We start from the raw sequence: 242,064 nt of genomic DNA, 5'->3' as shown, positions 1-242,064 counted from the left end.
CGGCATTCGGGGCCTAGGGAGCCCGCCACCTTTGTCCAATTCTCCCCCTTCCCAGGCACCGCCGGAGCCCCCGTCACGGCGCCGAGGGGCCAACCGTGAGCAGGAGCTCACCTCCTGCTCCCGGGGCCAGACCCGAACGCAGCAGGACCTCGGGAACGGCGGCTGACCGGGCCTGCGAACAAAACTTTCCAGGTCTTTGAAAAGTTTGCAGCTGAGCAGTGACTTTATACAGCTTCGAAACTTGACTAGGCAGAAGGAAAATGCTGCTTTTTAAAAAAAAACCATCTGCATTTCAAGGAACCAAGCACAGAAACTGGCTCCTTACCCTGCCCAGCTCTTTTTAAAACCCTTTCCCTTGATTTTGTTGTGGTTGATGTTTAACGCAGCCTGCACTGTATTGGCTCTTTTGCGGTCTCTGGGGCTGCCTGATTGCGTCCTCCGGGTTCCCAAGGAGCCGTGGGGCTGACTGGCCAGGTTCTGCTGTATCCCTTGTGCCCCAAGCACTAGGCCTCAAATCCAGGCATGATGCAACCAGGTCACTGCCCTTGCATCAGCTGGCTTGAAAGCCCCGCCATGTGCCAAGTTTCCCCAAACAATAAAACACAGTCAGCCAGAAGAAACTTTTGCAAGTTCTAACCCATGGGGCAAGCGGCTCTCGCTGCCCCGTGACGAGGGAGCTGGTCCCAACTCTTCAGAGTTAAGCTTGCTGGCAACAGCGGGCGAGGGGCACTTCTCCCCCACTTTCTTTCTCTCTCTCTTCTCCCCCCTTGCAACCCTGGGTCCCAATCGCGCTAGTTAAACATGGCAAGGGAAAAGCGGCAGGGAGGCGAGAGGCCGCTGTGCCCTATTGACTGAGTTCAAAGGGGCCAGCAGTCAGTATCGACGGGGGACGAAACTCATGCCAAGGAGACTTTGCTCTGGCGCCGAGGTCTGGCCCCGGCCACTGTTCACCGCTGCACTGGGGCAGATGTCAGGAGCAGCCCGGGAACCCAGCGGAGCAAGGCAGGTGGAGAGCGGAGGACGGCTCTGGCCCGAGCCTGGCACTTGCCCGCCCCACCCCGCGAACAGCTGGGCAGGACCCACCCATGCACCCATAATGAGCAAAGCGGAGCGACCCAGCTCCGCCTGCCAGCCTGGCGGGGGCATGACCCCCCCCGTCTCTCTCCCCGGCCCCCCAGGGACAAGGGCTTCCTATGGGGCGCCTGGCAGCAGAAGGCGGGGGACCCGCGGGGCTGAATGAAGTCGCACTGGGTCGGGACTCAGCAGGGGCAGGGCGTGGGGGGAAGGGAGCACCCCCATATTTGCACTGCACAAAGGGGGGGGGCACAGCGCTCTGCAAAGGGGCCCAGCCAGGGCACGTGGCCTGCGGGGGGGGGGGCGCATCTGGGGCTGGGGGGGGAGGGGGGAACCGAGCTATTTTGCAAAACACATCACCCCGCCCCCCAGCACGAGCCCCCCAGCCCCCTGCCCACGTGCACGCCCAAGGGGGGGGGGTCAGCCCCGGCGCCCCCCACTCACCCGGGCCAGGCAGCGCGGGAACATGCTGCAGTCGGCGCGGGGCAGGTGGCGAGTCCCGGGCGCTGCTCCGCGGGGGCGGGGCCCGAGCGACGGGAAACACGTGACCCCGCCGCTCCCGGTGCATCCTGGGGGATGTAGTTCGCCCGGGCTAGCGGCCGAGCCCCGCCCCCCTGATCGTTCATGCAAAGTGGTTAATGAGCTGGTTTGCATGTTTGCAAATAAGTGGAACCTACCGCAGCCTAAGGGAGCAGGAGGGGGAGCCTGGGGCGTAGCGGGACCAGCGAGCAAGTGTGACAAAGCGGGACACTTCGGGGGGAGGGGCAGTTGTGGGGGGGAGGGGCCGTTGTGTGGATTGGGGTAGATGTGGGGGGGTTAGTTGACCCTTCCCAGAGTCAGTCCAGGACCCGGCTGTCCTGTCCCCCACCCATATTGCTCTAACCTCTAGACATTCCCCTCACCTGGTCTTCCCTCCCCCGGCCCCTGGCTTTGCTGGAAGCACTAATGAAATTAAATCTAATTAAAGCAGCAATGACCTCAGACATCTGGGCCCGGGGAATTAATGTGGGGAAGCAGGAGATCGATTTCGCATGGCACATCAGTGCCTCCTGCACGGCTGGGGACAGCGCCCGACGGGCCCCCAGCCCAGTGCCCGTGAGGAGGCTGCCAATTTATCCTGGGGCGGGTGGGGGGTGCCTGGGAAGTGGGGATCCAGGCTCTCCCCAGGGTCTGCCGAAGATATGGAGTAATTGTTGGGGGGGTCCCCTTAGAATCTACCCCCTACGCAGAGGTCTCCCTAGCCAGTGTACTGCTGCTGTGGGTGCAAACGGGGATGGGCAAATGAGGATGGGGTCAGATCCTGCCTGGCACCCAAATCCCGGCCAGCTGCTGCAGTAGGCTCCTAAACCCAGAAGCTCAGAGGCATTTAGGCACCTAACTCCCACTGGTTGATCTAGGCCCTAGGAGGATCCAGCACAGGGACAGGTAGGGTCATAACACAGACAATGGGTGTGTGGCCCATTCCCCCTCACCCGCCCAGGGGGGCAGCATCCATGGGCTGGCAGGTCAGGCAGGGCCCCATCCAACCTCCCCCCTCAGCTCCACGAGCAGGCGGTGCGGACAGACCAGACCTGTTGCGTGCACCAACCTACTCCAAGAGGCAGCTTGGTCTAGTGGTGGGAGTGGGGTCTGGGACCCAGGACTCCTGGATTCTAGCCCCAGCTCTGGAAGGGAAATGGCGGTCCAGTGGATTGGGGCGGGGGCTGGGAGCCAGGACACCAGGGTTCTAGCCCCAACCCTGCCACTCTCTGGCTAGGTAGCATTAGACAAGGCCCAGCCTAGCTCGGTGCCTCAGTTTCCCCTTTGTATCTATTGGGAAAACCAGCTAAATAACTACACACAATCCCCTAAATTCACCCAGAAACCCCACATGGCTTTATCTGGGCTTCTATGGGGGGGCACCTCCCCTCTTGATCGCTTCCCCTCCCCTGAAGTCCTAACTCAGACCCATCTACCCAACATCCCCTTCCGCAGTCCAATTGGAGTCGACAGGACTGCAGGGACCGAGAGCTCCCCCCCCCCAATGCTGGGTCTTTCCAGGCACCGGTTGCAGGCGTTTAATGCTAAGGAGAAGACAGAAGACACTCCCCGCTCCCCCCCCCAGGCCGTTCTGCACTGGGGAGCCAGGCTACAGAGCCAAGGATGGCTGAGCTAAGGAGAATCAATCATTGGGATTTCGGGGGCGGGAGATCCCAGGGCCCAGCGTGCCCATCCATCAGGTGCCGTGCGCTGGCAGGGTGCAGCCGGCTCGCTTGTCACAGCCTGCTCCCAACATCCTCTCGCAGCTCCACAGCCTGTGCGGCAATTCATCAAACCCAGTGCTCCGGGGGGTGGGGGGGCAGCTCCCCACGCTGGCACGGACGGGTGCCTCTTTGCCGCTGGGCCCAGGCGCTGCCCTTGCCAGTCATTCCAGCTGATCCATCCTCAGGCTTCAGGGGCTCGCGGGTATTGGGGGTCAGGAAGGAAATACCCCTCCCTGCCCTTGGGGCCCCAATTCTTCCCACAGCACCCCCGATGTCTCCAGAGCCACCCCCCGCTTTCCCAAGCACCGGCCCAGCCCTCTCCCGCTTCCAGTCTGACTGGGAGCTGCCCAATGGGGGGCGCTGGGGGGCTGCCAATCACATTTGATTGGGGAGCTGCCAATCATACTTGCTGGGTGGGGCTGGGCTGCCAATCACAGTCCAGAAGGGGAGGGCAGGAGCTGTCAATCACATTCGATGGGGGGCAGGGGCTGCCAATCACATTCGATAGGGGAGGGGAGCTGGCAATCACATTTGATAAGGGAGCTGTCAATCATACTCACTGGGAGGGGCTGGGGCTGCCAATCACACTCCAGGAGGGGAGGGCAGGAGCTGTCAATCACACTCATGCACTGGGGTGGGGGCTGGGCAGCGATCACTCTCCACACCTGGAGTTTTTGTTTCATTCGGTTTTTTTAATCACATTTTCCCCTCAAGTTTATCTTGTTACAAAAATATGAAGAAATCTCAGGCCGGGGGGGTGGGGGGGGCGTGACTGAGCCGCAGGGGTGCTGCCCGGAGCACAGGGGGCGGGTGTGACTGAGCCGGAGGGGTGCTGTCCAGAGCACGGGGGGGTGACTGCACAGCTCAGCCCGGGGGGGGATGACCCCAGCTCGTCCTGGCCCCCCCAACCCCCATGGCACCTACTTCTTCAATCAAATGCACATTTTATAGCTCCTGACCGCGTGGGGACGAGCGATCGACAGCTGGGGGGGCTCTGTCTGGAGGGGCCCTGCCTGCCCCCATGGCGGGCACCACGCCCGTCACTGGGGGCTGGGCAGGATGGCACTGCCAGATGGGGTGGGAAGCAGGGGAAGGCTCTTGCTGAGATCCAGGGGCACATCTCGGGGAGCCAGGGCTGGGCCCCCTCCCTCCATACCAGGACTGCGAAACCAAGCCCGCTGCAGGGAGACACACGGAGACACGCACAAGGGCGTGACCACCCCGCGGATACACATCCAGGCACTCACATGTGCACAGCCGCACACACGCAGGGCCACAGGCGCACGCACAGCCACAAAGGATGCAAACTCACACCAGCGCACAGATGTGCGACACACCCAACGCCCCCCCATGGTCTTACTTCACACTCTTTCTGCTGGACTCTCCGTCGCCCTTTGCCACCTTAGCCGTGTGTGGGAATCCGGCCATGATCTGCCTTCCCCCTCGCCCACGCCCTTGGTCGGCTCCTTCCCAGCCCTGCAGGGGTCTAGGGGGGTCCCTGAGCAAGGGAGAGAGCCTGGGGCTGGGAAAGGGGAGCAGGCAGGAGGCCCCCCCCCACGGCTTCGTCCCGCAGCACTGGGGCAGCCCCGCGGCCTGCAATGGGCGGGGGTGCAGTTGGGCAGGGTTGGGCAGGGGGCACGTGGGGGAGAAAGAAATGGGGGGAGGCCCTGGTCCCCTCCCGAATAATGTGCTCCCTCCCCTGAGCAGGGGGCAGGGGTGGGCACGGCTCCAGGGGAGCGAAGGGAGAGCGGTGCCCGCTTGCAGCCTGGCTGGACCCGGGGGTGCAGCGCTGGGCAGGCATCGCCCCATCATCCCCGGGGCCAGCTCCTGGCTCAGCCACGCAGCCCGCTGGGGTCAGAGCCAGGAGGGCCGGCAGCAGGCAGCTCTCACCACAGCCCCAGGCCCCCCAGGAGGAGCCAGAAGGGCAGGTTGGCTCGCCCCGGGCGATGGCTGGCAAAGGTACCTGTCTGCGCTGGGCCCCGAGCCATCAATCCATACACACACTCCCCCCCACATCACTGATACATTTACACACGCATGCCTCTGCCAATCACATGCCAGCCAACCCCCCCATATCACGGATACATTTACACACACACTCCCCGATATCACTGATACATTTACACATGATACATTTCACCCCCCTGATATCACGGATACATTTACACACACACACACATGCACACCCACAAATCACACTCCAGCCAACACCTGACACCCCCCTGACAACACCCCCCAATACCACGGATACATTTACACACGCACACCCCCACCAATCACACGCCAGCCAGCACCCCCACTATCACTCATACATTTACACATGCACACCCACGAATCACACTGCACCCAACTCCTGACATCCTCCCCCCACAATATCACGGATACATTTACACACAGACACACACACACCAATATCACGGATACATTTACACACGCACACCCCCACCAATCACACGCCAGCCAGCACCCCCACTATCCCAGATACATTTACACACGCATGTGCACACACACACCCCCATGCCGATTTGCACCTCTGGATGTGTGTCACTCGGTTGCTCTGTGCAGCCCCTGGCCCTCGTCCCCCCATTTCCCAGCAGGGATGGGGCCACCGGCTCCGGCTGCGCTGCTCACATGTCCCCCCGCCCGTCCTTCCACCGCGGTCCAAGGGGATCCGGCTGCGTCAGCCCGGCCTGGCCGGGTCCCGAGCGGTTCCGGAGGCCCGTAGCTGATGGAGCAAAGAGTCCGGTCCACAGATCCCCACAGGGGCTCGCCACAGCCCGGGGTGGGGGCGGCCGCACAGCGTCCCCCGCGCCCGTTCCACGGCACCCCCTCCTCCAGGCGGCTGGGAGAAGCCCATCTACCAGCCCCACCAGGGCGAGGCAGGGTCCTTCCCCGCCCCCTGGACGCTGTGCGAGCTGGGTTTTTATTCTGGGGGGCCGGGAGGGGGTTCAGCCGAAGTAGGGGCGGTCGTGCTGGAAGTTGTAATCGGGGCAGACCTTCTGCACCAGCTTGTAGTCAAAGCTGCAGAAGGAGACGAAGATGCAGATGACCTTGAAGGGCTTGGCGCACAGCCAGGCGGCGTGGCTCTGCGTGTGCTCGGTGAAGCACACCTTGGCCGGGTCGTAGAGGCAGGGCTTGTTCTTCCGGGCCCGGTTGGTCTTCTCGTACTCCACGTGGCAGTTGAAGGCCCTGGGCTCCTTGGCCTCGGGCAGGGTGGCCTGCTGGGGCTCGGTGGCCGGCGGGGGCCCCAGCACGTCGAACTCCACCACCTTGCCCGGGGGCACGATGCTGACGGAGACGTTGCCCAGGCTGGAGGAGTTGTGCCGGAAGTAGACGCTGAAGGTGCCGTTGACGTGGTCCACGATCTTGCCCGTCACCAGCAGGCTGAACTTGAGCGTCTTGATGTTGAAGTAGAAGTCGCCCCAGCCGAAGATCTTCCGGGCCCGGCCCGTCTTGAGCGAGGGCTTGCGCTGGCCCCGCTGGCCCGGGGGCTCGGCACCCGTCTGGTTCCTAGGCCAGGCCCAGGGGGTCAGGGCACCGGCCTTGGCCTTTGAGGGCTCCCCGGAGAACAGCCGGGCCGGGGGCAGGGGCGGAGGCTTCAAGGTGCCGGCCGGGAGGGTCTTGAGGAGCCCCGAGGTGCCCAGCTCCAGGTAGCCCAGGGTTTTGGTCATGTGGCCCTCCACGCAGACCACCTGTGGGGGGCAGAGAGCGGGGGGCAGTGAGTCAGCACAGCCCCACCTCCCAGCACAGTCCTGACCCCCAAGTCCCTGTGCCCCCAGCCCTGCCCCCGATCCTCTGCGCCCCGCTCCCCAGCATGGCCCTGCCCCCAATCCCCTGTGCCCCCAGTTCCACTCCCCAGCACAGCCCTCCCCCCCAACATTGTGCCCCCACCCCCTGTGCCTCACTCTCCAACACAGCCCTGCCCTGCCCCACCCCCAAACCCTGCCAAACTCCCCGAGTCAGCAGGCTCAGTGCCAAGGCCTCGGAGGGTCCCTCGGAACCGGGCCCGGGTCCCTCATGAGCGCCAGGCCCGGCAGCACCAGACCCGGCACGAACGCTCTCCGGCCCCTACCGCCGCGCCAGAGCCCACGAGGCTCACATGAGCACGTGCACGCGCCCGCACGTGCTCACACACACACGCACGCTCTCCCACGCACACACCAACACGCATGCACGCTCACACACACAAACACACGTGCATTCACCTTTGAGCATCCCCCCCTTTCCTCCCACGGCAGTGTGTTTTCACTACCCCCGCAGTACACACTCACACACACTCTCGCACGCATGCTCTCCCACGCACACACCAACACGCATGCACGCTCACACACACAAACACACGTGCATTCACCTTTGAGCATCCCCCCTTTCCTCCCACGGCAGTGTGTTTTCACTACCCCCGCAGTACACACTCACACACACTCTCGCACGCACGCTCTCCCACGCACACACCAACACGCATGCACACTCACACACACAAACACACATGCATTCACCTTTGAGCATCCCCCCCTTTCCTCCCACGGCAGTGTGTTTTCACTACCCCCGCAGTACACACTCACACACACTCTCGCACGCACGCTCTCGCACGCACACACCAACACGCATGCACGCTCACACACAAACACACGTGCATTCACCTTTGAGCATCCCCCCTTTCCTCCCATGGCAGTGTGTTTTCACTACCCCCACAGTACACACACACACACACGCTCTCGCACGCACGCTCTCGCACGCACACACCAACATGCATGCACGCTCACACACACAAACACACATGCATTCACCTTTGAGCATCCCCCCTTTCCTCCCGCGGCAGTGTGTTTTCACTACCCCCGCAGTACACACACACACACATGCTCTCGCACGCACACTCTCGCACGCACACACCAACATGCATGCACGCTCACACACACAAACACACATGCATTCACCTTTGAGCATCCCCCCTTTCCTCCCGCGGCAGTGTGTTTTCACTGCCCCGGCAGTACACACACGCACACGGCTGAGCGGCAGGTGGGGACGTGCTGGAGACAGGCTGCTGCAGGTGTAATTCACAGGTACAGGGACCAGGCAGGGATCCTCGTTAACGGGGCCGCACAGGCGATGACTAAATGCAACAGGCAATTTACCAGCCTGGGCCAAGGCGGGCCTGGGGATTTCCAGGCCAAGCCCATCCCTGGGGCAAGGCCTCGGGCACTAACCCAGCCCTGGCTCGGGGCGATTCTGCTGTGAGCCCCGCTGTTTCCGGCCTTCCTCCTTCCCCGAGGTTTCCTGCCCCCAAAGCAGCGCCATGTTCCCAGGTCCCCCGCCCGTCCCCCGGGGGGAAGCAGACCCGGGGCGCTGTGCCCGGGTGACCCAGGCACCCTCTGTGCAGGGAAGTTTTCGGGCAGTTTCTAACTACAGGAAACGGGCGCCTGGCAGTTCCTTGGCACCCACGCTGGCAGGTTCCAGCCCCATTAAAATGCAGGTGGGAGGGCGGGGCTGGGAGGGAAGCCCAGTGCCGCCTGCCTGGGAAGCCTAATTGTATTATACGGAGCCTCTGATCTGCAGCTGAAATGACAGGGCCGAGCGCAGCGGGTGCACGGGGAGACGCCGGGCAGGGCCGCTGGAACACACCGTGCCCCCAGCTTCCGCTGAGCTGGCGCAGCCTCCCCCCGCTCCTTAAAGCGGGGACTGGAATGAAAACCCGGCCCGGGGGCCCTTGGAACAAGCTGCCACTGGAAAGGCCCCGGCGATGAGCCCCCGCCCTTCGCTTCCCCTGCATCGTCACAGGGAAACTGAGGCACACAGCCAGTGGGGAATTTCCCCCAAGGCGAGGCATTGGTAGAGGCAGGAATAGAACCCAGGAGTCCTGACACACACCACCTCCCTCTTCTGCCCTGCTGCCACCCCTCGACTCCGCTCCTCCCTTCCAGGGCTGGGAATGGAACCCAGGAGTCCTGGCCGCACACCTGGCTTCCGAGAAGGGGCTAATGGGTGGGAGGGGGAGGCTGGGAGTCAGGACTCCTGGGTTCTATTCGCCTGTGGTTAATTGGCTGTATCTAAGCTCCTTCGGCCCTACCAAACGGCTGCTGAAAGGGGTTACATGAGCCGTACCCAGCAAACCCCATGCCAGTTCACTGCCGAAATGCAGCCCCCTCTGGGGTGGAACACGGCCGCTGGCTAAGAGCAAACAGCCCGGCAAGTTGGGACAGGAAGTGAAGGGGGCTGTCGGTACGTGCATTGCACTGTGTCCCCTAGAAGGTGCCAGGAAGGGATGGTGCCAGGTGCCGGACACGCATCCCTGCCCCAGAGAGCTTCCGGTCTCCATTCGCCTGCGAGATCAGGGCCTGTCTCCGGCGGGGCTACCCTGCACATGGCTCATCTGCCACCTCTTTACCCAGCCCCCATCCCTCAACTCTACCTACTTATCCCCCCCAAATCCTGGCCCGCGCTGGCTGCAGTTTCTCTGAGCTGTCTCTCCATTTATCACCCCCCCCAGCCCCCCCTCTGCAGCTGGTCTCCACCCGGCGTGTCTCAGCTGCGCTCCGGTGGCTTTTGATCACGGCGCGGCCCAGCCTCGTCAATCACTGTCACTTCCCGGCGCTGCCGCGGTGGCAGGTTTTTATGCTCAGCTCCAGACGACCTGGTTTCCCAGGCAAACAATGTGGGGGGGGGGGCAGTTCGGAGGCGGGGGGCTGAGGAGCCGGTCTGGAAAGATCGGGGGGGCGGCGTGTGGGTTCGGGACCGGGTTGTCCTGGGAAACTAACATACTCCCAGGCTGAATGGAAGCTGGCCGGGGGCAAAGCTAGCGACACAGATGGAGTGAGTTTGTCAGGTCTCAGTCCAGCTCCCAGGCCCTGGGGGGGTTGAAACCCAGGAACTAGGGGTGCTGGTGTGGGGGCTAATTGGCCTGGTCCTTGGTTACTCCGTTCCTGTACCTGGCCGGGGAGGGTGGGGGGGGCAGGTGTTTCAACCCAGCTTTACACTGTCTGCGATCTAGGCCCTGCCCAGTCCCAGGCCCCAGTTAGAGCAGCCTCAGGGCTGCTCTAACCTATGCACTGCTCCCCACGGCCGCCTTTGAATGCTGGGGGAGGAGGTGCGGGGTAAGGCCAGAGCAGCACAGACGGGGCTGGAGTCGGGTGCCGTGGCCGTCTCTGCCTAAGCACTCGGGGCAGCACCCCCAGCCCCTCTCCCAGCCAAGCCGGGGGGCCGGGCGGGAACACCCTGGAACGGCTCCTGTTCCTTTCTGCCTCCACGGCAGCTGCCGCAGCTCCAGGCTGCCGTGGAACCCAAGTCCCCGGCCGCGGGGTGAGCCGGCAGAGACACCGCCTGGGCCTGGCAGTGCAGGGGGGCCTGGCACCTGGAGGAGCCAGTGGCCTTCCTGGCAGGCGGCCCCTCAGGGGCACAGGGCGAGCCACTCCCACCTGGCAGGGCCCGGAGGTCTGACGGGATGCGATGGGTCCTCACCCAGCCTGCCCCGGGTACGGGATCCGAGCAGCCTCCACCCCCGGCCACACGCCGGGGCCCAGCCCAGAGATGCTGCCATTCCCCGGGGCCTTCAACACCCCCCACCCCCATGACGGGACAGATGGCACCAGCCCCTCAATTCACGGCTCGGCCCAACGCCTGGCTCCTCCCTGGCACCAAGCCGGGAATGGGGAGTGGGACACGGGGCCCTGCCCCGCTCGGGGAGCTGGGTCTGATGCAGGTCCCGCTCCACTACACCTGGGCCGGCCCTTCCCCCTCCCCAGCTGCCTGCCCCCCCCCCAATCTCTCTCTCTCTGAACACGATCAGCCTTATCTATACTCCAATGCAGCTTCAAAGCCGGGTGTCTGAGCCGCCAGGAGCTGGAGCCCCAGCACGGGCAGGAGGTGGGGGGACAAGGGGGTCCCCCAGGAGAGAGCGAGAGCTCGTGGGGGGGGAGAATCGAGAGAGAAGGGGGGGGAAGGGAACCATGGTGGTCATGTCAATCACCCTCCCCCCCTCCCCGTTATCTCCCATCTGCCGCCCAGCCCAGTGCCTGCCCGCGGTTATTAATCCTGCCTCTCATACATATTCATTACCCCCCCTGCCCCCCTCGAATCCTGTCAGGGGGAAGGGGCGGCCTCCTGTGCGGTGCAGGAAATTACCAGGAAATGAGCCCGCCCGAGACGCTGCCCGTGATCCCCCCCACCCCCAGCTGCACCTTCCGCGGGGCTGGGTACCCGGGACTCTCTGCCGCGGACTCACCAGCCGTCGGGGAAGGGGGGATAAAGGGGCAGCTGGGGGCAAATGATCCATGTGCGGGAGGCAGCGGGGAGCAGGGGAAAGACCTTCCCAATGCCCCCACCCCAGATAAAGGGGCAGTTAAAGCCAGTTCGGCCCCCCTCTCAGGGCTGGGCTAGCCAAGGGCTGCGGGTCAGGAGTGAGGGGCACCGGCAGATCTGTGGGGCGGGGGGGAGATAGAGGCTGGGATAACAGGGGGCTGTGGGTCGGGAGTGAGGGGCACCAGCAGATCTGTGAGGCGGGGGGGAGAGAGAGGCTGGGATAACGGGGCTGTGGGTCGGGAGTGAGGGGCACCGGCAGATCTGTGGGGCGGGGGGGAGATAGAGGCTGGGACACAGGGGGCTGCGGGTCAGGAGTGAGGGACAGTCATTTCAGGAAGGTGTCGAGTTTGCGCTGATCTCAGGGGTGCTGGCACGTCGCCCCCTTTCCCGAGGTCTCCCCCCCACCCCGGTTCCCAGCACTGGCCTCTCCCCCTGCAGCTTTGCCATCTCCCTGCTCAGCCTCCCCCACCCCCACCCCCACCCCCACCCCCCCGCCGGCACCGGGTAGCCCAAAGCAGGGCAGGGTTGGCAGCCCACCAGCACCATCGATCGGGGGGCAGCGCAGAGGTGGGAGGGGCCCCACTCTGCAAATACCTGGGGGCAACAGCCTGGAGCTTAAACACCCCACAGCCCCTGCTCCTCCCCCCCAGGGGAATTCAGGGCCCTAGGCCCAGTTTGACTTGTCTATTGGGGTCGGGGGGGCAGCCCCACCCGGGGGGGGGACTCTGCACCTGCCTGAGGCTGGGGGCGGGGGGGGTCTGTGCAGCACCTGGCACCGCCTGGCCTGCCGGGGCCCCCATGTCAGCTGGCCCTGCCTTCGTTAGCACGCAGAGATTAATTGGCACTTGTGGGCGACACTCCCCAGTGGGCCCCCCCCAGCGCAGAGCCGGCCAGGCCAGGGGTTTCCAGAGGTGAGCGGCAAACAAGGGGCTGGTGACAGGTCCCATTAATCTTGGCCAGGGGGGAGCACGGAGCCGGTTCTAACGAGCCGAGCCAGGTGCATCTGTCAGGCCCTGACAAGTGCAGGGCTGAGATGGGGGGAGGGCATGGGGGGGGGGGCTGGTGAGTGACAGGCCCTGGAAAGGTGACTGCAGAGGGAGGGTCTAGAGGAGTCCGGGCTGCGGGTTGGGAGTGAGGGGCACCGGCAGAGCTGGGGGGGATACAGGGATTGGGACAGCTCCCCCCCCCTTCCGCCAGGGGCCCCTCGGTGCCACGGGGGAACGGCCCGGGTCCGGCAGCGCTGCAGAAACGGGGCCTCGGCCGGGGGAAGGGAACCGGGGGGGACCGGGGATAGTTAATTAGCCCCCCACATTGCCAGAGAAGTGACAGCCAGGGCGGGCGGGGTGCCTTGGCCCCGAGCCCACAGCCCCCTGCTGGGGGTGACAGCACCAGGGGGCGGGTGGGAGGCTGAGGAAGGGAAACAACGGAGCCCATCGTTAATGAACTGGCAGCCCCCCCCGCTGCCAGGGACGGCTGAAGGAGCCTGGAACAAATGCAGCCCGGTGGAGCTGGCCAGACGGCTGAAGGTCGAGAGAGACGGTGTCAGGTGGGGGGGCGGGGGGAGCGGGGCTGCAGAGCAGGAATGGGAGGCTGGGGGGTGCTGGGCAGACAGGGGCAGAGATGGGGGGCAGAGATCCACACTTGACCCCACCGCAGGACAGAGTCCAGCTCCCTTCACTGGGGCGTAACAATGCCCCCCCGCCCCGGAGGTCCCACGGAGTCCGGCCGACGAGAGCCCAGCCCCCAGGAGCCCGTTGCCCTCCGCCGGCCCGGGCCCCCACCGAGCTCAAAGGCGTTTGAAAGACGCAGCCCAAGGCCCAGGCCGGCTGTTCGGTGCCCCCCACGGACGCTGGCAGGTGCCAGCTCTGCCAACTCCTCTCCACTCGCTGCTCCTCTGCCGGCCCCACATCCCAGGCTGGGAGGGTAACGCGGCCCCCAGCCCCCCCCCGCCCCCAGCAGCGGGGCTCCAGCTGCAAGAGGCAAATTCGCTGATGCAGTTTTGTGTCCGTTCCCCCCCCCCCCCATTAATGTCTGCGTCACGGTCAGGGCACAGAAGGGAGTCGGGGAATGGACACGGGGCCTTTCCCCTCTAGGGGCACCGGCTCCCATCTGCCCCCAGGGCAGGGGGCTGGCTGGCTTGGGGGGCTGGGGAATGGGGTATGGGGCCTTTCCACCGGCTCCCATCTGCCCCCAGGGCGGGGGGCTGGCTGGCTTGGGGGGCTGGGGAATGGGGTATGGGGCCTTTCCACCGGCTCCCATCTGCCCCCAGGGCGGGGGGCTGGCTGGCTTGGGGGGCTGGGGAATGGGGCATGGGGCCTTTCCCCTCTAGGGGCACCGGCTCCCATCTGCCCCTAGGGCAGGGGGCTGGGGAATGGGGCACGGGGCCTTTCCCCTCTAGGGGGCACCAGCGTCACCCTGTTAGGCCGGGCCCCTGCCCCATTGACAGAGATGCCGTGGGTGGGATCAGGGTGCCAGACTTGCCCCGCAGTGCCACCTGCGCAGTGGGGAGCTGCCCCAGCCCAGCTGCCCTCCGCCACGTGGCCTGAGGAGCGACTCCCTCGGCTGGCAGCAGTAGTAGAGCTGTACCATCCGCGCCCGCAAACGCTGGGGCAGCCGCTGGAGTCTCTCACGCAGGCCCACAGCCGCCGGCACGTGGATGCCCAAGCGGGCCACCTGCCTCCCTGCCGCGGAAACTTCGGCACCCCACCCGCCGTCAATCGCCCGTCTCCCTTCCCCGCCCCGCTGGACCCCTCTAACCACGCAGCCAGAGCAAATATTCCAACGTGGCTGTTTCATGAACGCGCCCGGCTAATAAATATTTCATGGCCCGGGGTTTGGTCTTTCCCTTTTGGCGCTTTCTCCCTGACGTGCGTCTCCTGCCTTCCCTTTTGCTCTCACTCATCTGCGGGGCGACGCGCTTCGGGGCTCGGGGAGAGAGAAATCTCCCCCCCCCGCCAGCCCTGGGAAAGGGGCGCAAATGAGAAGCCAGAGAAGCTGAAGCGGGGGGAGGCCAGAGGCAAAGATCCGGGCCCAGGTGACTGGTGAACCCCCGAACGAAGGAGAGAACGAAGGGCCGCACCGAGCCAAGTGGGGATGTGACGATGGAGGGGGGGGCCGCGGGGAAAGAGCCTGACGAGGCCAAGATGAAATTGAATCTCGCTCTCAAGGCGACGCATTAAAAACGTCCCCTCCAGCGGCGTGGGAGACAGAGGGGAGGTGAACAGCCCAGATTCCCGGTTAAACTGGCCCCTCGGCTGGGTTATTTAAAGGGAATTCAGCAAATTGCCCAGGCCAGGCTGGGAGACGCGGCATACGGGGGCGTCTCCTTGCGGGCTGGGGGGGCTGGCCCCGCGCATGCCCCAGCGGGGAGCCCATGGTGGGAGGAGCAGCTCGGTCTCTCCCCCACGGCGGCTGTTTGTGGGGCAGGGACCGTTATACTGGTGTATTATGGTGGCCCCCAGTGGAGATCGGGGTCCATGGGCCAGGCACTGCACAGGGAGTGCGACAGTCCCTGCCCCATGGAGCTCACAGACCGAACAGACAAAGGATTGGAGGGGAAACTGAGGCACGGAGGGGCTTGGCAAAGGTCCGAGGCGGAGCCAGTAAAAGGACCCAGGAGTCCTGACTCCCAGCCCAGCGCCCCATCCCCTGACAACTACTTACACAGATGCCTGGATCTGGTCCCCGCCCCCCGGGTCTGGACTGCAAGTGGGAACCTGGAGGAAAAGGCTCCAGGCCCTGGCCCAGGGGCAGCCCTGGCCTCAAGGGGCAGCGAACACTTCCCGGGGGGCTACACAACTGGCTGCTTGGTGCCCCAGGCCGAGCTCTTTGCCCAAGGTCCGTGGCTCCGCGCCTGCCCGCTCTGAGCTCACAGCCCCCCCCATGACATCACAGCCAGCCCATGGGGAACGGAGGTGATGTCCGAGGTTCAAAGGCAGGAGGAGGGTGGGGGCTCCCCTATGACATCACAGAGCTGCCCTCTGCTGGCTGGAATCAACTGCTCGGGGGCACGTGTCATGGTCCCTACGCTGCTAATGGCTGATGGAGATTCTCCTTTAGCTCAGGGCTGGTGCGTCGGAGCAGGAGTGCTGAGCTCTAGCAGAGCAGGGGGGGAGCCCGGGGCTGGGCTAGGAGGGGGCTGGCGGGTCGGGAGTGAGGGGCACGGGCAGAGAATCCCTAGCCCCAGGTGTCAGTCGAGCTCCAATCTGCCCCTTTACCCCCGGTGCCGGCTCCGGCCGCGGAGCGCAGCGGCTTGGCAGGGTTTTAAGACTTGTGATTATCCCGCATGCGAGGGGGGCCGGAGTGCGACCCGTCTCCTCCCGGCCTGGCCGCGAGCGGCTTGTCAAGGGCTTTGATCTGGGCTGAGTCGATCCCTCCCTGCGCTGCCCGGAAAAAAGCCAGACACAGCCTCGCGGGGTGGGGAAAGGGGGAGCCAGGATGCCTGGGTTCTCTTTCCCGTGCTGGGAGGGGAGCGGGGTCTAGTGCTTAGCGCACCAGGGCCAGAGAGTCAGGAGCTTTGGGTTCTGTTCCTTCCTCTGTGACCTTGGGCGAGTCACTTCCCCCGCCCCACCCCAGCCGTGCCTCAGTTTCCCCTCCTCTCTAGGCCAGGGAGAATACAATTTCCCTGGGCACGACTCAGAAAGGGAGTGAGGGGTTTCACCCGGTGGGGGTGGGGTGCTGCTCTGCTCCCCTCCCCCCACACCCGGGAGCACACAAAGGCCCTTTGCAAGCAGAGTTTTCCCCACAGCCAGAAAACGATGGAACGACCCAGGTGTTCCCCCGCCCAGCCCCCCGCCCCCTTCCAAGGCCCACCATTTCACTTTATTATCGCAATAAATGTAGCCATAAAAGTGGCAAGTATCATATACTCACGGAGATCAGCTCGACTGCGCTATGGAAATGTAATTTCGAGTGTGGCCGGGAAATTTTATAAGATCTTATCAGGCAGGACCATAAATTGCATTTCAAAGTTCCCGTCCCTATGCTCTCGGCATGGCCTGATTGGTATTAAAAGGGATTCAGCATCGCGCTTAAGGTCAGATGGCAGAATGAAAAATGAGGGGGGGAATTGCAGGGGAACTTGATCCCCCCCCAGTCTCTGCTTGGAGGGGGGCCAGTGTAGAACCAACCCCCCATTCCGGTGCAAATCCAGTTCTCCCCTTTGCAAACTGCCCCCTCCTTGTCTATTACAGTCTCAGGGTCCCCATAGACCCTGCCGGGACCCCTCACTCCCGACCCGCAGCCCCCACCAGCCCAGTCCTGGGCTCCCCCCCAGCTCTGCCGGTGCCCCTCACTCCCGACCCACAGCCCCTCACTAGCCCAGTCCTGGGCTCCCCCCCAGCTCTGCCAGTGCCCCTCACTCCCGACCCACAGCCCCCCACTAGCCTAGCCCTGGGCTCCCCCCCAGCTCTGTCGGTGCCCCTCACTCCCGACCCGCAGCCCCCACCAGCCCAGCCCTGGGCTCCCCCCCAGCTCTGCCGGTGCCCCTCACTCCCGACCCGCAGCCCCCTGCCTTGTGTTAAAAAACCCACAACAATCAAAAAGCCCCTTTTCAAGCCCCTCCAGGCTGTGATGGTTGATTCGCAGCAGGTGGGAGGACACGTCTGCCCCCCTGCCGGCCCCCCACACTGTCCTCGGGGAGGAAGTAGGACAGAAGCTGGGATTAAAAGCCCGCAGTGAGGAATCGTCGCTGGCAGAGACAATCAAGGCTCTGGCGTCTGGGGGATAATTTGTTTCATGTGTAAGTGTCGCCGGGCGAGGATTACCTGCCCAGCGCGGCTCCCGGCCCGATCTGTATCAGGGAGCCCTCCCCACAGGGAGGGGCAGGGGTGGGGGGCCCAGAGGGAGAGGTGGGGTGTATCATAGGTCCCTCTGTGTTTTGGAGGGCATGGGGGTGCAGAGGGAGAGGTGGGGATATGGGGGTGCAGGGGGTTACCTTGGCAGCCCCCCCATGGCCCCAGGGTGGGGGTGCAGGGGGATGTGGGGGTGCAGGGATGTAGCTAACGGGATCATCAACCGCTGTTGCAGTGACAAGGAATGGGACGTAATGGGTGTGGGGGGGTCTCCTTCCATTTCCGTAGCCCCCCCAAGCCCCACAAGATCCCAGAGGGCCTGGCAAGTGGTGGGGGTTCCTGGGCAGGGCTAATGTGCCAGGAAGGGCCCGGGGGGCGGTGGAGGGGGCTGTGGCCAAAGGCTCCGGGATCAGCTCCCAGCTCTGCCCCCAACTCCCTGGCCCTGGGCCCAGCTCCTCAGGCCTCAGGCTTCCCCATCTGTAAACTGGGGGCAAAGATCCCTCAGCTGCCCCGTCTGTGCAGGGCCTGAGCAATGCGGGGCAGGAGCCGTCTCTCCAGGGGCTCCGCGCAGCACCCGGCCCAGTGGGGGCCCGAATCCCAGTCATGGGGGCCCTTAGGCCCTCATCCCCGGAGCCGCCTGCCGGTGTGGCTGCGTCCCCTGGCACAACACTGGGCATCCCTGAGAGCGGCACCATGCCCCCCCCCTCCACTGGAAGCTTGGCCTGGAGCCTCCCAACCTGGGACGTACAGGTCTGGGGTCCCCCAGGTGCTGGCTGCGGCTCACACGCGTGTCCCAAAGCCAGGGGCCGGCAGGCAGGAGCTGCAGCCGGCTCGGAGAGGCTGTTACGAGCCCGGCTGTGCTGGGGGCACAGGAAACCCGCCCCGGCAGATCTTCTCTTGCACGAAGAAATTAAACCATGTTTGTCCACTGTGGCTGCAGCCGGTGGCAGCTCAGCTGGCTGGGACGGGCACCCGGGCACCGCGCCAGCCAGGGATCGGCGCCCCCAGCCCGGCACTCGCTCCCAGAACAGCTTTTCCGCTCGGCCGACGGGGGTGGGGGGCGGGGATTTGATTCCATCTGTCCCGTCCGTCCAGCCTGGCTGCAGGGGACGTTTCCCTTTGCCGGGTCGTTTCCCTGCACGCTGGAGCAGGGGCTGCGTCCTGACCCCCAGCCCCCTGCCGTGCCAGCCCCGACTCCCCGCTGACGCCCCTCGATCCTGACCCGCAGCCCCTTGTCTCCCCAGCCCCGACTCCCCCGCTGACACCCCTCCATCCTGACCCGCAGCCCTCTGCCGTGCCAGCCCCGACTCCCACACTGACGCCCCTCGATCCTGACCCGCAGCCCCCTGCCGTGCCAGCCCCGACTCCCCGCTGACGCCCCTCGATCCTGACCCGCAGCCCCCTGCCGTGCCAGCCCCGACTCCCACACTGACGCCCCTTGATCCTGACCCGCAGCCCCCTGCCGTGCCAGCCCCGAATCCCCGCTGATGCCCCTTGATCCTGACCCGCAGCCCCCTGCCGTGCCAGCCCCGACTCCCCGCTGACGCCCCTCAATCCTGACCCGCAGCACCCTGCCGTGCCAGCCCCAACTCCCCACTGACACCCCTTGATCCTGACCCGCAGCCCCCTGCCGTGCCAGCCCCGACTCCCCCGCTGATGCCCGTGATCCTGACCCCCAGCTCCTTGTCTCCCCAGCCCCGACTCCCCCGCTGACGCCCCTCGATCCTGACCCGCAGCCCCCTGTCTCCCCACACCCGGCTCTGCCAGCCCCTTCACAAGCAGCCACCGCTGTGAAACCAGCCGGCGATACATGGAGATCACTCTCATTTCACAGGGTCCCAGGGGTGGCGGGTTCAGTCTCTGGGGCTGTCAATCGCACGCTGGGCACACGTGGGCACACCTGCCAGGCACACACACCCATGCTGGGCACAATGGGGAATGAACGGGGGGGGGGGAGGGAGGGACCCTGTGCCATGGATCCCGGAGTCCTGACTCCCAGCTCCACGTTCTCGCTCCCACTCGACCTCACCAACCCCCCGTCTGCCGGGTGCACGGAGCTGTACGAAGAGCTGGAGCTGCTGTGTCCAGAGCAGGTGGGTGGGGAATGGTGTGCAAGGGCTCCCTCTGCTGGTCTGAGCAGGGAGTACATGGGCATGAGCATGGTGGGGGGGGCTTGCAATGCACTCCCCCGCCCGCCTGCCTCCCTCAATAATGCGCTCAGAGCAGTGAACAATCAGAAATCCCAGAGGCACCTGACATGAGCCGAGCTCCCCCCGCCAGGCTGCCCCCGGGAATAATGCCACAAGCACAATTCAAACGGGAGACATGCGGTGGAGGAGGGTTTCCATAACGAGGGGGAAGGAGCAGGGTCTAGTGGTTAGAGCGGGGGTGGGGGCTGAGAGTCAGGACTCCTGGGTTCTCTCCCCAGCTCTGAGAGGGCAGAGGGCGCAGCAGCCAAGGCAGGGGCTGGAAATCAGGGTCCCAGGGTTAAGGTTACGGTCTTGCTCCTACAAACTAGGCCCTGGGATCGCTAATCGTCACGCAGAGGGGCAGTCAAGTAACTTGGTGGCAGAGCCAGGAATGGAACCCAGGAGTCCTGAGTCCCAGCCCCTCCTGCTCTAACCACTAGCCCCACTCCTCTCCCAGAGTCAGGAGCGGAACCCAGGAGTCCGGCTCCCAGCCCCCCTGCTCTAACCCACCGGCCCCCACTCCCTCCCAGCTGCCCTGCTAGTCAGTCACACGGCACGAGCCAGGAGGGGGTTAAGTTAGCTCCAGCCGAGATTGGGGTGGGGGGAGGGTTTCCCAAGGGGCTGCAGCATCTGCTCAGAGGAGAGGCCACCTGGCAGCCGGTGAGGGATCCCTGGGGTCCTCGGCCGCCTTCAGGGGCAATCAGGCAAAAGAAGCAGAAAGGGAAATTAATTGGGTGTTTCCCGCGGCTCCCGGGCCCCAGCTGGGCAACCTGCAGCCGGAGCTGCCAGCCGCATTGCAGCGCGGGAGCCTGGGAAGGGGAGTCGCAGCAGGGCTGGGGCTTCAAGGCTCTGGTGGGCAGAGTCACCGGTCCTCAGTGCTCACTGTGCCCGGCAAACACCCGCTCTCTTGTGTTGCCGCCCCAGGAGGAGGCATCGCTCCCGTGACGAAGCGGGAATGTTAATGTTGTCTTGGAATACTCTGTGTGTGCCTCAGTTTCCCCTCTGTGTTACTCAAGTATCTAGGCGGGGGACAAGAGTGTGTGATCGCAGCGACCCCTAGAGGGCAGGTGTGACGGCCGACGGGCTGCAGAGAAAGGCAACTTATGGGCCCCCTCCTCTGCAAGGATCAGCTGGAGGTGCTGGGACAGACCAGGTGACCTGCTGGCCCGGGAAAGAGACAAAGCCCGGGGGGAAGGGGTGTCGAGGGGGGGGCTGGGCAGCTGGAAGGGGTCTGTCTCCTGGGTTGGGACATGGGGGGAGGGCCCTGGGCTCTGGCTCCCTCCCCCAGATGCACTTTGCTGAGAGTCCCTGGTAGGTGCTAACCAGCTCCGTCCTACGCTGGGTCCCCGGCGACTAACAACCCATCTGCGTCGCCCGCTGGCTGGGAGTCGCTGCCAGCTGCGGGTGGGGGGCAGGGCCCTTTGGGGGGGTGTCAGGCTCCCCCGGGGGGGGCTCGCTGCAGGGAGCTCACGGGGTGACCGAGCCGGCTCCTTGCCCAGGGGGAGTGAGCCCCGAGGGGAGACCCCGCCCCAGAGTCCTGGCCAGCTTCATCCAGTTCCTGAGCCTGCAACTCCGTGATGACCCCCATTTTGTAGAGGGGGAAACTGAGGCACAGAGGGGGGAAGGGATGCACTGGAAGCTGCATTGCCAGTCACCCGCAGTGATTAGGACACAGGCCACCTGTTTCCCAAGCCACCCTCTGCTCTCACCACTAGCCCCCCCTTTTCTAGAGCCGGGGATAGAACCCAAGAGTCCTGGCCCCCAGCTCCCCTTGCTCTGACCTAGACAACTTGCCCCACACGCTCCATCTCCACAGGCCTCAAATCCTCCTGGGACCTGCGAGGAGGGTGCGGGATGTCAAGTGGCCAGCAGGAAGCGTGACCTGGGGACATCACGCTCCAGCCTGTCGGGGTCAAGCCCCAAGCTGACAAGCTCCCTGCCCCCATTAACTGATTTATTTCGGGTCAGGCCCAGACTCTCATGTCCAAACGCTTTCCCCACCCATCACCTGCTGCCGAAAACAAAACAAAACAAAACATTCCTGGCAGAAGTCATTCCTGGGACCCAGGCGTCTGGGCAAGTTGGGGGAAGGGGTGGGGGGGTCTGCAGGCCTGAAGCCAAGCAACTATCTCCCATTCACTACTCCCCGAGAACCTCCCCTCTTCATTGCCCCTTCTCCGGGCATGAGACTCATTCCTGGGACCAGCAGCTCCCCGTAAGAATCGGGGTCCCCCCAGCCCCCCAAAGGTGCATAAGAGACACCCCCTGCCTCAAAGCGCCTGCTGGGGAGGGGTCTCCCTAAAGCCAAATTCTGCCTTCGCTGTGGGCAGGTCGGCTCAGATCGCAGCAGGGGCCGGGGCACACCCTGGGGCTTGTTTGATCCCGGGGTTCCCCAGATACAGCTCTCCCCCTCCCCACAACCCACCGGCCCCCAACGCATCGCTAACCCAGCAGCTCCAGATTCGGGAGCCCCCGGGCGTGCGAGCCTTTGGAGAGCCCCGTCCCCCAAAGGCCGGTGGGCCAATAGTAGCAGCCAGGGCTATAGGTTGCCCCCCCCAGCTTCGTGCAAGCCCCACCGCCGCCACACGCCAAGGCCCTTCCAGGCGCTGGGAGGAAAACAGCAGCTGTTTGTCTGTAATCTGCGCACCTCGGGACCGGGTTTGAGGATGGACAATCGGCCCCGGCGCTTTGGTGCCATGCAAACCCCCCTCCCCCCGCAGGCCGCCAAGCCGCCGGCCCATCGGCCTCGCCACTCGCCAGGGATTCAAAGTTTCTCGCAACGCTGGGGGCTCATTGGCAGAGGATTAAACACCGAACGAAACTTAATCCTAAGGCAGAGCAGGGGAAATCCCCCCCCCCCCGCCAACGCACCGGGAAGGGGCCAGGAGTCCAACGCCGCCACCCCCCATTTGCCCCTCGCAAGCTGCCCGACTTCAGCCCCGTTTCACAGCCAGGGAACTCGCCCAATGGCACGGAGGGAGAATGAACCCGGGTCCCCCCCAGTAACTCCCCCAGTCATAACCCAGATGCCCCGGGTTGCAGAGCTCTGCACAGCCTGGGGTTCAACTGAGAGACTGGGGGGGGTCCAACCATTCCCTGAGAGTGGGAGGTGAAACCGACAGCAAGGCCAGCGGCCCCACCCTGCACATTTCAAGCCAGCTGTTTTGTTTGCAACAAAATCCTTCCCTTCCCCCCAGCAGAGCCCCCGGGGCACGAAGCGTTTAACAGCCCCCGACCCACCAGAGCTGGCACCCTATGGGTTCGCAGGATCCTGGCTAGATGCATTGCCAGACACTACGAACCCTGCACACGCACCCTCGGCTTTCCCCGGCTTGTTAAGGGTCACAACAAAGGCCCAGGTAAGAGGGGGCTGGGGGTTAATTTCCCCCAGGGTGGCAGATCTGGGGGGCACGGGACTGAGAGCATCACACACACACACACACACACACACAGCTAGCATCCTCGGTTGCATTTGCTTCCCTTCTGCACAATCACGCCCTGCACACCAAGTGTCCAGTCCTGCCGATCACACCGGAATCCACTGGCTTCTGCCTTCCCACACCGGGGAGGAAAATGAATAAAAAGCCAGCCCCGCTCCTTATCGGATCCAAACAAACCCCTTTGTCTGGGAGCGACTCAGTCTCCGAGTTCGCTGGACAAGGCGGGTGGGTGGCGAGCCCCTACCCCCCCCAAAATCCAAAGGCAGGGGAGCCGGCCTGCTGGTCACGCCAACCTTGGGCGAGCAGAAATGACGGAGACGTGAAAAGTAAAACTGGATCGCCATGAAATCAGATTCTCCCCGCCCTGCGGTTTAATGAGTCCGACACATTCCCCACCGCCAGCCCCCCCACGTTACAACACAGCAAAAATAAAAGCCGGGGGCGGGGGGGGGAATAACCCACCAAGCAAAACCTCTTAACTCCCGGCTCGCAAGCACCACCCATTGCCTCGCCAGCTACCTGGGAAAGAACTATTCCGAACACGCCGGCCGAGGAACACGCAGCAGCTGGCGGAGGAGGAAATCAAAAATTTATGAGCCCTATTGAAAGCTATTGTCGGGCAGGCTGGGGGGGGCGGGGGGGGGGGAGCCGTTCCAAATTTGTGGGCTTTGAGAGTGGCAAGTTTATGTTTTGTATTATTTATTACAGTTTATGGGGAAGAAGGGGCCGAGACGCACGACGCCCAGGGGCGTAGGCGGGGCTGGGAGTCCTTGGCAATTGTTTAATAACACTTTGCTTTAAGTGCTTTTCCGCTCATGTGAACTTACACCAGGGCTAGACTGGGGGTGGGAATTCATAGGTAGCACGGCCGACGGGCCAGCCTCCGTCCTGGCGTAACCCCGACACCAGGTGTGAATATGCCCAGATGCTTTCCTTGAACAGACCAGATTTTCCTTACATCGGTGTCAATCCAGATTTAATTCAACAGAGTCGCTCCGGATTGACACCGGCAGCAGAATTGGACCCAGTGTTCGCAGAGGACAGACGACATCACGATGGGAGACATATTTTACCTAGGTCAGGGCGGGGGGGATTTTGCCCGTGCCGGATGAGAAAGGAATCGTAGCCTCAGCCTGAGAAGGGTGGAAATGGATCCAGGGTGTGTTACCGGGCAGTGCTCGGCCCTGTCCATACACAGGCACCAAAACACTCTAAACACGCACCAGCCCCTCCGCTGACACAACGGGCCCTGATTCCCACCAGCCCCGGCTCTGGCTCAGCCCCCCAAGCGAGGAACAAACCGAACACCTGGAGAACCGGAGCCGTGTCGGGAAGCAAAGTCTGCAGGGGGAGCAGGAACCGCTAACCAGGGGCTCGTCAGCCTAACGAGAGCCAGCAGCTGGAAGTGGAAGCCAGACAAATGAACGCAGAATTTTAACACCCCGGGTACGTCTACACTGCAAAAAACAATTTCCTGCCCCAGGTTTCAGAGCCCGGGCTTCAGCCTGAGCCAGAGCATCCACACTGCGAGTCACAGCCCCGTGCCGCGACCCCACGAGCCCCGTGTCCACTGACAGCCCCCTGCCCCCTCTGCCACTCGGGGCCGCAGGCAGGTTGGGGTTTATTGCAGCACAGACGTACCCAGAGGGTAAATTAGCCACTGGGACAACTTCCCACGGGCAGCGACAAATCCTCCAGCACCGGCAAACATTTCAATGCTGGACGTCTGCGAGAGCTGCTCGGGTTCAAAGAAGAAGGAATTCGGGGCCGGCCTCCAGCCTGCGCCGTACAGTGGGTCAGCCTAGATAACCGCAGCAAAGAGCTAATCAATACACCCTCTCCCAGCAGCCGGATACCGCCCCACGGGAAGGCGGGGGGCATTGCTCAGAAAAGAGCTAAATGCTGGAACAGGACTTGCGGGGAATAACCTGGCCACGGGGAGAGGAGAGATGGGGAACAGCTGGGTGAATGGGGCTTTCGGCTGGGTTCTCCCACAGAGCCCTGCTTCGACCCCCACGCACGTGCATCGTGCATCATGCGCCGTGCACACGCATCGTGCATTGCGCACACCCATCGTGCACACGCGCCGTGCATCATGCGCCGTGCACACGCATCGTGCATTGCGCACACCCATCGTGCACACGCGTCGTGCATCGTGCATCGTTCGCCCCGCACACGCATCGTGCACCGCGCACACGCATCGTGCATGGCTTAGAATGCCCATGGCCATTGCAGTAAGCTCCCTGGTGCTAATTTCCAGCCTCGGGCACCAGAGCGGGACCGCGGGAGCCCGGCTCAGCCTCGGGCAGCCAGCGCCACCCACCCTGCCCAGCCGGGTGCACGTGGGCGTCTCTGTGGGCTTTGCCCAGCCCCGCGAGGCTGCCATGACCTGGCACTTGCGTCCCCCAGCAGCGGGGGCGGGAGGAGCCAGCCAGAGGTGGCACCCTGGCTATATTTAACGGATTTGCACGCCCGGGCGAGTCTCTCAAGTCCTGTCCCCGTTGGCAGCTGCCAGACGGTTCTTTTGGCTGCTTTACAATCCCCCCCCCCGAAAATAGCCCATTTGGGGGTTTGTGGGAACACTTGCCAAGCCACTGGATCTCATTGCCAGAGCGAATCAGCCTCCCAGGGACTGAGAGACGCAGCCCCCCACCCAAAGCACTCAGCTCCCCACTTGCAGGTCCCTTTCTCCACCCCCCCTTTCTGCAACCCCCCCCCGCCCACTCGACATCCAGCCCATGTCCACCCCCTGCCTCGCCCCAGCCCGCAGCAGCCCCACGCCCCACCTGCCTGTGGGGGGTCAGGGTGAAACGATCGCAAAGTGGGGGGGGGCACAGCGATTATTCCCTGCCCCCCCCAAGAGCAACCACCCCCTTTGAAAAACCACCCTGCGGGAGCCACCTCCCCCCCCACTTCACTTTTGCTCGGGGTATTTCTGCCCGCCCGCAGCAGCGTGTGTCCCCCCCCCGGCCCCTCTGCCCCCCCCCCGCCAGCAACCCCCCCCGGCCCGTCCGTACCTTCAGCAGCAGCCAGGGGCTGAAGATCGCGGGCAGCCAGCGCAGAAGCTTCATCGCGGAGGGGAGAAACCCGCCGCCCGCATCGGGAGCGGGGCAGGGCGAGCTCGGGGCCGGGGGGGCCGGTCAGAGCGGGGGGGGCCGGTCAGAGCGCGGGGGGGGCCGAGCCGGCAGCGGCGCCGGCAGCAGAAAGTTGGCCCCGCACTTGCTCGGGCAGCGCAGCTTCCCCGCCGGGGGGGGGCGGGGGGGGCGGGAACGTGGGGCCAGCCCCTTAATTCCCCAGCCCGCCAATCCCAGCCCGCCCCCCCCGGCCGGGCTCCCTGCGCTGGGAGATGCGGCTGGGAGGGGCCGGGTGAAAGTGACCCCCCCAAACTACCTAGCCCCCCGCTCCGGGATGGGGGAGGGGCCGGGTGAAAGTGACCCCCCAAACTACCTAGCCCCCCCTTCGGGATGGGGGAGGGGCCGGGTGAAAGTGACTCCCCCAAACTACCTAGCCCCCCCTCTGGGATGGGGGAGGGGCCGGGTGAACGTGACCCCCCCAAACTACCTAGTCCCCCCCGCGATGGGGGAGGGGCCGGGTGAAAGTGACCCCCCAACACACCCTAGCGCCACAGGGTTGGGGGAGGGGCAAGTGACACCAACCCCCCCGAATACTTTAGCGCCCCCCCCTCCCCGCGGTCCCCAGGGATGGGGGGAGAATCCTCCAAGTTCCAGGGACCCTCCTGATCCTCCCTGGGAGTTGAAGGGGGGGCGGCGGAGAAGAGTGTAGGGGTGGGGGGGTCAGGGACTGGGTGGGGGGATGACTGAGAGGTTGGGTCCATCACCCCCCCCAGCTCAGTGGGCTCCTTTTGTGCATCCCCGCAAGGGCATCCAGCCCCCCAGGAGTCCTGGGGAAGGGGGAGTCTGGGGCTGTCCCCCTGCCCTCCATACACCCACCCCTTCAGTGCTGGGTGGGGGCTCCTGGGCCCAAGGGACGAAATCAGCCCCTCCCCCGGTACATAAATAATACAGGTACAACAACCCCCCCTCAATCCTCCTGCCCCCCCCGGCAGGGGAGTGCGGGGGGGGGCCGGAGAAGCTGTTTCAATAACTGTGCACACGTGTGCACACACACACACACACACACACACACACACCCCCTGCGCCCGGCAGCTGCCGACGGTGTCTGCAGCGCCTGGTGCCAGCCACCGTCAGGCCTTCGTTTCGAAGGGGAAACTCCATCTTCCATTCTCACTTCTCCTCTGCCCCTGGGAGACGCCGGTGGGGGGTCCGGGGGGGGCGTGCGTGTCTGTGTCTGTGCACACGTGTGCATCGGCGGGGGTGTTTGCACATGAGTGTGCGCGTGTGAACAGCCCGAGGGGACTAGCAGCGTGCGAGAAGGAGGGAACGGGAATTGAAGGGCAGTTGGGGAGAGTAGGATTAAGGAAGGCGAGACACGGGAGGGCAGAAGGAGACAAGGCCGGAGGAAGGAGGACGAGGGGTTGAAAAGAGAGAAGGAAAAGGCGAGAAAAGGGAAGACGGCTAGGGAATCGGGGGGGGAGAAAAGACCCCAACCCAGCGAATAACCGGCTGCCCTGTTCAGGGGTGAGCCGGGCGCTTGCCAGGCCGGGCTGAGCTTTGCCCCAGCGCGGGCAGAGCCCAGACGCGGTGGGTCCGCGGGAGCTGCCAGTCCCTCGCCTGGCTCTCAGGGGGCTGGTGAGTCGCTGGGCCGCAGGCGGCTGGAGTCAGCGACCCCTCGGTGCCGGCGCTTCCCACCCAACCCCTGTCACGGGGTCCCCGGGCGATGCTCCCTACGCAGCCAGGCAGGACTCTGGGGGAGCCTCCTCTCCCCAGGACACACAGCTCACCCGGCTTCCACCTTCCTGGGTCTGAGCTGGGAGCATCCAGCATCCTCTGCCCCGCCCTGCGCTTCCCACAGCCAGTCCGCCCAGGCGGGGTCCTGGGGGGGCCAGAGGGTCCTGCCCCCCAACTCCGCAGCCAGACGGGACTCTCAGCCAGCCAGTAAAACAGAAGGTTTATTAGACGACAGGAACATGGTCTAAAACGGAGCTTGTAGGTGCAGAGACCAGGACCCCTCAGCAGGGTCCATCTTGGGGGGTGGGGAGTCCAGACCCTGGTTCTGGGCCTCCCTCCGTCTCCCCAGCCAGCTCCAAACTGAAACTCTCCAGCCCCTTCTCCGGCCTTTGTCCCTTTCCCGGGCCAGGAGGCCACCTGATCTCTTTGTTCTCCAACCTCTTCAGTTGGCACCTTGCAGGGGAGGGGCCCAGGCAATCAGTCCCCAGGAGACAGGGTGTCGGCCATTCTCTGTGCAGACACCATCCCACTGGCCCCCTAGGGCACCGCCACAATCACACCCCCTTAGCCCCCCACCTAGATACTTAAGAACTGCCTAGGGGAAACTGAGGCACACAGTATTCAGAGAAGACATTAAGAACATTCCCACTTCGTCACCCCACCCACCCCACGCCTCCATTCATTACAATGGGAGAGCGGTCGGCAGCCGGACCATGGCCAGACAGGTGGGATGTTCAGCTGCTCCCGTCCTTGGACCCAGGACTCTCCAGCCGTGCTCTGACCCTGTCCGCAGGCACCGGGCCTGCCCTGCTGTCCTCCCTTCCATTGGGCTGGTGACGGGGGAAGGGTTCTCCCGCTTTTATTGAAGGGGAAACTGAGGCACAAAGGGGTGATGTGATTCGCTCACCGTCACACACTGTTAGGGGGATTAGAACCCAGGAGTCCTGATTCCAGCCTCCTCTGCTCTGGCCACTAGACCTTCTCCCAGATCTGGGGAGAGAACCCAGGAGTCCTGGCTCCCAGGTTCCCCCTCCCACTAGACCCCACTCACTCCCCGGGCCGCACCAGCAGCATGCAGCTGCATCCGCTCAGTGTCTAGTCCCACCAGGGCAGGGCTGTCCCCAAACACGTGTCTGCTCCAACGGGGTGGGGGGCAGCCTAGCCAGGGAGGGGGCTTCTGCACAGCCTGGTGCAGGGCCCAGAGGAGCTGGTGGACAGCTCTTGGGGCATCTGTACAGTCTCAGTTCTCCGTCCCCCCAAGTCCCATGTGGCCAGTGCTTCGGAGCCAGCCCCACTGCTGAGAGCAAGGCAGCCCGGGGGGAGGAGGAGTGTAGTCTAGTGGTTGGAGTGGGGGGGAGGGAGGCAGTACGGGGAGCCAGGACACCTGGGTTCCATTCCCCACTCTCCCTCCAACTCACCTGGAGACAGCTCACTCCCTCTCCTGTCCAACTTACAGAGGAGCAAAAGCCGATTGCTGGGGCTGGCCCCAGGGCCCCTCCCTGTGAGAAGTTGGGGGGCCCTGCCAGGGGGTTGGGGCTGGCTAGCGTAGAGGGCAGGAGACTGATGGGGGGATGGGGGAGGGACCCAGCCCCCCCAAGCTGATGCTACCTATGGACGAATCCCCTGGGAATTTCCTGCTCACACCTGGCTGGGCCAGGGGCATGGAGGGGTACCCTGCACCGGGATGTGCAGAAGCCCCACCGGGGGGTGGGGCCCTGGCTGTGCATCACCCGCCTTCCCGGCAGCAGGCCTGGGGGCGGCCAGGGGCCCTTTCCGGGAGCCTGCTTGTAAATGGGGCCAGGGCATGGGGGGCAGGGCACCTTGGAGCCCCCACCCTCAACCCGTTAGCCGCTGGGTGGGGACCCCGGCTCTGCGCAGAGGACAGCTCCCACCATGCACCTGGGCAGCAGTGCACGGCTGCCCATAGCGAGCCGGGGGGGGTCATAGATGTCACGGACCCACAGATCATGCCCACTCTTGGCCCCACCTCTCGGAGCCTGAGCACACCTGTTTCTCACCGTGGGCCCCCTCAGGGAGTCCCCTCGCTCTGGACCCCCGGGGCCTCCACCCCCCGAAGGGGATGATGCCCCCCGTTCTCTAGTCCGGAGCGACTCTCAGCCGGCGTAAAACAGGAGGGTTTATTGAGCGTTGAACCCACCACAGGAAACTCTCCGGGACTCAGGCCTGGCCTCCCCCAGCACAGCACATCCCCGTCTCCCCTGCATCCAGGGGGGCTCTGCCTGCTCCCTCCCTCCAGCCTAGAGCCCCCCTGCTTCCCAGCTGGGCATCTGATGTCACCGGCCCCAAGCCGGCCTCTGTCCATTGTCTTCTCTCCAGGTAAACAGGGCCACCTGGGCCCCCTCTCCTCTTTCCACAGCCCATTGTCCTCCCACTGGCCAGACCCGGCTGGGACTCCTGAGCTGGGCCTCCAGGTCACCGGGCCACCAGTCGCTGGGGTCTCCATTCTCCACGCCAGTGGTTGGGGTCCCATGGTTCCTCGCCAGTCCTCTGTAACCACAAACTCCCTCTCCCATCCCCTTGTTAAACCCGTAGCACCTAGGGAAACTGAGTCCCACCCCCTCTGCATGCAAACCATAGGAAAACCAAGAAAATCCCCCACAGGAAACAAGGAAAAACAAGAAACTCCCCCACTATGAGCATCACAATAGACTCAGAGAAGATCAGGGTTGGAAGGGACCTCAGGAGGTATCGAGTCCAGCCCCCTGCTCAAAGCAGGACCAACCCCAACTAAATCATCCCAGCCAGGGTTTTGTCAAGCCCGACCTTAAACACCTCTAAGGAAGGAGATTCCACCACCTCCCTAGGGAACCCATTCCAGTGCTTCACCGCCCTCCTCGTGAAAAAGTTTTTCCTAATATCCAACCTAGACCTCCCCCACTGCAACTTGACACCATTGCTCCTCGTTCTGTCATCTGCCACCAGTGAGAACAGCTGACCTCCAGCCTCTTTGGACCCCCCTTCAGGTGGTTGAAGGCTGCTATCAAATCCCCCCTCACTCTTCTCTTCTGCAGACTAAATAACCCCAGTTCCCTCAGCCTCTCCTCGTAAGCCATGTGCTCCAGCCCCCTGATCATTTCCGTTGCCCTCCGCTGGACTCTCTCCAATTTGTCCACATCCCTTCTGCAGTGGGGGGCCCAAAACTGGACGCAATCCTCCAGGTGCGGCCTCCCCAGTGCCGAATAGAGGGGAACGATCACGCCCCTTGATCTGCTGGCTATGCTCCTACGAATGCAGCCTCACGTCTCTGCCTCGTGACACCAGCCGGGCCTCGGCCGATCCCTCCCCACCAGGTGCTGCCCCAGGGGGTGGCTGGGCCCACGGCCTGCTGGGTGCTGGGCATGGGGCGGCTTGGACGGAGGGGGGGGAGGCTGCACAAAGGCCGCCGGGTCTCTGGCGCAGCACCAGGTGGGCGGGGGCACCTCAAGGAGGCTGCTGAGAGCTGAGTCTGATCCCCCCCATCCCGGCATCGCTCTGTGTGCCTGCTGCAGCCCCCCCATGCCCCTCCATCCTCCTTTGCTGCCACAACTGCTGGGGGGGGGAGGAACACGCCTGATCCAAGCTGTCCTGGGCGGCTCAGAACAGGGCGGGGGGGGGGAGTGACACGAAGGGGCTGGCAGCGGGCAGGGGAAATAGGCTGATACAGGATGTTGTCGGCGGGGGGGGCCGGGAGGGAGCTGGGACATAGCTGGGGAGGGGAGGTGGCCTGGGGGGTCGGGGGGGGCTTGGAGCTGAGTCAGTTTAGCCCATCTGAGCAATGGGGGGCATGGGGACAAGAATACAAATATTGGGGGGGGGTCCTGGGGTTTGGGGCTGTGGGGGCTAAAGGAAAACTCCCCAATGATCAGATCTGGGGGGCTGAGGAATCCCCATTCACCCCCCCAGGTCCTCCTGGGGGCACAGGGCGAGGGCAGGGGAGGGCCTGGGCATGCCGGAGGGTGCTTACCCTGCTCTCTCCCTGTGCCCCCCCAGCCTCCCTGGGCCGTTGGGGGATGCCTGGGAAGCGCTGGGCATGGAAGGGGGGGGGTGTGGTACTAGGGCCTGGATGCACCTTCCTGCAAGATCTGCCCATCCCCACCCCTCTGGCTTCCCTGAGCCCATCAGCAACAGATCACAGAGCTACCGGGAGCAGCCCGCCCAGCCCCGGCCAGCGAGCCCGGCCCCAACTCCACCTGGAATGGACCCACCCGCCCCAGTAAGAGACGAGCCCTGGCCCAATGGGCTCACAGGCTGAATGGACAAGGAGTGGGAGGGGAAACTGAGGAACAGAGCAGCGTTGTGACTTGCCCAAGGTCAGGAATAGAATCCAGGCGTCCTGGCGCCCCTTCTGATGCCGAACCCACTAGACCTCGCTGCCTCCGGCCTGCTCTGTCTTGCACAGGGAGCCTGTGGCCCGAGTTTCTGCTCCTTTCCGGTCTGGCTCAGCCATGTGGCCAACGAGCCCGACTGGCTGGAATATCGGCCGAGCCACAGGGCGAAAAGGGCTCGAGAAACGAGTAAAAGAAGAAAACCCTGGAAAAGGAAGAAGAGAAAAAGAGAGACCCCCTCCCCCCACGGAGATTTCAGACCCGATAAGTGAACAAAGCGCCAGGATGAAAAGAGATCTGAGGCTGGAGATCTGGGGCCTTTAATGGGTCTGTTTGTTTCTTTTCAAAGACAACAGCAAAGTCTTCAGCTGAGAATTGATGAGCCGGGGCGGGGGCTCAGCCAGCGCCCCCCAAGCGGAGAGGGGAAAGGTTTAACGCAGCTAAAGTCTCTGGTAGAAGGGTCAGGGCTGAGGAGTCTCTAGCAAGGCTGGGCTAGAACTCCTGGGTTCTCTCCCAGCTCTGGGAGGGGAGTGGGGTCAAGTGAGTAGAGCTGGCGGGGAGGGGGCTGGGAGCCAGGACTCCTGGGTTCTCTCCCAGCCCTGGGAGGGGAGTGGGGTCTAATAGGTAGAGCGGGGGCAGCAGGATGCCTGGGTTCTGTTCCTGGCTCCACGGCTGCCCTGCTGGCTGGCAGGGCTCCGGCATGTCCCGGGAGGAGCCCGTGGGCCCAGGGATGCCGCTTAGCACTCGCTTCCTGAGGCTGTGTGACTGGGGCCAGTGGTGCCGTGGCCCCAGAACACCAGGGCTCTGTTCCTGCCCCTGCCAGCGAGCCGCTGGGCACCCGCCCGCCCGCTGTGCTCAGAGCTCCTTGGGGCAGGGGCTGTGTCTGTGCAGGGCCCCGCGGCTCGTCCCTCTGGACTGCGTGTGTGGGGAACAGACTGACCTTCCCCCGCTCTTGTGAAAGGTGCCCAAGCAAGTGACGATCCCAGAGTCTCCATTAGCTCAGCCGCAGGCTCCCCACCCAACCCAGGGCTGAGTGGGGAGCTGCGTCCCCATTTGTGGGGAGCTGGGTCCCCATGGACCACTCAGCTCCCAGGCTGTGGAAAGGAAACTGCATTACGGCCGGATCTAGGCCACTACAGACGTGCCTCTGCCATGCACCGTTCTGGGGGTGCCCCTCACTCCCGACCCACAGCCCCCTGCTACCCCAGCTGGATGAGACTGGGCGGGGGGAGGTGCTGTGTGTGTGTGTTCCCTGGGGGGGATGGTCCCATCCTTGGGGGGGTGTTAAACCCAGCTTCCCCCCCCCCACACCCCAGTCTCCCTATCCCCTTCCCAGCCCAGTTCTGCTGAGTTCCTGAGAGCGTTGGCGCCATCTGGTGGCCGAAGTGTGGGATCCCCACCACGGAGCTGGGATCCCATCCTGCCCCCAGCAGGCCCATGTGTGGGGAAGGACAGGATGGGGGGCACAGTAGCATCTGTGGAGGGGAGCTGAGGTCAACAGGGCCTGGCCCAAACTCTCAGCACTAAGGGGGGTGTGAGCTGCTGCTGCTCAGGCCCCAGCAAAGGCGACTGGGGTCCCAGGGCTATAGGGGAGGGGGGAGGCAGGAGCAATGTGGGGCTGGAAGGGACCTGGCTAGTCCAGCCCCTGCCTCAGCACCCAGTAACCCCAGAGCAGGCCTGGCCAGGGGTTTGTCTGGCCTGTTTGCACAAAGCTCCAGTGAGGGAGACGCTGACGCCTCCCTCGCCCCAGCAGGGCCAGCGCTGGCTGCCTTGGGGTGCAGGGAGAGCCCCCCCACCTGCAGGTGTACGGCATCCGACAGCTCCGAGCCAAGGTACTGCGGCTCGCTGGGGTGCTGGGGGCTGCCTGAGCTCTGGGGCTGTGTTCGTGTGACCAAGTGGGAATTTTTCATAATATTTTGTATGATGCCTGTGTGTGCCTCAGTTTCCCCTACGTGGTGCACGGTTAACTAGGTGGGGGGCGGGGGAAGGGTGTTTGCTCTTTGCAGAGACCCAGGGCTCTGAGCAAGTCTCCCCCGGGTCCCCAGTCCAGCTGGACTCGCTGCGGGGAGCTCCCAGCGAGACCCAGGGGGCTGGCGGCTCCGAGGTTCACTCCCAGGAGATGGGGAGGCTGAGGGGTTCCCCCCAACGAGCCAGTGGGACCCTAAGGGGCTGACACCCTGCAGGGTCCCCCCCCGGAGCCGGGCGCACACACCAGGTCTGTGGATCCATTCCAGTTGTGTTCGGGGCTGTCTCCCCGCACTGGGGCTCGCCCGGTGCTTGGGCGGCCAACAGACCCTTATTACACGGGACGTCCCTGCTTTTCTCAGCTCTGTACAACAAGCTTGCAAGTTGCTGAGGGTGGCCAAAAGCAGGAAGAACCCCCCCACCCCACCCCCCATGCCACGCGCTGCCCTGGTTCACCAGGGCCACCGGGGGGCACACGCTGGCTAGTAGCCAGGAGAGGGGCTGCGAGGAGCCAGCGGGCGGGAAGACACCAGCTTGGGACAGACACGCTTGGACCTGCACGTGAGCACACGCCCGGTGCATACGCGCACACACTCAGCAGCCTGGTGCGCCCGGGGGTGTGTCAGACCCACAGAGCCCTGCCTGAGCGTCCTCTCAGCTGGGTCCAGGCGTCAGCAGACGAACAGCAGGGGTGGGGGGGTGTGGTTTGTGTGTGTTCAGCAGGGCAAGTCTGATTGACCGAGGGAAGGGAAGGGAGGTGGGGCCGGGATGTGCCCCCAGGTGTGGGGGTCACCTGTTTGGGGAGCAAACAGCTGGCCTGGGTGTGGTGCTGTGGGGCAGAGTTAAGGTGATATTCCAGCAACAGGGCAAGGGGGTTGACACTTACCCGGCTCCTCAGTGCTAACCCGTCTGGCTCAGGAGCCCGGCTGGGGCTCTGCGGGGAGCCGGATGGAGCCATGGGGAAAGGGGGAGACAATGGGGGGCTGCTGCCCCCTTGTGGCAGTACCAAGTAGCAGCAGATTTGCACCGAGCTAGGACCCCTGCTCGCCTACCTCCCCCTCAATGCTTTCTGCTCCCCCCTCCATATGCCCAATTGCCCCCTGGGGAAGGCAGGGCAAGCCCTGTTCCTCCAACCCAGCCCCCGCCCCAGAACAGCCCTGAGGGATGGATGGAAGGGACAGGCCCATGCCAACACGCCGTGTCCCTGCTGTGGGCACCAGTCTGACAGGTCAGGGGCTGCCTCTTGCCCTGGGTCAGCCCAGTGCCTGGCACGACCGGGCTCTGATCTGACGGGCTGGGGGCTGTCTCGTGCCCTAGGTCGGCATCACCCGGCTCCAGTGTGCTGGGATGGGGGCCGTCACCCTGTGCCTGCAGCAGCTGGGGCAACGTCGCCCCAATCCCAGGTGAGCCGCTGGCGCAGTAGCCCCCCAGCCCCCTCCAAGCAGCAGGAGCCGGGCCGCAGTTTTTAAAAATTTTATTTATAACAATCTCTGTGTTTAGTTGTAAAGTAATCCAGCAAAAGTTATGAAAAGGCGCCCCCCCGCCAAAGGCCGGAGGGGCCCCGCCCCCCGCAGGCGCTATCCCGCCCCTACTAGAAAAGCTAGGCCATTCGATTCGGTTTTAAAAAAAATGCCGGTGGGAGAAACGAGGGGAGATGAAGCTGGCCCCGTGGGGCAGGCCGGCGGCAGCCCTAGGCGAGCCCGGTGCCCGGCGCGGTGCCCGGCCCCCCCTTTGGCCGCGGGAGCATGCACTAAACATGGCGCCAGGCGCAAAGGGAAGGAGCCCCCTGCAGGGGCCCCAGCTCCAGCCGCGGCCCCCCCCCCCCGGGAATCAGTGCCGGGGCCGGGGAGGAAAAGGGGATCCCACCCAGAGAGTGCTCTGGGGCAGGTGATTGATGGGATGGGAGCGGGACAAGGGAAGGAAGGTGATTGGTGGGATGGGAGCGGGATGAGGGAAGGAAGGTGATTGGTGGGATGGGAGCAGGGGCGGGAAGCAAGGTGATTGGTGAGGTTGGAGCGAGGGAATAGATTGGTGGGACAGGATTGCAATGGCGAATGGGGATGGGAGGGGCAGGGCTGAGGACAAGGGGGAGGAACTCTCATCACTTTCTCCCATGCGCCATCTGGCTCCTCCCCCTGCAGCTGCTGGGGGGGGAGGCTGCATGTAGGGGGGGATCGAGTCACGGTGTCAGCCCCAGACTGTGATTTGTTCGTCGCTTCGGGGGGGCTGGACATGGCGCCCCGGGGGGGGGAACCCACCGGAACCCAACCGAGGAGCCGGCAGCTCCGGGGGGGGGGTGCGCGCGTGTGTGATTGCAGGGTTAATGTTGCCCCGCAGCCCCCCCAGCCAAGGGGGGATCCCCGCAACAGCCTTGGACCCAGTCCTATGGAGCCAAGCCGGGTATTCCCCTCCACTTTAACCCCTCGCTGTTCCTGCTCCGACACCCCCCTGGCTTCACCCCTCGCTGTGCCCGCTCCGAGATGCCGGCTCGTCCCGCAGGGGGAGCCTGGCCCGGCCCGGGGAATAGACAGGTAATAATACTGCTCACATATAAAAGTAATAATCCTTCATTTGTACATTTATACAGTGTCTGTCCCCCCCACCCCGTCTCTTTATTGGCTTTTCCAAACCGGCGGCACCGCAGCCCCCTCCCCCCGTCTCTGCCCCCTGTGCTAGGGGGTTGCCCAACCCCCCCGTCCCTGCCCCCTATGCCAGCGGGTCAGCCAGGTCGTCGTCCGCGCCCCGCGACAGCAGCTCCCGCTTCTCGTCCGTGCTGGCCAGCGAGTTCCGGCTGTTGTGGGCTCCCATGTAGAGGGTGGCGTAGACGGGGTTGGTAAAGTTGGTGGGCTGGGGGAGAGAGCGAGGGGTGAGGAAAGGCAAGGAGAAGGGGGGACAGAAGGTCCCCATGGGGGGGAGCCTCCCACTGTCCACCCCATCTCCTCTGCAGTCCCTGCCCCGTCCCCCTTCCCCACCCCAGAGTTGAGAACCTCCCCCTCCGCAGCCCCTGCCATCTCGGGCCAGTGGCACCCCTGCTGCGGGGTCCCCGTGGGGCCGGCTCCCACCCCCACCCTCACCTTGTCTGGGTCCAGGGTGAAGTCGGCGTCCAGCAGCTCCCCCACGTCGTCCTCCGGCTCCCCCTCGTACATCTTGTAGGTGGGGTTCCCGATCTCCACGTTCATGGCGCCGTTCGTCATCCGCTGGTGCTGGAAGCCCTTGGCGCTGGGGAGCAGGGGGCAAGCACAGGGTCAGCGCTGGGCATGGGGGGCAGAGGCAGGTGCCTGTCAGAGCGGGGGGCAGTGTGTGGGGCAAAGTGCTTGGGGAGCCCCATGCTGCAGGGAGTGAGCCATCCATATCACAGGGGCAGGGCCCCATAGCCAAGTGACCCTATGACTAGGATCTCAGCCCCGGGGCCCAGGGCCAGGTCCCCCCAACCCACCCCCTGTCCCGATAACTCCTCCCCCGTCCCAGAGCCAGGTCCCCCAAAAACGCCCCGTCCCAGTAACACCTCCCCCAGCCCAGTACCAGGCCCCACCCCCGGCCCAGTAAGATCCCGCCCCTCCCACGACTCACCCTTTAACCCGCCGCTTGTACCAGAAGACGGCCAGGGCCAGCAGCACGATGAGCAGCAGCAAAATGATGGGGATGACGATGGAGGCCGTTCCTGGGGCGGCAGGGACAGGCGGCGCATCAGGGCCCAGCTGGGAAGCCCCTGACCCCCCCCAGGCCTGGCTCATGTTGTGGGCTCCCCACTGTCTGGGACGATCTGGGGCATGGTGGGCTCCCCACTGTCTGGGGCGATCTGGGCCTGGCGCCGAGGTGCCCGGGGGGGGGGCTCAGCCCCATGCCAGCTGAAAGAGGACTCAGATATTTCTATGGGGGAGCAGTGGGATGAGCTGGCTCTGTGGGTGCAGACACCCGCCCTCCCCCAGGGACCCTCAGGGGGCAGGGAAATGCCCCCCCCCACCATATACATACGGCCGCTCTGCTGCTCGCTGACCACAAACTCCTCGCACCGCAGCCCCGTCAGATCCGTCGTGCACCTGGCAGGGCGGGAGGCCAAGCGCAGGATTAGGGGGAGCGGGGCGCAGGGATGGGGGGCACATGGAGCAGGAACACAGGGAAGGGGCACGTGGATCAGGGAGGGAGCGGGTGGGGGAGCACGGAGAGTGTCTGGACTGGTGGCTTGCAGAGCGGGCGCCCCTGCTACTCGTGCCTCCTCCATTTTGGGGGGGGATACCCCCCCCTGTTGTTGGGGGGCTCTGCTGAGATTCGGAGCAGGGGACACATCCCGGCAGCTCCCGCTCAGGCAGCTCCTGGCAGGACAAGGGGGCTGAGCTGGGCCCTGCACGGGGGCTTTGCCATGGGAGTGCCCGGCCGGCAGAGCCGCCCCACAGCCCCGTCACCCCCATGCCACAGGGCCAGGCGGTGCTTACTGGCATTCCGGCATCTGTGTCCTGCTGTTCATGGCGCAGGTGCCCCCATTCAGGCAGTAGTTGTCGCAGGTCAGGCAGCTCCGTGCCACCTTGCCATCCGGGCAGCTGTAGGGCAGAGACGGGGCAGGGTCAGCGCACGCACCCCGATCCCTCCTCGTGCCCCCACACTGCCCCTGGCCCCCCCCAGCTGTAGGGCAGAGATGGGGCAGGGTCAGCACATGTACCCCGATCCCTCCTCATGACCCCCCCCCCACTGCCCCTGCCCCCCAGATGTAGGGCAGAGATGGGGCATGGTCAGCGCACACATCCCAAACCCTCCAGCTGCCCACCCCACTGACCCTGCTCCCCCTACCACGCCTGCAGCCAGGGAGCTGGGTGCGAGGGCTCTCCAGGCGGGGCCGGCCGGGCGCAGAGCCAGCTCTCCTCCATGCCCCCGATCACCAGGGCGCTGTTCTGGGCAGAGCAGCTCGGTGCCCCTGTTCTCCTAGCCCTGCCCCCATCACAGTTCCTCCTCCCAGGCAGGCTCAGCTGCTCCCAGACGCCGGGCGCGGCTGGCACCCTTCCCCTGTGAGCGGACACTTACGTGCAGGTGACCTCGCCGGTCTGCTTGTTGATGCTGCACGTCCCCTCCTGGCAGCGGGAGCACTTGCTGACCTGGCAGCGGGCGCCCTCGTACTGCGGCCGACAGCGGCACTGCTTGGCCCCGCCGGCCGCCAGCTGGCACACGCCCTCGTTCTCGCAGTAGTCGAAGCACTGGCCTGTGGGGGAGAGGGCAGGCGGTGGGAGGGGGGAGTGGAGGGAGCAGCAGGGCCCATGCCCTGACCTCTTGGTCCCACTCCCCTCCCAGCTGGGGAGAGAACCCAGGAGTTCTGTCTCCCAACCCCACCCCCCTCTCTGACCGACCACTAGACCCGACTCTCCTCCAGCTCTGGGGAGAGAACCCAGGAGTCCTGGCTCCCAACCCCACCACTCCCCTCTCTGACCGACCACTAGACCCCACTCTCCTCCAGCTCTGGAGAGAGAACCCAGGAGTCCTGGCTCCCAACCCCCTCCCCTCCTCTCTGACCACTCGGCCCCACTCTCCTCCCAGCTGGGGAGAGAACCCAGGTGGCCTGGCTCCCAACCCTGGCTCCTCTGACCACTAGACTCCCCCCACTTCCCTCCAGCTAGACCCTAATCCCCTGCCAGCTCCGGGGAGAGAACCCCGGAGTCCTGATTCCCAGCACCTCCCACCCACCCTGCTCTGACCACTCCGCCCCACCCGCTCCCGGCTGGGGAGAGGAGCCGGGCGTCCGGCTCGCCCCACTCACGGTACTGGCAGTGGTCGCCGAGGAAGCCGGCCGGGCAGCGGCAGTTGGGCTGGTTGCCCTGGTTGACGCTGCAGCTGCCGTTGTTCAGACAATATTCGGCACACACCTGCTGGTTGCACCGGGGCCCGGTGAAGCCGGTGGGGCAGCGGCACGTCGCCATCCCTGGGAAGGGGGCCAAGGCGTCAGCGGGGCGGGGCCGCGGGATTCGCTCGTGAGGACGCTGACACCAGAGCCTCGGGGCTTCGGACCCTCCGCTCAGCTCTGGGCACCGAGGGCAGCCGGATCTGCCCAGCTGACGCTCGGTCACCAAACCGGCCCTGCCCCGGTCCTGCCTCCCACGCTGGTGCCGGGGGCTCCGGGGCGCGGCCCAGCCGGCCCCGTATCCCTGGGCACCCGCAGCTCCCAGCCACACCACCTGGCCCCTCCAGCCCCGATCTCAGCCCTGTCGGACCAAAGCCAGGGCAGCTACCGTGGTGTCCCTCCCCCAGCCCCACGGGCCCCACCTACCCCGGTGCCCCCTCCCCCAGCCCCACGGGCCCCACCTACCCCGGTGCCCCCTCCCCCAGCCCCACGGGCCCATCTCCCCTGGCGCCGCTCTCCCGGCCCTGGCTGGCAGCGCCCCGTACCTGAGGGGGAGGCGGCGCAGGTGCCCCCGTTCTGGCAGTAATCCCAGCACTGGTCCAGCTGGCACTTCTCGCCGTTGTAGCGCGGCTGGCACCGGCACTTGGCCTGCTTGCGGGCATTCAGGAAGCAGCTCCCCCCGTTCAGGCAGACCAGGTCGCAGGTGTCGCTGGTCGGGACTGGAGAGCGCGGGAGGGGCGTGAGCGGGGCGGGCACAGTGCCAGCTGAGGGGCTGGTAACGCGCCCTGTGGGCACACAGCTCTGGGTGGACCAGCAATGCCCCGGACTGGGCCAGGGGGCAATGTTATCCCTTACAGTGCCAGCGGGGGCAGGGGAACATGGTGACCACCCAGCGGCGCCCCCTCTTGGGCAGCATCCCTTGGTTTGCGGCTGTGCGGCCTGTTGGAGGGGGCGTGGCCTGTTGGAGGGGGCGTGGCCTAGCTGCAGCTTCCTCCCCCCCGGGGGGCACCACCTACCGACGGGCGAGACGGTGGGCGAAGGGATCACCACGCACGTGCCGTTGTCCAGCCGCTTCCCGTTGGGGCAGGTGCAGACGGGGCCGCTGGGGCTGAGTAGACAGAGCCACTCGCATTTCTTCCTGTCGCAGGGATTGGTCACTGCGAGAGAGAGGGGAGGGGTGTCTGGGCGAAGGGAGCGCAGGGTGGGGGGTACCTGGCCGGGCACCCCTCGGCCGTCCCAGCGCTTGCAGCATCACCCTCCGGAGGCGCCCACCCCCTGGGGCTCTTCCCAGGCTGCCGGCTGCCCGGCATGCTGCTGTCGCTCCTGGCTGTACCCGCGCCGGCCGGCTGCCTGGCCCCTTCTCTCTAGGGCAGGGCTGTGACTCCCCGCGTTGGAGAGGTCTAGTTCTGAGTCCTCTTCCCCCTCCCTTGTTTGTGCCACGCTAGGTCCGAATAACAAGCCCATCTACCCTGGTATCCGGCCCCCTTCCCTGCTGCCCCGGATCAGACCAATGGGCCCATCTGACCTCGTGTCCCCCAGCCCCGGCCACCCCAGCTCAGGCTGGAGAGGGCTGTTCAGTGGTTGTGACCCCTCTTTCCTTTACGGCTAGGCAGAAGCGGGTGCCCAGTGCTGTAACCCAGGCCGTGCTCCGGGCAGGGCAGAGGAGGCCGAGCAGCCCTGGGGGGTCCCTGGCTGGCCCCGGCACTCACCATCCGGCTGCTTGTACTGGTGGTAGAGCACCACGTCGGTGGCGTGGTTCAGCCCAGACGTCAGGTTGGTGACGGGCCCGTGCCCGAATTTGTGGATCTTGAAGATGCGGTTGTTAATGTAGGTGACGCCGTAGATGTAATCCTCAAAGATGTCGATGCTGAAGGGGTGGCTCAGTCCTGGGGGGACAGGGCGGGATGGGTGCAGAGTCAGCTGTAACCGGAGACCTGCTGCGTGTCTGGCCAAGGGCCCCTCTACCCCGGTATCAGGCCTGCTGCGGGAACAGGGCAGGACACGGGACGCAGCACGATTGGCTGAGTCGAGGGGGGAGCGCTGGGGGCGGGGGCTCCTCCGCAGCTGCTCACTGGTGACCCCTTGTGGGCAGTGAGGGAACAGCGCCGGTCCCTCTGTCTCGGTGCGCTCTGGAGACCGGATGCTAGATCCCCGCGCCCTGGGAGGGGGTGGATGGTGGCTGCCTGTCCTACCGCCCCTGCCCAGCCTGGGTCTCTGCGGCAGCCTCTCACCTTTCTTGTTATCGATGGCCACGACGGGGTCGGTGCCGTCGAGACGGATGCTGCCGATGACAGAGAGCTTGGCGTCGGCCCAGTACAGCCGCTCATTGTGATAGTCGACAGCCAGGCCTGCGGGGAGACACGCGCTGAGACCCCGTCGGTCTGCATCCCGGCCGGGCAGCTCCGCACGGCCGGTGAGTCACGGGCCAGACACCCTAAGATGGGCTGAACGGCAGCAGGGCCCGGCTCCCAGAGTCCCCAGGTGCGGGACCCCCAGGAAGAAGGCAGATGGGGCAGATGTGGGGTGTTGCAACAGACTCTCCAGGTACTCAAGCGCTTCGAAGCGGCGTTGGTTACAGACGAGGGAAATCGAGTCACAAAGCAACCTACCCAAAGCCATACAAGACAGAGGCAGACCTGGGAAGAGAACCCAGGAGTCCTGGCCCGGTGCCCTCACTCCGGAGCATGCTATCTGCCTGAACCCTCGCTGGGTGGAGGGGGACCCACAGCCCCGTTTTGAGCTGCTCACCCCCAGCCCCGCCCACCGTGCCCGGCCCTGCTCACCTGTCGGCCACTGGATGTTGTCCTGCACCAGCGTCTCCCTCATGGTCCCGTCCATTGCGGCCGTCTCGATCTTGGGGTGGTTGCCCCAGTCGGACCAGTACATGGTTCTGTGAAGGGAGGAAAGGCCGTGGTGGAGTGGGTCCCTGGGGGAGGGGCGGAGCGGCACGGCCCCTGGTGCCCAGCCCCCGACACTGCAGTGCCCCAGGCCCGCAGCCCCACTGACCTCAATGGCCTCTTTATGCTGCAGAGACGAGGGATGGAGCCGGAGGCACGCTGGGAACTCGGCTTGGGGCACGACGGGCCCTCAAAGGGTTAATCCGCACCAGCCCCGAGGAGGGGGACCTTGGTGCCTCCCCATGGCAGTTACTCCATCGCCCCACAACGCCAGGGGCCTGGGCACTCACACCCAGCAAGGATCCCCCGCCCACACGCCCCAGGGGGATATCCAGACACCCACTGGGGCAACCTGAGGCTGCCCAGACTCCCTGGGGTAAGATGGGGGCCTCTCCAGCCGGCAATGGGGGGCATGTGTTGTGGGGGAGGGTGGTGGCAGATGGGGGGAGCTGGATGTGAGGGTGGTGTGCGGGTGCCAAATGAAAGAAAGGGGACGGGACAGGGGAGCTGGATACAGGGGTGGGGGTGTCTCTTACCCTCAGAGTGGGTCGACCACTATGGCATGGGACAGGGTGGGGTGCAGGGGCTGGATGGGGGGGCAGGGTGTGAGACGGGTGGGGAGCGGGCGCTGGATACTGGGAGGCAGGGCATGGGACGGGATGGGGCGTGAGGGCTGGATGGGGGGCAGGGCATGGGACGGGGTGGGGTCTGGATACAGTGGGGGGCAGTGCAGCGGGTGGGATGGGGGTTCTGGATGGGGCGGGGGCGTCTCGTACCCTCGGAGCGGGTCGACCACGATGGCGTGGGGCTCGTCGATCATGCCCGAGATCAGCGTCTTGCGGTTGTCGCCCTTCATCTGCGCCACCTCGATGACGTCGCGCCCGGAGTCCGTCCAGTAGACGTTCCCGGCCACCCAGTCCACGGCGATGCCCCGTGGCATTTTGAGCCCCGAGATCTGGAAGGCAGAGAGAGGCGGGGCCTTAGCGCTCTGGCCCGGCTCGCCCCGGCCCCCCGGAGCCCCGAGCGCCCGCTCACATTGAGGTGGGTGACGCTCCCGTCCAGCTGCCGGCGGTTGCGGTTGGAGGCGGTGGAGGCGGCAGACGACGGCAGCTCGCGGTAGGAGATCTTGCCCGTGTGCCAGTTGGTCCAGTAGATCTTGTTGCCCTTGACGTAGATGTCCATGGCGTCGATGCGCACGTTCTCGTCGCCCTGGAAGGCCGGCTCATAGGCCGAGTTGGGGTTGAAGGGGTACATGCTGCGGATCTTGTTGTCATCGGCGATGTAGAGGATCTGCTGCTCCGAGCCTGCGGGGGGAGAGCTGTCGGCTGGGGGCCCAGTGGAACGCAGCTCTCAGGGGGCACAGGGGAGGTGCCCGCTAGGAGGGGGCGGGCTCGGCCAGCTCTGGGCAGTGGGACTGAGCTGCGGCTCTGGCTCGTTCCATCAGTCAGGGACGGGCGGAGGGGCCAGGGGGGAGCCCAGTGCCCTCCCACCATGGGGCGGATCCTGCCAGGGCCGTGTGGGACAGATGCTGGGGGTGCAGGGGCAGGAAGGGATTGAGAGGGGGGAGCTGGGGTCCCAGGGAGACGTCAGCTCAGCTGGATACGCCTCCAAACCGCCCGCGCCCCATGTACCTTCCGCCTTGCACGTGTGATGGGTCTTCATGAAGTTCCGGGCGCAGCTGCAGACGTGGGACCCCTTGGTGTTGTTGCAGAGCTGGGAGCAGGTCCCGAACGTCGAGCACTCGTTGATGTCTGGGAGGGGATCAGAGGCAGACAGGCCGTGAGGGGACTGGGGGAGCTGTGACGGGGCAGGGGGGCCCACAAGGGCCATCCTACCTGAGAGCAGAGGGTGCCGCACGGGGGCAGGCGATACAGCCCCTCCTGGGAACCACGGGCTGGCACAAAACAGCTCCGAGCTCCAGGGTAAGGTGGGCTGAGGCCAAAGGTCCAGGGGTGCCTGCGTTCGACCCCATTCCGGCTCCCCTCTCGTGAGCACCCCAGCCCCGGCCCAGAAGCTGAGCCTTAGTGCCCTGCCGGTCTCTCCTGGTGTTGGCCAGGACTCTTGGGGCGCCAGGGATCATGCCTTTGCCACCTGGGCCATGCCCCCCAGCTGCTCAGCACGGCAGTTCTCCCACGCAGGGAAAGCGGCAGCTACCTGGCGGTGACGGGACCTTTGGGGAGCCAAGGCTGGGCCAGGGATGGGCCGTCTGCGGAGAGCTCCGGGAACGTGGTGCCCAAACTGCCCATGCCGTCCGCCAGGCCAAGGTCAGGGTGCCAGTCAGCTGCTCCCCACCTGGGCGGCGTTCACGGGACATGCTTCTGAGGTCTAGTGGGTGAAGCACTTGACTGGGACTCAGGACACCTGGGTCCTACTCCTGGCACCCGCCAGCTGAAAACCAGGCCCCTCTTCCCCAGAGTCCCTGGGCATTCTGGGAAATCTTGCCCTTGTCTCCTTCAGAAGACTGTCCCCGGAAAGGCAGGCACTGGTGGCCACAGCTGGGCATGGCCCTGGGACTGTGCTATGCACCAGGCAACCCCCCATTCCTTGAACCTGCCCCGTACCCGTGGGGAGCATGGTCAAGCCCTCGGTCCCTCTCGGGAGTTCAGCAGAGCCCCGGTCCCTGGAGGCAGAGGCCAGGCCGGGCTCTGTTCTGCCCCTCCCACCCGGCAGAGCCCTGCACCCCGTAGCGTGGTACCTTGGCAGGTGTTTTTGTCGGGGGCTTTCTGGAAGCCACTGCGGCAGGTGCAGTACACGGCCGTCTGGGACTGGACGCACTTGGCCTCGTCCCCGCACATGGTCACATTGGTGTGGCAGCCATACATCTTGGGATCTGCATAGGGGACAAAGGGCCAAGCAGTTCGTCAGGGCGCGGCCATGGGGCCAAGGACTGTACCAACTGCCGCGCTGCCCCGGAGCCGGCACCCTCCCCCCCGGGTGGCATCTGTGGGCGAACGTGGGACCTCAATAGGAGAGCAGATTTCAGGCCTCCTGGGAACACTGTCCCAGGCCTGACAGAGCAAAACCTTGGAGGGAGAGGGCTGCTGGGAGAATCCCGACCCGCAGCCCCTGCTAGGCTCCTGGGCTCCCCAAATACAGCCCTGCTGGTGCCCCTCATTCCTGACCCACAGCCCCCTGCTAGCCCAGCCCTGCCCTCTGTGACCGTCTGTAGTATTATGGTCGCCACTTTTACAAGACTATGATAAATTTTGTACAAAGAATGCCTTGTGAGAGATCATTTGAAAACTCATAATCTGCTGAACATTATTGTCCTGGTACAATATGTCTATCTATTTCCTGTATGTGAAATTATAAGATTCTACTATGTATCATTGTTATAACCTGTTCCAAGGTTCAGACAAGCAGCTGCAAACTAGTTTTTCAGAGACAAAGACATGCTAGCACCCCAGACAGGTGTTAAAGAGCTATCTCCAGCTTAAGCAACCGTTCTTCAGCAGCAGGAAGGTGTAAACAAGAAATTAACATTTCCTCACAGAGAAAGTTCAACCCTCACATCCGCCGCCCCCCAGTTGGGGGTAACCCTCAAAGAGGGAGGGTGATATAAAAATGAGAGACAATGATCTTCAACTCGCCTCTCCTTCTCCCATCTCTCTGCTCAGGACATCAATGAACACCCGAAGGACTCTGACCTGGGGGAGGGGTCCCTGGCTGAAAGGAAATCCAGCCTGTGAACTAGTACAACTTGTGGTGAGCGAGACTGGCTGTACATCCCACTCACCGCCCTGGGAACACTGCTCCTCGTCCGAGCCGTCCCCGCAGTCGTCGAAGAAGTTGCAGCGCAGGAGGGCACTGGTGCATTTCTTGTTCTTGCAGAGGAATTCGTTCTTCTCGTGGTTGCAGCTCTTGGGCCTGGCGGTGGGTGACTCTGTGGGGCCGGCAGGGCAGTGGGCTTGAGACCAGAGCAGGGGAGCAGCCCTGGGGGCTCAGCGCCACTGTCCCCGGCCCCACAGACAGACACACATTCCCTGCCTCAGGAAGGATACAATGGGGAACAGTGCAGGAAGGGGGGGCGGGGGCTAGTGATTACAGCAGGGGCCTGGGAGCCAGGACTCTTGGGTTCAATCCCTGGCTCTGGGAGCAGACAGGAATCTCGTGGTTAGAGCAGAGGGCTGAGAGCCAGGACTCCTGGGTTCTATCCCTGGCTCTGGGAGCAGACAGGGATCTAATGGTTAGAGCAGAGGGCTGGGAGCCAGAACTCCTTGGTTGTATCCCTGGCTCTGGGAGCAGACAGGGATCTAGTGGTTAGAGCAGAGGGCTGGGAGCCAGGACTCCTGGGTTCTATCCCTGGCTCTGGGAGCAGAGAGGGATCTAGTGGTTAGAGCGGAGGGCTGGGAGCCAGGACTCCTGGGTTCTGTTCCTGGCTCTACACGTGACTTGCTCTGTGGCCATGGCTAAGGTGGGGATCCTGCCCGGGCCTGACTCCGCCCATCTCTAGAACGGGCTAGTGGCCGTGACCTCAGGGCTGCTCACCGCAGTCCCGCTCATCCGTGCCGTCCCCGCAGTTGTCAATGCCGTCGCACTGACGCCCAATCCACAGGCACACGCGGTCATTCTTGCAGCGGAACGGTCGGCCGGGCGGGCACTGGAATCTCACTGCGCCGGTGACAGACAGGCGGAGCCGGTGAATGGAGACGCCCCGGCCTGGGTCAGTCCCACGCTGCGCAGCCCCGTCCCCACCACAAACAGGCCCAGGTGCCAGGACTCGGACTCCACTGGAGGGCCCGGCCTGGCTGGAGAACCTGACTCCAAACCGGTCTGACCCAAAACTCTCTGGAAATCCCCCAGGGTCACCTGCCTTCTTCCAGGCCCCCAGGCTCAGATGGCAGGGAATTGCCTGGGTGGGATAGCAGGTGATCCATGCCCCATGGGGCAGAGGGTGGCAAAAGGCCGCCAGGCTCCAGCCCCTGACCCAGTGCTCCCCCCACCCCCCACGCTAACCTCCCAACTCTCTGCTCCCCCAGATCCCTGCCAATCAGACTGGGGATCAAATTCCTTCCTGCCCCCCAAATCTGGCAATGGGGTATCATGTCACCAGACAAGACCGAGGATTCTCTGGGTCAGCTCAGGGCACCGCCTACCCCGTCCAGCTGCGGCTTCATTTCCAAAAGGTTCGCCCTCGTGCCTCCCAGAGCCCCGCCCCCTCCAGCAGCACACCCCCCGCATCCCCACACGCATGGATGCGGGTTAGCCAGGGGGCAGGAGGCCGGGCAAGACAAGGGACACTCACAGCACTCCTCGGGGTTCTCGTCCGAGTTGTCCCCACAGTCGTCCTCTCCGTCGCACTTCCACGCCAGCGGCTTGCACAGGGTGTTGTTGCACTGAAACTCGTCCAGGGGGCAGGTGCGCACTGCAGGGAGGGGGAGATGGGCGCGTAAGGGCCCGCGCTCGTGGGCTGCACCCGGGGGCAGGACAGGGGCAGGAGCTTGCTGGAGCTCCTTGGCCGGCTGATCGGAAAGGAGCCCAGGAGACTGATCCCAGGCCCGGGGCAGCACCCCCCATATAGCCACAGCAGGCCCATGGATCTGGGGGGCAGACACCCAGGGGCAGGTTCTTGCCCTTTATTTATTGGCAGGCACGGCCCTGCAACGCAAATGCCCGACGGCACGTGCAGGTGGGGTGCATGGTTCCATGCCGGAACGGCTGGCTCCCTCATTAGGCTCCAGAGTTAACCCGGCCGCCAGGCACGGGGTGGTGTGCGTGGCTCAGGACGTGGGGGAGGGCGAGCCCTCCGGCCGCGCTGCGGTTACCCCCGGTGCCGCAGTTCTCCTCGTCGCTGCCGTCCATGCAGTCGGCGTCGGCGTCGCAGCGCCAGCGCATGGGGATGCAGTGGCCGTTCTTGCACTGGAACTGGTCGAACTCGCAGCGCAGCGTGCAGTCCTTCTGCAAGGCGGGAGGAGACAGCGGGTGAGCGGCGGGGCCCCGGGAGACAGGACGCAGCCCTGCAGATAACCCCGCCTGGGCAAAAATGGGGGGTGGGCTTGGCAGAGGAGGACCTAGCCCCGGGGCGTCGCGAGCTACCCAGGTGCCAGCCTGGTTCCACATGAGCAGGAGGCCACAGCCCCGCTGGCACCCAGCGCCCCCCTTGCTGACAGCTGCAACAGCCTGGGCCCCAGAGCTGAGACTGGCTGGCGGGGGGAAGCCGCCCCCTCTCCCCGTCCATACCTCGTCGGAGCCGTCGGCGCAGTCGTGGTCCCCGTCGCACTTCCAGCGGCCGGCGATGCAGCGCCCGTTGGCGCAGGAGAACTCGCTCTCTGAGCAGGGCCTGGGCGCTGGAGGCAGAGGGGAGAGAAGACGGGGATATCCCCGGTGAGCGGCGCGGCTCACCGGGTGGGCGGGCACGGACACAGACACACATTCAGCGGCGCCGGGGGAGTGGGAGAGGAAGCGGAGCTGGGGAAATGGCCAGAGAGGCGCATGGCTCATATTGACTTCAAATGCCAGCCCCGGCCCCAAAACCATCCCAGCTTCCCCAGAGTGATGAGGGGGGAAGGGAGGGAGGGACAGTCCCAGCTCTAGCTACCCCCTCCGGCTGCAGCGCCATCTCTAATCCCCACGCCCCTGGGGTCCCCCGTGTGGAAGGAGACGGGGACAGGCCGAGACTGACCCGTCAGCGGCTACGGCTCTCGTGCACTCGCTGCGTGTGGCTGCCACCCCCTGGTGGCGGTGGGGCAGGTGGAACACATTTGAGCTGCATCTCCTAGAGCTAAGGCTGCACCTCAGAGCTGCTGGCTCCCGCAGCAGAGCTCAGGCCCGGCAGGGTGATGCCCAGGAACGCACGGAGTGCCAATGGGTATGCTGTCATGGTGGGCCCGACGTGTCTCCTGGCACTCCCTTGCTGTGTCATGGAGCTGCTCTGAAGGTCACAGCAATCCCCGCTCGGAAAGGGGATCTGCTCCCGCCCCCACAACTCATTGCTTTGCCAGCCCCAAGGCCCTGCGCCAGCCTGGAGGAACCTGCTGGATTACTTTCACCCCCATCTCCTGCTCCACCCAAGGGAGATCATGCGCCATGTCCACTCTGGAGGCATCAAGGGGGTGGGAGGGGAGGTGCAGACGGGGGCTGAGGCTGTGGAGAGCAGACTAATCTGGGTCAGTTTGCAGAAGCATATGGGGCAGGGGTAGAACTTGGAGCTAAATATGAGCCATGCATGGGTCCCAGTTGGTTCCGGTGCGGTAATATTTAACCCTTCCTCTCTCTGTGCCTGGGGGCAGCAGATTCTGGGAGATTCAGCTGATCATGTTCAGAATGATTGTCCAGGTCGGTCTCCCACCCGCCCCGCATCCCCTCTGTGCCAGGTCTGTTTGTTTATTTATTTACTGAATATTTAAAATGGAATTAAGAAGATTTTGGCAGGAACCTACCTCTGAGCGCCCCGTAACGACAGTGTGAAAATGGAGAAAAATTTAAGATGAGGTGAAATGGCACAAACTCAAATACACAACATGAGAGCAACAAAAAAAGAAAAAAAAAACATCCTAAAGACTGGAAGGAGACTGGAGGGGCAAGGACCAAGGACTGAGAACCGGTTTATGCAGTCTGTCCCCCTTGACTGACTGGGTGAGGCCTCGTCTCTACGCACATATGCAGTGGATCAGTTAAATCAGTTTAGTTCGCTTGGTGCCAACCCGTGTGGTGACGCTCTGATTTCAGTTCAAGCTGATCCTAACCGGCTTCCACTGAACTGCAATCAGGGTGTCCAGATGGCCTCCTGCCACGGGTCAGCCGCGGGTGTGTCCACACGGGAGTGGAAGGCGTGCTTCCCGGCTCAGGCAGGCATCCCTGTGTCTGGTGGAGACATAGCCTTCCATCGGTTTAAAATCACACCTTACTGATGCATCCGTGCAAGCAGATTAGCCAAAAGTGATTTCGTGCCAATGGCCGCACGGATCCTCTGACGTCGCACTTCAGCTAACCTGATCCAAGACACCGGGGAACTGATTTAAGAGCAGCCATGCTGGGGAAGGGAAGGCTGCACTCATGGAAATACACCCCTTCCTCAGCAGTTCAGTTGGCGTGGTCCACAGACCGGGCACGTCCCAGTGCTGGGATCACCTTCCTCTGTCTCTCTCCAGGACACACAACAGACTGCGCGGGGGGGGGGAGCCGGGAAGCCTGGAGACACGTTGTTTACAGGGCAGGCCCCTGACACAGCTTGCAAGAAAACAGCCCCATATGCATCTGCTCATTGACCCACCCGAGAGCAGCCCAGCGGGGTCCTCCTGTCTCCACCCACAGCAACCAGCCTCCCCCCGAAGTCTGATCTCCAGCAGCAGGACCAGCCCACGCCTGCATGCCGCACTCAGCATGGGGCTGCGCGTCTGCCGCAGGCTGCCCCAGGCTGGAGGAGGCCGTCCCCGTCCCCCCCCCCGCGTGGGGCTGACGGTGGCACGTACTGCAGCTCTCCTCGTCCGAGTTGTCCCCGCAGTCATTGTCGTAGTCACACTGCCATCGGCCCGGCACGCACCGGTTGTTTTTGCAGCGGAACTGGTATGGCTCGCAGGTGCGCTCGTCTGCAATGAAAGGCGGGGGGGCGGGAGAAGGGAAGAGGCCAGGAATGGGGTGGGCCGTGAAATGGGAAAAAAAGACCAATGTCAGTTTCGTCTGCCCGCCTGGGGGGCAGGCACCCCGGTAGGTGAGAGAGTGCTGAATGCAGGTGCCCCGCCCCAAGTGCCATGAGCAGATCTACGGTGGACAAGAGAGGCAGCCGTGACCCCCATCAGAGCCAATCAGCCCCCCCACACCTGGTGACAGACCCCCTGATCTGCGGAGACCAGTCCCCGGTATGTAGCAGGAGCTGCAAGAGCCGCTCAGCCCGGCCGCCCCGGCCCTGCCCCCAGCTCACCGCATTCCTCCTTGGGCTCATCCGAGCTGTCCCCACAGTCGTCCTCCCCGTCGCATTTCCAGCGCGCTGGGATGCATCGGCCCGAGTCCTTGCACCGGAACTCGTCCACACCACACGTCATTTGTGCTGGGGGTGGGGGAGAAGAGGCAGAGGGGGGTTAGCGTGGGCCAGCACCCCCATCTTTGCCCCCCCCCGAGGGCTCCCCAAGTTGCAGCCCTTGTGGCTGAAGGACAGAGCTGTGGGGTCCTCGGTCTACATCCCAGCGGGCCAGGTGGCCCCAGCACAAAGCCTCCATCCCTGCCAGCCCCCTTGTCCCAGGCCTGAATGGGGCTCAGCTGGGGCACAAGGGGGGGCAGGACGCCGCAGGCTCCAGGGTTGCCAGCCCCGCCCCCTCCCCGGCACCGGGGGAGCTGCTCCTTACTGCAGTTGGCAGGCTCGTCTGATCCGTCCACGCAGTCGTTGTCCCGGTCGCACACCCAGACACGGGGGATGCAGCGCTTGGTGACGGCACACTGGAACTGATTGGGGGCGCAGGTCACCTCCGCTGCATAGGGGGCACAAAGGAAAGGGGAGTCGGGGGTGGCCCTGCAGCAGAAACTGGGGCTCTGCCTTTGATCACCCCCCAGCGCAGATGGGCTTCGGGGCCTGGGGCAAAGTACCCAGCAATGCCCCTGGACGCCACGGCAGCCTCTGAGTCACGGCCGGGATAATCACGAGCCTCTTTTCCCACAGCGACGTGACGGGCAGCTCGGGAACGTCACGCAGGAGTCCCTACCTCTGGCCTCAAAAGCAGGAACAAGCCCTTTCCAATTAACACCTAGGCTAATTGAGCCCCCAGTCAGCTCTGGGGGACGAGAGGATGGGTACAAGGCAGTGCTTTTAAAACGGGCAGGAGGAAATGTTGTTTGGCTATTTTGTAACCTGTGGAACTCATGGCTACTAGATATTAGGAGTAAGCCTTTATCTGAATCAGAACAGCAGCGACTCCAGCAGGGATACAGCGAGCAGGGCTGTCCGTGCTGCAGACAGCAGAGTGGTGGGAGGAAGCAAGCCCCCCACCCCCAGTCACGTGGTGATCGATCGCAGCCATGAGTGCCCGCAGGCAGGAGGCCCCCCCCCCGCGCCACGGTATCCCTTGTGGGGAGGTAACTCACGACAATCCTTCTCGTCCTCGCCGTCCCCGCAGTTGTCCTGCCCGTTGCAACGGAAGATCCCAGGGATGCAGCGGTTGGTGTTGGTGCATTTGAACTGGCTGGGCAGGCAGACATGGATATCTGGACAGAAAAGGGGACACAGTGAGGGGAGAACTCACTCCTCGCCTGGACTTGCATTGCTGCTATTGGGACACTGTAGGATCAGGAGCCCTGCTGGGGACCCAGGCGTCCGGGGGCCGTACCGCAGTTGGCCTCGTCTGAGTTGTCCTGGCAGTCATTGTCTCCATCGCAGATGAAGGCCGGGTTGGTGCAGATCCCGGTGGAGCACTGGAACTGTCCTGGGCGGCACTTGAATTCAGCTGGGGGTGAGAGAGGGGAGGTGGTGACGCCTTGCTCCGGATGAACCCCGGCATTTCCATAGCTCTGGGAGACGCACACAGGGCAAGCCTGGCTGCCGCAGGGACCCTGGACTGCCAGCACCACGAGCACAGGCCCCTACTGCTTGAGCCAAAGGAGCAACCCCATTAGCTGAGAGCAGCAGTAGGCTGTTATCCCACTGTGCGGGGAAGCATGTTACACAGGCACTCCTCACACTGGAGTCAATGGGGCTGCAGAGGTGGCAGGAAATTGGCCCAGAACTTGTTTACAAAATTCAGATATGAATTGTTTCACCCATCACTGAAATGCAGCCATCTCTGGGGTGGAGCATGGCTGCTGTTTAACAGCACGCCGCAACGCTGCACAGCCAATGAGGAGAGGGAGCAAAGACGACTCCCGTCTGCAATTAAAAGCAGGAGGAAGATTCCAGGGAGCTGTAGGGCACTGGCCATTAAACCCCCTATTATGCAAGTCACACCTGGGCTCGTTAACAACCAAGTCTGAGGACTCAGCTGCATAGGCCAGCCAAGCCAAGGGGAGTGCGCCCCCTGCTGAGTCACCTGTACACCCCCTTCTGCACAGCACCCCCGGATCAGCAGTGACTCAGAGAGACGAGCGCCCCCTGCTGAGTCACCAGGCAGTCGGCAGGCCCAGCTCTGCTCAGCTTCGGAGACCCACCCCGCCCCCCGCCGGGGGCTGTGCCGTGCTCGGCTCCCCAGGCAGTAGTAGGGCCGGGTTTTGAATCCCTTGCCAAGGTGGCCACTAGGGCTCTACGAGGGGAGCGGAGCTGGGATGGAACGAACTCCCCTGACTCACAAACCTTCTGGTTCCTGGGGGTGATGGGGTTAACAAGGCTGCTCAGCGAGGTTCTCACTGTGGACCCCCCCCTCGGGAAGGGCTGCCCGGGGCTCTGCGGCTGGCAGATCTCGCTGAGAAGCCAACCGGGAGCCTGGGGTAACTGGATGTCAGGGCTGGAGCGAGTGCTAAGCAAAGGATCCATTTCATCCCCAGCCTGTTCAACGTTTCGTCCCCGCACAGGCGCCGGGAGCCATGCTGGGAGTGGCGGCTGCAGGAGCAGGGGACCCCACCCCACCTTCCGAGCGGGCGGTGCCTGGCAGTGCAGCAGGAGCCCCTGTGCCTCTCCTTGGGGTCACCAATGGGGGTGGGAGCACAGCCCCGGGGGTGGGCGGTGCAGCGTCTGGGTCTGGTTGTACTGGGATCCCACCCCCCAGCACTCACGGCAATCCTCGGGCTCGTCCGAGCGGTCCCCGCAGTCGTCCTCCGTGTCGCATTTCCACCAGAAAGGGATGCACTTGTCATTCTTGCAAACGAACTGTGGCAGAGACACGAGGTCATGAGGCTGGCTCCACGCAGGACCTGGGGGCAGCGGCATGGGGGCGACCCCCAGGACCAATGGGGCCCAGGGAGCTTTTCCCTATGGGTCTCTCCGCCTGCCCTACCCCCTGTCCAGCGAGACTGACGGAGAGCAAGAGGGCTAGTTGTCCGCTCCGCCCCCCCCCAGCCAGAATGACTCCCGCACATCTCCCCTCTTGGGAGCCTCAGCCCCACATCTCCAGGGGGCTGGGAGTAAGAGCGGCTCCGGCCTCCGCGTCTGGTGGCGCTTACGTGTGGACACCGGGGACGCCGCTGCACCCGCCCAGCGCCCCGGGGCCCTGGCAGCAGCGGGCACAGCCCGAGGGGCGGCTCACCTGGCTGGCCGTGCAGTTGGAGACGCAGGTCTTGCCGTCACTGCCCAGGTAGAAGTTGGTAGGGCAGGCGCACTTGCGGCTGCCGCCCGGGGACAGGAGACACAGGTTGCTGCAGCCGCCGTTGCTGGTTTTGCAGGGGTGGCTGGGGACTGGGGAGAGGAGAGTGCGCTGGGGTAAGAGTTTCTGAGGGGAGACTGTCTGGGGGAGCAGCTGGTTTTTGACCCCCACTCTGCAGGTGATCCCCCTCCCTCGTTGTATGTCTCCCCTCGCCCTTCCTGTTCTTCCCCCACCGTCTCCTCTTCACCCTCATCCCAGCCCTACTCTGCACAGGGTCTGGATCCCAGTTGGTGCGCCCCAGCCCCATGCAATCCGGGGCGCCCCTCTCGGAGCCGTGCACACGGGAAGCGGAGGCGGGCAGCGGTCTCTCCAGCGGGGTCCATGCTGATCCGAGGGCAGACCCAGCAAGTAGCGACTCTGCGGCCATCCCTTCTAGATCCTGATCCACCTGCTGGGTCCTGACCGGACTCCAGACCTCATGGGCAAGTGTGTGCGGGCTGGAGAGAGCCCGGCCGGCAGGTCAGACACTGGATGGCAAGTGTGGGGCTGGGGGCCAAACCCGGCTGGGGCTGCTGACCACAGGGACTAGACTGAGACCTGGCAACTCACTTCCCAAGTGACTGCCCGCCATTCGGGCAGCTGGGAATGAGGATGCGTCTCTAACTAGAGCCACTGATGGGATCCAGATGCCAAAGCCTTGGGCGCTCACCCCCACTGCGCCAGCTGGGCCCCACCCCTCCCTCAGAACCCCCTGGGAGACGGTGTGAAATCAGGGAGCCTTGTGCCTTGGTTCCCGCAGGGCCGTGGTCCCTGCCCTTGCTGAGCCAGCTCCTGGCGACGGCCCCCCGCCCTGGGCTCCGTCCCCCTCACCGTCTGGCTGGCGGTAGGCATGGTAGATGTGGATGTCCATGGGCCGGTGTAACGTGCTGATCAGCATGGACTTGTTGGCCCCGGTGGTCTTGTGAGCTCGGTTGATGGACTTGGTCTCCCAGTCGGTCCAGTAGATGTAGTCCTCAAAGAGGGTGAGAGCAAAGATGTGCGGGATGTCCTGGCTCAGCACTGTGGGGAGAGGGGGCAGCTCAGACGAGGCAGGGATGCAGCCCCCTTCCCCACGGGGAACCCCGCTGTGCAGGACGGAGCACTGCCGCCGCGCGACTCCAGGTGTGCACGTGGCGCCTTCTACAGGCCAGACACTGCAATCCCCTGCGGCTGAGTCACCTACGGGACTTGGCCCCTTGGCCGCCAGGCCACTCAAGCCGGGGACTGGAAGTGTGGAGGGGAGGGGATTTTAAGAAGACTTTAATATTAATACACGAGCTCTTGGATGCACCAGCGTTAATTATCCCCCTGCACTCCTGAGAAGCAGGGGATGAACACCTGCCTTGCACTACAGCAGCATGGCTCTCCATGAATCCCACAGCAGCTACAGCTCACCCCTGGTTCCTATATAGGGAAACTGAGGCAAGAAGCAAAGGGGAGGTCATTTTCCCAAGGCCATAGAGAGAGTCGGCAGCAGAGCTGGGATGAGAACCCAGGAGTCCTGGCTCCCAGTGCCTTGCTCTGTGCACTAGGCAACACCCCCGCGCTCCCAGGCCAGGAAGAGAACCCAGGGGTCCTGGCTCCCAGTCCCGTGCTAAAACCATTTGTGTTTGACAGAAAGCTGCAGCTCCCGGCTGGCCTCACCGATGTGCCGGTTGGAGCCATCCAGGCTGGCAAACTCAATGTAGTCCTCCCGGGCATCGGCCCAGTAAATGCGGCTGTTGATGTAGTCCAGGGTGAGGCCGTTGGGCCAGGTGATCTTGGTGTCTACGATGACACTCCGATTGGTGCCGTCCATCCCGATCTTGCCGATCAGGGAGTGGTCGCCCCAGTCTGTCCAGTACAGGTAACTGGGGTGCAAAGGGAACAGCAACGGGAGAGGCTGAGTCAACCGAAAAGGCACCAACGGTCCTGCTACAGCGGCCTTCTGTCCGCCGTACAGGAGGGGAAACCGAGTCACCAAGTGGCAGAGAGATTTCCCAGCATGTAAGAGGCAGAGCTGGGAGTGGGAACAGAACCCAGGAGTCCTGCTCCAATCCCCTCCTCCAAGCACTAGCTCACACTCCTCTCCCAGAGCCGGGAACAGAACCCCGGAGTCCTGATTCCAGGCTCCCCGCTCAGAACAGAAATTCTAGGGGGTGCCGTGGACCGGGGCCGATCCGCAAGCCCACGGAAGGGAGCTCGGAGCGTCCTGTGTCCGGGAACAAGGGAAAGGTGAGACCCGGCCGTGCCCCCTCACCCGTTCTGCACGTCCACCACCAGCGCCCGCGGTTCCCGCAGCCCCGAGTTCACCAGCACCGTGCGGTAGGCCCCGTTCAGCTTCGACACCTCGATGGTGTCCCTGCCCTTGTCGCACCAGTACAGGTTCCCGCCCACCCAGTCCACGGCCAGCCCGTCGGGGTTGCTGAGACCGGTGCGGTGAAGGACCTGCTGGGAGAACGGGACAAGTCAGGGCCTGTTCACGGAGAGGACCCTGCCCCGCTCCCGCCCAGAGACCTTGCCCTGGCCCCCCTCATCCCGTCCCGGGACTGTAGGTCTTGCCCTGGGACCCTGCCCCATTCCCCAGGAACACGGACCCCCCCAGAGAACCTGCCCCGTCCCACCCCCTCACCTCCAGGACTGTGGGTTCTGCCCTGGGACCCCGCCCCATTTCCCCAGGGACCCACTCAAAATCCCGCCCCATTCCCCACTCAAGAACCCTGCCCCGTCCCAGGTACGCACGGCCCAGCCCGGAAGCCCCACCCCACTCCCCCGGGAACGCAAGGCCCCCGCCGCCGGGAGCACAGGGGCTATGGGTGCGGGTCCCCCAAAGAGGGCACCCCAGGGGGGAGCCCAGTGCCCACCTGGACGTTACTCCCGTTAATGTGCATGCGGCGGATCATGCTGCCCTGCGTGGTGACGTCTGTCCAGTAGATCATCTGCTCCCTGTAGTCGAAGTCCAGAGCCACGGCGTTGTTCAGCCCCTGGAGCCAGCGAGGAAGATACATTAGGCCTCGTCCTGCTGCCACCTCGCTGGCCAGCGGGGATGGCAAAGGGGGCATCGCCACAACTGCTGGTTCACTGGGCCTTCCTTAAAAACTGAGCCACCTCCTGCCCCTCCCCACCCATGATTCCAAGCCTCTGTTTTTGAGAGGTTTAAAACAAGGACAGCCAATGTTTACGTAGGACCTACCATGGACGTAACCAGCTACCACGGAGCTCTTGTTTGCGTAGGACCTACCGTATATGGACCAGCTACCAAGGAGCTATTGAAATCATAGAATCACAGGACTGGAAGGGACCTCGAGAGGTCATCTAGTCCAATCCCCTGCACTCATGGCAGGATTAAGTATTATCTAGCCCATCCCTGACAGGGGTTTGTCCAACCTGCTCTTAAAAATCCCCAGTGACGGAGATTCCACAACCTCCCCAGGCAATTCCAGTGTTTAACCACCCGGACAGTTAGGAAGTTTTTCCTAATGTCCAAACTAAACCTCCCTTGCTACAATTTAAGCCCACTGCTTCTTGCCCTATCCTCAGAGATTAAGAACAATTTTTCTCCTTCCTCCTTGTAACAACCTTTTATGCACTTGAAAACGTTACATCCCCTCCCAGTCTTCTCTTCTCCAGACTAAACAAACCCAAGTTTTTCAATCTTCCCTCCTAGGTCGTGTTTTCTAGACCTTTAATCATTTTTGTTGCTCTTCTCTGGACTCTCTCCAATGTGTCCACATCTTTCCTGAAATGTGGCGCCCAGAACTGGACACAGGACTCCCACTGAGGCCTGATCAGCGTGGTCCTATTGTTTGCATAGGGCCTACCATATTGCAGCCAGCTACCAAGGAGCTCCTTTGCAAGCTAGGTTGGCATTAGCGCTCACAGCAGGAAGCGAGACGGAGCCTTTCCCCCTCCCCTGAGCAGCGGGCATGTCTGGGGCACAAGGGCAAAGTGGAGGCGGCAGGAGGGTCCATCACCCACCCACCCTGCACGGCTGCGGCTTGGGCCTCCAGGTGCCCAAATATCCTCAGCTGGTGTCAATCAGGGAGGCCCCCCCAGTGGCTTCCAAGGAGCAGCCCTTAAACCAAGGGAGCCTTTTCCCTGAGCCCCAAACCTGATGGGGAGGAGGGGTGCAATCCCCCTCAGGTGACACCGCTTCCACCCGAGGAGCCAGTGGGGACACCCTACCCCCAACTGGAGAAGCCCAGTTCAAGGCCACGCCTGAGCGGCTGCCCAGTGGAGACGGCACAGACGCCCGCTCCCAGCAGCACCTGTTTGAGCAGCGTGTAGTTGGAGCCGTCCAGGTTGAGTTTCCTCAGGTAGTAGCGGTTGGCGAAGATGAGGAAGGGCTCTTCGTCTGCAGGGGAAAGACAGGGGACGCGTCAGACGGGGTCAGATCCCCCCCTCCACAGGCACAGAGACACTCCAATGCTGTCTTCAGCTTTGCACGGGCCCTGCAGCTGGTGGCAACTGCCCTCACAGCCACCAACCCTCCGAACGGAGCCGGCCAAAGGCACGGAGGTCTGCACTGCGGCAGGCCGAACCTGGACTTCTCCAGCCTGCTCAACGGCCATCAGCCAGAAACCACCCAGCAAAACCGCCAGGGGAACCAGATTCCCTGGTGCGGTGCTGGCTCGGCCCAGCGAGAGCACATGGCAAAGCAACCCCGGCTGCCTGGCCTGCAGCCTGCCAGTCCAGACCTGACGGGGGCACGCTCCTTGAGCTCCTTGGTGCAGAGATACCAACAAAGCGTCCAGCCCCTTGGACACGGCAAGATCCTCCGCAAACCTAGCGGTTTCCGTCTGATCCCCGGCCCCCGGCATGCAAAGCCCCTCGGTGCAGGTGCCCCGGGGAGCTGCTCTCTCACCTGTGACAGCTTTGCAGCTGGTCGGGTGGTCGGGCTTTAGTTTGTAGCCCTCTATGCAGAGGCACTTGAAGCTTCCCAGTGTGTTGATGCATTTCTGGCTGCAGGGGTAGGTGGTGGTGCACTCATCAATGTCGATGCAGGTTTTCCCATCGTCTTTCAGTCTGTACCCAGGCCGGCATCTACACTGCAGGAGGCAGCGGGAAGCAGTTAGGAGCGTCCCTGCAGCACGGAGGGGCACACGCGCGCGCACCAACCATGCACACCCCAGGGCACAAACAGGGCACGCACAAATGGCGTGAGCGCCCCCAATCACGGCACACGCATGCAGCGTGCACACGCACAAATACACAGCCAAGGGATGCAAAAATAGCAGACGGGCAGACACGGTAAACACAAGCAGTGCCTGGGCACACACCTGCACAAACAGTGAGTCCACACTCCCCTCTACAAACACCGGGCCTGCGCACACATGAATGGTGAACAAACACACGCTGGAATAGCCCAGTGGAGAGCCAGCTGCTCCCCAACTCCCGCTCGGAGCCGCCAGGAGCAGGGCTCGCTCGACAGCTCCTCGTGCTCAACAGGGACCCTCTGGACGTCTGGCCCTGCCCTTCCCCAGCCCCACGGCGCAGGCTAGGCCCGCCCCCCAGCGACCCAACCTTATAGCCGATCTTGAGGTCCTCGCACTCCTGGGAGCAGCCGCTCAGCTTCTTGTTGAGACACTCGTTGAGGAAGCAGTTCAGCTCGTCGGAGCCGTCGGTGCAGTCGTCGTTGTTGTCGCACAGCAGGCCCTCGGGCACGCACCGCCCGTTCTTGCACAGGAAGAACGAGTCGTTGCACTTGCTCTCTGGAAGGACGGCGGGAGCCGGGGGTCACCGCAGGCCGCCCTCGGCGTCACCCCAGGCACCGCTCCCGGGGCACCCCATCAACAGCCCTCCCCGTGCACCAGCCAGGGCCACGCCCAGGGCTGGGCGTACTGCCCCCTGCTGGCCAGGGGAGAAAGGGATTGAGTCCAGGGCCAAAGCACGGGAGAGCCCACTGGGCTGCAAGTGAGGGAAGGGGCAGGAAACCACGGCGACGGCTCAGAATACAGTCCCCGGAGCCCGGGGCCCAGGGCCCGTCCCCGGGCACCTACCGGAGCTGGTGCAGCGCGGGTTCTTGGGCGCCTCGTCCGAGTGGTCGTGGCAGTCGAAGTCCCCGTCGCACTGCCATTGGCTGTTGCTGAGGCAGCGGCCATTGGCGCAGCGGAATTCGTGCGGGCCGCAGGTCGGGTACTCTGCGGAGAGAGGGGACGCGGTCAGGCCAGCTCGGAGCGGGCGCACGGGGAGCAGGGCATCCCCTCGGGCATGGCCCAGGCAGGATCAGAGAAGGCTGGCACCTCGCCTCCCCCTGGCGCTTGGGCGGGGCCTTTTCCGCAGGGGCTGGCAGCTCACGCAGCCTCACCCGCCACTCTGATCAACGCAGTGGGACCTGGGGCTCCCCCGCCCGTCCCCATGTCTCGCTCGGAGCCAGGAGCCGCGGAGCTTGGGCTGGGGGGGACGGCAGCCCCAGCTCCGCGCCCCGTTCCACGCCGGCACCCACCGCACTCCGGGGACTCGTCGGAGCCGTCGCCGCAGTCGTCGTCGTGGTCGCAGACGAAGTGCTTGGGGATGCACTGGCGGTTGGCGCACATGAACTCCCGCTCGTCACACGTGCTGTTGTACACTGTAACGAGGAGCCGCTGGTCAGCGCCCCGCGGCCAGGCCCCCCGCAACTGTCCCCAGCCCTCACACAGGGGCCCAGGCTGGGAGGCACAGGGCAAACTAGCCAGCTCTGCCTCACAACCCCTTCTCCCCCTTCGGAGAAAGGTCACCTGCTCCTGTGTAGAGAGGGAAACTGAGGCACGGGGCTGCAGGGGCGGGGGGGGCCAAGGTCATACGGGACTAGAATCCAGGCAGCCTGACTCCCGAGCAGCGCTGCCCGATCCGCTGCAGCCTCTGGGTGATAGCACCGGAGTCAACTGCTCCCCGGCTTGCTGGCTGCCCCAGCCCAGGGGCTTCCTTCCCCACCCCCCGAACCGAGCGCAGCCACAGGGCGACTCACAGCAGCCAGCAGCTAGGGACTCGTCAGAGCCGTCGGCACAGTCCTTGTCTCCGTCGCAGAGCCAGCGCTCTGGCACGCACACGTACGTGCCCGGGCACTGGAAGGACCCCGAGCTGCAGGTGGTCAGCCCTGGGGGGGGAAGAGGGGTGAGCAGGGCTTACGGGGCGGCTAGACACACGTCGGTATTGACAGAGAGGCAGCGTGGGGGGTGCCGGAAGGGCTCCCCCACAGAGGCTGCGTCCAGCGCAGTGAGGGGCGTGGGCACCTCATCCCCGTATACCCTGAGAGGTCCCAGTGGGTGAGCTCAGCACACGCTGTAAGGGGTGCCCTGGCTCCGTGTGCGGGGGCGACATTTGGTTTGGCCCGGCTGAACCCCGGGTAGGTTTCGGGTCTGGGCCCCTTTGGGGCTGTCTCACATGATCCCCGAAGAAGTTTGTGAGGTCAGGACCCTGCCTGGGTGTGAAGCCTCCCCCACCCCAGGGAACCTGCCAGCAGTTGCTCCCTCGCCCCGCCATAGAAATAGGCAGCACGTCCACCATCCCCTCTAGTGGAGGGTCTCAGAACAACTGGCAACCTAGTGACTGATTCACTCCCCCCTCACAGACAGGTGGAGCCAGCCCCCCTCATTTTACAAATGGAGAAACTGAGGCACAGGGAGGTCACCTGGCAAATCAGTGGCAGAACCCAAGAGTCCCCACTCCCCATTCTGCTGCTCTCACCACTAGACTCACCTCCCGAATTCGGCAACAGAACTCAGGAGTCCTGGCTCTTGGTCCCCTTGTTCCAACCACTAGACACCCCTCCTCTCCCAGACCTGGGAATAGAACCCAGGAGTCCTGGCTCCCAGCCCCCCTGCTCCAACCACTAGACCTCCCTCTCCTCCCCGAGCTGAGAACAGAATGAACCCAGGAGTTCAGACCACCTTCCTGCTCTAGCCGCTAGTTCCTACTCCCCCAAGGATAAGGTATGGCTCCCTGGCTTTGCACTTCGAAGAGACACCCCTGGTCCCCTTCCGCCAGGCTCCCTTCCTCTTGCTGGGTCTCCCCCGCCCCCTCCCGGCAGGGGAGAGGGGCTTACGGCAGCGGCTGTCTTCGTCGGAGCCATCCCCGCAGTCGTCCGCTCCATCGCACACCCACAGCTTGGAGATGCAGCGGTGGTTGTTGCATTCGAACTGCACGGGGTAGCAGAATTTATCTGGGAGGGGAGGGAGAGCCGGCGGTCAGGGCGGCATCAGGAGCTCGGGGAAGGGAACAAGGGGGACAGGACACTCAGCCGTGTGACTGCGGCTGTTGCTGGGGCTCAGGGCACGGGGCTGAGCAGCGGCTGGGCAGGTGATAGCACTGGTTCTACGCTAGGTGGCGCCTAGACCCCATGGGGATGGGCACAGTAGGATCATGGGGATGGTGTGCGCTGGATGTGGAAGTTCCACGTTGATAGGTTCTGAGTGAGCAAAACTGGGGCTCCAGCACCCCCCCCCCCCGAGTTGAAGGCCAGCAGGACCCTCACCCAGACTGATGTCTAACACCACCCTGATCATTCCGTTCAGGTGGCTGTCAACTCCAGGGTTGTCAGTGTCACCTCTCAGCCCTGAAACAAGCGTGAAACTGTCGCACGAGACCACGTGCACAAACGTGCAAGGGGCCACTGCGCTGGCGGCAATGTAAAGCCGAGGCTGGGAAATTGGGTCTTTGTTCTTTAGAGAAGGGAAAAGCCGAGGGCTGGTCTGCACTAAATGCCTTGGGCCAGAGCGTCCAGTCCCGGGGAGGGGAGAGTGAGTGATCCCTGGCCCCTGGGCGATGGACATGAGAGATTTAAAACCTCACTCACGCCATAGGAACTGGGAATAACGCGACTGGGGGGGGGCACTCACTGCAGTCTGTCCCCTCCATGTTCTTCCTCCCACAATCCCACGCTCCCTCTGGGGTGCCCATCCTTGCCCTTCCCACAATCCCATGCTCCCCACGCTTACTGCAGTGTGTCTCGTCTTCGCCGTTCTCACAGTCGTCCTCCTTATCGCATGTCCAGGTCATGGGGATGCACCTCCCGCTCGGGCAGGCGAAGTAATTAGCCGGGCACTTGGGTTTCCTCACTCCTGGGGCGGGGGCAGGAAAGGCGCAAGGGCTGATTCGGTGACACCGGCTGAGCCTGGCTACACCGTACAGCTAACCCTGGGCTCGGTTCTGCAGAGCGACACCAACCCTGGCACAGAGCTCCATCAGCCGGTGCAGCGTGGGGTCAAAGGGGCATCCAGAGAAACTCCCCTCCCACATTCTCTTCCATTAATGGGGATTATGGTAGCACCTGCACCCCAGCTGAGAGGGGCGTCCCCGTGTGCTGGCCGGACCCCGACCGGGACAGGGGCCTCAGGGCGCTGCGAAATGGAGGCCCTGGGATGCTGCCTGGACTCCGTCCGAGAGACAGACTAAACAGAGGCCCAGAGATGCAGGGACGTACCCAAGACCAGCCGGGCAGAGCAGGGAATGGCTCCCCGATCCCAGCCCAGTGCCTCCTCCACCCGGCCCCTGGGGCTGGACGGTCACGAGCTCCCCAGGCAGGAACGCCTCTCCCCATGCCGGTCCGCGATCGTTTGCTGTCAGCACAGCCTTGCGCCATTTCCTTCCCCACCCCCTCACCCCATTCCCACCCGACTGCCCCCCCACCCAGCTGGGGACCAGCAGCCCCTGCTGGCGTGCCAGGCTGGGCACTGCTGGAGCCTGCCCGCCGAGCTCCCCGGCCCCATCCTGTCACCGGCCAGGCCCCGCGCTCACCTGGGCAGTTCTTCTCGTCCGAGTAGTCGCCGCAGTCGTTGGCTCCGTCGCACACCCAGGACGGGGCGTAGCAGAGCGACGTGTGCTCGCACTTCTGGAACGTCAGGCCTTTCACCCCCAGCTTGAAGTAGCTGCTGCAGTCGGTGGCGCCTACAGGAAAGGCCGGAGTGGCTACTTCCCTCAGCTCGCGGGCCGGGGCACAGCTCCCAGCTGCCATCCACCCCCGCCCCGCGTTCTGCCTGGCAGGGGAGTCCCCTCCGCCGTCTGCACCCTCACAATTCCGGCTGGCAGCTGAGCCGGGCCCGGGGAGCAGCTGTGCCGCCCGCGCCCTGGCCAGAGGGGCAGCTCCCGAACAACCCCCAAAAGGGGAGACTGACGCTCCGGCCCAGACAGCAGAGAGCCACTGGGGGAACCGCTGAGACCCGAGTGCACCCACGGGCACAAACGCTGTGCACACACACACGTGCACTGTGCATGCACACACGTACAAAGTGCACGCGCACACAGGTACACACACTGTGCACTCACACACACACAGTGCAAGCACTCAACAGTTACACACACACACACACACTTGTCCTCCCTCCCCCGTCACAGCCCTCCTCTGTCACTGCCAGGGGAGAAGATCCCTCACTGCCTTGGATGACGTGCAGACCCCCCCGTGTGACGAAGTGGGACTGTTCTTAATGCTTTCTCTGAATATTGTGGGGGTGCCTCAGTTTCCCCTATGCAGTTCTTAAGTATCTAGGGGGTGCGGTAAGGGTGTATGATCGTTGCAGAGCCCTAGAGAGCAGGTGAGTGCAGGGGTCTGGACACAGAGAATGGCCGACACCCTGTTTCCTGGCCACTGATGGCCTGCCCCCCCCCCAGGTGAGAGCTAAAGGGTTGGAGAACAAAGGAATCGGGTGACCTCCTGGCCCAGGAAAGGGACAAAGCCCAGAGGAGGAGGGGCTGGAGAGTGAGTTAGTTTGGGGCTGGCTGGGGACGATGAGTGAAGGGCAGACGGGGTGGTCTGGCTCACTGCCCCCCAAAATGGACCCGGCTGAGGGGTCCTGTTCTCTGTACGTACAAGCTCCGTTTTAGACCATGTTCCTGTCGTCTAATAAACCTCTGTTTTACCGGCTGGCTGAGAGTCACGTCTGACTGCGGAGTTGGGGGGCAGGACCCTCTGGCTTCCCCAGGACCCCGCCTGGGCAGACTCACTGGGGGAAGCGCAGGGAGGGGCAGGGGATGCTGAAGGCTCCGGGGTCAGACCCAGGAAGGTGGAAGCCGTGTGAGCTTCTTGCCCTGGAGACAGGCTGCTCCCAGAGAGGAGACTTCCCCAGAGTCCCTGCGGCTTTCAGAGCATCGCCCGGGGACTCCGTGACACCCCGCCTGTGGTGACTCCTGGCTGAAGCCTGCGGCCTGCCCCCTGCTACCGGCCCTGCCCGCTCCCACGCCAGCTGCAGGTGCCAGGCCGATCCCTTCTGCCCGTCTCCCACGCCCGTTTCGCAGCACCTCACTAAGTGCTTCTGACAGCCTGTCGGGAGGTGGCACATCAGGGGCTGCACAGGGCACCCTGGCAGTGACAGGGCGGCCGGGCCTGTTCCCAGGACACAATAACCTGGCTCGAACTCTATCGGGGGGGGGGGGGAGTCACGGCAGGGTACGGGGGGGCCGAAGGGCCTGGTTTCCCCTCCCCGCTGGGGGTGGGGGCAGCTCTGAGCCAGGGAACAGGAGGCCGAGGGGAGGTCCCCCCCGTGCAGCGCTGCCACTCACTGCAGTTCATCTCGTCCGACGCGTCCTCGCAGTCGATGAATTGGTTACAGCGGCTCGAGTTCCCGATGCAGCTCCCGTCCCGGCACCGGAACTCCGTCACCGCGCAGCTGGTCTCTGCAACGAGGGGGACAGACCGGAGCTATGGGGGGGCTCGGCGGGCAGCCCCTCGCGCTCACTGCAATGGGGCGCACACGCACCCCTCGCGCTCACCGCAATGGGGCTCGCGCTCACTGCACTGGCTGCCCCCACAGCCTGACAGGACACTTCGGGAGCGACCTGACTGTGCTTATCTTGGCCCCTCACTCCGCTCCTCTCCTCTCCACACTCAGACCCCTGCCTGACAAGGGGAAGGAAGCACCGGGAACCTGGCCGCTCGTGCACTGGGCTCCGCGAGCAGGGCTGGGCACGAAGCGGCCTGGTTCTCAGATGCTCCTAAACCACCCCGACAGCTCGGCGTTGGCACCCAGGTGAGGATGGCACGAGGGCCCTTTCCCCGGTACACAGGACGGGCACAGGGGGCACGCAGATCTGGGCACCCGCCACAACCCTGGTCAGGGCGCCACGTTCCTCCTGCCACAGCAGCAGCCATGCCCAAAACAGCCGTTCTTGGGCGTCGGGGGCACGGCCTTGCCAACCCTGCCCCTCCAGCAGGGGACCCACGTGAGCTGGTGCCTCTTCCCGGGGCTCTGCTTGGAACGGAGCCCCCACATTCACTAGTGCTCTGTGCCCAGTGGGGGTCGGACTCCAGCCACAAGGGGCTCTGCGCCTCTTTACATTGGGGAGTTTGGGACTGCTGCAAAAATCCTCTGGGCAAAATGTATGTGTGTCACATGCAAACACGCCCACGCTCGTGTGTGTACGTGCGTCCCCCACATGCAAACACCCTCATGCTTTTGTGTGTGTGTACACGTGTATGTGTCCCCCACATGCAAACACACCGGAGCTCGAGTGTGTACGTGTGGGTATATGTATGTGTGTGTCCCACATGCAAATACACTGGTGCGTGTGTATGTACGTGTGTGTCCCACATGTGAACACGCCCACACTCATGTGTGTAAGTGTATGTGTCCCCCACATGCAAACATGCCCACACTCGTGAGTGTAAATGCGTCCCCCACAGGCAAACACCCCCATGCTCGTGTGTGTGTGTACACGTGTGTCCCCCACATGCAAACACCCCCATGCTCGTGTGTGTGTGTACACATGTGTGTCTCCCACATGCAAACACGCCCACACTCTGCATGCACAGCTGCCCGGGCAGCCTTGGCATAGGGTTATTTGAACTCTCCTCTACTTACAAAATGTACAAAGAGCCCAAAGCCGCAAGGTACGCTGCAAACTGCCTCGGGACGGAGGGTCTCTCTCTTTCCAGGTACGTTACATGACTCCAGCTAGGCCCCCCCACACCGAAATACAAGCATCTCGCACGAGTATTTGCAGAGCGAGTCTCCCCGACCGCTGGGAGATGGTTCGGGATTCCTAGCCACATTGTACGGCGGGAGAAGCCAAGCCCAGATAGAGGAAGGTCCAGCCGCTCCCGTTTGCCCTGCCGCGCAGAGAGAGCCGCCGAGGCCAGGTCTGAAACGCAGCTGCGGGGGGCTCGAGCTGGGAGTCTGACCCGGCAATCCGTTGCCCTCCAACCCTGCCTCCGTCACGCACCAGGCGGACAGCAGTGACGGGGGAGCTGGGACAGAGCCAGGCCCGCCCGGTGCAGGAGCCGCCCGCGGCAGGCGAGCACCAGGCAAGGGAGGGGAATTGCTTACTGTTACAGGGCACTTCGTCTGAGTTGTCCCCGCAGTCGTCCATGCCGTTGCACCAGTACGCGTTGGCCACGCAGCGCCCATTCATGCAGTGCAGAAAGCCCTTCTTACACTTGCGGCTGCCTGCGGGGGAGGCGCGGAGAGGGGAGCTGGGGGGCTCAGGGGGTTGCCAGCCCCCCCATTTGCAGTTCGAAGGGGCACCATGCACGCGCCGGCTCCTGTCTGCTTCCCACTGCCCGTGGGGGACCACAGTGAGCGAAGGGTGTTACAGCAGGGTCAGGGGGGCTCAGAGGCCCCCCATGGGATGGCCCAGCCTCCCCCAGCTCTGCCCTGAGCACAGGAACGGGGTCATTCAGAATCAGGCTAACGCACCATCAAGTGCCCGGCTCAGATGCTGAAGTCCTACAGCAATATTCCCGGCCGTGCAGGTCACGTGTAGGGCTGGCAGGTGCAAAGCTTTCAGAGACCCGGGGGGTCCCGTTGGGGGGGGCGCCAGCGCCCGTTAGCTACCGTTTCTTTATGAGAGCCGCCCCTGTCTGTGCGGTCAGTGAGCCCCAGCCCTGGTTAACGGGCACGGGGAAGCGAAGTGATATGCCCAGGGGAGAACCCAGGAGAATCCCAGTCCCTCCTGTCCAAGCCAGACCATACACCAGGCTGGGACCAGAAATCAGGAGCTCGGGGTCCCACTTCCCCCATCCCAGCCACTAACCAATGCTCCCATCCCAGAAACCTGGTATCCTGGCTCTACCCACGAGACCGAATGCCCAGCCCAGAGCCAGGCCAGGAGTCCGACTGGGTGCTGGGCGGGGGGGAGAGCCGACAGGGCTCCAGGTGGGCGGAACCGCCGGGGCGGGGGGAGGTGAGCCGAGCGCAAGAGGCCCTCACTGCAGTAGGACTGCTTCTCGTCGGACTTGTCCTTGCAGTGCGCGGTGCCGTCGCAGGTGCGGCTGTAGTCGATGCACTCCCCGTTCCCACACTCGAACTCGTGCACGTTGCAGGTGGAGTTGAGGGCTGGGGGTGGGAAAAATTTTTTGGGAAGAACCCCTTGTCCATGGGCACCACGCCCTCCCCATCCCCCTTCCACGTGCACCCCTGCCCCCATGCACCGCCCCCTCCCCATCCTTCCCCCTTTTATCCTCCTCCCACCCCCCTTCATTCCTAGGGTTGGCTCCCTCCATGTGGGGAGCATGACTGGGAGGGGGCGGCACTCACCTTTACAGGTGAAATCTTCCTGCAGGACCCGCTCGCCCCGGCAGGAGCAGTTGACGTGCCCCTTGGGGGTGAGCAGGCACAGGTCCTGGCAGCCCCCGTTGTTCATCCTGCAGGGGGACAGCTCGCCTGGGGGCAGGGGAAGAGCAGAGTCACACGCAGGCCCAGTGGAGACCCCAGCCAATGCTCCAGGACAGGGGCGGGTACAGGATCCCTCCTGCTGGGACTGGCTAGCAGGTTCCCAGAGCCAAGGGGAGACAGGGCCAGACCCCTGTGCTGAATGGGGGGCTCAGCAGCCTGCTGGGGAGGGATCAGGACCGACGGGAGGGGGTGTCTCTATGGGGCAAATCCCCACCCCCAGCTTGCACAGAGGACAGGAGAGCTGGGGAGGGATCGGGACCATGGGGGAGGGGGGTTTCTGGGGCAAACCCCTCCCAGCCTGCCCAGGGGATGGGAGAGTTGGGGAGGGACCGGGACAGACCAGGGGTGGGTCTCTGGGGTGAACCCTCCCAGCCTGCCCAGGGGATGGGAGAGCTGGGGAGGGACCAGGACAGGGTCTCTATGGGGCAAACCCTCCCAGCCTGCCCAGGGGATGGGGTGAGGGGGGCGTGAGGGGCAGGGGGGGCTCCAGGCAGGAATTCCCGGCCCGGGGCCTGTTCCCTTACAGCTGTTGGTGTCGTTGGCCACGGCGATGATGCCCATGGGCTGCTGGGGGATGTCCACCCGGAGCAGCTTCATGTCCGTGCCCACGTACTTGTTGGCGCGCTGCACGGCCCGGCGCACCCAGTCCGTCCAGAAGATATAGTCGCCGTAGACGGCCAGGCCGAAGGGGTGCACCGGCTCCGATTTCAGGATCACCTGCCGGGCGCCCTCACACCGTTAGCCCAGGGGCTGGGGGCAGACGGGAACAACCGCTGCAGCCACCCCCAACGCTGGACAGTCCCTGGACTAGGAGGGTCCTACCCTTCGCAGGAGGCTGTGCCCAGGGTTGGCCCAGCTGCCTCGCCAGTGCCCATCACCGCCCACTCTGCCCCACCGTGGTGATAACACCGATCCAGGCTCCACTGTGCCCGTTTCAAGGGGATCCAGCCAGCTCTCACTAGGCCCGGCCCGGGTCCCATCCCTCGGCCCCTGCCCCGCAGCAAGGCCCCCTGCCCCAGGGGTCTGCACTCACGTAGCGGTGGGACCCGTCGTACTCGCAGCGCTCGATCTTGTCCAGCGTGGCGTCGGAGAAGTAGATCTTCTCGGCCTTGTGGTCGATGGCCAGCCCGTTGGGCGTCCGGATGTCCTGGTCGATGACGATGAGGACATTGGCGCCGGCCAGGGTGGCTCGCATGATGCTGGGATGCTGCTCGTTCCAGTTGGTCCAGAACATCATGCTGAGGGCAGGGAGGCGGGAGGGGCGGGGCTGAGCCGGGCGGCGCTGCATGGCCGGCCCAAGCTGCACTGGAGCCCCCCCTGGGGCTGGCCCGCCAGGCCTCTGGGACTGGGGAGCTCCAAGCTGCAGCCCATGGGTTCCCCAGCCCCACGTTGCTATTCCCTGCTCATTGCGGGATCCCCCCAGGCTCTGAGCTGAATGGGGCTGCTGGTGCATTTACAGGGATATGGCCCGGTAGGATGGGAGGGGCAGTAACAGGGACAAGACTAGAGAGCCCGCCAGGAAACCGGTCCCAGCAGCTGGGGAAACCCACCAGCGACCCCCTGACAGCAGCGCTGCCAATCCAGCTCCGCTGACGCGATGCTTAACATTTCACTCCAGGTCGGGGCAGGGAATGGGACACGGGGCCTTTCCCCTCTTGGGGGCACTGGCTCCCATCTGGCCCCAGGACAAGGGACTGGCTGGCTCAGGTGCGCAGGGAATGGGGCTCGGGGCCTGTCCCCTCTAAAGGGTGCTGGCTCCGATCCGGTCCCAGGGCAGGGACTCACTGGCTTAGGGAGGTGGGGAACGGGACATGGGACCTTTCCCCTCTAGGGAGCGCCGGCTCTGATCCAGCCCAGAAGGCCGTGACTGCACGTTCCCACGGCCCGTGTGTGAAATGAGCTCCGTTGTGACCAGCCCCCTCCCAGTTACATGTGTCCCAGTCACCAAGGGCACCGCAGCCCCCTCGAGAGGGCAAACCCCCAGCAGGCCCAGGGAGACTGCTCATAGCCCCGAGGCCCCGGCAACGGGGGAGCCAGGCTGAGGCCTGCGGCAGGGGGCTCTCCCTCCAGCTCTGTGCACAGGCTGTCCGTCTCCAGGACGGCTGCTCCGCTCGCCCGCACAAGGCTCCAGCGCTTACTTCTGGCACTCGTCCAGCACGAAGGCTCGGGGGTGATCGTCTCCCGACATGGTGATGACCGTCTCCCGCTCGAAGGCCCCCAGGCGGCTCTGATCCACCGTGTGCCGCGTGATGGTGGACGTGGTGTAGCTGGTCCAGTACAGCGTGTCCCAGCCCCGGTGGTACGCCAGCCCCTCCACTGAGCCCACATCTGCAGGGGGGAGATACAGAGTGGGATGAGATTCGCTAGTCAGGCCGTTCCCCACACTCAGCGCCCAGCTGTGCCACCTCCAGACGTTTCTGAGCCGTCCCCTCCCTGCTCCAGCCTGCCAGCGGACTGGAAACTGGGACCTTCGGCACTCAAAGCGCAGGCCCCCGCCCCGGAGCTACAGGAGAACTCCATCGGGCCGGAGCAGTAGTAGAGCTGTTATCCTTTTCGTGGGCCACCGCTTTGGTCACGACACACCAGACAGCAGCGAAACGGAGCAGGGGGACACAAGCTGACAGCAGCAGTGGGTAATTCAGGCTGGAGTCACAGACGGCTCAGGGTTCATGGCATCAGGCATGAAACAGCAGAGCCCCTGGAGCTACAAGGTCAAGTGCCAACCTGCTGCTCCCCTCACCCCCCGCCCTTCACTGCCATCACCCTAGGGAAGCACGGACTTCAAAACCAAGGCCCTGACTTCTCTGCCCATGGCACGTCTCCAGGGCCCCTGGCACCGTAGAAGGGGGCAGGCCCTGCATGTACCTCCTCTGTCGAGGGCCTGGGGACTCCAAAGCCATGGAGATATTTCTGATGTTACTGAAATGCTGCAGCAACCCCCCGACCCTTTCAAATCTCCATGAACCCCCAGGCCTGCAGCGGCAGAAGGCTCGAGACCAGCCCTCCACGCTCAGTGCCCGGCAAGGATACCCGAGGCCCGCACCACCACCTGCAGCACCCCCACCCTCTCCTCTCCCCCTCCGCTCTCGTCACGAGCAAGGGCTTTCATTTCCCCACCTCCAGCCCGACGCACAACCAGGCAGCATCCCTGAGCTAGCCAGTGCTGTGAGCAGGGCACCGGTCGGCACAGCCGCCCCAGAGCCCGACGAGCTGGGATCCACGGCGGGCACCAGGTGCTTTGGAGTTAACCGGCCAGGCATGGCCGGGTTTGTGCAGCTCAACTAGTGACGCTAATGAACAGGAGGAGCGAATGCGACCGTCTCTGAAGGGAGCCGTGCCTCGAGTCAGTGTTTGAAGAGCGAATGGGGCACGGGGGACTCAGCTGCTGCCCCCGCCCCCGCTCCGCGGAGAGAGACACTTAGTCCCCGCTAAGCCCTGCACTTTAATAATGTAAACGAGACGCACACAACAATCAGGACGATCTCAAGCACCCTTGGGCCTTTAATTATCCAGGGCTGGCAAGGGGACAGGAAGGAGAGCGGTGACGAGGGGTTTAATATTCATGCGGTGCTGGGGATTTGCATGCAGCCGACTGCAGCTTGTCCCGCTGGGTGCACGGCACTGGCTGGGTCCCTCCGGGGCTGCTGCACGGTGAACAGCAGCCGGCCTGTGCAGCGTGACCTAGCTCCGAAACGGTGAATCGGGGTGGGCGCACATGGCTGGAGTTTGCTCTTCGCTCCGACCTGCTCGCTAGCTCCTGAAGCAGGACGCGCCTGGCAGCAAACAGCTCCGTGCCGTGCTAGGGACTGCTTCCAGAAGGGTCTGTGATACTTTTTGTTCTGCAAATGGCCTTGCTGCGGAGAACCCAGCAGGCTGGGCAGGGGAGGACAGCTTTGAAAAGAGGAGCCTAGCTTAGGCTTTCAGTAAGCAGGGCAACGCAGGGTGAACTGTGGTGGAGGTCTGGGGAAGGCATGTGGCGGAGGATACAGGGAGTGGGGCTCTCCAAGAGATGCCAAGCAGCACCCCACGGCACGTGTGGGGCTTCGGTTCGACCCTACAGCCACAGTGCAACGCTGACTTACCAACAGCCCCACGCCCAGCACGCAGACACTGGGAGGGGAACAGCCAGGGCGTGGGAGGCTGGTGCGAGCAGAGGGGGCTGGCAGGGTCTGGAGCTGGGCGGAGGAGCCAGGAGGGAGGCTGCAGGCTGATGTAAGCACAGCAGGCGAGAGGAGGACCTGGGCCTGGGAAGAACGGAGCACTATCCCCTCCCTAGAGGGCTTCGCTGGGGCGTCCAGCCAGTCTTCGTGCCTGTCATGGACGGGGCGCTCTTCCTGGCTGGCATAGCCGGCCACGGGCTGGCGTTCGCCGTCCTCCTGAAGCGCCCGGTGCGCCGGCATGGTGCTGCTCAACCTCAGCCCGGCGGACGTGCCGCAGCCACCCTGCAAGCGCGGCTCTTGGGGGACGACCTCTGCAAGCTCCTGTATTGCGTGGGCGTGGCCAGCTCCTCCGCCACCGCCTTCACCCTGACGGCCCTGGCCGTGCACTGCTCCCTGGCCGTGGCGCATCCCTGCAGGGCCTATCGCGGCCAGCTGGCGTGGTACCCGCCCACAGCAGTCACTGACATCTGGGTGCACACCGCAGCTCTGGCTGCTCCTCCACTCGTGTGCAAGCCAATCCTTCTGCTTCGTGGTCCTCCCTGGGGCCGGCCAACGGGCACATGCCCTGGCCCTCTTCTTCTGTACCTTTGCCATCCCACCGGCTGTCACCTCCACCATGCAGGCCAAGATCCTGGGGCACCTAGGGCCCGCTGCCTGGACAAATACAACGCCCGCCTGGCAAGGGTGCTGTTCCTGCTGCAGCTGGCCCGTCCTACACTCCGCTGCTCCGGGGCCTGGCCAGCTCCCACGGGGCCCTCCCCGCTCTGTGCTGGTTCCTGGCGTCAGCCTCCACCGTGGCCAAACCAGCCGTCTACATCTTCACGGCCAGACAGTTCCGGAGCGACGCGCGGGCTCTGCGGGAAGAGGCTGCGGAATATGGTGAGGCCGGTGACTCAGGGGAAACGGGCCACAGCCTTAGCAGCCTCCGGGGGACAGCGCTTCCTGTTCTCCCAAGGAAGAGAGAGGGAGAAACGATGGAGCAGAAGGAGTCTGGCAGGAGCTCCACTGCGCACAGGCGCTGGCTCATCCACCGCTCTGATCTGGGCTGCAGCAACCCGGAAGAGGCTATGCTGGGCCTTCCTTGGTAGGGTTACCCCCTCTCTGCCCTTGGGTTGAGCAATTGGTGACTGGCAGCTGGCACACACCAGCCCCCGGCACAGAGAAGGGCAGCTACAATTTGCATTTGCTCTTCTGTGGATCAGGAGCAAACTGGGCCTTGCTCTGTCTCCTCCCTTTGCTGCTGAGAGGGGGCAACGCGGCCCAGGACGGGAATGGGGTGTTGCAGGCCAACACGGAGTTCAGCTCCCAGTCACGCTTCTGCTCTAGGTCCTTCATGTTCATAAGCAGCGTTATTACGGCCATGCCTGGAGCTGCAGCCAAGCCCAGGTCCCACTGTGCTGGGGGCTGTACACACAGCCCCTCCTCTGACGAGCTCAGTCTAGACAGCTGAAGGATGGATGATTATTCCCATTTTACAGATGGGGACACTGAGCCAAGAGAGGGGAAGTAATGGGCCCCAGGACGTCCAGGGGGTCTGTAGCAAAGGTAGGACCTGAACTCAGCTCTCCTCCACAGCAGTCCAGTGCCTTAACCGCAAGGCACCTCCCACAGCGCAGATTGACCCACCGAATCCTTCGCTCCCCCAGCTGCAATCAACATCAACCGCTTTCCCGGCCCAAGCAATAAACACGGTGCAAGCTCATTGTGAATGTAAATAAGCTTATTAATGAATTTATGATGCTGGGTGGAGTTTTACCCTAGCGGTGCGGAGCTGGCCACGCACACGGTGACAGCTGTGGGAACCAATAAAGCTAATCAAGTGCAAGCCGAGGGTTTCGGGGTGAGCGGCAGCTCGGGAGGCCAGGGGCTTGTTCAGGTTGAGTGGCTTAGTCTTGTAAATGTAACGCAAACAGAGAGCTGTCAAGATGTGCCATGGGGCCTCATCTCCTGGGAAATGCCCGTGCACGGACGGACGGAGATGCGCACAGACGGACGGAGACACTCACGCACACGGATGGAGATATTTACACACATGGACACGGATGGAGATGTTCACAGACATGGACGGAGAGACATGCACGCACACGGACGGAGACACGCTCATGCGCACACATGGACACGCACACACAGATGCACACAGATGGAGAGATGCTCACACACGCACACACGTGTACGGAGACACACACACGGACGCACACACATGGACGCACAGACACATACACACGTAGGGAGACACACACAGGGATGCACACAGACGGAGAGGCACTCACGCACACACACGGACACACACACGGATGGAGACACTCACAAAGGGAGGTGGATCCACAGCGGGTGTAAATGGTCCCTTCGAGTCAATGGAGCTACGCCAGCTGAGGCTCTGCCCTGGACTCTCCTGCTGAAGCTGGCTCTGTCCCTGAATCGTGAGGCCTGGGCAGCAGCTGCTCTGAGGGCAAAGGGGGCGTCTCTAGCTGCGCCCAGAGCAGGGCTTGAGCGTGAGCCATCGGGCTGGCATGCCAGCCGCCAGCCTCGCTATGTCTCTCGGGAAAGACAAAAGTGCCTCAGGTGGCAGGGAAGGCGGCAGATCTGCCTGGGGACGGAAACAATTTAAAGGATAAAAACTCCAGGCTGGGGAATCCAACACCAAGGGAAGCCAGAGCCGGCAAGACGGGCCCTGCCACAGCGGGGCAGTGCCGCCCTCGGGCCGGATCCCCAGAGGCTGCAGGATGGGAAAGCGATGGAGGATGGGGTCTGTCCCTGGACACGCCCACTGGAAGGACCGGCATGCTGCAGGGAGGCGGCCCTCACTGATCTGGGATGCGGGGATCCCCGCACGATGGAAACCGGGATGTACCCCTCCCCCACACTCTAGAGTCCCAGGACATGGAGACCCCTCATTCTGGAGGCCCCTGCCACCTGCCTGCCCCCCACACTCTAGAACCCCAGGACACGGTGAGCCCAGGCCACTGGCATCCTTCACCAGCGCCTCCCACGTTCTGGAGCCTGTCACCTCCCCCCGCACCCCCATGTTCCAGCCACCCCGCTCTAGAACAAACCCATGGGGATGGCACTCAGGACATGCCCCCACAGGGGTTCTAGAGCTCAGGGCAGAAAATTCCCAGCCAATCCCTGAACAACTGCCCCTTCCCCCATAACACGCTTTATACTGGAATCCTTACACTGTGATATGGAGATGGAGGAAGGGGACAAGGAGGGGGGGAGAGAGGGAGGAAGAAGATGAAGAGTGGGGAGAAAGATGCAGAAAGAAGAGGAGGGGAGGGAGGAAGGGCAGGAGGAGGGGAGAGACAGAGGACCAAGAGGAGGGAAGGGAGGAAGGGGAGGAGAGAGGGGAGAGATGGAGGGAGGGGAGGAAGAAGGGGAGAGAGAGAGGAGGGGGAGGGAGGGGAGACAGGGAGGAAGAGGAGGAGGGGACGGAGGAGGCGGCGAGGGAGGGCCCAGGGGACTCACTCTCCACGATGGTCTTGCGCCCGGTGCCGTCGTCGCTGATCTGCTGGATGTTGCCGAAGTGGATGTCGCTGTAGAAGATGCGGTTGCTGCCGGCAACGCCGGCGCGGTAGTCGAAGGCCAGGGCGATGACATTCTTCATGTGCTCGGCGTCCTCGAAGGGCTTGACGGGTGCATTGAGGTTGCTCTCGTCCGACAGGTGGATGCTCTTGAGGATGGTGCGCTCGGAATAGAGCAGGTAGCCATCGTAGTCCCGGCAGCTCACCCCATCCTCGGCGAGCATGCCGTGGGCACAGGCGCACGTCCGCTGCCCGTTGCCACGGAAGAGACACAGCTGCTGGCAGCCGCCGTTGTTCTGGGCACAGACATTGGTGCCTGGGGGGAGGAGAATACGGATTAAACCCCGCACAGAGTGGGTGGGGGGCTTGGGTGGCAGACCGGGGGGGGCATGTGGGCTCTAAAGTCTGGGGGAGGCCCCCATGCCCCACTTTCGAGGACCATACGGACAATACGCTGCGGCACAGAGAACGCGGCTCCCCCGCTTTCCCAGAGAAGGGCGGGGGCAACACCTGATTCCACCCAAAGGGGAGGGCTGGCGGGGGCAGGCAGCTGCGGGGTGAAATCGCTGCGGGAAAGCGAGCGGGAGTTCTCGGAACACACTCTGGGACTCAATCGACACTCAAAAGTCAGGTCGACGTAGCGACGTGAAACCAACGCAGCGGTGCTGAACCAAAGCCAGCGTAGACGCAAGGCTGCTTCCGTCGGGGCAGCGACTCGTGTGGGGAGGTGGCATTTGTACACCAGTGACAAGGGCCCTTCCGTCAGCCTGCGCAATGGGGATACGCTGGCACAGCCCCCCAGCACAGCTGTGCTGATACACTGCCCGTAGCGGAGACACGGCCTGGGGCTGCTTTCGTGTGAGTGCGAGACTCCTCGTGTGTGTCGGGGGGCACACGTGTGACTCTGAGTGGGAACGTGTCTGGGTGCGCGAACCCCTGTGCCTTGTGCGTGGGGTTGCACTTCGCTCATTTTTCCAAATATCCCCTCCAGATCCAGCCCCCCCCGCCAAGAGAATTCCCAGCCTTTGCAAACAGGGACAAGATTAAAATTCCCTCCGTGAGAACAGACAAGCCAACAGGTTCCTTCAAACCTCTCCCGGTGCCCCCGCCTGCAGACGCCCCCCCTCAGTAGCACTGAATCCCCCCCAGAGGAAAGTGAGGGGCCAGGCCGCTCAGCCCCAGGCAGGGGGCATGCTGCACACACCGGCCCCGACATACCCTTTTGCCTGGCTTGGTTGAACACTTTGATGTCCTTCAGCTGCACCCCTATCCCGGTCCTCAGAGACACCGACTCCGTGGCGTTGTCCTTGCTGCCCCTTTTGATGGACCCGTTGGCGTGGGTCCTAGAAGAGGAGCGAGGTCAGTGAGCTGGAGGCATCGCAGGGCGTGACACGTCACTGCAGGCGGCGGGGACAGCGCCCGCCAGCCATGACCAGCCGCGACCCGCCCACGTGCACACGTCCTGGTCCCCCACCGCCCTCCTGCATCTCATGCACCACTGCCCCGGAATTATACGTACCCCCTGCACCCACGCCCGACAGACATGCTGACACACCCACTCCCCGTACACCCCCACACCCGGGATTACACACATACCTTACACCCCCAATCTCACACGCACACACAGGTCAGCAGCTCACAAATGTCATTCGCTCACTCGCAGCCCCAGAGCAGCCCACGGCCAGGCTTGGGGGACCGGAGGGGCGGGGGAGTCTCCATGGAGCTCAACCCCCCACCCCTGAGCTGTTCAGCGCCCGGATAGACCAGGCGGCTTCAGATGCCCCCTCCTGGGTACTGGCATCCCCCTCCCATTTCCCTGGAAGTGTGTGTGCGGGTGGAGGGGGGGGTACAGGGGAGGCGCTCTAGGCTGGATCTCTATGGACACAGGCCTCAACTCTGAACCGTGGAGACCCCTAGGGAACCCCCAAGCCTCCAAACCATAGAGACCCCCAGGGACACCCCCCCCCCCCGCTCCCTGAACCATAGAGACCCAAGTCTAGAGCATAGCTCCAACCCTCCCACAGCCACCGAGCTGCAGCATCATGGCTAGAGCGGCACTACCTAGGCAGCCACTCTAGCCAGCTCTTTGCAGACCAAGCTCTCAGGTGAGTCCTCCAGGACTCCACACCACAGAGCCCCTGCCTAGAGTGTAGCTCTGGCCCCCATGCCCCGCAGCCATAGAGCTCCAGCACTGGCGAGGGCAGAGCGGCACTGGACAGGCAGCTGCTCTAGCCATGGCCCTGCCCAGCGCTGTGGCTCTATGGCTGTGGGTGGGTCAGGGGTATCCTCTAGACAGCAGTCTCTATGATTCAGCGCACTGGAGGACCCCTGGGGCTGCCATCTCTTTGGCCACAGGCGAGATCGGGAGCATGCCGGGAATTATTGCAATTTATGCAGATGATATGTAAATTTAAAGCGGGGGCTCTGCCTCATTTGCATAACACCTCCAGATCCCCCCCCCGTCTCCCCCCCCGCAGGCTCTGCAGCGCGGTGGGGAGGGAGCCGTACCGGTCACTCCAGTAGATGTAATCCTCGAAGACCGACACCGAGAACATGTCCATGTTGTTGCTGGACAGGACGACCTCCCTGTTCTCGCCCGTCTCCAGGTCGATCCGTTCGATCTTGTCCGTCCGAGCGTCGCACCAGTACAGCTTCCCGTCCTGGAGGGGGAGGCACCCCGCCCCGCTCGGTTACAGCTCCGTGGGGCGGAGGGGGAGGGAAAGAAAGAAGAGGGAGCAAGCGCGTCTCCCAGCGCTGGGACGCACGCAGTTGGGAGGGCAAAGCCCTAGACAATATTCTTTGTCTTATCGTCACACCAGGAGCCCAGGTCCCTGCCCCAGAGACCTTACCACCTACATACAGGAGATGGATGCAGAGAGATGGGGCAGCACCGGGAAACAATGGGACCGTGCCGGTCAGCAGGAGGGACTGAGATCTGAGTGCCCCGGCTGCGTACGACTGCACGCAGAGCTCCACATCCCTCCAGTCCCTCCCACTGCAGGGTGCTCCCGACCCACTGATAACTGCTGCACGCCTGGTATCCTGCCCCTCTTGGGATGGGCCATTGTGGCTCAGATCCACCTGACCTGACAGCTGCTCCTGTATACCCGCCTGCATCCATTACCAGCGCCGCAACCAACGGCGGCCGCCGTACCTGGTAGTCGACCGATATCCCGTTGGGCCAGCTGATGCTCACGTTGACCAGGACCATCCGTTCTGTTCCATCCAGGCGGGAGCGTTCGATGCGGGGGTACTGGCCCCACTCGGTCCAGAACAGGTACCTGCAGGGGCACCCAGTGACCCAGCTGTGCACGTGCCCCCCACCCTTGGATCGCCCCCCTCCCCTGCCCCCTGGCACTCTCAAAACCTTTGGAGTCCTGGATGCCTAGAGCTTGTTGCAGTCGAGGGGTGGGCCTGGGTGTCTGGCAGTCCAGGCGCTCACCCCATGTCTGACATCGGATCCCCCCTCCATGGCTCAGGGCAGGTCCCTCAGACCAATGTTCCCGAAAGCAGCCGCTGGTTTTGGGAACCCAGTCTGCGATGCCTTGGGCTGGACTGTCAGAAGCGCTGAGCCCCTCAAGTCCAGCTGCAGTCGGGGGAAGCTGTGGGTGTTCAGCACCTCTGAAAACGAGGCCCAGGGTATCACAAAACGGGCACCCAGAAGCAGCAGCCGCTTTGGGCCTGATCCTCAGGACAGGGCAAGGTTCTACATGAAGTCAGGGCCTGAGCTGGGGAGAGAACCCAGGAGTCCTGGCTCCTACTCACCCTCATCCTGCTCTAACCCAGCAGACCCCACTCCCCTCCCAGACCTGGGGACAGAACCCAGGAGTCCTGGCTCCTACTCACCCCCATCCTGCTCTAACCCAGCAGACCCCACTGCCCTCCCAGACCTGGGGACAGAATCCAGCCCCCCTGCTTTAATTCACTAGACGCTACTTCTCCCTCAGCACTGGGGATAGAACCCAGGAGTCCTGACCACACTAGAGCCACTGCTGGGGAGTACCGTAATTAAAGGACCCCCAGCCCCAGAGCTGAGAACTGAACCCAGGAGTCTGGGCTCCTAGCCCGACCCCAGTGGCTGAGACCTGTACAGCTTTCCCCGAGTCCAACCCAGGCTGCTCCGCCCCCAGGGCGGCCGGCCCCCCAGGGGCGCCTCACCCTTTCTCCGGGTGCACCGTGATGGCCCGAGGCTTGTCCAGCCCCTGCGAGATGACGACGTAGCGGAACGACCCGTTCAGCCTGGCCACCTCGATGACGTCGAAGCCTTGGTCCGTCCAGTAGATGTTTCCTGGGGTGGGCGACAGTGACGCCCTGTGAGCCAGGCCCCACTCCCGGCCATGCCGGCACGCGGCTCCCCTCCCTGCAGGGCCGGAGTCCGGGGGACGCATGAACGCGCCTCACCTGCTATCCAGTCCACCGCGATGCCTTCCACGCGCCCGATCCCATTGGTGACCACGTCCTCCCGCCACGTCTGGTCGCGTTTGGCCCGGCTGATCGTGCTGAGCCCCATGTCCACCCAGTAGATGGTATCGTTCTCTAGGGAGCAGAGCGGGCAGGGGGGTCAGGCAGGCAGCAAGAGGGCCAGGGCAGTCGACAGCGGGGGGCATGTTCTGCGCAAATCTCACCAGCTGGGGGCGCTCATGCAATAGGGAAGATACGCCAGAAACAGGATACTGGGCGGGGCTGCAGATACTACGGGCTGGCTTGGGGGGGGCACCTTAGGAGCTATGGGGCTTGGGGACAAGGCTCCGGACACCGCAGGTTGCAGGGCTCTGGCTAAGGCCTCATTAAACCTCGCGCCTATCGGCCACTGTTCTGGAGCTGAAGAGGGTGGGGGCGAAGGCCGCCCAGAGACATCGCTCTGCATCTCCAGTGCCTCCTAGCCTTTCCCCAGCTAGCTCAGCCGCCCTGCCCATCCTGGTCGGCGTCACCATCCCCATCATGCCACGGGGGAAACTGGGGCACGGAGCGGCAAAGGGACTGCTCTCGGCATTGCCTGGCAGCAGGGAGGGATGTTGTTTCCCCTCCAATCTCCAGCAGGGCGTTGGTCCTGCTCCGGTCAGGCGGCCGAAGCCTGGTCTACGAGAAGACCGTGTCCGTGGTGGCCGAAGAGGGGCCCACGGCGGCTCTCACCCGCGTGGAAATCGATCCCCACGGCCAGCGAGGTCCCGGAGACGGGTACCAGGGCGTCCGACTTGTCGTTGGGATCCAGGGGGATGCCGCGGATCCCCTCGTGCACCGAGTACAGCAGGAAGGAGCCCACGCCTGCCAAGGCAAGGGGACAGTCAGGCCGGAGTCTCTGCCAGCGCAGGGGAGCCAGGGAGCCGCTGGGCTGCGGGGAAAGGGCAGCGGCTTCCCGAGGGCTGAGCAGAGCCGTGGAGAAGGGGCTCCAGGCAGCCCAGCCCGTGTCCCAGCAGCACCGAGGCTGGGCTGTGCTGGGACGGGGGAAGGGTCTGTGATGGGTCAGAGGCAGCATGAGGCATAACCACACGTGCCTCCCCAGCGCGCCCCCCCCCACGCCCACCTCCCGGCTCGCTGGGTAAACTGACGCATGGGAGCCGTGGGCGAAAGTGAAGGCAGCTGTCACCGGTTTAGCTCCGCAGGCGGGAGGAGGGGGAGCAGGGGATCTGGGGCCCAGTGGGCTGCGTTGCCAGGACACCCCTCTCTTCACCCCTCAGTTCCATGCAGGTGGGAAAGACCCCCCCATCCCCTCCGTTATTCCAGCCGTACCCATGGGGAAGGGGGTCAGACCCTGGGCTCCCAGCAGCCCCCACAGACAAGCGATTGAGCTCAGAGCCTGACCCACTGCCCTTGGGCTGCGGATCCGGCTAAGCTGAGCTATCTCCTCCCTGGCTCATCCTGGCTCCAGGCTGAGCCCCGTCACTGGGATCAAATCCCCCTCCTCACCGTGCCCTCTGACAGCTCCCCATCATCAGCACCCGCCATTCGCCCCACCCCAGCACCCAGCCACCCCCTGCCAGCACCACCCAGCTGCTTCTTGTCGAACCAAGCGCCAGTCTCCAGCGGCTGCAGGCTGAATTCACCCATCTGCAATTCCACGCCCTGCGCCGTTCCCAGCCTACTGGGCTCGCAGGCAGGACGTCAACCCACGAGCCAAGAATTTCAGGAGCAACAGGCCATTCTGGGGGCTCGACTGAAGCCCCCTTTAAAGACCTGGATTTTTCAGAGAAGGCTGAGCCCCTAACGGGGACCCCAAAAAGGAAGGCGTGGAGTGACGCTGGAGAGCCCTGGCCGTGGGGAGTTGCTGGAAGGCGTGATCAGGACCTGGCCCGAACCCCCTGGGCAGAGCTCCCAAGTGCCTGGGCTCTGCAGACACCCAGGCTGAGATGCCTTAGCAGGGCTTGGCTCTCGGGGGACAGATGCTCCAGCCTCGTCCCCCGCCACTTGGGCAAGCCCTGGCGCGTGTCCCCCCCAACCCCCGCCCCCAACGCTCTCTGGCCCTCCTGCCTGACACGGGCCCCTCGCTGCAAGACCAGCGGCAGTGCTGGCTGCTCAGCCCAGCTGTGGCCGCGGCCCCGTCCAACAGGGGGTCGGGGTGGTCTCCGTCCCTCGCTGCGATTCGCCGGGAGAACGGGGAACGAAGGGGGGAAGCCAGCGCGGAGCGAGGCCTGGGGAAGGGAAACCGGCCGGCCCCAAGGCCAGGCGCCTCCAACTCCTCCTCGCTCAGCTGCAAACTCCTGGCGTGTCTTGCTCCCCAGCAGCTGCTACGGTCCCCCGGGCCCCTCCTCGAGTGGGTGTCCTGCCCCGCTCCATGGGAGCCGGACAGAGAAGGAGGCCCCGCCACTGGGCAAACGCCACCATCTCTCCTCTGCTCCCCTGGCCACCAGACGGGGCCGGCAAAGGTCGGCATGCAGGCGGCCCCACGAGGAACCCAGGAGGAAGCGCCAGTGCCGGGGAGGGGCCGGCGGCCACAGGGCGTGGGGGGCAGGGGCAGGCGGACTCACCCTCGCAGGACTGCTGCCCGCTCTTGAGGCTGTAGCCGGCCGTGCACATGCAGGAGCGGGTGGTGGGCGAGGTGGGCAGGCAGAGCTGCGAGCAGTCGCCGTTGTTCACGCTGCAGGGGTTGGTACCTGGGCGAGAGAAGGGAGCGCGTCAGGGGTGGCCGGGGGCCTGCGTTTGTGCCGCGTGGCCAAGGCAGATCCTGATCTGACCCCTGCAACAGCCACAAGCGCTTCAAGAACCCCCCCCCCCCCCCCGTCCTGGGACCTGCTCACTCGGCCACACGCCGCCAGCTGAATGCCAGAGCCATCGCCAGACGGCCAGAGCGGCACCCGCCGGCATGATGGGGCTTTCAGCCGGGGCGCTGGACGGCCACAGCAGCCCCCAGATCCCAGCACCGGCCCCACCTGGCGCTGGGCGCTTCCAGCCAGCAGCGGGGCCCAGGGACCCCCGGCAGTGCCAGGCCCCACACATCAATCCCCCAACCACAGCGCGGAGCCGGCCGCCGTGTCGCCCCCTCAACCCACCGCGGCAAGAAATCCTGAGCCAGGAGCCCAAATGGCCAGGTCGGGTACCTGGGCCTGCCGGCTCCTGTGGTCGGGTCACGTCTTCGCCCTCAGGGCCCTCCTTTGGGGGGGGGCTGCTCCTCCCACCGCGCTCTCCCCGGGGGGGGTCGCTCCTCCCCCGCCCCCTCCCCGGCTCACTCACCATGCTGGACGCTCTCGTCATAGACCTTCATGTGCATGACCAGCGTGGTGCTGTTACGCAGGACGACCGCCCCCGTCCCATCCTTCTTGTTGCAGGTGCCCATCTTCTCCGAGGCCTGGTCGGCCCACCACAGCTTGTCGCCTGCCAGGGGAGGGGCCCGGGGATTCAGCAGCGCTCCGGTGCCCCCAGCCCAGCGCCCACCCCGGGCCCGGCAGCAACACCAGCCTCCAGCGGGCAGCCGGGCCCACCACCCCCTCAATATCCCCCTGCTCCACCCCCCTCAGCTCCAGCCCCCCCATCCCCTGCTCCATCCCCTGCTCCACCCCCCTCAGCTCCAACTCCCCCATCCCCTGCTCCACCCCCATCAGCTCCATCCCCCCCTCATCCCCTGGTCTCCCTCCAGCTCCAACCCCCTCCCCCCATTCCCTGCTCCATCCCCTGCTCCACCCCCCTCAGCTCCATCCCCCTCATCCCCTGCTCCACCCCCCTCAGCTCCAACCCCCCCTCATCCCCTGCTCCATCCCCCTCAGCTCCAACCCCCCATCCTCTTCTCCACCCCCCTCATCACCTGCTCCACCCCCGCCCCCTCATCCCCCGGTTCCCCCCAGCTCCATCCCCCCAGTCCCTACCCCGTCAATATCCCCCAGCTCCACCCCCACTTATCCCCTACTCCACCCCCCTCATCTCCAGCCCCGCTCCTTATCCCCCGGTTCCCCCCAGCTCCACTCCTGACCCCTCATCCCCTGTCGCCCCCACCCCATCATCCCCCAGGCTCCACCCTATCGTGGCCCATGACCCCCCACTCCAGGCACAGGGTGAGTCACCAGCTGATGGGGGTCCCCCGCCCCCGGCTCTCACCCATGATGGCCAGTGCAGTTGCCTTGCTCAGCTGGCTCTTCATGGCCTCCAGGACCTCCAGGCCACTGCCGTCCAGGTTGCACCGGTTGATGGTGCCGGCACCGGAGCTGATCCAGTAAAGCTTGTTCTCCGGGTAGTCGATGGCCAGGCCTGGGGGGGCGGGGAGTCGCCGTTAGCTCCCCTGGGTCAGAGAGCGGCAGCACGACAGGGGGATCCCAGCGGGGCACGAAATGGCCGCCGGACCCCACCCACAGGGAGCAGGGGCTGGAAGGGCCCCTACGAGGCTCAGTGGGCCCCGGAAGGGCTGGCAGGAAATGGGACGTCGAGAGGAGGGGGATGGGCCCTGGCTCTGAGCCCCACCCCAGCTGTTGCCCCACGGACGGGAAGGGGGGTGACCCCCTGTTGGGGGTGGAGGGGGGGTGTCCGTACCGACAGGCCCTCTCTGGTTGGTGAAGAGAAAGCTGCGGTTGCTGCCGTCCATGTTGGCAATGCTGATGTTGTCCCCGTCCGTCCAGTAGAGCTTCCTGCACAAGACACACAGACGTGGGAGGTGGGGGGGTGAGGGGGCAGTTAGGGTCCCCGCTCAAATCAACTCCCCCCGACGTGCAACCATGACCCACAGCCCCTGCTAGCCCAGCCCTGGTCCCCACGGAGAGGCTCAAGTGAGCCCTTCTATTCTCTTCCTGGGGGCTGATACGGCTGAGGGTCCCCTTGATTTACCTGCCCTGGGACCCACAACCCCAGAAAGCCAGGACCCAGCCACACACACACACACGACCCCCCCTGCGCCCCCTTCCCCTGGTGCGTTCATGCCCCCCTGCCCTGGGCCCAGCTCCCTCGGCAGCTCACCCTTGGAGCGGGTGAACCACCAAGCAGTGCGGCTTTTCCAGCCCCTGGATCACGGCGTTCTTGAAGGAGCCGTCCAGCCGGGCCACGTTGATCTGCTTCCGGTTGGCGTCGTAGCTGGTCCAGAAGAGGTTTCTGGAAACCCAATCCACAGAGAGGCCGTGAGCATTGGGCAGGTCTGCAAGGCAACGGGCACGGGAGAGTCGTTAGAGGGGCGGCACCAACCGCAGGGGGAAGGAAAGGGGCCGGTTAGAGAGGGGAGAGGCCCCCCCCCCCCCCGAGCTGGCACCCCCCTGCCCAGAGCAATGGGGGCTGGGGGGCTGCCCCACCTGCCGAGACGACGGTCTCCACGCCGGTGCCATTGATGAACGCTCGTTTGATGGTCTGGGTGCGGACGTCGGACCAGTAGATGCGCTGCTCCGGGGCGTCGTAGTCCACGGCCGTGACGTTGTCGATGTCGGGCACGGTGAAGGAGATGATGTAGTTATAATAAGGGTTGTCGATGTCCACGCCCCGGATCTCCATCTGCCGCGCGTACAGCAGGAACTTCTTCAGCTCTGGGGGCGCGAGAGACGGGGTGAGGGGCAGCCGCAGCGGCCCATCGGAGCTCCGCGCCCCCTGCCCTGCCCTGCCCCGCTCCCTCCAACTCTGATATTTCCCTTCCTCCCCCCACCATTCCCTGGGGCACTATGTGCCCCTCACATCCCCTCACCAAGAGCTTGTCTGCAACTGCCAAGACCGTGGGGTCCACTACTTAAGAGCAGGGCGGCTGGGAGCCAGGACTCCTGGGTTCTATCCCAGCTCTAGGAGGGGAGTGGGGTGTGGTGGGTTGGAGCAGGGGGTGAAGGGGGGCTGGGAACCAGGACTCCTGGGTTGTATCCCACCTCTGGGAGGGGAGGGGAGTGGGGTGTGGTGGGTTGCAGCAGGAGGTGAAGTGGGACTGGAGCCAGGACTCCTGGGTTCTATTCCTGATCCTACTGAGTGACCTTCGGCAAGGCTGTTTCCTGCCCTGTAATACAGGGTCACAGTGGGCTGGGTGGGGGTGGCCAAGAGCTCCCGTATGCTCCAAGGGGCCCCCACCTACCATAACACGTGGTGTTGTCCTTGTCCAGCTTCATGAGATGGGGGCAGGCGCAGGAGGAGGACTGGTTGTAGTTGATCAAGCAGAGGTGGGAGCAGGGTCCTTTGCCCCCGTTGGCCTCGCAGGGGTTGGGAGCTGGGCCGAGGGGGAGAGCGGAGGGAAGTCAGTGAGAAGCCCCTGCCAGGATAGGCCTGTTCCCTGCACCCCAAGGGATGGGTCAGGGACACTGACACGGGCTGGGATACCAGCCCATTTGCACAGGGCCTGGCGGTGCAGCTCCCTCTGCTGATCCCATTGGCGTTGGTGCCAGGGGCCCACGTCGTGGAGCCCAGTGACTCCAGCTCCCTAGACCCACTGGGCCCCATTCTCCGGGGTCGCTCACGTTAACGTGCCGGCAGCCAGTGCCAGTCAGGGGCGCTCGCTCTGAGGGGCCAGGGCAATGAGAGCCAGGCCCAGGAACCACGGGGGCCTCAAAGCAAAAGAGACGGGTTGTGCGTGTGTGTGTGTGGGGGGGGGCGCGGCTTTGATACACGATTCTGCCAGCCACAGTGCACAAAGGGGGCCACGGGTAGCCCCATTTGGAATGAAGCTACATCCCCCTGGATGCAAGCTACGGGACTACCCCTCCCAGCATGCAATGCTCCCTGGGATGCAAGCCACGGGACTACAACTCCCAGCATGCAATGACCCCCTGGATGCAAGCCACGGAACTACAGCTCCCAACATGCAATGCTCCCTAGGATGCAAGCTGCATGCTATTCTGCACCCCTCCCCCCTGCAGGTCCCCCCCACTAACCACGCGGCCCCCAGGCTCTCCCCGGCCGCACCCCCTGCCCGCGGTGTCGGCGTCTCACCCAGCGGCTGGCGGGACGGGTGATAGACCTGCAGGTCGAAGGGCTGCGTGTTGGTTCTCTGCACCACGGTGACGTTGTGGCCTGTCCACTTGTTGGCCTTGGCCAGGGTGTTGGTGCGCCAGTCGGTCCAGTAGACCTCGCCGCCGTACAGGGTGACGGCGAAGGGGTGGGACAGGTACTCGTGGCCCCGCAGCACCTCCATGTGCCCCGAGCCGTCGTACAGCGCCGAGTAGATGGCATCCGACCTGTGCCGCCACGGGGCAAGGGCACGGCGTGAGGCTGGAGCCGGGTGGAGCGAGGGGCTGGCAGATTGTGGGGCACAGCCCAGCGCCCCGTGCCCCAGGCATCCCCCTGCCCCCTTCCCCTGGGATCCTCTTCCCTGGGCTCACCTCCCTCCCTCCCAGGGCACCCCGTGCCCCCTCCCCCTTGGATCCCCCTCCCTGGGCACCCCGTGATCCCCCTCCCTGGGTGCCCCACGCCCCCCTCCCACCGGGATCCTCCTGCCCCTGCCCCCCGTGCCCCCTTCTCCTGGAATCCTCCTCCCTGGGCTCCCCTCCCCCCCAGAATTTCCTTCCCCATGCCCCCCTCCCCCTGGGATCCTCCTCCCCAGGCACCCCGCGCCCCCTCCCCCGGGTTACCTGGCGTCGATCCAGAGGATGCGTTTCTCCAGGTAGTCGACGGTCAGGCCGTTGGGCCACCCCCCCGAGCCTGTCTCCTTGTGGATGGTGCGCCGGCCCTGGCCGCTCATGGAAGCCGCCTCAATGCGGGGCAGGCTGGCGTCCCAGTCCGTCCAGAACAGGATGCTGCGGGGCAGGGGGAAAGAGTCAGAGGGCCCGTCGCTGGGGAGCGGGGAGGAGGGGAAGGGGGTGCGTGGCTCCAAGCCAATCACCCCCGCGTCTGAGCCAGAGGGGGGCAGGGAGAGCCCCCCGCCCCCGTTCTCAGGGCAGTCGCTAACCTCCCATCAGCCATGGCCCCAGCAGCTTCGGGTGAATCGCCTCCATATTGCCATGGCAACAGCCTCCCAGTCACCCCCGCCCCCGGTGCCACCCCCCCCAGCGCCTGGCTCTGACTGGGGCTTCGGCCACTGCTGGGCAGGGAAGGCCCACCCCAGCCCCATGGCAGGGCCCAGGGGTGCTCGGCCAGCCTGCAGCCCGCCCAGACCCAGGGGCCGCCCCTGCCCGGCTCGCAGCCTCCCCACCCACCCGTAGCGGGGGTCGAGGGCGATGGCGCGCGGATGCTCGATGTCCCCGGCCAGCAGCGTGGTGCGCATGGTGCCGTCCAGCTTGGCCACCTCGATCTGGTCCAGGTTGCTCTCCACCCAGTAGATGTTGCCGGCGATCCAGTCCACGGCCAGGCCCTCGGGCGTAGCCAGTCCGTACTGGATCACCACCTCGAAGCTGGTGAGAGCTGCAGGACAGGGCAGGGCGGCACTGTCAGGGCTAAGGCCCAGCCCCCGTCCCCCCCAACACTGTCCGCCAGGAGCCCAGCGTGGGCTCCCCGCACAGACAGCCTCCGAAAGCAACGTGAATCCTCTTCTGCAAAATAAAATAAAAAAGACCCTGCCCCCCCGCCCCCAGCTCTGCCCGTGCCTGTCAGTCCCCACCCAGAGCCCCTGATATCCCGGCCCTGGGCTCCAGCTCTGCAGTGCCCCTCAGACCTGACCCAGAGCCCTGAAGGGCCCCTTGTGGCCTAGTTTTCAGACTATCTCAACCCTGGGGAAAACCCGGCCCCTCGTCCTGAGGCCAAAGCAAGGAGCTGAGCTGTGGGCCTTCTGCCCCCGGGAGTCACTGGAGATCCCCCACTCCCTGGGGCCCTGCACCCAAGCCCCGGGTTTCTCTCCCAAGGAATTTCAGGCTCCTGAAGGCGCTAATCGGGTTAGGACAAGCTTTCAGTGCGCTCAGCTGCCGGGCTGTAATTACCATTAGAGAATTGCTGGGAATGCTAATTAACTCCCACATAAGGATCAGCAGTTAAAGGCAGAAAGGTATCATTATCTGGGGCTGAATGCTCCAGCCATGGCACAGCCCCCCGGGCTGGGGGAGGGTAAGGACTAGCTCCAAGGGACGTATTTCCCTCTGCAACTTCCCTTCCATCCGCAGGCAGCTCCCTGCCCTGCAGGTGGAGATTCCTGCTCCCAGCTCCCGCTACTTTGTCTTGTCTTGGCTCCCGGCGGCTTACACCACACCCGGGGGCCCTGAGGGTTGGGTTCCCCTCACAGCAATCTGGTGGACGGCTGGAAGGAGGTGCAGTGACAGAATGGTGCGAGAAGTGGGATACTCGCTCCAGATTCAGGGCAAAAGGGCAGCGGCTCCAAGGTGACAGCTTTGGAACCAGAGCAGGAGTTCGAATTCCATGTGTCCCTGCCCTCCCCTACATGTGTCTGTGCCCCACAGCACATGGCTCCGCGAGGTGGCCACAGGGTTTCGCGCGGAGGGCTGCGTCCGTTCCCACCACTAACCCCCGTTCTCCAGCAGCTTCCCCCGGTAGATCTTGTCCTCCACCACGTCCGTCCAGTACAGGGAGCTCTGGTTGAGGTGGAAGTCCAGGGCGATGGTGTTACGCAGGCCGGGCACCAGGACGCTGTAGTCGCCCTTCTGCAGGTCGATGCGCCGGATCTCGTGGCGGTTCGAGAAGATGATGAAGGGCTTGAAAGGGTCTGCGAGCAAAAGGGGCGTCAGGCAGGGGTTGGGGCCAGCGAGGCTGCAGGCAGAGCGGCCCTGCCAGGAGGGGGCATGTGCCCAGTTACAACACAAAAGCAACAGGTGCCAGTTTCCCCCTGGCATCTCTGAGGTGCACAGAGCAGCCCCCTCCCCGGCGTTTCTGTGCATACGTGTGCACATGCGCATGCGCACTCCCTCCTGCCGGGGTGTTACTCCGGATGCTGGGGGAACCAGGCTCAGCCCCCGACCTGCCCGCCTGTGCCAGTCGCCCCCTGGAATCCCAGGGGCCTGGCGGCGCTGGCCCCCCGGCTGCCCGCTCACCCAGGCTGCGGCAGCTCTCGCCGTCGGGCTCCAGCATCCAGCCCTCGTAGCAGGAGCACTTGACGTTGTACTTGTCCTGCTCGCACTTCTGGCTGCACTTGAGGTGCTTGGCGCAGTAGCTCTGGATCTGGCAGGTCCGGTTGTCGGCGCCCAGCTCCATGCCCAGCGGGCAGGAGCAGACGATGCCCTCGCCCGGGGCCACCGTGCAGTTGTGGCTGCAGCCGCCGTTGTTCAGAGAGCACTGGTCTGCGGGGAGAGAGAGCGCGGCCACCGTCACCCCCGGCAGCCGGGGCCCCTCGGTGAGTCGGGGAGAGAACCCAGGAGTCCGGCCGCCCAGCTGCCCCGGCCTCCCGCCCCCGCGGCTCACCACACAGCTCGCCCTCGTCGGAGCCGTCGCCGCAGTCGTCGGTGCCGTCGCACAGCTTCTCGGGCGGCAGGCACACGGAGGTGGTGTTGGCGCAGGTGTGGGAGGGCGGCTTGCACACCAGTGACTCGCAGTTCTCCTCGTCCGAGTTGTCCTCGCAGTCGCTGTCTCCATCGCACACCCAGGCCTTGCTGATGCACCGGGCTGGGGGGCGGGAGGGGGCGGCGTGAGACACAGCGCGGGGGGGCGGGGGGGATGCGGGGGCCCCGCCCTGGCTCTGTCCCCTCCCCCGAGGCCCCGCTCTTGCTCCGCCTCTCCCCCCCTGCTCCGCCCCTGGGGGGGGAGGGGTGTGCCGCCAAACAGCTGATCGGCGGCACCACCAAACAGCAGTGGCTCGTGGGCGCGAAGCATCCATTATTTTTTCCCCAGGAACGCCCCAGCCCTGGACCCGCCTCCCCAGGAAGATGGGGGCCACCTGAGTGTAGCATCGACATCCCCAAATTCCAGTCACAAGAGCACCGCTGCTGCGGGGACATTCCGGCTCTTACCGCGAGTTATTAAATGCATTAAATTCATGTAATTAATTGTTGATATTTACTCATTATTATTCATGTTAATTACTGCTTAATTTAGCATTACGCACTTTTCTTCTTGACTTTTTTTACTTTCCCTGTTTTATCGGTTTCATTTTGTGCTGTTTCTGATTTTAACACTGGGCTGTTAACTGGTTTCCCCTCCCCCGTTTTTCCATCTCTGTCTCTTTTCCATCCTTGCCACTTGTTTCCTGGCGAACGACCCCTCGTTTCTTTTTTGGGGAAGTTTGAATGTTTTCAACCAAGAGAAATGGTTAGGTCTGGACAGTTTCTGGGGAGGGACGGAGGTTGAATTTTGAAAACGGGGGGAAGGAAAATGTTCAGAGTTGGAACTGCTTTTGGCAGGGAGGGGAACAGAAAATGCTTCAATTTTGAAAGTTTGGTGGGAGGGAAAAAGAGAAATTGAAAACAAAAATGAATAAGGAAAATGTTTCAATTTGGGATGGAGAGTTTAAAAAATCTACCGCCCTCTGGCTCAGCCGACCAATGGAAAACGGGAAGGTGACCAGGCCCCCCGCAAAACTCTGGGAAAAAACATTTAAAAAATGAGACAGAAAAACAGTTTCCATCCAAATTTGTTGGAAGATGGAAAATTTCGAGGAAATCAAGGTGGGGGGAGGGGTGAAGTTAAAAATATCATGTTCAAAAACCAACAAGGCCAAATGTCCTCAAAATCCGCATTTTAAAGAGAGGTTTCGAGCAGCTCCGTTCTCAGGGGCGTGAGCCCAGGGACGCCAGACCCGGGTGCCGCGGGGATCCCAAGGCAGGCTGGTGAAAAGCCCCTGCCCCGCTCCCACATCTGGATCGAAGCTCCCCACCCTACCCCCCAGGCTGGATCTAGCATCCCTTGTCCCCCGCCCGTTACCCGAGTCCTTGCAGCCGAACTTGACGTTGGGGTCGCAGACGTGCGTGACGCCCTCGCAGCTCTTCTCGTCGCTGGAGTCCATGCAGTCGGTGTCGCCGTCACAACGCCAGCGCAGGGGGATGCATAGCCCGTCCAGCCGGCACTGGAATTCGTCCGTGTGGCAGCCCCCGGGCGGGCGGGTGGCTGGGAACGGAGCCCCCACGGGACAGCGTCACTGGCTGTGCCCCACGGTGGGACCCGGCGCGGGTGGCGAGGGGGGCAGTCAGGATCCGAAGCCTGGGGGTGGGGGGGCGGGGAGCGGGATTGGGCACCCAGGGCAATACCCAGGGGGGGAACAGGGGAGCCTGGGATCCAGTGCTGGGGGTGGGGCAGGGTGGAGGGATCCAGGACCTGACACCTGCAGGTGGGGGGGGGGGACCAGGATCCAATGATGGGGGGCACCCAGGATCTGATGCCTGGGGTCCAGCCCCCTGAGAGGAGGAGGGGCTCCGGGAGCAGACCCCCAAGGAGATGTGGTGCCCAGGGTGCAGGCTCCGGGGTGGGGAGGGATCTGACTCCAGGGGCGCCCTAAACAGGAAAGCAGCAGGGCCCCCCATGCCGCTGACCCTGCCCCATGCATCCTCCCCCGCACCACGCCTCCGTGCGAAGCTGGTGCTAGTGTGGGGGAGACAGGCCGGGCTCCAGGAGGCGGGGGGCTCACCCTGGTTGGTGCAGTTGGCGTGGGTCTCGTCGCTGTAGTCCCCACAGTCGTTGTCACCGTCGCAGGTCCAGTGCACGGGGATGCAGCGCCCGCTGTTGCACTTGAACTGGTTGCTGGAGCAGGAGTGGCTGCAGCCGGCCTCGTCGCTGTTGTCCCCGCAGTCATTGTCTGGGCGGGGGAGGAGAAGGGGGGCGTCAGCGGGCAGCCGGCAGGCACAGAGAGCCGGGCAGCGTGGCCCAGTGTCCTGCGGGGGGGGGAGCGCCCCCAGCAGAGCAGAGCTGGGAGCTGCAGGGGTCCACCTGAGCCAGCTCCACTGACAGCATGGGGGGGCCGAGCGAGACGGGCCCCCCGCGTCGGCCCCTTCCACAGCGCCTCCCCCCAGCCCCCGCCCCTGCCAGCCCGACATGCTCGCTAACGTCACGGCCACATTAAGAAAATGAAGCACAGAAACTGCATAGATCACCTCATGTACCATGGGGGGCAGGGGGTGGGGCTCCTCCGCCCAGCAGGGCGGATGTGGGGAAAAGGGGCACGTCCGCGGACCCCTTTGCACTGAGCATCCACGGGAAGTTTGATTGGATCCAGCCAATTCCTGAGCGCTGCCACTTTAAGGAGGGGCTCGTCCGGTTCCGCCTCAAACTGAGCTTCAAAGCTGCGGGCTCTGACGCCGGTTCGGAGGTTAAAACGCTCTACCAGGAGCCTGGCATGGAGTCACCTTAACACTGGCAAACTGGCACCATCGCGGACCCGCTCAGTGACTCGGTTTCCCCTCCCACCTTTCGCTACTCAGACTGGGTGTCTCTGCCTCTGTCCGTGCACTACCGTGACACACCTAACACGCGGCCGTCCCTCCCCCGTTTCATCGCACACCGGCACGTCTATCAGCGCCTCTCGTGCGCAGGGACAGGCTGACTCCCACGCAGAAAGGGAAGTGCATGGGGAAGGCCCAGTAGATGCTCAATTCTGGCACCAACTGAACAAAACAGGTTTATAAACCATCCAGCACCACTGGGAAAGCCCCTAGTGAGCGCATGCTGGATGTGGGCTAGGACAGTGTCCGGAGGAAGGAGGGTGCAGTGGTTAGGCACCAGCCTGCAGCTCACGAGACGCGAGTTCAAATCCCCACTCCACCTCAGGCTCCCTGTGCGACCTGGGGCCAGTCATTTAGCTGCTCCCTGCCTCAGTTTCCCAGCTGCCATGGGGATAACTACATAGACCCTGCCTCGCAGGGGGATGGTCTCAGATATGAGACAGTGAGTGGCTCAGATATTACTGTCTTGGGGACTGTACGAGCTCGTCTACGCTAGAAAATTAGATCAGCCCGGCTACATGGCTCAGGGGGGTGAAAAATCCCCACCCCGGGAAGGTAGTTAAGTCGCCATGTAGATAGAGCAAGGTCCCAGCCGGGGGAGGTGGCGAACCTCTCCTGTTGGCATAGGTAGTATCTGCACTGCAGCGGGTCAAGTGTAGACAAGCCCTCTACTTAAGTCTGATTCCCTGAGCTGAACTGATTTAATAGCATTTAAAACCCATTTAAATTGGTGCAAAAAAACCCAAAACATTTTTTCATGGTTTGTATGTATAAGAACATCTTCTGTATTTTCCACAGTATGCATCCGATGAAGTGAGCTGTAGCTCACGAAAGCTTATGCTCAAATAACTTGGTTAGTCTCTAAGGTGCCACAAGTCCTCCTTTCCCTCTGCGTATAGACAGCCCTCAGCCTTTGCTGGATCACAGCCGTCATCCTTCGCTGGCTTTAAGTCTCTCTCTGTTTTGGTGTCTTTCTGTCTGTCAAATCCATTTGGAAGGAAACTGACACCTCTCCCCTCAAAATCCATTTTCAGCCGAATTCCCTCAGACCCTTTTCCCCTAATGCAAAGCGAGCGGCCGATGAAACATCTCCTATTGCTCAGATAACCTGGCTTCTCCTGCGTAACGAAATCTCCCTCCTCCAGCCTCCTCCTTCACCAGTTACAGATTTGAACGGGGGAAGAACCCCCCCGATCCATCGTGTTCCCAGGGGTCAGGTTTTCCGCGGCCCCAGCTTCTCATGCCATCGTTTACAACTGTGCAAAACGGGTGCGAAATGCCACCAGCCTGATCTGCCGGCAGCTCTCTGGAGCAGGGACTGTCTTGTTCTGTGGCTGTACAGCACCTTGCACGAGGGGATACTGAGCCACGAATGAGGCTCCTGCGTCCTATTGCAACACATGTAATTAATAATAATTGGACACCGGATATGCACAGACGTAAACGACAGCCCAAGCGGCAAGATGCTGGAGCAGAAACTTCGCTTCTCTGACCCCTGCCAGCGTGTGGATCAGTTGGGACAACAAGGAACCGTGGCTTTTCTGCAGTTATGTGACCCCCTCTCCAGAAAAGTGGCAGGCTTTGGGGGACCGGTGGCAGGGGGGTGCTGGTACATGTTGATCTATGCACTAACCGGTAGGTTTTGGACAGTTCTTTTCGTCAGAGCCATCCCCACAATCCTTCTCTGAAACACAGAAACCAACCAAAAAACAACAAAGGACAGGCGAGTGGGCACATTGAAGACACAGAACAAAAAACACACAGCAACAGAAAACCGCCGCCGACAGGCAGAGCCACACTGAGCTGGACAGACGGACACGGACGACAGGGGAACGTTAAACGGCCATGGGGGAGAGAGATCAGAAGCAGTGGATGGCGCCCGGTCCCCTCCCTGCGTGACTCCCTGAAGGGGTTCTTCTGGGGAGCAGGACGAAAAGGAGCTGGCTGGGTGATGAGAAACGCCAAGGCCCTGAGCTGCGACGCCCAGAAACTGCCCCAGCCCCCTGGGCCGATGCCCGTGTGTTGTCAGCTCAGGTAACCCCTGAGGGCGGCTGAGCCGGCCCTGTGGAGCGGAGGCGGCTGGTTAATTACAGCCCTGGGAAACCAGTTGGCCACGAATCAAGGGATCCCTCTGCCTACATCTTCACATGGAAACCCACCCAGCAAATGCAGCCCCAGCTCCCCTGCCCTTAGCCCGCTCCGGAGCTGTTAATTAAAACTAATGCCCGAGTCGTTACAACGACAAATATGAACCGGGGGGGGGGGGGGGGGGAGCCCTGCAGCAAATCCCGTCTCCTGCCTCAGAACCCAAACCCGCCCCGCAATGCGCAGCTGCTCGGGAACTCGCCAGCACCGACCGGAGGCTGCGAGGCCACGATCCCTGCATCCGCACCCAGACCCGCAGCTTCCAACGGGATGCTGCAGGAAGGTGCTCTGCCGGGCCAGGCCTACGCTGGATTCCCCTGGGCCTGCTCCCCAGCCCCTGGGCTAAAGCATTTCTCTGCCCCCAAACCTGTCTGCGCCTCACAGCACGGTACAAGCTGCTTTTCCCCTAAAAAAGCGTGGGGTACGTATTACACCCCCCGAAATGCCCGCATACAACCCCCCTGCATATACATACACCCAGACACACCCATGCATTCACCCCCCCACATGCACGCACACCCGCATGCACGCCTACACACATGCCCCCACACGTATGCACACGTGTGCACCAAACAGCCACTTGCACGGACACCCGCATGCACACTTACACCCACACATATGCACACGCATGCACTGGACCAGCCACTTGCACACACACCTGCGCACACACCTACACACCCACACCTATGCACACGCATGCACCACACAGCCACTTGCACACACACACTTGCATGCACACCTACACACATGTCCCCACGTGTGCACCGACACACCCACGCTGCACACCCACACACCCACCTGGTTCCGTACAATCCATAGCAAGCGCGAACCCTAAAGATCAAGCCCAGCCTCATTGCCAAGCAGTTTCACCTGCCCAGGCCTCAGTCCAACCGCACTCGCTGCGTCCCTCGCCCTGCATCACAGGGAAGATCCCTGGGGCGCAGAGGAGGATAGCGGATGTGCCCAGGGCTCGCCAGGCAGTCAGTGGCAGCGCCCGGACTGGTGCTCAGGTGGGCAGAATCCCAACCTCGCCGCCAGAACGGACACCCCTCCGAGCTTCGACTCTCTCGGAGCCCAGCGTGGGCACCCGGAGAGGGGGTCACTCGGTACCCGAGACCTGCGCTGCAAAGCACATCCGTTTCCAGCGCAAGCTCAGTCCCTAGGCGTGGGGGCCCAGCGGGTGGATTCAGGTGCCCGGGCGGGGGCAGGGGGGAACTGTGGCCGAAAGAGCACAAGGAATCCCCCAAAGCAGCCTCTGCTCCAGCCCTCCCCACGGGGACGGCACCTCCCTGCTTCTGATCTCCCCGTCTCTGCGTCGCGCCCCCCCGTGCCCCCCGGGCCTGGGGAGCTCGCTCACCATTGTCGCATCTCCAGTTGATGTTTATGCAGCGCCCGTTGGTGCAGGTGAACTGGGTCAAGGGGAAGCAGGTGGGGTAAGCTGCAGGGAAGAAAGGAACGGGCCCCCGTCAGTGCCGCTAACGCCTCCTACCTTCCCCGGGGCGGGGCAGGGCCTGGGAACGGCCAGGCCAGATCAGCCCCGGCCGCCGGGGAAGGTGGACCACAGATAATGGTGAAATAACCTGTCCAGCGTGGAGGGGCCTTTCTAGCCCCAGCAGCTAGGGGGCAGCTCATGAGGCCCTGGGTCCACTTACACCCCACCATACGTCGCCAGACCTGCTCCCATCTCCAGCAACGCCGCTAGAATGGCAGGGTCTCTCCCTGCCCCTGCTGCAGACCCCCGGACGCCTGCTGAAACTGATGAACGAGCAACCGACAGACAGGCAGAGGAGCTGGACTGGGGAACCAAAGCCCTGTTATTCCCCCCTGCCCCCCTGAAGCCAGCCAGTCCCCAGCCCTGGGGCCGGATCGGAGCTGGCGCCCCCTAGAGGGGAAAGGTCCCATCCCCCCACTCACCGCAGGACGCGGACTCATCCGAGCGATCCCCGCAGTCGTCGTCCAGGTCGCAGGTCCAGGAGATGGGGATGCAGCGGCCGCTGGCGCAGGAGAACTGGTTGGGGGGGCAGGTCCGAGCTGGGCATGGGGCAAGACAGACACAGGGCGTTTCAATGATCCTGGCGGCACCAGGGTAAACGCCCATGGGGGCAAATCCGCGAGGGCAGGGGTAGGAGCTGAGGCTGCAGCGGGGGCTACTAATTACCCGGCCTGCAAACGAGGTCAGGCCCTGACCGAAGGCCTGCACATGGCTGAGAAACCTGCCCTGCAAAACCCCAGCAAACGCAAAGCTCAGCGGCCCAGCGCCCTGCAAGGCTGCATCCGCGGGGCACTGGCTCTGCAGCCCTGGGCTCCGAGCCGCCGTGGGGACACGGGTGGGGCCGGGCGCGCGGGCTCCTCACCAGAGCAGGTGGAGTTGGATTCGTCCTCGTTGTTGCCGCAGTCGTTGTCGCCGTCGCAGAGCCAGCGGTTGGGGATGCAGCGGTTGTTCTCGCACTTGAAGCGGTCCGAGGGGCAGGTGTGCTCGTCTGGGCGGAGGAGGGGAAGGAGACTCAGGACCCTGGGGCGCAAACCCCATCCCCTTCCCCGCAGGCTCCATCTGAGCACTAGGGAGCTGGGCTGCAAGCCCTCCTGGGAATTAGCCCCATTTGGGGAAACCGAGGCACAGAGAGGGGAAGGGACTTGCCCAGGGTTACACAGGGAGACAGTGGCAGAGCTGAAAATAGAACCCAGAAGTCCTGGCATTTTAGCCCTCCCCGCCGCTGCAACCACCAGACCCCACTCGCCTCCCAGAGCTGGGGACAGAACCCAGGAGTCCTGGCTCCCAGCTCCGCAGCTGTAACCACTACCTCCACCGGGTCATGAGCCCAGCACTGACTCTGGATTCCTCTGGGGAAAGAGCTGCTGGAGTGGGCAGGGGTGGGAGGCGGGGGGGGGGGGCGGCTGGGATGTTGGGGGGCACACACTGTTCATCACAGGGGCCGAGGACGGTTTAACCCAGCTGGAACTCCCCAGACCCTCAGGCTCCTACGCACGGCAGAGCTCCGGGGCCTCGTCGCTGTTGTCCAGGCAGTCGTTGTCCCCGTCGCATTTCCAGCGCTCCTGGATGCAGCGGTTGTTCTTGCAGGCGAACTCCCCGGGCTGGCACTGCGGAGGGGGGACGTAGGACGGGTTGGCTGCCGAGGAGAAAGCGGGAGGGGGGTTGATTGTCATAAAGGCATTTTCCTTTGCAGCCGGCAGCACACGGGGAGGCCTCCTGGGTTCCCTCCACTGCCCTGGGCCTCCCACGTCGCTCCCACCAGCAGGAGGGGAGGGTGAAACGCTCCCCGGCTCAGAGGGGCCCAGATCGACCCTCGCACAAGGCCCAGGATGACGGGGATCCACGCCCCCTGTCCACAGGGCTTTGCTGCATGAGGGTGCTTAGGGGGAGCCAAACCAGGGGACCTTTGTCCCTATTTCACAGACAAGAAAACTGACGACACAGCAGGTGGGCCGCAGAGCCAGGGAGAGAACCCAGGAGTCCTGGCTCCCTGCCCTGTGCTGGGACCAGGCTGCCTCCTTCTCCTCCCAGGTGTGTGCAACGTGTAGCCAAGGGCACGCCGGCCCTGCCCACTATCTGTGTCTGACACACGTGTCTGGCAGACGGGGAAACTGAGGCATAGAGCAGTACCGGGACGTCAAGGAGGTCTCCCAGCAGCAGAGCCGGCAACGGGCGCCCCGTCTCCTGAGCCACTGACTCAGTGGGGTGGGGCCAGCTGGGAGACCCACTCTCTCTAAGGCGGGGGTGGACTCGGCAGCCTGCAGACCCCGAAAGCATGACCCGGCGGGGGGGGGGGGGGTGTTAATGCTAGTGGCATAGCCCCCTAGCGATCACCGTGGCAACGTACCTTGGCAGGTGACGGAGTCGGTCCCCAGGATCTGGTCTTGGGCACAGGCGCACTGCCGGCCCCGGGGGATGGCCAGACACAGGCTGCTGCAGCCCCCATTGTTGACACGGCAGTCGTTGGTGCCCACTGTAGGGGGCAATGCAGAGAGTGAGAACAGCCAGACAGCGTGCGGGCGGGGGACAGGGGGGCTGAGTGCACACAGCTCCCGCTGTCTGCAATGGGGGCTGCTGGGGGCTCAGCCCCTGGGGAAAACTGGGACCCACAACTGGGCCCAATTCAGCAAGACACGGAACCCTGCTGAGCTGTGCAGGACTCCTTGCATGGTTAGCGTTCAGCTCCTTGGAGAAGCAGGTCCCGAGGGCATATGGGGCGGGAAAGGATGGATGGATAAAAGGAGAGAGACAGACAGACAGACAGAGAGACAGAGGGGTAAATGGGGTTCCATGGGTGGAGAGACAGATGAATACGTAGGAAATAGACAGATAGAGGGGGTGTATGGGGATGGAGAGAGAGAGAGAGAGAGAGATGGGGTGGATGGGGATAGATAGACAGAGAAACGGGGTGGATGGGGATGGATAGATAGAGTGCTTGTAAGGCGATAGACAGACAGACAGACAGACAGACGGGTGTGCATGGGATTACATGGGTGGAGACAGAGGAATACATAGGAGATGGATGGATGGATGGACAGATAGCTAGCTAAATAGACAGACAGACCGACCAACAGACAGACAAACAGGTGTGCATGGGGTTGCGAGGGTGGAGAGCCAGAGGACTATGTAGGGGATGGATGGATGGACAGATGGATGGATAGACAGACAGACAGACAGAGGGGGTACACGGAGATGGATAGAGGGGTGGATGAATAGACAGAGTGCGTGCAAGGGGATAAACAGACAGACAGGCATGCATGGCGCTGCACGGGTGGAGAGACCGAGGACTATGGAGGGGATGGATGGATAGTGAAGGATGGAGAGATAACGGAAGGAGGGGACTGTTTAGGCTGGGAAGGGGGGTCTGATTCTCAGCAGTGCTGAGCACCCCCCGCCCTTAGATCTCACTGGTCTCCTCTGGGGTCTGGATGGAAGCAGGGAGCAAAGGAGGGAATGCAGGAGAGGGATCAGGCTGCAAACAGTAATCGGGAAACCTCCAGGTTGCAGCATCCCCGGTTCATGAGACCATCTCCTAAGGGAGCCCCCTCCCCCCACAGGACACTGAGTGCTGGGCTGGACAAGAGCCGGGTGACTGCAGGGAGCGACCGTGCCCCAGCTCCGGCGTGGATCAGCCTGGGCCCCAGGGGCCCTTTGCAGGGAGCCGGTTGGGGGCTGTGGCCTGAAATGACAGGAGAGGAAACGCCCAAGGGGCAGGAACAACCTGGCAGAACAGCTGTCAAGGGAGTGGAAAGCACCGGGGCTGACGGCCGGGGGCAGAGGGCGGGATCCAGGGGGACCCAGCACCCAGACCAAGGAGCCCTAGATGTGGCCCAAGGCCCCTCCAGCTTTGACCTCCCAGCCCCACATCCGGATCTCTTTCAGACAGGGCCCCCTCTCCATATGGCCGGGACCTAGGGGCCCAGAGAGAAAGCACCGAAATCCCAGACAGTTCCCTCCGGCGCCTGCCCCGCGACAGACCAAGGGCAGCGGGCTCCCCGCCACGGCCCAGCGCCCCGCCCCCTGCGGCCGATCGCACCATTTCACGCTGCCTGTGGGCCGGGGCGAGCGGGTGCCCGGGGCGCAGGGTGACGGAGCGCCGGGCCCTTTGCACACGCACGCACACCCCCCCCCGCCCCGCACCTTGCTGCTGCTGGGCGTCGTACATGCGGATCTCGAAGATGGGCGGGCGCTCGTTGCGCAGCAGGGTGACGGCCTTGGTCGCCTGGTCCAGCCGGTAGATGCTGCCGCTCCGGTACTCGGTCCAGAAGAGGAAGCTGCTGTAATGGCAGAGTCCAAAGGCGTGGTTCAGCTCCGGGCCCTCGTAGACAATCTGCGGGTGGGGGGGAGAGAGAGAGAAGGTGGCTCGGCCTGGTCCGGGGGCTGCGTGGAGACAGAGGGAGCCCAGCTCCGGGGAGCGGGAGGGTTAAGGGAAAGGGGGCAGCTCAGAGGGGGGAAAAGCGAGGCTGGGGGGCAGCAGAGCAGACGGACGGTCGGGGGCCCGGCGAGATGGGTCGCTGGGATCTGGCGTGCTGGTGCAGGAGACGGGGTGATGCTGTTTTGGAGGGGGGATGGAGAGAGTCCCCCTCTAGTCCAAGAGGTGAAGCCCTGTTTGGGGCTGACTCTCCACCCCAAATGGGAGTCAGGCACCTGGACGCGTCTGAAAATCCCACCTGGCCCCTCTCTGCGTCTTTGGGCACCCAAACCCTCTCGGCAACCTGCCCCCAAGTAGCTCAGCCAAAGGCCTCCAGGAGGTCGGCGACAGAGCCAGGAATTGAACCCAGGTGTCCAGAGTCTTCGCTCCGAATCTGCCCTGTCTGGACCAGCTCCCCAGCCCCATCGAGGGCCCAGGTGTGCTGGGCGCTGCCCAGACCCAGAGAGAGACAGACCTAGCCCAAGGACATTTTGTCAGGGGTGGGGATCAGTGGTGTAAAATTATCCCTGAGCTCCCCCCCAGCAAACGCATCCTTAACGGGAAGGTCACCGCGGCCGGCCCGAGGGGAAGAGGGGGAGGGAGTTAGGGGGCGTCCGCTCACCTTGCGCTCGGTGCCGTTCAGAAAGATCATCTCGATGCGGTCATAAAAGGCGTCCACCCAGTAGAGGACCTTGGCCGGTATGTCCAGGCTCAGCCCATTGGGCCACAGCACTGTCTTGGAAGTGATGAAGACATTGCGGTTGGAGCCGTCCATCCAGGCCCGCTCGATCTTGCCCCTCTTACTGTCCTTGGGGTCCTCCTCCCAGTCGGTCCAGTACATCCAGCTGACAGAGAGAGCGAGAGAGGGGTGTCAGGCAGCATGGCCTAGTGGACAGAGCACTGGCTGGAGACGCAGGAAGGCCTAGATTCTATCTCTGGCTCTACCGCTGGCCTGCTGGGTGACAGTGGCTCAAGTCACTGCCTCGCTCCGTGCCTCAGTTTCCCCTCCCCACCCTAGTCTATTTAGACCGTGAGCTCCCCAGGGCAGAAACTGCTGCTCTATCTGTATGGGCCCCTGAGCTCAGCAGGGGCCTTACAGCTGCTAAGACAGTTAACTAGGTATCTGTCCCAAGCAGCAGCCGGACGCCCCTCCCCAGCAGCACTGCGGTCAGGTATTTTCAGCGTGAATTCTTCCCCACCACCCAGCACCTAGTCACCAGACCCGGGAAGACCTCTCCTGCCGGCCTCAGGAGCCTCGGGCCCCAGGGAGTCGATCCTGGGAGCCAGAAGCACATTTTCATCCAGTTAAAGAATGGAGGCTCCCCGGCAGCTCTCGCCCTGCTCCCCACCAAGAGTGAAGTGGCCAAGGCACGTGCAGACACCAGGACCCTGGCCCACGGGTCAGAACCAGGCTGAGCAGAGGGGGAGCCTGATGAGTCGTTTCATGCCACCGGCCAGGCCCGGCTCCAACAGGCCCAGCTCACCCAGGGAGGGCTGGAGTCCTCTGGGGTCAGGGCCTCTGGCTGGCTCTTCCTGCTGCCGATGGAACCAGAGGGAGTTAAGTGGGAAACCCTGAGCCAGCCCACGGTGCGGGAGAGATTCCTGCTCTGACAGGCAGCTGACTGTTCCTGGGGGGGCTGTCTCTGGCAGGAGAAAGCGCGACAGCTGTCCAGGCCAATGAGGCTAAATGTCTGAACCCCCCACCCCCGTTTCCCCACGGCAGGGTGAGCCCATGACCAGCGCGTGCACATTGCAATTCTGCTCCCCGGCCCACCGCAGGGGCTGTCTGAACCGTTCCCAAGAGCAGGGTGTTCTGTGTGAGCGGCCAGGCATCCCCCTCTCGTGGAGCATGGCACAGCCGGGCAGGCACAGCCGGGCGGGAACAGCCGGGCAGAAGTAGGCAGAAGGGAAGGACGGTTCCTCTCCCACCGTGGGAATCGCCAGAGTGAAAATTTCTAGTCTGCGTCACGGAGGAGTTGGACTAGATGGTTGTGCCGGGCGCTGCCCAGACCCCAACCAAGATCAGGGCCCTGTCGCGCCGGGCACTGCACAGACCCTGACTGAGATCAGGGGCCCGTCACACTGGGCGCTGCCTAGACCCCCGACCGAGATCAGGGCCCCGTCATGCTGGGCGCTGCACCAGCCCCAGCAGAGGTCAGGGCCCTGTACCCCCGGAGCCATTCGCCACCACCCACCCGTTCAAGGGATCCACCACGATGGCTCTGGGGTGAGTCATCTTCCCTTCGATCAACGTCTTCCTGGTCTGGGCGGCCTTCTCCAGCCGCGCCACGCTGATGGTCTTCTTGGGGCCATCATCCGTCCAGTACAAGTTGTTCCCCATCCAGTCCACGGCAATCCCTTCCACGTTGTGGATGCCTGCGTGGGAGAGAGAAACCACAATTCAGAAACCCCCGCCAGCTGGACGGGGATGAGCCGGAGGCAGAGAGGCCAAGTGGATGCGACAGGCCCGTACGCATCCTGGTGCTTGCTTGGACTAGCCACCCAACAGAGCCCCATCCATCCCAACCCACGGGTAATTCCACCTGCACCATTGCGCTGGCCTGGCTCGCCACCCTCCAGGTTCCCATTCTAAGCCGACGGGTCCCTGCGGCAGTCCCAGGGCACATCACCTGCCTGGCCTGGAGAATGTTATGTTGTGTCACAGTGCCGGGGAGGGCTGGCACACGACCGTCGGTGAGGCAAGCTGCGACACTTCGCCGGTGAGCTGGGCTAGCTTTACTTCTAGGCAGGAGATGCAGGAGCCAGTGTAGCAACCACTTGAGGGACCGAAATGAGTTGCTTATCAGGAGCCCGTCCGCTAAAGGGGGTGCAGGATTTCGTTCAGGGCAGGTGGGGTGGCCTCCTAGCAGCGCCAGATACCTAATACAGGCTGGCTCCCCGGGCAAGTTTCCCTGAGGTTCCACATGGTCATGCTCCAGGGCATGACTTGACCTCGCTGAAGGATGGTCAGGAGGAAATGCCTCTGGCAGGCAGGTTAGCCCGTAAGCTGCAGGGTTTCAGCTCCCTCCCTCTGCAGCGGCTGGTGCTGGCCACTGCTGGGGGACAGGGCGCTTGGCTAGATGGACCCTGGTCCGATCCAGTCCGGCGAGTCCTGTGCTCCTGAGACACCCTGGGGGAAATAACAGTAGCAGCCCCCAGGCTCAGATTTGTCCGGGGCCACCTCCTTGGGGGAGAAAGGAAGACACACCATCCTCCCGGCAATCCTGGGCCTGAGACCAGCGCCCCCGCGGAGCCAGAGGGGAGGCTCCCCCGTTGCCTTCACTGGGCTGGGCGCTGGGGCCCACCTGTGCTGGCAGAGACCAAGGGCCGCCCCCCGTTGCCCGTACCATCTTTCAGGATGGTCTCGCGCTCCGTCCCGTCGATCTTCTGGCGCCCAATCAGGTAGCTGGTGGTATCGGCGAAGTAGACGAAGCCCGTCTCGGCGTGGAAGTCCAGGGCCCGAGGATTCATCAGGTTCTCGATGGGGATCATGTGCTCGTCCGGTACCTTGGCACCTGTGTCCATACCCCGGATGATGCCGGGGCGACCCTTCCCGTACACCAGGAACAGCTCATGCTCCGGCTCTGCAAGGCAAAGGGGGGGGGGGGGCGCGTCAGCCCTGTGTGACTGCTCCCCGCCGGCAGGGGTCCGGCCCTCCAGCAAGTTAGCCCTCCTGGCTCCGAGGGAGGGGGGGGATTTGCTCTCCGGGGAGAGGGGATCGAGGGCATGGGCTGCAGCCCACTGAGCTAGCTTCAGCATCTTATTTCAGCCCGCGGGGACGCAAAGGAACCGACGGGCCTGTACCCCGGGAGACGCTTGGAGGCCTGTGCGCTCCGGCTCCCCGGCCCGACAGCCAGCCGGAGTTTCGGGGAGCTGGGGAAGGTGCGCTGAAGGGGGACGTTTCTGCCAGGTAACCCCCAGAACGCTGAACCGATGCTAGGCTGGGATATTTTTAGGATAAAATGCTGGCAAATGCTCAACCACGAAGCTGCCGTGGCAACCGACTGACGTCTATGGCAATCAGTGCAAATGACGACCACGCTGACCTATCGGATACCGGCGTGGAGACATTATTAGGGGGAGGAAGTTAGACGCAGCCAAGGCAGGCTGGGCACATGAATGGATATGCGGCCCCCCGACACCATCACAGCCCAGAGCAGCCGGTACGAAGGGTGGGCCCGTCTCAGGCTGGAGCGGGGCTCGCCTGGCATGCCAGGAACAGGGCTGGACCCACCAGATCCCCAAGGGAGGGGGTGGGTGCAGGAAGAAGGATACAGGGTATCACCGTTAACTCTGGATGTCTGCCACCTTCTTACATGGGTCGGCGCTTTGGTGTCTTTCCTAATTGCTGAAAGCTTTGCCCTGCCCTCACTGCGAGGGTCTAGGCTGTGGCCAGAACCAAGAACTGAACTAGACGGCCTGGATTCTGCTGAGCCAGATCCTGGGACTAGAACCCTGCAGTCCCCCAGCTCGTTGACTCAGAATTAACTGGGAACCAACAATAACCCATCACCACTAAGGAACGGGGCCACAGGGCTGGGCAGAGCCGAAGGAGGATCCCTGGGAGTGGACGAGCTTTGGGAAAAGGTGCCAGATGAGCTTTACGACAGATTATTGTTTTTTTGTTAACAAAGCCATGCTCCGGGGAAGGGAGTGAGTGTGGACTTCACAGTGGGCGCAGGCTGGGAAAATGCCCACACCGTGGAGGTCACCGCCAGGTCCCCACCAGGTCGCCGGGCAGCTGTTGGATCTGGTACAGCCGGTGTCACCACAACGTGGCGCTGACAGGCACCAAACCGACTCTTTGCTCTGCGACTCGCATGACGCCCTCGATATTAGCAACATGCACGGAAACAAATCCATGCATCAGCAAATCCTTCTGAAACTTCCGCTGAAATGACCCACAGCTCAGGATGACAGCTGGGGTGGGGAAAAGGGGAAATTAAGCAACACCCAGTGACTACTGTAATCGTGTTTTTCACTTTGTGGCTTTTCACAACGGATCCTCTCGGCTGCCCTGAGTGAATTTGAGGTTATAAGCAGCTAGGCTGCCCGGTGCTAACCACAAGCCAAAGAACAGTTTGTAGTCTCTAGTTGCCCCAGGAGGGGTTCAGGGCCAGTAAGAGTCCTACCCCCCAATGGGATGTCCTACCTATTCCTAGAGCTCCGGGCCCTTGTGCTGGGAACACACAGAGATTCCTCATTTAAAACAACTAATAGAAACCCTCCCCCACCCCCCCACCCCCAGGTTTTTGCAGCACCCCAGAGCAAAGGCTTTTCCAGGCCTAGCTCTGTCATTGTTCTGTTGCACGAATCATGCAACTGCTTGCACGAATAGAGCGCTGCATGCACGCGTGCCCCTTTGTGCAAGTAACACCTGATTTGCACGCACAAAGGCACGTGTTCCGCATGCAGCTAGCTCTGAATGCACAAGCGCCCCCTGGAGTCTGCTACTGCCCTGATTGGCACATGCAAAGGGGAGTGTTAGCCCTGCAGCCACCGCCAGACTATCCGAACACTTCCTAATGGAACTGCCTTGCTCCCTCCCTTCCTGGAAGCTCTCTGTGCCCCTTGCTCCTCCCCAGAGGAGCTGCAGTCTGTTCTCCCTCCCATGCCGACCCCCTGCTCCGGCTCCTGGATCAGGAACACTACTCACTTTTGCAAGACTTCCCGTCGCTGCCCAAGCTGAATCCAGATCGGCACCGGCAGGTCCGGGTCTTGTGGCTGTTCCCGAGGAGGCAGATGTCGGAGCAGCCTCCAGGTTTGCCGAACTGGTCCGGTTCACAGGCGTGGCTCCGCACTTTAAGGGCAAAGACCAAGCACCCGATTTAGTGGACATGCATCACCGTCTAGCCAACCCCATCAACGTGCTTCTAGGGAAAAGCCGTGTGCCCTTGGAAACCTCACGCAGAACGGCCTGCCAAGCCACAAGGAGGTGGCCTAACATGAGGCAGAATGGCCTTGAGGGTACAGAACTGGGCAGGGGTTCTTTCAATTCTCACCTCTGCCACCAGCTCCCTGTGTGAACTTGGGACAAATCATGTCCCAAGAGACAACGCTGCCATCGGCTCTTATACGGCGCTGCTCAGCCAGGGTGCTCACGGCACGACAGTATCATTCTCCCCATTTTATAGAGAAGGACACTGAGGCACAGCAAGGGGAAGGGACTTGTCCAGGGTCACCCAGGAAGTCAGTGGCAGAGCCCAGGCCTCCAGTGTACCAGCCCAGAGACCCATCCACCAGGCAGCCCTGTCTCTTTCTTCTCCTGAGCCTGTTTGGACGGTGAGCTCTTTGGGGCAGGGACTCTCTCACGCTATACATTGGCAGACGCTCAATACCAGCGAGGACTGGCCCATTTCTGCAGCACTAACAAGCTGGCTTTTGCAATTCCGCTCCCTGCCCGGCCGGGAGTCTCCAGTGAGCCAGCGTTGCACGGAGACCGGCTCAGATGGCACGATGCTCCTCCACGCCCAAATCCACGGCTTAGCTTTGTATTTTGGAAACCGCTGAGCAGGCCGGAGACACTAAGAGGATTTTAAACTTGCAAATTGATTAACTAAAAGGAAGGCGGGGGGAGAGGGGGACAATCCGCCCTGCCCTGGAGTCTTTAACCGCTCCAAAGGGTTTCTAGCAAACAGGAGCATCAGGCATGGATAGGTTGACGCCAGAGAGGGGAGGGAACCAGCAGCCGTACACGGGAGCCATTAATATTTCAAGAGGCCTCATCTGCTCCATTTTCCTTCCTTCTTTTCCATGAGACCGTAATTAATCAAGCCGGCCTGAGCCCCAGTCGGCAGAGCCGCTAGGGACAGCTGTCATTTTTCTCTCTCCTGGAGAGAGACAGCAGAGGGTGGAAACGCGCCGGATGAGCAGCAACCGATTAAAACAGCAGCTCGGGCTAAGCCGCCCAGAGGAATGAAACACTCAAGAGCCCCTGGTGGTGGTGGAAATTCGGGAGCCCCACAGGATGACAGCACTGCGGGACAGACAGTGGCTGGGAAAACGAGGCCAGCATCCACAAAAGTCTGGAGGCTCCTAAATACCTTCATGGATCTGGGCCTTAGTGGCTGACTCTGTGCTTTAAGGAACTTCTGTGCATCATGTATCCTGCCCGTATGGGATCAGACAGATGGAGCAGTGGGTCTGACCCTGCATGGGCAGGATGGAGGATTGGATGGAGCAGTGGGTCTGACCATGCATGGGCAGGATGGAGGATTGGATGGAGCAGTGGGTCTGACCCTGCATGGGCAGGATACAGGATTGGATGGAGCAGTGGGTCTGACCCTGCATGGGCAGGATACAGGATTGGATGGAGCAGTGGGTCTGACCCTGCATGGGCAGGATACAGGATTGGATGGAGCAGTGGGTCTGTCCCCACATGGAGGGATACAGCACTAGATGGGGCCCAGGAGTCGGCTCCTACATCCTTGTGAATCTAATGTCCAATTTCGGGACTATGTCCCTCTGCTTTCCCAGAACAATCACGCTCCTTTTCCCCATTGGGGTTGCAGGCACAGGGGAACACTTTGCTCAAACAAATAAGCCAGGCCCCATGGCACCCAAAGCCAGACGCCCCATTGTCCTGTCCCAGCCCACTGGGCACTTCAATCACATCCGAGGCTGCCAAACCCCGAGAGCTGAGGGAGGGGTTCGTACCCACATGCCAGCCCCCTACCTGTGGGCTGCCGTCGCTGGTGGTAGATATGCAGGGCTCCCCCCTTGTCCACCCTGGTGACCACCTGGTACTCGGTGCTGTTGAAGCGGTTGACCCGGATGACGCTGGTTTTCTGCTGGGCGTTGGCGTTGTCCGAATTGGTGGCGTAGAGGTAGTTCTCGAAGACGGTCAGGCCGTAGAGATGCTCGATCTGAAAGGCACCGTGCCGGGGCGGGCGTGAGCAGACAGCCTCAGGAATGGAGCTTGGGATCCCTGCCTCTCGCTCCCTCTGAGTACCAGGGCAGGGGGTGGCGCTTAACCCAGCAGCCTCCGGGGGGCAATGGGAAACCGCACAAATCTGCCCTGACCAGACTAGGGAAAGGAGGCAGGCGGAGCCAACGGGTCGATCCACGCACATGTCGGACCCCACTCAGCACCAGAACTGGGTGGGAAACGGTTTTCCCGTCCCGCGAGAATTTCCCTAAAAAAGGGGCCAGGTAACATGCACTACAAGAGTGTGTCCGGGGAACAGGGGTATTAACCCAGCCGCTATGGCACTACCTGGCTTACACGGGGCTTGTGCGCGACCATCTTCTAACACACCTTCAAACCCTCACCTAGACACGGCCGCTGGGTTTAAGAGTGGCTCATTTCTATTTAGCTTAAAACTGCTCCTACTCGACTTGGGCTACACTTGACTTAAGCCAGAATCAGAGAGTCCACACAGCCACATGCACCAGGGGTTTAAAAATCGCTTCGATAAATGAATCCGGTGCCACCGTGCTGGCACGCAACCCCTGCCCAGGGCCAGAAGCCAATGGGTTTCAAAACCTGCTTTGTCACTGCCGGGGTGGCGGCTTGCCAATCGGTTTAGGAGAGGGCTGCGCTGCTGAAAGGTCTGTGTCCCAACAAGGCCCTAGACCAGGCCGGCGAGGTGATCAAAAGGAAGCAAGAGCCGGGATAAACCATTTGTACAGCACCTGGCACAGGTCTAGGGCTCCAAGGTAATGCACTTAATAAATAACAGGGATCATATACACAGCTCTGATCTCTAGAGACCCTTCTCTGCACCCGGGATTCCCTTCCGGCGGGCGCTCGCTCGCTCACCAAGATGCCCTGGATGATAGTGTGCCGGTTCTTGCCCTCGTAGTCCACCACCTCGATGTAGTCCAGGTAGGCGTCGGCCCAGTACACCAGCCGGCTGACCAGGTCCAAGGTGATGCCATGGGGGAAGACAATCTTGCTGTCCACCAGTTTGGTGCGGTTCTGCCCATCCATGTCGCAGCGCTCCACCTTGGGGATCTGCCCATAGTCGGTGAAGAAGACTTTTCTGGGGGGTGGAGGAAAGGGGGAACATGAGAGCTCAGAGGGTGGGGTTGAGGGAGAATCTCCACACACACTCAGGTCCACAAGCACGCGCGCACACAAACACACACACTCATGCACGCACACCCACGCGTGCACTTGCTGCGATTACAAAAGCGTTTATTAGCCTGCTTGCAGGAGAAAGGAAAACCCAGGACCTAGCCCCAGGTAAAGAACTTACCAGCTGGGGTCACTGTCCCCAGAGACGCAGCCGCGTTGCCGGCTGCAGGACTTAGCTGGAGGTCCCAGGACTGCGAGGTCACCAGACCTCAGCCAGGCGGCAGATGGGCTCGTAGGACATGCACGGCGCGGCTTCCAGCCGTAGGCCGGCCAGCGCAGCTCCAAGCTGCTCAGTCAGAGGCAGCTCCGCCTGCTGGAGCCTGGCTGGGCTGTCCCATTCTCCCTGCAGCGCAGGGAAGCCAGGCCCAGCAGCCGCGGACCTTAGGTTGGGGGTGGTCGATAGCACTCACATGCCGCATATGGGACGGTTTATGCAGCCCGTGCCCTTTTGCCACCCCAAAACCCCGGGGGTCAAACTGGGATCGGGTCTTCTCCCAGCGCTCCAGTCTGGAGGGCTGCAATTCGGGCTCTCTTGGTTAAGAGCCCCCATCTTGACCGGGGCCACATACTGTTCACTTACAGAACTAGCATGGAGACATCCCTTTTTCAACAACCTTGTCTCCCCAACAAGCTGGCCAAACACAGCCACTTGGTTAGAGGACTGTTTAACTTTCTTAACAGCTTTCACTCCATCTGAGACCTTCTCAAAGCTATCCACACTGGATCCTTCAACGGGAAAGTCAGTGGCTTCGTTCACAACAGAAAATTTCTGGCTGTTAGGAACTGAAACTTTCTTGATTAAATCACTTTCACACCCTTCAGTGGCAGTAAACTGCTTGCAAAGACTCCATGAGGATTCCTTTCCCTAGGGCTTTTCTATGCAACAATTCACCCCTCACAGAAATTCTGCTCTTACCCTCTTTACCTTGGGCTTGCTCTAGAGGAACTCTTTCCTGAGCAACAACAGACTCTTTCTGGGTCTCCCTTACATCCAGAATTACCTCTGGCCCATCCAGCGGATTCCTACACAATCCCCTTTCAGGCAAACTGACAGACTTCCTAGATAAAAGGCTAGAAGCATTCTCCTTCCCTTTGCCACACACAAGTTCAGGAATCTTTTCCTTCTTGCTACAGGTTTCCACACCCTCAGTAGGTAACACAATCAAATCACCTTTCTGCTCTCCTTGTGCCCTGGCTAGGATCTCACCCTGATTAGACAGAGTTGCGACACTCTTTCCCAACAACACACTAGCTACGGGCAAAATACAAGCACCAGAATTGTCTGGGCTCTGGGATTTTGCATAGACACTAACTGGATGCGACCTAGTTACAGGGCCATTCTCCCGAGCAGACACAAACTTAGGGCCCTTCCCTTCCTGGGCTTTAGTTGAATCCAGAACCAACTCTGAGACAACTGCACAACCCTCAACCATCACAGGCTGAAAGGCCCCTTTAAGAGCCGGACACACTTTCTCCTTTCCCAGACACACAGCTTGGGATCTCATTCCCCTTGTCCCAGCACACAAGGCTGGTCACAGACAACTGCTTGGAGACTGGGGTAGCTCCCTCCATAGGCAAGTCAACACCCCTGACAGACACAGGCACGTTTCCTTCACTGTCCCAATTCTCCACCCAGCTTAACAGGTAAGGTCCAGGGACACTCATCTTCCACTCTCCTCGCCTTCCCACCCTGCTGACTAGACACAGCCATCAGCTCACAAGGCTGCTTAGGCTCATCCAGACTTTCCTTACCAAGCACCTTGCCACTCCCAACAGATCCCCTGCCCTGCCTGTGTCTCCCCCCACTCAGCTGGGGTCTCAGCTCCCACTGTGCTCAGCGCTGCCCTTGCTGTCCCAGTGGGGGCAGGCAGCGAGCTCGCTGCTTTCCTCATTGCATCACTTCCATCACTGCATCAGCGTGAGCCCCCTGAGCCCCCTCTCCGGTGTGCAAGGGGGCGGGGAGCATCTCTCTGTCCCACCCAGCCCCAGGGGTCTGCTTACGGGCAGGCAGGTTTCCTGAGCCTAGCAGCTCCTCCCTGCTGCCAGCCAGGTCATCTGCATTTTCACTGACCATTTCCCACTCCGCCGATTGGTTCCCTGGATTCAAATTCAAACCCTTGGCCATTACAGGAGCAAGGCCTGGATCCTGTCCCAAAGAGACACAGTCACCCCCCAACAGGGTCTCGCAGCTGGTATCCTGGAGAACCCCAACGGCCAGCCAGCCTCACCCCTCCTGGGTCTGCACAGGGATCTGGGCCATAGGCAGGGCAAGGGGCTTCATCCCTGGGACCCTCACCCAGCTCACACAGCCCCTCAGCCTCTGAGGCTGCACCACCCAGGGCCTGACAACAGTTCTCTCTGTCCCAGGATCTCGCCATCCCAGGAATGTCTCCCCATTGACCATCACCTTCTGCTCCCACTGGAGGTCCGAGGGGCTTGGCCCCAGGAAACTCCATACAGACATATAGGTTGGGGTCAGGAGTGGGAGCCCGTCCACCTCCCCACCCATCTGGCTGACGGAGTCTATGGCCTTGGGACCCAGCAAGGGAGCTAGACACCGGGGCTTTTCCGCAGGGTCCCCCTGGTTCAAATCGCCAGCCTGCTCAAAGGCAGTGAGGTGGCATCCACATCCCCCCCTCCTTAACCAGGGGCAGCAATTTACTCTCGAGGTTCCCTGCGGAACTGGCACCCCGGGGTCTATCCCCACTCACCCCGGGGAGGTCCCCTAGGCCTCTCCGCTCCCCCACCGCCAGCTCATGCTGCTGCTGCTTCTGCAGCTCTTTCTCGGGCTCTCGCTGTCTCTCATGGTCCTCTAGCTCTCTCGGACTCAGCTCCAATCCCGTCCTTCTCCGATCCCCCGATGGGGAACCCAATCGTGAAGACCTCCGTCTGGTCGGGGACAGGAGTCTTGGCTACTACTCCAGCTGCTCCCTGATCCTGCTATAGCCCCATTTGGGGTCAGGAATCTGCTCCTTAGAGCGGTCATCCTCCTCCAGCTGCACGATGAACTGTGCTTTGGTGAACTTTCCAATGCTCAACCCTCTCTTTCTGCACAGGGTTACAATGTCCTTCTTCAGGAGACGGTGACAGGCCATCACTCCGCTCTTCCCAAGTTGTTGTGGACTCACAGACCTGTGTGCTCTCAGCTCCCTACGGTTTCCAGGGAGAACCCCTAGTGTGTCAGCCCTTCTCGAGGTCACCACCTCTTTTCCAGGGTTGAGAGGCAGACTCCTCCGCCCCTGGGACCGCTCGCTGCAGTCCCCTGGGGGACCCTGTTACTACTAAAGTCCTTTTCTCTCCCAGGGCCAAGCCGCAGGCTCCTCCGCCCCTGAGACTGCTCACCTCAGGGGGACGCCATTACTGCACAGTCCTTCTCGCTGGTCACACACTCCCAGGGGTTAACCGCCCCCCGAAACCGCTCCTCTCTGAGCCTTCAGCACGCCTGGTCCTCGTCAATCCCCCTTCGTTTTACTGCTTCCCCGTCACTTACTGCAGGAAGCGCCATCCATGGGGTGCAGTACATCCCACCTCTGCGACCAGTTGTCATGGAGTCCCCGGGCAATGCTCGGGAACTGCTCCCTACGAAACCAGGCAGGACTCTGGGGAAGTCTCCTCTCTGGGAGCAGCCTGTCTGCAGGACACACACAGCTCACACAGCTTCCACCTTCCTGGGTCTGACCTCGGAGCATTCAGCATCCTCTGCCCCTCCGTGCGCTTCCCACAGCGAGTCCGCCCAGGCGGGGTCCTGGGGAAGCCAGAGGGTCCTGCCCCCCAACTTCGCAGTCAGACGGGACTCTCAGCCAGCCAGTAAAACAGAGGTTTATTAAACAACAGGAATATGGTCTAACACAGAGCTTGTAGGTGCAGAGAACAGGACCCCTCAGCTGGGTCCATTTTTGGGACCAGTGAGCCAGACAACCACGTCTGCCCTTCACTCCATGTCTCCAGCTAGCCCCAAACTGAAACCCTCTCCAGCCCCTCCTCCTCTGGGCTTTGTCCCTTTCCCGGGCCAGGAGGTCACCGGATTCCTCCGTTCTCCAACCCTTTAGCTCTCACCTTGCAGGGGGGAAGGGCCAGGCCATCAGTTGCCAGGAGACAGAGTGTCGGCCATTTATGTACCCTGGCCCTTTGCTCTGCAACAATTACACTCCCTTCTCCCACCACCGAGAGATTTAAGAAATGCCTAGGGGAAACTGAGGCACCCCTACAGTATTCAGAGGAAACATTAAGAACAGTCCCGCTTCGTCCCACCATCTGTCCACATGCTGTCTACACTGGGGGTCTTCAACGCACTGTCGGCGGTGTTGCGGAGGCCGTATCGGTCCCAGGGTTTTGGAGAGACAGGGTGGGTGAGGTCGTATCTTTTATTGGACCAAATCCCACTCCTGAGAGAGACCAGCTTTCGAGCGACACGGAGCCCTGCTCGAAAGCTTGTCTCTCCCACCAGCAGACACTGGTCCAACCAAAAGTATCCCCTCCCTTGCCTCTCTTGGTCAAGCTAAAACCATTTTACTAACACGCCGAGCGCGTCAGACAGGCCACCGGGGCGGAGGAAGACACAAGCCTACGAGGACGACTTTCACAGAGCTCTCGGCGTGAGCGAGAAAAACAGAGCACTGAGGCCGGGCGTTAGCTAAACCCCAGTATTTTCCCGAGCACACTCGGAGGGTAGCGGGATTTTAGCAGCTCTGGGTCGCCTTTCTCTTCCTGAGGCGCCAAGAGCTTGCACCGAACAGCTCTTCTTTAAACGTCACGGAGGGATACTCGGTCCAGCCTCAGCACGGGGGGGGGGGCTGGACTAGATGACCTCACCAGGTCCCAGCCAGCCAGACATTTCTGTGGTTTTCTAACATGGTAACAAGTCACGGCTTCCCAGGAGAGAGTCTGCATGTACACGCAGATGTGACCATTAGTCTCTGCAGCCTTGGCCAACCAGGACAGCAACTCCACTCAGGGGTGTCCCTCTGCATCCACAGGAGGGCAAGTCACCAGCTGTACGCCAGGCCTCGCTACTCTGCATTAGCTGAGCCCACCTGCCGCGTCTCCTCCTCAAAACAAGGCCTGACTCAAAAAGCCTGGAGATGGAAAGGTGCTGGGGAAAACAAGCCTCCTCTGTAGCCGAAATTTTGTTTGGTCGAGATGAGACTGCAGGGGAATGCACGTGGCTGGAGTTCACACACGTGTGCACAGAGTACATGGTGGGATTACGCACACACACTCACTCTCCCACATGCCACCTGCCCAGATTTCACACACTACTCCATTTCTTCCCAAAACAACGCCTTCCACTCCTGCTCTCCTTTTCTTCTGCAGCTCTCAAGCACGCGGCTAGCCCCGCTGATGACTCAGCGTCACCAGACCAGCTCCCTGGCGCACAAGATTTCCCAAAAGGCAGCTGCTTGGAAGGCCATTACCTGAATTGAACACAGGATGTAAAGCTACGTGGAGTGAGAGACGTTCACCCTCCATTGGGGATATGACTCATCTTAGTTCCTGAAAACCGTTACGGAGACGGTGCAATCTCGCTGACAGTGGCAGCTCTGTACTGCGTGGGTCAGTGGCTTGCATTGAGATGCCAGCAGCAAATGTCCCGGCATGATGGGGACGCAGTCTCACTGATGAGGAACTTTAGCCCTTGCTGGGGGGTTAAAATGAGTTGAGTTTGCCAGGGGTAAAATCAAGATCAGACCCAAGCTGGACCATCCCAGGAGAAAACGGGGAGGGGTCACAAGTCTCTGTCTCTGATGGTCGTTTAAAGCCGGGGTTCTCAACTATTCTCTTTCTGAGGCCCCCACAACATGCTATAAAAACTCCATGGCTCAGCTGTGCCACAACTGGTTTTCTGCATATAAAAGCCGGGGCCGGCGTTAAGGGGTAGCAAGCAGGGCAGTTGCCCAGGGCCCCACCCCACAGGGGGCCCCCCAAAGCTAAGCTGCTCAGGCTTTGGCTTCAGCCCCAGGTGGCGTGCTCGGGGCCCTGGGCTGCAGTCCTGCACAGTGGGGCTTTGGCTTTCTGCCCTGGGCCCTAGCAAGTCTAACACCGGCCATGCTTGGCGGACCCCCTGGAACCTGCTTGCGGCCCCACAGGGGGCCCCAGGCCCCTGATTGAGAACCACTGGTTTAAAAGACCCTGGGTACAGAACACAGCAATAAAAACACCAGGTGGGTTTTGCTGATATTCCCTGGCCTCGGGGGTAACGGCGCTGGACTGAGATCAGATTTGACTTCCTAGCTTTGCCGAAGACTCCCCGGGTGACCTGGGGCCAGTCTCTGCCTCCCCGTCTGTGAAATGGGCAGAATGAGCCCTCGCCTGTTTAGCCTGGAGGAGTTGAACTTCTCGCAACGATTGGCTTTGTTCGTCCGTCGGGCTCTGCACCTGCCAAGCCCACGGGTGCTCGGCGCTCACACTCTGAGCGACTCCGGCCAGGCAGCCCTTTGCTAGAGTGACCATCGCTCGCTCTGCGGCCCAGATCTCAGCTGGGGCCGATGGGAAACACACCGGGAAGGACCAGACAGACATGGGGGAAGTTACACGTCTGGGTGAGCCACGCCCCTGGTTGGACTGACCATGGGGCAGCACCACGGTTTCCTATTGGTTTGTTACGGTCACACGTCAGGTCCCTCGGCTCAGCTGGCCTCTCCTCCCCCACTCTTACCCCATGGCCGGGTCCAGCGCGATGCCCTTGGGGTTGTACAGCTCCAGGTCGAGCAGCGTGACGCAGGTGTCCCCGTTCCTGTTGCAGACGAAGATCCGGTCGTCGATGTCATCCACAAAGTAGAAGTTGCCGGTGAGCCAGTCGATGGCCATCTGCTCCACGTCTAGGGCGGGACAAAAGCGGATTAGGCGGCCGGCGAGCGTTAAGGAGCCGGGCACGCCGGGAAATCACAACCGCTGGGAGCTGAGCCGTCCTGCGAAGCCGGCTGTGATTTTGCAGCCCCCAAGGGAGCGGGGCTCGGGCAGGCAGGCAGGCACTGGGCCCTCAGAAATCTCGGTCTGGGAAATCACACCCCGAGGGTCCGCATCAAAACCAACCCCCCGGCTGGCACTGCCTGGCCCTTTCCTTGGCTGGCTCAGCAGAGGCCAACAGGCGCACGGAGACCAGCCTCCTGCTTTCTCCCCGCAGAGGGGGCCCAGCCCAGACTGGGGGAAGACTCGGAGAAACGGAGGGAAGGGAAGGGGCAGGGAACAGAACAGGGAGAGAAGAGGAACAACGAAGAGAAGGAAGGTACAGCAGCAGAGAAGCCCGGAGAGGAGGGTCACCCCGCTCATATGGCTTACGCCCCACTGGGAATTTCTAAGCCACCTAAGGGAGTCAGGCCCCAACTCCCACAGCTCCTAATCCCCCTAGGCCCCTTTGGAAACATCACCCAGCCCCCAGCTCTGTGGGAGCCCAGCAGCTCCCAATTCCACGCTGCCCCTCCTGGGTTCGGGTCTGACCATGGCCGGGGCACGTCCCGGGGTGAGTGGAAGAGGAGTTTCCAGCAGGAGCACACCCCAGCGATGGGCGATATCCAACACACACGCACGCCGCTGCACCTCCTGCCGGCGACAGAGGAGGGGAGTGCAGCGGAAAACAGAACTCCTCTTTCCGCAGCCGTCAGGCGCTGGGTGCGTTCGAAAACCTGGCCCTGTACAAACCCCCGCTCGCTAGCCCACGCCTCTCCCCGGCTCTGGCTCATTTTGAGGGTGTTTCTAAATCCACAGGGTTCACACACGAGTGATGCTGTGCCAGGGCATGATTTGCCCCTTCCACGGGTAGGGTGATTACTGTAGCAGCCAGAGGCCCAGGCCGGGCTAGGCGCTGTATCCACACACAGCAAGCAAGGGTCCCTGCCCTGGAGAGCCTGCATGCGAAATACACAAAGGCTGGGAGGGGAAACTGAGGCACAGAAAAGGGAAGCAGCTTGTCCAAGGTCACCCAGCAGAGCTAGGCCTCCTCATTCCCAGGCCAGAGCCGTCGCCCCCTAAACCACGTGGCCATCCCGGACCTCCAGGCCAACCCCTGCTGTGCACATACCATCAGCTCCTTGGACACACACTGCAGTGCCCCCCTTTATTCCCCCCCAGCCGGGGTTTTACCGTCCCCCTCGCCGATCTTTCCCCTCCCCAGGAGGTTTGCTGCAGGGGCGACTGTTCCATGTCCTCGTTGCTACAGGCACCCGTTCCTGCGGGCGATTCTCGCTGGGAGAGGCTGCCAGCACTTTGGAGGACAGGATTAGATTCAAAATGACCTCAACACACTGGCGAAGGGGCGAGCGGCTCACACAGCTGTGAAGGAGCCGAGCGGCGAGCGGCTCATAAATCGAACACGCGTCAGCCGTGCGAAGCAGTTGTGAAAAAGGCTCGTGTCATCCTGGGGTGTGTGAACAGGAGCGTCGTGCGACAGATCCGGGGGGGTAACTGTCCCGCTCGACTCGGCCCTGGGGAGGCCTCGGCTGGAGTCTGGGTCCGGTTCTGGGCCCGCACATTACAACAGAGGTGGATAAATTAGAGACAGTCCAGAGAAAAGCGACAAAAATGATCAAAGCGTTCGAACCCTGGAGCTCTGAGGAAAGGTTAAAAACCCTGGGCAGGTTTTGTCTTGAGAAAGGAAAGGGGGGGGCCTGAGAACAGGCTTCAGATCTGTTCAGGGCTGTTCGAACGGGGCTGGAGATTAACAGGTTGGACAAACTCCTGCCTGGACTGGCTGAGGCTGACTGGGCCCTGCCTCAGCGCGGGGGGCTGGACGGGACGACCTCTCGAGGTCCCTGCGTTTCTCTGACTCTATGGTTCAAAGGCCCACGGGTGGCGGTGACCCAGGCCCATGCAAAAGGAGAGCTTTCCAACGGGTTCCAAGGTCACAGGCAGGCCGCCAGGAGGACAGCGCCGCACCGAGGGGAGACGGGAGAAATGGCTCTAAAAGCCGCAGCGGGGGAGCAATCTTCCAGCGAGAGCCACGTTCGCCGCAGCACAAAGCCGGGGCTCTGGGGGGGAAGCGCTGTGCGGCCGGCAGCTTGCCCGGGCTCCGCAGGCAAGGCAAGGCAGGAGGCGGCAGGGAACCGTGCGGCATTAATCCGCCCGAGGAGCCGATGCAGGTGAGAGTCGGAACCTGGCACGCCGGGTTTAAGGAGCTGATTAAAAAAAAAAAAAGAAAGCCCCTTAAATCGGATAAACTCACAGCACCCACATTCCTCCCCTGTAAACAGGTCGCGTTCCATGGAGCTGGCTTAGGGGGCCAGGGCCGCCTGGCGCAGAGAAATGTCTTCATTCAACAACCCTAGTTCTTTTTTCTTTTCGGGGGGGGGGCCGTTGTGGGGGGAGGGATAGCTCAGTGGTTTGAGCATTGGCCTGCTAAACCCAGGGTTGTGAGTTCAATCCCTGAGGCGGCCATTTAGGGATCTGGGGCAAAAATTGGGGATTGGTCCTGCTTTGAGCAGGGGGTTGGACTAGATGACCTCCTGAGGTCCCTTCCAGCCCTGAGATTCTATGATCTAGCATGTAGGATACCGGGCTGGGAGTCAGGATGCCTGGGTTCTATCCCAGCTCTGAACTGACCTGCTCTCTGAGCCTGATTCCCAGTCCCTTGCTGATCTAACCACTAGACCCCATTCCCCTCCCAAAGCTGGGAACTGATCCCAAGAGTCCAGGCTCCCCACCTTCCAACCACTAGATGCCCCTCCCCTCTTAGCACGTGAAAGAAAACCCAGGTGCCCTGACAAAGCTGTCAGAGGAAGGGGCTGAGTGTGACAGCTTTTGATCCTATCTCTGGGAAGGGGAGAGCGAAAAGAACCCAGAAGTCCTGGATCCCGGCCCCTTCATCTGGCCTTTCTCTGTCTCGTCTACTGAGATGGTGAGCTCTTCGGGGCATGGACTGTTGACCACTCGGTGTTTCTTAGACCCTTTGTAGCCGAATTTTTTTCTTTCTTAACATGAAACATCTCCAAGGTGAGTAACTGCTTTGTTCAACTCCCAGCAGTGTGTAGGGAAGGCTGAAAATCTCATTAAAAAACAAACAAAAAAACCAGACAGATGCAAAAGTTACATTTACAGACACTAAAAGCAGAGATGGCCCAGTGCGGGCCAAATTAATCAGTCACCCTTCCCCCCCCCCATCCGCTTGGATAGCACCCACGGGTCTGCAATCCAAACAGAAACCAGCCAGGGGTGAGGGTCAATTTACACAACGCACCACTAGGAAGGAGGGGGAAAGGCTCTAGAAATGTTTTTGGTGGCCGGTAACAAGGTTTTTACTCCAGTCACAAACACAGTGCCAAGACTGACACAAATCACAGCAAAGCATCAACTCCCGGCTTCTAACGACTTCCTCTCCGGCCCCAGCCTCGGCTGCGGAGCAGTTGGTTCTTGAGCGAATCTCAGATAAGGCCAAACAAGCCGACTGTGCCCAGCACCAAGGGAGGAAAAAGCCAACACAGCCTGCAAAGGACCAGGAAACCCATAGGTACCAAGAGGGGAGAGCAGGGCAGAAAAGGGGGGGGGGGGAAAGGGGGCCAAAGGACAAAATTCCATCAGTAAAACAGCATCCACCTATTGTCTCGTGCAACCAGGGCGGTTCCCACAGCATTCACATGGTTAAAGGACAGCCAGCATGCCCATCCTAACCCAGCCTTCTTGGGCCAAACCGCGAGAGGGCCAAACCAGGAGCGGACCTTCACTGCGACTGCTGCAGGGGGGGACCCACAGAGCTGAAGAGGACATTGGGGATAGAATCCGCCTTGGCTGAAATGCTGGGGGCAAGTTGCTCAGATACCACAGTGACGGTCGCCGTAGATAGGCAGATATAGATAGAGAGGGTGGATGGGGATAGATAGATTCTTTCTGCTAACCTAAGTCCTGCTGACGAGGGTCACCACTTATAATCTGACAGGAACTTCCATCCATCCATCCCTCTCTCTCCATCTAGCTTCCTCCACATCCCCCACATCTGTGTCTAACATTCTGCCCCATATGTACCAGCCCATCTATCTACAGGTCGCTGCCACCATGGGTTGGTCCCTTTGTGCTCCCCTGACCCTCTGTCTGTCTCCACCTGCTGCCTCTTGTCTTCTCCTTCGATTGTGAGCTCTTCGGTGCAGGGACCCTGGAGTTTATACAGCACCTAGCACTGTGGACTGCTGGCCCATGATGATAATACCACCTGCACATCAATGCTTAGACTTGTCTCTCCATCTGGGCTAGCGATCTGCCCTTCCCCCTTACAGACCCTCAGAAACTTGCTACATTTTTCAAGAGCCCCCCCGTGCCTGCGAGCACTGGGGATGCCAGGGACCCTGCATTTGGAAGTTCCCTCGCCCACCCATCCGGCTCCGACGACGTAAGAAACGTCTTCCGCTCCCCACCCAGGTGCGTAGCAGGCAGGGCAGGCTCTGGCTGTAGCGGACCTCTTGCGGCGCTCCTAGGATGCCTGGCCTTTGAATAGTGAAACCCGACGCACTGCCGGGCAGGGGGTTAGGATGTAGGCAGCTGGGCCAGGGAAGCAGCTGCGGCATCATGTGTCACTGGGCCCAACCGCTGAGAAATACAAAATCTGCCCTACCTTTCCGGTGGCTGGACCCTAACACATACACAGGTGGACAAGGGGGAAACGGGGGCGGAAGGGGAATGAGACGGGTTTGTTCTGGAAACCAGGGGTGTCAATTCTCTGCCACGGCATGGGTGACTTTGGGCAAGCGAGAACAAGCCTTCCTTGCCTCCCACCGCTTGGTCCCTCTTCCAAGGTCTCTTGGGGAGGGCTCTCTCCCCCGAAGTGTCTGTGCAGCGCCCAGCCCAACGGGGCCCCCCCTGAACTCAGCTGTGATCCCATCCCTACGCCGGGCACTGCATCGCCCCTCAGAATAAAGAGCTCCTCTACGGCTGCGACATTGCCAGGCAACACCCGACAGGTGCCTCAGGTCAGGCTGCGGCCGTGGCTGAGCTCGCCCGCCATCGCCCTTTCAAGTCCCCGGCTTCCGGCAGCGCAGCTGCATCCCGCAGCTGAAGGTGATGAAACGCTGAATAGCCAAAGCAAAGCACGTGCCCCCAATGCCACGCCAGGAGGTGACACAGGCCTACCCCAGGGCATGCCCTGGGAGGGCTACTAGCTGCTCTGCTAATAGCCAGTGTCGCCTGGTGCTCCTGGTTTTGGGGGGGGGGGGGGGGTGGGAGGCGAAGGGTGGGGAGAGTTGCACCATGCCTTTAATATCTCCACTCTGCTGAGTCACCCAGTTTGACCCTGGCACGCTCCCCTCCCTCGTCAGCTGTGACCCCACCGGCCCTTGGGGGGTGCTGCATTCCTCCAACATCTGTCCAGCTTCCTGACCCAGGCTGTCCATACTCCTCCCTCCCCCCACCAGCCCTGATTCATTAACATCTGACCGAAGGAAGGGGGGGGAAGAGACCCACCCACACGGCTTGGGGTCGGGAAGAAGGGCCTACCACAGGGATTTAGAATGGGAGCTTTCTGGCCCCCGGCTCCGTTCCCTGAGTCAGAGTCACAGGACCGGTGCTGACCGAGAGAGAGCGCGAGAGAGAAAGCAAGAGAAAGAAGGAAAAAACCACACATGCACATTACAAAGAACGAAGCATGAAGATTTACTGCCCCCATCTTCTGGAACCTGCCTGCAACCACGACTCCTGGAGGACATCAGAAGGAAAGGACATCAGGGATTCTTCCTGGCATAAAACCCCCCACACCCCGCTGGCTAGCGGAAAGAGACGCGTCCATCAGTCAGGTTATGTCTACAATCAGAGACACGTCTCTGATCAGTTGGTCTGACCTCCTGCGTGGCAGGGGCCTGGCCCAAGCTGGGATGGCACTGGCCTTGGCGTGAAGAGAACTGGATTCTGCTCCCAACTCTGCCACTTCCCCTCTGTTCCTCTCCCAGCCCTCGTCTAGTTAAACCGTCAGCTCTTCTAGGCAGGAATTCTCTCTCGCTCTGGGCACGTACAGCTCCGAGCACCATGGGGCCAGACAGGGGCATCTTTACCTACTATGGGAATAATAAAAGAGCAAAGAGGACTCATGCCCTGCAAACTGCATTGAGTCTGGTCTCAAATGCAACCCGGGCCACGAGCTGCAGTGGCCGACCCCGACCGGCTGGGGTTGCCCCTCCGCTCTTGCCATTAGCGGCTGGGAGAAGCTGCATTGACGCAGGCCGTCCAGCCTCTCCTGGGCTGTATTTTTGCAGCTGGAAAGCATTTGGCTTCCTCAAAGGCTTTTGTTTTTCAAACCGCTCCTTCTCCTCCCCTCCCCCGCACTTGCAGGAATCCGGATTTTTTACCATTCTTCTTCTTCCATTCCGCTCTCTCGTGGAGCCTCAGCTACGCTGAGATTGCCTTTCGGGCTTTTGGTGGAAGCTAATTTACCCACGTCTATTTTAAAGCTCTAACGTTAGCTTGGAAAGAGCTTTCCCCTCCTCCCCCGCAGCCCCCACTCTCCGCACGGCTTTGGGGACAAACACGGGACACGTAAATTGCTTTTAAAAACTTTGCCCAGCCCCTCTCGCCAACCCTCCATGGAGAATTCGGAAACGCTGCCATAACGAGCCGTGGGCCGGAGCCTCGAGGCCAGGCCTGCCGCTGGAAAGCTTGGCTGGCAGAGCTCGCCTGACACACTAACCAACAAATCTCTCCGAGAGGTGGACGGAGCTTATACAGGCAAAACTGGGGTCTGGGTGGGGTACATGACTCCAGCCCTCCCAAACCAAGTACGCTGCACACGCAAAGGTGCAATTCTGCACTCTGGGCCCCCGGCCAACACGGTTGTGTTGGCAGAAGTCTAGCGTAGAGTTGGCCTAGACTCGCCCTGGGTGGAGTGGGCATGAGAACTCTGCTGCCGTACAGTGGGAAGATCAGAGCTGTGGCCTGGGCACTCTGGGCGTTCTCAGGTATCCTCAGCTTACCACGACTCCTGGGAGTTGGAGCAGCCCTGGGGCCGCTCTAACTTAGGTGGGCAGGCAGGGTCTGAAGGGCCCAATACAGGGACAACAGAGTTAGCTTAAAACACTCACCTCTGTCCCTCTTTTTTTCTATACCTCAAGGCCCCCCGATCCTGCCGTGACAGCCCAGAGTAACATGTCTCTGGCTACCCATGGATGCAGGGGTCTCTACACCAGGGGATGCAATTGCACAATCAGGAGCCAGCGGGGGACACAGCGTAGCCTAAAGGATAAAGCACTTAACCGGGGGTTAGGAGAGTTGGGTTCTATTTCCACCTCTGCTCCTGGCCTGATGAGTGACCCAGGGCAAGTCACTTCCCCTTTCTGAGCTTCAGTTTTGCCATGTGTAAACAAGGATAATGATACTTTGTACCGCGCTTTGAGATCCGCTGATAAAAAGCACCATTTCAGAGCTAGGGGTCATTCGTTATTTTTAATAGGCCTCAGGCCTGTTTATTTCCACTGGGGGGGGGGGAGCATCAGTGTCCTCAAAGCTGTGGAAATAGGGTTAGTTAATAACTTGCTACCCTCAGTAAACAAGAGTAATCAAAGCATAGGACCTACCAATAAACACAATCTTTGTTTGATATATTGAGCAGACAAAGTCCAGATTCTTTTTGTGTTTTTTTTAATTCCACCTGGGAAATCGATACCCATTTTCAGATAAAGCTGTGTACTGTCTACCGACCCTCCGCCTAGACCTTTAAACCTGCCAGTTCTTTCTCTTCCATTAGGCACCAGGACCCCACTGTCTAGTGTTTCTAAATGCAGGCTGGGTTAACTGTATTTCAGCTGAAATGTAACAGGACTCGCCAATCATCTTGAGACGTTGTCCTGAATGTATCGGACCTCATTCATCTCTGATCTCCCCTGGCATACCACCATCCACTTTCTCCTGATCCCTGCAAACCTGAGTGCAAGCCTCCCTTCTCATCTGCAAAGCAAAGAAAGAAGAGGCTGGAGAGCCACACCCCTGCCCCGCTCAGAGGAACAGGTACTTCTTAGTCATCCTTTGTCTGATGGATGAGAGTAGCACAAATGGCACAGTCGAATATCTGGATTAAGGCAACGTACAAATGGATCCCCATCGAAAGCCCGGGGACAAGGGTCTGGGATTCAAGAAGAGGGTTTAACCAAATTTATTAAGGTCATAGTAGCACCTAGAAGCTGCAACTTAGCACAGTGGGGAACTGATCTAGATTCTGTTGGTACCCAGAGTGACAGGCAGGCCCTGCTGCAAAGAGCTTGCAATTTACCTCTCTTTTCCGCAGGGGGGACTAAGGACAGAGGCAAAGTCCCGCACAGCATATGTAGCAGCGGTAAGAACTGAACCCACATTTTCCAAACCCATCCTTCCTCTTGGGTTCTCTCGAAAAGTGAAGGATAATTACCAGCCGGAAAATTTCCCCATTTTTGGTCACTAGGAAAAAAGATTTGGGCTCAATTTCTCCACCTTCCTCTGACATTTTGGTTTTTACAAAAACAAATTTCGACATGTAAGTCTAAGAGCCAAAGAATTACGTGGCAGAGGGGCTGGTTGTTTTTTTTTTTTTTTTTTAAAGAATTCCTGGAAGAGGACCTGGCGAAATTCAAAGGCAATTCCTAGAAGGCAATGTAGCTGATTTCTAATCTAACAAAACTTGTTATCTTGAAAAAGCTGCTTACAAGGCGCATCACTCGTGTCCGCTACAAGCATTTTCCGTAACTCAGATGTACCTTGGGGATGTTGCAATTTTTTTCCCTTTTTGGGGGGGGCGGCAGGGGAAAAAAAAAAAATCACAAAAAAAGTCCGTGTATTGTGCAAGAGAAATTGCTCAATGCAGGCAGCTGGCAGCTTCATTCAGCAACTTGTGTGCCAGGGCCTGGGCAGATGTTTTCCTGGTTTGGAGCCTGTTAAAATAGCACTGGCCAAGCAAAGGTTTAAAAAGTCTCTTCCTTAAAAGAGTTGAAATCTGGTGGGTTTATTGCACAGCTGTCCAGTGGGAGGGTTGAAAGGAAGCCTTGGGTAACTTCAGCATTAAGGTCCTGATTCAGCAAAGCACTGGGGACTTGATCCTTTGCCACTGACGTCAACGGATGCAGGATCATGCTTATTAATAACACTTTGTGCTCATCTAGCGCTTTGCATCCCCAGATCTCAAAGCACTTTACTTTAACCCCATTTTTCAGGGCTTGCCCAAAGGTCCCAGCAGGCCAGTACCAGAACCAGGACTAGAACCCCGGTTCCCTGAGTCCCAGTCCACTAGGCCACATTCTCTCCCCTTAAATACATCCCCTATTAGGGCAAACCCTGCCATGTCGTACGCCGGATATTTTTCAGCTAAACGGATTTCCGAGTAGGGAGAAAGAAAGATTAATCTCTGTACATGAAACAGTATCTTTCCCTTCCAACAGATCCCACAGCATTTTGCAGCCAACCTCTCCCAGAATCACTTCACGTCTCCCTCTGAAACGCAGCCCCCTCTGCGTTTAACAGTGCACAGCAGTGCAACTGCTTTGGATAAGGATGCGAAGACTCAGAGAGAGGAGAGCGTTGTAGTAAGGACCCAATTGTCAGAACCTCTCCCTTCTGTCCTGGGTGACCATGGGCCAGTCATTTAATGTCTCTCTCCTTCAGTTTTCCCCACTAACCCTTCCTTTCTCCCATCCTTCGTGTGTCTTGTCTAATTACCATTGGAAAATCTTTGGAGCAGGGACTGTCTTTTTGTTCTGCGTTTGTACAGCGCCTAGCGCACTAGGGAACTCAAGTAATATGAACTTGGGGAAAAGACAGTCATCTAGCTCTCAGCTTCAGTAGGTCAGTGGTTTACGAGAACATGAGAGTCAGATGCTCCACAGCCGCAGATTAATCATGGCCTGAAATAGAAAGGAAGTGAGTCTGCACTAATCTTCCAAAAGGAAAACAAATTATTTCAACACAGCTTTGAAACAGCTGTAATAAAATCTGTGGAATTCACAGCCCTGAGAGATCAGACACGCATCATGGTGCCCTTTGGGAAGGGAAGTCAGTTAAGAGAGGTGAATGTGCATAGACTCGGAGGTCCCTCAAAAATATTAATTCAGCAGGAAAAGAAGCTTCATGGCATAAATTGATCACTTGCTAGTGGTCAGGAAGGATTTTGAGCTGGACGGGCGCCAGGTCTTTGCAGCTGTTCAGAACACCACTTTTTCCATCCAAGGGCTGGTGTGCACACAAGGTGAAACTAAACCAGGAACCGTTAGATCATCTCATCTGACCTCCTGTATAATACAGTCCAGAGGATTCCTCCCCCCGGGCCCTCCTGGAGTGTAGATAAGGAGCCATTCGTATGTCCTGCAGATTAATGCCCACGGAGGCCTGGCAGGAGGGATGGAGCTGAGGTGCAGAGGCCAGATCCGCTGCTGAGAGTGAGCAGATGCTATTGTTGTTGGTTTTTTAAATCAGAATTGTGTCATTATATTTTAGCCATCTTCTACAGCAGACAATCAACCCCAAGTCCTTATCTGCACTCCAGGTTTCTCTCTAATAAAAAATGTCGCACTGATTTCATTACACTGGCTCACGTCCCCAGTGTTGAAACAGTTTTCACTGCACCGATGCTGGTTTGGCTTCATTCGGTAAACTACCAGATTGAGCTAAACTGGTTCACGTGCAGGTTGGACTGGAGTCACTGGGCTAAACACAGGAGGGCCCGGGGGGAGGAATCCTCTGGCCTGTATTATACAGGAGGTCAGATGAGATGATCTAACGGTTCCTGGTTTACTTTCACCTTGTGTGCACACCAGCCCTTACAGATGGGAGTGCCTTTACTGTTCTGAACTGATTTCAAGGGGATTTCTCACACATGGGGGCTGAGCTTTGGTCTTTGCTCCAAAAAAAAAAATAAATAAAAAGGGGGGGGGGGTTTGAGAAGTTTGATGGAAAATGGGAGTTTTCACCTATACGAATCTCTCAGGTTTTGGCGGACATTTGTTTGTTTTGTCAACAAAAAGTCACAAATGTTCTGGGGAGGAAAAGACTCCTGACCCGCTCCAGCACACTGTGGCAGGGTGAGGCCCTAGCGCCTGGGTGAAATCCTGGCTCCACTGAAATCAGTGGGAGTTTGGATGTCAAGAGGGTCCAGAATTTCACTCGGAATTGTTACCATCGATCGATGAAGGCAGCTGCCTGGAAGGGACCAGCCACGAGGAGGAGAAAAGTACCAAACTCTAACCAAGAGCACCAACACCAAGCAGCTGGAGTCGACAACCCTGCATGGGTTTTTTGTTTTTTTTTTTAAAACCCGCGCATGTTATTCAACTCTTCCGCAGCCACCAAAAACCACCCGAGCCCGATCAGAAACGAACCGGGCTGGGGGCAGGGATGGAACGGTACATCCAGTGCTGCTCTGTAACTGAGCCACACGCTGCAGGGTCCAATGCAGTCATTTAAAAAAAAAAAAAAAAAAAGTCAATTGGAAAGTGGTTTCTAGGGAATAAAAACTTGGAAAACAGACTTGAGTGCAAATGTTTTGGTTCAAAAACGCCCCCAAAAGGGGAACGAAAGCGTCTCAGGAATGCAGTCCCCAGGCGCTCTCAAATATCACTGGTTTCCTTTTCTTTTTTTTTTATTATTATTATTATTATTATTAAAGGAATGATCCCTTGGATACATGTACATAATACCATAATCTGAAGGAATTTCTCTCCCCCCTCCTCCTTACACCCTCCCCACTGAGAACAAGACACGCTCTGTAGCAGCAAAATACTTGATGGATAAACATTGCCCCCAGGGGACAATTTTCCTTAATTAAATAGTATGTTAACAGGACATGCAGGAGACAAACTTCAGGCGTCCTGCCCATCAGGGACCTCAGGAGGTCAGCAAGCCCAGCCCCCCAATGCGGAGGCAGGACTACATCTGCCTTTCTCTAGCTGCCACAACTGATGGGGTACACCTAAAGCTAGCATCGGCGAGCCCCATCCCATCCCACTTTTCTGTAGCGGCCCCTTAAGAGACGTCACGGCCTGTCTGGCCTGCGAAGGTTGCTTCCCAAGAGGCCGTGCTGGGGGCAGGATTCGGGGGGAAGGTGGTGGCACGCAAACCACAAGGTCAAATTGAGCGTTGGGACCCAGATTTCCAAATGAGGTCGGCTGCCACTTCTCAGCGGCAATTCGGTAGCGGCTAGGGACCCAACTGTGCTGGGAGCTGAACAAACTTACAGATCTCTGCCCCCAACGAGCTTACAGTCGCAGGCCTCCAAACGAAGCGCCGAGTCCCCCGAAGTCCTCAGCACCCAGCAGTTCTCAATGGACGGCTGCTGAGGGCTGATCGCTTTGGAACCATCTGGCTACTCCAACAGCTATTTGAAAACCTGGCCCCAATTTTGGGTGCTGAGCCACAGGCCTGCCATTTACAGCTGCTGAACACAGGGCTCTGATGGACATGGCATGGGAGCCTTTTTAAAAATCTTGATCGCTGCCGAGAAAAGTCACAGGGAAAAGATTCCGGGTGCTCTTTACATTAGCAGACGAAGTCACAGTAAGATCCGCTGACTGGAAATTGAAGCCAGAAAAATTCCACCCTGGCGCTAAAGGCACAAATGGTTAAGAGTCAAGGTAACGGAGCACTGGGGTGGCTGGACCAAGGGGAGCTGGGTTCTCCATTGCGTGGAGGCTTTACACCTCCAGTGGAGATCTTTCTCCAAAAGATTTCATTGAGACTCGTCCAGCTCCATGCAGGGAACACTGGGTGGAAATCTGGCTCCGTGGTCCCATTTGGCTCTAACTTATGAGCCACGCGCACAGTTTAACGATTCTTGTGGAGTTAACAATCAGGGCTCTTTCCCCAGCTTGCTCGGGGACTGCTCCCCCCACCTTGCTGCGAGAAAACTGGACAGGGGCATTGCCCACCCCGGGAGACAGGAGCACATCCAAGCCTTGTTTATCTGCCAGCGGGACGGTGCGATGACGAAATTAAGAACGGGGCCCTACAGAGAGAGACGTCCCAGACGCACCTTCCACGATCGATCAATTCTTCACAGACAGCCTGAGGAAAACGGCTTCTGAGTGATCTTGATGTGCTCATTTACATCACAGATCCCACGTGTATAGCCCCAGATGCTGTGGGCTAGTGCAGATACTCAACAACCGGGCCATGGACCGGCGCCAGTCCCTCAGATCGCCCCGTCACAGTGTAGGAAGGCAGCAAGCCAGACCCTGGTATCAGAAAGGTTGAGAGTCACTGGTCTCGTGGGCTGAGACTCCAGGGACCCGGCTTCTGGGCCTAGGCATAGAAAGATGGACAACGGTACCGGTGCCTGGGTTCTAGTGTCTGCTGTAGATTTTTGGGCCCTCAAAAGAGCCTCACTGAGCACCGTAATCCATGCCCACCGCCTCCAGACCCCAGGCCACCTCCTCCTATCGTAGCCGATGCCTCCTGGCCCAAGACGGGCTGCAGCAGGAAAGCCAGGGCGAGGAGGCGTCAAGGGGACCATGTTTTACCCCCCAGCGAGGCTATTCCACAGAATTAGGCACCTGGCTGCAGATAGAGAGAGAGAGAGAGAGAGAGAGAGAGCGCGCAGGGGGGTCGGGATTGCCAGGGTGGCTTGTACCGACTGTCTTCTTACGAGGGGAAAACCAGGACGATGGTTGTGGGGAGAGAGCGCCCGGGAGAGCCCAGCGGGGCTATGCCCGGTGCTGGTTTGCAGGTGGAAGTCGGGTTAAATTCTGTCTCAAATGTGTCTTCACCGGCTCAGTGAGAAAGACAAAGGACAGCTGGACAGAGAGATGGGGATGGACAGACAGACAGAGGGAGGGGGATAGGGATAAAAGATGGCTAAACAAACATATTACTCCCATTTTAAATATAACATGCAGAGCACGCGGCCCCAGCCAGGAGAGGAATCCAATTACCAAGATAATTAGCTTCGCTTGTTTATTTCAGTCACCTGGCAATGCAGCTCGCCCCACACGGCGCCACCCCTCGGACCTGCGGGGGAAATCGCCACCAGCCATTCTGGAAGGCACCTGTGCTAGGTGGAGAAAGACCGGCCCAGCCCTCCCCCTTCCCCAGGCTGCCAATCGGACGTCTTTCGCCAGGGTGAATAATCACCGCGAAAAGGAATTACGCGCCCGTGCCCGGGCTGCAAGTCGCTGCGGAGGCCAGGATGGGAACGCAGAGGCCGGAGCCTTCAGCGGCTCTCACGTGTGGGTTTCTGACAGCTGTCTAACAAGCCCGCTGCCCCCTCGTGAAGCCAACACTCTGATGTAACCGGAGGCTTTGCTGCCTTTTTTTTTTTTTTTTTGGCAAGATACAATCTTAATACAGCCCATTTAACCAGGACTTGACAGCTGGCGCCCTGCCAGGCTGCAGAGCCCGGAGTAGCTGGTCCGTCGGCAGTTGAACCCTAGGTCCTAGGAATGGAAAAAAGACAACAAAAATCTCCTTTCCCTGCCACTTTAAGCCTTGAAGGACCAGGTGGCAGCCGCTCCCCCAGCTCAGTGCTCAGGAAGCTGCAGCGTGGGGAATTCAGACATTAGCTCGCAGAGGAAATTCGCATAAGCCCTGCAAAGGGCTTTGCCTTAATAGAAAAATCTCTCCTGCATGGAAAGATGTCCTGCCCCAGGTACGGCATCCGCTCGCTCCCTAACCACAGCCCGCCCATGCTCCAGGAGATAGCTGTTCCACGTTCCCTCGCCGCCGGCTGGCTACGTGACTGTGGGCGAGCTCAGGAGAGATCTCACGCCAAGCAACAACCGGGAGCCAGTCAAGGGTCCACGGGGCCCTTTAAACACCCCTGCAGCAGCCCGGGAAGGTCTGTCACACACAGGGTTCGCAGCGCTTCGGGAGTGGCAAGGAAAGCCCTGGGCTCTGTTCCCAGCCCTGCACCCCGGGCAAGTCCTTCCACCACTCCTAGGAAGGTTCCCCACGAGAGGAAAGGAGAGAGATGCCCGTCCCCAACCCCAGCTTAGCTGCCCCCTCCAGAGCACACTGCCCCTAGGAAACCTCTCAGCACCAGCGCACTCCTTCGCGAGCCCAAGGTACAGCACACGCAACCCCGACGGCTACGTCTCTTACTGGACCGATGCCAGTCGCTGGAGCCAGACAAGAGCCTCCAGCTGCTCCAGCCTCTGACTGCGGCCTCGTCTGACAGTGTGGAAAAAAACACACTTCACCTCCAGCACTCCTAATGAGCTGGTTACCGGGGGGGCCCCCCCACTTCTGGGATGGGCATCGGGAAGCTGATCCCAGCCATTTCACAGCACCGAACCCCAGACGGGAGAGACGCACTTGGATGCTTGCAACCCACCTCCCTCAGCGCTGTCCCCTCGATGCAATCTCCTAATTACATCCCAAAAACAACTGCGTCAAAAGAATCAGACAGTTCCAAAGCCACGTGAAACCTTAATGATACGGTGTATTAGGGCAGCCCCTAGGCCTTCCAGTCACGGCCCAGGACCCACCCTGTGCTAGGCAGTAGCAGAGACAGAATCCAGTTCTCCAGAATAGCATGCAGCTGCCTAAACCACGACACAATCCTCTCCCTCTCTGCAGGCTGAGTCTGCTGGCCCAACCCGTGTGCCAGGGCTGAGAGGTATTTTCCCTGCTCCTAAAAACCCCATCCTGGATCAGACCAAAGGTCCATCTCACCCAGAATCTGGTCTTCTGACAGCAGCCAATACCAGGTGCCCCAGAGGGAATGAACAGAACAGGGAATCATTAAGTGATCTATCCCGTTGCTCATTCCCAAGCTGCTGGCAAACAGAGGCTAGGGACACTATCCCTGTCCATCCTGGCAAATAGCCATTGATGGACCTATCCTCCATAAACTTCTCTAGTTCTTTTTTGAACCGTTGTAGTCTTGGCCTTCACACCATCCTCTGGCAAAGAGTTCCACGGGCTGACTGTGCGCTGTGTGAAGAAATACTTCCTTGTGTTTGTTTCAAACCTGCTGCCTGTTAATTTCATTTGGTGACCCCTAGTTCTCGTGTTATGAGAAGGAGTAAATAACATTTCCTTGTTTACTTTCTCCACACCAGTCATGATTTTATACACCTCTATCATATCCCCACCTTAGTCGTCTCTTTTCCAAGCTGAAAAGTCCGAGTCTTATTAATCCTGAGTTTCTGGTACGCGAACAGCTCTTAAATAGTTAAAGAGAAGAGTCATCAAATAAAGTTACCAATCGCTCTGTTCTCTTGCCAAGTATGTTCATGTCAGTGTCTCTTTCTTGGCGGGGGGCATGCAAGGCAGCCAGAAAGAAAGAGAGCTTTCCATGCCAAAGGGGGAGAGAGATGCACTTGGATTTCTACAGAGCCCCACGTCCCCCTGAAATCAATTTGTCTCGAACCCTAGAGCATTTCTGTTGATTGGCACCAGAACAGATTGCTGTTTGTCATGGGGTGAACTGGAGTCTCCTAGACTGGCTTGTTCAGGTAGATGATGCCCCAGGAAAGTCTGTTAATAGTGGCCAGATGCCAGCAGTTTCGGGAGGATGTTTCACCCCCTTCCTGGGGTTTGGGGGTTTTTGTTTGTTTGTTTTCATTGCAAAACGAAATTTTAAAAAAAGGAGACCTCTCGGCCACCTCTTGGAGCGGTCCCACCGAAAGGCCAACGTCCCAGCGGACGCAGCTTGGGATCCAGCCCACGGCCCCACCAACGCGCAGTCTCTATGAAAACAGAGCGCAACCTGCGTCCCCCACCCCCATTTCTGTTACCGTGGTGGCAGTTTTGCGGACTCTTCCCAAGTGCTTTTCCGGGCCTGGGGAAATTCTTTTGAAGCTCCTTTTAAATCAATCTTCTGAAAAGCAAAAATAAAGCCCAGAGCCATGCAGTGACCGTATCTAGATCAGTTCCTTCCATGGTGTTAAACGTATCCAGCTCCAACGGGATTTTGGCACATCCCAGAACCACCGCATGGCTGGTCCCAAGCGTTCAACAGTCATGAGTCAAGCTGCACAATAATCACGAGACTGGCACAAAAATCATAAAATTTATTTAAAAAACACCATCCTGGGTTCTCTTCAGTTGCCTTCTGGTGTCAAGAGCTTTTGGGGGTCATGTTTTCAACTCTTTCTGCACAGCCACCAGGGCTAGACACTTGCTTTTTTGGAAAGTGAACATGCAGATTCTCACCTACCTACCCGCCTCCAGGAGCTTGTGAGAAGATCGCCAGGATTGGCCCTGCCAGAAATGCTTAGCTGACCTGGCCCCATTTAACACAGCTGTGTCTCAGACAATTATTTATGGTTCATATTGCGAAGCACCTGCCTGCACAGGTGCTTCTCTGACCCTCCTCTCAGAGCCCTTCATAGTCATGGATGGATTTTATCCTCACACCCCACTGTGGGAAGTTCTAGCCTCCCCGTTTTAGAGCTGGAGAATTGAGGCCCAGGGTAGATTAAGGTAACCGAAGGGCTGAGCTGGGCTGAACCCAGGTCTCTCAAATCCTACGTCCATGTCCTACCCGCTAGGGGTCATACTTCTCACCCAATAAGAAATCAGGGCCTTGCTGGGCAAGGTGCGGTACAGACACGGAGCAAAAAGCTGGTCCCGACCCCAAAGAGTTTCTCCTCTCTGGGTAAGTTGCGAAAGAACAGGTGCCGTAAGAGATGGCTGGGAAAGCACCAGGTAACAGTGCGGGGGTGATGACCAGTGTGACAGCAGCTGTGACAGCCCCCGCTGTCTAACCACAGCCAGAGGCTTATGGAAGGCATCCCAGCAGAAATGTGCTTTAAGGGAGGACAGGGCAGCGGTTTTAGGTCTGGGCTGCTCTTCTGCATAAGGTGCGGCACAGAGAACCCCAAAACCTATTCCCCTTCCCATGGGGGAATCCGCAATGACCAGCAGGAGCGCTTGATACTGGTACCCTGTCTCCATGCTGGGGGGATGGACGGCCTCGGCCGGCCTGGGGTAGCGAAAGCCTTTAAACAAGGTCTCTGGATGCCACCCACATTAATTAGCCCAGTCCACACCTCTGCATCCAGCAGCTTTTGCCAGCAGCACAGCTCGTACCTGAGGAGTTTAGAGGCCGGGGTTTGAATGGGACGCTGGGTGGCACAGAGAGGGCATTAATCACTCCGTCTCCAAAGCCAGCCTGCTCCTAAGCTGGGAGAATTCAGCAGCCTACAAACCTGAAAGCAGTTTTGTGGGGTTTTTTGGTTTTCTGGCTCTGAAATTCTTTGAAAACTCTACTGGGAATAAATGAGACATTGTCCCAGGAACACCCGCTCGCCAGGATAAAACCTGCCTGCAACTGGAAGAGCTCCCACGGTTGAGAGATCAGCTACCGAGAGTAGCCCCGTTTTAATGATCCGGACGCTGCCTCCCCCCAAACCAGGGCAGACACTGCACCCACACTGAGAGCTCTGGGGATCTGCTAACACGGCAAAGCTCTCGCACCAGCGTCCAGGAAACAGGAATTTCAATCCTGCTCTGCTCACTGGTGAAATGCGTCTGGCAAGACTCGTTCAGCTGCTCAGTAAGCTTTGCTCCCAATACGCCAGCACAAAAAGCAGCCAGGGGCTGGAATAGCAGGGGCAGGGATGGATCAGCTTAAGTGGGCGGCCCAGGGCTGAGTTCAGGGGGTGGGGGAAGGCTGCAGGTCAGATTTAGGATGCATTGGCAGGGGCTGCCTTCCTCCCCTACACCTCACTCCAGCCAGTGCCAACAGCCAGTCCTGGCAATAGTGCAAAAGCTTTCACACTCGTGTAAGGCCACTTTGCTTATTTTCCCATAGGATCATGTAGCCAAAAAAGGGCTTTAAACCAACATGTACACTGGGATTTTTAAGAGGTGCCCAAGGGAGTTAGGCACCCAAATCTAACTGGGTTTTAATTGGAGTTGGCACCTAAACCCTCTAGGCTGCTCAGCCTCGGGGTGAGATTTTCAATAGCGCTCTGTGTCGACCGAGCTCTGCTCCCCTAAGGTACCCAAGCATCTTTCTCCCCTTTCAGCGTCCCCTCAATCCCACCCGGGGGCCAGAATCTCACCCTATTGGTCTTTGTAACCCATCCCCCTCCTTCTCCGTGCCGTTGCCCAAACCTCACCAGCCCCCACGTCACTTACCACAACCTCCTCCCCAAATGCACCATTTCAATGGAATCCGGGCCCGCAACTCCCATAGGTTCCCTTGAGCAGCCCAACCCCAAAGAGAGGGTCTGAGGTTGAGTTACATAAACGTTGCCACCAGAGTTTTATGGTACTTCGCTGGCCTCCGTCCATCTGAGCTCCTCACCATGTGTTAGTTCTCACACAGCCCCGTCAGGCAAACCAGAGCTGTTACTTTCCCATCTGGAAAATGGGGGTAAGGCACAGAGAGACGAAGTGACTGGCCCAAAGGAAACCAGTAGCAGAAGTCTCCCAAACCCATGCAAGCACTGTAGCTACTGGGCCACCCTTCCTTTCTCCCGCACATCGGGAACCAAGTTAGACCAACACCAACCTCTGCTGAAAATCCCACTTTCCAGGCCGAGGCCCGGATGTTGCACACGCGTCACCTACGCGTGCTCATCCAATGGGCTCGTTCGTTTAGCCAGCGGCCCACGGCAGAGACGTTCCAAAGGCAAGGGGCCGAAAGGGGCGGCCACTGCTGAGCAGGGGAGCTTAATCACAGCCCGCTCCATTTTAGCGGCCAGCCCCGAGCGAGGGAAAGCAGCAACCACACACTGGGCCGACTGTTCAAGGGAGGCAAACCGTTCCAAGCTGCCGAAAAACGACTCCTCCCCCCTTCGCCTTTTGTCCTTGAATGCGAGCAGACATTCAGCTCCTGCCAGGGATTTGGCTGATTAGAAACAGAGCAGGAACTTTCGAACACACATGAGAAACAAGAAAAAAAGGGAGAGAAAAAGGAAAAGGAAGGCGGGGGGGGGGGGGGGAGTTCCCCTCCTTGGAATCCAAGTACCCAAGGAAAAATAAGGCTCTCTTATTCTGCGCTCTAGCAGGCCAGGTCTGACTCCCCGCCCTGCTTTGCCCAGCGAGACCTTTCCCTTTCCCAATCCGGAGCCGCAGCTTAAAACAGAACGTGGCCGTTGGGATGCAAGCTGCCCTGGGGACCAGGGTTGGGCAGAACCTAGACCAAGTCACAGACAACGGAGCCCCGGCCAGCTCTGTCCAAGTCGTCCGGGACAGGGAGAGGGTGCAATGTGCCCAGCCACACAGAAATCAAAGGGGAATCGATGCAGTGTGAGGAGCCTGACCTGAAGGGCTGGACAGGCCCCTGTTCTCCCACGAGGGAGCCTTTATAACGGCACTGGTGTGTCTGAGCGCAGAGTGCGGTGGGGGGCTGGGACGCTGTCCCACTTGATCGAACCGAGTCACCATCACCGAGAGGACGAGAACTCCCGTCCAGGCTTTGCTTGGAAGGGGCAATGTTCATCTTCAGGCCTGGGGACAGCCGTGGACTCCCAATCCCTGATAACCGATGAATGGTACCACGCACTGCCTGCTAATCATCGGAAGAGACGGGGCTTTAAGGAAAAACACCAAACACCACACGGCTGCGCAGTACGATCGCCAGAACCGGCCACGCTGCAGAGGGAGAAGCAGCCCCGCCCGAAGAGCTGGCAAGCGAAACAGACAAGACAGGAAACAGAGGCAACCCGTGCCCACGGACATACAGCAGCTCCGAGGTGGGAACGGTACCCAAGTGGCCTGATGAACGCAGCATGCTGCCCCTAGACCAGGTGTGCGTGCCAGCACCGAAGCACAGGAAGCTGCTAGCTTCATCTTGGAAGAGTAACGAGAGGCAACGAGCGAACGCTCCCTCGAACGGGCGCTGTGAAGTTAACGAAGTGCCGCAGAAAGTCTGGGAGCACCTGGAAGCACGCAGCCTGGCTTCAGACCACCTGCCCGAAACCTCCTGAAAGCAGATCGGCTCCGGCTTCGGGCGAAAATGCTGCAACCGAAGGAGAGCGTTCAAAAGAAGGACGACGACGACTTCGCTTGTAGAGATCCTCTCCAAGAGCAACTTAAAGCCGCATGTCAGCCGGCAGAAGCATGAAAACGCTGCTCAAACTCACTCGCATGACAGGGAAAGGGGAAAGAGAATCTAAAGCACTTGCAAATCGGGCTCCTCTCGCAGCCCAACGCGGCCAGGGGGTCTCACAGTTACAGCGCTGGCCTGGGACTTAGGAGTGTAGCTTCCGTTCCCAGCTGTGCTGCGGACTCCTCCCATGAAGTCACCTACGGCCAGGTGCTCCCAACAGCTACATGCAGATAGCGAATGTCTCTAATCAAGACAGGCCCTTAACTTTATCCTTGGCATTCTGTATTAGGAACTCAACCACCAGGGATACAGGCCATGCTTCAGCACTACCAACGCTCACAATATTTGGTAGATGTGGGGCTCTTTTTTAAAAAAAAAATCCCCACCCCTCAGAATCTCCTTATTGCATTAGAATCTCACCCCTCCCCCTCGTTCTCTCTTATTAATTATTATTACTATTATTAAATAAAAAGTAAGTTTCCAGCCCTCATGATTAGGGAGGAAAACTCAAAACCCAAGAGACAAACAAACAACTCGATCTCATGCCTTGGTTTGCGCAATATCGCTGGTGCCACTGGAAAAAACAGGGCCTAGAAGGGGGCAGAAGACTGGCTTCAGCATCTCTCAGCCATGATCACTATGAATTATTTGTGCTGCTGTAGCACCAAGCAGCCCCAGCCATGGACCAGAGCCCCACTGTGCCAGGAGCTGTACAAACACAGACGTGCAGTCCGCAAGGAACCTCTACAATGCTCCAACGCAGCAGTGTGACATCAGGGATTTTATTTTTAAAGGAAGATTTAAAGAGGACAGGATGAGAATGAAGTGGCTTGGACCATGTGCCGCTAACCCAGCCCACACCCCGAAGAGTCACAGATTATAAAGTTTCAGAGTAGCAGCCCTGTTAGTCTGTATCCGCAAAAAGAACAGGAGTCCTTGTGGCACCTTAGAGACTAACAAATTTCTTAGAGCATAAGCTTTCGTGGGCTACAGCACAGAACGGAATATAGAGTAAGAAGATATAGATACACATACAGAGAAGGTGGAAGTTGCCATACAAACTGTAAGAGGCTAATTAATTAAGATGAGCTATTATCAGCAGGAGAAAAAAAACCTTTTGAAGTGATAATCAAGATGGCCCATTTAGACAGTTGACGAGAGGGTGTGAGGATACTTAACATAGGGAAATAGATCATAAATAGATTATAAAGTATGGAGGGACCCGTCCCAACTGCGTAACACAAGCCACAGAAATTTCAGCCGGTCATTCCTGCAGCCTACCCAACAACTTGCAATTCCCTGCTACTGCACTAGACGTTCCTCCTTCGCACCATCTCTCTCTCTCTGTCCCTCCGTGTCGACAGGGCAAGACTTGTGTGATCCGTGAAAGGAAAATTAGTCCCTGGGTGTGCAATGGCTGCAAGACACCGTGCGGATCTTCACCGCGTCATTTGGGGCAGAAGCGAAACCAGCTCCAGTGACCGCTCCCAATCCAAGCGCTGTCGCACCGGCAGTCTGCATTTGAAGGCGCAAGCGGAGTTGTCATCACAGAAATTAATCTGTATCCAGGCCATTTGGCTGAATAAAAAGTTAGCAGCAGAGGAAAATGGAAAGATCCATGCACATGGGTTCCTGCCAACCTCTGCTGAGAGCCCTAACTTACCCGATCTCCTGCCATGCCAGTCACACTAATCTCTCAGCAAAAAAACCATGGATGCGCAGCTCCTATCTGAACCGGACAGACAACTCATCATTCCAGCATAGCAACGCCAGCTGGGAGGCTGGTCTTTTTCAACCCTTTAGCACTGGGATTTCCCCCATCAGATGCTAACGCAAACCTCATTAGCAGCAGGCGCTGGGGAAGCCTGACTCCTGCTGTCAGTAGATAAATGCCATATGCGAGTAAATAAAGGAGCCGCTAACTGGATTTACAGATCAGCTTTACTCTCCTGTAAGATAAAATCATGGTAAGGACAGATCTCTTAAACACAGAACAGCTTAGGCCCAGAAGGTAAAGGGAGCATTTATAAAACTTTACATTCTATTTAAGCTTTGCATTTATAAACAAACCCGAAAGACTTCTCCCCAGAGTCGGAAACTCAAACTGACGCAGGCAAAGCAGAAAGTGAAACTGACTTGTCTAGTTTCACAGGCCAAGATGAGTGAAACGCGGAAGCCAAATAACCACCGGTGGTGCCGCCAGCTCTCCTGATTCGATCACGCACCTTGCGTTGTTGAAGGAGGGCTTTTTTGTTTTGCTTTTAATTCCCAGCTGCTGGAGTCGAGCGATTGCATGAGAATCGAACTTTAAAAAAAAAAAAAAGCTTCTCGTCCTCATGGTTATGGAGAAAAGTCTGGAAACACGAGCGAACCCCGCAGCTCAGAAACGAGACGTCAAATAAAAAGAATCCCAAATTTATTTATTTATTTAAATCTCAGAACTTCTTGGGAGCCAGACTCAGGAGTTCGGGACGCTTGAGGTTGGAATCTTGCATCCATGACAAGTGGTAAATTATTGTTAAGCCTCACATGGGTTTTCTCCCCAAAACGCTGCATTATTCATAGGTGCTGTGCACACACCCTCCTCATCTCACCTCAACAGTTACCACAATTTAAATCGCAGATCAGACTTCAGTCCGAAGCTCCAGTACGACTGATTTTACTCTGAAAGCCTCCATCAAATTTCTTATGTGTAGTGTTTATGGCTATTTTAACAGGCCAATTCGGTCCTGCGTAAGTGGATGTGATTCCACTGAAGTCCCTGGATTTGCACCTGCCATGAAGAGCTTGCAAGCGAAATAGACAAGAGAAGGCCTGCGGAGGTGAAGCGACTTGTACAAGCTCACAAGGGGACTCTATGGCAGTGTGGGGGTGGAACCCACAGCCCGCACTCAACTGCAGCGCTGCAGTAGGAAGGCGGGTGAGGAAAGGTGGACTTGAAACACACTCCGTTTTTTCTCCTGGCTTGACAGCATCCCGTCCGCTTGGGCGGCACGTTCCTCTCGCTGAAGGCAACTCCGAACAAGATAGCTCTGGCAGAAGTCGGTGCACTCGGGAGGCCAGAAAGCGATCCTCCAAATGTCAGCCATCAGCTCTCACTTCCTCCTCTGTGCAAGTTACCAGCAGCAAAACAAGAGCAAACCGCCCCCCGCTGCCCCGACCTGCTTTAAATGAGCATAACTCAAGAGGGAAGTGCTCATTCCTGAAGAGAGACTGCTTTAAAGAAAAGGAGCACAGCACGCTGGTATAATACACAATCAGATCACACACTACCTCACCCATCCCAGACGCTGGGACTGTGATAAACACCAGACCGGGAACACCTGTGATTAAGCTGATTGCAGACACCTTTCAGTAACTGCAGGTCTCTGCTACCATGACTAACAGGGTAGACTGAGCCAGCAGCCGAAATCGTTGTAAGGCCCCAGGTCTCCGCCTTCTCAGCTCTCTGGGGTTATCACAGAAAGTTAATTGAGGCTGTGTATCAAAACTTCCCTCTGGCAAGAGGAGATACTCCCAGGAGAGGCAAAGCAGCATCATTCTTACTCCCTCTGGGAGGCTGATCATGTTTTACACCAATTTAGTGCTTTTTGCAAACACACAGAGTATTACAAGCAAGAAATCCACCACACCATGGTGGGTAACAGTAATTCATAAGTGGAGAAACTGAGGCATGGAAAGGGGAAATGGCACGCCCACGCAGCAAGGCAATGGCAAAGCCAGGAACGGAACCCAGGAGTCCTGTGCCCTGTGCTAATCCCATCCCCCAAAGGGGCATCAAGGGAAAAAATAAATGCATCTCCCTAAGATAGATGGTTCTTAGGCCCCATGACCATAGTAGCTAAGCACATCACAGTCTTTAATGCATTTATTCTGACAACACCCCTATGAGGCAGGCTGGTGCTATCTGAGAGATGGGGAAACTGAGGCACAGAGCAGCTCGATGACTTACCCATGGTCTCACAGCAATGTTATGGCAGAGCCAGAAATTAAACCCAGGGCTCCTAAACCCTAACCGCTGGCCCATCCTTCCTGCAGCATGAACGGCTCACCGGGTTGCTCTGCAGAGCATTCAGCACTCGCCATGGGCCTTCCTCTAAACCCCGAGTCCGCAATGAAATCAGTTTGCTCCCAGCCACGCCCCTGACAGTGCATTTTTACAAAAGCAGAAAGAAATCCAGGATTTCAGGAGAAGCTTCAGATTTCGCAACTGATTCAGTGGGATCTAGTCTGTAATCCAGAGTCAAATCAGCAACATGAAGTCAGCATCCCGTCAACCTCCAGGCCCGTGGTTCAAATAGATCACCAGCTGGGACTCAAAGAGCTTTTCCAAGCCAAGTGGGAGCTGAGTGTCTCTCAGTTCAGCCCCTGGTACACAGACCCCAAGCGCAAGTCACAGACAAACCCCAGCCCATTTGGTGTCGGGAAGTTGGTAGCTACATGCATCTGGCCTGGCTGTACAGTGCGACCCCACCTTTGCCTGGCGACCCGCTGTGTAAGGTAGAGATCCCCCCACCCATTTCTATAGCATCTGAGCACGTCAGTCTCTCCTGTATTCATCCTCACACACCTCTGGTAGGCAGGGCAGTGCTGTTATCTCCTTCGTACATGTGGGGAAACTGAGGCACAGAGCGTGACCCGCCCAGGGTTACGCAGGGATGTCATGGCAGAGCCAGGAATTGAATCCTGATCTCTGGATAATGCCTAACCACTGAAAAATCCTTCCTCTCCTGGGCCCTTTTTCCTCAGAGGTGCCCAAAAAACCCCACTAAACCATCTTCCCCACACGCAAAAAAAGAGCAAGGACTGGTCTCCTCCCGCCTCATTTCAGACTGTCGCCTGCAAGACCAGAGGGCGAGGCCTGAACCTAACACACACCCACCCCCCACCATGCAGTGCTGCAACTAGAACCAGAGTTTTCTGAATGCACCTGCCTTTGCTCCAGAGTCCAAAGGTCAGGGGCGGATGGAAAGATCTTTCTCCTCCTCACACACCCATTTTGCAGTGAGGGCTCAGGATTTTATCCCACTCCCCCAGGTTCCTCGCTACGCTGTCGTGCCCTCGCAGGACCCTCCACATGAGGCCGAGGAGAAGGTCCAAACCCCTGGGGTTTTACTGGGGTGCGAAGATCAGTCCCCGGGAGTAAAAGCATCGTTTATAACGCAAGGTGTGGCTCATCAGAGCAGCCCGAAGCTGGAAACGGGGCCCAGGCTTCCACTCTCAACAGACCAGACAAAGGAAGGGGATGATGCCCACGTCGCAGATGGGGAAGAGAGGCCCAGGTGGGGCCGCGGTATTTTCAAAGGAGCGAGATCCCCAAATCCCTCTGCGAGTCACGTAACGCCAAACGCCACCAGGTGACTCACGCCAGGGAACAGAGATGGCAATGGCACCCCGCCCTCCTGAGTCACAGTCCAGGGCCTCCTCCCACGCCGGCTTCTCGCTGCTGCAGCTCTCCCGGGCTTCGAAGGAGGAGGAGGATAGAGAGTTTCACCCCCTCCCCTTCCCACGTCAGGGACAGACAGACAAACTCCCTGCAGTTCCTCGCCCAGCAGCGTGCTGATCCCAAGTCCACGGACACTGTCCCTTCGATGGGCATGAACTGGACTCAGTTGCTGCGATCAGGGCACCACAAGGGGGGAGCAGAGAGGGGCAAAGCCCCCTCCCCCTGTGCTCCCGGCACATTCGGTAACACTGTCCTCTGGCTGAGTGTTAAACCCCCCACACCCTCAGTGTCTACCCCGATCTCCACCCTCCAAGCCCCTTGATCCTGCTCCGCACCCCGAAGGCCCTGAACACCACCTCCTGCCCCCTGCCCCCGCGGCCTCCATACCAGCCCCACATCCTAGTCACACCCCAGTTTTGCTATTGATAAAACAAGCACCGGCCGTTCCGCCGAACAGCTGATCCCAGCGGTCGGTACCTTTGTTAAACTGCAGCCTCCCCCCTGCTTGAGACCCCCAGCGGTGCCCCCGGCAACCGCTCTCATTACAGCTCGGGAGACGCAAACAGAATTGAACCCACCATCTGCGTCTGGCTGGCTGTGACTCAGCCTCCCCCCACGGAGCTGCTTCAACTTGGGGGATTTTTTTTTGGTTTTAAATCACTACCTACAGCCAGAGCCTATTTCGGCAACAGAAGCACGGGGCTCAAATACAAAAACAACAAGCAGCCACGGGTCTACCCCCTTCCCCCCCGCCCACCACCGCGCAAGGAGCTGATCGATCCCGGGCCGCAGCGTTTGACCTGCGCTTGCAGCTCATTGGAAATTGTAAACAGGAGGCAGGAAGGGATCAAAGCGAGAGGAGGAGGAAGCCGCAGGCCCTTGGGAAAAAGCTGTTTTAAATCAACCAAACATTTTTCAACCCAAAAAAAAGAAAAAAAGGTTATGACTGGCTTTAACGCAAGACAGTCAGGCCTTTCTGAGGATCCCCAGGAGAGTTAGACCCCCGGCGCCCACTGGATTCCTAAGGATCTTGTGCACCTAATTGCTCAAAGAGCCGGTCACTACCCCAGGCCAGACCCCCCAGGTCCCCCCTTTCTGGGGTGGGAGGGGAGGGGTGCATTTAAAGAGGCATAGATGCTGCAGAAGGAAGGCGGGAAGAGCGGAGAGGGGCGAGGCAGGAGGGGCGAAAGCGCCAATGCAGTCACTCACGGTGCAGGCTGAGGGAGATGTTGATGGAGCGCTCCTCCACAAAGCCCTTCAGGTTGGGGATCTTGGCGCACTTTAGGATGGTCTGGGAGGCGCTGTCGCCCACATGGACCCAGCACACCGTGTCCTCGATGTAGTTGAAGTCCATGGCGGTGGTCTGCTTGGTGCTGGTGGGGGTGATGTTGGGCACAGGGCCGCCGCTCAGGTAGGTAGCCAGGATGTTCTGGGAGTTGGCGATGAGCAGCACTGGGGGCCGGTCCACAGGCTCTGGAAGGGGAAGGGGAGAACAGCCAGGGAGGGTTAAGCAGGCAGCTGGATTCCTGCTCAATCTACGCCCCAGGCCTCAGCAGGGAACCCACAGCCTGACCCATGCAAGAGGGAATACGAGAGGACTGGATTTCCAATGCAGGGGACAGAGGAGCCCCCACAGCAGGTCCAGGGGCAGGAGACCGAGCTGTAACATGGGAGTGACGATTCCTGACATCAACCGCAAAACATGCGTGCTCAAAATGGCCTGGTTGCTTTGCACATACAGCAGGCCTACATGCAAGCACCTCGCACACGTGGTGTGGCTGCCGGGTAACTCTGCATGTACACACACGCCTGGGTCACGTGCAAACAGGTCAAGAGCGCCACGCATGCTCTGGGGCAGCTAGGTGGCTTTGCACGCACACGCACACCTAGATCAGGTGCAAACACAGCAGGAGTGCCACGCACACTCCGGGGCAGCCAGGTGGCTTTGCATGCACCCCCAGGTCCCGAGAGCTGGAGGCAGCCGGAAGCCACACCATGCTGCTAAAACACCACCTACCATTCTTAGCTTTGCAGGATCGGTTATCGGGCTGCAGGAGATAGCCCTCGACACAGCTGCACGTGTAGGAGCCCTCCGTGTTCGTGCACGTCTGACTGCAGGTCCCGTAGATGGTGCACTCATCGAAGTCTGCAGGGGAGGGCAAGAGAACAAGGCTGGGTCCCGCAACTGCATCAGCTCCCCGGAGCCAGGGAAAGGACAGAGCCCCCCAGTGCTCACGGTGGAGCAGCAGAGAACGGGACATGCGGGAGGAACACACACCCCGCACCGTCGGAGTCTAATCGTAGGGTTTGAAGGCCAGAAGGGACCAGCGCGATCCTCTCGTCTGTCCCCCTCTGGCCTGGGTTACGCAGAATCTCACCCCGCGAATCCTGCAGCCACCCCAGAACTTCCAGCTGAGCCAGAGCAGAACTTTAACACAGACATCCAGCCCTGCCTCGGAGGAGAATCCACCCCAGCCCTGGCAAAGCGATGCTGTTAAAAATCTGCCCCTTTCTCTCCGGTCTGAATTTCTCTAGCCTCAGCTTCCACCCACTGGCTCTTACTCTGCTCTGCTCTCAAAAATCTCTCCCCACGCAGGGACTCAGAGCCCGCGATCACGTCACTTCTCAGCCTTCTCCTGAGTAAACTAAAGGGAACAAGATTCTTTTGTCTCTCGCGACTAGGCCGGCTTCCCAGAGCGCGAGTCCTTCTCAGAGCTCTTTTCTGCACCCTCTCCCATTTTGCAGCCCCCTTTTTGAAGTGGGGACCCCAGACCTGGCCACGGCCCCCAGTGAGGGTCTCACTCATGCCGTACGCAAAAGGAACGCCCCCTCCTGCTCGACTGATCTCCTCTTCCTGACTCATCCAAGGATGCTGCTCACCCTAATGGGGGAAGCCTGCTCAGTGCTCCAATGGGGGGGCCCCAGGGAGGGGGGGAAATCAAGTTTAATCCATTGTGCTGGTCTGTCTTGGGCTATTCCACAACCCCGACACGTCACTGTGACGCTCAGGATGGGATTTTCAAAGCTGCGGTTTTCTAATGAGCGCTAAGTGTCCAAATCCCTTTGGAAGCCACTCCGCTCCCTACCCCCGCCCCAGGCTGGCTGGCCACACGTGGCCTTTGGGCAAGGCGTGGCCCACTGAGCTGACGGTGTGCCCCCGCAGTCCTGTCCCCGCATTCGCAGGCTGCATCATCCCCATCCACCACCAACCTTTGCAGCTCTTCCTGTCCTCGGCCAGCTGGAAGGAGCTGTTGCAGTAGCAGGTGGGTCCGACGAGCGTCGGGATGCAGTGGTGCTGGCACCCCAGGGCCGAGCAGTTGGCCAGAAACTCTAAAGAAAGGAGTCAGTGGGGAAGAACGTCAGTTCTGGGGTCAGTGGGCACTTCAGACATCTGGGCAGGTGATGGGAACAGCGAAGGTTCCTGCTGTCATTCCCAGACTCCCGCAGGCACCCCAACCCCACAGCCCTGGCAGCATCCCCACTAGCTTGAGTAACAGGAGGGAAGGATGGGCTTATAGCCAAGGCACCGCGCTGGGACACCTGGGGTCAATTTCCAGATCTACCACTGACGTCTTGTGACACTTTGCGCAGGCCACTGCCCCACGCGGCCCTCGGCTCCCCACCTGCAAAAAGGGGAGAAGGACCCTGTTACGGGGACAGCTACCCTGCAATCCCAGCTCAGGCAGGCACCTGTGGGCCAGCTTTTACCTAGCCCGCCCTGCTAATACCAGCTAGGAACGTGAGCATATATCCCGGGTTCCCGGGGCGATGGGGGGGGGGGGAAAGCATGGCCCCACCACCGTGGTTTCAGCGCTATCTGTAGCCACACTAGGTAGATGGGCCAAGATACACCAATCCGTCTTGCAACGACACCCTGAGCAGTGCAGGCATACCCTGCAAGCTCAAATATTTTGCATGTAAAGATTTTCTGGGAGCTGGGGTATAAAAAGGATAAGTTTGATCGAAACCAATGATTTCTAGGCAGGGTAGCTCCCAGCTGGACTTTTAAAGACAACGGGCCCAATTCACCTTCACCCTGCACCGTGCAAACCAATGTTTGTTTGACGTTTCCACCAATGCAAACCAAGAGCAGAACGCTATCAGAAGAGCTGTGGTTTACCCCTCTTTTGCACCGGTTAGACTGTAAGATCATCGGCGCAAGAGCTGTATTTTTGTTCTGTGCTGGGCGCTGTACCAACACAACGGGCCCTGATCCCCGATCGCGGCTCAGGGAATACAGAAGTCCAGGGCAAGGGAGAATCTGTCCCGAGGTCATCAGAACACCGCAAGACCGGGGACCGGCCGGCAGACAGGTACAAACGTGGTCACCCCAGCCCGCGAAGGGAAGCGGCGAGGGAAAGGGCTGCACGAGCCGCTTTCAAACAGTGACGGAATTTGATTCTGAAACATGAGACACATTGTCTCTAACCTCAGCTGCATGGCTCAGCATTTCCTATTTAAAGGATCAGCCACAAGAGGCAAGGAGCAGGAAACCTAGCTCCTGCCCCGCACACCCAGCGCGCGCCAGCGTCCCTCCTCAACCACATCCGTTTCTCCAGCAGAGCCGTGCTGGGCAACTCGCTCAGCCCCACAGGGCTCCGGGAAACCCGCGGGCAAAGACAGAAGCAGAGCACGACAGGGGGTGCGTTGAAGACAGGTGGCCTCGAGAAACCAGAGGCACTTGAGAGGCATCTGCAGTGGTGGGGAGGAAACAAATCCAGATCCTAGCCCTGGTTCGGGCTCTTGCTGCCTGGCCCGCAGTGAAACTGAAGCCCCATCGTGCGCGTTCTCTGCATGCTCCCCGAGACCACGTTAAACAAGGACCTCCTGTAGGGACTGCTGAGGGGGGAGCAGGACGCACCCTGCCCACCCAACACCGGGAATTAAGAAGCTAAAGGGAGCAAGTATCCTCTGTTCTTAGCTGCCCCTGTCCTTGTACACCTCGACTGCCAACCCCGCAGAACCCGGCACGGAAATGGGGCATGCTGGATGCTCCGGGCAATACCTGCAACAGGCGGATTCGCCACGTGGGAGGGGTTTTCATTGTTCTCAGTGGGGGAGAGGATGCGGGAATTCCCTACTGTTCTCCATTGTTCTCAATGGAGGGAGGGGAGCAGATGGGGGAATTCCCCCACTGTTCTCCAGCAGGGAAATATTCCATTGTTCTCAGTGGGGGGATTCCCCCACTGTTCTCCAGAAGGGGGATACTCCATTGTTCCCAATGGGGACAGCGGATGGGGGGATTCCCATTGGGTGCTAAGCTCTTTTGACACCCTGCCCCCGTCCTGGAGCAGAGAAAGAGCAGAGCAGGGTGTGGGTCTGGACTGCAGCACGCAGTCCAATCAGGCAGCGGTCTGGACCATCGCAGCAAGGCACCGGGAAGCTCTGGGGTGACCGTCACTGTGCCATCTCCTCCCCAGACCTACCTACCCCCAACGAGCTCAGCAGAGAACCAGGCCCTAGTCGGACTCACCAGCAAATGCAGAGAAAACATGTCCCTGCCCATCTATTAAGAGCCCCCCGGGCAGGAGCTGGATGCTTAAATCTCTGTGCTCCTGGGAGGGGTCCGCCCCAAGCATGTCCAGCACCTCCCCTGCGCCCAAGGCCCAGTCCACGCACAGGAGGCTCCCGTGCTGCAGGGCCTTGAAGGCTGCCTGGCTCACGGCTCCAAACAGATTAATTTCTATCCATGGCTGAAATAAATGTTAATCGAGTGTCCATCTGCCCCACGCTCCCCAATGCTCAGAGGAAGGCTGGGGCTGATGAGAAACTTCGCCCGGAGCACTCATCTCGCTGCGCCAGTAACTGACGGCTTCCTGGACTTAGCAAGGTCACGTAATGATGGGTCCCGTTACCCTACCGAAAGGGGTAATTATACAGACATCCACGCAATGCACTGGGGAGACCTCGGCTCAATTCCCCCCCCCGCTTTGTCTGTGCCTCGGACCCCCACTGGTAACGTGAGGATAACGGATCTGCCCCTGGGTCCCCAGGGGGTCGTGAAGATAGACTGCGTAGAGCGTTGAGGTCCGCTGATGAAAAGCAGTAGATAGGAGCGAGGTGGTTTTGTTACACACACATACAGAGTGAGATTCTCTCATAAAAAGGGGACAATACGGGCCAGAATTCAGGCTCTACATTAGCGAAATTTGCATATATCAGTCCACATTCTAGTCACGTGACGCAAACTGTCCACCTGTTTATAGGGAACCATATCTGAGCATCTGGACCTTTAATGAATTTGTCTTCACACGTCTCTCTGAGGTAGGGCCATACTACTGCCCGCACTTTGAGCTGAGGCAAAGAGAAATTAAATGCCTTTCCCAGGAAGCCTATTGCAAAGCAGGGAATCGAACCGTCAGCCCCCAAGTAACACCCTAACCACTGGACCATGCTCCGGCTCACTAGCATGGGAGTGCATTGCACTGGTGCAAACGGCAATCCCTTGGGAACAAGCTGTGCTTTCCAACCTGCATGCAACCCGGAAAGCTGCTCCACAAAAGCAAAGCAAGAACAAAATGGACAGGCGTCCCGGGCAAACCCAGCTACTCAAACACAGCAATGATAAGATAGGCTTCCGTGACCCAATTAACACACAAAGGGCTGGGATGGAGGCTTTGTGGCCAAAGGGACACTCATTGTGGGAAGCAGAAGAGCACTTCAGCCCACAAAGGTCTCTTTGTTTGAGGGTTTTTTCCCCTCTCCTGCCTAACGCCCCCATGGCTTGGAAGCACAAAGCAGGATGAACTCGGGTCTGTATCAAATCTGTGTGCAAAACAATCGAAACGTGAACCTTGCCAAGCTGAGAAAATCTGGCCATTTTTCTCCGTGTTCCCCCTTTCACAGCCCTCTCTCAGAGTCTTCATGATCAAATGCATCCCACAGCTTGGACCAGCTGGCTCAAGGAGTCTAGGAATGGGACATGGGCCCTTTCCCCTATAGAGGGCGCTGGATCCAATCCGGCCGCAGGACGGGGGACTGACTGGCTCAGGGGGGCAGGGAATGGGACATGGGGGCTCTCCCCTCTGTGGGGTGCCAGCTCCGATCTGACCCCAGGGCAGGGGACTGGATGGCTCAGGGTGGTGGGGAATGGGGCCTTTCCCCTGTAGGGGGTGCTGGCTCCAATCCAGCCCCAGGGTGGGGGGCTGGTTGGCTCGGGGTGGGAGAGGGGGGAAGGGAGGGAAGGAGTCACCACTTTTAATCCAGTGCAGGTTATTAGTAACTGGCAGCCGTTAGCCCGAGCTCCACGGGGGAGGGTTTGAGACGCCATCTCTGACCACAGCTCATTAAACACCCACTTACCAGCACCCCTCTCTGCAGAGCAACCCCGAGACCCAACTCCCCCCTGCCTGCCCCCGGGGGGCTGGGACAGGGGCTCGCGTCACACCCGGGACAGTTAATCTGCAAGTACATTCAGGGCTGGGGAAGAGTGGGGGGTGAGGGGAACAGGACATAAACGGACGGCAGCAGCATACCACCCACATCCTATAGCCCCTCTCCCCCCAAAACTCTGCACCCCCAGAAACCAGCACTGCAGAGCCCGGAGGACATGGTGTATGGTAAAACAAACTGCCTGTGATTCTGAAAAGCCCCCCCAGCACCAAAACCACATTAAAGTCAGATAGGAAATGTCACCACCTCTGGCACCAGGTCCCTGCAGCCTCTGACCAGAGTCACCCACGCAGATCCAGGGGGGCACAACACTTTACCATCCAAATCTGTTCTGCTTTGTTTACGGGAGGTTCAGAGGTCGAGTCCAGCTCAGGAGGGGGGCTTTCGGGAAACCACACCAACTAACCAGGGAGCAACGACCGGTTCCCATAGGATGCCTCCTGCCACCCTGGCCAGAAGCAGGACTGGAATCAGGACGCTTAGCTGCACTGGAGTGGTCTGTAAACACTTCCGGCTGTGTGACTCTCACCCCGACATTCGGGGAACGAAAATCTAATGCAAGCTCAGAACTGGAGCATGGGCGGGGGTGTCAATTGCAAATTCCCACACTAGCCCAAGGACCCTGTTACAGCCAGAACTAAACATGTGGATTTAAACCAATTTAGCTAATCCAGTTCACATGTCTGTGCAGACTCTCGGATTCTGGTTTACGGGCTGGTTTACACCCTATTACACCAGCGTTTCACTGTCTCCCATCAACTGATCTTTGGGCTTAAATTGCTACAATCAGTGCAGGGTTGGGTTTTTTTAAACCAGCATGACTCTCTTTTGCTCAGAGTTTAACCCAGGCTTAATTCGGTTTCACTTAGAACTTTTACCAGTGCAATGACGCCAGCTCGGGGGATGATTTTATCTATCCCACCCCTAGTCTGGCCACAGTTATAACAGGCTAATGGTACTTTATACTGAAATAGCTTATTTCCCCTTTATCCCGCTATAACAGCGGCCAGCCTAGGGGTGTGTCACCCCTCTACCTAGACCCGGATAGTTCTAGCAGACCTACATTCTAGAGCGGACAAGGCCGCAGAGCAGCGTGGATGCAATCCATTTCTGATCCATCTACCACAATACAAGGGCCAGCAAAGGAAAGCCACACCAGCACCGTTTACCCTCCTTGGCACAGCAGATGCCTAACGTTCACATTTTGCATTTGCACGGGGAGGTCACGGCCCAGGCTACGGTCCTCAGGCCAGCTGGCTGTCTAACACACAGTGGGAGGAGCGCCCTTTCCCCTAGCAAAAACGGTACAGATTTGCTCACAATCCCGCTCTAAATCCCCCGTGTTATGTGTATGCAAGTTTAATAAGCCAGGTGGGCCAGCTGACTCATTCACATGGTTTATCAGCTTTGCAGGGTGTTTGGCAGGCCTGCATGTTCATTTCAGAGTCTCCTCTCAGCTCATGTGCCACACGCACCAAAGAAAACCCCAGCAATATTAGGGTTTTCATTTTTTTTTTTTTTAAGGGTGCTGTTCTGGTGGAAACAGTCCTGTTTACAATTCCAGCCCTTGGGGATTTTTAAAAGAACAGTCAAGGTTTGCAGCTGTCCCTTCTCTGCTACCAGGAATAATTGCCTATTCGAAGGTTGCAACTGGGATCTCTGCTTCTTTACTAGCCAATATTTCTTCCCTTCCTCCGCGGAGTGTGCCCCTCCTTGATCTGTTATCGTAGGATTGCTTGTGCACTGGGAACTGCCTGCAGGCTGGTGAGCCAGCATAAGGTTAGAGAAGAGTGTGTAGGGCTGCTAGTGATTTTCCCAAAGTGACTATGGGGTTTAGGAGCATGTAGGAATCATGCATCTAAATCTCCTAGACAAAAGCCGTGGCCCCTTAGCATGTCGTCTCAGGCCCAGGGGAAGGAGAATTATCAGGGTAGAGATCAGGGCAGCCGTTTGAGGCAGTGAGGTGTGCTGGTTAAGCCCTAGGAAACTTGAGTCCTAGCCCCAGCTCTGTCACTGATCAGCCGTGTGATCTTAGGCAAGCCCCATCGCCTCAGTTTCCCCATTCATCCAAGGAAGAGCGATTCTCTCCACTGTGGGGAATTACTAGGTGCAATTTCATCTCTTGCATGGAGCAGGCCAGACTCCAGTGGCAGAGAGGCCCAATGGTTAGTGAGCTAGTCTGGAGACAAGGCCTCAGCTCTGCCACAAGCTCCCTGTGGGACCGCAGGTTATGTCACTTCGCCCCATATGCCTCAGTTTCCTCATCTGTCAAATGGGGGGTAACAATCCTGCCCTGCCTCAGGGCTTGGCGAGGATAAACAAGCTAGAGAGGGTGGGGGGCTTGGGAGCCACAGAAGTGCCTAAGAGATGCAGACTAGCTGACTGCAGTGGGTCCCACCAGCCTGACGAGATCCACAGGGCCACCACTGAGAATCGGAGAGGAAAACCTGGCTTTTCTGTACCCAAACATCTCAAAAGCCACCCAGCATCCTCATCCGAGAGCTGCCGCAAGTGCCGAGCGCTCCCAACGCCTGCTCGGCTCTGTGCCCGGCTGCAGTAGGTGTAACCCAACATCAGATAGAATTAAACCTCCCCAACTCACGGATCCAGCCGCTGATTAACCCTCCCTCCCGCCCCAGACTTGTTGAGACACTGTACGGGTCTCTCAGCTGCCTGTGGGGGGGGTGGTTCTATAAAATTAATCTACATAAATAGCTCGGAGGACACATTTGGGCCAGGGATCCGGTGCAGGGAGCCAGGAGGAGATGCTTATGCAAAGGGGAATGTTTCCGGGTGCCTGAATAGGCGGTTTACAAAGGCAAGGGGACACAGAGGAGAGAGCTGGGACGCCAGAGCCCAGGGCTCTATTCCCACCTCTGCCACTGACCTGCTGGGAGACTTTTCACAAGTCACCTCCCTGCTCTGTGCCTCGGTTTCCCCCTCTGGAGACCAGGAATAATGATCTTGAGCTCCCTGGGAAAGCACTAGATAAGAGATAGGCACCCTCTGTATAAGCAGCAGGGACTCCGTACTTGTATCTTCGGTACTTATCTGACACATCTGAGCACCTCCCAATGTCTAACGTATTCAGCCTCCCACACCTCTCGGGGGGGGGCAGGACAGGGCTGTCATCCCCACGGTCCTGAGGGGCAGAAACTGAGTGACTTGGCCAAGAACGCGCAAGGAGTCAGTGCCAGAGGCAGAGATTGAACCCTGGTCTCCCAAGGGCCAGGCTAGGGCCCCGACCCTCCTTCCCCGTCAGGTATGGCACGGTCGCTGTGGGAACAGCCCCCGAACAGCTCACGCTCCAAGCCCAGAGAGCTGGGACACCTGGTACAATCTGATCCGCTCGGTAGAGGGCGTAGCTTGGGGCGAGCTGCTGGCAGGGCCAGCATTGCTGCTCACCCCCGAGGTGTGGAGGGTTCATTAGCAAAGGGCATGCGGGGCAGGGGGTAGGCCACTGAACAGGAGGCTCAGGCCACCTGGGCAAGTCATTGCTCCGCTCTGTGCCTCAGTTTCCCCTCCCTGCCTCTTGCCTGCTCAGGCGGCAAGCTCTCCAGGAGAAGGGGTAAGTGCAGCACCTGGCACAATGAGGCTCTGCTCCCCATTGGGGTGCCTAGGCAGCGCCATCCTGCACCCCAGACAAGGCAGGCGCCTCTGCTCTGCACTGTGCCTGATTTAGGGCCTTTTAGACGAATTTCTTTGCCCTTTCCGCAGCTCATCCAGCTCAGAGCCAGATTACTGACAGCACGGCCCGTGGAACTGTGGGCTCAGGGGTCACGACCAGCAGGCCTCAATCCCTGTGCTCCCAGCCCTGCCCGCTAAGACCCCCGGCTAGGGAGGAAATCAGTGTCTGAACTAAACCAGAACCCAAACTCCCTGCCTCCTTCTGCTCAGCAGAGAGTGCAGCTATGCAACAGCCTGCCGGGGCAGGAGCAATCACCATTTCTCCTGCAGAAGGGAACCTTCAAGGTCTTCTAACCCACAGCCCCCAGGACACTTTGACGGGGGGGGGGGGGGGTGCACTGAAGTACCTCCACCAGTGCACTGCTCTCGTGCGAACACGCCGCGGTGAATCGCGGTTCCTACCGGGGCCACGTCCTGCTAACAGCCCGTGTGGCCGCATGCACTACGGAGGAATTTTTCCTACCCCCCTCCCACCCGATGGCGGGAGTCTCTCAGCCCAGAGCGAGGTGCGGGCTGCCCCGGGGACCAGTCGGCGCTCCCCTACCCCGGCAGTGCGACCCCTCGTCCGAGCCGTCGAAGCAGTCCTGAAGGCCGTTGCACAGCTTGCTCATGGGTATGCACAGCTCCGTGCCCAGGCAGTTATGCTCATTGGGTTGGCACCGCGACACCTTGCTCTGCGGACCTGGAAGAGAGCAGAACACCAGAGAGATTGAGCCGAGAGGGGAAGGGAATCGCTCGACACAGCAACACCTGGCAGCTGCAGCAAGGACCAGAGGCTGCGGCTGGGCCTGGCCCACGCAAGCAATGAGAACCCAGCCCCTGGCAGCTCCCCGATCAGGATCCCTCCTTTCCTCCCAGCGCCCTGCCACTCCCACCAGTGCAAAAGGATCCACTCGCACTTCATACCCGCTGGGCTCTGATGCAAACACCCGCAGGCGACACAAAGCCACACGCAACTGGAGCCGAGGGAGAACCGTGCCATTTGCAAGACAGACCTGGGGGATGTCTACACTGCAGGTTTACTGCGTATTCTTACCGCCCCCACCCCCATCATCCCCACACCAAACCCTCCCATGTGCGCAGAACCCATGTTCACATGCATGGCTGGGGCGTGGGGCAAGGACACCAAACCGCACTCGTTTCCAATGAGACTTCAGTGCTACTGTCACTTGGCTGCTTTTGAAAATCGGACTCCCATGAGCATGTCTATACTGCACAAACCCCGGGCTCCAACTCTGGCTTGAGCCCAAAGCCCCCTTCCATCTACACACAACTCTATCTGGCGAACAGTGAATCCCCTTGGCCCAGGCTCTAGGACTGGGCAAGGCGGAGGGGCCAAGCCTCTTGTTTTGCAGTGTGGACGCAGCTTGGGCCCAGGTCCCCCAGACTCATGTCCCAAGAGTCTACCAATGCTATCCCACAATCCCACAGGCCAGCGCTCCTGGGGGGAGCCATAGCTAGGGTCTCCCATCCAAAGCACTGCCCCCACTCCACCCAGCTTCACTCCCGAGATCCAACAAATACAGCACACCAGGCAGCCAGGCTCAAACTCCCAGGGGACGGGGCGCAGGTAATGCAGCCACACAGGGTGGGTCCCGCCTGGACTCCTCCGTGCAGGGACACGCTGAGAGGGGCCAGATTTGCAAGGATCCAGTATCCCATGCAGAGCAAAGGGAGAGACCAAATTAACAGCAGCGGAGGGAGCCAGTGCCCTGGCTGCAGCTTTGGCCCCCAGCGGGTGGCTCCGTCTCCCTACCCGCGCGGGCATCTGTGTAGATATTTCACCCCGGTAAGGAAACGGAACCCACTGTTCACACAGCACTTTTACTGACCAGCTCGTCAGACACAGCAAACGTCACCCCCGAGAGCGACCCCTCCGAGATCCCTCCTTCCTGCGCCACCCTCCCTGGGCCAGCGTCTCCCAGTCTCCCCCATCCGACAGGGCGCGTCAGCCGGCTCCTTCCTACAGCCCGGGACACACGTCTCGAAGCTGCCAGGCTGCCCGGGGCAGACCAGAACGGACACATCCACAGTGTTCCTGACGTGCCCACTTCCCCCGAGAATGGGGCCTGGACAGGAAAGGAGGCCTGCCGCATGGGAAAGGGAACCCAAGGGACAGAGGAAGCGCCCAGCGACGGGTGCCTTGTGGGGTTCCCTGGCTGGGGCAGCCATTCCAGGGCGTAGCATGGGCTGTGATTAGCTCTGCGTCCTAACTTAGGGGCTGCCCCCCAACACAGTATCCAACCCCGACACGGCCCCTCGGAGAGACGGGGACAGATCATTATTCCCATGAGGAACAGAGAGAGACTTGCCCAACATCACCCCAGGAGAGCAAAGAATTGAAGGCAGGTCTCCAGTTCCCCTAACCAGCTGTGCTGTGCCCTCTCTCTCCTCCCGCAACAGCCCAGTCAGACGGTGCCATTTTGACCGCCATTTTGCAGAGCAGCGTAAATGCAACAGGATGCTTTACAACCACAGAGGCAGTCCCTGTCCCGCGCGGGCAGCAGTCTAACCCAGCCGGAGCGGTATGTGGGAGGACAGCTCAAGCACAGAATAGGGACGGCCGTCGATGCAGGAAGTCATGGAGATGTGTCGCAGAACGTAGAAGAGAGCCAGTTCCAAGCTTAGAGACCCACAGGGAAGAAGGTGCAACGTAGCAGGGAGGGGAAAGGGGACGTGACATCCCTGTGGAGTGGGACATGCAGGAACTGGAGTTTTCCTGCGTTGACGCACGATTTCTCCTTCAGCTGCAGACGCACTCGCTCACTGAGGGTGCATCCGAAAGTCGTTCGCTTGAGCTGATGGGCTAGCGACTTCGGTCAGGGCAAGGCCTCTGCCAGCCCCAGTCCCTGGGGGAAAAGGGTTTGTCCAGGCCAGGGCTCCGGGGCAACTGCTCCCTTTCACAAGGTTCATTCCATGCACCAGCGAATGGTGCAGGGAACTGGGAAGAAGGGGCGTTGATTCGATTTTCATTTTGTTTGGCTGAGAGGAGAAGAGCCTCGGGGTGGAACTGGCACGAGGAGAGGCGGGGGTAGGAGACGCACAGACAGGCACTCCTCTTCTCACAGGGCCGGCCTGCCTCCTGTATTTTTCCTAACCCTGAACGAGACCTATTCAGCATAGTTCCTAGACAGAGGTCTTCACGCATCTCCCTGCCCTCCAGCCTCACTCGCACAGGCTCGAAACAGCCAATCATCACTTGGCAACTCAAAAGGGAAGTTCAGACCCAGTGTGCCAAGCTCCCGGCTAACAGCAAAACCTACAAGCCATCAGAAAAGCTCAGGCCGTGAAACACGGAGCCCCGTTTCTCTGCCTCATGCGACAGAGGCAGGAAAACATTTCAATGCCACGAGGAAACCAGGCCAACGGATCCAGACAGGAACATGCAGCCCCAACAACTCTTTGCACGAATCCCCCGGCTTCTAAGGGGGCAACATTTATTCCTCTTTGTTTGTTTCGGTTGCAGTGACTTTAAAAGGCCACCCATTAGGAAGGATTCTGTTTATACGGCCCCTGCGGTTTCTATTTGGCCTAGTGAGTTAGAACAGGGAGGGACTGGGAGCTAGGACCCCTAGTTCTACTCCTGGCTCTGAAAGGGGAGAGGGATCTAGTGATTAGAGCAAGGAACGGGCACCCAGGGCTCCTGGGTTCTGTTCCAAACTCTGCCACCACTTGTCTTTGCATCTCCCTCTCTTTTCCCTTCTGGAGGAGAACGCTGTTTGATTTATAACCAGGCAACTCTGTAGTTTAAGAGCCTTCTTAACAGCTCCTGCACAATAGAGCTCTCTGTAGAGACAGAAGCTATCTAAATAAAACCCCTCTCCTAGGCTCAGAATAATTGCAAATTAAGGGTTAATTAGCCGTGTTTCCAAACAGGTCAAGGGAAGGCACCCATAGGAAGCACGCAGTCGATCAGTCAAAACGGATCTCCCTGCCCATTATCCCTGTGGAAAGAGCAGATCAACTACTTATCACAAACGGGGCAGGATTAATTTACAAGCCACTTTATTTCCTTTCAACTGCATTTGCTCGTTAATAAATGAGCCAATTTATTACATGTGACAAGCCTGTGGTACACCCCAAAGGGCTGACTTAGACATGAATTTTTAACCTCAGAAAACCACTTGAAAAGAAGCAATTCTTCCCCCCACAAATGCAGCCTGTAACTGATCTGGCACCAGCCCAAAGACACATAAAAATGGGGAAAAGCTACAAGTGAAGAGATAAGAGGGCACGAAGCGAGGACTGGAGACTTCACCAGCTACGTGGCTTGAGCGTCAGAGACGGAAAGGAACATTCAAATAAAACCCACTTGGGAGACTTACCCGAGTGCTGAGAAGACTGCACTTTCCCAGGTTACAGCCACAACCCCGATTCTTATTATTTAGCATTGGGATTGCGCCCCCAGGCCTGGGTCAAGGCACCATTGTGCTAGGCACTGTACAAACACAACAAAAATAGACAGCCCGTGCACCCAGGAGCTCACAGCCTAAGGCCTGGCCTGCACACTGGTATCATACTGGTGTACGTATGAAGGCGACAGGGGTGCATTTTCAACCAGAAGAGCCACCCCGTACAACCCCTAACGGAGATGCACTCAGACTGGTCTAGCTCACCTTCCCTCCCGACAATTAGTGATACCAATATAAACACTTTTACACTGGTATGGCTGTGTCCACATTGGGCCAGGTCACCTCGGACCGATCGGGGACGTGGGGAGGAAATGCTTCTGCCCTCCAGAACCCTACTGCCGTTTTCAGGGAGAGCTGCAGCCGCACGGCAGCCACCGTCCGTGAAGGTCGCTGGTTAGAGTCCAGGGGGAAGCTGATCTTCGCTTTGGGACAGTGCACTGAGCTGGGACTCCGCAGACCTGGGTTCGAGCCGTGGCTCTGCTGCGTGGTCCTGGGGAAGTCACTTCCCCGCTGTGTGCCTCCGTTTCCTTTCCCCTCTCTTCATCCGTCTGGCCTAGTTAGACTGTGAGCTCTTCCGGGTAGGGATGGCCTCTCATGAGGAGTCTGTGCAGCCTTTACAACAGGGGGGACCCTGATCTCAGAGGGGGCCTCCAGAGGCTACATAATACACAATAACGTGGAGGGAGGGGGAGGTTCTGCTTCCAGGCCCAAGCAGCAGTAGGGGGGGGAGGGGAGGAGGGAGATTCGGAACCGCGGGCAAGTTTGTCAAAGGGGAGCAATCTCGGGAAAATCCACTCCAGGATCTCGCATACGCTTCCAGTTAATTTTCACAAAACCTACCCTGCCTCTTGCCTCTTTGAGCTGCCAGGAGCATGCTGCAAAGCCGCGAGGACGGTCTGGGGATGCTGCTCACAGAGGAGAGCTCCGGCCCAGGATTCTTGCCCGCTAGGAACAATTCAGCCCCCGCCATATACAGGGTGCAGCCTCAGGCCAATCCAAAGCAGACAGACACCATGACTCTGTCCCTACATAGCACCTACCGCTCAAAAAGGCCTCGACAAACAGCAAGGAAAAGGCTCCACATCCAGGGATACCTCGGAGATCGGTAACATTCCTATAGCAGCTGGGGGAAAGGAGCCCCGTCCCCGGCTACACAGTGAGCTGGGATTAGAACCCAGGCGTCCGGAATCTCCATTCCCCACTCCCTGCCCCTGGCCACACCCACTAGACAAGCGGGTCAGTTTCCTCGACTGGTACACACTGGCATAGATCCGCCACGTCCCGGGGTGCTGCCCATTTTATACCCTCTGAAGACCTGGCCCCATCTCCTCCCCAAACATCTCCAAACCAGCGGCCGAGGACTTTCATTGTGACGCGCCCGGGACGCCTGGGGGCAAGGGAGCACACTTAGCATCAGAATGCTGGAGATGCAAGTGAGCAGAGAGCCCATTAACCGACATTTTCCAGCAGCCCCAGGCCAAGCTCTTCCATTTTTGGGTGCTTGCCTCAAGAGGCCTTCAAGGTGGCTGAATTTCAGAGGGCACTTTTTGAAAACCAGCCCCTCTGACAGATTCACATTGATCATTCACTGCCCCGCAGCGCGCGGGCAGAGACAAACGCATCTCTCCCGACAGGAACTGTCACCATGCAGACACCAGGGCCCCAGACGGCTGCAGAACAGATAAAAGCAGGCCGCTCCGCATGCACCAGACCCATTTGACTGAAGTGTCGGCAGCTAAGTGGGCTGTGGCATCAACAGGGCAAACCTTCTACCCAGGCTGCAGTGCCTCCGGCTGGCTGGGAGTCCCTCAGGGAGGGTTTATTACCATTGCATCTCAGTAAACACATTCCTTTTTGTTATCTGCATTAACAACGCTCTTATCAGTAGCTCTCAAAGCACTTTACAGAGGAGGCTGGTAGTCTTATTCTCAGAGCTGGGGAAACTGAGGCACGGGGAAGTGACTTGATGGTGCAGGGGATGGAAAGAGGGCCAGGAATCGAACCCAGCTCCCGCGGATCCAGGCCAATGTTCTATCCACTAAGCCACACCGCCCCTGCAGCAAGCCTTGGGTAAAATGTTCAAAAGCATCCAAAAGTGACATAGGCAACTTCAGTCCCATTGAACTCCAGGGGACTTAGGATCTTTTGAAAATCTGACCCCTCCCCTACACAGAATAGTTGCCCCAGTTTAATTTAAGCCAATTAAACCAGTACAATCTCCCATGTACACACTCCATGGGGACCACTCCCACGCTTAGAGTTAAGCTCCCTTTGCAGGATGGCAGCTGGGGAATACTTAACGGAGAGCTGGGGAATCTGTTAACAGACAACATTTCATCAGCCCTTGATGCCCCAGGAGTCTGATTCTGCAATGCAAATGGGGCTGCCCCCTTGCAGGCCTATGTCCCTCCCCAAGGCTGCATGCAGCAGCAGCCCTTGCAAGCCCAGGTTTTAAAACAAATCACACTCTCCTTGCCAGCAAGATAAGGAGGATGTGAGTCAGCTGAAGCCCCCGGTGCCAGACTGGCGTGAGAAAAGCCCCTCTGACAATCCCAGAAGATAGGGGCTTCTCAGCCCCTTGCACGTGTTGACAGCTTAGCCGCCACTCATGCTTCCTCAGCAGATGTAAAGCAAGCAGGAATCCCTATTAATATCCCTGGGTGCACGCAAGCGAGGCTGGACCAGGGGCAGGATGTCAAGAGGCTGCCGGGCAAAAGCCACGGCCGTTTTACATGCAAGGCGGCTAACAAGTGCAAACGGACAACAGTGCTCCCAGCTTAGCAAAGCCAGGCCAGGCCCTCAGCTGGGGTAAAACCAGCCAGTGAAGCCACTTGGGGTTTGCCCCAGTTTACTTAGGTACATGGTGCGCGTGCAGGCACACACACACTCACACGCGCACACCACAGATGCTCTCTCTCACGAAGTGTTTGTAAAACACCGACCACCACAGGACCAGCTGGGGCCCACCCAGGGATGTCTTCTCTGCACTGGTAGCTCAGGGTATAACCGGATTTTTGCCCCTACTCCAACTCCCATCCACACACACATCTCTAGGTTAAGTGGTGCTTTCAGCTCAAGCTGCCGGTTGGGTCAATTGCTGCTGATGCGGGAGTGATGCAGCAAGGATGGAGCGGCGTGAGTTACAACTCACCCACCGCTGGCACCAGTCCCATCACTCTGTGTGGAGCTGGACCGCTGCTTCGCGGTGTGATCCTGTTTGGGGTGCATCTTCCCTGGAGGGGTGGATCTGTTCTTAACCCACATTAGCTAATGTGGCGTAAAACAGCAAAGACGACACGGCAAACTCAGGTTTTAACTTGGGTTAGCAACTCCAGTCCAAGCCCAGGCTCCTCTGTGGGCGTGAACTCAGCCTGCTCACCCAAGTCGCTGAGGCGTCCTTGTTATTTGAACCCAAGTTGAGAAGGTGCCTTTTCCTTTGCTGCAGTGAAGACACGCCAGCGTGAGTGAGAGCAGAGCTATGGAGGAACTCGAGGGCAGCACCTCGCGCTCCCCCCCCCCCCGTTGCGATGTCCATGAGATGCTCCCACGACACACATCACAGAGAGCGGAGACGCAGGAAGCTATTGCAAGAGGTTTTCAAGCTCCAGAGGAGGGCCTTTCCCCGGACACTCGGGTTGTTGTATTTATTTACGTTGTGAGTTAAAGGGCTCCTGCTTATCTTCAGTCAGCTGGTAAAATAAACTGAATGATGCCCAAGCCCTGGAAAGCTCCTTAGAGTCAAGGGGCAACTGCGAAAAGAGGCATTCAGCAAATCACCTTAAAAAAAAAAAAAACCCACAGATTTTTGGTATCTGCCCCCAAGAGGACAGAATAAGGGTATGTCTATACACATAGGCACTGACTCTGTGGGTGCTCCTCCCCCAATCAGCTCCCGCTCCAGCGCATCTGGTGAAGATGCTCAACAAACCACCTCCGCAAGCCGCCGAAGCGAAGTCTGAGAGAGAAGCTCCCTCACCGACAGCACGCTGCGCACACGGACGCTCGCCTCGGCGTAACTCATCCCACTGGCGGGGATGGGAACAGTCACACCCCGAGCGATGTAGGTTTTGCCGACATCGGCTGTAGTGTAGACAGAAGCTGAGTCTTCTCTGGCGGAGGGATGTGGGAGGAGGGAATTAGCTCATGTTTGCACAACCTTTTGAAGACGTAAACAGCTGCATAACTGCCAAATGTTTCCAGTTTGCTACCGGGAGTCACATTTTTACCTTGACCGCTGCGGGAATGTTAGAACAAGCTAGCTCAGGATTCGTGCTACCAACAAATCACATGCTAGTCAATAGTATGCCAGAACCTACAAGCCTCAACCGAGACCAGGGCCCCACTGCGGCAGGGGCTGTACAGTGGTTCGCTGTCAAATGGGGAGATGTATGTAGTGCGGTCCCATGGGGTGTGTCCTAGATCCAGTACTAGTCAATATTTTCACGGAGGAGTTGGACAATGCATGTAAAATTTCTGGAGGACACCAAGCTAGAAGGGGTTGCAAGCACGTTACAGTACAGGATTAGAACTCAAAAGGACCTTGACCGTTTGGAGACTTGGTCTGAAATCAACATGATGAAACGTAATGAAGACAAGTGCAAAATCAAATGCACAGATACAACATGGGGAATAACTGGCTAGACAGTCGTACTGCTGAAAAGGTCCTGAGGTTACAGTGGATCACAAACTGAACAACTGCCAAGAATGTGATGCACATGTGGGAAAAGGACAATACCCGTCTAGGGTGTATTAACAGGAGGGTCCTACGTAAGACTTGGGAGGTAACTGTCCCGCTCTACGAGGCACTGGTGAGGCCCCAGCTGGAGTACTGCGGCCGGCGTTGGGCACCACGCTTAAAGAAAGATATGGACAAAGTGGAGAGAGTCCAGAGAAAAGCAACAAAAATGATCATAGGTTGAGAAAACCTGACCTATGAGGAAAGGTTAAAATAACCGGGCAGTCTAGTCTTGACGAAAGACGACCCATAACGGTCTTCAACTACGTTAAGGGTGATCAAGTATTCTCCATGTCCACTGAAGGCAGGACAAGAAGCAATGGGCTTCTTCTTCTAGCTCCAGGTTAGACAGTAGGATAACTCTCTCTCGGGGGAGTTAAGCTCTGGAAGCTGAGTCCAACAGTCCCTGTTGCTGGAGGCTTTTGGTTGGACGAAGCCTGGTCAGGGCTGGTCTCGGTGACCTGGCCCAACACTGCTCTGATTCTACAATAGTCAAAAAAGCAAGAAAGAGAAAAGGGGGTAGGAAACGGAGGCACAGAGGGAGAGGAAGAAACTTGCCCAAGGCCAGTGCCCAAGCTGGGAACGGCACTCAGGTTTAAATTCCACTCCAGTGCTCTACCCGCTAGACAGCCCTGCCCTTCCCACTGTGGGATTATTTATACCCCCCGTTTGTGAGACAGAGAGCTGAGATGCAGAGAGAGATGAAGGCTCGAATTATCATTTATTTCCTGGCTTTGCCCAAGGTGACGCAGTGAGTCAGGGGCAGGCTGGGAACAGAAGCCCAGTCTTCTGTGTCCAGCCCACAGAGCAACCCGCCCCTGTTCCACACAGCCAGTCCTATCCCTATACCCGGTCTGCCTGTCCAACACGCCTTGCCCGAGATTTAAGGGCAGTTTATTCTTGGCTCTTTGTAATTCTGAAAAAAAATCAGATCTTGCTCATCCTAGAAGAAAAAGAAGGAAGCCACCGAAGACCTGGTTCCTGTTCTTCGCACTTCTACCACCAACCAGCATTACTTCTGCAACACAAGTCACCCAGCTCTCCAGCCAACTGCACAAAGTCTAACCAGTCCTGGGAAGAAACACTCCTGTTGCTTCTCAGTCAAGCAAATATATCCAAGGGATTCTTGCTAAGCGCAGATAACACGTCTCTGGCAGGTCCCTGATGACGACAGGCTCAGGCTGCAAACAGAGGTCTCAACTGACAGCCAGAATTTTATTACAGAAGCTATGGGCCTGTTTCTCAGGATCAGGTGCCTCTCCATGGCTGGTGTATTAATTCTGCAACAGCTCTGCTCCCAGCCCCCAGCGTGGGGGGCAGGTCAGGGACTTGGCTGGAGCACACTGCATCATGGGTATTCTCAGCCCCCCATGACCTCTGGGAAACCGTGTGTAACCTGTGAGAGCAGCCTCGGGGCTGCACTCACTTACACTGAGGGCTGAGCGGAACGGGGGGAGCACAGAGATGGCTGAACGCCCCTCCCAAAGTGCAGGAACAGGATAGCTGAGATGCAGGGTTGCGAGCTGGCTGGTTGGAGGTGTACCACGGGAGAGCAGCCAGTACTGCTGCTAATGTACCGCCCCTTTGCCTGCCCTCAGGCAAAGGAGTTGTGTAGGGGGGAGCAGGTATCATCTGTGCTCAGCTGAGCTTCTCCAAGTAGGAGCAAAGCTCTGAGGTGCCCAAAGGGACGGGCTGGCCGTATCCAAGGTGGCTGCTGGGAAAGGAGGGGTTGAGGCAGGTTCCCCTAGCGATGCAACAGGACAGAACCCCCCTTCTAGCCTTCCGCACAACCACCGCCACGGGAAGTGGTTGTGAGCAACAACCCAGTGTGGGGGCTGCGGTGAGCACCAGCCCAGAGGTGTCACTCAGGACAGGACGTAAATCGGCTCTGGCCTCTTGTTGATCCCCTGCCACTTTCTCTTTTTCGCACGTGTAGGTGAGTTTGTGAACACACACACACACAATTCCAGTTCAGGAAACTGACCCTGGAATTAGACCTTAGAGGTCAGGGAAGGAATGAAACTCTCTGGCCTTGCTTACACAGGAGGCTAAGCTACATCGTAAAGACCCCTTTTTCCCCTTAAAAAACCTATTAATTTCACCACCTCCCAGGACTTTCTGGCCTGTACGGCTGCTGGGGCAGAAAGCCTGGCTCTCTCCCCCCAAGAGGTGGCTGCAGCTCGGAGGCATCTGTCCAACCCTTGCAGAGCCTACAGGACGGAAAAGCGTCTCTCAAAAAAGAAAACATCCCAAAGGGTTATTTTAGCCCGCTGGGGCGCTCGTGGGTACGTGGCGAGCTATGGATTTCTCAAGTTTATCCTCGTGGGAGGGCAAACGTTGGGTGGCCCGATCCCAAGAAGGTTGGCAAACGAAGGTTCGGGAGAAAGGCTGAGAAGGAAATTTTCAGGGAGCGCTGGAGGGTTTGCTGCATCTGTCCGGATGGATGAAAAGAGTCCGGTTAAAGGAGTACCAACAGGCCATGCGGAACGTCTACCAGGACGGATGTGTTCCAGAGCAAAAAGCCTCCAAGTTTAGCACAGGAATTTTCCAGGGCCGCCAATTGTTTTGAGCCAGACAGCCCATCCCAGCCCTTTCGTCTTTTCTCCCTCCCATCAGGAGGCGGTTGCATCACTTTGCCTTAATAAATAACCTGAGTCAAAAGGCCGCTTCGGAAAGACCTTTATTTCATTTGGCACAGCCAGGAACCGACTTCAGCGCTGGAGGCTAAGAGGATGGAAGGAGCCCAGAGGGCATTTGACATCTGAACCCGAAGTCAAAGGGATTTAGGCACCTAACACCCCACCCCACGCTTTGTGCTACTTTGAAAAGCCCACCCAGAGTCGTTACAAATTCAAAGAGACTTTACTGGCATGGCAAGTTACACACACATTTGCCAGAGTGTCAGGGGGAAAAGACAGACCAGCCCCGTGGGGTGTACGGCCCACTCAAGATGGGGCCACCCACTGTGTTTGTGGTTCAATCCCATTTGTCATTGAAGGTCTATTCCTGACACAGTAAAGCCTGGCTCTCAGCTAGAGCTCTCCATTGATAAAGCGCTTTGAGATCTATCAATGAGGTTACCCATTTTACAGACAGGGAAACCGAGTCAGAGGGTGAGGAAGTGACTTGCCCAAGGTCTCCCAGCAGGCTGGTGGTAGACCCAGGAACAGAGTCCAGATCTGCTGAATCCCAGACAAGCGTGCTATCCCCTAGGCCATGCTCCTTCCCCCATGCTATGGAGCAGGATTGCGGTCTCTCTACGAAAAGGCACCACAAAGCTCTGTATGGTGGTATATACACACACACAGGTACCATATCAGCAACGTAAGATCCCCTCCTAGACGCGCCCCCCCCATCTTCCTGAACAATTGGCGTTTGTTGTTACTCTCTTTTCTTTGTGTTTCCTTAAGATCCAGCCTCCGCTGGGCCAGATATCTGACCGTTCCCATAAAGTCACCACAGCTCCACGCAGCTGCTGTGCAGCGAGGGGCCCGCCCGGCCTTTGCGGCTGAGGCAAAGGGACTTGATGGACCCAAAAACAAACACACAAATCTGGGAACTGCTATTTTGATTGTCCACAGGCTGTTCCCAACTCCAGGAAAATCTGTCCCTTTCCCCTCCAGACCCAACCCCTTAAGTCTGCACCCAAGAGGGGCAGATTCCAGTTATCTTCCTGGCTGCAGCAGATTTGCAAGCAGATCCAACTCTCCCCAGGCCCACCCGCCTGCCCCCCGGTCTGTGTCAGCCTCTCCGCTCTTTGCTCCAGGGTACTCAGAGCTTGAAGCCTCAGAGATTCCTCCCCTGAGACCAGCGCTCCTCGCCAGCTGCAGGAAAGGATGGATGCAGCAAATGCCAAGGAGCACAACCCCTGTCAGAGTCGTGCCTCTCTGCAACGGGGTTAAGATCATCGGAGTTTCTATACACACACACACACCCAGAAAGTGGGTGCCCATTACCGAAACACCCTTCCCCCCCCCCCCACACCCAGTAAAGCAACCTACCAAACGTTTCACCTTGAACTTTCTTTGCCAACGTCCCCCACTTCTGGGGTGAAGGAAAAGGCTCTACATTGGCCTGGCTCTGTTCCCTGCTAAAACTTTGGGAAGGGGGGGGGGACCCCTCAAGCACTGAAACAGTGGATTCCGACCAACTCCTAGTGAGCCACTAAGGCTAACACCAAGATCCATAAAGCCAGGGGTCCAAGCTTCAGGACGCAAGCTCGTGCTACAAAGAGAGCCACAGTCACACAGGTCGCAGCATGTTGCCCGTGTGAACAAAACACGCCCCCCCACGCACCAGGCTAGAGAACTACATGCTCCAGTTCCTTCACCTCAAAACACCAACCAGCATTACTTCTCAACACAAATAATCTATATGCCAAAGACAACAGTCCCACAAAGAGCCAAAAAATGAAGGCCCCCTTCAGATTATGCAGGCAGGAAGCATACAATGCTGCGGGGTTCTTTCCTTCCACTTAAATGGCTCTTGCTAAATCCTCTGTTTTCTGTTTCTTTTATTTCCAGTGTATAGCAATGCCAACAATAAAGGTGTACAGGGAGGTTCGCACAGAACCGTGAGGCAGCAGGTCCCCTCGAAACACAGGGCATTTGAGAAGCATGGTATTGGGGGGTAGACAGACTGGACGGTTTATACGTCTGTTAACTTCCTGTCATATCTGCACCTGTAGATGTGGCAAGTGAATGGTACTATAGAAAGAAAATGAATGAGGAAGGAAACTTTCATGTTGATGCCAGTTCCTAGAAGAAGCATGCAGTTGGCAAATATAAATTCAGACACACAATTAGCAGGAAAGAAAAAGATACATACATATATCGGGAGATTCATCGGATCCGTCGGGGCAGTCTTTCTCTCCATCGCATCTCCAGCCCTTAGATATGCACGTAACCTGATCTTTGCATGCAAACTGTTTAGGGCTACATGTCTTCGGTGCTACATAAGAGAAGAAATAAAACAACAACAACAATAAACATGATGAGTTTCTTCCCAAGACAAGTTATGAACAAGAAATTCTAGCTGGATTTGATTTGGGTTTTGTTGTTTTTTTAAGTCTCAGCAAAAGTTCTGCACGTAGCATCGGGGTCCATCTGTCTCGCCCCTAAGGAAAGAAGAGGATTTAAACAGAGGCATTAATTACAGCAGCTGGGATCCATGAGGCATTAGCAGATTTTAAAGATCATTTAACATGGATAAATTAGTGCTTGGGAGCCAAGGGTGGTTTATTTCTTTATGCTAGATAATGAAAACAAAGTTGAAAAAATCCAGATGAGCGCAAACAGTAAGTAATTTTTTTTAAATCAGGAAGGCAGTACAGCTGGTGACATTACGCGGGCTTGCAAAATTACATATTAGAGCACAATTCACTTTCCAACAAGTCCTTTTTACACACACACACACACACACACACACACACACTCCCTCCCTCCCTCCCCCCCCCCAGTTCTTGGGACTCCTCGGTTCTATTCCCGGCTCCGCCTCTGACCCATGTGGTGACCTTGCACAAGTCACTTCCCAGCTCTGTGCATCAGTTTCCCCCGTGGAAAAGGACTCATCTGTCCTGCAGTAGCACCCAGAGGCCTCATCTGAGACCATGGCCTATTCTAGTAGGCACTGGGCAGACACCTCACGAGACGAGACAAAGAGTGGGGGGAAACTGAGGCACGGCCCAGGAAAGTGACGTGTCCAGCGTCACGGAGCTGGCGGGGTTGGGGATGGAACCCAGGAGCCCAGACTCGCAGTGCAGCACCCCACCCACCAGACGCTCCTCACCATTTTCCCTACCTCCCGGGGCTGAGGGGGTTTGAGGTGCTGCATCGCCACGGCAACAGCAGCCACCAGCGCACCTAAACAGACAGGCCTCAAACTCCATCCTAGAGCAAACAGGCCCAGCACAGGGGGATTCAGACATGGCTGGGGCTGGGCGGGGGGGGAAACCCCAGCATCCTATTGTCTTTGAAATCAGAGTTGCATCAGTGTATGGTACTTTTGGGCCCACCCTTAGCACAGCGTCTGAGGCACAGAGGGACAAAGGCCCAGATCCTAGAGGTATTTAGACGCCGAATTCAATGGGAGTTCGGTGAATAAACATCCAGGTGACTTAACGTCACGCAGGAAAAGTGGGGACTTGACCCAAGGCGCAGGCTAGGCCCCCGGGTCAGCGAGCCAATGCCCCCAGCCAGCCAGCATGGCGGACAGAAATCCTTCCACCCCAGCTTTAGAAGATGAGCGACCATTAGACAGCGGCCTGATACTAGCAAGGAGGGGGAGAGGCAGAGCAGAGCAGACAGCTGGACAGAAATAAATATTTGGGAGCGGCTCGTTAGGTTTCACATGGAAGTGCCCGGAGATTCCCGCGTCTCTGCAGCACTCTGGGAATGCATATTTCTTCGGGACACTTGATGAGCTCTCGCTGGGAGCGGTTGTTGATATTTTCAAAGCATTTAAAAGCACAAGGGACCATTATGATCATCTAGGCAGATTTCTATTGGGACGCGGAGGGGGAAGGTATTAAAGGTTAGGAGCTACCATGCCAAAGGAACCCAAACTGAGTCCACATTCACGCTGGCGGGCGCTCTCTTTCAGGAGAAAGTCATGCACAGTGAAAAAGCAGCTCACTGCTAATAGTCGCCCAGAGACCACAGCTCAGAGCTTTGTTTAAAAATAAATAGATGGCAAAGAGAAGCGGACAATTAAAAACTCATTACAATAAATTTTTTAAAAAAAAGAGAGTCAGCTAAAATGCTCAGAGCAACGGCTGCGATAAGGAAGGGTCAGTATTTGAAGGCAATAAGGGTTTCGGTCTTGGGGCGGCTCTTTGGAGCGAGCTCACGTGAGGGCCGGTCCAGCAGGCTGAAACGCAGAGGGGGAATTTGACTGTCAGGAGGGTGGCTAATTCTCGCCGTTTTATGGTGAGTGTGGGGATGTTTGCTGATTTTCTGGGCGTCCCGGGACCGAGAGAATCGCAGCTTTCAGAAAAGAAAAAGAAAAAGACCCCAGCGCGCCTGGTTGTAGAGAAAAAACAGAAGTGTGACCCAAACGGGCTGTAGGGGTATCTGTGCCCTGCCGTGAGGTTCCCAGCCTAGGGAGACAGGCTCCTGCTAGCAGGGTGCAGGTGAACATGCTAACAGCAGTGCAGACAGTGTGGCTCAAGCCGGAGCTTGGGCTCTAAAGCCCACCCATGGGTGCTGCCGCACCCCCTGGCTTGAAGTGGTTTACATCAGACACAAGGTTTAAAGTTTGGTTCAATGGCTCTCAGCCCCCACCCCAACCTCATCCTGTAGCCTTGTGCTTTCAGCTGCTCAAGGCCCGGGTTCAGTCCCTGGGGCCGGCCAAGACGGCAGCCTGAATTACCAGAAAAGGGTGTCTTTGAATGCTGACATGGGGGGAACAGCCTGCATGCCAGCTGAACTAGCCCTGGAGGGTGTATTTCGCTCCTGGCCCCATTGCTATGGTGGAAGTGACACGGGGCTTTCCTCCTGCACCATACAGCTTCTTCCCGAAACAGGGGAGTGGAGAAAGCAAGTGAGGATGGAGCTGGAGTCTGGAAGGATTATTGGCTGCAACTGGAGTTAAAAGCACAGGGTAAGACCCTTCCTCATCTGGTTTGAAGAGCGAGGTCTCCGGGACGGGGACTGTCTCTGTGGGTCCATGCAGCCACTACGCAAAAGGGCCCTACTCTCAGTTAGGCAGCCTTCTTGATCATTTCTAGGCATCTAGCAAGGGACCACACTAATACAAATAACCTTCGCGCTCCCTGGCCTTGCATGGGGCACAGAGGGTGTGACTTCAGCGGCCCAACCGGGAACAGAATTGGGGTCTCCCAATCCAGCACCTGAACCCCGAGACCGTGCTGCTTTCGGACTAAAACGGGGACCCGGAGCGAGAGCCGGGCGCGGCTGCAGCACGTTGCAATGGGCAGACTGCGAGGCTAGCGGCACAAGAGATGAAGACGAGTGAGAAAGATTCCTGGGGGGGGGGGGGGAGGCGGCAGGGGGGGCACAGTGAGGAAGGGTCACTGCTCTAACTGACTGGAAGGGAGATGAGACATGCACACAAGGGAAAATTCCTCGTTTTAATCTAGCCGGGTTCCTGGGCTCCCTTCCCGGCTCTGCCCCAAGCCAGCAGGGACAGGTCACTTGGCTCCTCAGTGCCCCACTTCGATGGGGATAACCTCCCTCCTGGCTCATGAGGGTTGAGAGACTTTAAATACCGTTTGTGAAGTGCAATACACCCCCCACCACCACAGCCTCGATCAACACAATAACGCTCCCCCAGTCACCCGCAGCGGGTTTGTACCTCGGTTCTGGAGCTTCCCGCTACAACCTGGAAAAGCCCTGGCTGGGATGATTTAACTGGGAATTGGTCCTGCTTCGAGCAGGGGGTTGGACTAGATGACCTTCTGGGGTCCCTTCCAACCCTGATATTCTATGATTCTAACCCCCAGGAGCCGAGAGCCTGAAAACAGAGCAAGGGGGTCTGGAAGCCAAGCGATGTTAATACCATCCAGAGGCCACATTAACAGTTATCTCCTTGATCCTGCTGTAGCGGGGGCGGGTTTGTAAAACAACAGACGTGCCCTGCATTGTTAAAGAGACGAGGCCTGTTCCAGTCCCACAAGGCCTAGGGTTAAAGTGCAACTAACGTGGTCCAGGTCTTGCGCTGGGACCCCCCGCCCCCACATCGGGGTGAGTTTCACCCTCCTATGGCTCCCGCCCCCCGTGCATCCTCCCGTGCGCCCGTCTCCATGCCAATTACATCTGGGAAGCGATACTGATGCAGTTTCTACGGGTGATGTGACTCAACGGCTGCCATTTAACGCCCAAGCCATCACCTCAGCGTTCCCGACGGACGCGGGGCACAGCACATCCATTTCCCTCCAGTGTGTGCGGCAAAAGGCCCGCTTGGCCTCACTTTCCCGGCTTAGGTCTGTGCAAGGAACCACCGGCGTCCCCACAGGGATCCTGGAACAAACAGCTGAGGGGAATGCAACGTAAATCTGTCGTTCCTGCAAAACCGTGATGTTGGAAAGCCAGTTGGCCAAGGATAATGGGAAATACTCCCCCACCCACCACCCAATGCATAATTAGTGCTCCTCTCCACAGGACGATATTCCAGAATAGCTTTTCCCGATTAACTATGCCCAACGAACTCCACATAGGGACACTTTTGCTCCCGATTAGCTTAATCCACTTTGGAAACGGATTAAACTACTTGGAATAAGGCTCTCTTTCCAGAATAAGAGCATCCACACATGGAGTTCATCAGGAACAGTTAATTCTCTTTAACTAAGAACGGTCATGCTGGGTCAGACAAATGGCCCATCTAGCCCGGTATCCTGCCTTCTGACAGTGACCGGTTCAGATGCTTCAGAGGGAACGAACAGAACAGGGCAATTTCCAAGTGATCCATCCCGTCGTCCAGTCCCAGCTTCTGGCAGTTGGAGATTTAAGGACATCCAGAGCAGGGGGACACATCCTTGACGCTCGTGGCTAACAGCCACCAATGGGCCTTTCCTCCATGAATGTATCCAATTCTTTTTTGAACCCAGATATATTTTTGGCTTTCACAATGTCCCCTGGCAACGAGTTCCAGACAGGCCGACGGGGCGTTGTGTGAAGAAGCACTTCCTTTTGTTTTTAAACCTGCTGCCTATTAAGTTCATCGGGTGACCTCAGTTTCCTTATTTCAGATTAGTTTCCATGTGTAGACAAGCTAAGTTTAGACTGCAGAACTCACTGCCACAGGATGCTGGTGCAGCCCCGCATTTAGCAAGATTCGGAGAGGGATCAGATATCCTGCCTCAGCATGGGGGAGACGGGGTGGACTACGTGATCTCTTCGGGGCCCTTCCGGCCCTACACTTCTATGATTCCATGGACAAAATGAGTATCCAGAGCTGCGAGAGTCCACGCTAGAAGCTGGGCAAGGGATATAAAACCTCATGCTCGTAAGATTGGAAGCTCTTTGGGGCAGGGGACATTTTTGCTCTATGTTCATTCAGCACCTGGAACAACAGGTTCCTAGCCCACAACACGCATAATTTCTAGGTTTTAAGCCACTGTCTAACTATTAGAGATTGAAGGAGACCTTTACAGGGACCCCCTGAGGAGACCTCTGCCCACAGCAAGGGTCTTACACTTTTCTCTGAAGCATCTGGCACTGCCATCGCTGGAAAGAAGCTCCAGAAGCAGATGGACCTCGGCTTGGATCCATTCGGGCAAGTCTTAGGAAACAAACACCGCCCTCAATGAAAAATACAAGCAAGAGAGAGAGACTACAGATCGCCAGACTGGATCAGAACCAAAGGCCACCTAGAGTTCAGTTTCCTGCCGGACAGTAACCAGTACCAGATGCTCCAGAGGCAGGTCCAAGAAGCCATGTAGGAGGCAGCTCTGGGATAAGCCACCCCGTGGGACAGTTCCCTCCTGACCCCTACAGCCAGAGGTCGGCTCGTGCCCTGAAACAGGAGGGTTTGCAGTCCTGCCAAAGTTCTGGATTACTGTTCTAACTCCAGATATTCTTGTGAGCCATATAAATATCCCTAAACCTAGCACCGTGGCCTCAGGCTCCCCTCAAGTGCTTTTAGACAGGACAGGTTCCACTCCCTCTCACTCCTAACCCTGCTTAGCCAGGGGAGTTCACACCCCCGGGCATCCCAGCTCCACAAGCTTTTCAAACCCTATGGAGCAGGGGAGGGGAATATAAACGCTTGCCCTGGATTTATTGCCACTCTAACCCTCCCAGGCTTCTAGCAGGCTAGGCGTGACCTTCCACAGCACAGATCTATAAGGCCCAACCTCAGCCAGCATGCCCTCTCCCACCCCAGCCTTTCAAGGTAGCAGCTTCTTCACTCAACCTCAGCCAAGCTTGGCTTTGGAGATCTCCATTTCGCCTCTGTATCCCCCCCTCACGCACCGCCCCCCAGCTCAAAAACTAGGGAGGAAGGAAATCCCTAGCAAGAGAAAGGTTAAATCCATAGCAAACATCAACTGGCCGCTCTGTAGTGGCTGTCAGGAGCCTTGGGGGCCACTTTCCCATGGGAGGAGAAAGTGATGCAGATTCTGGGTATGTTCTTACCAGAGCTCATTTATGTGGCGCTATAGACATCAGTCCTGGAACAGAGGTGGTCACAAACAACATGCAGGCATCCTCCTCTTTCGGGAATCCCAGCCCGAACACCTCGAATCGGCTCTGCCCCAAGAACCGGCTCTAGCATGATTACAGCAGAGGGGGAAAAAATGACTCCTGCCACGTGCGACAGCACCCCAACAAAGAAAATGCAGCACGAAACTGACGCAGTGTGTCCCGCGCAGCCTGAACATAGTTCACTCGTGAGAAACAGTGCTGGTAAGGCTGTGGGTAACAACTCCACCCGGTGACTCCTACCAGGACAATACCTAGCACTTCACACATGCAACGCCTTGTACAAACATTTAGACTGGGAAATTCAAGATGAGACTCGTCTAATTCTTCAGAACTAGTGGATCCAAGAAGCTGAAAATGCTTCTTCCAACCCTGGGAAACGACAGCAAGCATGCTACCTGAAGGCTAAAGGTATCCCTGTCCACGGTCGCATTTCAACCGGCAACCGGCCTGCATCCGAACCCAGTTCCACCACTAAAAACGTGAGCCCTGCTCACACGTGCGAGTCACTGGGGTTTAAGATCATTTCAGCCTCTTATGCCACACAATGCTGGTATGTGTTTTCGAGAGAGCCTTTCACACCATCACTGTTCCTGGCAGCTTTGCAGACCAAAAGCAAGTTACAAAGACATTTTGGGGACAGCAAATAAAGCTCCGTTCTCGCTTTAGAAAATAAACTATTCAAGCGGCTTGATAATGTTACACTTTTTTCTTTTTTTGCAGGATGTTCTTGGCAAGTTAAAGGGGTCCCAGAAGTAAGCATGTCAAGGTGCCAGGTGGACAATCGGAGAAGGTAGCCATTGATGGAGCGTTTACAAAGAGCCAAGCTTTCCATTGAAATACGGGCAGACACAGCACTGGAAGGGGAGAGGAGAGCTCCAGCTTTGGGAAGAGAATAAAGGGCCCTTCATGCAGGATATAATGGCCGGCTCAGTGCGCAGGGACGGGACAGCTGCACAAGCCGTCGACGGAAAACATTTGCCTCTTTAGCAGTCAGCGGCCATCCCGCTAAAAAGAAAAGGCGAGCGAGTATTCCGGCAGGAGAGAAAGCCCCCTTTTCTCTAACAGCGCGACTCGGCCAGGCCCCATTCCCAGCAGCGGCTGATCAACACAGAGATGAAGAGACTCCAGCAAGGAAATGGAGGGGCAGTGTGGACTAAAGGGTGGAGCACTAGATTGGGATTCGAGAGACCTGGGTTCCAATCCCTTCTCTGCTGTTGACCTCGCACAAGTCATTTCCCTTCTCCATGCCTCAGGTTCCCTGCCCATCGGTGTCTGCATTGTCGGCTCTTCAGCGTGGGAGCTACCTCAAAACTAGGGGCCCTGATCACAGCTGTAACATACACAATGACCCATCAGTGCACTCAATGAAAGGGCTAGAACTTCCCCAACTGCGCTGGTACTTAGATTGGAAGCTCTTTGGGAGCAGGGACAGCCTGTTTGTTCTGTGTTCGTACAGCGCCTGGCACCACAGGGTCCAGGTCTGTGACGCTCAGAGTCAACCGCTGCCGTTCAGTCTTAGAGGGGGCACACTTCCATCGAGGGAAGGACGGATGGAGTCAGGATTAGAACTCGAGCAGCCGAAGGTATTTACCTAAGTGGCTCAATCCACTACACCACACTTGTTTGTGTTCGTGATGAGGATAAAGATGCCGTTTAAAAAAAAAAAAATACCCATTCAAGTTTTGGTCCAAACATGAAACTGACACACTAGTTTTAAACTGTTTGGAGAAGTGCAGAATAGAAGCTCTCAACCTCAGGTACAGACGCTGCAGTGATGAGGGCTGGCACAGAAACCTGGAGAGGTTTGAAGTAACCAGAAAGATCAATTTCTTGCTTAAGCGAGTCTTGCTTTCTTACTAAATCCTACTTGGACTCTTCCTCTTTGAGGGAGGTAGCTGGTTTTAACTTTGCAAAGGAAACAGCACTGGCAATAAATATTGACTGGAATGAGCATGATTTGCAAAACAGATGTTCTTAGGGGAAAGAAAAAAAAAATGAATCGACTCCACATTCCTTATGGGGTTTGGTTGGGTTGTTTGTTTTTTTCCCTCTGTTTGCGCTAGGGCACATTATCGAGCGCTCTGGAAGCCAGTCAAAAACCACTTATCTCCACCGCATACCCAGGGACAAGCAGTTCGCTCTGCATTCACTCCTGGGGCGGGTAGCTTGAGAAACGTGGTCAATCTGAATGGAAATTCTCTGCTCTGTTTTTCGTTGGGGGGGGGGGGGGGAGATCAGATGATCCCAAAAGGTTCTCACTGGGCCTTTAAAATAGATACCTACGAATCTATTCCCTCAAGCTACCTGCCTTTCAGAACAATGCCTTTCAGAGCCACAGGGAAAGATACACTTTCTCCTCTTCTCTCGCTCGGTTTTCCAGCCTGATCATTTCAGTTTTATCCAGAATTCCCCCTGCTACGGGAGAAAAGTGGCTGTTTTCTTTGGTTCAGCCATCTGTCGGCACGCTCTCACAAACTGTCCGCCTTCATGCATTTGTATTGAAGATCCTAAAATGTAATACTTCCAAGCTCCGGAGAGGTTCAAGAGAAAGTATTTAAGGTCTCTTCAGCAGGCAAGCAGGGGCGGGGCGGGGAGGAAGAAAGGTTTGATGCAATATTAACATATCATTGGGGAAGTGGGAAGGCAGAGCCAAGCAATTTTGGCTTTTTTTAATTTATTTAAACATAACGTTAATGGTGCTTTCCACCCAGCCAGGTTTCACACTGAGCAGAATGTGACCGTAAAGTTAAGGGCAAAGCACGTTATTTTGGTCATGTTGCAGCAGGCATGCCAGCAAGCACGGAGACGCTTTAAGGAACACCGAAGCTCAGAGGAAGTCACAGATCAATTGAGAAGGGCCCAAATTGCATCCACTCGGTTTTTGTTCGATTGCTTTCCCTCCCCCGCCACTCAAACCCAACAGCCAGTCTCCAATTCAGTGCAGATTCTTCGCTGCCGAATGCTATTTTTGGTTTGCAGCATTATTGCAGCCATGTTGGTCCCAGGACACACGAGAGACAAAGTGGGTGAGGTGAGCTGAGCTCTTTTGCTATGGAGCCAACTTCTCTTGGTGAAAGAGACAAGCTTTCGAGCTCCACCGAGCCCTTCTTCAGGTTATTTTGGAAATCGAGTGCCAGGATCCCTTTGGGAAAGGCCTCCAAGTATTTCCCAGGATCAATTGTTTTAAATATTCTTTCACTGCTTATCACAAACTCCAGAAAACTCAAGACTTTATCCTTGGGGGGAGGGGGGGGACACCCTGGATTTCGCCCCTTCCCTGTATTATTTTTGCAGCGCTGCTCCTGAGCTCTGCGCTGTGACCACAGATTTGTCTTGCTGACTTCAACAGCACCACTCTGTGCTCAGAATTAAGCATGTGCGCGTTTGCAGTAACAAGCCCTAACTAAGGTTATAATCTCCCAATTCCACCAGGCACTTTACGGCATGTTTAAATGCTTTAAGGTTATAAGAGCATTTGCGTTCCTAACCCGATTTGACCCTGTCCCTCTCTCGCACCGTTTAAAATGTCACCCAACAAAATCACCTTTCAGCCTGAAATTCTACACGCTTCAGTCTCCGGCCGGGGCAGCACGTTTCAGAGTATTAAATCTAGCCCTGGTTTCAAATGAGGGAGCTTTGCGTTACTTTGCCAGAGATCTGATACCTCTGACACTGCCAATCCCAAGCATTCAGGAAGTATGAGTCAGGCCAAACCCCCATATGGGTGGCTTAAAAATGAGATTTTTTCTTCTTTTAAAAATGAAGGGGGTCTTTTTGGGCAGGTGAAGTATTTCACCTTCTGGGTTTTCACCCTGTAGGGTTTAGATTTTCAAGCTTTTCTGTGCAACGATGAAGGCAAGCATCTTGATTTTTGAAAAAACGAAAGCTGAGATTCAATGCAATGACTCCAGGAGCTGGGGCTTTTAAGGAAAAAATCACGAGGCTTGCAATAAGAAAAAAAAATATCACAGCAGTTGGCAAAGCCTGGAATTGGGAGGGACTGAGTTATTTCCTCAGCAGTATTAAAATTTCCATAAAAATTATGCCAAATTTACAAACCAGTCGCCAACATAAACTTGTCAAAGTGTTTGCTTTGGAAAACAAGGCAAGCTAGCCGGGGATTTTAAATCCTGCAGGCGACTTTCTGAGCTCACAGCTTGGAAGGTTTGGCTTGTTTTGTTTCTTTTAAATATAAGATTTCAACACATTTCAAATGCAACATTTTTGCAATTCTTGCATCTGGCACCCTGGATTAGAACATTCAGACCAGCCCTGCTCGAGCGGTGCTTCCATTCCCATGAATGAGGCGCTGTTAAGACTCCGAATCATTCTCCTTTGCAAAAGCCACAGGCATTTTTGCTGTTTGTAGCTTATTTCGGTTGAGGGGGGAAGGGCTGTTTCAATTACAAACTAAATATTGACTTTTAAAATACATACTTTTTCCCTCCCCCTTCTCCTTTCAAGTCAGCCCACCGCCTATAAACCACAGGGCAGAAACTTGTAAAAAGAACGAAATATTGGGGAAAAGAAAAGGCTTTGCAGGGGAAAAAATATTCCCGCGGAAGCGACACACCGTTCCTAAGAAACGTGTGGGTCAGCGAGACGCGGCTGAACGCACCAGATGAGAAACGAAAACCAGGCAAGAATCTCCGACCGCCTTTTCTGGGCCCTGCCCAGTTTTTAAGTTTATTTTTTGTTAAAACCACCACAGAGAATCGCAAGAAGTTAAAACCAAGGGCTGGCAGAGCCTCTGCCGAGGTCTTGAAAAACATTTATTTTCGGCGGCCCAGAAAGGACACAGCTACGCCTTGGTTTCTGTCCCCTCTCCGGCGTACATTTAGCCTTTGCCCTGCCACGAAACAGGAACTGCAGGACGAAGGGGTTGAAAGGTTCGGCGGATGTCTCTGGGCCTTCTGCGTCCTCAGCAGCAACGAGCAAATCCTCATCTGCTACAGACGGCAACGCGGCGTGAGGAAGTGGCCTTCCTACCTCTTCCCAAATGTTCTGGCCGGGGAAGAGAGCTGCTTGGAGCAGCTCACCCAGCAGCCCGGTGGGGCAAACAAGTTCTTCCCCTCCCACCCTACGTCTTGTCTCCTTGGGCTGGAAGCTCTGCGAGACAGGGTCTGCCTCTTGGCGTGCGCAGCGCCCGGAGCGATGGGACCCAGATCTCACTTCGCTGGTGCTACCCTGCCTCGCATCACTGAAGACGGAAGCTGCCTCACGCCCTAACCCCCGTAGGGAGCAGCAGCGTCTCCTCCTCGGCAGGATTTACACAGATCAAGAGGTTCCCCGCCAGGCGGTCCAGTTCCCCGCTAAGACGCGCCAGCATCCTGCCCCCGCCCCAAGCCCTGCATCCTGCAGCGTGGCCAGCAACAGGTCTGCAAAGCGCAATCCTCAAGCCCTGGACACCTGGGTCTTGCTTCATTCCAATTTTTAAAATGGACAATCTTATTTAGGAGCCGTTTGCAGGCTCCTCTGAGAGGCAGCAGGATACAGGGCTTTGTAGGCATGGATTCTTCCACCAGCTCCGACACTGGCCTGCTGGGTGACCTGGCTCGCCACTCTGTGACTCAGTTTCCCCCTCTTTAGGGGAAGGGACAGGCACACAGAGACAACACTGCCTCCACACTGTCCTCCCCGATTTATATGTCGTCCTGTCATTTTGTTTGTACAGCCCCTGGCACGACGGGGTCCTGGGTCCATGACGGGGGCTCCGAGGCGCTAATCTCAATAAAAACAACGCATACACCCCCCAAAGACCAGACCACACCTGGAGAGACAAATATCAAAGCCTCTCCCAGTGGGGGTCCCAGCACGCACGCACACACACACACCCCGCATTCCTTGCACTGGATCAGCTCCACATTCACTGAGCGACGCGACCACCATGCTCCGATTCAAGGCAGCTGGACACATGACCAACGCTCTTAACTAATTTCCTACCCTTACACTGCCCCACCCACAAGCGCCACGGCCCCTCGTCGTCGTCCACCCCCACCCCCGTTCTCTGCCTGAGGCACATAACAGCTTAGTCACCAGCCAGCTCCCCAGTGGGTCCCTTTTTATCATCTAGGAGCAGCCAGTCTGCCCCCAGAGGCGAACAGCTGATCCAGACCCTGCCGGCTCCCCCTAAGCGGCTCCACCCCCCACAGCCATTCCTCAGTGGGTGCTGCTGTCCTCGGGTCCAGCCCCTACCCCTGCAGCCAGCAGGAGGGCCAGGGCATGGCAGGGGCAGAATCCCCCACTGCAGGGAATAAAATCACAACACGCTACGTCCGTCCATCAAGAACAGAGCTCAGGACCTCTTGGGAAGGATACTCCAAGGCTGGCCCTGCCCCTTGCTCTGTTCTGCACCAGTTCCTCCAGGGCTGCCAGCCCTGCATCTCCCCCCGCCCCAGGGGACACACTCTGCCATGAGATTTGTAGCTCACCCTCACCCCACATTCCCAGGAGAGACACGCCACACCCCACTCCACAGACAAGTAGAGCAGACTTGCCCCAGGCCACCCCACTACAGAGGGATCTGGCAAAGTCGCAAATGGAACCCACGAGTCCTGACTTCCAGCTCCCCTGCTCTAGGAGGAGCAAACGTCTTTGGGGGCCTGAATGCTCAGATTGCTACCCACTTGGGGTTTCGCTACTTCGTTATGAACACGGGCAAAAGAGAAACGGAAGAGAGAAAGCAAACAGGAGATGCTGGTGATGATCCAAGAGCATCCATCCCCGATTCGAGGGGAAGGGGTGGAATCATATTGCGGCTTCTAAGGATCCCTTTCGCCCTAAAAGCGCCCCTGGTCGCCTCAATTCAAACAGATCCAAGGGGAGGTGATTTAAACACCGACTGAGATCTGGACCTAGTCTGGGAGGAACCAGCCGGTTTCACCTCCTTCTGCAGACCCAACCCCTTCCCCGCCTCTGCTCTCATGTTGGGTGGGGGAGCCACCTTAGGATAAAAGTCAGACTTGCATTTTAAAACCGGATGCCAACAAAGCTGGAAGGATATTTCCACTCTAGCGGGGTCTCTCCTCAGCCCCCAGGGAAAGAAAGAGGTGACAGGCAGGGAAGGCCTGAGGGGGTTTCAAGAAGAGATCCTGCTCTTTTTTTAAAACAGCTTTTTTGCAATTTAAATTTAAAAACATTCCCTGCGTTTTTTATCTGTAACGGGCTTGGTAATTAAGTAGCAGTTGGACTCTTGTAACAGAAGAGGATACAGTGGCATCCTCCAAGCTCTCTGCCTCTACCTTTCCCCCTCTTATTTTGTCTTTCCTCTCCCCTCCCATGCATTTAAAAGGGGGATCTGGCACACAGCGGTGGGGGAGTCTGGGGTCTCGGGTTCTATTCCCAGGGAGTGGCATCTAAGGACTACAAGCAAAGAGGGCTGGGAACTAGGACGCTTGGTTCCACTTGGAGATCCTTGCATGAAAAGCACTAGGAGAAGGACAAGGGCTAAGAGTCCCAGATCACAGTGACCTCCAGGGGAACCATGGCCAGCAAAGATGTTCTAAACACAACCATCGTCACCCACGCTAAGGGCAAAATCATGTTAGTTAAACATGATAACAGGACCCACCTTCCCCAGGGTACACCCAGCCTGTGTGTAGGTACAGTGCTGAGCGCAAGGGGGATCCAGTCTCAGGAGGGGCATACAGGAGCTACCTTCATACACAACATCTGGGCAAGAAAATATAACAGACCTGCAATAACTGGGTGGGGAGGGAGGATTTATTTTAAATTCGCTCACAGGCGTCAGGTTACAGAGGCCAGGGGCTGGGAAAACACGTAGGCATGTGCTTAACTTTAGGCATGTGCTTTCCTGGATCGGGCCCAGCGTGCGTTCGAGTATCCAGGTTTAGATCTCTTCCCCTCCCTGGATTTGCATGGGGATAATGCTCCATTCAGAAGAACTTGCTACAACCAGGCTCCCTTTTATCAGGAGAGGAAGAAACTCTTGGCTGTCTTTCCTGAGCGCCAATGCCCCGAACATTCGGAGCGAGCCCACATTGCCATTCCTGGCACAGTGACCGGAAACCGCTCTTTGCAAAAAAGAGAGCAAGGCTTTTAACACAAAAACAATTCATACTGACAGCTTCCCCTCCAAGCCTCCTTAGCCCAGCTCTGGGACCAGGGCTGGAGGGGTTCGATTTTTAACCAGCCCACACCAGTCAACGTCGATTTCACTGAACGCACACAAGCCGAGGGAAAAGTATTTCCGGCTAGAATCATCGGAATTTACAGGCAGGCAAAGGAAGTAGAATGGGGCCTGGGAACTGACTGAGGTTTGATTTCAGGATATTTACTTTGCCTGCTCTGACCTGGGTGGGTGTTGTGACACTTACAAAGCTTTAACTTTTTGAATCTCCATGTCCTTAAATAATTACTGACGGATTCCCCCTCCATTGGCTGACACCCCCTAATTCTACGCAACCGTGGAAAAAAAAATTTTTTAATCGATAGCACTTTACAAAAATGCTTAGAAATAAACCTGGATTTTATCCTTCGAAAGGCCAGCAATGACCAGAGCAAAGAAACTTCCCAGCCCTAGGGGCTCATGGTTATAAACAAGCTTTTGGTACCAGGGCGAGCAATCGCCGTGACCCAAAGGGCTACTACAAGGCAAGGCTTGGTAGCACTCCTTTTTCTGCAGCATTAGGTGCATTACAGGAGCACCTAATGGCCCCACTGAGTTTACAATCCAAGCAGTCAAAGGAGATGGAAGGGAAACTGAGGCATGGAGCAGGGACGAAACTTGTCCAGCAGGCCAATGGTAGAGACAGACACAGAAGCAGGCAATTGCCACACCGGTTCCTGCAAAATTTCTCCCAAGCCAATTCCCTGATTATTTAACACCAGCAAAGAAGCCACAAGGTCCTACTGTGTCCGGGATGGGGCCTCCCCCCTAACTCTGCAGTCTATTGCTGCCATAAAGCAGCAGCCGAGCTCGGAGACCCAGGCAGAGCCGGACAGCGCGGCCTGGCTCGTCTCAGCCCTGATCTGACAGGTCTGTGGGGTTATTTATTGCTACAATAGGCAACTGCGTTTATCACATCAGCAGTTAAAGCTCTGCCCGGATGCGCTTTACTGCGCCGGGATGCTGTTGTTTATGGCTGAAGCGGAGAGATGAAGGCTCCTCCAGAGACCGGGCCTGCACTGGGAAATAAAGCAATTTTACATTAGGGATTAATAGGCATTTCATCTGGATGTCTGAGTCACAGAGCAGGGCTCGAGGGTGAGCAATCAGACCGCTAAGCTGGCAGTGCCAATTGGGAGGGAATCTGGTTACGGGGAGCGGTTGGGCGCGGATGTGAAATTACTACGGCCTGGACGGACGCTGATAAACCAAACAGCTTAAAGGCCTGGAAGGAGGCCAGGGCTATCGGTGCAATTAGTTATTCCACTCAACCTGGCTGGCTTGCAAAGCAGGGTTTGTCTACACGGGGAAACTCACCGGAATAGTGACGGCCCCGCGGCTCCCGTGTGCACACTCGACTCCGCTTTTGTTCCAGAATCATCAGCGTGCTCAGGATAATTCTCCCGGAAAAGCATCTCCCCACGGGAAAGCTTCCCCCCATCCCAGCCCTGTGTAGACAAGCCCTAAATTACTCAATGGATCCACTTTGCCGGCGCCCTACACACTCCACAGCCCTCGACAGGAAAGATTCTCAAGGGCTCAAGGCCTAGCACCGGGGCCAAACCATCAGACAAGCATCAGACTTGCATCCCACAGAGCAAGTAAAACAAAGGGCCAGATGTCCAAGGAGCGAATCCGGCAGCTCCCACTGCGACTGTCCGGGCCAGTGGTCGGCTCATGCTGGCATTTTAAGAGGAGAACTCTTGCTCTGGAACTCATCCTCTGGGCCCCGTGCGGAGAGACGCTGGAAGGAACTTTGCTGAAAAATCCTCTTACCTCCCCCAGATCCAGATTTTCAGCACTGAAGAGAAGGGGCAGCCAGTGGTGGGGGAGCGGGCTCCGGAAAGGCTCAGCCCTTGGAACTTGCTTTCCACCCTTGTGACCTTCCAAGCTCCTTACAAGAGACACCTCTTCAAGAGCTTGTAGCGATCAAGGGACGGAAGGGGGTTTCTGTAAGGGGCTGACCGAGTGGCCACGGAAAGGTGCCATCGCACATGGCTGGGACTTCGCCGTCTTTTCATTTGAAAGCCAACTGAGGCAGCGTGTCTGGTGCGTGGAACACTGGACGGGGGCTCAGGAGAACCGGGTTCTACCCCCGTCTGGGTGACAGCGGGCCAGTCACAGCCCCGCTCTGTGCCTCAGTTTCCCTCTTTTTCAAATGGGGAGAAGGATACTGACCTCCTTTGTCAAGCACCAGATAAGAGCGGAGTAGAGAGACTAATATAACGTCATTTTCACCGAGACAAACCCTTAGAACCAAGAGTGGGACGTGCAGCAATATCCAGACCAAGCGACGTGTTATATAGCAAAATGCAAAATAATTTTAGCTTCCAGGGAAAAAATGGTCACGCCGCCAAGCGTAGCAACTAGCCCCTACTGCCCCGAATCACACCCTAAGTGGGGAGCAAACCACAGCAAGAAAACATGCAACAGCCCCGTGGCTATTTCAACGCTGCCCCTGCAGTCGCAGGTAGCAGGTGGCCGTGTTAGGCAGGTGGCACCTTGAGCTCGGCCTGGTTCATCTAAGACCCTGTGTGGCCGACGGGAGTTGGGGGATCTGAGCTGAGCCAGCCTCCCTGGCCGGAAATTCAGTCACTGGCAAGGACGACAGGGGACGGGGCTGAAGCCATAAACACGTTAAATACGAGGCCCCGGGTTCGTTTGGTTCTGAAAAAGAAAACGCCATGCGGTCTCCGGCGCCAGGCGGAGAGCAAAAGGACAGGCTGCGGGGTGATTCACCCTGATGTCTGCAGGGGCCCTGGGGGACCCATTCCAGCGGTAGCCCAGCGTGGAGCCAGGCTGCTACAATCACGTGATGCTGGCACACACACACACGCATACATATAAAAATCATTGGTACATGTGTACGTCCATGTGTGCACACACACACACTACGCATGGCCCCAGTGTGACGAGCAGCTGACCTCTGTGCTTGGATACTAGAGAGTATGCGTATATACACACGCACACAAACAGATTACACATACATGGGCAACGTGCCAGTTGCCTGCGGCTAGCTGTATTAAAGCACAGACTACAACCCACCCCACCTGGGATCCGATTCGGCGCTCTATGTACACACGCGGCAAGAGACAGTCCCGCCCACAAAAGACCTGATGAGCTAACTAGAAGCCTGACACACAAGGACGCCAGGGGAAACTGAGACACAGGAGTCGGGAAGTGACTTTCCCAAGGTCACGCAGGAAGTCAGTGGCAAAGGTACGTCTGAGTCTATTCCAGGGCCCTACCCACACCCACCTGCTCAGCTGGCATCTAAGTCTCCCCATCAGAAATCAAAGGGGCGCAGCCCTCCTACCTGCTCGTCGTTGTACCTTCGATCGGGGGAGGGGAGCGCTGATGGCTCGCGGCCAGCAGCAATGAGATCTCTTGGCAAGTTGAGCAGTTTCAGATCTTCTTACCCTGCGGTTGCAGGCTCCATTTGAGGCCGCTGCAGCTTTCCAGCCGGGCACCCCCACCCCACACCCATGTGCCCCTCTAGGACCCATGTGCCCCTCTTCTTCACCCGGGGAACTTCCCTCCCTCCTTGAAAAGCCAAGGAAAAAGGCTTGTGTTCTGCTCCAAGATAACAGCGTGCTGCGTTCCCTCTGCCTCCACCCCGGCCAAAACATCCACGGCCCGCGCCCGCCCCCCACACACACACACACAAGCCACGGACCTCTCTCAAGGCCTCCTGCTTCTGTTCAAAGGGAAAACTGGCTCAGGAGTTCCCACACCACGAACACCGGCATTGCCGGACCCAATCAGAGCCGTGGTCCGGCGGGGCCTGTGTCCCCTCTCCAGCCTCCGTTTGCCTGGGTGGAAGCGGCAAGGAGCCCTCGATTAGGCACATGCGGATAAGCTGCCTCCACACCAGGTCTCCTAATTCCCTTTAACTCGATACTGGCTTAAGCCCCCCAAGAATGAGGTTGAACAGCCCTTCCCAAATTTACATTAGTGCCAACTGGAGGCGATGCATGGGGTGAGGGGGGGGCCCACAGGGGGTCAACTCCCCCCTCCCATTTAGCACAAGCTTCTACCCAGTTTGCAAACCTCTGTTCTAGGTCCAGATGTGACACGTGGGGCGGTCACGTGCCCCCCACCCGAACCTTTCAATTGGACCCCCCCCATATCAACAGTGACGCATCACCTCTGGCATCAACGAGAACAACTCCAGATGTTCTCGTATCCATGGAAACAGCCAATCCTCTTCTGCATATTGAGGGTGTTAAAAACCTCTCCGGCACCTTTCACCACCCACCCTCCAACGGGGGGGTTTACAGAGAGCTCCCCTGAATGCGGCCAGCTCTGGGGGGGAGGCCCACCAACAAATGACACACGGCAAAAACAAACCTGGGAGGAGGGACTTTGGCAAAGGAAACCAAGGGAAAACTCGTAAGCCCAAAGACCTCCCAGGTCCACACATGGCGCTTTTATGGGGCTTGGCCCGTTGGCTGCACATCGGGGCACTTAGACATCTGGCCCCAGGTGATTCGTCCAAGATGAGACCAGGAACCTTTGGTGGCCGAGCTCAGAACTGACCCCGCGCCCGCTCGCCACAGTAAGGCGCCGTAACCACCGGCCCGGCCGTCCTTGGGGACTCACAGCCCGTGGGAAAAGGAGGTTTGGTTTTGGTTTGTTTTTTTCAAAAAAAGGGTCCTTGCAGGTGGAGAGGGGCAAGACAACTCGTCTCGTGCAGCCCCGGGGAGGGCGGGCGGGCGATGTCACCAAACGCAAAGCAAAGCTTACAGCTCCGTGAGCAAAGCCGGGTGCTGAACAGACTCACTATTAGCCCGTGCCAGTCCGATAGACAAGGGGAGGCAGAGGAAACTGAGGCATGGGGCGTGGAAGTGACTCGCCCAAGGTCACCAATGGAGCTGGGAACAGAACCCAGGTGTCCTGACTCCCGGCCAGTCCCCTACACGCTGGACTGGGAGCAGGTAGAACGAACCCTCCTCATCCGCACGCATGCGAAATATCACCCTCCCTGCAGCGAACCATCTCCAAAGCAAACAGCGAGCGAGGCTGGAGCCAACAGCCCGGGGCACAAGATGCTGCTGTGGAATTCACAGAGGGATGCGTTGTCCTCCGAGCATCACTCTTTTGGCTGCTCTCCCCGGGATCCACCCCCCGCACCACCCTGCCACCAAGGCCTAACACTGATCTCCCAGCCAGCCCCCATCCAGCCGCAGGCGTCGAGCACAGCTTCATCCTTTGCAGAGTACAAACTCCTCGGGGACAGAGCAGCTGCCCCACAAGAGGGGCAGACTCAGGACATGTGGGACTCCCAGCCAGCCGGAGCCTGGAGTGCTTAGTGGTGTTACCACTTGCAGTCATGACCGAGTCTGCAATCGCGACTGGGATCCTGGTGCATCGGGCGCTGCAGCATCACCCCGAGCACAACAAGGCCGCCATCTCCGTGCTACCGTTACGCTAATCAATAACAATGCTGCAAAGCTTCTGAATCCAGCCCCCTCATAGGGTCGTGCGTGCGTCTGATCTGCATTCAGCTAACCTGCATTCAGGCCGCTAATTCCAAGGGAGAGCATCCACACCCGGGTTTAAAGCGGTTTAGACAATCCACTTCAAACTAACACCGTCAATTAATCTGGATTAAATTTGGAGTGCCTGGGCGCACAGTTTAATGCGCAAAGCTTATTCCAGTGTAACAGACCCTGTATCTGAAAGCAGCATCAGCCGGTGACCGTAGAAGGAACATTAAGATCTCAGACACAAGGTCTGGTGCCCATGACCGGGCCGCGGTGCCAGAACTGCCCAGCACAGACCGGCACGGACCAAGAGCCAGTCAGAGCCCGGAAATGGAGTCAGAAGAAATGTAATTCCATGTCCCAGAGTCCCTGGCTCAATGCCGGGGCTGGTTGTTTCTGCTGGCAGAGCTGGCGCCCCATCAGCAGCACCGACGGCAGAGTCACTGGACGGCACCTCCAAAGCCAGCCCCAAGCAGCCCGACACGCGGAGGTCAGAGGAAGGGACCACACGCACTGCAGACCGAACTCTGATGGACTCAAACCTTCCTGTTGGCACTCCAGCCTGGAGAGGGCAAAGGCTGGCTGGTCTTGCGGCTAAGACACCGGCCTGGGACTAAGGGGACCTGGGTATATACCTGCCACGGTCTTCCTCGGGAAGTCACTGCTCCGTGACTCAGTTTCCCAGCTGTCCTTCATTGCAGAGTTAGCTCAGGAGATGGGCACCCAAGTGTGCGCTGCCCTGCTATGCAGCCCTGCCCGAGTTACCGCGCCCTCGCTCGTCCTGCTAGAACTTCAGGGGAGGGGGCACATCCCACGGGTCTGAGTCCACGCAAGGCTGAGCCGCTCTGGGATCCTTTCCCAGTGGGTGGCAGGCCACTTTGCCCATCCACCTGGGCACAAGGGGACAGGGGAGGGGGGGGAACGGGACAGGACTGTAGGGAGAACTGGGGCGATTTAGCCTGGGCCCTTGCTGCAAAGTGGACAGGGCGCCAGCCCCATGAAATCAGCACCCGAGCTCTAACCCACCCCGCAGCTGAGCCAGCAAGCCCGGGTTGAAAGCACGAGGCGAGATGTTGTTGGGTGTGGACCAGAGGACGGGTAAGAACCTGGGCTAACGCTCCACTCAACACACCATAAGAAGGGACGCAACCTCCTGTTCTCCCACTCTTTGCCGGTTCAAATTGTAAGGCCTTTGGGGCAGGGACCGTCTCCCCCCACGTGGCTGGGCACGGCCAAACCGAGCCTCTAGGTGCGACCGTAATGAAACCAGGCAGGGTCTGCTGTAATCCGTACCTACCCTACACCCCAGGGAGGATACTGCCGCCCTGCGGGGCCTGAAGCACAACCGGCCGCAGAGAGAAATTCACCCGCCCGCCCGCCCAGGAGCCGCGGCAGCCAGCCAGCGCCCAAACCCGGAGGAGAGGCGGCGAGATATTCCGTATCATTTTCCCAGAGAAACGTCCCCTCTTTTAAATGCACTGGAAGTTCTGTAGCTCCGTCCGCCTCCCCCGCTCCCAGGCTGGGGGGGAGAGACGGGGGAAAAACACTCTCCGGGCTTCAGAACAAGTGTCCCATTTACAAACTACATAACCTCAGAGGCTCATTCTCCGAAGCAGAGTCACTGTGTTCCCCGCACGCCTGGCTGGCAGCGGCCAAGGTGCCACAAGGAAGCGGGGAGCTGTCTGATTCATCAAACCCTCACAGGGGTGTCTGCGAGACCCAGGCGGACCAAAACAACCCCTCAAAGTCTCCGAGGCTCGCTGGTGCGACCTGAACTCGCAGTCCTCGCCCAGCTGAGAGCCACGGGCTCGGGGCCTTTCTGCTCATGGCTGCTGGGGGAAAAGTCTAGGCCCTTCTGCATCCCAGCCCCACGGCAGCAGAAAGACCCGTGTGTCCTCAGTGCAGGGGGCTGCTCAGGCATGGCTCTGATCTTCCAGGACTGCCTCCCCACGCCCACCGGTGCAGGAACCGAGAGGCCGCGCCCTGGGCACAGAGGGTCATTCGTAAAGGGAACACAATGCGGCCGGCGGTCATCCCGCTCCGCTGCCCGATGCTCATTGATGCAAAACGCTTCTCCTACCAGAAAGGCTGGGGCCGGAGCCAAGTCTTGGGGTCTCTCCCCCATTCGCAGCGCCCACGCCGCATACGGGCAGGATTTTGCTGCTCCCAGGTCATTTTTCCACCCTTGATTTTCTGTTGCGTTTGGCAATTTTGAAAGGTGCTTCTCCAAGGCCCAGAAAGGCCCTGAAGAGATCCAGGCCTTCCCACTGGACACACATGGGTTCCCTTCCTGAGTGTCTGAACAAAGGCTGAAATATGCTCGGATCGGCCCAGAGCGGGGCGTGAAATTGACGTCGTGCCAGAACACCAACCCCATCCACACACCGTGGTGCCTACCTGTAATATATGTCTACACTGCAATCCAAGCCCAGGGTTCAAACTCAGGCTCAAGCCAATCCCCGTTCCGTCTACACACAACTCACACTAACCCAGGGCTCAGATCCAGGGTCCAAGCCAGAGTCCAGCTGGGACCCAGAGTTCAAGCCCTATTGCTTTCCGGCTTAGCCCCACTGGACGCGTGCTCAGGGAGTACGCCAAACCCATCCCACAAGCCAACTTCCTTTGTCCTCTGGACAGTCGAGGTTTCCCACACTGCACCAGGAACAAAGGGCTAAAGCAGCTGCATTGTGGGCGGACGCTAGGGAGTCTGGGATACAAGCGGCTGGACTCGGGCCCACACAATGCCGTGGAGATGCTGGAACCTCAGGCTGGGACCCACGGTCAACAATTCCTAACAAAACCAACGTAGACGCTCAAGCCCTAGGTTAACAAACCCAGGGCCTGCTAACTCGAGTTCTACTAACCCGGGGCTCGTGCTGCAGCGTAGACGGACCCCGGGACTCCCTCCCTCTTTGATCTCTCTGCCGAGCCTCATATAAATTCTTCGGGGCCAGACTCTGCCTCTGTGCCCGGGCAGCGCCCGGCCTGACGGGCCCCATCCTCGCTGGGGCCTCTGAGCAGTGCTACAGTAGGAATTCTGCTTGCACACCAAGCAGGCGTCAAATGGCCAAGACTTCTGGTCCACAACCAGCCTCGCTTGGATCAAAGCTAGCAGGTCAGAGGCGAAAGCTCCAGATCCTATTTCCAGGAACTCCTAGGCCCTCCGAGTCTGTCTGCAACGTGTGTCCATCGGATGCTTCTCCACTGGGCTCCCCCCTCGGTCCCCTGCCAGGCTATTTAAAGTTACCATTTGCAGCCCGTTCCCATGCAACAGAATCCATCAGAGACCAGCGTCTCCTGCCAGTTTAAAAAGCACAATCAAAACAAGCGGCATTATTCCACGAGGGCGAAGCAGAAACAAAAGTTCATCCTTTCATGTTCTGCTCTGACAACCCCATTTTAAAAAGTCCCCCCCCAAAAAAACAAAACAAAACAAAAAAAAACCCACCACCCTTTGGCAGGATGAAACCTCCCATCTGTTTGTAACTGGTAGAAATGATTAAAGAGGAATCTGGTACAGTTATGTCTGGTCTGGAACACAAAAGTCAGACATTACCCTACCCGTCTTGGCACTTGCACCAGCGCAGTTTCACCGCCTGTCTGAAAGAGCCAGGGTTGTGCCAGGTAGTTTGTTCCCAGACAGGGAGGGGGTTCTTTGCATGCTTCAGAGGAGGGCGTTTTAGCAGACGAAACGCCGAACTGAAAGAGCTTGAAACCAGACGGATATTGGGACAGAGGCGAGGGAACAGTCGGCAGCAGTGACAGCATCCTAACAGCTGCGGGATAGAAAGCCAGGCGTTTCGACTCTCAGTCCAGTCTTCTGCTTCCAGGATCTGTTCTGAGAAAACACGTCTGAGCTGAAAGGAGACGCTTGAGGGAATCCATCGGGATGGGCCGGGAACGGCCCGGATGGACTCCAGAAAGAGACAAGGCCACTCCGCTCCACACTCTGAAACGGGTTTTGATCTTCATAAATGATCTGGAGGATGGTGTGGATTGCACTCTCAGCAAATTTGCAGATGATACTAAACTGGGAGGAGTGGTAGATACGCTGGAGGGGAGGGATAGGATACAGAAGGACCTAGACAAATTGGAGGATTGGGCCAAAAGAAATCTGATGAGGTTCAATAAGGATAAGTGCAGGGTCCTGCACTTAGGATGGAAGAATCCAATGCACCGCTACAGACTAGGGACTGAATGGCTAGGCAGCAGTTCTGCGGAAAAGGACCTAGGGGTGACAGTGGACGAGAAGCTGGATATGAGTCAACAGTGTGCCCTTGTTGCCAAGAAGGCCAATGGCATTTTGGGATGTATAAGTAGGGGCATAGCCAGCAGATCGAGGGATGTGATTGTTCCCCTCTATTCGACACTGGTGAGGCCTCATCTGGAGTACTGTGTCCAGTTTTGGGCCCCACACTACAAGAAGGATGTGGATAAATTGGAGAGAGTCCAGCGAAGGGCAACAAAAATGATTAGGGGTCTAGAGCACATGACTTATGAAGAGAGGCTGAGGGAGCTGGGATTGTTTAGTCTGCGGAAGAGAAGAATGAGGGGGGATTTGATAGCTGCTTTCAACTACCTGAAAGGGGGTTCCAAAGAGGATGGCTCTAGACTGTTCTCAATGGTAGCAGATGACAGAACGAGGAGTAATGGTCTCAAGTTGCAATGGGGGAGGTTTAGATTGGATATTAGGAAAAACTTTTTCACTAAGAGGGTGGTGAAACACTGGAATGCGTTACCTAGGGACGTGGTAGAATCTCCTTCCTTAGAGGTTTTTAAGGTCAGGCTTGACAAAGCCCTGGCTGGGATGATTTAACTGGGAATTGGTCCTGCTTCGAGCAGGGGGTTGGACTAGATGACCTTCTGGGGTCCCTTCCAACCCTGATATTCTATGATTCTATGATTCTATGCACCAGAGATCAAACGGAGATTGGTGCCCCGCTGCGCTGGGCGCTGCACAGATCAAGACAGGGGCTGTCCTCCGCTCTGTAACAACTTATAGTCTAGATAGACAGGACAGGCAAAGAAAGGAGTATTCTGCCCAATTTACAGAAGGGAAACTGAGTCATCGAACAATTTCTTTTTTTTAAAGGGAAAGTTTTCTAAAGTGCACAACTAACTTAAGTCTCTTTTGAAAAATGAGACTTAGGCACTAGAGAGCCTAAATCACATGGGTCCTGTGGAAAATCTTCCCCTACGTGACTTGCCTGAAGTTTGTAGCAAGGGCTGGAATTGACTCACTTCTCCAAGGCCATTGCCATAACAGCAAAGGCAGCCTGCCTCCCCAAGGGCCATGCAACCAGGGGGTGCTGCCGGCTGAAGGGACAACAGGGAGGAGAGAAAGCTCAAGGGGCCCCAATTCCCCTTCCCCAACGAGAACAGGCTTGAGGCCAGAATCGCTGGGTGGATTTTTGCCCTGTGTTATACGTCGCCTAGTATCCGAGCTCTTCTGTCTTTACTGTGGGTATCCCCATGCGCCCTGGGGAGGCAGGGCAGTGCTCTTATCCCCACGGAACAGATGGGGGGCAGTGGCATGGAAAGACTAAAGGACTTGCCCAAGGTCATAGAGGAAATCTGTAGCAGAGTGGGGAATTGAACCTGGGTCTCCTATGTCTTTGGCTGGTGCTCTACCCACTGGACCAGCCTTCCTAATACAGGAGGGCAGATTACGTGATGCCCTTATGCCCTTCAGACACCCAGGAATCGATCCAATTTTAAGACCGATTCAAAGAAAACCAGGTTCAGCCAACTAGGAAGGGTCGCAGTGGCTGGAATGGGAAAAGCTCCTTAGGAAAAGCTATTGGTTACCCTCCGCTTTCCTGCCCGGCCTGGGACGGGAAGCCATTCACACCTGGTGCATCCGGTGGCACTTGAGGAAGTATAAAAAATTGACCACTTCCTTTTCCAAACAATAACGAAGCCCTAGAACAAAAGGTGGGTGCGGGGGCAGGGAGTAATTCACTGCCTTGCCTCTGACCCGGGCGCCGCTCCCGAAGGCGGTGTTTACATTCCCAGGAGGAAAAGATAAAGGAGCGAGGGAGACCAGGTCCAGCACCGACAAGGACCAGGAAATGTGCAATTCAAGCTAAGCTCGTGGCTGGGGCGTGAGTGACACGTGCAGGATTATGGGCACTGAGACCAGAGTAGCAAAGAACTGCTGCACTGCAATTAAACACTCGCAGCCGGCCCGCGTCAGCGACCGGGGCTGCTCATTCCCCACCCTTCCACAGACACCCGGGGGCAAGGCACTTAAGGAGCCGCCGGCACCACAAAAACCAATAAATAACCCGGAGGGAGCAAATTGCGGAGCCCCGGGTCTCCAGACTTGGCCCTGCGCTCCGGTGCTAAAAATAGCCCCGGAGAGGCTACCGCCCCCTTGCCAGCGTTCGCAGCCCGAGCGGGAACGTCGACACGGCTATTTTTAGCGCCGTCGCACGAGCCCGAGTCTGCAGACCCGGACGCCGAGACTTTGCTGCCCCCGGTTTTCGGTCTCTCTTGTTTTTTCAGCGCAGGAGCCTCCATCCCATTCCAGCGGGACTTACGTCGGGGCTCTCTCGTTTCAGTCACAGATCTGCGTGTGGAATCCGGGCGTACCCCACGCTGCAAACTGACCTCCTGAAGCCAGCGAAGAACTCCACGGAGAAGCACGTCCGAGTTCCGCGATGCAAACCCAGGAACGCTAACACGCCGGGCTACAAAGTAAACGGACGCCTATGGATAGAAACAGCGTGGGTTTTGCGCACCTCGTCGTCTCTGTAGCTAGAGTTTAGCCGGATAATCTTAACAGTCGCAAAGTTGGATTGATTTACGTGCAGGGGGCTTACGGTATCCTAATCACATTCCTTATGGGCAGGGGTGACAAACCGATCAATACGGGTTGGTATGTGAAAATCAGCCAGAAATGTAAAAAGCCGCACCTGTGCACGCCCAGGGTGACCGTAAACCTCTGATTCCCAGAAGACAGGAGGGATAATTTCATAATTGCTCTATTCTGTACACAGCCCATGATCAGAAGACAGGGTACTGGGTAAGATGGACCATGCTCTGACCCAGTGTGGCCGGTTCTTGTGTCTACACTGAACGCTAAACCCGGGCTCTCACTCAGGTCTGAGCCCAAACCCCTCTTTTGTCCACTCAGAGGTCAGCAAGCACTCAGGAGTCAGCTCCCTGCTGTGGGGGTGGCCCGAGTCCTGGCGGGACCTGGGTCCAAGCCCTGGCCTTCTGCAGTGCGGACGCAGGTCAAACCGCAGACCCGAGTCGGAACATCTGCACAGTGCAGTGTGGACGTGTCGGTGAGAAATTCAATCGCAAAGCCAGGTTTACAGGGCAGCGTGGACACAGAGAGCCCAGACAAGACCAGGTTCTGCAGACCCGGGCACAGCATTCAGTGGACACACATACCCTTAGTCTCATGGTGCTTTCGTTCCCTGTCTGTACAACGGCAATAACAGAATGGCCCTGCCTTACAAGGGGATGCCAGGAGCAATCCAGTGAAGACCGCGAGGCCCTCAGGTAATGGAAGCCATAAAAGTACCCAAGATCGACAGACGGTTACCACTGTGCGCCGTTACTAGGGGTCTGCATTGCAATTCTACCCACAGGCCTTAATCCCTGTGCTGGCTGGGCGTCCCAGCGCAGGGCCAAACACACCAGCACACGGACGGAGCACAAGGTCCCAGTGAGAGGATTACTTGGTAGGTGTCTTACAGCAGCACCTAGGAGTCCCAGACCAGGCCCCCCATCGCTGCACAAACACAGAGCGAAGCACGGACCCTGCCCCAGGGAGCCTCCAACCTCAGAATCCAGCCCCGGAGAAGCATCAGGGCAGCCGAGGTCTGCAGGAGCACATCAGCTTGGGTACAGCTTTCCCCTCAATCCCTGCCACCAAACGAGCATCTCCCCAGACACAGCATTTGATGAGTCGGCAACTCAAATTCCACAGCCCAATGAGCAACCCTCCAATAAATAAAACCGCCCTGCCTACGCAAAGCAAGGGAAGGTTTAAATTTTAATGTAGAACAGTGGTTCTCAACCGGGGTACACATACCCTGGGGGTGCGCAGAGGTCTTCCAGGAGGTTCATCAACTCATCTAGATCAGGGGGTGGCAAGCAGGGCAACTGCCCTGGGTCCCACGCCATGGGGGGCCCCCCGCAAAGTTAATTTACATGCTTCCGGGGTGCAGCAGCCTGGAAAGGTTGAGAATCACTGACGCAGAGGATTATAAATACAACCAGAATTTTTTTATGTGGTGGTTTAACCTTAACCCGGGCACTTGATGCCTCTTCAATTTGAGGCCAAGATTTTCAAAAAGGGACCAGCGATCTGAGGTCCCCAAAACTGGGGATTTGAGAGCGGCGTGTCAAACTGCACCAAGCGTTTGCTCTCGGGGAAGCAAACCCTTTGGAAAGGTCTCAAGCTGAGCACCGCAAAAAAAAAAAAAAAAAAAAAAAAAAAAAAAACCACAGAGGTCCCCGGAACCAGGAGTCACTTAGGAGAAAATCTTGACCTGGCTTCATATGGATTTGCAGTTAATTCAACCTCGTTAGGCGCAGCTAATGGCGCACGAGGAGGGGCTGACAGCTGGGAAACCAAAGAGACTAACGAAAGAGGGCTCATTAACAGGTAAAACACTATGCCTATTCTTGGCACGAAAAAAGCAAAAAGACACACTCGACTGTTCGTCAGATACAACGAGCGGCCGCTCAAATCAGTTATTCAACGAGCATCCAGGGCCCGGCTCTCACCCGTCTAACACAACCCCTGTGGACAGAGCTCCCCACTGCATCGAATAAATAGACTAGATTGAGGGGTTTCAGAGCTCTGGATACATTAAAACAACAATTTGCCTGGCAATCCACTGCAAACAAAACCAGCCCAGAATTCAGCGCAGGCCCTGGCCAGAGCAGCCACATCCTGTGGTCCACACGGCCCCCAACAGACTGAAGTTACAGCTTTGAATGAAGCAGCAAATTCAAAAGGAAACGAGTTTTCCGAAGCAAAACGGATTGTTTTTTATTTCAACTTAATGATGCATGAGGTTTAAAAGCGAACGACTGAACCCCCACCCCACCCCCACCCCATTCCTTTGCTTAGGCAGGTGCTGTGCAAACTGGAGACCGTAAATATCCATTTCAGATTTTCATTGTCCTCCCCAGGTGTTGCTCCGGATAAGTGGCATCTTTTAGCGAGCTCGTTAGTTAATCCAATTAAAGATGCAACTGGAAAGGCAGGTAGGTTCTCCTTTATTGTGTGCAATTCATGCGTGTCCATCCTTTGCACCCGATTTTAAATTTACAAAAACAAAAAAAACTTGCCCTGCGCCCCTCCCCCACGCTCCTTGAGGCCGGGACCATCTTTTGTTCTGTGTTTGCAGGGGCGCCAGGCACAGTGGGGTCCTGCTCCAAGACTGGGGGCTCCTAGCCTCTAACCTAGCTGCATTCATTTGAAGGAAGGACTTCAGGCTGACTACCAGTTAAGCCGGTGTTTCACTTTAAACACGAGTAGCAGCCCTAGGAAATCGACGTGTTTGCGGGACTGGAGTCGGGCTGTTCGGTTTCTCTGGCGAAGAGGTACGCTGTAATCTATATTTAGCATAAGAAATGGCCGGGCGCACGGGAGAAGGAATCCTTATGCAATGGGATAGGACCCAGCAAGCCAGCTCTGGAAACCAACCCGCCTTACTTATTTATTTTTTAAGAGGAGGCAGGGAACAAAAAAACCAACAAGTTTCAGCTGAATTGTAACGTTGAAAGTATTTGCCGCTGCCTGGAGCCAGCTGCCAAGGTACATTAACCATAAGTGACTGAAAAGTTAAGTCAACAGCAAAAACGGACCTGTAAATAGCTCGGCATTCATCTTGTACCGGCTTGTGCAAAAAACAAATGGTCGCAAGTTGCAAAGAGATCATCTCAATGCACTTCTTTGGAGGAAATCTACAACAAACACAATTCAGTAGGTCAATAACCCTCTCCAAGGTTTCGGGATGCTCCATCAACATAGGAGCAGGGCACCGCAAAATCTTTCCAGTAGTTATCCTCACAACTCCCCCGTGCAACAGGGCTATTATAGCCCGTTTTATAGATGGGGAAACTGAGGCACGGAGCGGCTAACTTGAATTGCCACAGGGAGTCTGCGGTGGACTGAATAAGGTTTGGAGTCCCAGGCTAAACCCTCCTTGGAGCAGGGAGTGTTTTTTCAGTTTTGTGTCTGTAAAGCACCTATCCACACTGGGCCCTGGTCTGGGACCGGAGCTGCAGAGTGCTCCCGGAATACACCCAATAAATAATGCACCATGCCCAGCATGATGGGGTGCTGGTCCAGAACTGGAGTTCCCCCGCACCGCAACTGCGGTACAGGTCACCACCACTGGGCCAGCCTGCCTCTCAGACACAGCCAGGTAGCTCTATGGAAAATACACAGCTGCCCGTTTATTGGGTTGGGGCAGGACTAGAACCCAGATCTCTCCATTCCTCCCCAACCCTCTGCCGTGGAGCCAGAGAGATTCTGCACCAGGAGTGGGTCTGACACGCAGGAGGGGACAGAGATCAGCTCACTCAAAGCACGACCATCTTGTCTGTTCCGCTGACGACGTTCTGCACTTCCAGGCTGATTCAACTGAGCCCCTGCAGAGCCCGACCCTGCCAGCCCCAGAGAGTGTACAGGGAACTATTGTGCGCTGGCGGGGCTGCGTATGTCTGACTGCCCCCTCTTGGAAAGAGTCGGAATTGCTCAACTGTGTGTCACGGGCCCTACACTGCTCACGGGGATTCTCCATTTCAGGGCAACAGGGATCCAAATTCCACGACCATCTCCACAGGGGGCTCCAAATAAGCCCAGCATTCAGAACAGTAGGCTGTGAACTGCCAGAGGACCATGGCTTCTGTTATGCTACTTGGCCCATCTGTAAAGTCCTCCAGAAGGTGAAATCAATAGCGAGCGTCCCAGTGTTGCTGTTCGGCCTCATTCTTCCTACATACAGTCCAAGGCAAACCTGAGAATGGTCCCAAGAGGTCCCAAATCCACGTCCCCCTCCCTGCTCTATCCACTCAAACAAAGCTTCCTCCGACACTTCTTATTAAACAGAGCACTCAGCAGGGTGCAAAACAGATCTATGTATTTCTACATCTCCCCTCCCTTACAGTGTTGGGCAAACCACTGCCCTGCTTTGTGCCTCACTCTCCCCTTCGTGGGGGGCAAGGACTGTCTCTCACTCTGTGCCCGTGCAGCGCCCAGCAGGACAGATCCCCACTCTCAACAGAGGCTACTGCAATGTACCTTAATAATAAGACTAAGACAGCCCCCTCCTGAAGACCTGGAGGGATAAGCCAGAGGACAGCCTTGCCCTGCAGGGCAGCATGCGAGGCTCGCTCGTGCATGTCTCCGACGCAGTCCGCACCCCGGGCTTCGCACGGCAAGCTAACTTCCAGGGCAGGGCGTGATGAACGAAACAGGAAGGGGTCCCTTTGGTGCTGGGAGCTCCAGGGCCAGGGAAAGGAGGAGGGCACACAGAGACATGAGCCATTGGTGGGGTCTCGGCTGGCCAATCAAGGCACTGCACCGTGTCTCAGGCACACAGAGATCTAAGATCTTCCGTCCTCTGCGGCAAGGAAAGCAGCCTGATGCATGCTCTTGTCGGCAGACAACAGCCCGGTGAGCATCTGGGGAGGGGCAGGTTCATGCCCCGAGCTGCGGAGACTCCTGGTTAACAGGGCGGGTTGGGAAGCAGTGGCTGGAATCTCTAAACGCTGATTTTCTCTCCAGCCCGCCTCAGTCTCCGGAGAATTTTGCTTCAGGCCCAAAATGCCAGCTCCTCAGATGGAGTAAACCCACGCCAGATGGGGGAGCTGCCCCGGTTTCCACCAACCCATGACTGGGCCCCCCGATTTTCCAAATATGGGAAATCCAAACAACACGCTCATACAGGTACGAAAAAAAAAAACAGCACCAAGCGCCCATCGTGGCAGCCGGCGACAGGACTCCCCCACTGAGGCAGAGCCCCCCAGCTCCAGAAAAGCCAGTGGCAGAAACAATCCAGCGCCACCCATTCCCAATGCCATTGCACCTGCAAGGTGGGCACAGAGGCAACCCGGCTGCATGGATAAATGAGCAGCCTAGGGAAGACACGTAGGGGGGAGTGAGAGACCGACCTCGTGCCAATGAGCAGCTGCTAACTTCACTGGAAGCTCAGCCCTGGACGGGGCAGTGACACTCCACCCGCCCCCATCCCCAAACACACAGCTCAAGGCCGGCCCATGGGTGCAAGGGAGTAGCGGACGCATCCCAGTATAGCTGCTCCATGGCAAGCCAGCCTTGCATTCCTGCCAGGGCGGGGCTGTGTTTTCACACAGCCTGTAACTCATCCTGCCCACGGCTTTGTCTGCCTGCGGTTCTTCCTCCTCCCACGTCGGTGAAAATTCAGCCCTCGTGCAACCAGTGGTGAAAGCCTAGTGCACGAGAGTGAATTGCAGCCCGCAGCTTAAACCTTTTGCCAGTCAGAGCATTCATTCAAGAGATACCGTCCGTCTATAGGGTCGGGGGAGATTCTTGCAGAGGCAGAGATGAGGAAGGATGCTCGGTGGCTAGGGTGTGGCAGATCTCGGTTTCACGTCCGGCTGTAACCCAGGCTCCTTGCACGATCCTGAGCCTCTGCTCTCTGCCATGGGGACAGCAGCACCGCCCTGCCTCCCCGCGCGTTCTGGGGATAAATACACTGCAGACTGGATGCTGCTCAGAGGTGCCTGGTATCGGGGACCAAACAGGCCCCACAGAGCCGTGGTTTTCAACCAGGCGTCCACAGACTAGGTCTAAGGATTTCCAAAGGGCTCCGCATCGCCATGCACAAATATTTAGAGGTCTGCAAATGAAAAAAAGGTTAAAAAACCGCTGCCAGAAATAGATCCCACCCAACCCCGCTTTGGGCTCTGGCAAATATTCCCTCGCGGCCATTCGAGACAGGAGAGGGAGACCCAGTAGGATTATTGTCGACTAGCTCTTCCCATCAGTAGATCTCCCAGTGCTTTACAGAGCAAGTCAGGAGCGTTATTCCCCATTTCACAGACTGGGAAACCGAGAGACAGAGCGGGGACGCGACTTGCCCCAGGCCAGAGCCACAAATAGAACCCGGCTTTTCTGAGCTCTGTCCTGGTGGTTGTGCCACTCTGCACCGCTGCCTTCCCAAGAGTCCATCTGTCAGCAAGAGCAAGTTACACCCCTTTCCAGACCCTCCCCACTACACAGCCAGCATCTGTATCGGTAACAGAGTGCACAGGACAATGGTCAATTCAATTATCCACTGGTCACAGGAAAAACCAGAGCCTGCAAAGGTTACTTCATTGATCCTTTGTGCCACTGGCATCTTCGAATTGTAATCGCTTTCACAACGATAACAGAGGGGCGCTCTTGATTCAACAGAGCTTTGAATCCGTCTGCTCTCTCCCTCCATCCTCTTTCCTGACCGGCTAAATACAGAGCTCCCCCCGGACTCCAGGATCAGCTCGAAACAGGAAACACTAAAATAAACAGGATGACATTCGAATCGGCGAACAAGTGGCAACGGGTTTATGCTGTGACCGACTGGAACGAGAGCAAGTGGAGAGATGGCGCACTGCACGGAAGAAAGGGGATTCTTTGGGGATCGGTTTATCACCAGAGAACCACAGAAAGCAGAGAGAGAAGCTCTCTGTTAGGTCAGCTAGCCTCATCGGCCTGCCACTGCAGGATGGTTCCCTTCTGCATTTTGTCCAGCCTGGTTTGAAACATCCCCAAGCGATGAGGATTCCCTCCGGAGACAATCCCGCAGGCTCCGAGAGGCCTACGTTCATTCCCCCTTTGTTAATTTCATCCTGGTTCCCCAGTAACCCTTTGCACCAGGTTAACAATACTTAACACGCCTCATCATCAAAGCCCTTGGCAAAAAAATCACCCTCATCACACCAGGGAGCGAGGGGCATTAACCCACGTTCACAAGTGAATAAAGAGAGGCATAGAAAAGGCGTGATGAGACTCTGCGGCAAAGTAAATCAGCATAGTCGGCAGCGAGGAGAACCCAGGAGTCCGGGATCCTAGTCCCAAGTGCAAATTTCTCGACTTTCTTAGTCCACGACCACCATGAGGCCAACGAGATCAGGGCTGGACGCAATACAAACAGGGCCATTCCCTGCCCCTGGGGCTAATGAAAGCGCCACACAATGAAGAGGGAAAGTGGCGTGAAACTGGCTCCATCAGAAGCACTGCATGGTGCAAAAAGTAAACGCCCTGGAAAATCACCCCTCATCTCTGTCTTGCCTAGCGCTCGCAGGTGCTACACTCAACAGCAAGTTCATTCTCAGCACGATTATTATGTTGACCGGGTGCCTTTAAAATTTTTACTTCTAATATCGATTATTTCTATTACAATAGCGCCTAGACCCCAACCAAGGCCGGGGGCAGGAGGGGGAGGCTGCTGGACACACAGACAGCAAGAGACAGTCCCCTGCCCTGAAGCGCTTACAGGCTAAACAGACAAGACAGAGGTATGGTGGGAGGGGAAACTGAGGCACGGAGCACGCAAAGTCACCTAGGGAACCTGTGGCAGAGTACTTGAACCCAGCTCCAAGTCCCACCCTACTTAAATCACGAAGGTGCCCTTCCACCGTGAACACTGCAGAATATTACAACAGCCGATTCACAGCTCTGGTTTGCTCACGACTCTTATCACCCCCCTCCTCTTTCCTAAGAGATCACAGAGTCACACTTCTCTCGCCTGTAACCCCGTCACAGGCCTTGTGTTAACTCGTGAGCCACAATGCTCTCGCACTCTGTTTTCTACCGCCAGAAGGCAGCGAGGGCAGGTCCACGGCACACGGGAGCTTCGCGGATTCACTCCCCTTTTAACATAAAAGGGGGTCGGGACGATATTTCTTTTTTTCACAGCCCAAAGTTGCAAATTGCATCAGAAGCCCGGATGGAGGGAATTTAAAGAGAGGATCGGCATTCAGGGGATTTCGCAACTCTCCCCCACAACGCAGAGATTTTCGCTCTTGCACAAGGGCCTAGCCTCTGCGGCCCCCAGAAAGCTGCGATCTCATGAAAGGTTTTGCAACGAGACGGCCCAAGACTTTCATCTTCTCTTGCACAATTCATTCTGTCGCTCGGCTACCAGGAGCCAGCGGCGAAAGCAGCTGCTGCTACCTGGAACATCCCCGTTCTGAGGAAGGGTGGGTTCCCGGCGAGCACCCACAACTGGAACCACGTGTTCAGCTCCCCCACCCCCGAGACACGTAAAAAAGGGTCAGATTTTCAGAACGCTCCATGTGGATACTTCTAGCCAGGTTCACACCACAGGCCTTGGGAATGCCGCTCATGGCAAAATCCAGACCCTCGTCTCTCCAGGGTCCTTCTCAGCTGCGCCGTGGGAGAGAAAGGAAGGGCTGCCTGGAGCACGAGGCGTCCGTGGCAGGGACCGTCTCTTGCTCCCTATCTGTTCAGCGCCTGGCGCAACGGGGCCGTGATCTCAGCCGGCATTTGCAAGCGCAACCGTTTTCTCGGCCCAGCCTGCCTTGCATCCAAACCCAGAAGCAATTCTGTCCCCCCCAGAATTATCAGTCATCTTATTCTGCTTCAATTAATCCGCTCCGGGCTGTTCCAGGAGGAGCGACCCCGCTTTAAGGCTTATGTGGACGCAACCCTATTTCGAATTACCTGTCTTGCTCCAGGCCGTGCTCCTAGCGCTATCCCACGATGCACCGCTGCACACCTGGATGGGCCAGGCTGGTTACGTCCGTTCAGCTCCTCCCAGCCTCCACAGCTTGCCTCTCACGTGGGATTTCTCAGTTCAAAGGTTTGGCCTAGCCCGGCAGCGAGCTCCAGCAACGTTCCCCCTGCCCCACTCAAAGCCCAGCTGATTCTGCTCTCCCGCCATCCACGTTCCGTGAGAGAACCCGGGACACGGCTCGGAGAGGACAGGAGGGCTCAGGGGATAGAGCAGGAAGGGGCTGGGGAACAGGACGCCTGGGTTCTATTCCCAGCTTGCTGAAGGACAAGTCAGGACTCCTGGGTTCTAGCCACATGCCGATTTCTTTTATAGCACTTTCATCAGTAGATCACAACGCACGGTTATCAAAACATTGTCCCCCCTTCCAGCGGACGGGGACAGAACTGAGCCAATCGCTCAAGATCACACGGGAAGCTGATAAGTGGAACAGGGAACTGAACCCGGGTCACCCACTTCCTAAGCCAAGGAGCTAACCACTGGGTCATCCCTACCCTCCAGCTCCGTCCCCAAAGCCAGATTCTACACCACTCGGCTGCAGGTTCCCTCTTAGCCCGACAAAAAGCCCAAGGAGCTCAGCGGGCGTTGAAACAAAGACAGGGCAGGCAGTAAACACTTCCCTCTTGATCCCTCCGCAGCAAGAGACGGGCTGGCCAGCAGGCGTGGGAGGGCGACGGGTGGCACGGCAGAGGCTCAGCACCAGGGCAGGGATGGAGTTTTCCTCGATGCGCTCGGCTCCGGGAAGCCAGGACTCAGCCATTTCATTTTCAAAAGCTGCCACTCTGGAGGAACAAGCCCTTTGAAACCAGCCTTCCCGGCGCTGTCACGTGTATTCCGCTAGCACCAACCGAGATCAGAACCCCATCACGCCAGGTGTTACGCAGACACAGAGTAAGGGGCAACCCCTCACCCAAAGAGCTCAGAGGGGGCGGGGGGAACTGAGGCACGAAAGGGTAAGGAAGTTGCCAGAGGTCCCACAGCAGGGAAGCGGCAGAGCTGGGAACAGAACCAACACCAGCACACCCTCCTGCAGGATAGAGGTGGGTAACCTCTCTCTGCTAAACCAAGACATCCTCCTCCTGAACACTCCCACTGCTGGCTGACGAATGCATCTAAGCACCCAGCCATCAGCTGCAACCAGGTGAAAATCCCGAAGGAAGTGGCACCCAGCCAGAGAACAGCTCTAGCTGGCTGAAAAGAGGACCCCAGTTAAGGTTATAGAACTGAGTCGATTGCCCCCTGCAAAGGAGGTTCCAGGTGCCAAGGAATCTGATGCACAAGGAAACAGACGGAGCTGGTCTTCTTTTTCATCACTCTTCGGAAAGAGCAGCCAGGGCAGGAGTTTCCTTTTGCTTCCTAGCTTGTGAACTCCGCAGAGTCCAGAAAAGGCATAAAAAGAGGGGAGAGAAAGAGCCAGGAATGGAAAGAGGGGATGGGGGGAACAGGTGGCAAGAAAAAACAGGAAGTGAAATAGGGCAGCAGGAAGGAAGAGGGAGAGAGGAAAGAAACCACATGTTAGTATCCTGGAAACTTCCTCCCCACTAAACCTCTGCCCTAAAGAAAAATCTAGACAAAAATCAAAATAAAAAAACCCCTTCTTGAAAGCAGAGTTTTCACCCCCAGAATTGCCAGAGGCTCCACTCATTCACTAGGGACTTCGCTACTGATCTTACAAGGAAGGGGCCCAGATACAACGGTGACGGGCGGCAGGACAAAACCCCAGCGGAGACAGACTTGCAAAGGCTGACGCTTGGCCCTTCCGTCGGCGCACGAACAGTGATGGAGCTACATGCACATGCCATGGTAGGCACTTTGCAGGGTCAGGGTCTGACTGCAAGCTCCATGGCTCTCTTCCATGCATACGGGGCTAGTACAAGGGGGCCCTGATCCCGGCCTCAAAGCCGCCTGGAGAGGGGTGGAGAAATGAGAGAGGGCGGAGGAGGAACGGAAAGAAGGAGCCGATGGAATTTCCTCCTACAGAAGATGACTTGAGACCCCAGAGTTTGGCGGGGAGCAGCTCACGTCCACATCCCATTGGGGTTCTTGATGGGAAGACGCACCGTGCTGCCAACTTGCACGGAGCAGGAGGGAGAACTGCCTTTGAAAACAGGTCCCTCCTGGTCAATCCCCCTAGAAATTCCTCTGTCCCCATTAGCACACCTCCAACCTGCCCGAAAATCCAAGGGGGCACGGGGTGGCATATTGCATCCGCAGGCAACTGGAACACCTGCTGGAAAGAACACAGCTCCGCGGCGCCCGAGCCAAACACACACGCCCCCGCCCCGAGCGCGGGTGAGTCAGAGCCCATGGGAAATCAGTGGCTTGGAATAAACAGAATGCATCTGAACCCCACCCAGGGGTTAACGACACAACAAGTGCAGAGGGGATGACTTATTAAGCCACCGGCCAGTCTGCTGGGGCCGAGGCTAGCTGGGTTTGTGCTTTCAGCTGCCAGGGGCAAATCCTCCAGCTACGCAGGAGGAGATATTCTGGGCACTTCAACTGAGTCCTGTCCTGCCCCCTGGTTTTCAGAGAGTGCCAGGCACCTGCCCCCTGGGAAATCAGACCCCATTCAGGAGTCTGAAGCTGGGGTTGGCCCCAAAATTGCAGCATCCCAAAACCACTCGTCGCTTTGGAAAAAAATCTGGACCTTAATCTCCTTATGCCTCAGTTCCTGCTCTGTGAACAGGGATTAGAATTCCTTCCTTTCTCCCCCAGCTCAGACTGCCAGCACTTCAGGACAGAGACCCCCTCACTGCGCTCGGTGCTGGATGGGCCCAACGGGGCCTCGCCTCAGCTGGCTGCCGTAACCCACAGAATAGCTCTGAACTCTCCTCCCCACACCTGTTCCAGATCCTGGTGCTTTACCTCCGCTGAACCTGGGGTGGCTCTCAGAGCATCAATTATGGCCTGGCGTGCAAAAACACGTCCTGGTAAATACACAATCCCAGTGGAGCATGCACGCACCACCCAGGGCTTGTCTACACTGGCAATTCACAGCGCTGCAACGTGCTCGCTCGGGGTGTGAAAAAACGCCCCACGCCCCCCTCCCCCCCCGAGTGCAGCACGTTTCAGAGCTGTAGGTAGACAGTGCCCCAGTGCTGGGAACCGCGCCCCTCGTGGAGGTGGCTTTTTAGACGGCTCGGAGAGTGTAGACTAGCCCCTGGATGGAACTGATGAGATGCACCAGACCACCAAAGCATCAGGAGCGGCGACACCAGCCCTTTTTGACCACAGCTATTTCCGATCTCTACCAAACCGTTCCACAAAGGGCCGAGATTTCAGTCTGGCGACCTAGGCAAACCAAGCCGGGGGGCCGGGAAGGATTCCAACGACAGACACAGACTAGAGGCTCGAAAAAGCCATTCCCTCAGCACATCAACTGGACTTTGTCCCCCTAACGTGCCCTAGAGCAAGAGTCCAAGACAGGGTGTCAGCCGCCAAACAGAACCGTTTCCCAGACCAACTCTTGGCCAAAAAAAAAAAAAAAAAAAAAAAAGGCAGGCCCACTGTGTAAAACACAGGAGTCAGGACTCCTGGGTTCCATCCGCAGCTCTGGGAGGGGGGCTGGGTCTAAAGGGGGGACTGGGAGGCAGGGCTCCTGGGTTCTATCCTTGGCTCTGAGAGTGGGACCTAGTGGTTAGGGTAGGGGCCTGTGGCAATCAGGACTCCTGGGTTCAATTCACAGCTCTGGAAAGGGGGATGTGGGTTAGTAGTTAAAGCAAGAGAACTGGGAGTCGTTACGCCTGGATTCCATCCCTGGCTCTGAGAGGGGAATGGGGTCTAGTGGTCAGCGCAGCCGCAGGCCCGAGCGGCAGGACTCCCGGGTTCTATTCCCCACCGGCCCCCTGGAGGCACTGCCATGCACTGCACAAGAGCAGGGCGTCCCAAAAGCTCCAGACCCGGCAGAGGGCTCCGTTATGCTCTGGAGCTTGCAAAAGCCTTTCCTCCTAAACCGCCCAGCTCCCGTTTTCCCACCGCTGAGCCCTCATCCCGTGCAACCAGCTTGCGGCTGTCCCGCCGTACATTTCTGCCCAGGGAGATTAATGCATTGGGCCCATTCGCTCCTTTTGGTGCAAAGCCCCGCACTGAAGTCCAGGGCAGTTCTGCACAGGTCAGGATCCCTGGGGCTGGCTCATCCTTTCCCAGGGGAGACGTGGTTAGGTGATGCCAGAGTGCTCCCCAAAGCGACCCACATTACATGCAGCCCTCGGATTACAGAGGCAGGCAGCGTGACTACAGGGGAGACAGTGACCTGGGACTCTGGAGAACCAGGTCTGGCTCACCTTCCACTGTTCGCCCCTTCACCTCACCGTGCCTCAGTTTCCCCACCTGTAAAATGGGGATAAGGATATCGACCTCTTTTCTAAGGTACTTTGAGATTCATGGGAGAAAAGCAGCAGGTAAGAGCTAGTTAGTAGAAGGGCCACAATTCTTTCTCCTCTTCATATTCCCTTTGCCCACACCCCACCAGCCGCACGTCCCCTCCTCTGCCGTACTGAGGCATGGCCTTTGGTTGCAAGCTCAAGCACCCAATGCCAAATCCTTATCAGCGCAGAATGCGTAATAAACCCCCAGTTTCATGCAATGTTCATGCCAGCAGTAACTAAGGGCTTGGCTCCCCAGGGAAACAGACACATGGCTCTCACTCCTCCCCTGTAGCTATGTCAGTTTCAGTCACGCTGAGAGAGGATCCTTGCATTGAAAACACAGCCAGCCCCAGTATTCATTGAGGGCCCAATTCGGTGCTGGTTCCCACCCAGCACAATCCCGTTCACTTCACTGGGCCTGCTGAGTGGAAAATACTGGATTTGGAGCTCTGGCATTTATTTTCACACCATCCACTCAGGCTGAATTTTAATCATTCAGAAGGTAGATTTGGGGTTCGCAGCCAGGGAACTGCGGGTTTGATCCCCAGCTCTGTTACTAACCCCCTGGACAAGCCACTGCCTCTCTCTGGGCCTGAGTGCCCTCCTGTAAAGTATGGGGTGATAAATCTTCCTTTGTCCATGTGTAAAACTATTATAAATTGCCCCATTCCCTGGGGGAGCGGACAGCAGAAAAACACAACACCTCAACCCTCAAAACAGCTCTTGGTCTTTCCTTTCCACAATGGCAACGGGCACTATGATTTTGGGAGAGGGCTGCACTAGAAGATCATTGCACAGTTAGCAGAGAAGTGCGTTTTTCAAGCTAAAAAAAAAAAAGACGCAAAATTAAATCAAATGCATTAAAGTCAGTGGCTCTGGGCAGCTTCTGCTGTTAGCTCTGCGTTTGGCCAATTCTACCACCCTTTGCAAGTTCAGCAAGTGCCAAGGGCCACTTGCTAACGTTCCCAGCGTGCAGATGGGATACAGCAAAAAAATGAGACTGCCCTGCTTAAAACAAAACAAGTCAGTTGTCTAGACGAGAAGGTAAGGACGGACGATCCGCTCAGGAAATACTTTCTCTCCCTAGGATCCGTACCCTGTCCTTGCCAGGACAATCACAGGCCACAAAAATGGAATTTTTGACACTTCAGAATCTGAGCCTGCAAGACCTGAAGTCATGACTCATGCAACATGGAAGGAAACAATCCATTTTATGGAGCAAACTGACAGGTTTGGCTTATTTATTCCTTCCAGCCATGCTTATTTGCAAGCCTCCCGCTTTTCTATTAGAACTTTGATTCCAAGCAAAAAATATTAGCGATTTAAAAGAAAAAAGGTGGGGATTTAAAATTCTTTCCTGGCAGTGATTTTCCAGGAGACAAGACTCGAGGGGGGGAGGGAGGACACAGTTCCCTGGAGATCTCAGATTTTTTTCTTCTGCCACTCAAGCTAAATATGACAGGAGCACGCTTCCTCAATTCTACGCTTCGCCATGCCCAACTTCCATGTCAGCCGAGCAAAGAAACCAACCCCTTCGCCCTGCTAGGGCCGCGGCTGGTTTTTTCAGAGGGTTCTTGCCTGGTCCCCCCTCTCGCCAAGAAACTCCTGCTTTTTTCAGAGACCAGCACCGTTAACCTCTACCTTGCTGCCTCTGCTATATGCCATGTCACGCTTCAGCAGTGCACTGCAGTCTCTGTCGCTTGGAGGAGGGGAGGAAAAACACAGCATTGATTTTGCAGATGCCGTGTGGAATGTAGATTCCTGCACAATTCAGTTGCTCTCTGATGATCCACACCGAGATCCATCAGATTTAGCCCAGAGCAACAGAGCTTTTAACTGCATCTTTAGGAGAGCCAATTAAATATTGATATCTGACCCCCCCCCTTTTTTTTTTAATTACATCTAGTTGTGGATTCTACCCTGTATCCTCACCTCCCTAGAGCAGCTGCTCAGGGCCAAAAGGAATGAGTTACATTTTCCACCACCTGCAAAGAAACCAGACTTGGGATAGAACCAGAAGGCCAATGATGCAGATACCATTGGATCAAGCGAGACTACAATCCAGAAGAGATCAGACACGCAAGAGCTCACTGAAGTCAGTCCGCACCGCCGCCTGGATTTATGGAAACCAGAAAGGAAACAGCCAAAGCAGTTGTGTAGGAAACACACAGCAACCATTTCTATGAAAGAACAGCGCAAGCCACAGATCACCAAGGATCCAAATACCAGCGCAACCAGGAGTTTTTCCAACACATCCCTTTGCCCTCCATATTTTTTGTAAAAAGCAGCTACCGCCCGCCGTTCATGCACATTTTGAAGCATCGTCATGTTTTCTCCGGGCATAAGTTGTTGCAGGAGTGCATTTTTTCCCTAATTGAAGGGAAAGCCCCTACAAAACACAGAGCGAGGGGGGCAGCATTTGCAAAGCAAGGTGTCCACTCAAGGGGGGTATCCTCCCAATTGAAGAGACTGACATATGCCATGGAGTCCTGGCAGGAGTTTATGCTGAGTTTAGAATTTAAAAAAAAAAGTCCATAAACAAGTTGAAGGTACAGAACCCCACAGGCAGTAAAAGCAAGAGACAGAGAGAAAGGGGGGGGGGGCTCAATATTGTTGTGCCAGATGGAAATCGCAGACAGTCTGCAGAATGTACACACGTAAGACCCCCTCTTTCTCCCCACCCGCAAGGGGGGGGGATCCAGGAATGGACCAGAAGTGTAGGGCTTTGTTTCAAAGGTGGGGGGGGGGGAATCATGCAAACTGCAAAACAATATAGCAAAATCCCCAAGCCCAACCACACCCGCTTCAGCTTCAGCCTGTGCCCCAAGAAACACCCCCAAAGAAATGCGGGGCACCAGAGAGGGGCTGAGTGGGGAGAGCCACTGGCAAGCGGGGCCACCGCTCAGACTAGTCCAAACGGCTTCCCCTGGACGCTCCAAACATCCCTAGGATGGAAGAAAGGCAGAAGCATGAAAGAGATTGGGGGGGGGTGTTAAAGGGTGCAAAGAGGGAGAGACTTCAACTCACCCTCAAGGGCAGAGATGAGCCCGATCCCGGCCAGCGTGTGCAAAAATCCCAACGAGATCAGCAGGGTCGCCGCCAGCACCTCTGCCCTGCGGGCCAGCATGGCTGGGCGAGCCTGGGAGAGCCGGGCTCTCGCTAGACACGGCCGGGCGGGCTCGCAGCCGCTTCACCTCCTCTCCTGCGCTCCGTCTCCCCTTCCTCCACGGGGGGGGGGAGTGCTCAGCCCTTCCACCACCATCCAACACAAATAGGGGAAGGAGGAAAGAGCCCCCCCCTCCTCCTCCTCCTCCTCCTCCGCCGCCGCCGCCTCCTCCCCCAGCCCGGGAGGGGAGAGCGGCCAGCAGCAGCAGGAGCAAGGCTGGGGAAAGGACGGGGGGGGTCTCAGCCCTGCTTTGCAAGGAGAGGGGTCTGCATTCGCAGCAGGACCCAGCAGCAGCCCCCCCCCGTGCAATGGGCTCAGCGCGAGGCAGGGCAAGGGCAGCGACCCCCCGCGGCTTTTGGGGCGGGTGGGGGGCCCGGGGGGGTCCCCTCCGGCTCCAGAGAGAGGCGGCGGCTCCGGCCCCTCCCGGCTGGCGGGGGCAGCGACGGGGGACACGCTGCTCTTTCTGCTGCGGCCGCCTGATGGAGCTCGCGCCGCCTCTGCCCGCCTGACGTCATGGGCTCCCGGGGGTGGGGGGGCTACGCGGCACCCGGCTCCCGCGCATGCGCCTCCCGTTGCCCCCGGCTCCCTGCTGGAACGGGGGGGGGGCGCTTTTGCAAAGCCCTGCCTCCAGCCTGGGCCTAGGGGGGAGGGGCGCCGGCCGAGCTGAGCCGCCTGCCTGCGGGTGGGGGTGCAGGTGCATGCAAACCAGCCCCCACCCCATTGCATGCACCGGGAGGGGCCATTCCCCTGCAGCTCCCCCCCCATCCATTGAAATAGCCCCGGTGCCTTGCAAGAGAAGGGTGTACCTGCATGCAAACCAGCGTTGCAAGGGCAGCCCCCCCCCCAAAAAAAAGCAGGGGGGGACACCAGCCACCCAGCCCCTCATTGTAGTGGACCCCCTCCGTTGCCAGAGAGCCTGGGGAGACGCCTCAGAGGCAGTCCGCTGCCAGGGAGCGATGCACCGCAGTAGTCTGCACGCGCAGTCGAAACAGGGAAGCCCCTGAGCAGGAATCCAGAACACGCTCACTGCCCAGAGCAGCTCCCCCCACTGCAGAAGCAGGGTGCAGGCCCTGGTTAAATTTGGGCCAGAGCTTCCAGAGCCTGAGCCCCTGGCGCCTCTAGGCTTGGCACTTCATAGCCCCAGCACATCTCAGCTTGCCATGTCAGTGATGCAAGCACAAAAAAACGCCTTGAGCCCCAGAACTTAATTGCTTGACCCCCGGTACCCCTCTCATTACAAATTGAGCACTGGGTGCATATGCCTGAGAGTCACCTACCCCCTCATTGCAATAGCAGCCTTCCATTGCAAGAGAAGGGAGCACTTGCATGCAAGCCAGTTGCCCCTTACTGCAGTAGGCCCCCCGCTCTGCAGGCAGATCTATGCATAGCAGCTACCCCATCATTGAACTCGTATCCTTCCATTTCAAGAAGGAGATACCTGTGTATGCTAGTCAGCTTCCCCACACATCGCAGGAAGGAGAGACACATGCATGCAAACGAGTTCTTGACCATTGCAATAATATGCACACCCTTGCAAGCGGGAGATGCTTGTATTTGCAAAGCACACACACACAGAGCTGTACGAGATATGCATTGATAGAGGTCTATAAAATCATGAGTGGTGTGGAGAAAGGGAATAAGGAAAAGTGATTTACTTGTTCCCATAATATAAGAACTAGGGGCCACCAAATGAAATTAATCGGCAGCAGGTTTAAAACAAATAAAAGGAAGTTCTTCTTCACTCAGCGCACAGTCAACCTGTGGAACTCCTTGCCTGAGGAGGTTGCCAAGGCTAGGACTATAACAGGGTTTAAAAGAGAACTGGATAAATTCATGGAGGTTAAGTCCATTAATGGCTATTAGCCAGGATGGGTAAGGAAAGAGATCACTTGATCATTACCTGTTCGGTTCACTCCTTCTGGGGCACCTGGCATTGGCCACTGTCTGTAGACAGGATACTGGGCTGGATGGACCTTTGGTCTGACCCAGTCTGGCCGTTCGTATGTTCAAACGAGCCCCACCCCCACAATTGCAATAAGGAGATGCATGTTCACGCTAACCAACGCCCCAAGCCACCGGTCCCTTCCCTTCCCCTCCCCGGTGGCATGAAGGAAATACAAATGCATACGCATGTGTTGGAACTGTTGGATTCTACTACAGTCATTGGGCTGTTACTGTATTTACATTTGCGGTTTGGTGAATAGGGGCCTGTCAGCAAAAAAAAAAAAAAGGCAGGAGAAAAAGACTAGATCAAGCTAAGCCGCTTCTCAGCGAACACTTGAGAGTTGCTAAAAGATGGTGCTGGGACAGAAAAAGACCAGGGATCACAGGAGAGCAGAAGAGCCAAGGTAGGTGTAGAAAGGAACAGACTCTCAAGAGAGGCGGGGTACGAGTCCTTGTTTGAGGGAACCCAGACAGGAGCACAGGCTGTGTCCACACCTGGAGCTAGGGCTGCGATTCCCAGCTCACGTCAACAAGTTAAAAGAAAAAAGAAAAGGAGGACTTGTGGCACCTTAGAGACTAACCAATTTATTTGAGCATGAGCTTTCGTGAGCTACAGCTCACTTCATCGGATAGCAGTAGCATGGGCCAGCTGTGCCGAATACAAACCCACCTGGAGCCTGGGGCTACGTACCCGAGCGGCTAGCCCAGGTTACTTCCCATGCTGCTGTGGCTTCATTCCTATTGTTATCTGAGCTAGCTTGATCAAAGCCAGCTCGTGCATGCAGGGCTGCCGACCTCGTGAGATCAAAATCATGCATCAGACCCTCACAAATCAGGAGACTTTTTAATATAAATACTGTATTGTGGGCTTTGGGGGTCTGTCTTTTGATTGTCCAATTCCCCTGCCCATCCCCAGTGTGTGGGGGGGACAATGAGTATTCCCCCCTCTCCCGAATTGATTGGGTCAGGTGATTTTGGCTTCTGCTGCAAAGTTACAAATGATTAGGGGTATGGAATGGCTTCCATATGAGGAGCGACTAATAAGACTGGGACTTTTCAGCTTGGAAAAGAGACGACTAAGTGGGGAGATGGTAGAGGGCTGTAAAATGATGACTGGCATGGAGAAAGTAAATAAGGAAGTGTCATTTGCTCCTTCTCATAACACACAAACAAGCGTTCACCAAATGAAATTAACAGGCAGCAGGTTTAAAACAAACACAAGGCAGTATTTTTTCACACAACACACAATCAGTCTGTGGAACTCCTTGCCAGAGGATATTGTGAAGGCCAAGACTATAACAGGGTTCAAAAAAGAACTAGATAAGTTAATGGAGGATAGGTCCATCAATGGCTATTTGCCAGGATGGGCAGGGATGGTGTCCCTAGCCTCTGTTTGCCAGCAGCTGGGAATGGGCAACAGGATGGATCACTTGATGATTCCCTGTTCTGTTCATTCCCTCTGGGGCACCTGGCAGTGGCTACTGTTACAAGACAGGATACTGGGCTAGATGGACCTTTGGTCTGACGCAGGATGGCCGTTCTCATGTTCTTATGTTACGCTCCTCGATTTCTGAGAATTCAGAACGATGACATACAAGGACCCATAAACAGAGAGAGAGAAAACAGGCTGCTGCCAAGGCAGCGAGTTGCAACTCAGCCCAGCTTGCTTAAAGCTGGCTCTTTCCAGACTGACTCAGAGCCCCATAGCCTGCAAAAAGGAACAGGGAACCACCCTCACTTTTGAAGTGGTAACTTGCAATTCCAACACGTTCCTCAGTACCCCACGCTGGAGCCTTGGACCCGGTCCGGAGGCTTGTCTACACTGCAGACAGAGGTAACAAACCCGAGGTAACTTTGATCCAACTAGCTCGTATAATCAGAGCAGTGAATCCGCAGCAGCCCGGGCTGTACAACAGAGCTGATGAGAGGGACAATTATACCGGGGCCCCCAGAACATCTGTGACCTGGGTGAAATGGGAGAGGACGGGGCCCCCGCGAACATGATGTACCAGGGCCCCAAATTTCTCTCCACAAGACTCAGCCCTGGGTATGCACTCGACTGGCTAGCCCCAGCTCCATTGTTATTGCAAGTGAGATCAGAGCTAGCTGGTGTACCTCTGCGTGGCTGCAGTCACCCCTGGATATACCCGAAGAGCGAGAGAATTGGGGAATTCCACCCCAGGAGGGGTAACAGCACAAGAGCTGGCCCCAGACGGGGTGCACTCAGAGAGACCAAGAGCTGTGCCACTAGCCCTGTCCGCGGGACACACGATCCAGCCATCCCGCCCCTGGCCTGCAAGGGAAATGCAGGTTTGGGAAGGTAAAACCGTCACTGCCCACCCTGCACCCCACCCACTCCGCCCCACTTCCAGATGGCCAGCAAAGCCCCTTCGGCCTCCACCACCACCGGACTTTCTCCGACGACGACATCAAGATTTCTCCGCACATCCCCGTGTCGCGATCCCGGTCGCTGGCCCTGCCTGCAGCAGACACCCAGGGGAGTTTCGCAAGGAGCCATCGGTTGCTTCCCACGATTGCGTGGATGGGCCAATACGAGGAGAGCCGTATGCCAAAGTGCATCTGCAGTCCCCTGGGGGTTGGAACGCAGCGGCCAGGCCAGCCCGGGCTCAACAAGGGATATAAAGACCAGGGGGCAGCAGTCAACCCTTAGTGACTGGGAATTCAGGTCAAAATTTCCCCCAGGGCAGGTTATCCCATAACAGCAGAGTTTCTTGCACCTTCCCATGGAGCATGTGGTGCTGGCTTCCGTTGGAGACAGAATACAGGACTGGATGGGTCTCGGTTCTGACCCAGTCTGGCACTGCTTATAACAGTGCACAGGGAGAGGAAAGCTACCGCATCCTGGCTGAGCAAACCCTCTGGCCTTACGAAAAGTGCCGTGGGGTCGGCGTTCCCCCTAATGACCCAGAGGTCCAGCTCTGCCCTGGACAGATGCACACTGAAACTGATTTATTAGCTGCACGAAGAGTTTTGCATAGGAGGGATGGCCAGGAAGGGAATTCCCTGCTAGGCTTCTCCATCTGGGAGCTGGACTCCGGACGCCTGGCTGCTGGTGACGTGTCCCTCACTTAGCCCCTGATGCACAGCTGGGGGGTTATCTGCAGACTCAAAGGGTGCTGAGTAAAGGAGCCGGCTTTCAGAGCCACTCGCTGTGCGGGCTCTCACGCCCAGAGCCCGAGGAGCAGTTTGTCCTAGAGATAAACGATGCCCTGCCAGGGAAGTGGCTGGGTAACACAACAGAGATTTCACTGGCACCCAGAAGAGATTGCATGGGGCACGCTGGTTAGACAGGGAAGGTGGGGCTAGGGTTAAAGCAGCAGCGTGGGACGCGGGAGACCTCTTGCTTCAATTCCTGACGCTGCCAGGGTGACCCTGGACAAGACACTTAGCCTCTCCAGGCCTCAGCTTCCAAGCCATCACACGGGAATCAGCAGCTTCCCTTTGGCTGGCTAGCTTGGGGCAGGGACTGGCTATTAGAGTGCGTTATGTACAGCATTTAGCCCAACGGGGCTGCAGCCTCGGCTGGGTCTATTGCGCCGGGCGCTGGACATTATTTATTAGGTGCATTATGGTAGCACCCAAGTGCCCCAGCCTGGGACCCACCCCTCGCTGTGGTAGGACGCGGTTCAGACTCAACACAAAGATTATCCCTGCTCCGATTGCTGACTAGGAGAAGCGCTTTGTTACAGCGACCGCAAACCAGCGTCGTGACTGCGTTCGGCGCGGCACATGCCACCAGCTGCGAAAGCGACCCCGAATGATTTGTATTCAACAAACTAGAACGTTCGTGTTCTTATTATTCATTTGAATAAGACCTTGATTTGTCCCAGAAATAGTTCCCTCCCCCTCCCGCAAATATAAACGAAAAATGTTAATTTCTGGCCCCAAAATGCAGCAACAAATTTTAACTGAAAAACTGAAAACTCCCAAATGGAGCAGGTTCCCCATTTTTAGAAAAAAAAACCCTCAAAAATTTACAGTTTGAAACCGAAAACTGAAATGTTTTCATTTTGAACCCACAAAATTGTGGTTGCCAAAAATGGGGGGGACAGACAGTTTTGGAGTGTCTGGGATTTCGGATTGAAAACCTGGATAATTGAGTCAAAAAGGTTTGTCTATTCAAAACCAGTTTTTGACAAAGAGAGTTTTTCAATGAAAAGCCTTTCATCGGTTTTTGTTAGAAACAGCCCTCCTGTAACGATCTGCACGCACGCTAGCGTCGTGACAGCGATGCCGACAGGATCTGAAAAGGACCCAGAGCAGACGGCTGGCTGGATAGCTGTAGACACGGACCGAAGATGGAGGCTGCCACCAACGTGAGAATGGCGGCCCTCACTGGTCATGGGCTGAGAGAAGCGACCCCAGGATCCTGGCTTAACGGAGTAACAGTTTGCAGACCCCTGGGGAAACAGGAACCCATGGGAAAGCCCAGCCTGCCAGCCGTGGCAGTGGGTCACCCTGTTGCAACCGTCCTCTGCACATACCCTGGGTGAGAAACATCCCCAGCTGGGTGAAGGGGTGGGCTTGCTTCTCTCCCCAGTGGTTGGGGGGCTGATTGTTGGCTGCTAGTCCCAAGGTGACATGTAGTACATTTGGGATTCCCAGCTGGCCCACAGGACCCAGCCTGGCAGTATGGGGCTTCCATCCGGACAGCAGGAGAGATGAGGTGCACGAGCAGCTGAGATAACCCATTCCAGCCTCTCTGGGGAAGCGCCGGCTCATGCCAGACATCGCAGGCAGGAGCTGGGGTCAAGCTCAGCTGGCCAAGCAGCTGCCAGTCTGCTGAGACCCACCCTGCAGCAAGGTGGGGTGAGGCGGGCCTCGCTGCTGTAGGGAGCAGCCTGTTTTCTCTCTCTCTGTTTTGGGGTTTTGCGCCTGAAGGTTCTGGATTGTAAGAAATAAAGTGGTGGGGGGGGGGCATCACAACCTTCCCATGAGAGAGTTTGAGGTTTTAATCTAAGGTCTCTGTTAGTGTGTGTGTGTGTGTGTGTGTTTGTGTGTGTGTGTGTGCGCGCACGTGTGCACCGTGAAACGTAACTGCACGGAGGTCGAGTGTCTGGAACTAACTCTCACACTCAGTGCCAGCCATGCTGTTGTCTAAAATGCCGCATGGTTTCAAATCAAAACGCAGACGTGTGGAGGCAGAGACACTTGTCCCAAGCACACGCGACAGTCCCGAGGCCAGGGGCTTGGGAGCAGAATGGGATTAGACGTTTACATGTATCCTAACCACACCGGTGGCTGTCACAGTAGCTGGGATTGGCACTGATACAGGAAATCCGCTCAGGCGCGGCGGGGCATCCAGCTGCTGGGCATTGGGGAATCCGTCCCCCGGAGGCATGTCAACGCAAACGCTGTGATGGGGCCCACAGCAGCCTGTCCTGAAACAGCTGCTTTGGCCCCCGGAGACGGTGCTGGCTGGACCTGAGGCTGAGGTGGATCTTAAAGTCGATTCTGTGGTCTCCATTATGTCCACTTAGGGGTCCTGCTAAACCCTGGGGAGGCCATGGAAAGTCTCCCCTAGACTTCGCCAGGCTTTGGCTGGGCTCCTTCTTACAGCTGGTGTTTATTCAGCTTGGTTGCACGGGTCGGTCTTCACAAGGCCTCGCGACCACATTCATGGGTACAGGCCCCTGGCTGCACCCCACCCTGCTGAGACCCGCTGCAGACAATGGCAAAGCCACCCTGGGGACAAGGGACGAAGGGTCCGGTCCCACACGCAGGAACGGGTCAGCTGGTAGAGTCTGGGTTCTGGGGCACAGGGGACACTGATTCCTCTCAATAGGAGCGTCTGTCTGTACAGGGATGGGGGGATGGGGGGGGCGTACGGGGGCAGAGCTATAAAGGGGGGTGTACAGGGTTACAGTGATGGGGCTATAAAGGGGGGTGTACAGGGATGGGGTGGGGGGTGTACAGGGACAGAGCGATGGAGATATAAAGGGAGGTGTACAGGGATGGGGTGGGGGGCGTACGGGGACAGAGCTATAAAGCGGGGTGTACAGGATAGAGTGATGGGGGTATAAAGGAGGGTATACAGGTTTGGGGGGTGTACAGGATACAGCGATGAAGGTATAAAGGGGGGTGTACAGGGATGGGGTGGGGGGTGTACGGGGATACAGCGATGGAGGTATAAAGGGGGGTGTACAGGGATGGGGGGATGGGGGTGGGGGGCGTACGGGGGCAGAGCTATAAAGGGAGTGCATGGGGCTAGAGAGGCAAAGAGACCAGCCGCTGTTCATTTTCCTCTCCTCTGGGGGGCAGCAGGCTGCCATGTGACCTCACAGTGCAACCATAAAAATCACACTCATCTCTATGGCAACCTGTAGTGACCTCATGTCTTCGGAACGATGACATCACAGCCCCGGGGGGACCCCGGGAGCCGCAGGGGGGCCGGTGGCAGTGGGCAAAGGGAAAGCGGCTTCGTGCCGCCGTACAGACGCCATCGGGGCGGGACGCTGCTGCGCCAGCTGTTCGAAAGGGCCCAGCTGTTCCCCCGGGCAGCGCCTGGCCCCCGGGGAGTGCTCGCGCTGCCCGCCCCTTCACTGTCTGGGGCACGTCCCGCTTCCAAAGCGCGGGCGGGGGGCGGGGGGCGGGGGGCGGGGGGGGGGCAGGGTTACGCAAGCCCAGCTCTCCGGCCTTTGGAGCCGACGGGTGCTGGACAGCTGGTGAACGCCATTGGCCCAATTCCCATCCGCTCCCTCCGGGCCAGCCGTCCACCCCCGCATGGTCAGCAGCGAGGACGTTAACCCCGCTAGCCCCAGCTGCAGCCCACGCTCAGGCCAGTCCACGCTCCTAAAATGCTGCCCTGCCTTCAGCTTGCCAGGGCCCGGCCTGAAAGAGCCCCATTGATTTGCAACAAGTGGACCCAAAATGCCGCCCGCCCATGATAATGGAGGGCTGGCATTTCAGGTTATTGATCCCTCCTCTAGTTCCTGCCTTCCCCATGCCACGACGCCCTGCTCTGTGGCGTTATGGGGGCTCAGCGGCATGGTATATTTACACCCCAGAGGTGGCTGCATTTTAGTGGCGGGAAAATGGATGCCCCTTCCCGCAGAGCACGGAAGGGGCCCCGGGGCCCCCTGCAGGAGGCCTCTGTGTTGCTCTAGGACCCTGCTGGTTTCAGGACAGCTGCTGGAGCATGGCAGATGCCCCCCTGAGCTAGAGGAAGGTGAGCACCGAGCCGAGCCCTCAGCCGGAGCTGGCCCGGCGCTGGTGTCCCAGCACTGCCCTGGGCGGTCATATCCCCCTGCAGGGCAAGTCACTGGCCGGCCCAGCACCTGGGCCTTTGCCCTTCATGCCCAGGTCAATCATTGGCAGGTTTTTCCCGCACAGCCCCCACCAGGCAAAGCTGGTGTCTGGTCGTACACTGGTCCCACTGGTCTGCGAGCAATGGGCTGATCCTGAGCCCCCTCCAGGCCACTGCCCGATGCAGGATGGGGCTGGGGGCTGCTGATCCAGGACTCCGATGGGGCAGGGCAGCGCCTGAGCTGGGGCCACTTGGTCCCAGGCAAACCGAGCAGATAGGAGGGAGCGAAGAGAGCAAGGTTCAGCGCTCAAGGCCCATGCGGCAGGGCCGGGTTTGTTCCCTCCCCACTCGCCCGCCAAGCCCTGCCTGGGGCTGAGGCCATCCCAGCGGCCCCTCAGGGGAACCTCTGGTGCCACAACTGGCTTCCCACCTAGGATCCCTTGCAAGGACAGCCCGGCTGGCCAGGGGATCAGCTGACCCCTCCAGCACAGCCCGGAGTGAGACCGGCTGCCCTGACACACGTGGCCGCACGGCAGCGTTGCACCGCCGGGGTCCAATATCAGAATCAGCACGGGCTCAGGGAACCGCCAGAGGCCTGGATAACCCTCCTGGGCAGAGACAGTGAAAAGCCGGGGCTTGTTTCCTGAGGAGAGGCGAGGGAGAGGGGACAGCCTATAAGGCTATCAACTAAACGGTCTGGATGGAGAGGCTGGGGGAGATCATTCGGGAGCATTTGTTCTTTCCGTCTTGCAGCACAGGGACAAAGGGATGCTCAGTAACATTAAAAAGGTGGGAAATTCAAAATCGCTTGAGGGAAAGGCTTTCTCCACAGGACGTGTAATTAGCCGGCGGAACTCACTGCCACATGATGTCGTTGAGGCCAAGGATTTAGCAAGATCCAAAGAGGGATGCGACGTTCGTGTAGGTAACCGGAATAGCCAGAGGATAAAATGTCATGCTTCAGAGGTAAAGCCGGTATCTCACAATTTGGTATTAGGTGAAACCTTCATGGGGGTGGATGATCCTGCGACCACCACTGCAGGGTTCTTACAGCTTCCTCTGCAGCGTCTGGCATTGCCCACTGTCAGAGATGGGATACTGGGCGGGATGAGCCTCAAGTCTGATCCGGCCTGGCACTTCCTATGTTCCTGTGCAGTCCACCCCTCTGCAGAGGGTCTCACCCAAGGCTTTCATCCCCAATGCACACAGAGGGGAAAAATCTCCTTCCTGACCACTGCGGCCAGGGTGTCCTGAAGCATGAGATTACCCCACTCTGAGCTCAAAGAACTCCCGAGGCTGATCACTGGCCCTAAAACTCTCCAGTCCTTTTTTGAACCCCCACCCCAGCTCTGTGATCGGAATTCGCCTCCGGCCCCTCCCTTGCGTTATCTGGTCAGACGACACCCCCGGAATTTTTCTCTTTCTTCTTGCAGACGAGATTGATCCGTGGAGAGAGAAAAGCCCCGATTCCCAGGTCCGATCACATCCCGCATCCTCAGTTTTTTCACCATCTGATCCCGTATCATTGCCCCTTGCCGGAGCTCAGACCCACCTGCCTCTCATTTCCTGGCTCCTCCATCACTGCTTTCTTAAAGATCTAACCGGGGGCGCAGGGAGATAGGGTTGGATTCTTCCAGCCTCTTACAACGGTCCCACTCTCCCAGGATCTATTAAAGGGCCTCCTCCCTCACCCTGTCCTTGTGACACCAGCCTCCCAGACATCTCCCTCCGGCCTGTGCCGCTCTGCGGCTTTATCTGCCAGCAGCAGGAATTTCTTCCCCCTCTGGAGGCAGCTTCATTTGTCTCTCCACAGGGCCCCAGCCCTGACATCTCGCCTTTCTTGTCCCTGCAACTGCAGGACCCTCGGGTGATTATTCCACCCGTTCCCTTTAAGATCATATTGAATGCAGCTCGCTTGGGGGCAGGTAGCTCAGGCGAGGGGTGGAGGAGGGGGCTTCGGGGCTGGGCCTGGTGTGACCAAACCGCCCACTGATTTCACTGCTGCACCAGACACTGCTGCCACTAGGGGGCATCATTCAGCCCAGTTTGGGGAGCACACACCGCTCCCCATTGCCCAGCCTCACCTCCCCTCCCATTCGCCACCTTCAAGCGCCTCTTGTTAGAGCCACCTCGGGGCTGCTCTAACTTACACGCTGCGCCCTCAACCTGCCCCCTAGGATGGGAGCAGGGCTGACACAGAACCCTTATGCCAGCTGCATGCTGCGGGGCAGGGAGATCCTGCATGGGGGGATTTTTAGGGAGCTGTTTCCACTTGCTTTAAGGCCCCCTGAGAGGGACTGGGTGGGCCCCTGAGAGGGACTCAGAATCAGGCCCTATCTGCAAATAGCTCCCCATGTCATGGGCTCAAGAGGCTGAGCCAGGAAAATGTCCACTTCTGGGCGACCTCACCGGACTGGAATCACAGCTGAAGTCTCTCCGTGAGCGCCCCCCACCTTCTTCTTCACGTGGTCACGTGCTTGGCAGCCCCTTGCTCCCAGCCCCATTCCCCCTCCAGCCCCAGATCCCAGCCTGGCCCATGGCTCAGGACCGTTTCCCTGGGGTTAAGCCGCAGAGGGAGACATGGGGGCAGGGAAGGAGCAAACTGCAGAGACGAAAGGGGCCCGTCTGTACCCAGCATGGGGGCTGCGGCGGGCCAGGGCTGACCCCCGGCTTTGAGCCCTGCCTGTGGAGGGTGGGCTGGAAACCTTGGCTCCCCGGTCGCTCTGCCGAGCCCAATCAGGCCCACTGTGCCAGCCGGGCAGACGGCGCCGTGGCTGCGCTGGCCTCACGGGACACGAACGGGCTGCGGGGCAGCCCTGATCCTTTGCCAGAGTCGCCCCCCTCCAGCTGGGCTGGGAGGAGCTGCCCTACCCCAGTCTCTGAGTCGCCCCACTTGGGCCAGGGCACTCACAGCCACCCAGATCTGGTCTCGCTGTCACCCCCCATTGGGCTGAGCCGGTAGGAGCCATCCTGGGCCGGTCTCCGGCATCCAGCCCGCTACAAACCCCGGGGCAGTGTTACTTTCAGGAGGGACCTGCCTCCCGGCTCACTGGGCACGGGGGGTGAGGCGGGCACAGCCAGAGACCCTGGCCCATCACCGTGCCCCCGCTGCCCCTGGCCATTCACACGCCAAGCCAGTGCCTCGGGCCCCAGGTTCGATTCCAACTGGAGATTTGGCAAAGGGGTGACACTCCCAAGCTGTCAACGGGAGAGGACCTGCTTGGTCCTGCTGGGTGTGGGGGAAGCCAGGCAGGTGGAGGCTGGAGCAGGGGGCACCCCGCTTACTAAGGGGGAGGTGACTACAATGTGGGGGGGTGGATGACGGAGAAACCGCTGCAGGGGGAAGGGCGGCACCGCAGGCCACATCTGCTTCTCATAAAGGCCACGAGCGATGAACTGCTGCAAAACGTGGCAGCCCCGGCTGCAAAAAGCAATGCCAGGAATGTGGAGAATTGCAGAAAGGCTCAGCCATTCACACCCCCACCGCCTACCCCCACCGCTACGGGGTGTGAATGGCTGGGCCGCTTGGACCCCATCCCAAGTGCTGGGGGTTGGACTCACAGCTGGCCTCGGGGGCGGGGGGCCAGGAGGCGGTTGTTTAATGGATTACATTTTCAGTGGGGTCGGCCTGTCAGAAATTCCTTCCCCAGGCTGCCGCAAACCGCCCCCGCCTCTCCGGTCCAGCTTCAGGAAAGGGCGGAGGCCGAGACGACGGCTGGGCAGAACAGCTCTGGCCTGTAGGGGGTGCTGCCCTCTGGAACTAGTAGCATCTAGAGGATCCAGCTGACATCAGGGCCCCGTTGTACCGGCGCTCCACAAATAGATAAGGGGATGGTGGGGAAACTGAGGCACGGCTCAGCCATGGGCTCTCCCAGCTCCGCCAGTGCCCCTAACTCCCGACCCGCAGCCCCCCCATGTGCTCACCTGCTTTGGCTCTCCACTGGACCAGCAGGACGCCCCGTCCCCCACGAAACAAGCCAGGGCGTCTCGGAGTTGCCACTGAGTCGCTGGGGAGGGCAGGGAGCCCCTGCCCATACAGAGAGCTGAAGGTGCATGCTGTATTTTGGGGCTGCGTCTCCTCCACATCAGCACCCCCCCTTCCTCAGCCTCACTCCCCTGCTGCAGCGTGTGGGTGGCTGTGGGATCCCCCCCCCCCCCCGCCATGCAGCTCTGCTCCGGCCTGGGCCTGTTTTCAAGCAGCCACAAGAGGGGCCCAAGGCCAGGGAGCCGGGACCCTTCGGGGGCGGCTCTAAGGAAAGGGGCACAAATGCAGAGACCGGGGACCTGGCAGGGGCCTCCAGGGCTGGGCCGGTCCAAGGGGAGCCCCCAGATTCTCTTCCCCATCAGAGGCCAGGTTGCTGGAGCTGGCAGTGCACAATCGCCCCCTGGTGGCACCAAGATGGATAGCGAGGAGGTTTTACGGATGAAGGGAAACACAGGCCCGGGGGCGCCGGGGGGGGTGAAACCCTTTTCTGCCCGTGCCCCAAGTACAGCTGGCTGCTCTGCTCTGACAGCACGGGGCTGGCAGCTTCCCACAGGAGAGAGGGAGGAAGGAGAAACCAAGGAAACGAACAAGGGCCCATGGGTTGGAAAAACACAAGCTCCTTCCCTTCCCGAGATGCACCGCGGACCTCGCGCCTGCCGGGCTGGGAGCAAGGCCGCTCGGCACAGGAGAGCCACATGGCTTCAGCGTCACTTCTCGGGCCTCACCCAGAGTAAGCAAAGGGAGCCGCTCCACCTGGCAGCAGTAGCGAGCTCTTAGCCTCTGTGTGGACCAGCCACGAGGAGGAGGAAGTGGGACACGGCTTTCGCTTTGCAACCCCGAACTACCCCGGCAGTTGGAACCCCAGCTGACAGCAGGTCTTCATTAGCTTTGCTGGCAAAGCGTGGCTATCACAGCAACCCCTGCTGCCGTACACACTCCTTGCACTGGCGCAAAGAGAGTTGGGTTTTGCCAGGATCATTTACACTGAACGAAATCAACTGTATCGGCAAAAGTGCCTTTCTGCTGGTGCAATGGCGGCTGCATTCGGGCTTTTGTCGGGACAGAATGGTTGCAAAAAACTCACCCCTTTCTGCGCCAGACATTGCTATACTGGCAAAAGCTTCCAGCGCAGAGAACTTAATTCACGTGGGGTTGCAAAGCAGGGATTTTGGTTTATTATTTGACCTCTGTTTAGAAGTGGGTGGGGACAATTCTGCTCCCCCCCCACCCCCCAATTAAGAGCTCAGCAGAGTGCATGGGGGTGGGTGGGGGACACTCCATGCCTTAAGGGAGGGCATTGTATTCGCATTCCTAAAACTCCCACCCATGAAACAGGGAGGCCGGGGGAGTGGACTTGGTAGGACCTTAATGATTCGAGGTTTGGAATAAGCCCACTAGATGTCAGCGTGGAGCTAAGCCCAGGCCTGGGGGAGGGGTGTTTTTACAAGGCTGCTGACGCAGCCCGTGGGTGTCATTTCCCACCCCTTGGCCGCCTACGCCACCCCCATTGCCCGGCAAATACAAACAGAAGCACTTGGCACGGGTGTGAAGGGCACTAGCTAGGTTCTGGGCACTGGGCTAGCTAGGTTCTTATCTCAGCACCTGTGCGGAAGTGGGAGATCCGTGGGTTGTGTTTTAAAAAGCATGGGGCACGCCCCCGGGGGTCTGTTCAGGGTGGGTGACTTGCTGTGGAGTTAGAGCCAAAGGGGTCGTCAGGAGCGGTAAAACCAGAGAGCATCCCCACCCAGACACGCGCCAGGCCCGGTGCATAGCCCCAGGGGACGGTGGTTTCACCCAGGCTGGAAAAAGAAAAGGAGGACTTGTGGCACCTTAGAGACTAACACATTTATTTAAGCATAAGCTCTCGTGAGCTACAGCTCACTTCATCGGATGCATTCAGTGGAAAATACAGTGGGGAGATTTATATACACAGAGAACATGAAACCATGGGTGTTACCATACACACTGTAACCAGAGTGATCTTACCAGCAGGAGAGCTGCGGGGGCCGGGGGAGGGCTGGGGGGAAGGTAACACCTCTGCCCAGGAATGTGAACAGAGGTTGCAGGAGGGAGCCTGCTAAGGGGGGTTTAGTTACAGTTTGGTGCTGGGTGGTGGAACACAGGGAACCCCAGGGCTGGGGTCTAAGCTCCCTGCTCCCCCAGAAGGACTTGACTGAGGGGTCCTGGTTGTACCCACAAGCTCTGTTTGAGACTATGTTCCTGTTGTCCAATAAACCTTCTGTTTTACTGGCTGGCTGAGAGTCTCAGTGAATCCCAGGAAGAGGGGTGCAGGGCCTGGAGTCCCCCACACTCCGTGACAACTGGTGGCAGCAGTGGGATCTACTGCACCCCGTGGACGGCGCTTCCTGCAGTAAGTGACTGGGGAACAGTAACACGAAGGGGGATTGACGGGGACCAGGCATGCTGAAGATTCAGAGAGAGATGGTTTCAGGGGGCGGTTAACCCCTGAGAGTGTGTGACCAGAGAGAAAGACTTTTGCAGTAACAGGGTCCCCCGGGGGATTGCAGCGAGCGGTCCCAGGGGCGGAGGAGTCTGCCGCTCGACCCTGGCAAAGAGGTGGTGACCTCAAGAAGGACTGGCACCCGAGGGGTTTTTCCTGGAAACCGTGGAAAGCTGCCCAGGCCTGCGAGTGGCCAGCAGGGAGATGTACTCTAAACGCCTTAAGAGTGACCTGGTGGAGCTGTGCAGGCAGAGAGGGCTGCGCACTGGGAGGTCCACCAAGGAACAGCTGATTGCCCAGCTGGAGGAGAGGGATCGCTTGGATGACCCGATCCCTGTCCCTGAGGGAAGCCCAGCGAATACCGAGGGCACCCTGACCCCGGCAGCCAGCAGGGGATCCTCCCAGCTCCCCATCCCTGGAGCGGAGGCGGCTGGAATGGGAGAGGGAGATGAAAATGAGGGAGCTGGAGGATCATGAAAAGCAACGTCAACATGAGGAGAAACAACGTCAACATGAGCAGGAGGAGAAGGAGCGGGAACGTCAGGAGAAGGAGAGGCAATGTAGGCATGAGCAGGAGGAGAAGGAGAAACAAAGACAGCATGAACTGGAGCTGGCCAGGCTGAGGAGCAGTGGGGCCCCGGCTGCGGTGAGTGCGGGGGGACCCAAGACTGCAAGGAGCTTTGATAAGTGCTTCCTGGCCCAGCGGAAGGAGGGGGAGGACATAGATAGCTTCCTGATGGCCTTTGAGAATGCCTGTGAGATGCACAGGGTTGACCCTGCAGACAGGCTCCAGTTTCTCACCCCCTTACTGGACCCCAAAGCCGTGGAGGTGTACAGCCGAATGACAGGGGCAGAGGCAGGGGACTACGAACTGTTCAAACAGGCCCTGCTCCGTGAGTTTGGGCTGACCCCCGAGATGTACCGGAGAAGGTTCCGGAGTCAGCGTAAAACGCCTGAGGTCACCTACCTACAACTGGTCCACCGGATGCAGGGATGTGCCCGCAAGTGGACAGCGGGGGCCCAAGCTAAAGAGGACCTGCTTGACCTGTTTGTACTGGAGCACCTGTATGAACAGTGCCCTTCCGACCTGAGGCTGTGGCTGGTGGACAAAAAGCTCGCGAACCCCCAGCATGCAGGGCAGCTGGCCGACGAGTTTGTGAACAGTCGGTCAGGGGGTAGCCGGGAGGAGTCCCAAAAGAACAGGCTCCCCCCGATGCAGAGAGAGAGTCACCATGGGACCTCCCAGCGGGGAAATAGGGAGAACCCCCTCCAAAGGGGAACGCCTGGCATCGGGCCCCTCTGACCCGCACGAGGGGACCAACGTGACCTGAGCTGCTATCACTGTGGCCAGAGAGGCCACGTACGGACCCAGTGCCCCAGGCTCAGGGACAGGCTGAGCAGACCCAATCTACCCAGGGTTAACTGGGTAGGGACCCAGCTGGACGAGGGGCAGACGACCCAGGCAAGGGGGCCTGCCAGCTTACCACCTGTTCGGGACGGAAGAGGACCCCAGGGCAGCTCCGTCACAGGGAAGGAGGCTCTGGTCAGTGGCCCAGTTCTGGCAAACCCAGACTTTGACAAGGCCTTTGTGGTGTTCACCAACGCCTCAGACACGGGGCTGGGGGCGGTGTTAATGCAGGAGGATGGAAAGGGGGAGAGACACCCCATCGTGTACCTGAGCAAGAAGTTGCTACCCCGGGAGCAGCACTATGTGGCCATCGAGAAGGAGTGCCTGGCCATGGTGTGGGCTCTCAAGAAACTAGAGGCCTATCTCTTCGGGCGACACTTCACCGTGTACACCGACCACTCGCCCCTGACCTGGCTGCACCAGATGAAAGGAGCCAACGCCAAACTCCTGAGGTGGAGCCTGCTCCTGCAGGATTACGACATGGACGTGGTCCACGTGAAGGGAAGTGCCAACCTGATAGCGGACGCGCTGTCCCGGAGAGGGGGCCCCGAACTTCCCCAGGTCACTGGTCAGAGTGACCCCGCTCAGTTCAGTCTCGAAGAGGGGGGAGATGGTGTGACGAAGTGGGACTGTTCTTAATGTTTCCTCTGAATAGTGTGGGGGTGCCTCAGTTTCCCCTATACAGTTCTTGAGTGTCTGGGTGGTGGGGTAAGGGTGTATGATCACTGCAGAGCCCTAGAGGGCAGGTGTGAGCAGGAGTCTGGACACAGAGAAGGGCCGACACCCTGTTTCCTGGACGCTGATGGCCCCTGCAAGGTGAGAGCTGAAGGGTGGGAGAACAAAGGAATCTGGTGACCTCCTGGCCCGGGACAGAGACAAAGCCCAGAGGAGGGGGGGCTGAAGGGAGAGGCAGTTTGGGGCTAGCTGTGACATGGAGTGAAGTGCAGACATGGTTGTCTGGCTCACTGCCCCCCAAAATGGACCCAGCTGAGGGGTCCTGTTCTCTGCACCTGCAAGCTCTGTGTTAGACCATGTTCCTGTCGTCTAATAAACCTCTGTTTTACTGGCTGGCTGAGAGTCCCGTCTCACTGTGAAGTTGGGGGACAGGACCCTCTGGCTTCCCTAGGAGCCCACCTGAGTGGACTCGCTGGGGGAAGCGCACGGGGGGGCAGAGGAGGCTGAATGCTCCAAGGTCAGACCCAGGAAGGTAGAGCCGGGTGAGCTGTGTGTCCTGCAGACAGGCTGTTCACAGAAAGGAGACTTCCCCAGAGTCCTGCCTGGCTTCATGGGGAGCAGTTCCAGAGCATCACCCAGGGACTCCGTGACAGATGGGACGCAGCAGAGAGGGGGGAGTGTTGACCTGGGAATGTGGCAGAGGAGTTTCAATGGGAGACCTGAGAGCCTGTAATCTGAGCCAGGAGGGGGAGGGAGAGGTAGTGAGCTGTAGCTCACGAAAGCTTATGCTCAAATAAATTGGTTAGTCTCTAAGGTGCCACAAGTACTCCTTTTCTTTTTGCGAATACAGACTAACACGGCTGTTACTCTGAAACCTGCCCGGGAATGTGGACAAAGGCTGCAGGAGGGAGCCTGCTGGGGGGGGTTAGTTTCAATTTGGGGCTGGGTGGTGGAACACAGGGAACCCCAGGGCTGGGGTTTAAGCTCCCTGCTCCCCCTGAAGGACTTGACTGAGGGGTCCTGGGTGTACCCACAAGCTCTGTTTGAGACTGTGTCCCTGTTGTCCAATAAACCTTCCGTTTTACCGGCTGGCTGAGAGTCTCAGTGAATCCCAGGAAGAGGGGTGCAGGGCCTGGACTCCCCCATGCTCTGTGACACACCTTCAACTTCCCCTGCAGCCCCATCCTTTGCTAGGAGGGCGGTAAAAATATGTGTCAACAGTGATGGCTGTTGGTGTGTGGAGATTCCTGCCGCTTGCACCGATCAGCACTGTCTCATTGTTTGCTTGTACTCCCCTGCCTCTCTGCATCCATCTAGATTGGAAGCTCCTTGGGGTAGGAACCATCTTTATGTTCTGTGTTTGCCTGGCACCATAGAGTTCTGGCCCGTGAGCGGGGCTTCTAGGACTTGGACACAGAGACAGGATACCGGGTTCATGGCCCCTTGGTCTGATTGCATCTAGACATTCCCATGCCCAAGGGGACAGTCAGATAAATGGCAAGGCAGCAAATTTCAAACCGAATGCTTTCTTCACGCAAGTAGCCTGCGGAACTCACCGCCACAGGACATTGTCAAAGCTGAGACCGCAGGCAAGATTCAAAGAGTCACTGATGAGGACAGCAAGGATATTCAGTGTTGGAATAATTAATACTAATTTAGCCGCTGCCTTCTCGGCTGCCAGCCTGGGGATTGAACCGGGGACTTCCAAAGCAGGAAGGATGAGGTGCTGGAGCTTGAAGGCTCTCTAGCTGGGGGCAGTGAGGGGGAGTCGTCACATACGCTCAGCAGTGGGTTGTGCTAAAAGAGCTTTGGGTTGGAGGGGGAGGTAACAGGGCCTGCAGAAGTGCATTGAATAGATACTTCATGGCTTACCCAGTTGAACTATTGGGAAGTCGAATGAGACCTTCCTGTGGGTGGGGGGGTGGATTACCCCATCTCTGCCATTTTGGGGTTCTGACACAGTTTGTGGTGCTAGCCGCAGTCGGTGACAGACAAGCGGCTCTGACAGATGTGGCAACTTCCTGCAACGTCCTTGAGATACCTCACTGAATTCAGTGTCTCTGGGGTGCCTTGTGCTCCATGCATAGGTTCTGTATTACAGGGGCCGGGCGGCGCTTCGTTTGTAATGAAAGAGGTGCCAGGGCTCAAGCAATTGTTTTACACTCATAACTGATGCGGCAAGCTCAGAGGTGCCGGGGCTACAACCCGCCAGGGCTCTGAACCGCCAGGCCCAGAGGCGCTGGGGCTACGAACTGCCAGGGCTCTGAACCGCCAGGCCCAGAGGCACCGGGGCTCTAAACTGCCAGGCCCAGAGGTGCCGGGGCTATGTGATGAACTGGGAATGTTCTTAATGGTTCCTCCGAATATTGTGGGGGTGCCTCAATTTCCCTTATGCAGTTCTTAAGTATCTAGGTGGTGGGGTAAGGGTGTATGATCACTGCAGAGCCCTAGAGGGCAGGTGTGTGCAGGGGTCTGGACACAGAGAATGGCCGACACCCTGTTTCCTGGCAACTGGTGACCTGGGCCCTTCTCCCCTGCAAGGTGGGAGCTAAAGGGTTGGAGAACAAAGGAATCCGGTGACCACCTGGCCTGGGAAAGGGACAAAGCCCGGGGGGGGGGGGGGGGGGCTGGAGAGAGTTTCACTTTGGGTCTGGCTGGGGACATGGAGTGAAGTGCAGACGTGGTTGTCTGGCTCACTGTCCCCCAAAATGGACCCAGATGAGGGGTCCTGTTCTCTGCACCTACAAGCTCTGTGTTAGACCATGTCCCTGTCGTCTAATAAATCTTCTGTTTTACTGGCTGGCTGAGAGTCCCGTCTGACTGCGGAGTTGGGGGGCAGGACCCTCTGGCCCCCCCAGGACCCCGCCTGGGTGGACTCGCTGTAGGAAGCGCACGGAGGGGCAGAGGATGCTGAATGCTCCGAGGTCAGACCCAGGTGGGTGGAAGCTGGGTGAGCTGTGTGTCCTGCAGACAGGCTGCTCACAGAAAGGAGACTTCCCCAGAGTCCTGCCTGGCTTCGTAGGGAGCAGTTCCAGAGCATCGCCGGGGACTCCGTGACAACCGGTGGCAGAGGTGGGATGTACTGCACCCCGCGGATGGCGCTTCCTGCAGTAAGTGACGGGGGAGCAGTAAAACAAAGGGGGATTGACGAGGACCAGGCGTGCTGAAGGCTCAGAGAGGAGCGGTTTCGGGGGGCGGTTAACCCCTGGGAGTGTTAACCCCTGGGAGTGACCAGCGAGAAGGACTGTGCAGTAATGGGGTCCCCCTGGGAACTGCGGGGAGCAGTCTCAGGGGCGGAGGAGCCTGCGGCTTGGCCCTGGGAGAGAGAAGGACTTTTGCAGTAACAGGGTTCCCCTGGGGATTGCAGCGAGCGGTCCCAGGGGCGGAGGAGTCTGCAGCTGGACCCTGGCAAAGAGGTGGTGACCTTGAGAAGGGCTGGCACACGAGGGGTTCTCCATGGAAACCGTGGGGAGCTGAGAGCACACAGGCCTGTGAGTCCACAACAACTTGGGAAGAGCGGAGTGATGGCCTGTCACCGTCTCCTGAAGAAGGACATTGTAACCCTGTGCAGAAAGAGAGGGTTGAGCATTGGAAAGTTCACCAAAGCACAGTTCATCGTGCAGCTGGAGGAGGATGACCGCTCTAAGGAGCAGATTCCTGACCCCAAATGGGGCTATAGCAGGATCTGGGAGCAGCTGGAGTGGGAGCCAGGCATCCCCAAGACTCCTGTCCCCGACCAGACGGGGGTCTTCACGATCGGGTTCCCCATCGGGGGATCGGAGACGGACGGGATTGGAGCTGAGTCCGAGAGAGCAAGAGGACTGTGAGAGACAGCGAGGGACCGAGAAAGAGCTGCAGAAGCAGCAGCAGCATGAACTGGCGGTGGTGGAGCGGAGAGGCCTAGGGGACCTCCCCGGGGTGAGCGGGGATAGACCCTGGGGGGCCAGTTCCACAGGGAACCTCGAGACTAAATTGCTGCTCCTGGTTAAGGAGGGGGGGATGTGGATGCCCACCTCACTGCCTTTGAGCAGGCTGGCGATTTGAACCAGGGGGACCCTGTGGAACAGTCCCGGTGTCTAGCTCCCTTGCTGGGTCCCAAGGCCATAGACTCCGTCAGCCAGATGGGTGGGGAGGTGGACAGGCTCCCACTCCTGGTCCCAACCTATATGTCTGTGTGGAGTCTCCTGGGCTCAGGCCCCTCGGCCCTCCAGTAGGAGCGGAAGGTGATGGTCAATGGGGAGACATTCCTGGGATGGCGAGATCCTGGGACAGAGAGAACTGTTGTCAGGCCCTGGGTGGTGCAGCCTCAGAGGTTGAGGGGCTGTGTGAGCTGGATGAGGGTCCCAGGGACGAAGCCCCTCGCCCTGCCTATGGCCCAGATCCCTGTGCAGACCCAGGAGGGGTGGGGCTGGCTGGTCGTTGGGGTTCTCCAGGATACCAGCTGCAAGACCCTGTTGTGGGGTGACTGTGTCTCTTTGGGACAGGATCCAGGCCCTGCTCCTGTAACTGCCAAGGGTTTGAATTTGAATCCAGGGAACCAATCGGTGGAGAGGGAAATGGTCAGTGAAAATGCAGATGACCTGGCTGGCAGCAGGGAGGAGCTGCTAGGCTCAGGATACCTGCCTGCCCGTAAGCAGACCCCTGGGGCTGGGTGGGACAGAGAGATGCTCCCCGCCCCCCTTGCACACCGGAGAGGGGGGCTCAGGCTGGCTCTGATGCAGTGAGGAAAGCAGCGAGCTCGCTGCCTGCCCCCACTGGGACAGCAAGGGCAGCACTGAGCACAGTGGGAGCTGAGACCCCAGCTGAGTGGGGGGAGACACAGGCAGGGCAGGGGATCTGTTGGGAGTGGCAAGGTGCTTGGTAAGGAAAGTTTGGATGAGCCTAGGCAGCCTTGTGAGCTGATGGCTGTGTCTAGTCAGCAGTGTGGGAAGGCGAGGAGGGTGGAAGATGAGTGTCCCTGGACCTTACCTGTTAGCTGGGTGGAGAAGTGTGACAGGGAAGGAAACGTGCCTGTGTCTGTCAGGGGTATTGACTTGCCTATGGAGGGAGCTACCCTGATCTCCAAGCAGCTGTCTGTGACCAGCCTTGTGTGCTGGGACCAGGGGAATGAGATCCCAAGCTGTGTGTCTGGTAAAGGAGAAAGTGTGTCTGGCTCTTCTTTGTCTGTGGAGCAGACTGAAGGAGCCTTTCAGCCTGTGATGGCTGAGAATAGTGCAGTTGTCTCAGCCCTGGTCTACACTAGGACTTTAGGTCGAATTTAGCAGCGTTAAATCGATGTAAACCTGCACCCATCCACACGACGAAGCCCTTTTTTTCGACTTAAAGGGCTCTTAAAATCGATTTCCTTACTCCACCCTGACAAGTAGATTAGCACTTAAATCGGCCTTGCCAGGTCGAATTTGGGGTACTGTGGACACAGTTCAACGGTATTGGCCTCCGGGAGCTATCCCAGAGTGCTCCATTGTGACCGCTCTGGACAGCACTCTCAACTCAGATGCACTGGCCAGGTAGACAGGAAAAGAACCGCGAACTTTTGAATCTCATTTCCTGTTTGGCCAGCGTGGCAAGCTGCAGGTGACCATGCAGAGCTCATCAGCAGAGGTGACCATGATGGAGTCCCAGAATCGCAAAAGAGCTCCAGCATGGACCGAACGGGAGGTACGGGATCTGATCGCTGTATGGGGAGAGGAATCCGTGCTATCAGAACTCCGTTCCAGTTTTCGAAATGCCAAAACCTTTGTCAAAATCTCCCAGGGCATGAAGGACAGAGGCCATAACAGGGACCCGAAGCAGTGCCGCCTGAAACTTAAGGAGCTGAGGCAAGCCTACCAGAAAACCAGAGAGGGAAACGGCCGCTCCGGGTCAGAGCCCCAAACATGCCTCTTCTATGATGAGCTGCATGCCATTTTAGGGGGTTCAGCCACCACTACCCCAGCCGTGTTGTTTGACTCCTTCAATGGAGATGGAGGCAAGACGGAAGCAGGTTTTGGGGACGAAGAAGATGATGATGATGAGGAGGTTGTAGATAGCTCACAGCAAGCAAGCGGAGAAACCGGTTTTCCCGACAGCCAGGAACTGTTTCTCACCCTGGACCTGGAGCCAGTACCCCCCGAACCCACCCAAGGCTGCCTCCTGGACCCGGCAGGCGGACAAGGGACCTCCGGTGAGTGTACCTTTTAAAATACTATACATAGTTTAAAAGCAAGCATGTGAAAGGATTAATTTGCCCTGGCATTCGCGGCTCTCCTGGATGTACTCCCAAAGCCTTTGCAAAAGGTTTCTGGGGAGGGCAGCCTTATTGCGTCCTCCATGGTAGGACACTTTACCACTCCAGGCCAGTAACACGTACTCGGGAATCATTGTACAACAAAGCATTGCAGTGTATGTTTGCTGGCGTTCAAACAACATCCGTTCTTTATCTCTCCGTGTTATCCTCAGGAGAGTGAGATATCATTCATGGTCACCTGGTTGAAATAGGGTGCTTTTCTTCAGGGGACACTCAGAGGTGCCCGTTCCTGCTGGGCTGTTTGCCTGTGGCTGAACAGAAATGTTCCCCGCTGTTAGCCCCGGGGGGAGGGGGGGGAGGGTTGAGGGGGTAGCTGCGCGGTGGGGGGAGGCAAAATGCGACCTTGTAATGAAAGCACATGTGCTATGTATATAATGTTAACAGCAAGGTTTACCCTGAAAGAGTGTAGCCACTGTTTTATAAAATGTGTCTTTTTAAATAGTGCTGTCCCTTTTTTTTTCTCCACCAGCTGCATGTGTTTCAATGATCACAGGATCGTCTCCTTCCCAGAGGCTAGTGAAGATTAGAAAGAAAAAAAAACGCACTCATGATGAAATGTTCTCCGAGCTCATGCTGTCCTCCCACACTGACAGAGCACAGACGAATGCGTGGAGGCAAATAATGTCAGAGTGCAGGAAAGCACAAAATGACCGGGAGGAGAGGTGGCGGGCTGAAGAGAGTAAGTGGCGGGCTGAAGACAGGGCTGAAGCTCCAATGTGGCGGCAGCGTGATGAGAGGAGGCAGGATTCAATGCTGAGGCTGCTGGAGGATCAAACCAGTATGCTCCAGTGTATGGTTGAGCTGCAGCAAAGGCAGCTGGAGCACAGACTGCCACTACAGCCCCTGTGTAACCAATCGCTCTCCTCCCCAAGTTCCATAGCCCCCACACCCAGACGCCCAAGAACGCGGTGGGGGGGCCTCCGGCCAACCAGCCACTCCACCACAGAGGATTGCCCAAAAAACAGAAGGCTGGCATTCAATAAATTTTAAAGTTGTAAACTTTTAAAGTGCTGTGTGGCATTTTCCTTCCCTCCTCCACCACCCCTCCTGGGCTACCTTGGTAGTCATCCCCCTATTTGTGTGATGAATGAATAAAGAATGCATGAATGTGAAGCAACAATGACTTTATTGCCTCTGCAAGCGGTGATCGAAGGGAGGAGGGGAGGGTGGTTAGCTTACAGGGAAGTAGACTGAACCAAGGGGTGGGGGGTTTCATCAAGGAGAAACAAACAGAACTTTCACACCGTAGCCTGTCCAGTCATGAAACTGGTTTTCAAAGTTTCTCTGGTGCGCACCGCGCACTCCTGTGCTCTTCTAACCGCCCTGGTGTCTGGCTGCGCGTAACCAGCAGCCAGGCGATTTGCCTCAACCTCCCATCCCGCCATAAACGTCTCCCCCTTACTCTTACAGATATTGTGGAGCGCACAGCAAGCAGTAATAACAGTGGGAATATTGGTTTCGCTGAGGTCTAAGCGAGTCAGTAAACTGCGCCAGCGCGCCTTTAAACGTCCAAATGCACATTCTACCACCATTCTGCACTTGCTCAGCCTGTAGTTGAACAGCTCCTGACTACTGTCCAGGCTGCCTGTGTACGGCTTCATGAGCCATGGCATTAAGGGGTAGGCTGGGTCCCCAAGGATAACTATGGGCATTTCAACATCCCCAACGGTTATTTTCTGGTCTGGGAATAAAATCCCGTCCTGCAGCTTTTGAAACAGACCAGAGTTCCTGAAGATGCGAGCGTCGTGTACCTTTCCCGGCCATCCCACGCTGATGTTGGTGAAACGTCCCTGGTGATCCACCAGAGCTTGCAGCACTATTGAAAAGTACCCCTTGCGGTTTATGTACTCGCCGGCTTGGTGCTCCGGTGCCAAGATAGGGATATGGGTTCCGTCTATGGCCCCACCACAGTTAGGGAATCCCATTGCAGCAAAGCCATGCACTATGACCTGCACATTTCCCAAGGTCACTACCCTTGATATCAGCAGATCTTTGATTGCGTGGGCTACTTGCATCACAGCAGCCCCCACAGTAGATTTGCCCACTCCAAATTGATTCCCAACTGACCGGTAGCTGTCTGGCGTTGCAAGCTTCCACAGGGCTATCGCCACTCGCTTCTCAACTGTGAGGGCTGCTCTCATCTTGGTATTCGTGCGCTTCAGGGCAGGGGAAAGCAAGTCACAAAGTTCCATGAAAGTGCCCTTACGCATGCGAAAGTTTCGCAGCCACTGGGAATCGTCCCAGACCTACAACACTATGCGGTCCCACCAGTCTGTGCTTGTTTCCCGAGCCCAGAATCGGCGTTCCACAGCATGAACCTGCCCCATTAGCCCCATGATGCATGCATTGGCAGGGCCCATGCTTTGAGAGAAATCTGTGTACATGTCCTGATCACTCACGTCACCGCGCTGACGTCGCCTCCTCGCCCGGTATCGCTTTGCCAGGTTCTGGTGCTGCATATACTGCTGGATAATGCGTGTGGTGTTTAATGTGCTCCTAATTGCCGAAGAGAGCTGAGCGGCCTCCATGCTTGCCTTGGTATGGCGTCCGCACAGAAAAAAGGCGCGGAATGATTGTCTGCCGTTGCTCTGACGGAGGGAGGGGCGACTGACGACATGGCTTACAGGGTTGGCTTACAGGGAATTAAAATCAACAAGGGAGTGGCTTTACATCAAGGAGTCTTTCAGGCAGGACTTCACGGAGAGTTCCAATAAGAAATGGTGCACCTAAGTAATTGTTCTTATTGAAACAAGCAGGTTGGTCTGGTCTCTGATTGATACATGGCTAGATTTACCTCGCTGCACCTTCTCTGGGAGTGACTGCAGTGTGACCTAGAGGAATGAGTCCCCTAGACAGGGGAGGGGGGGAAGCAAATAAGTACAAAACAAATCTGGTCTATTTCTTGTTTTGATCCACTCCATCTATCTTTTACATCTTTGGCTGGCAGCAGATGGTGCAGAAGGACTGCAAGCCATCCACGTCTCATGGCTGCTCGGCAGCAGATGGTGCAGTAGGACTGCTAGCCATCCTCATCTCTTGCCTGCCTGGCAGAAGATGGTGCAGTAGGACTGCTAGCAATCCGTATCGCCTGCCTGCTCACCATAAGATGGTTCAATAGGACTGACTGCAGGACTAAAGAGAATGACCTGGTCAAGTCACTTCTAATGTAGTCCCTGCACCCATGTCTGCCCAGGCGCTCCCAGCCGATGTGGCCAGGAGCACCTCGGACATGACGATAACGGCTACCAGTCCTATTGCACCGTCTGCTGCCACAAGGCAAGGGGTTGCTGCTGCTGTGTAGCAATGCAGTACCGCGTCTGCCAGCACCCAGGAGACATACGGTGACGGTTACCTGAGCGGGCTCCATGCTTCCCGTGGTATGGCGTCTGCACAGGTAACTCAAGAAAAAAGGCACGAAACGATTGTCTGCCCTTGCTTTCACGGAGGGAGGGAGGGAACGGGGGCCTGACGACATGTACCCAGAACCACCCGCGACAATGTTTTAGCCCCATCAGGCATTGGGATCTCAACCCAGAATTCCAATGGGCGGCGGAGACTGCGGGAACTGTGGGATAGCTACCCACAGTGCAACGCTCCGGAAGTCGACCCTTGCCTCGGTACTGTGGAAGCACTCCGCCGAGTTAATGCACTTAATGCACTTAGAGCATTTTCTGTGGGGACACAAACACTCGAATATATAAAACCGATTTCTAAAAAACCGACTTCTCTAAATTCGACCTAATTTCGTAGCGTAGACATATCCTCAGAGTTGGTTCTGGATTCAGCTAAAGCCCAGGAAGGGAAGGGTCCTAAGTTTGTGTCTGCTCGGGAGAATGGCCCTGTAACTAGGTCGCATCCAGTTAGTGTCTATGCAAAATCCCAGAGCCCAGACAATTCTGGTGCTTGTATTTTGCCCGTAGCTAGTGTGTTGTTGGCAAAGGGTGTCGCAACTCTGTCTAATCAGGGTGAGATCCTAGCCAGGGCACAAGGAGAGCAGAAAGGTGATTTGATTGTGTTACCGACTGAGGGTGTGGAAACCAGTAGCAGGAAGGAAAAGATTCCTGAACTTGTGTGTGGCAAAGGGAAGGAGAATGCTTCTAGCCTTTTATCTAGGAAGTTTGTAAATTTGCCTGAAAGGGGATTGTGTAGGAATCTGCCGGATGGGCCAGAGGTAATTCTGGATGTAAGTGAGACCCAGAAAGAGTCTGTTGTTGCTCAGGAAAGTGTTCCTCTAGAGCAAGCCCTAGGTGAAGAGGGTAAGGGCAGAATTTCTCAAAAAGAAAAGGAGGACTTGTGGCACCTTAGAGACTAAGCAATTTATTTGAGCATAAGCTTTCGTGAGCTACAGCTCACTTCATCGGCTGCATACTGTGGAAAGTACAGAAGATCTTTTTATACACACAAACCATG

The 242,064-nt window shown here is 58.7% G+C and overlaps 2 protein-coding genes across 5 annotated transcripts; both read right to left on the bottom strand.

Moving 5' to 3' along the window:
- Window positions 1-5,624: 5,624 nt before the first annotated feature.
- On the bottom strand, window positions 5,625-26,153 carry NXPH4 (neurexophilin 4). 2 transcript variants are annotated; one of them, XM_074934993.1, is made up of 2 exons: window positions 26,048-26,153; window positions 5,625-7,009 (listed from the first exon to the last, which is right to left on the bottom strand). In XM_074934993.1, the coding sequence occupies exons 1-2, from the start codon at window positions 26,099-26,101 to the stop codon at window positions 6,266-6,268; spliced, it is 798 nt and encodes a 265-aa protein (XP_074791094.1). In that variant the 5' UTR covers window positions 26,102-26,153; the 3' UTR covers window positions 5,625-6,265. The 2 variants fall into 2 exon arrangements, with proteins under 2 accessions (XP_074791094.1, XP_074791096.1); XM_074934995.1 differs by lacking the exon at window positions 26,048-26,153 and adding an exon at window positions 23,550-23,608.
- A 9,592-nt stretch (window positions 26,154-35,745) lies between these two features.
- On the bottom strand, window positions 35,746-213,661 carry LRP1 (LDL receptor related protein 1). 3 transcript variants are annotated; one of them, XM_074934762.1, is made up of 89 exons: window positions 213,490-213,661; window positions 170,395-170,517; window positions 156,965-157,102; window positions 148,552-148,671; window positions 147,359-147,487; window positions 146,551-146,814; window positions 118,692-118,854; window positions 111,719-111,941; window positions 110,633-110,822; window positions 108,614-108,757; window positions 106,305-106,541; window positions 105,153-105,333; window positions 103,580-103,802; window positions 102,687-102,876; window positions 100,894-101,019; window positions 100,042-100,182; window positions 99,409-99,534; window positions 98,969-99,085; window positions 98,412-98,492; window positions 94,099-94,266; window positions 93,399-93,581; window positions 91,944-92,144; window positions 91,577-91,822; window positions 91,054-91,251; window positions 89,798-90,002; window positions 89,234-89,398; window positions 88,596-88,840; window positions 87,745-87,876; window positions 86,990-87,217; window positions 86,664-86,838; window positions 86,244-86,338; window positions 85,815-85,964; window positions 84,957-85,097; window positions 84,254-84,379; window positions 82,422-82,553; window positions 81,690-81,824; window positions 81,447-81,576; window positions 80,443-80,569; window positions 79,797-79,948; window positions 78,507-78,631; window positions 77,233-77,604; window positions 71,746-71,935; window positions 70,641-70,845; window positions 70,132-70,324; window positions 69,470-69,595; window positions 69,143-69,268; window positions 68,261-68,380; window positions 66,498-66,611; window positions 64,740-64,889; window positions 63,941-64,063; window positions 63,049-63,165; window positions 61,972-62,100; window positions 61,471-61,593; window positions 61,025-61,165; window positions 60,549-60,736; window positions 59,890-60,073; window positions 59,294-59,379; window positions 57,890-58,009; window positions 57,286-57,476; window positions 56,691-56,896; window positions 55,878-56,066; window positions 54,951-55,099; window positions 54,481-54,574; window positions 53,106-53,222; window positions 52,864-52,983; window positions 52,131-52,253; window positions 51,710-51,835; window positions 51,261-51,377; window positions 49,030-49,136; window positions 48,615-48,747; window positions 48,095-48,214; window positions 47,338-47,460; window positions 46,586-46,732; window positions 45,545-45,679; window positions 44,481-44,600; window positions 43,885-44,153; window positions 43,626-43,804; window positions 42,736-42,842; window positions 42,184-42,300; window positions 41,662-41,838; window positions 40,969-41,109; window positions 40,498-40,671; window positions 39,872-40,033; window positions 39,145-39,319; window positions 38,562-38,666; window positions 38,104-38,168; window positions 37,699-37,789; window positions 37,203-37,347; window positions 35,746-36,975 (listed from the first exon to the last, which is right to left on the bottom strand). In XM_074934762.1, the coding sequence occupies exons 1-89, from the start codon at window positions 213,587-213,589 to the stop codon at window positions 36,835-36,837; spliced, it is 13,647 nt and encodes a 4,548-aa protein (XP_074790863.1). In that variant the 5' UTR covers window positions 213,590-213,661; the 3' UTR covers window positions 35,746-36,834. The 3 variants fall into 3 exon arrangements, with proteins under 3 accessions (XP_074790863.1, XP_074790864.1, XP_074790865.1); XM_074934763.1 differs by having other exon boundaries at window positions 57,286-57,473; XM_074934764.1 differs by lacking the exon at window positions 170,395-170,517.
- Window positions 213,662-242,064: the final 28,403 nt, after the last annotated feature.

The sequence above is a fragment of the Natator depressus genome, chromosome 20, assembly GCF_965152275.1.
Source record: "Natator depressus isolate rNatDep1 chromosome 20, rNatDep2.hap1, whole genome shotgun sequence".
Taxonomy (NCBI): domain Eukaryota; kingdom Metazoa; phylum Chordata; order Testudines; family Cheloniidae; genus Natator; species Natator depressus.
The sequence above is the reverse complement of the archived record's forward strand: the minus strand, read 5'-3'. Positions and strand labels throughout refer to the sequence as shown.

What these genes read in the sequence shown, in the direction of transcription:
- LRP1 (XM_074934762.1), bottom strand. Translation starts at nt 213,589, where the DNA reads ATGCTGGCCCGCAGGGCAGAGGTGCTGGCGGCGACCCTGCTGATCTCG. An exon ending in AGACGAAGTGCCCTGTAACA is followed by an intron (nt 66,612 to 68,260) that starts GTAAGCAATTCC and finishes CCCTCGTTGCAG; the next exon opens with AGACCAGCTGCGCGGTGACG. An exon ending in GGAGAACTGCGGCACCGGGG is followed by an intron (nt 48,215 to 48,614) that starts GTAACCGCAGCG and finishes CCCTCCCTGCAG; the next exon opens with TGCGCACCTGCCCCCTGGAC.
- NXPH4 (XM_074934993.1), bottom strand. Translation starts at nt 26,101, where the DNA reads ATGAAGCTTCTGCGCTGGCTGCCCGCGATCTTCAGCCCCTGGCTGCTG. An exon ending in GCCCCTGGCTGCTGCTGAAG is followed by an intron (nt 7,010 to 26,047) that starts GTACGGACGGGC and finishes TGCCCCCCACAG; the next exon opens with GTGGTCTGCGTGGAGGGCCA.